This window comes from Pelodiscus sinensis, chromosome 3, assembly GCF_049634645.1.
Source record: "Pelodiscus sinensis isolate JC-2024 chromosome 3, ASM4963464v1, whole genome shotgun sequence".
NCBI lineage: Eukaryota > Metazoa > Chordata > Testudines > Trionychidae > Pelodiscus > Pelodiscus sinensis.
Window position 1 is genome coordinate 26,863,383 of NC_134713.1, and position 264,662 is coordinate 27,128,044.

The following is a 264,662-nucleotide window of genomic DNA, read 5'->3' on the forward strand; positions in this document are numbered from 1 at the left end:
GTTAACATGCATCCTCTTACATAAATTATCTTTGAATCTTGTGACAGTAAGTGGTCAGGCCTTCAATCTTATTTGAAAAACAGCACCTTCAGCAGTATAATACCGCAGCATAGCTCTGAGAAGTGTCACTTCCTGAACTGCTAACACCACTTCCTGCTGAAGCCACTCTAGGTTCTCCTTAGATGTCTCCAAGTCAATATTGGTCTGGCTACAACCCTCATTAGCTTGGGAGATGTGAGAGCATCACAGCACAACGGGATGTCTACAGAATTGCCTCTCTTTTGGTGCTGGTTGGGAAATGTCTTATAAAAACATTCTCTGACAAAGATGGAATATTTTTCTACCACATTTTGGCAATTTTTCTCCTCTATTTTTTCCAATCACCTCTGCTCTATTACCTATAATAGCACTAGAAAAGCTTTCCTCTTGAAACAGCAACACTGATCTCAAAATACAATAAATAAAGCACAGATTTCCTATGCACGTGACATTTAGTACATTAAATGGGAGGGATTGCCTTACAGATCTGTTGGTAAATTAGGAAGTATGCAAAATCTCTGGCCCTGATCCTGCTACTAGGTCACCCATACTTACAGAGTCCTATTGAAATCAATGGGGCTCCACTCATATGGATTTGATTGTGAGATCAAGGACTATTATGGCAATCGTGCACACACGCTGATGGTATCACATAGACCATGACAATGCACAGACACATAGAACAGGCCTGTCTGAAATGTGGAGCGGAGTAGTTGGGGTTTAACGTCCTTTTTTAAAAAGCATCTTCATTGGTCTACAACTTATTTAAGTCATTGCATTGTACTCAGCGAAATCAAAAGTAAATCAGTTTTTGCAAATCTAGGTGTAACCTTGGGTGGACTAGATTTCACAGCCCTTCTCCAGTGTCTAACCTCCTCCCCTTCCTCCATTCCCACAGCAGTACTGGAGACCCAGAGTTCAGGCTGAAAGGAATTTCCAAAAGAAACTAAAGAAATTAATGTAATTAAATAACTTTATACAATCTTATGAAGAAACAAATAATCTAATTCTTACACCAGAACACAGCTATTTTATAACCCACAGATAATGTCCACAGTTACAATAAACATAAGTGAAGAGAAAAATAAAAGTAAAATGTGAACAGTTCATTCCACACAAACACAATAAGAAAAGACTGAGAGGTCCCAAAAGCTTAGATTTAATTCACCAAAGTCTCAGTTTGTGCTTCTGATCATCAAATCTGCACCATATGTTGAGTCTGAGTCATCTCTCAACTTGCTTGTAGGGAATCCTCAGTTGGAGTCCAGGAAGACTCTTCCTCTGCTATGGTCACTGCTAGGCAGCCAGCTCACTGATCAACTAGTCAGTTAACTCACAAGTGAACAGGTTTAAGAAAACCCTGTTACAAGAAAATATAGAAACTGAGAACAACAAAATAGAAATGACTCTTTCCAGACTACCATATTTAAAGAGGAGCTGAAGAATCCCACTGATTGAGAAAGTGAACTAAACCAGTTTGGCTAAAATCAAAACCGCATTTAAAGCAGACAAAGTGAGCAGGTGGAGCCTCGGAGAAGGGGCACAAAGGATGTGGGACAAGGGTATTTGGATTTGAGGTAGATTGTGGAGTGCGCTTAAATTCAAAAAGTGATCTTGTGCTTAAAAATGTTGGTGACCACTGCCCTAGCCTCTGTGAGCCAGTAGCTGGGAGTGGGCAACAGAAGATGACAGGGCTGATAGTTTGCCAGGCCCTAGGCTGGGGGGCAGGGGACCTCAGGCAACCTCTGATGCGACCCCCGGCCTTCCTGGATCTGGCTCCTGAGTGTCAGCCCCACATTGTTGCTCCAGTTCCCCTGCTGCCCACCTGCATGACTGGAGCACACAAAATCTACTAGTCTGGGCTAGGGTTGCCAGGTGTCCGGTATTGTACTGGACAGTCCAGTATTTGCTCTGTCTGGTAAAAAAAATCAGAAAAGACTGGACATGTGCAATGTCCGATATTTTCTGATTTTTCCGGCTGCGCACTGGACAGAAGCCTGGCGTGGATGGGGGAAGCAGCTGGGAGTCCCAGCTGAGAGGCGGGGCCAAGATTGTCGCCCTCAGTCGGTGGAGTGTGAGGAGGAGGGGAAGCGAGACTGGCAGCAAGTGCCCAGGTCAGTCCCACTCCCTGCAGGCCAATTTGCTCACCCCCCCCCCTTTCCTGGCCGGCTGGTTCTCCCCCACTTCCTCCCTGATCTTCTCCAGCCAGCCCCCCTGCACTGCCCCCCCAGCGCTGCTTCCCGCCGGCCTGTTCCTCTTCCTGATCTTCCCCGGCCAGCGCTGCTGCACCTCTCCCTTCCTCCCAGCCAGCGCCGCTGCACCCCCCCAGCTGTGCTTCCTGCTCCCCCTTTCTCCCAGCCAGCCCCGTGGCCCCCGACCCCACCCAGCTCTGCTTCCCGCTGGCCCGTTCCTCTTCCTGATCTCCCCGGGCTAGCTCCGCTGCACCCTCCCGCCAGCTCTGCTTCCCGCCCCCCCTTCCTCCCGGCCACCCTCCCAGCCCCCAATTTCCCCCCCAACTGTGCTTCCCGCCCCCCCTTACTCCCGGCCAGCCCCGCTCCCTCCCAGCTGGTCCCTCCTCCCCCAATATCCCGCAGCCAGCCCCGTTCCGCCCGATCCCCCCCTCATGACCAGCCCTGCTTCCTGTTGGCCTCCCCATCTCTCCCGGCCAGCCCGGTTGCCCCCCCCTTCCCAGCCAGCACCACTCCCTTCCTGGCCGGTCCTTCCCCCTCCTCCCCCCATGAAGCGTGGCTTATTTACAGGAGCTCTTGGTTTTTTTTTGTTTTTGTTTTTAAATGACTACCTGGTAACCCCTAGTGATCCAGGTTCTTGGTCTTTTTTTTTTTTTTGCTCAACTTTGGTCCCCTCCCCCCCCCCTTCTTTTTTCCTTCAACAAAAATTTTTCCTGGTGTGTTTTTTGGGGGGGAGGTCGGTATTTTTGTTTCCGCCATCTGGCAACCCTAGTCTAGGCCCCCTTAGGCTCTAGTGTGCAAGGGGAATGTCTTTCTCCTCAGTTGGGGATCATGTCTGGGTTTTTTTGTTTTGTTTTTGCTTCTCACTTTGCATGGCCCCTGTCCTTGATTTTTCTGTGGGTCAGTGGCCCTCAACCCAAAAAGTTCCCCACCCCTGCCTTAGCAATGTGTGTGTGTGTGTGTCTGCATGTGGGACTTGGCTCCAGGCCCCTTGGAAGGGGTGTGGCATTGAGCAGAAGGAGTGGGACTAGGAGCAGCAAGAGGAATGGGAGTCTAAAAGGGACAGTAAAAACATAGCTTCTAAACATTTGATGCAGGGATGGATTAAATTGCATATCCAGTTCAGTAGTTGCCATTCCACAGTAATAAAAGATTAGCAATTCAGTTCCAACTATATATATCTAGGGGGGAAGGCTTCTGAGCTGCAGCACAATTTTTCTACCCCCAAGGTTTTCAGAACAAAATCTTGATTTGTCTGGTTTCATCTCCTCCTCATTTTGACCCTCTTGCCCAGTTTGCTAAAGGTCTGTGCAGTCACCAACCACATTTACCAGGTGAACCATCTACACCTTTCAGCACTGAGCTTGGTCACTCTAATTGGTTAACACCACATTCAAGATGCAGAAGCAGAGATCTTGCCTCTGTAGGGGCTGTTTTGCTTCAGTCTCATTGATGCCTCAAAAAGATGTATTCCTGCAGGATGCTGAGCACCTTCAAGTGCCGTGTGTGTCCTTTAGAGATGCCTGCAATGCAGTCAGAGTTGTGACTGCAGCATGTGTAGGCATAACTGTGCTCGCTGTGATCTGGCTAGCCAATAGCAGTGAAATCATGACTAGTTGCCATAGTCATATTCAGGGCTTGCTGAGTGGTGGCGAGCCCAGCTCACCAGCCACACGGTTCTGCGCTCCGCGCATGCACAGATCACTCCGCGCCAGCTCTTCCGGGGTGTAATCTACTCGCCACAGGCGAGTAGATTACACTATTTGTCGAGCCCTGGTCGTATCTATATCTATAGATAGATATACAAAATAAATATATAATACATGGCTCTTTGCAGTCTATCCACAGCTATTTTGGCTGAGTCGCTAACTGGTTGGTCACCCCGCCATAGTGAATGCCTGTCAGGGAGCCTGGGTACGCACTCCAGTGACTATTCCATAGTGCCCTGGCCACACTGTTATTGGCACTTGCACTAGCTTGATTAAAGCTAGTTTGGTTATATCAATGTGTGCTGCAATCATACTTTGACTGGAGTCTAGACTTTTTCTTAGTACAGGTTGAACCTCTTTTGTCCAGCATAGTTTTAGTTAGCTGGATGTCCACTTACCAGGGGTGTGGCCAAGTTTCCTGTGGTCCCATAAAGTTTGTTCACAGCCACCAGTCTAGGCTTTCAGTGTTGTGTGCTGTTATGAGGCTCTCATTTACCTCTCAATGTCTTCTAAGAGCCTAGTAAGCAGTAGAAGTGTTGGTAATGCTGCTAGACAATACTGACCTCCCAGGAGCCGGCAAATTCTCTGGTTTGGCACGGGCCTGGGCCTGGTCCACACTAGAGAGGTTCAGCTTGTAGAGACAGACCCTACTGGCACAGCCACTTGTTAGCTAAGACACATTACAATCCTAGTGTGGCAAAGGCAGTTTGTAGAAGTGAGTGGCTAGCATGTGTGAAGGTTAATACAACTGGGGAGCCCAGGGCTTACCTAGATTCCATGTGTAAAAAAATCAAGTATTAAATTCCCACTATTTTTTTTCTTAGTGAAGACAAAGTGTAAGGGTTTGCCTACACTAGGAAACTATTTCAAAAGTACTTATTTTGAAATAACTACTCCTGAAATAATTCAAAATAGTGTGTCCACATTACAGGAAAGCCTCAAAATTAATCCGAGGCAGGCTCCCTTAATGTGGACATTCTACCTCAACTTAGAACCCCAGGAAACACTGGGGAGTAATTACTCTGAATGTCTCTGAGGAGTAATTATTTTGAAATAGCAGCAGCAGAGCATACACACTACTGCTATTTCAAAATAACTATTTTGAAATAAGCATTATTTCCCATGGAAAGCAGGAGTTATTTCAAAATAACCAGCCCCTTATTTTGAAATAACAGACTTGATAGAATGAACGCTAGTGTAGACTAAGGCTAAGTGAGCACAAACTGAAGGTTCTAACCACCTCAATGGCTAGTTTATTAGAGAGACCTTGGACCATCTTCAGAAAGACCCTAAATGCATGTATTTAGATGGAACTCATTATTTTAAAGCTCTCAAAATAGTTTACATTTCCAGATGAGCCTAACAGGAGAATGTGGGGATCCCGTTACCTTTAGAAAAATTATTTACTTGAGAGACCTTAGTCTCAAACCTACTAAGGGGAAATAAATTCTCACTATTGGTATCTAGCTCCTACAGAACAAGACACCTAAGCATCCTGACCCTGTGCTCGCTTCACATGTAACTCAATAGCTGTCAGCACCATCAACAAGAGCTCATGTAAATAAGCCATTGATAAGAGCCAATGAGTGCCAGAGACTCAGATACCTGTGATGGGAGAGGAAGGGGGGAGCACATTGTACCTTAGAACCCATGTTTTACACATACCCCTTAATAGCTGAAGTTATGGATGGCACGGGAAAGTGTGATATAATGCATGGGAGCTAATTTGTGAAGCTGCCACTGTTTGATGACAATATACACTTGCTTGTGGGAACAGAAGATAGAATCTGGCAGCTGAATGAACCAAATATCTGCTTTCACATGACTCAGAATATGTAAATTATTGTTAGGTACAATGTTTGGAAAGAAGCCTTTGAGAACAACCTGTAAAGGAAGCATAAGCATTGTGAAGGAAGGAAGACAAAGGAAGGAGTGGGAGATGTCTGTTTGTATTTCTTTGGGTACATCTAGACTACATGCCTCTGTCGCCAGAGGCATATAGATTAGGCTACCAGACATAGTAAAATGAAGCGGCGATTTAAATAATCGCCGCTTCATTTAAATTTACATGGCTGCCACGCTGAGCCGACAAACAGCTGATCAGCTGTTCGTCGGCTCAGCGCGATAGTCTGGACGCGCGGGTGGCGACATCAAAGGTATTTGTCGACCACCCAGGTAAACCTCATCCCAGGAGGTATACCTGGGTGGTCGACAAATACCTTTGATGTCGCCACCCGCGCGTCCAGACTATCGCGCTGAGCCGACGAACAGCTGATCAGCTGTTTGTCGGCTCAGCGTGGCAGCCATGTAAATTTAAATGAAGCGGCGATTATTTAAATCGCCGCTTCATTTTACTATGTCTGGTAGCCTAATCTACATGCCTCTGGCGACAGAGGCATGTAGTCTAGATGTACCCTTTAGTTCCTAATTTTTAAAAATAGGATAGATCCAAGAATTTCGCTGCTAGCACTACTCTATTCATTAACCCACACTCAGGTGTCTGCTGTTTCTGTACTATAAAAAGATGAGGCCACAAAGTCACTTTTCTATGGTAGCACCCACTGATGTAGAGCGACCAGGGGAGCAAAGCAGACAGTGGGCTGCAGATAGGGGAGTTTAAGAGGGAGAGCAAGAGATCCCTCTGCTGAACAGGCTGCCAGGTGAATGTGCTACCTTTTGATATGAGTTAGTTTGCTTGACTATTTGAATTTTGATTCTGATTTCGGGTGATTTCAGTTTCAGTTACTGTGGCAGTTGGAATTGTGTGCCTGGGAGTATTTGAGCCTTTGTTCCCTTGATTGCCTTTGATCAGCCTCAGGCTCAGCCTACCCCTGTGTGGCTAACGAGGGGGTAGGCCTGATCTAGGTGAGCAGGCTTTAAAAGCCACAGGCAGAGCAACTAGGGGAGCTTAAGAGGGAAGCCTACTATGGTTGGAAAGACCTGCAACACCTGTGCCAGCACTGCTTCTGTCTCCTCTGCCTGCACCTGTAGCCAGACAGACCACCTGACGATGGATGCCTCTACCTAGCCCCTGGTGTGGTTTTGCAAGGACTGTGGCTTGTAATTCCCACTTATTGATATCCAGGTTAGATGGACCATGCAATGCGAAAGGTGCCTGCTGGTGGAATCTCTCAGGCAGCAGGTGGGAGAGCTACAGGAGGAGGTGGCTAGGCTGAGGAACATCTGAATCCACAAGCAATTCCTGGACAGTGTTCATGTGGAGACAGCTGAGGTAGCTGCCCCACTACACATGAATGATGACACATCACTGATGGAGGAGGAAACGGCTCGGGGGGGACACTGGCAGCTGGTCACTTCTGGCAGCAGGCAGTGCTCCACCCCTGCTCCGAACCCTCCCGCCGTGGTACTGGGAAACCATTACACTCTTCTTGATACAGGAGATAAGGAATCACCCCCTACAGCAGAGGAGGAGAAGCCTCATGCCCCCAAGGCTGGAAGGTCTTCTGCCACCACTGCAAGGAGGAAACGTAGGGTAGTGGTGGTCGGAGACTCTCTTCTGAGGGGGATGGAGGCGCCCATCTGTCACCCTAACATGTCATCTCGGGAGGTATTGTCAAGGATTATCCAGCCCTCTGACTACAATCCCATGTTACTCATCCACGTGGGCACTAATGATACTGCGAGGTGTGACACTGATTCTATGAAGAGTGACTACACGGCTCTGGGAATATGGGTGAAGGAGTTTGGAGGACAAGTGGTTCTCTCTTCAGTCCTTCCTGTCAAAGGTAGGGGCCCAGACAGAGACAGGTGCATCCTGGAGGTGAATGCCTGGCTGTGAAGATGGTGTTGCCAGGAGGACTTTGGCTTCCTTGACCGTGGGATGCTGTTCCAGGAAGGACTGCTAAGCAGGGATGGCGTTCACCTTTCGAGTAAGGGGAAGGCTGTATTTGGATGCAGACTGGCTAATCTAGTGAGGAGGGCTTTAAACTAGGGTCAACTGGGGCAGGTGACCAAAGCCCCCAGGTAAGTGAAGAACATGGAGACCTGGGAGATGGGTCAGAAATGGGAGGGAGCGTGGGCTATAATAGAGAAAAAGGATGGAGAAGGCAGAACTGGGAGGCAAGATCAAATCAGTATCTTCAATGCCTATATACAAATGCAAGAAGTATGGGTAATAAGCAGAAAGAACTTGAAGGGCTAATAAATAAACACAACTATGACATTGTATCACAGAGACTTGGTGGGAAAATACACAAGATTGGAATATTGGAATAGAAGGGTAAAGCTTACTCAGGAAGGATAGGTGGGGGAAAAAGGGGAGGAGGTGTCTTATATTAAAAATGTATACACTTGGACTGACTTGGAGATGGATGTAGGAGACAGATGTGTTGGAAGTCTCTGCATTAGGTTAAAAGGGGTAAAAACCAAGAGTCATGTCATGCTAGGGGTCTACTACAGACCACCTACCCAGGTAGAAGAGGTGGATGAGGCTTTTTTTAAACAACTAATAAAATCATCCAAAGTGCAGGATTGGGTGGTGATGGGAGACCTTCAACTATCCAGACATTTGTTGGGAAACTGACACAGCAGGGCACAGACTAACCAATACGTTCTTGGACTGCATTGAAGATAATTTTTTATTTCAGAAGGTTGAAAAAGCTACTGGGGGGAAGCTATTCTAGATTTGATTTTAACAAATAGGGAGGAACTGGTTGAGAATTTGAAAGTGGAAGGGAGCTTGGGTGAAAGTTATCATGAAATCATAGAGTTCATGATTCTAATGAATGGTAGAAGGGAGAACAGCAAAACAGAGAGAATGGATTTTAGGAAGGCAGATTTTGGTAAACTCAGAGAGCTGGTAGGTAAGGTCCCAGGGGAAGCAAGACTAAGGGGAAAAACAACTGAGGAGAGTTGGCAGTTTTTCAAAGGGACATTATTAAGGGCCCAAAAGCAAGCTATTCTGCTGCATAGGAAGGATAGAAAGTATGATAAAAGACCACCTTTGCTTAATCAGGAGATCTTGCATGATCTAAACATTAAAAAGGACTCACAAAGTGGGAATTAGGACAAATTACAAAGGATGAATATAAGCAAACAACATGGCTGTGTCTAGACTGGCAAGTTTTTCCGCAAAATCATCTGCTTTTCCGGAAAAACTTGCCAGCTGTCTACACTGGCCGCTTGAATTTCCGCAAAAGCACTGACGATCTCATGTAAGATTGTCAGTGCTTTTGCGGATATACTATCCTGCTCCCATTCGGGCAAAAGTCTTTTTCCGAAAAACTTTTGCGCAAAAGGGCCAGAGTAGACAGCAGAGATTTGTTTTCCGCAAAAAAGCCCTGATCACGAAAATGGTGATCGGGGATTTTTTGCGGAAAAGCGCGTCTAGATTGGCCACGGACGCGTCTAGATTGGCAGGACACTTTTCCACAAAAGCACTTTTTGCGGAAAAGTGTCCTGCCAATCTAGACGCTCTTTTCCGAAAATGCTTTTAACAGAAAACTTTTCCATTAAAAGCATTTCTGGAAAATCATGCCAGTGTAGACGTAGCCCATAGGTATGCAGGGGCAAGATTAGAAAGGCAAAAAGCAAGCTCAAACTAGCTACAGACAAAGGGAAACAAGAAGACTTTCTATAAGTACATTAAAAGCAAGAGGAAAACTAAGGACATGGTAGGCCCATTGCTCAGTGAGGAGGCAGAAACAGTCAGGAAACTTGGAAATGGCAGAGGTGCTTAATGACTTCTTTGTTTTGGTCTTCATCAAGAAGTCTGATGATGAAGGAAGTCTAACAGTGAATACTAGTGGGTATGGCATACGTTTAGAAGATAAAATAAAAAATAAGTTAATCACTTTAAACAGTTAAATGTCTGCAAGTCACCAGGGCCTGGTGAAATGCATCCTAGAATACTCAAGGAGCTGATAGAGGAGGTATTTAAGCCTTTAGCTATCATCTTTGAAAAATCATGGAAGATGGGAGAGATTCCAGAAGACTGGAAAAGAGCAAATATAGTGCCCATTTATAAAAAGGGAAAAAAGAACAACCCAGGAAACTAGAGACCAGTCAGTTTAACTTCTGTGCTAGGAAAGATAATGGAGCAAGTAATTAAGGAATTAATCTGCAAACACCTGGAAGATAAGGTGATATGTTTCACATGATTTGTTCTTTACAAAACCATGTTGGCTGTTACCTATCTGAAAGCTTTCTTTGATAGGATAATGAGTCTTGTGGCTAAAGGAGAAGCGGTGGACATGGTACACCTAGACTTTAGCAAACAATTTAATATGGTCTTGCTTGATCTTATTAATAAATTAGGCATATACAACTTAGATGGGGCTACCATAAGGTGGGTATATAACTGGCTGAATAACCGTTCTCAGAGAGTACTTATTAACAGTTCACAATCCTGCTGGAAGAGCATAACAAGTGGGGTTTCGCAGGGGTCTGTTTTGGGACCGGTTCTGTTCAATATCTTCATCAACAATTTAGATATTGACAGAGAGTGTAAGCTTATTAAGTTTGCAGATGGTATCAAGATGGTAGGGATTGCAACTGCTTTGGAGGATAGGGTCACAATTCAAAATGATCTGAACAAAACTGGAGAAATGGTCTGAGGTAAATAGGATGAAGTTTAATAAGGACAAATGCAAAGTACTCCACTTAGGAAGGGAGAATCCGTGTCTCACACAGAGAATGGGAAGCGACTGTCTAGGAAGGACTACTTCAGAAAGGGATTTAGGGGTTATAGTGGACCACAAGCTAAATATGTGTGACGCTGTTGCAAAAAAAACCAAACAAACATGATTCTGGGTTGGATTAACAGGAGTGTTGTGAGCAAGACACGAGAAGTCATTTTTCCGATCTACTTTGTGCTGATTAAGCCTCAATTTGAGTATTGTGTCCAGTTCTGGTCACCACATTTCAAGAAAGATGTGGAGAAATCAAAGGAGGTCTGGAGGAGAGCAACAAGAATGATTAAAAGTCTAAGAAACATGACCTATGAAGGAAAACTGAAAGAACTGGGCTTGCTTAGTTTGGAAAGGAGAAGACTGAGAGGGGACATGATAGCAGTTTTCAGGTATCTAAAAAGGTGTCACAAGGAAGAGGGAGAATAATAATTCTCCTTGGCCTCCTGAAGATAGGACAAGAAGCAATGGGCTTAAACTGCAGCAAGGGAGGTTTAGGCTGAACATAAGGAAAAACTTCTTGCTTGTCAAGGTGGTTAAACACTGGAGTAAGTTGACTGGGAGAAATATCAGGACATATTTAAGAGCAGGTTAGATAGTACTGGGTGCTGCTGCAAGGTCATAGAGTCCAATCCCCTGCCCTCTCGAAGTCCCTTCCAGTTCTAGTGTTTTATGATGTAGGTAAGGAACAACTCATGGATGAAGAGTGACTAGCTGAAACTGAATCTCAGAACACTGAAGGATTTTGCTGGGGACAGAGAAACATTTTGAAGAACTCACGGCGCTTGTTTCAACACCCTGTAGGTAGAGTGTCTGCTCTGGTTTTCAAAACAACCTGGTCATTGGTATTCATTTGCCTCCCACTGCTTTGGGATGTCCAAACAGCCACCATTGCAACAAATGCCCTTTTCCCTTAGGCTGTTGAATTCTAACTTGGCCATGGTGACCTACATGAGTGTCCTGCCGGTGAGGTTACAGGAGGCACAAAACACCAAGAACATCTCACATTGGTTCTGGGCACACTGCATGGGCTTCTGAGTGCTGAATACTATATCAGAGTCAAAGTTTTGGATCTCATCTCTCAAATGGACCATGATCCTGGCCCAAATTACTCTCGCTGAGTGACCATGACTTCCCATAACTGGTCTGTTTTAGTGGAGCAATAAGCTAATAACTTGAGTGAAAAGTGTGTGTGTAGGAAAAAAGCCTGCTAAAAACTGTCCCATAATGGTGAAATGTTCTCTGGAAGAAATCAGATAAAACATAAATCTTAGCACCTTCTGAATGGAAGGCAAAACCCACTCAGCTGCCCTACCTGCTCCTCAGTAGCCCCACCAAATTCATATACCAAACCACCACAGTGTTAAAAATATATCCTTCTAAAGAATGAAAGTGTGGGAAAGCTTCAGGGGATATAGATCTTCTGGTATCACTACACAATGTAATGTACGTGATGCATGGGCAGGTGTGGTGATAATCTGATCTTATAGTCTTCCACAGTGGCTTTACAGAATAAAAAAATCAGCAAAATGACATAAGGCTGATAGTCCCACCTCATTCCCATTTTATTCATCAGACAAAGAAATGACAGTGGAGTTAATTTCTCTCTTTTACTGCAGAATCTCCATCAGACTTTCTGCTACTGTCATCCATCAATGCTCCATTTACTCTAATGGGATTTCAGAACACACATTCAGTTTCATTCTGGGCAGTTCTGGTAAGGGCTATACCGAGAATTCTTGGCAGCAAGTTGCCAGCACTGAGTCTGTCCAGTTCCAATCTCTGCTCTTTCCCAGTTCTACACTTTCTGGGAAATGATTTTATATCATGCCAAAAAAAGCAAAACAAAGCCAAGCCTAAGGGAGCCTTCCCCCTCGGTGAACAACTTGAGGCATTTTGATATAACACATTTCCATATTCAAGGAAATCCACAGAATACACCTTGCAGCCCTTTTTCCAATTAAATGTCTCCTCCCCCCCCCCCGAGGAGACAATGACACAGTGATTGGTAATCTTAGACTTCACCAAGGCTTGTAGTCCTCAAAATATCAGTTTTGCAGTGGAAAGTCGCTACAAACCCTAGATGGAGTTTATTCTGCCCAGGAGATCATTCAACTAGCTATTCTTAACCTTTTAGATATGAAGAAAGGGCACCTTGCATGATGGAATGAGGCTAACAGATCTTTGCTCTCTCAGCGACAAGCTGTAATACATACAGCATTTTTTCCTCTTCAGATTTATAAGTTGCCCTCCCTCAGAGGCTAATTCCATGCCTATTGTTCTAGAGGCATTAAACAAACTTTTCTCAGGCATAATCAACAAGAGAGAAAAATGGATTGTTTCAAAGACTCTCTATCATTCTGACTTCAACTAAAGCAGTGGTTCTTCAACTTTTAACCCATGGCCCACTCCACTGAACACAGACCACCAGCCAACCACCCATGATGACAAAAATGGATGCAGGAAGGGGAGAGGCTGTGGGGGTCTAGCCAGGAGGTGGGCTGTAGGAGTGGGCTGCGACTGCGAGTGGGGGGGGGTCTTGGAAGGAAGGAGGGTGTAGGGTGTGGGAGGGAAGCAGGGTGCAAGAGCGGTATGGGGTGGAGAGTCTGGGAATGAGGAGGTTGGAGGGCATTTAACAGTTTCTGGGCCTCCCACTGCTTCTAGGCAGTGCCCCTCTAGCCCCACATTGCTCCCATTGGACATGCTTCCAGACAATGGGAGCAATAGGGAAAACCTCCAGGGGAGCAGTTTCCTGCATTGCCGTTCCCCCAGCCAGGGGGAGGGAGTGGGCACATGGGAGTGCAGAGCCACTTCCTTCCCCTGCAAGCCAGATCCAGACCGCTCCCCTCTCTTCTGCAGTGGGAAGCTGGCGCTGGCACTTCAACCTCACAGGAAGGGGCACTGCGGGGATGGAGCATCAGCACAGGCTCCCTGCTGTGGTGGTGGGGAGTTGTGCCCACGACCCACCTGCAAATGGTCGCAGACCAATAGTGGTGCACAGACTACACTTTGAGAACCACTGAACTAGAGTCTTGAGTAGGCTGCTTACAGGCTGAACCACAGAGAAACTAGCAATTTGATATTTAAAGGCTTAACTTTATATCTGTAAACTTCACATTGCAATGCACAGGGGAAAAAAGTCTGATCGCCTGTACTAATTAGCCACAGCTTTCAGAGTTGTACTCATACCCTGGTGGTGGGACTTCATATCAACTGTCAAGAGAACAATTAATCTGTTAAGGTTAGGTGAGACTGGACCTGTCAACCTTTTCACTAAAATGCCAGCCTAAAGAGCCAAAAATAATATCGCTAAAGGATAAAATTCCTAAAGCACTTAACCCTCAGATCCTCCCAAGTATTTAGGATCCAGATTTTTAAAAGTATTTTGTTGCTGCTATTAAAGCCTAAATCTCATTTAATAAGAGGCATTTAGTCTGAATTCCACTCACTGTGATGGAATTTAAATGCCTAAATTCCTTTTGAAAATGAATCAGGCATTGTAATGTTGGGAGCAGCAACATCTAAATCCCTTTAAAAATCTAGCTTTGAGGATCTGAACTTAAGTGATTTAGGAGCCTAAGTCCCACTTGTTTTCAATAGGTCTCAGGTGCTTTAGGAAATATTATCCTGAACTGAAAGGCACCTGGGGTGAATTCCTGGCTCCAATGACAGCTTTCCATCAACCTCAGTAGGGCCAAGATTTCCCCCTTGGTTTAGAATGTCACCCAGAACAGTGCCAATGAAGCACATTTTTGTGGTTTCCCTCATTCCCCAGTGTGCATCAGCAAAGCATCTCAGCACTTTCAAAACCTCCTTAGACACCAGGGCCAAGATTTTCAAAAAGTGACCACTGGCCAACTTATTGGTGCTGAACTTGGGGTCCCCACAGCAGGCGTGAGCTCAGCTGGGCAGGGGACCCGGCGGCAGGCATGAGCCCCTTCCTTCCTATGCATACCTTAAAATCTTGAGTATAATGGGGATGCGCATTTTAAAAAAGAGTGTAGTTTATTCAGGCATTTTGACCTTTAAAAAGCAGATGTGCATTATACATTGGTGCGCATTATACTCGAGATTTTATGGTATGTGGACATTTCCAGTTAGGTCAGAAGTCAAACCACAACAGGCCAGTGTGTTGACACAGAATGAGTCATTATCTCCTGTGATATCTAAAAGTTCCAAAATACAATGATGTGCCAGGCTGAACATCCTGCTTTAACAAGAAAGCAGCCATGGTAGGTGACTTGTGATATTTCTTGGTAATTTAGGCACAAGTTCCCATTTTTCCCATTTTAGGAGTTTGTCCACGAGGGCACAGAGTAATATTTCATGCATATTCAAAAGGATGTTCTAGTTTAATTCTCCAATCAAATGTGTTCATCCTCAAATTCTTAGGGTGTGGAAATCTGTTTTTGACTTTGATGGGTTTGACTATGTGATGCAAAAAGGCCTTTAACACCCTATGTTTGAGTGTGCAGTGCAATTCCTTCCTCAAACTCTCTCCCTTCATTTTCCTTTACAATACTAGTACTCTTAAGTCTTTAAAAAAAATATCGAATAGTCCTGTAGCACCGCAGAGTAACAAAAAAATGTAGATGGTATCATGAGCTTTTGTGGGTTGTGCCATCTCCCCAACCACACAAATAGGATTCAGTTCTGTGGAGATCCGGAGGCCTATTTTTCCCACCTCCACCTAAAGCAGGGGTGGCCAACCCCTTAGAGACGAAGAGCCAAAATAGTGGTGGACACATTTTTGTAATGAAAGAGCCACAGGTGGCTCGCAAGCTGCTGGTTGGCCACCCCTGGCTTAAAGGAATACTTCCAACACACCAAAGTACAACACACTGACCTTGCAGCTCTCCCCTGCCAATCCCACAAGAGGAAGGCTTCTATGTGGACCCCTACTAACAGTCGTAATCAGAGTCTTGACTTTTACATCGATTGCTTCTACAAACAGGCATGGGGCTGACATTGTCAGCAAATCATCATCATATAACCTCAGTCATGCAGAATGCAATGCTATACACAGCCTCAAAAACAATTCTAGCTTCATAATCAAACAAACTGACAAAGGGGGCACTGTAGTTGTCATGAACAGAACAGATTATGAACAGGAGGCGACTAGACAATTCACCAACACCAGATTCTACAAACTCCTCTCCTGTGATTCCTCTAAAGAATACCAAAAAAATCCCTAAAACAACTGCTCACAGGCTCCCTGATTCTACTCAGGACCAAATTTAAACACCCCCCCCCCCCCCCTTAATCCCCAGCCAGGAGTTTTCTATCTGCTACCCAAGATACACGAACTTGGAAATCCCAGATGATCTCAAGCCACAGGGACTCATTTAACTGCACAGCCACTAATGTGATCTATGCAATCAAATGCCAGCAATACCCCTCTGCGATGTATCGGCCAAACTGGACAGTCTCTACAGGAAAGAATTAATGGACACAAATCAACATACAGAAAGGAAACACAGAAACCTGTTGGAAAACTTTTTAACCTGCTTGGGCACTCACTAATGGATCTCAAAGTCACGTGTTGTGGAATTGTCCTGAAACAAGCCAAAAACATAGGAAGCATTGGAACTTAACTTCTTTTACAAGTTTGGGAGCCATCACAAAGGTATGAATGAAGACTTTACCTGGCTCGCACACTATCTTCCACATCCTAATTACTTAACCAACCAAACAATGGGTACTTAAGAACAATTTGCACCTTCTCTATTAGCTTCTTGTAACATGAACACACTACTTCAGTGGTCACCAACCAGTAGATTGGGATCTACTCGTAAATCTTGGAGCCTCTGACAGGTGATCCTGACTGGTTTGGCCACATGGCTATCAAGTGCCAGCACTTCAGCTGCTCCTCCTCCCACTGCTGCACATCTCTGGCCCTTTGCCGTGGAGCTGTCCCCTTAGGATCCTCCTGTTTGCTGTGCAGGGCAGGGCAGGGAGAGGATGGGTGTTGACGTCAAGGTTCCCCCTTCTCCCACCCTGTATCGTATCTCCACAGAGCAGAGAGGGGAGCACAACAGGACTAGGGATATAGCAAGTTTGCTGGCGGCTTTTGGGAGTGGTGCAGGGCCAGGGCAGAGGTGAGCAGGCCTTAGCCCCACTGCAACACCGCCCACAAGCCACCTCAGCTAAGCAGTGCCCAGCTGGAGTCCACATCCTGAACCCCTTCCCAAGTCATGAACCCCCCTTCTGCACCCCAAGCCCCTGCCCTCACCCTGCATCCAAACACCCTCCCAGAGTCTGCACCTAGAACCCCCCTCTGGCATCCCAACTGCCTGCCCCACGCTCACCTCAGAGCCCCTCTCACACTCCAAATCTCTTAATCCAAGACCAGAGCCTGAAAGCCCAAACCGCTGCACCTGCCACTTTCACGCATGGTGAAAGTGAGTGTTGGGAGGAAGGAGGATGGAGTGAGCAGGGGCGGGGCCTCAGAGAGAGGCAGGGCAAGGAACACAAAGGAGGCAAGGTAAAGATATTTGAATTTAAGGTAGATCTTGGATTGCGCTTAAATTAAAAAAGTGATCTTGTGTGTAAAAAGGTTGGAGACCACTGCTCTACTTCACTTTTTTCCCTTCCTTCCCCCCATTCCCTATTTATTTTAACTGGATTTGTAATACTCCATTCATCTGAAGAAGTGGGTTGTACCCATGAAAGCTCATGATACAATCTACATGTTTTGTTAGTCTTTAAGATGCTGCTAGACTATTTGTTGTTTTAAATTTTTCCAGTCAACACAATTCTGCTTAGCTATATCCGTATAATTTTTTAATGTGTGCAATTTGGCTGAGCTATGGCTGCTCTGAGAACTCTAACTTGGTACCTCTCAATTATGTTCAGTTATAATTACATGCAAAAATGTCATTAATGCAACAGTGTTTTGTAATTCAAATTCTGCGGCAGCCTAGCACATGAGAACCTGACCATGAAACAGACTATAAAAAAAATGTGGAATTGTTTAGTTATTTGTTTTTTCATTTACCTTGAACATTTATTTCACTGATTACAAACTATGATGTGCAACATCAGGGGGGATTTGGTTTGTTAAAAGATGTTAAAAAGAAAAAATGTTAATTAAAATACCCAAGTTCTTTCTGCTTCTTGCAATCTTCACTTATTAAAACTGGAAGAATTGCAAACATTTTGTTTACCTCTTACTGTTCATGAGGTTTACTCTTAGCATTTCTTCCAGCATGAAGAAGGAAAAGCAGACATATCAGTTTTAGTTTTCCTTTGAGGGTGATGTTTGAAGGGAATGTTGGTTTTTAATAAGAGGTTCAAATTTAAGTTCTTTTTAAAAATAAAATCATGGAAACATTTCTCAATCTCTGGTTTGGTAAGAGATCATGTTACACCAAATCTCATGCAGCAATATCTTTGACTAGGTATTGTAAACTGCCATCTTTCCCAAATTATTTATACAGTGACGGTGCATAATACCTAATTGCTGCTATCCTGGACCCGGATTCCGCAAACTTTGTCTAGTTAAACAAACACTGACGCACGTTTAACTTTAGGTACACACTGAAGTCCCATTGACTTTAATGGAACTTAAACAGGTGCTTAGGCACTTTGCTGTATTTCAGCATGTGCTGTATGAACATCAGAAAGCTTTGCATAGTATGTCAATGATATCAGACATTGTTTCAGTGGCACATTACTTGCTGAAACTTGCTTTTGGCTGTTCAAAACCTCTTTATACTGGAAAGGAAGTATTTTTAGTCCATTTTTATTTTCAGTGACAAAGACTGCATTAGTTAGCTGCAATTTGTTGGGGTATAGGATTGCACAGCGTGCTGATAATAGGATATAGAGTCCCACACTTTTATGCCGATAAGCAATGCTACTGTGCTTAGGTACAGAGAGAAGCAGGAACTCACACACTGAGTCAATGGCAGAAGCCAGGAATAGAATTCAAGTTTTCTGACTTCCAGTAGCTGGTGCGTTATCTACCAGCCAAAGGGCCTAAATACAGCCTAGGGCAGTGGTGACGTGGAGCTATGAGCTCTTCAATGACTGTGTGAAATCACCATTTCATAGTCTCAGCCAAGTTTTCTTTGAGAACGGGTTTCCAAGGAAGATCAACACAGTGAGCACTAGAATACTCTTGCTTGCTAGCTAATCTCAGCAGAGACATCAAGGATGGAAGGACAGTAGGGAATAGGTTACCTCCTCTAGATCAGGAGATGTAAGGGAGGGCAGGGCAGGAAAACTTTCAGCATTCTTGTCTGGATTATATTCATTGCATGCACAAATATGGAACAAACTTGTACCACTGGTTAAAATAAGACAAGCATTGACAAGAAAAGTAGTCTTTTATTTCAATGAATATTTCTTGGCATTAGGCAGATATTAAATAACACTGTATTGCACAAGACTATTAACATATTGACAGCAAAAGGTAGGAGAGCATAGCAAAGTTTAGAACAGCAGCGTGAGTCACATCACCTCATGCCACTCAAAAGCTAGTTAATGCTGCAACCACCATCAAGTGGGACTCGACTGAGAAATATAAAATGAGGATTATTCCTTTTATTCCTTTGTTAATACAGTAAACGCTGGAACGATCAACAGTAAAAACAAATATTTGCATTCAGTAATTAAACAGAGTGAAATAGCCACAAATTGCTAGGCATGCATTTTCTTTAACAGCAATTTGCTAATGCATAAATATCTCAAAAACAATCTTCAAGATTTGAATAAATCAGACAAGAAATTAAGCTTTAATTCTACTTTATGCATAAATACATGACCTACGTAATAAAATTTTACTTCACTATATATATATAATTTATATATATATATTAAAAGAAAGTAGACCATTAGATAAGTGCAAGCAATTTTCCTCAAAAGCAAAAATAATTTGGAACCATGCCCAGAAAAGCTTTTCTCTTCTTCTTTCTACTCCAATAAGTTCACATTTTGCTTAAAAAATGATGACCTACCATCTGCTATGTTGGATAAAAATTCTATCTAGTATCTTCTTGGTGCTACTAGAATGTCATCATTCTTACTGACTAAATGATGTGATATTTCACTAGAAATCTGAACTCATTGTATCTGCATGTAAACATACCTTTCAATTACATTAACCAAGAGGAAAGGGGAAACAAAAACAGCAAAAGGAATGTTACACTCGTGTTAGTGAGAAGAGTGAGGCAGTCTTCACTCTGATACACGTGCACACAGACAGACACACACACACACACACACACACACACACACACACACACACACACAATCAGGCAATGGAATCTTATCCACTAGCAAGTTGAGGAATGATTGAGAAGGCATCCATTTGCAAGCAAAGCTTGAACGACAAGCCAGCAGTTTCTCTGCAAACTGTCCAGAGTTTAATTAGAACTGACTTGCACTGCTTGGATCACATTGTAACAATCGCACGATAGAGGGATCACTCTTGGCACCTTTAATAAACTCTTCGAGGGACAGTTTACCTTCAAGGGAGAAAACAAAAAACAAATCACTTGCATTGCAAGATCAAACAAAGCTTAAAAATAAAACCTTCACCAAATGCTTAAAAATACACATATCCTACTACAAATGGGTTTAAGGTTGCAGTGCAGAGGAACCAGGCACTCTCTTCTTCCTCAGATCTGGATGCAGTATTTTTTTCAAGTAAACAAATATAATATTTTACTTTCTCATTTGGCATTAAACATGGACATTCTCGAGTTAAAATAATTGCATTTAGATCAACAATTTAAGCAGAGAACTGACTTGTACAAAACTGGAGAACATATACTCATAAAAGATGTATACAAACTAGTCTAGAAATGGTCTTGAATCAAGGGTGAGATTTTAAACCCTCAAACCCCAGAGTATTTGCACTAAATTCACTGATAGGTGATCATATAACAGTGTACCTAACACTGGGCAACACGATGTAGTTTATCCCACATTTACAATTACTACTATGGTCAGTTGCACTGTGGCACAAGAACAGCCTCACTGAAGGCCTGTAGGTGATGCCTTGCTTATTGAGCTGTGCAAATCCTTTGCAATCAGACCCTTACAGATGGGTTTTTCCAGACTTTGTTACAAACCTGAAACTTGGGCCAACTTCACCAATTTGAGCTGATTTATGGAGTTAGGTTTGAAAACCATGGAAAAAATCTGACTAGGAGTGACCTTTAAAACCAACCGAAGTGTAAGTGCCTATTAATCAAAATAACAAATAATTACAAATTGCAAACTTTGGTCATCTGCCACTGCTGGCAAGTGTAGGACTGTTCTTTTATAACAGTTCCACTCTGGGACCACACCTATAAGCCCTGGGCTGGTGGAATTTCCACTGAGCTCAGTGCAAGTGCTGCTTACAGAGGTTTTCAGGACTTCTTCATTAGCTGTGATTTGAACAACAGTATTGAAATATAATTATATTTTTGATCAATATTTGGCATGTAATGCACTTGCAATGGTATTCTCTTGTACAGGATATGACACATCCACAGCTGTACGGAAATAAACCATAAAACAGCATTTATAAGAAATGAAATGGCTCCTTCTAGGATGATTTCACTGGCCTCGACAATTCTCCCTGGAGCCAATGTAACCTATCCAGCAGAAGGGCCATGATACAGGGTGACTGAAGTGTACTGCATTCCTGAAATGCCTTCTATCTCAAAGTTTATTACAAGTTGGCAAAGTTTAGAATAGCCAATGAACCTACTTACCTGTCTAAAGATATCTGCAAGTGCTTGCAGGTCTGGAGTGATAATTAGTAGATGCTAAAAACCAAAATACTCTATTCACTATCGCTACTGCAAAAAGTTTTTAATATGTGTATTGTGTTTAATCAGCAAATTTTCGTATTGTTAATTGAAATATTTGCTACTGGGATTATCTTTTACATAAAATATTCTGGCAGTCACATCCGTTTACATTACATCTGTGTGAAATGCAGTATTTCATACAATTATTTACAACATTCAAAGGCAATTCTTACCCAATTTAAATTGCCTCCATTATAGAAATAACCACCGCATATTTTTGTCAAGAGAAAATTAACTTTGTAAAACACTGCAACACATTTTGTATAATTTTGTGTGATCACTTACCACAGCCCCAATCAAAGTAGAATTTTAGCTTGAATCCTCACTTGGGATTTTAAACCCATGGAAAACGAACACACTAACAAAAACATTCCCCTGTGAGAACTGTCTTATAATTTTTGAGTTCCACCCCCTAGGTTATACTCTTTGCTTCTGAGTCATGTGGCTTTTTTTTTGTTTTAATTGCTCTCTGCATATGTGTTTAGTTACATACCCCAGAGCATGATATTAAATTACACTTTTTCTTCCTACAACACTCATTCCCAGCATAGCAGAGCATCCCAATGCATTACAAATGCATCTGTTCTTGCACTCTATTTTTACTGTGGTATGTTTTTTAGACTAACATACATTTATTTGTTCCAAATGGAAGCTTCCGATCACAGATTCAGATTTTGCGTTCCACTTTTGTTTGTTGTCCCTTTGGGCTATAAGTTTAAAGACAGATGTGTAACATTTGTTTTTATTAAAAATATTAGAGAAACTACACACCAAGATGGTCTCAGCTTACTGTGGGAACAAGGACTGGATTCCGTGGTCAAGCGACAGTACTACACCTTACCTGGCCAAGGTTTGGCACCTGCCAGGAGAGCAGAGATATGTAAGGGCCCAAAGCAAGACAAAGCCCTGACGGTCTGAACAAGCTGGTTTTTGATAAATCACCAGCATTTTTTAGAAGAATTTTTGTTTGCCAAAGGTTTCCACAAAACTTTGCACATGTTGATCGTGTTTGTTTTTGTGAGACACTCCAGGGCAAAACACGAAGCAAAACCTGGCAGCCTTGCCCCACTGCACAGCTGACAATGAAAAGCCATACAATGAAATGAAGCATACAGACAAGGTGCTATTCTCCTCTCTTGTTTGGAGATGGCAGGAGGGACAGCTAATGGGATTCTTTTGAAACATAAGCACTGCTCCATTACACGTTCAGGATGTACACTCTATTACTTAGCAATACATTACTTACCGGAGTGACGTTTTGCTAGTTCTGAAATTGCTTTAATGAAGCTATCTGCATATTCCAGGTTTTCATAGAATCATAGGGCTGGAAGAGACCCCAGAAGGTTATCAAGCCCCGCCCCCGCCCAAAGCAGGACCAATTCCAACTAAATCAACCCAGTCAGGCCTTTGTCAAGTCGAGACTTAAAAACCTCTAGGGATGGAGATTCCACCATCTCCCTAGGTAACCCATTCTAGTACTTCACCACCCTCCTAGTGAAATAGTTTTTCCTAATATCCAACCTAGAATTCCCCCACTGCAACTTGAGACCATTACTCCTTGTTCTGCTATCCGTCACTACTGTGAACAGCCTCTCTCCATCCTCTTTGGATCCTCCCTTCAGGAAGTTGAAGGCTGCTATCAAATCCCCCCTCACTCTTCTCTTCTGCAGACTAAGTAAGCCCAAATTCCACAGCCTCTCCTCTTAGGTTATGTGCTCCAGCCTCCTAATCATTTTGGTCACACTCCGCTGGACCCTCTCCAATGCATCCACATCCTTTCTATAGTGGGGGACCCAGAACAGGATGCAATACTCCAGATGTGGCCTCACCAGAGCCGAATAAAGGGGAATAATCACTTCTCTAGATCTTCTGGCAATGCTCCTCCTAATGCAGCCTAATATGCCTTTCACCTTCTTGGCTACAAGGGCACACTGTTGACTCATATCCAACTTCTTGTCCACTGTAATCCCCAGGTCCTATTCTGATGAAGTGCTACCTAGCCAGTTGGTCCGCAGCCTGTAACAATGCTTGGGATTCTTGTGTCCCAAGGGCAGGACTCTACACTTGTCCTTGTTGAACCTTCAGATTTCTTTTGGCCCAATCCTCTAATCTGACTAGGTCACTACGGACCCTATCCCTGCACTCCAATGTATCTACCTCTCCCCTTAGCTTAGTGTCATCTGCAAACTTGCTGAGGGTGCAATCCATCCCCTTATCCAGGTCATTAATAAAGATGTTGAACAAAACCAGCTCTAGAAACCAACTGCCAACCTGACATTGAGCCACTGATCACTACCCGCTAGGCCCGACAGTTTAACTAGCTTTCTATCCATTTTACAGTCCATTTATCCAATCCATACCTCCTTAACTTGCTGGCTAGAATATCATGGGAGACCATATCAAAAGCTTTGCTAAAGTCAAGGTATATCACATCCACCGACTTTCCCATATCCACAAAGCCAGTTACCTCATCATAGAAGATTTGCCACACTGTCCCATCACACATCTCTGCATGCCACAGGGGTCACAGAAGGATGACTTTACATGCTTTAGTTTTGTATGCCTCCACATGTAGAGCCAAAGAGTGAAATCCTAGCCACATTGAAGTCAATGAGAAAACTCTCATGGAACTCAGCAAAGCCAGATGTTACCCCAGGGCTCTAGCTACTGTCAGTTCAACAGAACAGGACTCAGAGAGCGCCATAAAAGTCTCTAAGATGGAACAGTTTTTCTATGCCTAAGGATCATAACCTTAGAAGTCAGAAATCACTGGCCTTTTCAGGGCTGGAAGCAAAACTGCTGGATCCCACTTGGAAATGGAACACCTCTCCTTTTCTAATAAGCTAATGCTCCTTTTTCACCCATTGCACCCTGAAATATCAGATTTGAAATTCTTGAAGGGCATGTTTGCATGGCAAAAGCCTGCAAGTCAGCTAGCTCCGGTAGCCTCGCTTGAGTCCAATGAGCAAGAGTAACAAGAACAATGAATGGAATAACAACGTACAAAAACCTGTAGGAGAACACTTCAATCTTCCTGGCTACACAATTGCAGATCTAAAGGTAGCCATCCTGCAGCAAAAAAACTTCAGGACCAGACTTCAAAGAGAAACTGCTGAGCTACAGTTCATCTTCAAGTTTGACACAATCAACTCTGGATTAAACAAAGACTGTGAATGGCTTGCTAACTACAAAAGCAGCTTCTGCTCTCTTGGAATTCACACCTCCAGATCAGCTACTAGAAGTGGGCCTCATCCTCCCTGATTGGATCCACCTTGTCATCTCCAGCCTGATTCTGGCCTGCATATTTATACCTGCCTCTGGAAATTTCCACTACATGCATCCGACGAAGTGGGTCTTTGCCCATGAAAGCTTATGCTCCTACACTTCAGTTAGTCTATAAGGTGCCACAGGACTCCTCGCCGCTTTTGAAGAACAATGAAGACAGTGAAGTGTGGGCTTCAGCCAGCGGAGCAAAAGCCTGGAACATACCCCATACGTATTTTGCTCGCCAGCTTGCACCGAAGCAAGCACGGTGCTGTATTTTCTGCCTGTGCTCTGCACACAGCCGAAAAGTGGTCACAGGCCCAAGACTGAAGGCTGCCCATCTTGGGCCTCTGACCAAGGTAGTTTACTGGGAACATTTTACAGCTGATGGGATAAGGTGGAAACATTTCTTTGGCAGGGTGATGAGGGAAAAACAACTGAGTCCTCTCACCAGTTGTAGTCTGGGGAGATGAGTTAGTGGGTAGAGTGGTGGCTAACACTGTCCGGTACATTAATTGATCATGTGGTTACATAAACGTGCCTCCAAACGTGGTGTATATTCCAATGTGAACGCAAACCTGCAGCCTGACGCAGTTTTGTGGAGGGGAAGGGAGAATCAACAGCATGTCAGGACCACAGAGGCAAAGGTTGCAAGTTTGAGAACTCTGCCTTAAACACATCTTCCTATCAGCACTTCCCATAGACCCCTCCTCTCTGCTCACTGTTCTATTCTTGGTCAGCAAAACTTTTCTAAGCAAACTATGGATCTAAGTGCTGCCTTTAGATAATGGATAATTAGAAAGTGCAATTCTGGGCCAAATTTTCAGATTTTCAATTTTGCAAGGTCAAGCCCCTGTTTAAGGGCAAACTGTGCCTTTCAAAAAAAATCTGTCCCTAAATGATCATTGATGCAGCTGTATGGAATCAGAAAACCTAAAGATGCATAAAACAGAAATGTAAAATTGAAGAAGGGCTGAGAGATGAATAGAGGTACAAAATTCAAGGCCAAATCCCACTCTTCTCATGCATACAATTAGCCTCATATGAGGGAAATTAAGAAGAGCTGGACCTTGATCCTCGAGCCGTAGTGCCCACCAGTTCTGAAGCAGCAGCCACTATAGTGGCTACTGCTATAGTGTACTAGCCGCACTCAACCAGCCAAGCAGCCTCATGTGGCTAGCGGGTTGGACACCACTGCCCTAGTTCATACCTTCCCAGAGAGTACAAGTTGAAGGCACGTGGACATTTCAGAGAAGCCTTTTCACACACAGAAATGACAATGAGATGGAACAGACTGCCCGAAACAGTAGCCGCAGCAGCACATGAAACCAAATAGTAACAAGAAAAAAAAAAAGAGGGTGTGGGGGAAGAGAGACAGTAAAGTGACTAGCATCTTTGCTTCCCATCTGAATAGACAGATGCATCCGTTCAGTCTGCCAACAATTACAGTAGGCCATAGTCAACAATTACAGTAGGCCATAGTCCAAGATGGCTGGGTCACACTGAATACAATTTTAAGCATAGCGCTGACTTTGTTCTACTAGCAAGGGCTACTTAGATGGAGGAATAAGATTGCTCTATGCAATTTGATGTTTGCAGAGGCAATCATGTTCTTGCCTGTCAAACAGTACATGAGATTGATGTGGCACAGACCCTAATGGGAGCAGAGTGTTTTTTGCAAAGGGAAAAGAAGGATGATCCTGTTATGGAACACACTGGATGGGTGTAGGTGAGGTGAGCAGGCCACATTTGGAAACACAGCAAGGTAGAAGAGGGACCTCAATCTTCTTTCCCCCTTTTCTCAGGGAAGAACTCCCTTCTCCCCTCTACACTCCCTGACATCCTCTCCTCTTGGAGAATACAAGCTAGAATATAACCATAAAAACTGGAGTGAAAACACTTTACTCTTCACTACCAGGCCCTACCTCAGGTACTGTATTTGTCATCCTGTATTTGTGTTCTTTCTCTCTGACTTCATACTCCTCCCATTTCTATTCTTCGTTCTATTTTCCTCTGCTCATTTTTGCCTTTGCTCACTTTTTGCAACCTAGCTCCCCTCTTCACCTATATCTATTTTGCCATTCCTCTGCCCCATCACAGTCTGCCTCTCCTGGGCCGTACCACACTTTGTGACTCCCCAATGGTGCACAGACCACATGAAGAAGCATGGCTGCCCTCACAGGGCAGACCAGTCCTGTTCTATAGACATGGCCGTGCAGCTGAGCTGCCAGGAGTCTGACACAGTGCCTGATTTCACAGATGGAGAGGAGATACACACGTGACATATTTTCTCAAACCCTCTGTGGAGGAAGAGACCAGAGGGCATGTCAGTGCAGCAACATGCAGCAAACCAAATCTGGCGATGGGACTTATTTTAGATTAGAGATGTAAAAATGTAAATGGCTGACTGTTCAACCAATAAGCAGATGCTTAATTGATTAATGCTGTCTGTTACACTCAACCTCCTGGGGAGGTGGCTTTGCTGTGGCATGGCAGTGAATCCTCTCCCCAAGAGCTAGGCAGGCCAGGGCTGCCAGCTCTGCTCCCAGGGAAGAGGCTTCACTGCCACAGCAAAGCAGGGGCAGGGGCTAGCAGCCCTGCTCCCGGGGAGGTTTCGCTGTGGGTTCTGCAGTATAAAGTGAAGCAATTCTGGTCCCCTGTCGTCCCTTACTCTTTACACTGTAGTGCCCACAGCACAGGTAACCATGTAACTGCTGAGATTCTCAGTGATTACATGGTTACCCTATTACACGATTTTTAAGATCCCTACTTCAGATGCACCCCCACTTAGGTTGCTGCCAACTTCACTAGGGGTGTGTCTAGACTACAGGGGTTTTGTCGACAAAAGTGGACTTTTGTCGACAAAAGTATACCTGTGTCTACACTATTGCCGAGTTCTGTTGACATAACGTCGACAGAACTCGGCAGTTTTGTCAACGGCGGTAAACCTCATTCTACGAGGAATAATGTCTTTTGTTGACAGAGTTCTGTTGACGGAAGGCGTGATTGCATCTACGCTGTCCTTTGCGTCTACACTCTCATGTCGACAAAGTGGCTTGCTTGGTCAACAGAACTGGATGTAGTCTAGACGCTTTTTGTTGACAAAAGCTTTGTCAACAGTATCTGTCAACAAAAGCCTGAAGTCTAGACGTACCCTAGCTTAGTTGGTCAGCAGACAGTGTGTGTGAAGGGGCAAGAGTTACTGAAAAGAGGAACAAACACCTTTGTGCAAAAGATACCAGTACAAAAATACCAGTACTAGTCTGAAAAATAGGGACCTCATTGGTTTCTACAAACACAGCTTATTTGCCTTTATTTTGATTACAGCAAACAGACACTCAGATGTTACTGAGACCGACTCCACGGTGAGATGGCAGATAGAACTGAAGCCTCCCTAAGAGCATTTTTTCTTCTAAATAAAAGTTGAGCATTATCAGTAATGCAAAACTAGAAATAAGGCATCAGACAATGCTTGCTTATTCCTAAGACCTATTTAAGGGCTTCTGGTGGAAATCATACCATCATTGTTTGTGTCCATCTGTCTGAAGATTTTGTCTGTTCGTTTCTCCGGAGTGGACTCGTCTTCTGGCATTTTCATTACGGATGACACCATTTTGTAGATTGCCTAAAAAAAAAAAAAAAAAGTTATAGAACATCAGGACCAAGGAAAGGAACTTAAGCTTTCAGCAATAAACAAAGGAAGACAACCTAGGCAGACAGCTGAAAACACCTATAAATAGAAAACCCCAAAACAAAAGAAATTATGAACTAGATCTGCTTTTTCCAGCATTCATTTCTAAATTTAGAAAACCACTGCCTCTTCTTGTTTACCCCCTCCCATTTTTTTCCTTCTCCCCCACTCCCTATTTCTTTTAGTTCTGGACATCCAACATTGGTCATTTGAAGAATTGGGCTGTGCCCATGAAAGCTCATCTACATGTTTTGTTAGTCTTTAAAGTGCTACCAGACTATTTGTTGTTTTTTAAGTTTATCATGAGATACAGTATGCGCAATACAAACTCCCCTGCCAATTTAATTTCTCCCCAGCCTTTCCTAGAGCAACTGTTGTTGCGGGGAGGTAAAAGATTTTCACTCTCCAGCTAAATTCTGCTCCTAGCAACCCTCGCTGAAGCACTCAGAGATTAACCTTGATGGGGATATAACTCTGCACCCCATATTCTTCATAGTGATAACTTTTATGCTTGATTATGATGTATTTTATGCTTGATAAATCATAAAAGGTATCATTGGAAAGGTTTTGGATTGCCGAATATGATTAGCCTATTGGAATCCATGAATCATTTTTGCATATGAAGTTATGAATACTATGTATCTGTATTTTAAATGTAGTTACACCTGGGGGACACCCACTGGATAAGAGGCTTTCAGTCCAGATAGTGGTTGGAGAAGGGCCTATTGTTTTTCCTAGACTGAAAGCATCTTGTCTGGTGGGCATCTTGTATAAGCTTATCTCCTACTTGGGAAGCCTTCCTGTGAATGTGCCAAACAACCTGTGAATGGTGGTGCTATGACTCTACAACAATGGTGGGCAACCTGCGGCCAACTGGGGTTCTATGGGTGGCCCACTAGACATCTTGTTTACTATTACTCATGTGCAAGGCTGACGGATTCTGCTGGTTTCCATCCATGTAGTGTTCTCCTACTGGTATTACTCAAAGGACACACGGAAAGCAAGGGTACGTGAAGAAAGATGTGTGCTGATTGCATACAACATTGACTGTGAGAACTGTGCGCTCCCTCTGCATTCAATGTAAGTGCTACCATGGTTCGGCTGGTGCACACTATTCACATTCTAGGTATGCAAGCAGAGTTAGTAAAACTACCCTGTCCTGGGAACACCTCTGAAGCAAAGACTAAACTGGGGGAAAATACTGAACCAGGCTAAAGGAATTTCTAACTTGTGCCTAAAACACCTGCAGATTTTCCAAGATGTAAAGCAGCAGAGGAGTGAGAGAGGGGGAGGGGAGGCGTGTTTGTGAGCAAGAAGCTGTGCAGCACTTTCCCCTGTGGTGAAAAGGGTTTAAGGCCCTTCACTTTAAAAGCAGAGGACTCAAACGTCAGCATACATGGCTTTCATATCTGAAATTAGGGTTCAGTCCATTATAATTGCTGGGACTGTTTCCAAAATTTGGATCCAAATCTGATACCAATTTTGAACACCACAAATGGGTCTTTTTTGGGGGGGAGAGGGAGGAACAGAAGAGGGACAAGGTGCTTGGGGCTTTGGTTCATGTCCACTTCTCCTCAGAGCCCACACGTTGGTAGTTTATGGGCAGAATTATTTTCTGCTCTGCCATTTGGTATGACAATGTGAAGAAGGGCATCAGGAACATGGTCCAGGAACCTTGCATGCATGGGCTGCAAGTCCTGTGATGTACAGCAGCTAGTAGAATGGCTGCTAGGGTTAGAAGTCTCTAGCTCAGTGGGCAAGTGGTTACAGCAATATTAATGCACAAGGGTAATTTTTTCAAAAGGTAAGTTTGATAAAAGAACAAGACCATTCCTCACCTGCACGATTTCAAGCATTTCACCACGACTGATGTATCCATTGCCATCAAGATCATACATGCTAAAGGCCCATTTCAGCTTCTGTTCGAGTTTCCCCCGAGACGTGACACTCAGCGCAATGATAAATTCCCTAAAGTCAATCGTCCCATCGCCGTTGGTATCAAAAGTGCGGAACACGTGCTCTGCAAACTTCGATGCATCACCATAGGGGAAAAAATTTGCATATATCTTTTTGAATTCCTCAACAGTCAAGTGGCCCGTGGGGCAATCTTTTAAGAAGCCTTTGTACCACTCTTGAAGCTCGTGGTCTGTGAATTCGGTATTCTCTCGGAGATCCTGGAGTACCTCAGGCCGCAGCTTACTGTTCTGCTTCCCCATTCTGTGCTTGGTTAGGCTCTAACAGCTGTAAAACAAAAGAGCAAGGGTGTCACCTTCAGTGCCACAAGTGAACTCCAAGTGACCTGCGTCGCTCATGGACTGTAGGCAGGTCATTCAGTGGAAAGAGGAGTATCAATAAGCAGACATCCAAGAAGTACAAACATATCAACTGATGAAGCCACCCCGCAGAGAGCACTGCTCCGCTACAGAGACCATGGGGCTGTTAAATACAAGTATCTGCGTACAGCTTTAAACAAGAACATGCTTATCTATTTCATTAACCTTCTCGGTCAAAGACAGATCTATTTCACTCTCGCTTCCCGTTTCCAAGCTCTCCCAGTTACTGATGCTGCCCTTGTGGGGTTGGGGGCAGGGATGGAGAAGAGGAGAAAAGTGTGGGTTTGGGTGACCCTGTGCGTACTACTCCCTTGCTCAGACATGTTCTTTACCCTCAGTTCTACCCCAGCTTACCCTGAAACACAACATGGGAGGCTTGAGCCCAGCTTGCAATGTTTTTCCAGCTTATGGCTGCATGGCCCCGCACAGACTGACATGCTGCTATTAGTGGGTTGGGCCAGGGTCCAGCATGGGAAGCAACGGGGAGAAAATGCTTTAAAAGTGTCCATACTTAAAGACTGATTTCCACAGGGGAGATTTTTGAAGGCACAGAGGGCAGTTAGGCACTTACCACTCCCTGGAAGTCAAGAGGAGCTGAGTGCCTGTCTCCTCCAAGTGCCTTTGAAACCCCCCTCCTAGAGCAGAACTTTCCTCCTTTACTGTTACCATCAATCAGGATCAAAGGCTCCAGCCCTGGACTGTAGCAGCACTGGAACTGCAGGAAGGCCCTTTGGAATGCTTTGCATTGCTTGAGCCCAGTCTTCAAATAGCACAAGCAGGACTGAGTAAGAAAGGGAGGTGGGAGAGGACAGAAGTGCTGCAGAGAGGTCTGGGCAGAAAGCAGCCCCCACATTTAATAGAATAACCTAGAAGACCTTTTCCTCCCTCTTCCCAACAGAGTGGCAGCAGCACAAGCAGCTGGGCCATCTAAGGTTAAGAAAAGGCCTATGTGATGCAGCTCTTTTCAACACATTTGAATTCAGAATGTTCCTAGGGATGTATACAGAGATTTTCTAAAATGAAATACTGGTTCAAGCGACTGCATAGGCCAGACATATGCATTTGTTGGGAGAATTACAAGGGCCCGGCTCCTTGTTGAGTCAATCACGTTGCGGCGATTATGCAAGTTTACTCAAAGACAGGAGACAGTACTTCAGAATGTAATATTCCCACCTTGGGCAAAAAGGCATCTCAAGACTCTCATGGGTTTGTTTGTCAGGTGTTTAAAAAGAGTCTGAGTGCACCAGACATCCTCAGCCCATTAGGCAAGAGGGAGTCTTAAGTGCTATGATGGGCTTGGTCACTTGTTTATGTCAGGGGTTTTTAGACATCTGGAGTAAGCTGAAGATGTTCACTCATAGCAGACAAGAGCCTGTGACAAAGTGAAAGTTGCTCAATATACTCTTAATATAAAGCCATGCATGCATGTTCTCCCCTTTTACCATCCTCAGACTCTCAGTTACCCAGCCATTTCAACCAATAACTAAGAAGACAGAGGTGCTCGAGATTAGCAAACACATTAGCTAGATACGACAGAACCTGTTGGCATATTAAGGGCTAGCGTACGCTTGAAGTGCTACTGAGATGCCATTGTAGGGCATCTGGTGAAGACACTACGCCAACGGTTTCTACTGCAAGAATTGATAGCTCTGTCGGCAGGAGAAGCTCTCTTGCTGACCTAGCATTGTCCACACTAGTGCCTAAGTCGGCGTAACAAATGCTGCTTAGTGGTGTGGCATATACATATTCCTGAGCAACGTAAATTATACCGACATAATGTGCAGTGTAGATAAGCCCTAATACTACCAGTTCTTTACTATGACAAAGGAGGGCCTTCTTTGGTGGTAACATCAGCTTTTACAGACTGAAATTCAGTGCAATGTTAATCTTATTTGTATAGACAATAGTAAGAGTTCAAGAACGTGCATTAACATGCAAAACCCTACAAGAATCTCTTATACTGCTGTATTAAAAAGGTTTGTACACTCTTGAATGAATTTACTAATGACCTAAATTAGCCACCTAATTCTATCTTGCTTTGTATTATTCCACCAAATGAGTGCAACGTGCATGTAGTAATGATAAGCATACCAAGTAATGGGTTGTGTATGTGCACTGCTCTGCCCTACCTACACCGAGAAACAGGGAAAGCAGAACACCAAAAATGTGACAGGACACACGCAACGAGATAAGACGTGATAACGAGTAAGCACTTTGCAGGCAGCAAAAGCTCACTTCATCCCCGAAACCTACAAAAATGAAGGGTCAACAAAAATAACTAATACTCGAGGATTATCAATAACTGCATTCAACTGCATTTTATTTGTAGTCCATTTTCTTTTAACAGAGACTCAGCAATACAAAATACACATCCTGCTCTGTGGCTTAATGCTTACAGACAAAAACCAACCAGCTGCTCATTAATAAAACACATCAGGTTCAACGGAAAACTCTGCTGATATCATTAGCTGCTTCTGTTTTGTCGGAAACCACAAACATTCCAGCCCACTAGCTTAATTTCTAGTCACTCAGTCACAACGTTTGCTCTGTGCCTTTGATACATCACTAGCTCTCTTTCAAAATGCTAAAACAAAACTGGCTGCAGCCTTTTAGAAAACAAAGAGCTGCTCTCTAGCTAAATGCAGGTCAGCATCTACCTCACCATCTGTATTTCAAATCCACACAAGTCCACATATTCATACTCAAATTAGTCTCGATGCACAGGGCAGGGAGCACCTCCATACTTTCTATTCTACTGCATTTTAAGGAATGGTCACTGAGGCCTCTGCAGAAAAGGTAATGAACAAAACCATACAGTTTAGGAAACAAATTATTTTCATGTCATCTTTCTGGCCCAACATTAATCTTCCCCTTCTCCTGTTTCTCTTCTAGAGGCCCCATCATCTGCCAAGGGTTACCATCTCCTGATCAAAAACTACTGAAGTCTGTGGGAGCCTCTGAGTTCACTGGGCTTTTGATCGAATCAAAGCAAAAGCAACAACAGCAGAGGCTGTTTAAAGGCAGAAACCAGGCATCAACCAGAAATAGCCTCAGCTACATGGGGAGATAAGGAGGAACAAGCATTATCACCACTTCTTTACTATGAACCCCAAAAATGGATTGCTCAAGGAGATGGTAGGGCAGGCCTCAGCATTTCTCCCTTCCTGTTGCATCCCCATAGACTTCACTTGCGGAGCCAGAGATCGACATTCTGGCATTCAGTTTAGTGGATCTATTATAGACGGCTAAATTGAACATTGAGGGCTGCTCTGGCTTGCACCAGTATTCCTCACAGTGGCGAGGAGTAAGGGAAGCAGACGGGAGCATTTGCTCCTGTCGCCCTCCCGCAGCGGAGCCGGCGCCAAGCTCAGCTTAAGGTAAGTCGACTCTAGCTACGTATTCTCCGTAGGTGGAGTTGTGTACCTTAAGGCAATCCCTCCAGGTCTAGTGTAGACCTGGCCTCAGAGTGACAGGTGGATGGGTAGAGGAGGGGAGGGGAAGAAAAGGAAATCTCATAGCTTGGGAGGTTAGAGAAAATATGTCCTTACTGAATGGAATACTGGCCACAAGGGTTGGGGTAAGGAGAGAAAGGAGAGTTGTCCGGCAGCTCAGATGGCAAACCTTGCCATAGCAGCCAATGGGAGCTTTCATTTCCCTAGTCGCCCCCAACTTCTTGGCAACTGTTAAAATGTGGCATCTGTCCAATCTTACTCTCTTCCCAGGGTTTCTTTCATTGTTAACTTAAAGAACGAGTGGAAAGCCACAGCCTGAGCTTGGCTCTTCCTAAATGTTTCTCTCACTATATGTCGATTCTTTGTTCTCTATCCCTCATTCCCATCCTTGCTCCACACCAACCCCTCTATATACCATGGTTAGAATTTACACAACACATGCTTACTCTGGCTGCTAAGGGGCATCAGCAGCTCAACTCTTCATCTTTATGCAGCTATCAAGCATCAGATAGCCTGTGCTTCAACAAGCCTGTGTGCAAAGTTAAGTGACAGCCGCCTCATTAGTTTGGCTCTCTACAGAATGACATCCACTGGATAACATGGTAGGGACCAAAATGGTGAGAAATCTGTGGAGAGCGGTATTGACAGGAAGAGGAAAGGGCACTGGCAGCATTCTCCCACCATGGACACGGTGGCTGTTTCTCACCCTTCTGGGGTGAATTCTATTCAGTGTGGAGAGGGATGTGAGCTAACTTTAGCAGAGTTGAGTAGGATCAGCTATTGTTCTCTGAAGACTCATCCACCTGAAATTAACTGATCTTTGGACACAATATTTCCTCACATTTTTCTGTGGGCACAAACAAGATAACTCATGCAGGCTTTATACCCCATGGAGCAGCGTGGCAGGGAAGCTGTGGAATCAGCATTCAGGCATGCAAATAACCAGAGATTCACTTCTGGTCTGTGGTAATTAGACACTCCATAGTTATCCTCATAAGGTGATCACAAACATACTACCTGAATTAGTAGGGGAATTAATTTAAGAGCTCATTGGGGGCAGGAACTGTAATTTATTACATTTTTGTTTGTTGCCAGGTGCAAGGGGTCTTGATCTGGTGGTTGCATCTAGGTGCTACTGCAATACAAATGCAAAATTTACAATTAACGGTGTGTTAGAGACCAACAAATGGAACTCATTACTTCCTTATCATGAGAGAAGAGAGATTTACTGCTATTAATTTCAAATGCTCTATACTCAAGTTAACCTATAATTGGTTGACTGCAAAAGCCAACTGAAGTGACTTCAAATCTACCTTTTAGTACAGACGATTTTAGAAAAGTCAACATGCAATGCATTAAAATGCAATTATTCTTCAGGATCTGAGCTTTTCAAATGGATTCTTAATGTGCCAAACCCAAATATAAACCTGCAGTTGTGTAACCAATTTGTTAAAAGTAATTAAGTAAGTGACATTAATGTTAATTTATTAAAGCACATCCAAAGAAATAGCTCTTAGATAAGGCTTGTTTCAGGTAGCTCCTGCAAAATGAAAAGCCCAACTATCTCATTAATCATGACAAGAAACCTTGCTGCTGGCATCCAACTGACATTTCATTCGATTGCTCTAAAACACTTTCATCAAATCAGTTTCCAGAGGCTCACTAGCTTTTTAGCCAGAGAAACCCTTGGGAGGATAATCAGTAATGGAAATCACAGGTAGTGGGCACTCAAAAAGGAACATTTAAGTCACTTTATGATTAGTCTCTTTCTTTTGCCACATGAGTTATACATTTCAGATAACATAGTGCAGCTGGTACACAAGCATGGCTAACACACTGCCTGTAAAGATTCTTCCAGGTTTGAGAAAGATGACAATGGGTATGAGGAAGAAAACTAATAACTTTTGGAATCCTTCACTCACCTATGAGAAATGTTTTCATCTTGCTGTGCTTTAGAGGATGTTGTACTACTCTTCTGGCCAACTTATCCCCAAACCTGCAGTCTTTAAAGGCATCCAGTTCTTAGCATTTGCATGCACAATGTGTTAAAAGAAGCAGGTTTAGATTGCTCATAGATCTTGTGATAGCAGATCAGCTACCAAACCAGTCTGTCCCTCAAAATAGATTTTTGCCCCACTGAGAAAGTAATCAACCTTCCTTTCTAGCAAGGTTTAGAAGAAAAAAAAGCTATTGTTTTTGGGGGAGGGATGGCTCAGTGGTTTGAGCATTGGCCTGCTAAACCCAGGGTTGTGAGCTCGATCCTTGCAGGAGCAATATAGGGATCTAGGACAAATCTGTCAGGGATGGTACTTGGTCCTGCCATGAAGGCAGGGGACTGGACTCGATGGCCACTCGAGGTCCCTTCCAGTTCTGTGAGATATGTATATCTCCATATATTTTTATTTTTTTAAAACATACTATTGAACAGAGAAATAGCTAGACAATAGGGATGTTAGATATCGGGTAACTGAATAGTCAAGTAAACATATGAATTGTTATCAGTTATTCCTGTTTCAGAGGCAGCTGCCGGTTAGTGAGGGAAGCCAATTTAAAAACCAGCTCCCTGCGCAGACCGGAGCCTATGACTCCTCGCTGCTGTTACAGAGGCAGCAGTGCGGGGTGACAGCAGCCCAGGTCTGTAGGAGGTCGGAGGTCCAAGCTCCCACAGACAGAAGCAGCTGCAGAGGGGGGAAGTTAGTCTGGCAGCAGCCCCTGTCCATGACAGGTCTGAGCTCCCTGTGGACAGAGGCTGGCTTGGACTTCACCATGGGCTGCTGGGGACCAGCCTCTGTCAGTGGAGGTCCCAGGCTTGCCGCAGACAGAGGCTGCTCCATGGGAGACAGAGCAACCTCTGTCCACAGGGAGCTTGGGCTCCCCACGCTGCAGCCTCTAACAGAGGTGCCTGCTCCCCCCCGCTGAAATGCATGTAGATGAGAAAATTAACCGATAAGTCTAGGCTTATCAGTTAATCGTATAGTTTACTACACATTGACATTCCCACTAGACAAGTGACTAGACAAAGCCACCAAGAATAGCAATATTCTAAATAAAATAAAGGAGGCTTTACAAATTTCAATGGATTTGTAATCTTTGTAGTCTTTGCCCTCACCATCTCGCTCAAACCTGGAAGAATCTTCATCAACAATGTGTATAGCGCAAATGAAAAATAGGAAAGTTCGGCTTTTGATAGAGGTTTAAATTAGAAGTACAGGAAAGTAAAGAGGCAGCTCCATAATGGATTTTGCATTTACTATAGAGGGACTTCCTGGGAGACTGGGGTGGAAACAGACATCCTTGTATCTAACAACTTCACGGAAAACCATTTCATGTGCAATTAGAATCTAGCACTGGGCTGAGTAGTGACAGAGTCATGGCTTTTGGCAGCCTAAGTACAGCAATGTAGCTGTCCTCATGCAGCTTCTAGTGACGGTCTGTCTTCATCTTAAAATGCACCATCACGACTGGCATGAACACAGATGTAGGAATGAATAGGGCTGAAGACTTTACTACTTTCCCCTAACTTCTCACTCCAGTGTAGTCACTCCAGATCAGGGATAAGACATAATATAAAAGATGCTGTGATGGAAGACTGCATGCATTAATGTTAGTCCTATGCCTGTTTCGCTTGATAAACAGAGGACTGAGTTTTTAGAGTGAGCATCTGGACTTTTAATGAGCATGGAATTCCTCACAGTAACAAAAGTAAATAGAAGTGCTTTATATATGCTTAGACAAGAATCTGAATATATTAACAGACCCATAGGCCTTAGAACGTATGTTTTTTCTGTAAAAGTAAATGTTAGAACACATGATGCACTGTGTAGGACCCAGGAAAGGAAAAGCAAATAAACAATGAACTGATTTTTTTTTCAAGTCTCATGTCTGGTATTTTGGCAAATGTTGCTGCACATTTAATCACGTTCCCTCTATTCTTAAAGCAACATCCTTGCTGTAATGAGGTCTAGAAATATAGTCAAGTTGGAAATTAAGATGCAGAGAATAAATAGGATTAAGTTGTTCTGAAATTTCCTTCTCATCTTAGGGATGTTAAATGGCATTTAATCAGCTAATTGTCTAGTTGATAGAATTTTCATAGACTAGTCGATTAGCTGATAAGGAGGGGAAACTGCAGAGCCACAGTGGGGTTATAGCTCCTGGCCATAGGAGCTAACCCACTGCACTTCAGCCTTTTAAATGTATAAAGAGCCTCAAGGCTCTTAATACATTTAAAAGGCTGAAGTGCAGTGGTGGGGGGAAGTGAGGGGGAGAAGGGCAAGGGGGAGACTGAGTGCGAGCCAGGAATCAGCTGTTGCAGCTCATGCATGTCCCTCCCACTGTACCTCTGCCTCCCCTATCCCCACAGCAGATATGGCGCTAGGAGGGGGAGAGGGGGAAACCAGCTTTTAAGTATTAAATGTAAAACTTTACCATCTACAAGTCCACTCAGTCCTACTTCTTGTTCAGCCAATTGTTCAGACAAACGTTCAGACAAACAAGTCTGTTTCTTTTTTACAATGTCACCTGAAAGCAGGAACAGGTGTTCGTATGGTACTTCTGTAGCTGGCATTGCAAGATATTTATATACCAAATGGCTATGTCTAGACTGGCATGATTTTCTGGAAATGCTTTTAACGGAAAAGTTTTCTGTTAAAAGAATTTTCGGAAAAGAGTGTCTAGATTGGCACGGACGCTTTTCCGCAAAAGCACTTTTTGCAGAAAAACGTCTGTGGCCAATCTAGACGCGCTTTTGCGCAGAAAAGCCCCAATCGCCAAATCTCAGCTGTTAACACTGGCCCTTTTGCGCAAAAGTTTTGCGCAAAAGGGACTAGCATAGTATTTCCGCAAAAAGCACTGATTTCTTACAGTAGGAAGTCAGTGCTTTTGCAGAAATTCAAGTGGCCAGTGTAGACAGCTGGCAAGTTTTTCCAGAAAAGCGGCCAATTTTCCAGAAAATCTGGCCAGTCTAGACATAGCCAATATGTTAAAGATTCATGTATCCCTTCATATTTCCATCTCCATTCTTATGATGAGTTCTGCTCGACAATGGTCCAAAGCAGAGCACATGGATGCATGTTCATTTTCATTATCATGAGTGCATTAGAGTGTTGCTCTGTTAAGACTTCTGAAAGCATGCTTCATACTTTGTGTGTCTCAGATTTTGGATGGCACTTCAGATTCTTAAACCTTGGGTCAAGTGCTGTACAGTGTTCCCTCTAAGCTGTGTGACAGTACAGTTCTGTGCATGGAGCCCTGAGCCTTTGACTGGGCAGAGCTGATCAATCACCTGTGAAGCTGTACTGTATCTTAGAGTGAACACTCGTGCTGTAGTTATCTTAAGAAATTTGCCATTGGTATCTTCTTTGCCTGTTGTCAAATCTGATGTGAATGCCTTATTAAAATGAACATGTGCTGGGTCATCATCCAAGATTGCTATAACATGAAATATATGGCAGAACAGGAGGAGACATACAATTCTCCCCCAGGGTATGTCCACACTAGCCAACCTAGTTCAAACTAGGGTGGCTAATGTAGTCATTCGAACTTGCAAATGAAGCCCGGGCGCCGCCGTTTTTAAATGCCTGGTAGTTCAACTCCCTGCCCGCGGCTACACGCGGCACGAGTTGAGGAGTAATGGTACTCATAAAGAGTAACGGTAGTTCAAATTAGGAGTTTTAATTCTAACTACCTAGCCCGTGCCACATGTAGCCGTGGGCAGGGAGTTGAACTACCGGGCATTTAAAAATGGCGGTGCCCGAGAACATGCAAATAAAGCCCGGGATATTTTAATCCCGGGTTTCATTTGCAAGTTCAAATGACTACATTAGCCACCCTAGCTTGAACTAGGGTGGCTAGTGTAGACATACCCCCAAGGAGTTCAGTCACAAAATTTAGTTAAACCCTATTTAAAATAATAATAATAATAATAATAATAATAATAATAAAAAAACCTAGTCTCATAAGCACGAAAGTATATCTTCTAGAATGGTGGCCAAAGCATGAAGAGACATACAAATGTTTAACATATGTTACATGTAAATACCTTGCAATACCAGCCACAAAAGTACCACGAGAATGCCTGTTCTCACTTTCAGATGACACTGTAAAGAAGAAGCAGGCAGTATTATTTCATACAAACGTCAGATTTGCTTGTTTTAGCAAATTGCTGAACATGATATGGGACTGAGTGGACTTGTAGGCCTCAAAATTTTACATTGTTATGTTTCTGAACACAGTTACACAACAACATTCTACATTTTTAAGTTACACTTTCATGATAAGGAGTCTGCACTTCAGTACTTGTATGAAGTGAACTGAAAAATATTGTTTCTTTTTTTAGCATTTTTACAGTGCAAACATTTTGAGCACTGTACACTTTTATTCTGTGTTGTAATAGAAATAAATATTTAAAAATGTAGAAAAACATCCACAATATTTAATAAATTTCAGTTGGTTTTCTATTATTTAGCAGTCCCATTAATCACAATTAATTGTTTTCAGTTATTCACACAAGTTAACTGTGATTAAATCAACAGTCCTAATATCCAAATGGCTTGAAATATCTAGCCAGTAATACCAGTTATTGATAAATTAACAGGCTGGGTGTTGGCATCACTAGAAAAATTTCAGATACTAATACAGGCAGTCCCCGACTTACGTTGATCCGACTTATGTCGGATCCGCAGTTACGAACGGGGCTGCCCCAGAGTACACTGACTGTGGGACCTCGCGGTCCTGCCGCCCGTGTACTCTGGGGCTTTCTCTGCGTCTCCCTGGTCTGCAGACCAGGAAGACGCAGAGCAAAGCCGCGGAGGGGCTCGGGCAGCCCAGGGGCGCCTGGGCTGCCCCAGTCCCCCCTCCTCCCCCCCCCCCCCCGCAGCTTTGCAAAGCCGCGGGGGGGTTGGGCAGTGAGACAGCCCAGGCGCGCCTGGACTGCTCCGCTGCCGGCTTCCTCGCGGCTTTGCAAAGCCGCGGGGGGGCTCGGGCAGCAGGGCACCCCAGGCGCACCTGGGCTGCTCCGCTGCCGGCTTCCCCGAGGCTTTGCAAAGCCGCGGGGGAAGCCGGCAGTGGGACAGCCCAGACGCCCCGCGGCTGTCCCGCTGCCGGCGTCCTCAGAGGCTTTGCTCCCCATCTCCCTGGTCTGCTGGTCTCCAGCAGACCAGGGAGACTGGGAGCAAAGCCGCGGAGGACCCAGGCGGCGGGACCGCGGTGCGTCTCGGTCCGCCGCCCGTGTCTTCCTGGTCTGCTGGGATGGGGGGGGGCGTGCGCAGCTAGTACGCCCCCCCCCAGCAGACTAGGCTTTTCTCCGGACGCCTGTGGCAGAGCAGCTGGGGTGCTGCCGGTTGGTCCCGCAGTGCCGCTCTGGGCGCTACTGGTCCAACCCAGCAGCACCCCAGCTGCTCTGGTCCTGATTCAGCAGCTGCTGGTCAGTTTCAGCAGCGGCTGAATCAGGACGCGTGGGGCAGAGCTGATGGGGTGCTGCTGGGTTGGTCCAGTAGTGCCGAGGAGCAGCGCTACTGGAGCAACCCAGCAGCACCCCAGCTGCTCTGCCCCAGGCGTCCTGATTTAGCTGCTGCTGAAAGTGACCAGCGCTGACTACAGGAAGCCCGAGGCAGAGTTGCTCTGCCCCGGGCTTCCTGGAATCAGCTGCTGATCAGTTTCAGCAGCAGCTGACTTGGGGATGCTTGGGGTTCTTAAGTTGATTCTGTATGTAAGTCAGAACTGGTGGTCAGTTTCAGCAGCGGCTGAATCTGGACGCCAGTTCCGACTTACATACAGATTCAACTTAAGAACAAACCTACAGTCCCTATCTTGTACGTAACCCGGGGACTGCCTGTACAATTTTGTTCACTTTTAGGTTCTCAACTCTAAGCATTGCCTATTGCATGAAAAATCTCTGTCACCATGCACAACCCAGAAGCCAGGAAATAAGACTACCTTCATTTCAGCCTTTTGGAAGACAAACTCTTTGAGTGGAATTCCTGGTAAGATGTATTAGTGAATTAAAAAAGCGTGGAGAAGAGAAACTCCTTAGAGGATTACACTCCTTGTGGTATTTCCTTGCCTCGTTGAGCACTTATTTAGTATTGATAAAAAGAGGAAAATATATTAAATACCGCTATGTATATATTTCTACAGTATTCTTTTTAACAAGCAAAGACTGCACATGGTGAGATGTAATAAATAATTTTTGTATCTGAGAACATCAGTTCTGTATGGGAAAAATCTAGCATCATTCCAATCTCAATGAGCTACAAAGAGAGTAAAAGTAAGTATAAAAACCATTATAGTTTTGAAATAGGTTGTATTGTGCCTTTGGGATCCCAGCAATGCTCAGCAAATGGACAACATATGCCAAATGTATTGTTATATGAGATGCTGGAAGGCAAGAATTGTTCCTATGTCAACAGATATCTTTTTAGAAGCAGTTAAAGTCAGCCTGAGCATCTGATGCACTTCTCTTGAAACCTCAATGGTAATTTAGGTGGGGGCAAGACTCACCGACAGCAATGCTGGGCTCTGGGCCAAAAGAGTCAATGGCCCCTCTAAAAGCGGATGGCTGAGGTTTGACACTACAGGCAGACTCCAAGATAGATCCCGAAGAACACATGATCAGATAGGGAACGAAGGCACCCAGCCAGGTTTATTGTTAAACAAAGTACAATAACAGTTGTCAGACTATTAAACTACTACACATATGGACCCCCGAACAATGAACCAACTCAGCCAGTGATATGGGGTGATACAGGAATCCATCACTGCCCCCTATGCAACCAAATACAACTCTTTAGGGCAGTGTTTCCCAATTGGTGCTCCGGGGAACCCTGGGGTTCCACGAAGCAAAACTAGGGGTTCCGCAAGGAGCTGCCACTCCCCCGCCCTCTCTGAAAGAGAGAGAGAGAGAGCCGGCTAGCCAGCAGAGGCATGGGCGGCGAATTGTATGGGCTCGTGGTGCCCATGCTCCACCAATATTTGGAGCTGGAGCGGGCCCCGGTTCCCCCCCCCCCGCACGCATCCTCCCACCCCGGTCCCAGAGCGTCTCTCCCCCCATCTCTGGACCTGTCCCGTCCCTGCCATGCACAACCTTCACACTGAGCTCCCCTTTGCTGGCTGCTGCTGCCCTGCGCAGCGTGCTCAAACGGGTGGGCGGGAGATGCCCAGGTGTGACATAACATCACAGCCCAGGATTTTAAAACTCCTGGATGCTGCGTTGTGCCACACGGCTGAATTGCGGGTTCAGAGTCCAGGGACGGAGCGCAGACTCCAGCCCCACAAAGTGGAAGGCAGAAGGTAGGGGAAGGGGAAGGGCTGGGAGAAGAAGAGACTTGTGCGGAGGGGGAGGGGAGAGGGGAAGGAGAGGGGAAGGCACCGAAAGGACAGGGTAGAGGAGAGACAAATGCCAGGGGGGCCAAGTGCAGACAATGAGGAAAAAGGCAGTAGGGGAGGTGCTGGGAGAAGGCTTGAAAGAAGGGGTGGGCATGAGAAAGGCTGGGATGGAGCAAGTCATGTGTGAGGACACAGGGGCATGAGGGGAACAGGGGCAGAGGGTGGTGAGGGGGTGGGCATCAGGAAAAAAGAGGGCAAAGGGGGTAGGAGCAGTGAGGGAAGAGGGAGGCAACAGAAGGGTGCAAGAGTAAGAGAAGGTGCAAGTGCCAGGAGATTCTGGGGGTGAAGCAGAAGGGCAGACACCTGCAGGGGAGGGACCAGCACCAGAGGAGAGTGACAGGGCAGGTTTTAGAGAGAGGTGTTAGAAGAGGGGATGAGGAGGGTGGCTCACATGATCAGAGTGGGGCTACTGGAGGATTGGGCACAGGGGGGAGAGAAGGGCTGGTGGAGGGGGGCAGGAAGGCTGAGGGCAGTGAGAAGGGCAGGAGTCAGGACAGCAGAGGAAGGTGAGGAGTTGGGAGGCAGCAGGCACCAGGGGAGCTGATGGAACAAGGGGAGGAGACATGGCAGCAGAGGGAAAAGGTAAAGGCTTAAAAACATTTATTAATAACTCGGGTGCCACAGTGGCACATCCAAACAAGACATATGAACTCAGTACTGGTGCACAACACAAAATTCATTTTGCTCATGCGAGGAAACTCTTAGGCTATGTCTACACTGGCGGTTTCTTGTGCAAGAACATCTTGCGCAAGAACACGTCCACACTGCCGTGTGCAAGCTGTGCTTTTGCACAAGAGACTCTATGGCAGTGTGGACGCTCTCTTGCCCAAGAAAGTGCCAATGGCCATTTTAGCCATAGGGCTTTCTTGCACAAGAAATTCATGTTGCCTGTCCACACTGGCCTCTTGCGCAAGAACAGTTGCGCAAAAGGGCTTATTCCTGAGCAGAAGCATCATAGTTCTTGTGCAAGAAGCCATGATTTCATTCATGAGACTGTCAGTGTACTTGCACAAGAATACACGGCCAGTGTAGACAGGAAGCAAGTTTTTGCGCAAGAGCGGCCGCTTTGGCGCAACATCGTGCCAGTGTAGACACAGCCAAGGGGAGGAAGGCAGGGGCAGGGAATCAGAGCTGGCTCAGCATGTCTGCATGGTTTGGGGAAAGGTGCAGGGAAATTGAGCTCAGCTGGGTTGCAGCGTGGGGAGGTCCGGGGAGCTGGGCTGGGCTGCAGGTTGGGGGTGTGTGTGTGGAGCTCAGAGCTCAGTTTGGCTGCAGGAGGAAGGAGGTGCCAGGAACCGGGGCTAGACTCAAGGGGAGGGAGGGGCAGGGAATAGGCGTTTCGTGCAGCAGTTTTGCGAGGCTTGGGGGAGGTGCAGGAAAATGGGGCTCAGCTGAGCTGTGGGGGAGGCATGCAGGGAACCAGTGCAGGGCTCAGCTGAGCTGAGATGGATGGGGGAAGGCATAGGGAACAGACAGGTAGCTCAGCTGGGCTGTGGGGGCTGCAGGGAACTGGTGCTGCACTCCCTTGGACTGTGAGGGATGGTTTTGGGGGAGGTGCAGGGAACCAGCGGGAGTGGGGTTTTTTTCATTTGGGGTTGGTTTTTTTTTTTTTTGTTTTGTTTGGCTTGACAAACCTAGGGGTTCTTTGAAATTCTGAAAAGCTGAAAAGGGTTCCTTGGCCAAATAAAATTGGGAAACACTGCTTTAGGGTATACTTTTATACACAGGTACAAACAAGATACACATCCCAGATCTCAGGTTACCACCTCCTGTTGCTTAGTAGCCACCCCATACCTTATCCACGGGGAGGGGTGGTGGTGGTGGTGGGGAAATAGAGTGCGCTCAATTACTATCTACCATGCTGTCAATTTAGACCCATTATTTAACCTATGTTGACATGCTTGTTATTTGTGGGAAGAAGGAGGTTGGTACCAAGAGGTTTCTTACTGAAGTGTTCTCTTACCACCCCTCTGGAATGTGCTTACAGCCTGTGCCTAGTACCTCTTAAGTACGAGTGTTTTTGTAATATCAGCCCTGTTCTTGCCAACTTCTGTGAGCAGGGCCTGCCTCTCTCTCTCAGCTTCTCTTTGCTTTATATTAGCGAAGTCTTGGCCATTGCTGTCTGGGCCTCAGGCTTTATACCAAGCCTGTGATACATAGGCTTATGTTTCAGGCCCTCATCTTACTACATACCATATACATTAACAAATGCACACTGGGACCTACAGCAGTGGTGAGCAACCTGTGGCCCCTCAGGGTTTCTACATGTGTCCCACAAAACATTTTGTTTACCGCTGCCCATGTGTAGGATTGCCAGATTGCTGGTTTCCGTCCATATCTTTCCCTACCCCCAGTATTACTAAAGTGACAAGCATGCAAAGAAAGGGCATGTGAAGTCATGTGGGTGTCAACTGCACACAACATTGACGGTGAGAGTTGTGCACTCCAACATCTAATCAAAGTGCTGCTCTGGGTCTACCAGCACACCCCATAAATGTTATGCATGTAAGTGCAGTTAGCAAAACTACCTATCCTGGGAGATCCTCTTGATTAAGACAATTTTGCAGCCCACTGAGATGAAGGCGGGCCACTCATTTGCCTATGTTGCCCATCATTGACCTACCATCTCTGCAGGTGCATGTGTGTAAAAGGTAAGATTGACTGTAGGCAGCAAGGTAGGATTCAATTGGCTGCATTTTGGTATTTTGACCAACAGCATTGCTGCATGACTGTAATATGCAGAACAGCTCAGTGAGCTAAAACCATTAACATCAAGTAGACAACACCCTGTAAAGTGGGATTTCAGTGACAAGTATATGGCCCACACCCCACTTGTTCTGCTCAAAGTCAGTGAGTTGGCCTATTCATGAGGATAAGGCAAATAAAATGTGGACGTATACGGGTAGCTGACATCATAAACCTTAGGTAGAGAGTCAGTTTTGTCGTCAGTTTACTGCCAGTAACCTAAGCAACAGCCTGAAATAGGTAGGCTACAGGGCCTATACAAACATGTTGTTATAGAAATCTGGTCATTCTTGGTAAGATCATGTAAACTGCTTTGTAATTTTGATGCAAGAGCAGCTATTTAACAGAACAGTCAATTTAACTTTGATCCCAAATTTAAATTTGGTAGCAACTAGCTTTTAGAAAATCTCAGCCCAGAGCCTAAGCCCTGTCCCCAACGGTCTGACAGCCCTTCCATCTGGATCTGACAGCCCCTGGGGATGGGACCTCCAGGTAGTACTGTACCTGTAGTTGGGATCTGGGTACCAGGTTCATAATAATGAAGGGTGTTATAGCAAGGTGTACTGCAGTAAACAATACAACAGAATTAATGAGAAAACAACTGGATTGCAATTTTTTCGTCTTTTAAAAATCTGTACTGTTACTAAAGAGAAGAAATGCTGATTTAACAGTTTTTAAGCTGGCAGTGACCTTTTGAAAAAGCAATATTTTAAAAAATGAAAGTGAAGCTAATGGGGGAAACCCCTCCTCCCCCAACACACAGAATGCCTAAAGTAGAATTTGCAAAAGAGCTCAGTCCCCTTTTAGGCCCCAAATTAGGTAGCATGTAAGGTTGCTTTTTGTTTTTTAAAGCAAACCTCAGCATTTTGGGTGCAGATTAGGTGCCGAACTATTCTGAAAAACTGGCCATAGGCATCACATTGGGTGCTGAGTGCTTAAGGGCAAGCTGAACACTATGAATATGTAAGTCTAAGATCTCCTGAAAGTCTGCATTTATGGACAAAGGCCTGGACCCTACACATGATGGCATGTAGAGAACACTATTATGTCTTCACAGATTCCCTTTGATTTGAGTGAATCAACTGCATAGAATCATAGAGCTGGAAGAGACCTCAGAAGGTCATCAAGTCCAGCCCCCTGCCCAAGGCAGAACTAATCCCAACTAAAACAAACCAGACAGGGCTTTGTCAAGCCGAGACTAAAAAACCTCTAGGGATGGAGATTCCACTATCTCCCTAAGTAACCCATTCCAGTGCTTCACCATCCTCCCAGTGAAATAGTGTTTCCTAATATCCAACCTAGACCTCCCCCACTGTAACTTGAGACCATTGCTCCTTGTTCTACCATCCGTCACTACTGTGAACAGCCTCTCTCCATCATCTTTGGAACCTCCCTTCAGGAAGTTGAAGGCTGCTATCAAATCCTCCCTCACACTTCTCTTCTGCAAACTAAACAAACCCAAATCCCTCAGTCTCTCCTCATAGGTCACACGCTCCATCAGTTGGTACTTAAAGTCATATATAAGCCCTCCCACAGGTAGGAGCAGGATTTCCTATCCCAGTAAAAACTTAAAAAACAACAAATAGTCTGGCAGCACTTTAAAGACTAACAAAATACATAGCTGGTATCATGAGCTTTCATGGGCACAGCCTACTTCTTCAGATGAGCAGAGTGCTGGATGTTTAGAACCAAAATAAATGAGGGAAGAAGGGGGTGGAGGGTGAGAGAGAGAGCAGGAAAAAAGGGGAGGGGGGGGAACAGAAAGAGGCCGAGGGTAGATAAGTATCCAAGAGAAAGCTGAGTATGTATGTAACTGGAAAACAACAGATAGTTAGAAGAGGCAGATAAGAACCATTTAGTTAGCAATAGAGAGGAAGAGAACTAAAACCAGATTCTCAGAGACAAAGAACCATTGGAACCTTCATTGTTTGGTTAGTCCCAGCCATCCAGTATTTCTATTTAAACCATTAGAATGAGAATTAAACTTGTGAATGAACTGTAGTTCCAGTCCTCTGTGTATTTGGCTTGTGGAACTGGTCTGTAACAAAACTGCAAGTTGGAGATCTCTAATGAGTGTCTAGGTAGATTAAAGTGTTCACCAACAGGTTTCTGTATGTTCCCTTTATGGATAACTGATTTGTGTCCATTAATTCTTTCCCGTAGGGACTGTCCAGTTTGTCCAATGTATATTGCAGTGGGGCACTGCTGGCATAGATTACATTACTGGATGTGCAGTTAAATGAGCCTCTGATTTGGTGGCTGATGTAGTTGGCTCCAGTGATGAATTCGCTTGTATAGATATGTGGGCACTGGGGCTGATTGCAGGGCCGTGTTAGAGGATGCTTATGATGTAGCTGTGTAGCATGATTACAGGGAAAAAATTGTTTCAGATTGGGGGGGTTGTTTGTAAGCGAGAATAGGCCTTTTCCCCCAAGGCCTCAAAGTGAGGGGTCATTTTCCAAGATAGGTTGTAGATTGTGGATAATGCGTTGGAGGGGTTTAAGCTGTGGACTGTAGGTGATGACAAGTAGAATTCTGTTGTTTTCTCTTTTGGGTTGGTCTTGAAGTAGTTCGTGTCTGGGTACTTTTTTGGCTCTGTCAATCTGTTTTTGCACTTCTCCAGGTGGGTATTTCAGTTTTAGGAATGCTCTATATAGATCCTGTAGGTGTTTGTCTCTGTCTGTGGGATTGGAGCAAATCCGGTTATATCTTAGGGCTTGGTTGTATACAATAGATTGAGAAATGTTTCTGGGATGGAAGCTAGAAGCGTGAAGGTAAGTGCAGTGGTCGGTAGGTTTACAGTATTGATACTGGATGGCTGGGACATTATCAACCAACCAATCAATGAAGGTGCCAATGGTTCTTTATGTCTGTGAGAATCTGGTTTTAGTTCTCTTCCTCTCTATTGCTAACTAAGGGTTCTTATCTGCCTCTTTTAGCTATCTAGTTTTTAGGTGCTAAAAGATTATCTGCTGTTTTCCAGTTACATACACTCTCTGCTTTCTCTTTGTTATATCTACCTTCTGCCTCTTTCTGTTCCCCCCTCCCATTTTTTCCTTCTTCCCCTCCCTTCCCCCCCTCTTCCTGCATTTTTTTTGGTTTTGGACATCCAACACTTCAGTCATCTGAAGAAGTGGGCTGTGCTCACAAAAGCTCATGATACCATCTACATATTTTGTTAGTCTTTAAAGTGTTACCAGACTATTCATTGTTTTTTAATTTTTTCCTGTTACAGACTAACTCGGCTACCCCTGTGAAGCTTTATCCCAGTAAAGACAATGGGAGCTTTGCCATTGACTTCAATGGGGACAGGAATTCCCACCTGATTTACTCAGCAAATCTGGTAACGGATGGCACCCATCAGCACTGAATTCACCTGAGAACCACCTCACTTTCAAACAGTCTTGCTACAGGACAAGGAAAAAGCAATGACAGAATATCATGACTAATATTTTCATGTACACTGCAGTCACGCTATTCAACAACTACCTTGTTCAGTGTGAAAGCAAATTCCATCACTTAAACAGAATATGACAGTGTGCACAGGGACAAATTCATCTCTATACCAAAAAACACTTCCAAAAACAAAAACAAAAAAAATCCACCCATCCTTGGCTTTCAGTCAAGCGAGTTCCCTCAGTCTTTCCTGTGCCCCCTCACTCCTCTGTCATTTCAGTCACAGAACCAGAAGTTATACACACAAATCTATATAATGCTTTGCAATTCAGAAAGAAGATTTAAAGAGTGCAAAGGGCAAAAAACTCCCAATGCAATGAAAAATCAGAGGAACATTTCAAAGAAAGCAGGAAGATGTGTTCATTTGTGGGAGCAGATTTGGTAGGAATGTAGGTTTTAATTAAAAAAAGAAAAAACAACCAACCAAAAGGGTGACCTGACTTTTAAAATGGACATGAAAGACAGCTAATTTTTATTCTCTCCTCCTTTAGCAGATGTGTGAAACTAAAAGAATTAAAAATCAAATCAAGCTAGTTTATACAGTATTTCATCACAAGGGAAATCTCTTTCTACATTATATTTTAAAATGTAAAATCGTTCTCCAAGGTGGCTGTGGGCTTAGTAAGAAAAAAATCACGTGGGGCAAGAAGTTCTTTAAATGCCTTTCACATTATATTAACGTCTTACATTTGTATAAATTAAAATTTAAAAATAATTTTTTTATTGAAAGTGAGCACACAGGTTTGAAACTGGCACCCATTATAGACTGGAAAGGAAACAGAAGAGAACATTTACTCCTCTCAATTTTGTTTTCCTTTAGAAAGTCTCAAGCTGGTTAAAAAAAAAGAACCAGAGCAGAACAGAAGTCACCATACAATAAAAAAGGAAAATCAATGTGTATCTTAACTTTGCTTTTAAAATATGTAATATGAGTTATTAAATTTAGATCATAACCATCTTTATATTCTGTCCATGCCAGATGTCCTTTAGCTGTCAGCCCAAAGCCTCTTTAAGGCTTAGCATTTTTGTGTACCAGGGTCAATGAAATAACTCTGCTCACAGTGCTAACAGCATCTAGGACAGGGGTGCGGAACCTCAGGCTTGGGGGTTGGATGCAGCCCGCAGCTTGCCTGGATCTGGCCCCCGAGGTTCAGGGCCCCCCCAGCACAGGGAAGCCCACAGTGGTGCTCCAGCTCCCTGCTGCCTGCCTCACCATGGGACTGGAGCGCACAAAATCTACTAGACTGGCCCTCCCCCATGGCTCTTGTATAGCAGGTGAATGTGGGGAGTGTCTTTCTCCTTCTCAGTAGAGGGCCATGTCAGCGAGAGTGGGTTTGGTTTCTTTTGCTTCTCACTTGTGTGCGTCCCAAGACTGATTTTCTGTGAATCAGTGGCCCCCGAACCAAAAAAGGGTCCTCACCCCTGATTTAGGAGATGACAGCCAAACAACAAATATATTGTGCATCAATAAGGTTTTCAATGGTGCATCACATACTGAGTATTCTGAAGCATTTAGAGAGAGGAAAAGTCTTTTTCCCCCCTTTTGGTTTATCCAACTTGTTCTATGTTGGAGGATTTTCAGTTGCGTGTTCTACTCCACCAAATGCCTATGTAAGAATGATAATTTTGTACTCATCAGATCTACAACCAATGCACTGTGGAGTAATATCTATTGACAGTAGTGACAAATATGGGCTGTGTCTAGACTGGCCAGTTTTTCCAGAAAATCAGCCGCTTTTCCGGAAAAACTCGCCAGCTGTCTACACTGGCCACTTAAATTTCCGCAAAAGCACTGACTTCCTACTGTAAGAAGTCAGTGCTTTTTGCGGAAATACTATTCTGCGCCCGTTCAGGCAAAAGTCCCTTTTGCACAAAGCTTTTGCGCAAAAGGGCCAGAGTAGACAGCTCAGATTTGTTTTCCGCAAAAAAGCCCCGATCGCGAAAATGGTGATCGGAGCTTTTTGGCGGAAAAGCGTGTCTAGATTGGCACGGACGCTTTTCCACAAAAAGTGCTTTTGCGGAAAAGCGTCCGTGCCAATCTAGATGCTCTGTTCCGAAAATGCTTTTAACGGAAAAGTTTTCCGTTAAAAGCATTTCCGGAAAATCGTGCCAATCTAGACGCAGCCATAGTGTGTGTGTGTGTGTGTGTGTGTGTGTGTGTGTGTGTGTGTGTGTGTGTGTGTGTGTGTGTGTGTGTGGGGTAATTTTGTTTTGTATACCTCTGTCAGGCTTACAGACAATCACAGCTAAAGGAGGAAAAGAGGTGCATTCAACTCCTGCATATATATCAACAGGATAGGTTACTAAAGGTATGGCTACACTGGCAACGTTAAAGTGCTTTAATGCTCCTGTGTAGTCATGCCGCCAGCGATGGGAGAGAGCTCTCACAGGCACTTCAGAGATTTGTAACTTGATTTTTTTCACATCCTTGAGTCAGAACGTTTCAGTGCAGTCAAGCGGCTGTGTAGACGTAGTCCCTCCCACCTCAAAAAAACCAAGCAAATAATAAAAAAAAAAAACCCCACCCAAACCCCCCAAAACCAAAAAAAAACAACCAAGGACAATTGTCATAAGAGAGAAATCTACATGCCTAGAGCTTGCCACAAGCTTCTACTTTCCAAACAGCAATTGCAGCAAGCATAGCAGGTCTTTAGGAAAAATAGCCAGGGTGAAATCCTGGCCCCACTGAATCCATCCGGAATCTGTATCTGTAGAGGATTTCATCCCTGAGCATTCCTCCTACCTGTGCCAGATAAAGCATTGAGTCTGAAGGTCAATAGGCATCATTATAGAGGAAGACAGTTAGTAGGGAGACCAAAATGTAGCAAATCAAGAGATCAGACCCTCTTCTAGCATAAACCTAGATAGATAACCACACCAGCTGAGGTTCTGGGCAGGGGAGCGTGTGAAGTCTCCTCCCCCCATTGGGGACAGGCGGCATCACAGGGAACCACCAGCTGCTCAAAATGGCTGGCAGTTCCCTCTAGGTGGTGAGTGCCCTGGCTGGGCAGGGCAGTGGGGCAGAGACCACATGTGCTTCCCCGCCCCATAGTGGAGCACGCAAATCTCCTCCCCTGCACATGTTACGTAGAGGGAATCATTCCTTCCAGCTAAGGCCCTGCCCCTTCTGGGACTGGCTTGCGACCACTACCAACAATGGTGTAGTGGCCCCTCTATAAACATTATTGCCCACCCCTGCATTAGAACTACCATGAGCTTTTCTGCCTTCAGAGCAAAACATGAAACCCATCTCACTGATCTGCAAAAATGGCCTTGATCAGGTAGCTCTAGTTGTCTTATCATTAGAGCCCTGAGCAGATACAAATTTTGTATCTGCATCTGCAAAAATAAGCTGTGGATATCCGCATCTATGAATATAGATGTGGATATCCATGGATATAAAGCAGACAGAGCTTGCAAATATGCAGCTACCTATCACCACCACCAGACCGCTAAAAGGAAGGAAGAGGGGTAGGCTATATTTGGTTTCTGTTTTTTTTAACAGCGCATTCCAATAGACCATGCATAAACTTGATGACATGAATAATCCCATTTCATAGCAAAACCTAGATTAACAATGGAAAAATTATTTCACAAAACAAAAACTGGCTTGTTTTAAAATCCAGGTCAGCAGAGTAGGACAAATGAAAACACACCACCATACTGAACTGTCAGTACCTGCATTTGCGGAAATGCTTTGCTATTCTCTAATTTCTTTTTTGAATATAATTAGGCCTGATCCTGCAAAGAATTGTGCCTACAGTTTTATATTCAACAACTATGTCTGGCACTGAACCCTTGATTAGTACATGAGAGCCACATGAACCAAGAATCTGAGTAGACCAACAATTTTGTGTGCTCATATGGGTCACCACAAGGACTGTATATAAGTACAAGCACAATAAGGCAGTATCTGTATCTGTAGAGGAGAAAGGGAGCAATTCCTATTTGAGGTGATAACAACAGGATGTCTATTCCAAAGTCACAGTGACATTTTCTAGTGGAAGAACAGCTAAAATACCCTCTTTTATTTGCTGGTATTTGTATGAGACATTCTGAGCTCTTAATCTGAGAGAAAAATCATCTCTGAGGAAATCATAAAACAGCGGTCAAGACAACACTAATTTCTCTGAAATATACTGATGAATCCAGCTCCATGTTCTAGGCCGTATAAACGGCAGCATAATAAAGAATATAATTTTCCTAGCTCTGTGCCTGGTAGGTCTAGAATGTATTCTCTAGGGGCAAGTGAGGTTGATGGGTGGGAAGGCTGAATCAAATTCAAACCACAGTACTTTAATTTTGCATTAAAAAAAATCTGAGTTATCAGTGAAGCCAGGACTCTAGCGTATTTTCCTTTTTGAAGGAAGAAATAAAAAAAGTTTTTGATCTTTCTTTTGAGAGAGGTTTGATTTGGAACAAGTAGTACTCAGACTTGCATCAAATGTGAAGTGCTAACCTCTACCTGCTACCACATCAACGAAGAGAGCAAACATACATACTCTCCTGTGTCAGTCCATTCTAAATGCAAAACAAATGCAGAGTTCAAATGGAAAAATTAAGTCTAATCTCTGAAGCTTCTCACACAACAATTAAGCAAGAAAACAGGCTCCAGCCATCTCTGATGTCAAAATTCAGTGTCTCTTACATCGGACTGTGTTGTCCCTGATGGCCTTGCCTTCACTAGGAAAAAAATAGGTGTACTTTTAAATTAAAATTAAAATTCTAGTTTAGACAAGACAAACTATTTTACCACGTGTTATGTGATCAATATATAAACTACAACTTGTCTGCTCTAGGATGTTAACATACGTTAGCTGACACCTGCTAGAAGTGCATCTTTTTCTCAGTAGGGATATGCCATTTAATGCAAGTCCTTTCCTGAATGTTTTGTTAATGAGTGCATTTCTGATCAATGCTGACATTTAAATTATCACTATAAATAAAAAATCAGCAATCCAAGGTGGATAAAACATTTTTGTGGAAAAAAAAAATCACATTTGGTTTCAATAGGATTTTTTGATAATGTTATTTAAATTACACATTTTGAAATAACCTGTTTAAAATGAAATCTGAATTTAATACAAATTATGCTAAGGCCTAAATTAATCATCACTTAAAACATTTCTATACAAAGAAAGAATGATGGGGGAGGGGGAGAAATCTACCTTTGGAAGGTAAGCTTTATAAACATGGCATAATATGGCATATATTGTGTGTTATGGTCTTGTTTTAATAACAATAAATTTTACATGCTGTTTTATGTGTAATTAAATTCCAGTTATACTCTACTACAGCTTGATAAGTTAAAGCAAAAGGTTAATTACCAATAAATAGGCAATAAGCTACTTGAGAAAGGACACTGGTGGCTCCTGTCAGCACTGACAACCAGGCCATTAAAAGTCTGGTTGGAGGCACAGAGGGGAACCCTGGGCTAAGACAGGCTTCCTAAATGCCTTGGCTCCGTGCGTACTGAGGAAGCGAATGCTAGTTCCCTGTGTCCTCTAGGCACAGGGAAGCTCCATTTCCGTGCTGCCCTCATGCCCGCAGGCACCGACTCCTCAGCTCTCATTGGTCATTGTTCCCGGCCAATGGGACTGCAAAACCAGCACTCAGAGACTGGAGGCTGTGCATTAAATACTGGCTCCTCATATTGTTTGGGAACCAGGACCAATGAGAGCTGAGGAGGGGCACAAGGGCAGCGTGGAGATAGAGTCTCCCTGTGCCTAGAAGCCATAGGACCTGGTGGTCATATCCTGGGAGCTGTGGTAAGTGCCACCAGGACTCTGCACTCCCAACCTCTTGCATCAGCCCAGAGTCCTACCCTGCACCCAAACTCCCTCTTGGAGTCTGCATCCTTCACCACCACTCCCCCCAACCCAACCTCTGTCCCAGCCTGGAGCCCCCTCTCCTGCAGCCCAAACTACTCATCCCCGGCCTCACGCCGGATCGTACACCCCCAGCTGGAGCAGTCATCTCCGTCCCACGCCTCAACCCCTAGTCCTAGCCCAGTGAAAGTGAGTGAGGGTAGGGGAAACTAAGCAACGAAGGGAGGGGGACGGAGTGAGTGGGGACAGGGCAAGGGTGTTCGGTTTTGTGTGATTAGAAAGTGGGCAACCCTAATCATTCACTTCAATGAATTAAGAATTTGAAAACATTAACTATATAATTGCTTAAACAAATATGCATATCATTACAGTGTACCCGGCTAGGGAGCAAAAAGTACCACCAAATCGAATGCAAAGGCTCTATTTAACTGTGGCGTCCATGGTTTCTAGGCCTTGTCTCTGTTGGGAATTTGCCTCAGTAATCCATGGTAAACTACCAATGTAGCTGCACCATTGAAAACCACAAGGAAAGCTGCAATTTCCACTGGTGTAACTCACTGCTTCTGGAAAGCGAGTTAAACTCCACTGATGCAAATTGGGTCTTGATTCCAGTAGATATAACTGCAGTGAAAGCAAGGCCTGGGCAAATTCGTTAAGAGGACAGCTATTGAGCCAGCGAATGTCTTGCTGTCCTTGGCCTAGATCTGTAAAGGTATGTAGGTGTTAGGCATGGAGTGTTCAGCATCACAAAGCAATTTAAGAGCTTAAATCACATTTTCAAAAGAAGTTAGGTACAAACTCCTAAGGGATATAGACTCCTAAATCCTTTTTGAAAATGAGATTCAGGCTCTTAAATCAGGGAGGCCTGTGATGCAGAGTGCAGCAGTGTCTCAATACTTTTACAAATCTGGGCCCTTCTCCATATGAATTAGTAATTAAAATAATCTGCGGCCTCTCATCTAGCCTGATACAATTTATACCAGTTAGTGTGCAAGTTATTATAGATTAAGCAGAGGCCTTGTGCACCAAAAGCCCTGCTGCATTCTTAGGGTATGTCAACCCTGCAGTTGGGGGGGAGGGGGTGCTTCTGAATGGAGATTTGCTAGTTCTTCTCAAGCTAATACTCTAAAAATAGCAGTGTAGAAGCAGCAGTTTGGACTAGCCAACCAAGTACAGTAAAACTCCAATAGTCCGGCACTCCTGATAGTCCGGCATCAAAATGGCAAGAGCCTAGTGAGTGAGCTTCAGCAAAAAATTAGTCACAGCGTAACAGCAGCAGCAGCTGAACTGAGCAAAAAGGGTAAAAAAGGCTTTAAAAAACTAAAACGTTACAGTATACTGTATACAGTATGTACAATAAAAAGGGTTAAGAACACTTTATATACAGTATATAATGTATACAGTAGATATATAACCAATTTATAGTATGTCCTGATAGTCCGGCATATCTGATAATCCAGCACCACCAAGGTCCCATAGGTTCCAGATTATTGGAAGTCTACTGTACATGCCTCAGGAGATGGGTGGGGCTGACTCAGACCAGCCCAAGCCACCATCTATGGCACTTCAGTTACATTGCCATTTTTAGTATGCTAGCTTGACCGACCTAGCACATGTCTGTCTACCTGTGCTGGGAAGCAGACCCCCAATTACTCTTCAGAAACACCCTGAAGGGGACAAATCAGGGCATATTGGAGCCATATTTTGGTTGATGGCAGGCAGTTATTACAGACCCATGGACACATTCTGATACACCCCCATGATTTTTATTTTAAAGATACAATGAAACAAAAGTAAATAATATAGCTCACACTTGACCAATGCTATATACAAAAATTACCACTAAACTACTAGTTTTCAAAATGTCTAGTCATTTCGTCACCCACTGCACAAGTCCTCATGTTAACAAAGGAGTCAAAACTCTGCTACTAGTTTTATTTGCTTTACTTTTTAAAACTGCTTTTAGCCCGAATGACAGACACAAAAACGTGATTTAAGTCAGGAAAGCGTCTAGAAGGAAAGGCTTTCTGATCAATAGCATCTTTTATTTCTCTACTTGTAAAACTGTGCAAACAATTTGATCACAGCCTGAGAATTTACAGCCACTCCGATTCCAAATGGTGCTACTCTTAAATTTTATTGTATTGTGCTCATACTGACTTCTAAAGTCTCTCTTAAATGGGAATCAAAGTTACCCACTGGTTTAGTGACATTTTCCTGCTCCACGACAGTATGTCTGCCCTGCCATGTAGGTCCAGGGTTTTATGTTAGACTCAAGCCTATCCCCTTCTCTACACTGGCTGATGACACTAATCCATGGTCATAGATCTCATTGGAATGGAAGGTCTAAGCATGATTCAGCCCGGATCCAGTGTTCAAGCCCTATTGCTTTGCAATCTAAATGCCTGTTAGACTTGTGTTTGTCAAAACCATCCCACAATCTCATGGGTTGACTGACTTTGTCTTATGGAAAGTCAAGTTTGCTGGACAATCAAGTTTCTCCACACTGTACCATGAACAAAGGACTAGAGTGGCCACATTTTGGGAGGGTGCTAGGAAATTTGGGACTTGGTTGGACTTGGGCCCATACGCTGAAGCCCTGGGGTTCAACAATTATTAATCTGGGGGACAAAAGGGTAGACACTTAAGCCCTAGGTTAACAAAACCAGATTCTGCTGACTTGAATTCTACTCACCCTGGGTTTACACAGCAGTGTAGCCAGGTCCTGTCTATGTTGGGAGAATACATCACATTAACACACTAGGCAACATTTCAATAAGTACAGTCATAAACATGATTTTGCCCTTGGTGCTCACCAAAACAGTTGTTTTGAAAATGCATTTGCACGCTGTGATGAACATGGCTTTGGCCCAATGGGTTTAACACCTTACAATTAACAGTTGCTAAAGTGACACATTCTCTTAGCACAGATGCTGCCAGCGGTGAAGAGTTTTTCTTTGGGCATGCAATAAAGCATGTGCTGCTTTTTTTACCTTGAGGCTTCTTTATAGTAAATTAAGAATCAAGGGATAGTGAACATATTATCCTGATCCAGCTGGGTATAAGATCAGGAATAAGCATACTTTACTGGCTTCAAAGTGGAGGGCTAAGACTCCTACAGATCAGTGGAAAGGAACCTTCATGCCCTCAATTCCAAGGAGACAGATGCAGTATAAATCTTCTAAGAGGCATTACTCATGGCTGGAATTTTCCATATACATCTTCTCTTTCTTCCCCTAATTACTCTGTAAATACTGGCCAATTCACTCTTGCCTACTTTCCTGAGCTATAGTCTAGATAGGAGTATTACCATTACTTTCATGCCACATCCTGAACAGAATACACAGCACCTAAAAGGATTCAAAGTATTTTTATTCTCCTAATCTGAATGGCTGTTTACATTTTGCATATAAAACTTTAAATGTTATTGCAGCCCACACAAGGTTAACAAAATCACTCCTTGGTTTTACAGATGGATGCACAGCTTCTGGACTACTCCCCTCCAGAGAAAAGAGGGTTGCCATTAGCACAGACTAGTTAAAGGTTGAAAGATTCAAAATTGAATACCCAGGAAATTATAGACCGGTCAGTTTAACGTCTGTCCCAGGGAAGATAATGGAGCAGGTAATTAAGGAAATAGTATGCAAACACTTGGAAAGTAATAAAGTGATAGGGAATAGCCAGCATGGGTTTGTGAAGAACAAGTCATGCCAAACTAATCTGATAGCTTTCTTTGAAAAGATAACGAGCCTTGTGGATAAGGGAGAAGCGGTGGATGTCATATACCTAGACTTTAGTAAGGCATTTGATACGGTCTCGCATGATATTCTTATTGATAAACTAGGCAAATATAACTTAGATAGGGCCACGATAAGGTGGGTGCATAATTGGCTGGATAACCGTAGTCAGAGAGTTGTTGTTAACGGTTCTAAATCCTGCTGGAAAGGGATAACAAGTGGAGTTCCTCAAGGGTCTGTTTTGGGACCCGTACTATTCAATATCTTCATCAATGATGTAGATATTGGGATAGAGAGTACTCTTATTAAGTTTGCAGATGATACCAAACTGGGTGGGGTTGCGACTTCTTTGGAGGATAGAGACATAATTCAAAATGACCTTAGCAAGTTAGAGAAATGGTCAGAGGTAAACAGGATGAGGTTTAATAAAGAGAAATGCAAAGTGCTCCACTTAGGAAGGAACAATCAGTTCCATACATACAAGATGGGAAGCGACTGTCTAGGAAGGAGCATGGCGGAAAGGGATCTAGGGGTCATAGTGGACCACAAGTTGAATATGAGTCAACAGTGTGATGCTGTTGCAAAAAAAGCAAATATGATTCTAGGTTGTATCAACAGGTGTGTTGTAAGCAAAACTCGTGAAGTCATTCTGCCGCTCTATTCTGCACTAGTTAGGCCTCAGCTGGAGTACTGTGTCCAGTTCTGGGCGCCACATTTCAAGAAAGATGTGGAGAAATTGGAAAGGGTACAGAGAAGAGCAACAAGAATGATTAAAGGTTTAGAGAACATGACCTATGAAGCCAGGCTTCATGAACTGGGCTTGTTTAGTTTGGAAAAAAGAAGATTAAGGGGGGACATGATAGCGGTTTTCAAATATCTAAAAGGGTGTCACAAGGAGGAAGGCGAAAATTTGTTCCTCTTGGTTTCTGAGGACAGGACAAGGAGTAATGGGCTTAAAGTGCAGCAGGGGAAGTTTAGATTGGACATTAGGAAAAAATTCCTAACTGTCAGGGTGGTCAAATATTGGAATAAATTGCCAAGGGAGGTGGTGGAATCTCCCTGTCTGGAGATATTTAAGAACAGGTTAGATAGACATCTGTCAGGGATGGTGTAGACGGAGCTTGATCCTGCCTTGAGGGCGGGGGGCTGGACTCGATGACCTCTCGAGGTCCCTTCCAGTCCTATTATTCTATGATTCTATGATTCTATGAAACAGAATCAGAAAATGTGATTCATGTTCTCAATGGAAACAACTCCTGAATTTCCTTTCCTTACTGGCAAGGCTCCAAAACATATAAAGGGATGGGAAGAAGGGACAGAGAGAACCAGACACTTACTCAAACAGGTCATTCCAAGACCTTGCACACCATCTGACTTTTCATTTAGGAAGCATTCTATTTTAGAAAGAAACGGATACATGATTAAGGATGAACCATTTAAACAATACCAAAGCAGACTCCTTTAGATACAATTTTGGAGGAGCTCCAAACTGGTGTCAAGGGGCAGAGAAACAGACAAAAATTCCACTGGAATTTGAACAGAGGTCCACTGGGAGGAAGCACTACCTACTTCCTCATCTCTTCTATGGAACACAAATCTATATATAAACTTCCTCGAGTGCTGGTGAAAACCAAGTTGTTTTGATTGAAAAATCTGATGTGGTATTTTTGCCATGCTTTGTTTGATTCCTCTGCTTTGGTAGATGCTTATTCAATAACATCCTCCCTCCACCTCCAGGTAATTACCTCTCCAGTGGAAACAGGAAAGTTTCATAAGATTCCAGTATAGTGTCTTTAACAAAACACAATTCACTAAGTATAAGAAAAATGACAGTCGGCTTTCTGGATTCCCCTTAAGGAGAAATGCACTCCTGCATAATCATTCCCTCTGCCTAACCAATGAAAGGAAGATGTATAGATAAGAGATCGACGATGTACATTGACTTGTCTGCATACACCATTACTTAATAAAAGAACCAACATTTTCACTTCGCAGATAAGGAGCATTGCTTTTACCACCACATCAAATTTGAAGCCTACTGTACTTCGATGCAGGCATACGTGTGTCCCTCCCAAAGACACTCTAGTCCAGGGGTGGGCAACATTCAGCCCATGGGCTGGATCTGGACCATCAAGCCACTTCATCCGACCTTTGGCCCACCCTGCCATGCTCGGGCCAATTGAGACCCGGGGACACAGGAGCATGCAAAATTTCCTTTCTCTGCCAGGGATGTGCGGCACCCGAGGGAATCGCCAGATGTTCAAAACGACTGGTGGTTCTCTCTAGGTGTCACATACCCTAGATGGGTGGGGCGGTGGGGGGAGCAAGTGAGATCTTGTGTGTGCTACTGCCTCAGAGGGGAGTGCGTGAAATCTCCTTCCTCTGCATGCAGTACCTAGAGGGAACCGCCCCTTCCAGCTAAGGCCCCACCCCTTCCTGCTAAGGCCTGCGACCACTACTAACATTGGTGAAGTGGTCCCACATACAAAAATTACTATCCACCCCTGCTTTAGTCTCCGGATACAATGCTGATCTGCCAATACATTAATCTTACTCTATTCAAATAATCTCTAAAAGACTGACGTTTTCCATGGCATCCACAAAAAGGGAATGAATGAAAACACACATTTTTATATTTAAAATGCATGCATGCATGCCATATTGCTACACGTACACATGTATGTATATCTTCTAGTGGTTCTCTCTCTCAATTGGGGTTCCCAATATAGCCTGTCTACTTTATAATCTAAGTGATAGAGTAGGGATTGCTTGTGTTTTGTGTTTTGGAACAGCACTGAGCACAATCTCAATGACTAAATAACCGAAACTGGTCACGACAAGATTCCTGTGTCATTCAATAAAAGTGATTAGTTTGTGTTGCGACAGACAAACAGGAGCAGGCCCTCAAACAAAAGGGGTAAGTAGTATTACAAATGAAGGTTCATGTTAGTGGGGAAACAACAAAAGGCCACCCCGTTCTACTTGCTACACAGAATCACTGCCATTTTTCTACTCAAGTTACGTTTGAAGGAGCTCCTCTTGTGCAACAGTTTATTCTGCAATTTCATTATATCAGGGAGTTTGTCCACATATCCATATTAGTTTGTATCCACAAAAACAAGGAGTTCTGTGGCTCCTTAGAGAGACTAACAGATTATTTGGGCATAAGCTTTCATGGACAAAAATCCACTTAATCAGATTTCATTATATTTCGTTCACCTATCCTATGCTCGTTTCCATAACAGACACATGGAAATGAAGGCTTTTGTAGAGCATCTGCCAATACATTCTCAGTTTGTGGATGAAGCAGGGATGTGAATGGGTGACTGGTTAACTGGTAAGCATCACCCTTATATGGTACGCATCACTCATTAACAGTCTCCCAGAAGCAGCCCCATGGGGCTGCTGGCTTGGTAGTCAGCAGGCTCACCCAGTGGTAGTTGGAGGGTGGGGTAGAGGGCTGCCAGCTTTACAGGCTGGAAGCCGGCAGCCCTTCTTCTCTTGTTGCCGCTTCTGCCCCTGTGTGAGCCTGCAGACTCGCAGCCCGTTTAACCAGTTAAACTTAATGTGGAAGAAAATCGGCACAACCATATATACCAAATATATATATAATCGGCACAATATGATTTGAGGAAGTGGGTCTGGCCCACGAAAGCTCATCACCTAATAAACCATCTTGTTAGTCTTTAAAGTGCTACATAGTTCTGTCTTTTGTTTCAGCTACAGCAGACTAACACAGCTGCATCTCTAAGTTTAACTGGTTAAACAAAAAACAGGATTTTACATTCCTAGTGTGAAGGGCACATATTGTGATATACCACATGAAAATAATGGATGCTCAAGCTGTCTAATTTGGCATCCCTGAGAACTTCAGCAGGAGGGAAGATTTAATAAGGGAAAATGGTGGAGGGAAGGAAAAAAAAAAATCAGGAGATTGGAAAAATCATGCCAGTCAATAGCAAATCTGGGGAGGTGGGGGGGAGGGTAATAATGATTAAAAAAAAGACAGTAGACACACACATTTACCATGGCCATTCCCTTGAAATTCAGACATACAAAGCCTTAATATAAAAAGCCCCACAGCTTTCCTGCAGGAAAAAATTAGTCCATGAACAGCTCAGCACAAAGCAATTATCCACTAGTTTGGAGCAGACATCTGTTGCATTGACCTATTGAGATAATCATACAACTGTGCAGGATCCAAAAATGGAAAAGACAATTTGCTTCCCCAGTCTTACTGGTTCCAGAGTAATAATGAATTTCCATCACAACAACTTGTTTGGTTCTAGCAACATTCAGTGAATGACTAAAGGCTAAAAATAAAGGCAATACTGCTATTTTCATAAGATTTCCAAATTACTACTATTTATATTACTGTAGTATTTATTTAAGAGGTTGTCGCTGAAATCATTGCCGTTGCTGGTATACAAAGGCATAGTGAGACACTCCCCGTCATGAAGAATTTATAACCTAAATAGACCATAGTGGAAGGGAGAAAAGGCACAGAGACATGGAGTGATTTTTCCAAAGGTCATACAGGTGCACAGCGACAGAGCAATGATGAGAATGCAGGTCTCCTGATTCCTATTCTTGGCTCTCAGCCACTAACAGAGTCCATGCAGGCCCCTGGCTAATGTTTGTACAGGCAATGAAAAGGTTAACTGTTGTGTGTGAACTATAATAAAACAGAAAAGAGGGAGCAATAAAAAAATATCACTAAGATTTACAGGAATTGTCATTAATAGAAATTAGTCTGAGTGACTAAAAGACTTAAAGTGTTGTTTTAGCTGTGTTGGTCTGGTCCCAGGATATCAGTAAATCAAAGTGATAGAGATGCAGCTGTGTTAGTCTGCTGTAGCTGAAACAAAAGACAGAACTATGTAGCACTTTAAAGACTAACAAGATGGTTTATTAGGTGATGAGCTTTCGTGGGCCAGACCCACTTCCTCAAATCATATTGTGCCGATTATATATATTTGGTATATATGGTTGTGCCGATTTTCTTCCACATATTGATCTGAGGAAGTGGGTCTGGCCCACAAAAGCTCATCACCTAATAAACCATCTTGTTAGTCTTTAAAGTGCTACATAGTTCCGTCTTTTGTTTCAGTAAATCAAAGTGTGTGAGATACCTTTTGTTAGTTTAGGACTTGTCAAGTTACTGGCTCAGGGGTGTGAAATATCATCCCCCCTCCCCCCCACACACATGCAGCTAGTTACAGGGCTCCCAGAAATGTTGCATACTTCACCCTTCACTCCCTCCAAAGTAGTTTACCTAGCACATGGGAGAGTTCTCTCCCCCCTTTGGAGAAGCAACCACACCGCAGTTGTTAAAGTGTGGCCACGGCTCCAGAGCTCTGTGTAAGCTTGAAAGCTTCTCTCTCACACAGAGAGAAGTTGGTCCAATGACACATATTGATTACCTCACCCACCTTGTCTCTTTAATACAGTGTTTCCCAATTGTATTTGGCCACAGAACCCTTTTAAACTTGAAAGAATTTTGCAGAATCCCTAACAGTCTAATATATAGAGCTGAATAAGTAACCATAAATAAGTAAGGATAATAATAAACAAATACTAAACAAGGTCATGAGATCAACATTTAGTTTAATTGTACATATTTAATAACAAAAATCACAATTTTATTAATATAAAATGTTATCATAATGGAATTTTCTCGCGGAACCCGTATTTTCACTTCGCAGAACCGCGGGGTTTTGAAGAACACCATTTGGGAAACACTGCTTTAGTAGACTTAAAGAAGAGCAACTCTCAGCTTTATGGGGGGAAAACCCTACTGCCCATCATACAATGGTCATGAATATCACATGTGAGTAACCAATCTCCTAGGGTACACCTGTCAGCCAATGTATGCACATCCTGAGTGACTCTCATGCCCTACTGGCTTATGGATAGCCTAGAATAGAGGTGTCAAGCTCAATCTATGGATGATTGATATTAAATTACTGTCTTGTCAGCGGTGGCTACAAAAGCAAGGTCCAAACATTAACCTGGATCTACAGTGGCTCTCCACTAGATAACAATGAGGGACTTGCTGGAAAAATGGTCAGCTATGGGCAAAATAGAGGCCTTGGGTAGCAACAAAAATGATGGTTAGTTTTGTTGCAGTCAGCACCAAAAGTGTGTTAAGTCGGAGTGAAAGGGATTCAAGGAACTTTTAAACACTGCTGCTATTTCTGCCATTTGTCCATTTGCACATGCAGCTCCCTGACGTGTGCATATAGTTGCTGTACTAAAGTAGCCTTGTATCAGAATGTGGTCCTGACTAATAGGGTAATGTCTCTTCAGCTGTACAGACTGTAATTGGCAGACAAAAAAACAAAAAAGACTCTATGGATGGAAGCTTTTTATACCACAACCTTTACAAAAGTATGGCAACTTCTGAAAGACTTAATTGCAAAATGAGGCAAGAGAGGTCAGTATACATATTTAAAAATAATAACATGCAGTGATGCTAATAAGTGGTGTCAGTTCCTAGAAATTACAGGTCAGAGAACTAGTTCAGATCATTTGTCTCAAGCCCTGTGGGTTCAGGATTGTTTCAATTTCCTGACTTTATCCAATTTAATACTTTATCCAACTTAGTCATGTGTGATTAAACTGATGGCTTCAAGGATGAATTTGTTTCAATGCTTCTGTATTCTCAAATAGTAATATTTAATACTCTGCAAATCCACAGATATCTGTAAAATGAGGTTTACCACGGTTGAAAAAAACCACCATATTCTTTCGATTTAATTTTGAAAGAACATGGAGGCAGTCTAGATGCAGGGGAAGTTTTTTCAAAAAAAGGCCACTTGTTTAAAAAAAAAAAAAAAACCTGTAGTCTATACACACTCTCTGAGGCCCTCACAATGTGCTATACAATCTCCACGGCCACCTTGGTTACAAATGATCTTCTGCATATAAAAACCAGGGTTGGTATTAGTAGGCCACAAGCAGGACAATTGCTTAGGGAACGCATACCCCTACGACGGTAAATTACTCAAGCTTTGGCTTCAGCTCCAGGATGATGGGGCTCAGTTCTCTGCACTTCAGTGAGTCTGATGGTTGCTTGATGGACCGTTCCCTCCTTTCCCAAAACCTGCTCCCGGCTCCCCAGGAGGCCCCAGACCTCTGAGACTCGCTGATAGGGCGTTGGAGTGGGAGTCGAGAACCTACATTCTACCGTATTTCCAGTGCTGCCCGCAGCCTTCTGCATGACTTTGGGCAAGTCATTTCACCTCTCTCAGCCTGTTTCCTCTCCATCTTGTCTACTCAGCTTTTTGAAGCAGGGACTGTCTTACTGTGGATGCATACATAGGGCCCGGAAAATCGACGGATACACTCAGCCACGGATGTGGATATTCCTGGACCATTTTTATGGATAGTGAATTGAATGTGGATACAACGTGCAGGCCTTATTCATCTTTGGTGCCTGTCCCTGGTATCCAGCTCAGGCAACCCAGGGGGTGCAGCATGCGCGGGGACAGCACCCAGCAGCTGGGGTTGGATAGCAGGTCAGAGTAGGGGCCTTCCAGCTCACTGGGCCGCATCACTTCTTGCGTAGCAGTTCAGATCCCTCAATTGCCACCATGGCCTTGCCTTGCAGCACTGGCTGCACTCCCTCACCACCTACTCCTGGGCAGTGGGGCCTGCCCCTGGCCATGGGAACGGAAGCAACTGGGGCTCTGGTGTCCCACCCCTACACCTCACTGTGATACATGTACTGCTGCCGTCATGTGTTGTTGATCGGGAGTCTCTGAGAGCAGCACACGATGCAATGGCTCCCACCACACTGCCTCTTCTCAATACTCTTTCCCCATGTCAGCCTTTATTCCTAATCTCTGCCCTCATGCAGCCTCCTCTCTGCAAGAGCCAGCACCTGCGCTCACTCATCTCGGCTTCCGCCCTCCCACGCCCCGCTAGTTCTTGTGAGATGGCTTGCTGCTGCGAGTGCAGATACAGGTCAAAGACAGGTAGCAGATCACAGACCGATTCCGATGGATGCAGAGCCACATTTTTGCATCTGCAAGGAGCTCTGTGTGTATGGGGCCTAGCACAATGGAGCCCTGATCCCGACTGGGACACTTAAGCACTACTGTAAAATAAATAAGAATAATGAAGAGTAGTGAAAACATTTGATTTTTAAAATTCTTCTGGTTGTAATAATCTAAAATGATTTGTAGTAACATTCAGACACACACTTGCTTTTAAACATATGGTCTCCATGTCTTGGAAGCAGTAATGTGGAAGCCACCATGTGACCCTGAGGTTGGCAAGCGCCCCTGCACAGTTTGTATCTTGGTACTCTTGATGCAATCAGATCTCTCTACAGTCTCATAGTCAGAGCCCTTCCTGTAGCACATCCATTTTAGCATTCCTGTAAATGCCTGTCCGGATTGCAGTCTTTGCAAAGTACACATGAGACCCTGCAATCTCTCTCTCAAAAAAAAGTGTTCTAAACTTCAACAAATTTTAGAACTTCAAAATTAACTTTTTACTCTCGCCAGAAATATTCACTGGCATTAGTTCTTACTGTGAAAGGCAGAACCAAATAAGGCCTCAATCCTATCTTGAGAACTGGGTGAAGGCATGTGTGTGACTAGTTGTGCCTGAGTGAAGGCCTACAAGCAAAGCTTCTGAGTGTACGGATTAGAGATAACACCTTCAGAAAAATGTGCTAAACAATTATGCTAACGTGAGAAACCTACGGTATTTCAAACTCCTCTCACAAATGCATTTGCCCAATAACCCTTAAACTCCCTTCTCTCCAACCCAAACAGTCCTCTGAGAGGAGCACACATCTACACTTCATGGCTGTTGAATAGATTAGGAGTAGTATGGCATGGGTTATATAACCAAAACACTCACGCTGAATGCAGAAGGGTAACCACAATCTGACTTTGGAGAGACCATAGTTACTAACATACAATTCTAGTGAAGGGCTGATTATAACATAGTTGCAGCAAGTGGAGCTTCTTGTGCATGTCCATTTACATTATAGTATTTAAAATCATCTGTTGTGCTGGTTTACTGAAGAGGAGATCAAAGACCTGGCTGTAGCAAAAAGGAAAGGCCATCTGGAGTCAGCTAAGAAAATGGTAACCTCTAAAGCAATCAAGGATTACTGAAAATATAATTGAAAAAAAATTATAGTATGTGGCTCTGTAGGAATGCAACAGTGCCACAGCTCACCTGTCCTGGATGCAGAATTCAGCAAGTGGTGCATGCACACACAGTACTTACTGGGAATGGGTGACCTGGTGCAAGAAAAAGCACACACTTAATAAGTGGGGTTTTCTGGGGGGAGGCAGTAGGATTTATTGACACATTCTCCTCTCTGAGCGTCAACCTGTGCTATCCCTGGCTATAGTGTAATTGCAACAGCTCTGATGGACCTTACAACTGCATCTCAGGAGCACTCACTTGACCGCACTATTCAAAACCTAATATATTCCACAGTTTTTCAGGGTCAGCATGCCTCCTCGAATGCAGTGTGCATCATTAATTTGACTAAGGTTTAGGATTCAACAGAACTGACTGAAGCTGCTCAGAAAAGAGACAAACTTACTCAGACCTTATGATGGGTAGGTGTATCAATAAGAGGTAGAGCTATGTGGGGGACTAGCTGGGTGGTGGAAGGAGTAAGAAATCAGAGGCCTAGATGAAGAAAGCTGCAGAACTGTAAAGACTCAGAGTTGGCTACACAAGCTCCTGAAGAAGTATTTGCTCCAGTGTTTCCCATAAGTTCTATGTATCTGTACACTATTTTTTCCACAGATAAGTGATTTCTTGCTTGACAGAAACTGTTCTCCATAGCTACTGGAAAGAATTAACATTGCAAATTTCCTACAGGCTTGTATTACTAAGCCACAGGGGATTCCACAAGTAGCAGACATTTTCGTTAAGGGCTGCAATCTCTGCCTACAACAGAATTATGCAGAAGTCATAAGTCATAAAAAAACAACACTAAGTCCAATTTCTTGATACCACAATAAGTAATTACTAGAGGCTGTCTTGAGGCTGCTGCTTTCTGTCAGTTGAAAGCAAATTAAGCACATGTACCATCACCACATTTTAAATGAGTAACTTTCAACAAACACTATTACATACAGCTGCACAATATACAGCCAGTATCATCCTCTCATTGTTTTGCTTAAGAGTCCACATGAACATGGAAAGTAACTCTTCCCCAAGTTGTAATTTCGTTCCAAGAATTTGAATGGAAAATTGAATATTGATAGGAACGGACACACAGAGGTTAGATGGCTTTCCTTAGGTCACACAGAAAGCTATGGCAGAGCTAGGAATTAAACAAGGTCTCTTCAATCATAATCCAGTGCCTTTAACACAACACTCCTCCTTTTTCCTGTCTGACAGATGATACAACCACTTCCCAGTGATCATGAGGCTTAATTTGTTTGTAAATCACAAAGGCTCATCAATGAAAAATTCTACATAAATATTACTAAAGTACACATGTTAAACTGCAGGTTATCAGCTAATCAAGTAGTCAATGGACTTTCCATCGACTACTCAATAAGGGGGGGAACTGCAGAGCTGTAGCAGGGTTCGCACTTGGCCGGGAGCTAACCCCGCTGTGGCTCTGCTTTTTAAATGTATTAAGAGCCAATAGGCTCTTAATACATTCACAAGGCAGAGGCATAATGGGAGGGAATGGGTATGAGCGGGGGAATCAGCTGATTCCCAGCTTGGGCCTTGTCCCCTGCTATGCTTCTGCCTCCCCTGCTCCCCCAGAGACAATGGTGGGGGGGGGGGGGGGAGCCAGCTTTTAAGCCAGTTTCCCCCCTCAGCACCAGCTCCTGTTTTTGCCTGTCAGACAGCAAGGGGAGGGGGAAGCGACTAGTCAAGTCAGTATTTGACTACCCAATAAGCATATGCTTATCAGGTAGTCGAGTAGTCGCTTACATCCCCATTCTGAAGTTCTTAACAGCACAGACAGCTATCTTCAACCATGCAGGATTGTCAGACAGACGACTCCTACAAGTCAATGTTGTGAGAGTTGGGTGTGTGTGTGCGCGCGCGCACGTGCGCCAGCGCTGTAAGAAAGGAGAGTCTAGATAAATTATGTTGTCTAACAAAACACAAATAAAACACGGCTTTTCTCTGAATCCTAATTTAGCTGAAAGTTTATATAAAATATGAATGTGTCAATAGTTTATCACCACATTAAATTACAAATGCTTTCTGTTTCTAAGGTCCAAATCCTGCCATCAGATATGCATGAGGTTAATGGGATTTTTTTTCCCTGTTTGTGTTCAGTATCATGGTTAGCATTTATTTGGTATTCACTGTTTTTCAAAGACTATGCAAATACAAATTGATCCTCTCTGCAGTCTTGTCAGCTAAACAAAGGCAAGACCAGACCCTAACAGGACTGATTTAAAGTTCAAAAGCTTCAGAGGGGTAGCCGAGTTAGTCTGTAACTAGAAAAACTTATAAAAAAACAACAAATAGTCTAGTAGCACCTTTAAAAACTAACAAAACATATAGATGGTATCATGAGCTTTTGTGGGCATAACCCCCTCCACGAAAGCTCATGATACCATCTACATGTTTTGTTAGCTTTTAAAAGTGCTATTAGACTATTTGTTGTTTTATAAGTTTTTCTGATTGAAAGCTGACACTATTAATTTAAGGTCTATGTTCTTACAAAACAAACATGTTACTAGAACTCTATGCCTTAAAGGTTAACATTTTCAAACTCAGATTTTCAGTAGTTATGTCCTGCTTACTCTTTGTATTTCTCTCACCATGGTAAATAAATAGACAACATTTAAAAAACAGTCTGTTTCACTTTCAGGATGACAAGCAATTTCTGGGAATTCAAATACTATCGTAGTATTTTTTTTTATTTAGTGATTATTTTCAATGTAATTTAAGAAGATGTGAAAACTTTTTCATTGTGCTTCTGTTTTATAAAAATTTCACAAAACTATAAATGTTGGGCCAAATGTAAATAGACCAGGTCCCTTAGAATCACAAAAACATGCATTCAGCAGAAAGCTTTCCAACAGAAATGTGCTGAACCAAAAATTGACAAAACAAAGACCTGTTAAGAGGAGCAAGGCCTTTGATGCAATGTAACGCTTAAGTCAGTTATGTAAGTAAGAAACTGTAGGGTAAAAGGGCAGGAAAAGCTCTACAGTCTGTATCTGAGCAGCAGCTAACGTGTGAGCTTTGGAAAGCTCATAAAGAGCTTTTGCTGGAATCAGTCATCTTGCAAGAATAAGCTTGAAAGTAAAGTCCTATTCACAGAGTCTCACTGTTAGTATCTGATGTGTAATTATCATACAAAGAGACGAGATTAGGTTGTTGGTAAAAGCACCACTAGTGTATTAAAACCTTAAACACTGTTGAGTCAAAACCTAAGTCTCTGGAATGTTGTGCCCCTCACACACCAAAGCTTATTTATGCTATATGTCAGGGCAAAGCTCAAAAAGGTTTACTTTCAAACTTTATGCTTGCTGTGTGTATTATTTAGACAGGTGGAGGGAGGGGTGAGTGAGTTTAAAAAATAGTTTTTGTTGTTTTTGCCAATTTATTTTGCCCACTGATATTTGTATGGGTTTTTTTTTTTTGTGAAAATACCCAGTGACTTTTGGACTCTGAAAATATTAAACATTACAACATATTAACAGTTTGTATTTCAAATATAATTTGACATTTTTGCTGAACAAACTCATTTCCTGCATACAGATTTCCTTCAATATTCTTACTGTGGTAATTGATGAAATGTGCACTGACAATCTCGTTCGTTAAAGTAATATTGAAAAAGGTTCATCGTGCAGAAGCTAAAATTCACCTCTCCAACAAATTTTAATAGAGCTGTTCAATAACTGTTTAACAGAGTATAATTAGATCAACCAACAGAGCTAGGAGCCATTATTTTAGTGAATCTAAAAACACTTGCTAGAAAAGTTAAAGGTTGCTTCCAGATGAACTAAAATCTGAATCAGAAACTTACTAAATGAAACCTCTTTAATTAATTCTGTAACTTGCACAAGGACGACATATGTCTGTGGTGTTGATTTTATACATTATTCCACGTTTGAAGCAATTAAAGTGCAACATTTACACTAGATTCATTGTCCTTCACAAGCTTTCAGTGTTCTTGCATCAAATGTTTTCATAAGAGAGAAACAAAGGGATTAATAACCTACTTTAAAAAAAATATATAATCCTTTCATCCTTTATCATTTGCAACACCATGAAAGACAAATGATCTACAGCCATATAGCCACCTTTGATTATGATCTTGTCCTTCCTCCCTGGACTCACAAATTAAGCAGGACTGTGTCTGGCCAGCATGTAGATGAGAGCTGTTCCCCAATCCCAGGGAATGCACACTGTACTGAAGAAAGTGATGGGGTTTACCATATGGCAATATTTCCTGGGAGTCCATTCCAAAACAAATGCCCCAAAACAGTATTTATTGGCAAGCACTGCATTTGTGCAGGTGTCATGCTGTGAATTGGTTCATGACTTAGTGTGCCAGTCTCAGGTCAGATTGTGAAAATACAAGGACTCCCCCTCCCCCACGGACCCCAGCACTGGTTGCATGGCTCCTAGCTCTATACTTAGATTCTACTAACAAACGTATACTTCTGAAGAACCATAGAAGTCTTACCATGGAGTCACAGACAATCCCCTTTAGCATATCCAAGTCAGATGGACTTACTGATACTAGTTATACACGAAAAACCACAAAAGATTCAGGTTGCTTCCAGTCCTAAGAGACCACTTACATACCCCAGATCAGTTTGAACCTCAGATCTCCCAAAGACAATGCTAGTAGCCAATCTCACAATAAATTAACTAAGGATTTATTAACTAGGACAAAAGTGGGAAGTTATTTACAAGATCAAAGCAAGAAATATATACACAATTGAGTTACAGTTTATGGTTTTAAAAAGTGACAGTTATCGTGATCGGTCAACTCTGAATGTTTTTTAGGGCTAACGCAGGTGGACACTGGGGAGCTCTGATCTTGTCTGAATCCAAGCAAAAAAGAGATTAAAAATAACTTCAGTTTTTCTTGTCCATGATCTTTATTTCCTTCTTCCAGAATTCAAGCTGAAGGGAAGATCTCTTTTGCACATAACCTTTGCAAGGTTGCGAAGAGGAAGTTAACAAAACAGTCTTTGTATTGTTATAGCCCACAATAGCCAATTTAGCTTTGGGAATTAAAAGGTTTTTTGTCATTTTTGGCAAGATACATTGTCCACAATAAATCTTTGACAGTTATATGTCAAACACTGAAGTATTACTTTAGCACACATTAAAAGTGAGATTAGACTATGAAATTCTTGTACGTCACTGTACGAGTTAACATGTAAGTTCAATACCCATCTTAACCATGTTAACATAGGTGAGATGGACTGGTTTCCAGCAATTCATTTGTCAGTGCTCATCTGAAGGAAGGGCTGTACTTAGGCAGGTGTGAGCCTAGGGCAAACCCCCAACCGCAGGGCCCAATCGCGCTCCAGGGCTTCCCATAAGCCTTCCCCCTACTCTTCCCCCTTCCATGAGTAACGTGGGGGGGGGGGGGTAGACAAGGGGGACCTGGCACAGTGCAGCAGTAGGGATCACCCTGGCACTCACTGCAGGGCGGGCAGTGGGAGTTGGAGCAGCCCAGCTGCATGTTCTGCTTCTCTGCTGCCTTCTCCCAGCTCGCTACGCTCTGCTTCTCTTTGGCATAAATGCCCTAGGGCCAGGGCACTCTGCTTCCCGCAGCCACAGTGAAGTGGGCTACAGTAGGCTGGGAGCAGGCAGTGGGGTGGAGCAGAGGAGGCTGCTGGGCCTCTCTGGCTCCCGCTGCTGTGGCGAGGCTACAGATTGCCGTAATGAAGACACTGACCTTACGAAAGTGTGTGATTTTCCAGGCTTGTCTTTTGAAGATGTTGCGCAGGTTTTCTTCGAGGAGGAGACTGAAAAGTCAGTGATGGACCGATCATTTTGTGAAAAGCATTCGCCCAGGAATGACAGGGTATTTTTGTCCATTTTTTGAGGTGTGACTTTATTCAAGAGCACAGTGACTGTCTGGTTTTGCCCACATAGTTACCAGGTCATATAGTGCATGGGTGCACCACCAACATGAAGAACACCACATGTTGTGATAGGCATGTGTAGAACCCAATGGTCCTGAAAGGTCTGATGCGGAGACTATGGATCATCATAACAGACACAGACGTATCTCCCCTGATATGACAGGATCTAGTGCTGCTTTGAGTCTGTGTAACTCACCTGTGGGAAGCTTGCTTCTAATAAGCATGGTGAGATTATCTGAAAGCTCGCAGAGGGGTTTCAGGAAAGAGCTCTTTCAGAATATGGTCCCCACTGAGCATAGGTTACACTTGTTTAACGATACACCATACAGGTTTCAGTGTGGGGTGGTAGGTGACAACTAGACGTGTGCAGTCAAAGCAGCTTTTATTTTTGTAGGGAAATCAGGGTTTTGGCAATTTGGGTGCTCATTCCATGATGTGATCTACTTCTCTGGTAAAGTGCCCTTGTTGGTTAGATAGTCTGAAGCATATTAAGGGTGTGTATCCTGAACCTTTTGTCAGAGCTTATTCTGTAGTATGGGCACCTGGCTGCCGATAACACATCTCTTATTGTATTCCAGATGGTTAATAGGTATATTCAGGCAAACATGTGTTACTTGTGTAAAGTTGTCTATTGAGTTCCTTTGCTGTAGCACATTTAGGGTTGCCAGGTACTTTAAAAGAAATACCAAATGTGGTGGGAAAAAATTGGGTTTAGCAAAAAAATACCAGCACAAAAGATAGAGGCACTAGCCTTTAAATCCCCACGCTCACCACTCCCCACACTCACCATTTCCCCCACCCCTGCCAGTCATGGCCTTCCATCTGAAAAAAACCAAAACAAAACAGAAAAAACCCAAATATTTTACATGTCCAATATTTTCTGTTATTTTTAACCGGACAGAGACTGCAAATACGGGACTGTCCGGGCCAATACCGGACAGCTGGCAACCCTAAGCACATCATAGTTTCCAGGAAGCTGATGCTAAATATGTGAATGTTCTAGAGAGTATCTGATGGACAGGTGGTGTTTGTTGAAGTTTTGGTGTAAATCTATGAAGGAGTCTATGTTGTCTGTCCAGAAAAAGAAAATACCAATCTCTCTCAGGTATATAATTGCGTTGGTGGTGCCTGGATTCCCTCGTTTAATTTGAATCAAGTAGATCAACTGTCTTTTACTTCATCAACAACTTTATTGATATATTAAAAAAATTCCAAGACATGATTTTTTGGACTTTAGCATATCATTCTTCCAGATATTTTATTTTTAGTTATACTTTTAATCTATTTACAGGGTATATGTGAGAGACTTACTGATCTCTAAGTACCTGGATCACCCTTATGCCATTTATCCTAACCTCCAATCCTCTGGAGCAATGACTGTTTTTAATAAAACATTACTTTTTTTTTAAGTTGATGAACAGCTTAATATTTAGTCTCCTTCAACCCCCCTCCCCCTCCCTTCTTCCCTCCAAACAGAGCCTGGGGATTTATTACATTTTAAAATAGCAATTTGCCAGCACCTCTTCTCTTTGCACACGAGTGGAGGGGAGAAATAGCTGCTCCACTGCAAATCCCTACTGTAGATACACTGCATGTACAAAAGCTATGATTTTGATGCAGAAAGATATGCATTGGTACAGCTAATTCAGTGTAGCTTCATCAGTGCAAAAACAAACAAAACACAACCAACAACAATCACATTGTGAACAAGGAGATACTATCAGCTCATAGAGGTTTTCTCCATGGAGAAACTGACATTTGGGAAGGTTCTCTCAATCACAAGTATTACATAAGACCAAGAAATCAGAATAACCCTTTTGTATTTTTACATTTGGCTTTGGTTACTTACCTCATTGATTGTATCCAAAATCTCACTAATCAGAGTAAAGCAGAACAGAAAGAAAAATGTTCTTTCAATAAGACATGCACGGGAGAAAAAAGTCAAGTACAGTAGACTTCCGATAATCCGGAACCTATGGGACGTAGGTGGTGCCGGATTATCAGATATGCCGGAGAATCAGGAGGTACTATAAGATGGTTGTATATATTGTATACAAAGTGTTCTTAACCCTTTTTATTGTACATACTGTATACAGTATACTGTAATGTTTTAGTTTTTTTAAACCCTTTTTTACCCTTTTCGCTCAGTTCAGCTGCTGCCGCTGTTAGCTTGTGACTCATTTTTTGCCGAAGCTCACTCACTAGGCTCTTGCCGTTTTGATGCCGGACTATCAGGAGTGCCGGACTATTGGAGTTTTACTGTACTTGGATCAAGGTACTAGTTCAGAAAAGAGAATGTGAATAGCCAAATTAAGCAATTTACTCATCTGATATCAGTATAGGCTTTTACTCAACACAACTGAAATAGTGGAAAACCAGATGTGGTTTCAATTGTAGCTACCAAAAAGAAGGGAACTGATACGATACAAAGATCCAGGGAGGAACATAGCTTAATTATGTTCAAATTAATCTGTGAAGTGATTAATAAAACATGGAATATGAAAAAGACCCTTTCAACATATTGTGAACACACTGCTCACCAGTGAATCAGAGAAATATGAAGTGCAACTTCTAATTAATGTGGATTAGAAAAAACACCCCACCTCTGTCATCAGGTTATCCCACCACTGCCTTCTGCAGTTTCTGGCCCTTTGCTCTGAAGAACTACTAAACACATGTCAATGCTGCAATTAAAAAGCCCTGGCTGGCCTGTGCCAGCTGACTGGGGGTCTCAGGCTTGAACAAAGGGGCTGTAAATGCAATCGAGACATTTGGGCTCAGGCTAGAGAGAGGCTGCAAGACACAGAGATGAAAGGGATCCCCAAGCTCAGGCTGCAGCCCAACCCTGCACTAAAAATAAACTGCAACTAAAAGACGTCAGTCTGATCCCTGTGCATTGGGGATGGCCACGTCAGCTGGCACAGCTCAGCGATGGGTGTCTACTGCAGTGCTGACACACCCTATCAGAGACTGGACTAGAGTGGAGAAATTGCAGGCTGATGTACAAGAACATATTACTAAATACCACACGCATGAGCGAGCGAGTCCCGCATTTATGACCAAATTGATCGTAAGTCAGGCCATCGTAAGTGAAACCCTTATTGTCCATAGGGGCAATGTTATTAATGGGAGTTCCGTTCCTGGCCTGCTTTGCCTCCTGGGAGTTGTAGTCTCCTGGAGCTAGAAGCATGAACGGACCCCCAAGCCATCCAGGGGCTGTGCCGGGCTGTAGGCAGACCCGCGGCATGGCGCAAACGGTGGCCAGAGCCAGCCAGGGGTTGTGCCAGGCAGTAGGTGGCCCCATGGCTCCTGGAGCAGGGCAGCCATAAATGCAGGGGGTCACAGGTCGGGTGGTTGTAAGTCAGGGGTCGCCTATATATACATACACACACCCAATATATATAGTGTTTCATGGCATTTGATGTCTCATGTACATATAGTTTAAAAAAAAATTTTGCTTTTCATCTCGGTTTTTTAAGGAGAGTACAGGTTAAGACTATTAACAAATGAAACACTTTCCTAACAGAGTATACTTCACCCAGAAATATCTACTGGATACACTGCAGCTTTGTTAGAGACTCATAGACTTTAAGGCAGAGATAGGCAAAAGGTCTTGCCACTCCCCTGCCCTCAGGCCAATTAGGCCCTGGGGGCAGAGGGAATTGGACAAAGTTTCCTCTGCCCTGCCAGGAGCACACGGCACTTTGAAGCGTGCTTGGATTGGTCCGGGGGTGGGGAGGAGGGGAGAAAGAGGTTCCCCCATCCCCAGACCAATCTAGGTCTGGGGGTGGGGAAGCCTAAAGCACGCTGGCCCAACCCCTTACTTTTGAGGGCCTGCACCTTCTGGTGCGGTCCAGGGCCACTTAAAATACCCCCCCCCTTTGAAGTACCTACCCGCTTCTTGTTGCCTCTGATAGAGAGTCAGCAATGGAGGGGAGAAGTCAAAAATCACCTAGAAAAGTTTGATGCCTGCAAGTCACCAGGGCCTGATGAAATGCATCCTAGAATACTCAAGGAGCTGATAGAGGAGGTATCTGATAGAGGTGGTATCAATAAACTAGGTAAATACAACTTAGATGGGGCTACTATAAGGTGGGTGCATAACTGGCTGGATAACCGTACTCAGAGAATAGTTATTAATGGTTCACAATACTGCTGGAAAGGCATAAGAAGTGGGGTTCCGCAGGGGTCTGTTTTGGGACCGGCTCTGTTCAATATCTTCATCAACGATTTAGATATTGGTATAGAAGGTATGCTTATTAAGTCTGCAGATGATACCAAGCTGGGAGGGGTTGCAACTAATCTGGAGTATAGGGTCATAATTCAAAATGATCTGGACAAATTGGAGAAATGGTCTGAGGTAAACAGGATGAAGTTTAATAAAGACAAATGCCAAGTGCTCCACTTAGGAAGGAACAATCAGTTTCATACATACAGAATGGGAAGCGACTGTCTGGGAAGGAGTACGGCAGAAAGGGATCTAGGGGTTATAGTGGACCACAAGTTGAATATGAGTCAGCAGTGTGATGCTGTTGCAAAGAAAGCAAACATGATTCTGGGATGCATTAACAGGTGTGTTGTAAGCAACACATGAGAAGTCATTCTTCCGCTCTATTCTGCACTGGTTAGGCCTCAGTTGGAGTATTGTGTCCAGTTCTGGGCACTGCATTTCAAGAAAGATGTGGAGAAATTGGAGAGGGTCCAGAGAAGAGCAATGAGAATGATTAAAGGTCTAGAGAACATGACCTATGAAGGAAGACTGAAGGAATTGGATTTGTTTAGTTTAGAAAAGAGAAGATGGGGGGGGGGGCATGATAGGTTGTGGAATCTCCATCTCTGGAGATATTTAAGAGTAGGTTAGATAAATGTCTATCAGGGATGGTCTAGACAGTACTTGGTCCTGCCATGAGGTCAGGGGACTGGACTCGATGACCTCTTGAGGTCCCTTCCAGTCCTAGTATTCTATGATTCTAAGCAATTAGTCGACTATCCATTTATAATTTGCTTAAAAACTAGTCCTTAACATCCCTAACTTAGACCTGTCTCCATCTAATGTCCTATCCCCAACTATGGAGAGAATTTGCTACTAACAGCCACAGATGGGCCACATGCCATTGTACGCAGTCTCAAATGTTTCCAGTTTAAGCTGTTCTACTTTCAATGCTGTATCTAAGAAATGCCTCACTGCATAAGAGTTCCATTATTGTACAAAAGGGGAGAAAGGTGCTCTTCTGATAATGCATTTTACAAGATATGGGGCATTAGTACCCGTGTCCCATCCAAACTGGTCATTACTTTTTGCCTGACTTTTGTTTCCCCTGTAGTTTCAATCAGATACAGTATGCTTCACTTCTCATCTAAAAACCTCAGTTACCAACACCACAGTTACAAAGTGACCAGTTAACCAGATACCTCATTTGGAAACTGGAATATCCAATCAGGCAGCAGGTGAGAGAGAATAAAAAGCAAATGCACTACTGTACTGTATTAAAATATAAACTATCAGAAAAAAGGGAAAAAAGGGAAAAGATTTGACACGGTAAGGAAACTTTCTGTGTTTGATTCATTTAAGTGGTTAAAAACACTTTTTCAGCATAGTAACATTTCAAAGCTGTATTAAAACAATGTTCAGTTGCAAAGTTTTGAAAGCACAACCAAGACATTTTCAGAGTTGTGAACATTCCAGAGTTATGAACCCCTCAGGAATGGAGGTTGTTCGTAACGGTTAAGTTCTACTGTAGGTTGCATGTCTGAATATTGGTAGGTCCTGACCTGCAAACACACACACAAGTCGTTTTACTTACATAAGTCCCATCGCCCACAAAATTAAAGTTCCTAATGTGAAGATATATTGCAGGACTAGGCCATTTAACACTGGCCCTGTGTCTCCATAGGAATAAACAAATTATAGTGCAGGATGAAGCAACTAAATATATGTAGGTCACAGTGACATCCATGTGATATACATCACTTATGTATCTTTGATTGCCTCACCTTTACTTTCTCTAATCCATAATTTCTCATATTATTCTAATCCTTCAATGCCTTCCAAAGGCAAAATATTATGCAAAATAGGTCCATAAAGCAATTTAGGGAAATTGGGATGGCAGGTGCTAGATGACGTTAAATATTAAAGGTTGACGCTATCTCACAACCCTATAGTTAATCTTTTGGTAGGACTTGCAGGGTAAAAGCCCAAAGAAATTCTTGCCCCCATTATTTCTAGACCTTCTTTGCTAAGCTACATTCCCTGTCTCTGCTTCCTAGTAAAAGGCAAGAGCCGAAGTTGCTGTGCTAGTGATACAGGGAAATAAAGCAGGGTCTTCACTGAGATGTATCACAGTACAGAATCATAGAACATTAGAACTGGAAGGGACCTTGAGAGGTCATCAAGTCCAGTCCCGTGCCCTCATGGCAGGAACAAGCACTGTCTAGATCAGTGGTCCCCAACAAGGTGCCCACAGGCGCCATGGCGCCCACCGGGGCACTTATGTGCACCCGCCGAACGATCTGGGCTGGTCCTGTTGCGGGCGCACGGCGCGTGAGCGGCCCCACCCCTGGGCGCACAGCAGCCCCAAAAGGTTGGGGACCACCGGTCTAGATCATCCCTAACTGGTGTCTGTCTAACCTGCTCTTAAATATCTCTGGTCATGGAGACTCCACAACACACCTAGGCAATTTATTCCAGTGTTTAACCACCCTGACAGGCAGGAAGTTTTTCCTGATGTCCAACTTAACCCTCCTTTGCTGCAATGTAAGCCCATTGCTTCTTTTCCTATCCTCAGAGGCCAAGAGCAGCATTTTTTCTCCCTCCTCCTTCTAATACTCTTTTAGATACTTGAAAACCGCTATCATGTACCCTCTCAGTCTTTTCTTTTCTAAACTAAAACAAGCCCAGTTGTTTCAGTCTTCCTTCATAGGTCATGTTTTCTAGACCTTTAATCATTTTTGTTGCTTTCCTCTGGATCTTCTCCAATTTCTCCACTTCTTTCTTGAAATGCGGTGCCCAGAACTGGACCCAATACTCCAACTGAGGCCTAATCAGCGCAGAGTAGAGCGGAAGAAGGACTTCTCCTGTCTTGCTCACAACACTTACATTAAGATATTATGCAATACTCCAGCTTTGGAGGCCAGATTCCCAGCCACTGGATATGGTGAGAGATTGGGAGGGGTAGGGAGAGGGAAGCTCACCCTTTCCTATCTGATACCCCCAATAAAAAGAAAAGCAGCTGCCCCTTCTCTCACAGATTTCTGAGGCTTGAAATAGGTGTGTCCAATGAAGAGGCAGAAGACTTGTCTAATCATCACAAAGGAGCAAGCAGAACCAGGACATCCATACAGCAGTACCACCATATTCTAAGGATCAGACCACTCTTGAAGGGGAATATGGTAGCGGTTTCGAGGCAGATGCAAATCAGCCATTCCCTGTATACCTGCAGGGGTTTCTCAGCTAGGTGGGCAGAGAGGAAGAAGTCACTTCTCCCCATTGGGCATGGAGGTAAAGTTAGAGAGAAGGACATACTAGGGGAACAGTCAAATTCTACCCTTGCCCCCCCCCCCCCAGTAGGCAACCAGTTTCCTAATCTCTCCTCCCACTCCAATAGCAGCTGACAGTCAGGTGTCCCCATATAGCTGGAGCTGAGTGGGAAGCAGGAGGAAAGTTCTAAGTATCACAGAGTTGCACTATGGCTCTTGCTGAGAGGCTGTCTGCTGTATGTCTGCTCCAGGAAGTGGAGGCAAGGGCTTGAGAGGTGCAAAGAGTTTATTTTTAGATCTTTGAAAAGAACTAACAAAACTCAGCACAAATCCACTCATTCACTTACACAGCCACCTCAATCCCATACTGATTTTTATACTTAAAGCTCTTCGAATATCTTAAGAATTCAGGGGAAATGGGGAGTCCTTACACCAAGTAGTGTTAACAATCCCCTCAACAGTCTAATCCCTGCAGTGTCCACAGAGGAGTCACACTATTGTTGTGAAATGCACAAACCATTACTTATAGCATCACAGAAGATTAAGAATGGAGGAGACCTCAGGAGGACATTGAAGCCAACCCCCTGCCCAGAGCAGGACCAGTCCCAACTAAATAATCCAGCCAGGGCTTTGTGAAGATGGGACTTAAAAACCTCTTGGGATGGAGATTCCACCACTTCCCTAGGTAACCCACTGCAGTGCTTCACCAGCCTCTTAGTGAAAAAGTTTTTCCTAATATCCAACCTAGACCTCCCCCCGCTGTAACTTGAGACCATTGCTCCTCGTTTTGACATCTGTCACCACTGAGAACAGCCTCTCCATCCTTTTTGGGACCCTCTTCGGGAAGTTAGAAGCTGCTATTAAAGCTCCTCCCCCCTTCTCTTCTGTAGACTAATTAAGCCCAAATCCGTCAGCCTCTCCTTGTAAGTCATGTGCTCCAGCCCCCTAATCATTTTTGTCTTCTATGTTGGACTTTCTCCAATGCATCCACATCCTTTTCATAATTGGGGAGTGGGGTGACATTCCAGCTGTGGCCTCACCAGTGCCAAATAAAGGGGAATAACCTATTCCCTTCATCTGCTGACAATGCTGACTACTTGTAGTGTTGTGAGAATAAAATCACCTGGCTTCCGTCCAGAAAAGATATGCAACATTGAAAATAATAAAAAAGCAGCTTAGCCATTTGTATCTGCTGTAGCACGAATTGCACCAGACAGTGCTAGTTTTAGAAAAGGCAGGAAAAGAAATATGTATACTAGTATATTTCATGAAAAATAGTAGGTACTTTAAGGCCTCAGTTCAGGTTTCCCCTGCCTCCCCCACTGAAAAAAGCTTCACAGCATATTCTAAATTTAATTGTAGGACTTGATACATTTTACATTTAGTTATGTTGGTAATGAGTCCCAGAATCTATGTGGGTGTCAAGTAAGAAACAGGACAAGTAGGAAGGGGCAGAGCTCTGAGGTTTTTAAGGAGAGGACAAGAAACTTGAGCTTGACATGGTGAAACTTCCAAAGAGAGGAGTCTTTGGAGACAGAGCAATAGGGGAAAAAAAAATGACCCCAGCAACCACATTTTCAATAGTTTGGGACAAGGTAACATGCATTACAGAGAAGGGGTCTGCAGTGCTCAAGACAGATTTTTAGATGTGTGGGAGGAAAGAAAAATGGTCAGATTTTTGGAAACCGTACCAGTCTGTTACTCCTAGACAGATACAGGAGTCAGCTGCATAACTTGCCGAAAGTGTTGCATTTATGGGAACTTGTGGTATGACTTCCTCGTTAAACGAAAGGAAGTCCCAAGAGAGCTCAGAAAAGAACCACAGAACCAAGTGACTGAGACTTTCTAAAAAATTGACTGGTTAGAACTAATTTTGGTTTTTATTTAATCCTAATTCAGCAACATTTTTGCACTAAAATATGAAAGGCTCAAGTGGCAAAGAAGTTCATATGATTTTCAAATTTGGCCAATACATACATGTTCAGGACATGAATGATACATACTTAAATATTCTCTGTTCAGCCACTTCTTGCAATGAGTGTATCTTATATGCCCTATAAGCTATGTATCTTATATAAGCTATGTATCTTATAAACCCTAGTTGAGAGACTACGGGGTTCAGTCATAATACAAATTAAATCCTAGTAACCACTTTTATTGACTGTACTACTAAAGCGAATACTTTGCAGCAATAAACACTGCCCAGTACAGCGTTAGGTCTGCTGCTAGGCTGGACACATTCCACAAAATAGTACAACACCACAGTTTCAACTCTGACTAATTGCCCTGTCTAATGTATCAGCTACTCTCTAATGCCCCTTCAACATTATAGATGCCAGTTGTGGTCTATGAGATGCAATCTCAATTGTGAGGCCAAATACTACCTGCAGGTGGAAACTGAACTTTTCATCTCTGCAGATCCCTATCTGGAACAGGCCAAGAATCGTTTCACTGTGTTCCTTCCTGGACAGAAGGCCTGAATTAAAGGCCTGTCAATCAATGGTTTTTTACGAATTTTATACTCACTCACTGTGGGATAAGTATACAATTAAAGAATTAATGGTAGATTAAGTTTAACACAAGAAATGCGTATGTGTTAGAAGGATGGCCTTGAAAATAACAAGGCTTATGGCCAGAAGGAATGAAGTTGATAGAATGCCTGCTTCAGAGACTAACTAACGGTATTGGAGAAAGTTTCTTAAAAAAAAGGTGTCTACCTGATAGGCGTAATTGCAGATGGTTTTAAATGAAATAAAGAGAATGTCTTAAAATGAGCCAACACAGCCATATACCAGTATTAAAACCTCTGCAAACCCAGGGGCAATGTGAAAACTGTTGGACAGCAAGGAGGCCAGGAATAAAGGCCTTGGGAAGATAGAATATTGTAAATCTTATCTGGAAATGAACGGTCTCAGACTGGTTTTTAGTTGAAGCCAGTCATTGGCAAGGATATCACTTATTTGTTAAGGGTATAAAAAGTAAACTCTATAAGGGCTTATTGCCAATATCTGCCTATGTTGGAGCCAATCAGAATGCGACTAAGCATCCCTGGACATAGCCCATTTGACACAGTGCTTTTAAGTGTTACTGTCATGGACATATTACATTGCTTATCAGTTAGGTCTTTTAGACATGTTTAGAGCAACTGGATAAATAATCACTTGACCCTTTATAAAAATTATGGTTAAGTTAGTGTTTTGTGGTTTCTCATATCAATATTAATAATTCCAGCACTTTCATATCAAAACAAAGCTATTCTCAAAGGCATACACAACTTCTATTTAAGCGTATTACACACTCAATCTTTTATTGGGCCAGGAAACTCTTTTTCTCTTCAGCATGGCAAGCATTTGAATCCCTAGAAGAAAACCTGAAGATTGTATCAACAGGCTTACTCTTATTTTGCTACTTTGCCTACTTCTGCAGTCTGGGAGATCTGCTGCCTGTAACAGAGCAATCCATTTTTCTCCTTATGAAAAAAATCTTCAGCCGCGATGCAACTTCCAGATTTGCTCGCCATTCGGTATGAACACGATTCTTCATCACCCAGCATTCACATGTCCATCTGCTGGAAGGGATGCCAGCACATGGTGGGCTACCACCTCAAACCATCTTGATTCCTTAAGGAAAGGCTTCACAGACAGTTGCACACCCTATGAACATAAGAGCGCTCTCAAAGAAAGTACATGTAAAGATGATAACTCCATCTTTTCAGAAGGCTATACAGGACTGTAAACTATCCTGGTGTCTTCACATAAACATTAGGCTTCCACTAACTTAGCAAATCTGAAGTATATTTTGCAGAAATATGAAGGCAATTTGTAACTGGCAGGGAAGGAGAGGATGGAAATGTCTTCCAGCTGCATTTATTTCATAGGTCAAAATATACCAAAATGTGTCAGCTAAACAAGACAGCGTATAAATTGGCAGATGGTGTCTGATAAAAATCAGAAGGTAACAAACCATAAAATAAACTATTCATATGAATTAAATAGCTAAATGTCAGAGTGCAGAATATTAGTACTTTTTATTGACACATTTGTTTCCAGTTTGCAGCAACATGCCACAGGTGGCTGGCTCTGCTTCAAAAGCACCATCATGGAGTCTCTCTAGGGACAGAACTGCTCTGGGCAAACTAGTTTAAGAATCTTTAAAATTGTGGCTTTCAAATCATATTTTGGCAGTATCAAGAGAATAAGAATTTCTGCTCCAATGATGTTTTGTTGCTTTAAAACAAACATCACAACAATTCTTCAACATTCCATTAGTCTGCTAACAAAATGCCAAAGTAAGATCTAAATATAGGAGTGTGAATTTGTACTCACGTGAGATCTATGTTCATATGCTAGGCTACCTAAGGCTTCACATGGTTACAGATAATCCATTTCTATACACCCAGCATGTGCCCAAAATAGACCCCCACGAAGATTGTCATAAATAGATGCCAGCTTACCATCTGACTCTATAAGAGCCACTTTTCTGTGGAACTCCTGTTAATCCCATGTGCATGAAGGTGGTGTTTATGAGAAAGCATGGAATTTCCTTGGAGATTTATTGCCCAATGACAATAGACAGGGTGTGTGTTGACCCTAGTGATTTACTTCCTCAGACTAAACCATCGTCAGCCAGGGTGCTCCAGAAGGAATGCACAAGTATGCTCTCCTAGGGACAATACATACATCACTTTTTCTTTGGAATCTTTTACTTCAGGCTCAATGTAAGGCACTTAACCTACAATATTCTAAAATAAATCACAGCGTGTTTGGTCACATTACATTGCATTCCCCACGCCTCATCTTTCAACACATTTCTTCATATTAATGAACAATATATATTTTGTTAACGTCTTTATTTGCAAGAGTTACAAATGTAACTAATTTGCACTCAAGCAAAAAGGTAAACAGTAATCACCAAACAAATGGCAAGATTCAAGGAAATGCCAGACTAAGATGCCCATCATTGAATACAACTTCTTCTCAAGCTCTTAAGCTCTATGAGTAAGGCTAAGTTTCACTCATAGGCTTTTATAGTAAAAGTCATGGACTGGCCACTGGCAGTAAACAGATATTCACGAACCTGTGGCCTGTCCATATACACCCCTCACTACATCTTTGGTGTTTTGGAAGGCTCCAAGGATGCAGCTGCTGGTGCTGGGGGAGGAAGTTCAAGGTGCCAGCCACTTCTTCTGGTGCGGGGGAGCCTAGCACACTGGGACTACGGCTGCTATAGGACCACAACAGCTGCTGCTGGCAGAGGGTGACTTGGGACCACTGCGGTTGTGGGGAGAGGAGGAACTAATGTGGTTGGCTCTGGGCTCGCACAAGCTGCCTGGGTGCTGCAGCTCTCAAATCACAACTGCTAGCTTCAGAAGTCATGGAGGTCCCAGAAAGTCATGGAATCTTGGACAGACTCGCAGCCTTACCTATGACCAACAAATACATTTGTCCACCAGCCTCCAGAGCAGAAGATCAAAGACAAGAGAGAGGTGTTTTGGCATGTTTTGGAAAAAGTGGTGAAACAGTGATTTTTATTAAAAAGAAGGTAATTGGAATACTTTGTTCCGCATTTTCAAAAAAAAGTGATACTAATACTCTTTCTCCTTCTAGCTGGATAACCGGTCTCAGAGTACTTTTTAAACGGTTCACAATCCTGCAGGAAGGGCACAACAAGTGGAGTTTTATAGGTGTCTGTTTTGGGGCCGGTTCTGTTCAATATGTTCATCAATGATTTAGATGATGCCATAGAGTACGATTATTAAGTCTGCAGATGATACCAAGTTGGGAGGTGTTGCAAGTGCTTTGGAGAATAGGGTCAACATTCAAAATGATCTGGACAAACTAGAGAAATGGTCTGAGGTAAACAGGATGAAGTTTAATAAGGACAAATGCAAAGTACTCCACTTACGAAGGAACAATCTGTTTCACACATACAGAATGGGAAATGATTGTCTAGGAAGGAGTACTGCAGAAAGGAACTCAGAGGTCATAGTGGACAACAAAATAAACATGAGTCAACAGTGTGACACGGTTGCAAAAAAAAAAAAGCAAACATGATTCTGGGATGCATTATTAGGAGTATTGTGAACAAGACATGAGAAGTCATTCTTCTGCTCTAGTCTGCGCTAAGCCTCAATTAGAGTATTGTGTCCAGTTCTGGGCACCACATTTCAAGAAAGATGTGAAGAAACCGGAGAAGGCCTGGAGGAGAGCAACAAAAGGTCTAGAAAACATGACCTATGAGAGAAGACAAACAACTGGGCTTGTTTAGTTTAGAAAAGAGAAGACTGAGAGGGTACATGATAGTGGTTTTCAAGTATCTAAAAGGGTGTTATAAGGAGGAGGGAAAAAATTGTTCTACTTGGTCTCTGATGATAGGACAAGCAGCAATGGGCTTAAACTGTAGAAAGGGAGATTTAGGTTGGACATCAGGAAAAACTTCCTGCCTGTCAGGGTGGTTAAACACTGGAATAAATTGCCTAGGGAGGTTGTGGAATCTCCATCACAGAAGATATTTAAGAGTGGGTTAGACAGACACCTGTAAGGGATGATCTAGACAGTGCTTGGTTCTGCTGTGAGGATAGGGGACTGGACTGAATGACCTCCTGAGGTGTCCCTTCCAGTTCTAATGATTTATGATTCTTCAGAGTGCAAAATTCAGACATATGCAGTGTCCTGCAAATGATGCCCTGATACTTGTAACAATTTTACAAAATCTATTTCTCTAAATGCCTTCTTTTGGCCTCACCCTCCTAATGGTTCAGCACTTTATGAAATTTTGAATGATATTTTTAAATTTTCTAGAAGAGGGAGGATGACCAACAAGGGGAAAACATTTGCAGAAGACACAAATTAACTCCAGAAGGAAATAAAGCTGGCTAGCTGAACATCATAATGGCAAATGAAGTTCAGTGTTAATAATGCAACCAAACGTATTAAACTCACTGTTAAATTATTTACATTGCAGTAACTAGAATCAGTTCTAATTAAATGCCATTTTCTTTTTTAAAGTATATTTTTATATAAAGGAAAAACATTGTTTCTTCCTCAAAATATGGGTTTACAGGCCATTTATTACTGCTAAACACAGATAATATTAGAAAGGTGCTATTTCCCCCCCCCCCCCCATCCATTTGGACCCTCTGAAAGGATACGAAAACAAATTCTAAAGGATGCTGTGGTAACTTGCCACATAAATGAATAAGGTGTCAGTTACAAACATCCAAGTGATGAGATGTTTGTGTATGTTGTTGCCAAAATAATTTTCTGCCCATTGCTTCCTCGTATGTCCTCTCACTCTTTGCATGACTTTATTAGCTCCTCATTCTGCTGCACATTAAGTTCAAACTTCTTGTCCTAGCTTTCAAGACCATACATCATGTGTCCCTTGCTTTTCTCCTGGTTCCTCTCTTCTCTACCCCTTTCCCTTGGCCCTGTCTACTGCACCTAACACCCCATTGACTTCCCTCAGGAGTGTCACCATACCCTATTTCATCCTGAACTTTATGTTTGGAATACCTTTTAAAAGCTAACTGCCCAGCCTCTGCCTGGCAAAAAACATTCCTACTAACTCTTTCACTGGTGACATCACATGCAAAACATGTATGTATGTGTGTGTGTGTATATATTAAAAAAATCCAAACTATGGAATCAATACAATTTATCTTTGTAAACAAACTTCTGCAGCATCCTGCTTCTGCTTAAGAGGTTATAACTCTCTTCTACCATGTGCAAAATTTAGGCTACAACCCTATACATGCTTATGGATGTGGGGAGCATTATGTGCCAGAGTAGTCAAAGTGAAATACTCACATGACCATTCATAATGAATGGGGACTATTCAGAAAAACAGTACATTGTACATGCCCATATCTGCAGAACCAGGGCCTCGTACAGATAGCTTTTCAATGTAGAGATCAATCTTATATGTATTGCCTGGGAGTGCCTGGGATGCTGTGAGCACTACAAAATAGTAAAAGCGAGCTCATGAGTTTCTAGTCATATTGACACTAGAGTAGCTATATAGCATATGTTTCCTCCATGACTTTACCAATGTTATTTCTTCAACAGAAGCAAAGAAAAGGAGCCTGCTTACTGCATAACATGCTGATGTGTTGCATACACCGCGTTAGTGTTTAATACATCCCAAGAACAGTTAATATATCTGTTTGGATTAGTATCCAGAAACACCAAGCAGCAGCTGATTACAAAGGGGCAAGTAGTTTAAAATGTCATCAAATAAATGATTAGAACACAAAATCTGTGAAGTCAGTCAATTCACTGTAGGCCAAAATGTTGCTAGGGAAAATTATGATGCTCCCTTTGTTATCTACCTGCAGCAGAGATGAGCCAATAGCTTAATGGTTTTGTTCAGCACACGTAGCCGGCCAGATTAAGATGGCCATCATTAAATAGAAAAAGTAAACAGAAAAATTTAATGAGCCTCAGCAAGCCATATATGCTGGTGGTAGGCTGCTCTGCCAACAATTCCCCGTGCTCAGTCCTTTCCTGGATAGACTTCTTCAGATGACATGAAAGAAGTCTGCCCTTTAAGAGCTGTCCAATCAGTATGAATAATAGTGGATGGTTGCTTCTGTAAGAACATCTCTAACTCCCTCCCTAATGCTTGTTCTGCACAAGGGGATAATACAGCTCAGAAAAGATTAACTTCAGGAGGATAGGTAAAGTGAACGCTTGGGTGTCAGAGTGAGCAACCACCAGACAGAAAAATCTAGAGGAAATTAAGCATTTCAGTGAATGTGTAACAGGGAAGACGACGATTTACATCTGGAAGCCCTGCAAATTAAAACTGAGATGGAAGCTGGGAAGACAGCACTAGAGTTTGCTTTTAGAAGTTTAAGAATCCAGCAAACACTCTGCAATCTAATCACAGACTAAACCTGTTAAAAAAACTGAGTGGAAATCTGATTTACCACCTACCCTCTTAATGAAAAATAAAGTAATCCCTTTCCATAAAAGCAGCAAACTGGACATGTTCCCCCAGCCCTGGGAAATGCTGCAAGATTACTTCAAGCCACAAAAGCCCCTTTATGGGCACAATTTTGCTGCAAGTTCAGAGCTTACACACCAGTGGTACTCACATAGGATCCTTTTCCCCATCTCGGACACTCCCTCCTTCCTTTCTGTGCCTGTGTCACATCTTTATTATGCCTAACTTATGGAACAATCTTAGGTACTTATCCCCATTTTACAGATAGAAGATGCAAGCAGAGAGAGTAAGATCCAGATCCTCAAAGACTTCATTGGAAGTTAAGAACCTAAATACTTTTCAAGTTCTGGGCCTACATGACTTACCTATGGTCAGACTGGAAGCCTATGGCAGAACAAGGAAATTAGTCTGGGTCTTGAATTGAAACCCGAAGTGTCTCTCTTTTAAAGTTTTCCATCCACTGTTGTTTTGGTCCAAATCTTTGCATCAGATTTTCTATTGTGCTCCTCCTCATTGCTTCAGTGCACCTCACATACATTCATGGATGTGTCCTCAACACTTGCCTGTCTCCTTGCAAAGGTAGTGAAGAATCGCCACTACCGTTTTACAGAGAGAAAAGTACCCAGAAGCAGTGAAGTGATTTGCCTCAGGAGACACAGCATGACCCAGCAGAGAAACTGAACCAGGATCTTCTAGTTCACAGTCCAATGCTTACCCACAGGGCCATCCTTCCTTTGTTCTTTCCTTAAACTCTATATATGTTGTTTGTTATAGATATCCAACACCTTAAAGAGGAAAAAGCACACTGTCCCCTATCTGATCTGGAGGTGAGAGGGTAGCATGGACAGCACTCTCAGTGTGACAACTCCTCCTCCAATAAAGGACAGTGCCAATACACTGTGCTGGTGGAGGTCTGTTCACTTTTAGCCTTAAAAAAAAATACGCTAACCCTTACCTCACCAACTATAGCCAAGGGAGATTTAAGACAGAATTCTTAACTAAAATTGCAAAAACCAAAAAAAAAAAAAACCACCCCACACCTATTTCAGCAACATCCACAGCCTACGTTTCAGAGTCTAGTTAGCTGTGTGTGACCGGCAAAGCCCAGGAGGGATGTAAGCAAGTAGTCAAGTACCTAATAAGCAAATGACTAGTCACTTCCCCCCCCACTTGCTGCCTCTCTCTGATAGAGGCAGTAAGGGTGGGGAGCACAAGCCAGTGCTAGGGGAGCTGGCTTAAAAGCCCGTTTCCCACAGCAATGTCTCCCCAGGAGGCAGGGGAGACGGGAAATGGTGCGAGTGGGGATTGAAACAGTCCAGCTCCCCCCCATCTGCTCCTCTCCCTTTAAAATGTACAGGAGTCGCCTGTGGCCCCTGAACATTTCAAAGGAAGAGACACAGAGGGGAACCTGCACCAGAGGAGACTGCTTTGGTCCCTGCTGGTGGGGGTTCCCTGCTGCCTCTCTCCAAGGCTCTTGTACATTTCAAAGGGAGAGAGGCAGCAAACATACTGTGTTTCTCCCTTTGAAATATTCAAGAGCCGCTGACAGCTCCTGTACATTTCAAAGGGAGAGGAGCAGTGGGATAGCGAGTGCCGCCTTATCAAATAATCGAGTAGTCGATGGAAATTCCATACTCAATTAGCTGATTAATCAAAATTTAATATCCCTAAAGCACAGTAAATAAGACTGAATGCTTACTTTCAGCTTTGTGACGCCTCAGTTAATTGGTAAGGATGAAATTCTCGTTAAATAAAATAAACTTATACAAGATATTAAATGCCATATTTATTATTTTATAGTTAACTATCATTTTTATATAGCACTTTACAAATGGCAGCATTTTATACTTGGGATCCAGGTGTTCAGGACACAGATAAAATTGCATCTAGTTTATCACCACTAGGGAGGATTCCCATAAAAAATTATCAGCTTTTATATAAGAACAATGTTCAGAAAGACAAACTCCAAGATAATGTAGGCATTCCAGAGCCTCCCAAAGAAAACAACTCTAATATTTCCAAGAGAGTTTTATTGTTCACCCTTCAATAAGAAACTGGGACTAGCTATAATTCCAAGCAAGACTGCCACTGGTTCCACTCCTCCTTCAATACCCTGATCCTCAACACCAAAACCCTCAATACACAAACTCCCATGGATTCAGCTAAATGTTAAGCAGGTGAAAGCTGTAGCCTAGTGCATTGGTAAGGTCTTGTAGCCAGACCTGCTCTTTTTCAATTAAACTTATTTTAGAAGGTGAATCATCCATGGTTGTATATATGTGCCTAGCTACTAGAGCTTTGTGTGTAGGACCTCCTTCTCTACTCTTCCCCCCCCCCCCCCCCAGCTTTTTGACTGAAAAAATAATGGGACCAAGACAGTTTTACTATAATGATGGAGCCCAAACATAGTGCTAAAGTTTACTTTTGAACCTAGGCCTCCTGCATGACAGCACCTTGCAATGTTTATTCAACCAGCCCAATGCAATTTAAAATAAATCTTCTTTTAGCCAAGTTAGAAGTTGGGTTTAGGGTTATTTCTTTGAACTTTAAATATAATAGGAAAAGCCTGATCTTGAAGTCTTCTCTTCCTCCGCAAGTAACTGAGAGCATGATATTGCCTTAGGGAAAACAAAATATCATAGGCAAGGTGTTGAGTTAGACTTATACCAATTTCTTTTTAATGAGTTTTACCAGTTGGGGTGGCGTGGGCATGATCGGATTTGTGGATATGTCAAGCATTCAGCTATGTATGCAGTAATTGGCTCCATATCTGCAGTTTGTTGTTAGCTGCAGTCAGTGTCAGAACCACAGAAGAATTCCCAACACACAAGGCAGCAAAACAAAACCATTACTATGTAACTTACAAGAAAAAATAAAACAAAAAAAAATAAAACAAACAAAAGAAACAAAATATTGCTGGAATAATTGTAACCAAAAGCCAACTGATATTTTAAAAACATTTATTAAGCCCCAATCCCATAAACATGAATAACCTTACACATCTGAATAGTCCCATCGCTGTGTACGTGCTACTTCCGTTCAGGACTATAATCTAGTGTATCAGTGCTACTCAAAGCAGAAAACAAGCAATGGGTAATCCAGAGTAGTGAGCGGGCCATGAGCGGCCCTCCATCTTAGTGTGTCACAAACTGCACTAACCACAACCCAAGAATAAGATTATATACGGTGCAGCTGATTTCCCTTCTTTTGACAGGGGCTGTTTGACCCCTAACCCAGGTCACAACCCCCTCAAATCTTCACCCAGTCTTTTCCTTGCCTCCTCCCTCCAGTGTCTCTCTTCCCTCTCCCTCCCAGCATTTCCGGAGCACTGTGAATCAGCCTAGCCCTCTACCTAGGTATGTCTGAAAACCAGATAGCTGGTTGATGAAGTCTGGTACATTCTCCTTCAAGCATGAATGCAAAATTGGAAGCTGCTTCTGAATAATCAGGCCCAAAATATGAATTTTTTTTATATGTACATCCAAAGAGCAAAAAGGTCATTCATCAGTAATTCCGCAGGCTATGTATAAGTTTCTTCTTCCATCCTACCATCATTTAGCAATCAGAGTCTGATGAACCCAACTCAACAGAAGCATTTAAGCATTCCTATTCAACAACACATAAGCAAAGCCAAACAGGACTCAAACATGCAGCTAAAACATAACAAAAACTAGAATGCTTTTCTGAACCAGGACAGACAATAGAGCAGAGCCTAAGACTACTTGTAAAGAGGAATTTAAAAAAAAAGGCAAAAAGCTGGTCATTTAAGGTACTTCGTGGTAGGTAGCCAAGCAGGCATGTCCCCTTTCATTACAAGACCATGTCAACACTGGATGATTTGGCAACAAAAATGCTGTTGACTTGCAGGAGTCACCGAAGTGAAAACTGGTTAAACCAGTTTCCCTCCTTCCACTGTTGACATTTCATGGACACATTGATGACAAATAGAGCAAAGCAATGTGGGTAAGTATCCCACAGTGCAGTGTTGTGGGAAGGCAGAACTGATATCTGCACTTCTTGGGATTCCCTCTGAGTTCTTCCATAGCATTCTCAACTGCTGGGAGCAGTCTGAGTAGCTCTGAGCAATCTGTGCTGAGAAATGTCAAAGCGGCATAGAAGTCTCTCCAGTCTGCCTGCTGCTTGTGTTCCTAGCAGGGCAAAACAGGAGCATTCCAATGATTTGTTTTTTGTTTGTTCTCCAAACAGAGCAGGTGTCTCAGCTGTCAGATACTTCCTGGAGCTTTGAAAGGGGAGGGATGCATCCCTGCAGGGCAGCAGACATCAAAACACTGAGCAGAGTCATTAGGCAGACATTGTTGCAAGAATTGGCTTCCATCAGTATTCTACAAAACAGTCTACACTGGCTCTGTGTCAACAATAAAGGGAGGGGGAAAGAGAAGAGTCTCTCAAAGTGGTGGAAGTTTTTTGTTGCCAAAATTAGGTGCTTTTCCCAACAAAAGTCACACTGCAGTGAATGCTCGTTGTTTTTGCCTGTGGCGCACCTGACACAATGCAACTTTTCCATGGGCCACCAGTTGCTAATGGAAACTTGTCATTAATTACACCTGAGCCATTTTGCTAGCGCTGAAGCTAGGGAGAATGATTTAACTTAACCAGTAAGAAAGGGACTATTAAATTTAAATTATTAAACAGATTAAGTGCTGTAACTCTCTCATGTTAGTTTATCAAACTTCATTTTCAATAAAGTAAAATACTGATTTATGTCCAACACAAAAGGCTCCCATGTTTTCTTTCTTTATGGTAGGGGTAGGGACCCTTTGTTTTGAGTCAGGGGCCAATGACCCACAGAAAAATCAGTTGGGAACCACACAAGTGAAAAGCAAATAAATAAACAAACACCCCGCCCCAAACTACACCCCTCCAAAAATCTCCAACCCTCATTGACATAGTTCCCCAACTAAGATACCTCACTTCTCTAGCACTCTAGCCCCACAGGAGGAGGGCAGGGACAGGGAGGGTATCCCATAGGCCAGATTTATTGTTCTGGGGTTTGAGAGTTAATGGATTTTGTGGGCCCACCTTGGCTCTGGAGTTGGGACAAAAATGAGGGGGTTCAGTGTGTGGGGCAGGACTGCCAGAGTGAGGGATGGAGTGCGGGATCTGGGCAGGAGGTGGGGTGTGGGTGCAAAGTCTGGGTGAGATGCAGGAGCAGGCTGGGAGTAGGGTGTCTGGCTAGGGAGAGGGGGCAATAGCAAGGGAAGGTGCAGCGTGTGGCCAGGAGGGAGTGTACAGAAGTAAAGGAGGATGCAGGAGCAGGCTGAGGGATGGGTATCTGGCCAGAGAGAAAGGGGCAGGAGCAGGGCAGGAGTGCAGGGTATGTGTGCATGAGGGTGTGGGGGTCTGAGCATAAGGGGGTAAGGGACACTTATTTGCCTTTGTGCCCCATGCTGGTCCCAGGCATTGCCTCCCGCTGCTCCCATTGGCCAGATTCAAGCCAATGGGAGCAGTGGAGAAAGCCTTCAGGTAGCATGCCCATGTGCTGCTGTCCCCCAGCCAGGGAAGGAGGATCACCTCTTCCCTGCAAGCCAGATCATGCAGTGAGGCTCGGGGCTCTCCTCTCTCCCCCTTCCCACTCCCAGCAGGAAGTCGGCACTGGTGCTCCACCCACGTGGGGGAGAAAGGGCAAGGCTGGAGCACCAGCGTGGGCTCCCTGCTGCAGGAGGAAAGGGGGGGGGGGGGGCTGAGCTCGAGATATGGTCCACCTGGAAGGCAGCTGCAAATAACTAGTGGTCCACAGGCCACTGTTTGAGAACCACTGGTGCAGACAAATACTTCACTGTGCTATAAAATCATAGCAATGAAAGACTGAAATAGGTTGAGACAACAACAATTCTTTTTTTGTCAAAACGATTCATCTTTGAGCAGATGATATTTCAAGCAGTATTATAACCGGCAGTGGGTTCAAAAAGTCATAACACTGGTATTGGTCATGTGACCATTTTTTAAAAAAGTATGAATCAATACACAAATGCTCACCTACTGATGGAAATAATTCTGGGATGAGTCAGTATCGCAAAATTCTGAAAAGAGCATGGACAAAGTCAGTCAAATCAAACTTAACTCTTTCCAATGCAGTTACGTTTGGTAAGAACATAAGAACGGCCGTACTGGGTCAGACCAAAGGTCCATCTAGCCCAGTATCCTGTTTGCCGACAGTGGCCAGCACCAGGTGCCCGAGAGGGAGGGATCATAACAGGTAATCCTCATGTGATCCCTCTCGTCATCCACTTCCAGAGAAACAGAGGCTAGGGACACCATTCCTACCCATCCTGGCTAACATCACACAAATGAAGGTTTATTGATCACCAAGGCAACAATTCTGAGAATGGAAATCAGAGACTTCTGTCCAAGCAAAAGGGACAGTTTTTATAGGAACAGCTTTTATTGAGAAAGCTTCAGGGCAAAAAAGGAAAGCCAGGAGAGTATAGGGAATCCACTTTATAGATTATACATAACTGTTCATCCTTTATTTTGTAGAATTTTCTTATACAATTTTTATTGTTCCTCCTTCTCTTATTTGGATGAATCAGGAAACACTAATACACTCTAAAAATCAATTACTACTATTGAGATATTGTAATGATTACATGTAAAACCATTTTAGCGTTGCCTCCTACCACTTCTCCTGGTAGTGCCTGCTTTTTTTTTTTTTAAACAAATAAACTGCACTTGTCTTTTCTCTACTGGGATTTTAAAAAGTGCATTAACAGTTTCCCAGACAGCTTCAAATGAGTGAGTCTTTCTCTGACCACAGGAAAGAAGAGTCCTAAGTAAAGGGCAAACATAAGTGTCATGTTCACTTCAGGCCAAACACTACACTCAACAGAAACCATTTTTACAGAAAAAAGTATAAGCCTTCACAGCCTTCCTGATGGACCAATAAAATGAAATTGTACATGCTTCATCTAAATCACTGCTCTGCAGTTATAATAATATAGTTTTTCTGTAGCCTAAAGCCTTCTTCTGCAGCCAGACTGAAGAGCAGCAACCATTAGCTATAAAGCCTGGAGTCACACACACTCACTATCTAAATTGCATTAAAATAGTGTCACACCAGGCTGTTAAGAAAGGAGATCCTGTCCTAATGGCACCCACTGTCAGCAGATAAAGAAATAGATCTCAAGAAGGGCAAAGAAAACTTAGTTAACGGCATCTCGTCTGGCAAGAAACTGTTCATCAATAGTTGAGGTTGTGGAATCCCTCATTCTATGATTATTGTCCTCACTTTCCCACTGTTTGTATGATCTCTGGTTTGTAACTGTTTCTGTCTGATGTATAATTACTTTTGCTAGGTGTAAATCAACTAAGGTGGTAGGGTATGATTGGTTAGGTAATTCTGTTACAGTACATTATGATTGGTTAGTAAAATTATACTAAAATAACTGGTTAAAGTATAGCTAAGCAAGACTCAAGTTTCACTATATAAACTGGGGTCTAAGAAGGAGACCAGCAGGAAAAAGGAAAGGGAAAAAGGGGAAGAAGGAAAGGAAAAAAGGAACATTAAAAAGAAGGAGAGAAGACCTGGAAGAAGAACTCACCTCTAAGACACAGCCCAAGACCAGAGCTGCCAGAACTCTTCTGCACAACTGTGACAGGCAGCAGTTAGGATCCTGAGAGACTGACCTTGTTTGGACAACAGGGGAAGTCTGCCTGCCTTTATCGGGAATAGAGAAATTTGTGCGAGTAACAGGGTGGGGCTCAAAATGAGGGGTTCAGTGTGCAGGCTGCCCGAGGGAGAGAGGACTACCCCAGACCTCTCTCACTGAAGCAGCTTAGAGGCAGATGGGAAACATCTCTCCATAGCTGCCGAAGCTCCAGCAGGTAGAGCCAAGGGAGGGGAACATATCTGTTGCCTGGGGCTTCCCAGACAGAGTGAGGAATGCAGCAAAGTGTGCACTTTCCCCTTGCACCCTGACAATCAAAGAGCTCCAGATAAGAAGCCAGCATGGCTCTATTATTCTTCCTTTACACCAGGGTAATTTCTAATTGTGTTTATTTCCTTCAGAAACTGTCCACTTTGCTGAACTTTCCCCACCTTAGATTTTCTTCCCAGGGACCTTACCTCCCATTTCTTATAGTCTGTTAAAATTTACTTTTTTGAAGTCGTTGGCCCTTATTCTTCTGCTCTCACTGCTTCCTTTTGCTAAAGAACCTGGGTCACTTTTCCTCAGGGGAACTAACAGTTTGCTGCAGATACAAAAAGCCATGCAAAGAGAATCCTCATTTCACTCTCTTCAATCTGCCTCCAATATGCAGAATGTAGAAAACATGGACTCTGAATACATGGGAAACCTGAACATGCATTTCAAGCACTTTCAGCTCTAAGTACTAGACTGCCTTCTTCAAAGAAGAAATTGACAGTCCCTCCATTTCCGTTAGCACTAATATTGACAAGTGCTATACCTGTTGACAGGGGTGCGAAACAAGAGGCTTTTAAAATAGTATCTTACGGGGTTGGCTGGTCTCCGTAGTTCTCAACCTATTTATCACTATAAACCACATATGCAGTTCTGAATGTGTTCTGTGGTCACATCCACACAATACATATGCTATCTCTATGTCCCTGAGAACATCACATGGTCCAGAACAGCATTCTGACTGCGTTGTAAGTGACCCCAGGGGAAAACCATTGCCATAGAGTGTGAATTAGAATCTTTACCATCAACCGGGATCCCATGCATTTTCTTGTCTCCATATTTTTTACACCAGGTAACTTAAACCTTTTACCTGACATTGTGAAAATAGGCCTTGTGGACCCACAGAAAAGTTGGCAGGTAGAAAGATGGTGCTGGAGAAACTGACTGGAGGAAGAAGAGGGTACGAAAGTTGATTAGAAGCAGAAAGCAACAGTTTTCTGAATGATTCTCCAAAATGATTTTGCACTGGTACTACAGTACTGTTTAAACAAGTCAGTGTAGCATAGTAAGCAATGATTCTGAGGGAGGAGCTTTAAAAAATTAAATGAATTACCAAATATATTTTCAGAAAAATTAGTTTGAGACAGGTAATGCTGTTTGAATGAGGCAATAAGAACAATTTTTAAAAAAATCATTAGCATTGAAAAGGGTGCTTTGGATAGTCTCAAAGCTCCAAGTTTTTATTTACAGAAGATAAACAGGAAAAAAATTAAGTCCTATAGATGGTCTCTCTCAATGTGGCTTTGATAAAAGCTTCTTCATTTTGAAGCTGGGCCAATTATATTTCATTTCAGCACCTCCATGGAGCAAAAGAGCATTACAAATAATTAAACAAAAATTGACTTAGGGTTAAGCCTAGCCACTGACAGGTGGGGAAGGAATCAAAGGCCGAGAGTATTTTTTTTTTCCTTTATTGCAATTTTTAGTTGATTATTATGATCATCCTATTTTGATCTTCTGTACAAAATACAGGCCAAAGAACTTCACCAAAACTTTCCGCAACAAGTCCACAACTTTTATTTGAGCTACTAAACATCTAAACATGAAACCAAGAAGTTTAAAGTCTGCTACATTATTCTAAAATTAAACTAATCTCAGTGTAGCAAGGGTCAGTGAGCAAGGGTCAATCATCTGTTCAAACATTCAGGTTATATTTAAAATGTAACCCTTTTCCTCCATTCTTCTCCCCAGGCCCAAATGTACTTCCCAATAATGTAAAAATGTTGCTTAAGCCACATCACTGTTACAACGACCACTCTCTGAAGACCTTTTTCCATAGAGGATTATCTATAAGAGGCTTGTTCTTGTTAGAATAAGGTAAGGAAGTGAATAGGGAGTCAAAATATCAGAGAACTGTAGTGCAATACATTACTAGGCTCAAAGAACCACCACTGTCTTCAGGTAGCCAAGGCTTCAGATGACGATTGTAAGTTCTAACCAGGTTTACTGTCAACCACAACAGCCTCTCGCCATCTCATGCTACACTAATAATGTATTAAGACACCACCAAAATGCCAGAAAGTCCATATGACAGCACCTTCACCAGCCAAGCTTAAAAGTGGAGTAACAAGTGAGGCAATGCAGTGAACCTTCTTGAAAGTTTTCAATAACCAGTTAAGATTAGCTAGGTAAACATAGTACAGCCGGTCTTTGGAATGCTGCCAATAATTATATCAACTTCCTTGAACATGTGCAAAGTGCATTTCTGTGAGGAGCACAACTAGGTCAAGCCAAGGGAGGATTTTGCTGGAGAGTCTCATTTCTCTTTGAAGACATCCAGTGGTTAAAGGTTCTAATTCATTACTTTGGAGACTCAGATTCAGTTTTTTAGTCTTGTGTAACCGTGTGAAAAACATTTCAGATGTGTCTGTCTATCTACACAGCAGTTTGAAAGTGCAACTCTCAACTCAGGTAGGTGTCTGTGTGCTAAGAATAGCAGCGTGGCTGCAAAAGCATGGGCTTCCATGCTAGCTGTGCTAGTACAATCCCATCCATGGTCCTACAAACACATACAGGGATCTGGCTAGAGTTGCTGTGCCTACGCTGATATTTTTAGAGCACTAACTCAAGTAGAACTAGCATGTGTACTCCTGCCCACGTAGAGAGATACACCTCCCAGCTGCAGTATGGAGGGATCATTAGTGTTTTGGCATCTTAGTTTTCCATTTGTAAAACAGGCATAATTACGCTCCTCATCTTATAGCGGTGTTATTTTCACAACGACATTAACAATTGAGAGACATTCCAATACTGTGGGGATACATACATAAAAAGCCCAAGATAGAACTACTTCCATCATGAATTTCAGCACTCTACAGGAGGGATGTTAGCAAGCAGTCGACCTGAGTATTGGACTACTCACTTCCCCGTCCCTTGTTGCCTCTATAAGAGGCAGTGAAGGGAGGGGGGTGGGGGGAGACCAGGAGCTGGGGAGAACTTAAAAGCCGGTTCCCCCCCAGCACCAGCTCCATGATGCCACCTTCCCCTGCATCTCTATCATAGGCAATGGGGGGGGAGGGGGGAATGGGGAGGCTGCTCTGACAGCAGCTCCTGTCCATGGGGGTCCCAGCGGGGAGCAGCTAGCCCTGGCCACCACAAACTGGGGCTGCTGGGTTTGGTGCAAGCTGAGAGCAGTCCTGGTTCGTGCTGGTCTAGGATGCCACACCTCTGCATTTTAAATGTAGAAACAGCTGCCTGGCTCTTACGACATTTAAAATTCAGAGCCACAGTGTGGGTGGCTCACAGAGCCAGCTGCTCAGTCTCGGCTCAAGCTGGCTCCTGGAGCTACCCCCTCTGCAGCTCTGCAGAGCAGTCCTTATCAACTACAGGATTAGTGGCTCTGCAGAGCAGTCCTTATCAACTACACGATTAGTGGCTCTGCAGAGCAGTCCTTATCAACTACACATTAGTCAGATAACGGCAATTTAACATCCCCACTCTACATGCAAAGTTTTCAAACTGTAGTCAGGGGTGCCCCGTGATTCCCGCCATTGACAGCCGTACAGGCGAGGGCGCTGATTGTGCCTTCCGCCTGGGACACCAGCTGCCGCAGTCGGCCTCAGGCCGCATCTGACTGTAGTGCTGTTGAATATAATTTTTCCTCCAAAAAGGAAAGTATTTTGACCTGCCCCTGCCCCATTCGCCTTATAATCAAAAATGCGCAGAGCAAATAAAACACCATGACAGACAAACACACATCCAAAACACCCCTTTTCAAGAAGAGCCGAAAGTCAGCTAAAGAGGTGAAAGTTGTGACCAGCTGACAAAGATGGTAGAATAAAAAATAGCTTCTGCAACCTTAAATACAATGGTCACAGCTATTTCACTAGACAAAAGGCAACACCCAGCGTACTGTCAATTCTGATGGGACACAAGGTTACTAAACATTTCACAGAGCATCACTCAGCTCAGCTGATGTCACCACTTGGTGGGAATACGTAGGAATACGTAAACTGAGTAGGTGCTCTGCGGCTTGATATCAAGAAATCCCTCAGATTGCTTGAAAGGATCCCCTCTTTGGCTGACTGTCCTGAGATGCTATTTTAACTAATTGTCGAGGCATTTCTTGAGGACTAGCTGTGCTCCTTGGGAATCTCTTTGACATTAGGGAAAAAGTGACTTGCACATATGACCACCCAAAGCTGCAGATTGAGGAGGATGGGTCCAATGGGATACAAGGCAGGTCCGTTGTTACATTGTGGCCTCTGGGTTCCCAGGCTGCAGTATGGAAGCGAAATTATGACATTCAAGGGGAAGACATTAAACCATTTTTAACTGAAACTTCAGGATCATCTTCTGTGGGGTAGAAGGGTAGGAAACCCTTAGTCCACCATACTGAACCATCCTGTTCATATAGTGGATACAGGTTGCACCTCCCAAATCCGGGATTCTCTGGTCCAGCAATATCCATGATCTGGCATGACTGTGGATGTTCCTGGATGAGAAAGATCTCAGAGTAGCAGGGCCAGCAGCTGAAATCCCGGTGCAGCCCCACAAGTCTGGTAGCAGCAGTTCTGGGTCAGCTCAGGCAGCGGTGGAGCACAGATCAGAGCTGCCTGCTGCCTAGAAGCCAGGATGGGACCACACAAACCAGGAGGGAAGCTTGGCTGGGACCATGTCAGCCTGTGTGACAGCAGGACTTCAGGATCCTGGGTGGAGGGGCTGCTAATAGGAGCTAGTCAGGCAGTCCAGCTCTGCTTGCACCATGATGGGGACCAAACACCACTGTGACTCTGCAGGCTGCCCAGCTCCTACTACCTTTTAAGTTACAGAGCTGCAACAGGGTTTGGTCCTGGCACAAGCCGGGACGGAACGGAGCTGCCTGCCCAGCCAGTTGCAGCCCCTGGCTGCTGCGACCCACACAGACAGGGGCTGCTTTGCAGGCAGCAGCCCCCATCCACGGGAGGGGGGGTCCCAACTTCCTGATGGGACGCCCAGCTGGCTCCCCCCAGCACTGGCTCCTGCTTCCCCCCCTTGTTGACTCTGCTATAGAGGCAGCAAAGAGGGAGGAAGAATGAGAGTAATCAATTTGACTATCTGATAAGCTTAAGCTAATCAACTATTCCCTTACATCCCTAGTACAGGCATGAATATTTGGCACTGGTATCATTTCAAGAATGAGGGACTATAATAAGTGAACTAATTTGGAAATGCTGCTGTTCATGCTCTTCTCACTAAAAACACTCGCTTAAAACTGATAGGGAGATTGGTAGTATGACCTTTAGAAGGAATGTAAAAGGCACTGCAAGAGAATCAGAGTATTTTCCAATTGTAAAAAAAAAAACCAAGGGGCTGCTGTATAATTTGAAAAATAATAGCCTATGGAAATTTTATTGCAAAACTATTTGGGTAGCTGCCATTAGTCTAAAGGCCCATTTTTGTTTAATGACTGCAGTTACCTCATTCTCCCAAACCACGTATCATAAATGTCATCACTAAGCCCTCACTGAAGTGAAGCCTCCAGCAGCATCGTTATATTCAAGGGCCTGCTAGCATTTTCATTATTAACCCACTTCCCTCAGATTTCAGCCTGTCTTTTGGGTAAATCTTTATCTGATACTTAATTGCTGCACCTGCCCATCTTCTGCATAGGCAAAGCATACATAATATGCACTGTACTGTACCTGGTCATGCAAGAGCCTCTCTATATCAAGCCAAGCCTTTCACAGGAACTGGGAACATTTCCTACAGTGGGAATTCTGCATATTCTAACCATATTCCAACTCTCCAACCCTGCTGCTTCATGCCATACAACTGAATGCATGAAAAAGGGGTACTACGATATCAACCATTAAAAGAGGTCTATTTCCCTTTACAAAGCTTCTCTGTTTTGCCTATGAGTAGGAGGTGATGGACTGGTTTTAAACATTCCCCCAAACAATCATATCCAAGAACTAATTAAGGCCTTGTTTACACTAGAAAATTGCACCAGTTTAATTATACTGGAACAGCTAAAACACTCCGGCTACGTCTACACTGGCCCCTTTTCCGGAAGGGGCATGTAAATTTCAGCAGTCGTCGTAGGGAAATCCGCGGGGGATTTAAATATCCCCCGCGGCATTTAAATAAAAATGTCCGCCGCTTTTTTCCGGCTTTTAAAAAAGCCGGAAAAGAGCGTCTAGACTGGCCCCGATCCTCCGCAAAAAGTGCCCTTTTCCGGAGGGTCTTATTCCTACTTCAAAGTAGGAATAAGAGCCTCCGGAAAAGGGCGCTTTTTCCGGAGGATCGGGGCCAGTCTAGACGCTCTTTTCCGGCTTTTTTAAAAGCCGGAAAAAAGCGGCGGACATTTTTATTTAAATGCCGCGGGGGATATTTAAATCCCCCGCGGATTTCCCTACGACGACTAGTGAAATTTACATGCCCCTTCCGGAAAAGGGGCCAGTGTAGACGTAGCCTCCAAGTTTATACCAAGTAATTGATCCACTCTATGGCTTGTGCTGATACTATTTCAAATTAAAATCATACCCATAGTTACCCAAATAATTTTAATGGTATAACTTTCAAATACAGATCAGGCTGTCAGCTGTTAAGTAGCAAGAATGTACAGGCAGTCCCCGACTTACGTCGGATCCGCACTTACGAACGGGGCTTTTCTCGCCTCCCGTGTCCTCCGGGGCGAGAAAACCTTCTCCCGGTCTCCCTGGTCTGCTGGGGGGGGTCCAGCAAATCTGCTGGACCCCCCCAGCAGACCAGGGACACCCGAGCAAAGCCGCCGCCTGGGCGGCTTTGCTCCCAGGCAAACGAGCAAAGCCACCCAGGCGGCGGCTTTGCTCTGGTGTCCCTGGTCTGCTGGGGGGGTCCAGCGGCTTTGCTGGACCCCCCCAGCAGACCAAGGAGACGGGGAGCAAAGCCGCAGAGCACGCCCGCGGCGGGACAGCCCAGGCATGCCCGGGCTGTCCCGCTGCAGGCGTGCTCCAAGGCTTTGCTCCCCGTCTCCCTGCAGACTAGGGAGATGGGGAGCAAAGCCTCGGAGCACGCCAGCAGTGGGACAGCCGTGGCGCGCCTGGACTGTCCCGCTGCCCGTGTGCTCTGCGGCTTTGCTCCGCGTCTCCCAGGTCAGCAGACCAGGGAGACGGAGCAAAGCCGTGGAGGACTTGGGTGGTCCCGCCACCCCCGTCTCCCTGGTCTGCTGGGGGGAGGGGTTCAGCTAGTGCCCCCCTCCCCAGCAGACCAGGCTTTTCTTGCCTACCCCTGGGGTAGAGTAGCTGGGGGCTGCCAGGTTGGTCCTGCAGCGCCACTCCGGACCAACCCAGCAGCACCCCAGCTGCTCTGCCCCAGGCGTCCCGATTCAGCTGCTGCTGGTCAGTTTCAGCAGCGGCTGAATCAGGCTGAGGAGCCGTGCTACTGGACCAAACCAAGCAGCACCCCAGCTGCTCTGCCCCAGGCATCCCCAAGTCAGCCGCTGCTTAAACTGACCAGCGGCTGACTACAGGAAGCCCGAGGCAGAGTTTCAGCAGCAGCTGATTTGGGGACGCCTGGGTTTCTTAAGTTGAATCTGTATGCAAGTCAGAACTGGCATCCAGATTCAGCCGCGGTTGAAACTGATCAGTTTCAGCAGCGGCTGACGCCAGTTCCGACTTGCATACAGATTCAACTTAAGAACAAACCTACAGTCCCTATCTTGTACATAACCCGGGGACTGCCTGTACATACCTATCTTCTGGGAGAGGTTCCAGAAGACTGGAAAAGGGCAAATATAATGCACATCTATAAAAAGGGAAATAAGAACAACCCAGAAAACTACAGACCAGTCTGTTTAACTTCTGAGCCACGAAAGTTAACAGAGCAGGTAATTCATCTGCAAACATCTGCAAGAAAATAAGATGATAAATAACAGCCAGTATGGATTTGTAAAGATCAAATCATGACAAACCAATCTGATAGCTTTCTTTGATAGGATAACACGTCTTGTGGATAAGAGACAAGCAGTGGACGTGCTCTACCTAGACTTTAGTAAGGCATGTGATATGTTCTCGCATGACCTTATCAATAATCAAGGCAAATACAACTTAGATAGGGCTATTATAAGGTGGGTTCAAAACTGGCTGGATAACCATTCTCAGAGAGAGTACTTATTAATGGTTCACAATCATGCTGGAAAGGCATAGCAAGTGGGGCTCCTCAGGGGTCTATTTTGGGATTGGCTCTGTTCAATATCTTCATGTACGATTTAAATAATGGCATAGAGAGTACAGTTATTAAGTCTGCAGATGATACCAAGCTGAGAGGGGTTGCAAGTGCTTTGGAGGATAGGGTCATAATTCAAAACAATCTGGACAAACTGGAGAAATGGTCTGAGGTAAACAGGATCAAGTTTAATAAGAACAAATGCAAAGTACTCCACTTAGGAAGGAACAATCAGTTTCACACATACAGAATGGGAAGTGACCGTCCAGGAAGGAGTACTGAAGAAAGGGATCTAGGGATCATAGTGGACCACAAGCTAAATATGAGTAACCGCGTGATACTGTTGCAGAAAAAGCAAACATGATTCTAGGATGCATTAACAGGAGTGTTGTGAGCAAGACACAAGAAATCATTCTTCTACTCTACACTGAGTAGGCCTCAATTGGAGTATTGTGTCCAGTTCTGGGCACCACATCTCAAGAAAGATGTGGAGAAAATGGAGAAGGTCTTGAGAAAAGCAACAAATGCGATTAAAGGTCTAGAAAACACGAGCTATGAGGGAAGGCTGAATGAACTGGGCTTGTTTAGTTTGAAAAGGAGAAGATAGAGGGGACATGATAGCGATTTTCAGGTATCTAAAAAGGTGTCACAGGGAGGAGGTGGGAAAATTTTTCTCCTTGGCCTTTGATGATAGGACAAGAAGCAATGGGCTTAAACTGCAGCAAGGGAGGCTTAGGAAGTTTTTCCTAATGTCAAACCTAACTGTCAGGGTGGTTAAACACTGGAATAAATTGCCTACAGAGATTGTGGAATCTCCATCACTGGAGATATTTAAGAGCAGGTTAGACAGACATCTATCAGGGATGATATAGACCGTGCTTGGTTCTTCCATGAGGGCAGGAGACTGGACTAGAAGATCTCTCAAGGTCCTTTTCAGTTCTAGTATTTAATGATCCTATCCCACCATTTATAAAACTCAAGTCTTATGAGCAAGGAAACTGTTAGAAAGGATTCACTATTTTCCACTGAGAACACCAACTGCACACCTCTTACCCAATATAAAGAACAAGCCTGGCCAAAGAGTTTGCAAGGCCCAAGGCAGGATGCTGGGAGTGGGGCTCCGGGCCCAGCCAGTGGATTGTGAATACTCATCAGCATTTGCCTTGCTCGCCTTGCCTTAGGGCCGGGCCCGATAAAGAAATGCATGTTTTATCAAAGTACAACCTTGAATGACCATTGATTAGCTGGAGTGAGTCTTTAGGAGCTTACAGGAGATCTTGTTAAATGAGAGAAGACCTTAAGACACAGCTACAGATGTAAACAAGAAATCTCAGTTTTCAGGGGAAGAGAAAAATGCAAGCCAATGGCTAGAATCGAAATGATGAAGCAACTGGATTCCAATTCTGCATTAAGATGCTATCACTGGTTGACAAAAACTGTTTACTTTCATTTTAATGAAAAAAAAAAGCACAGGAAATTTCCTTCCCTTGTCATGGTTTTTAACACACTTCCCCTTTATTTTTCAACTTATTTAACACTACTGAACTGAAATGCTCTTTTTGGGAGTCTCTGTTGCTGCCTGACTGCATACTTCTGGTTCCATCTGAGATATGAACTCACCAGTAATTGCACAACTGTGGTATTCATAATTCTGAAGTTCTACTATATGAAATGGGTACAAACAAAATTATCTTTGTTATCCTAATGAATCTTTTCTAAAAGGGTCAAAATTTGAAGTTGGGGTAATTATATTTTTGAATTTGCATTTCTAAATTACTAACGAATATTCTTTAAACCTTGCAGAAATTTTATATATTTGCCTTCAGTACAAGACTGAAAGCTTGTTGGGTCTGAAAAGTGCTAAAGTCACAATTATGCATAGATTTTAAAAACCAAAAAGGGCATTCTATGATTTTCTTAGTTTGACCTCCTGTATAACCAAAGTCAAAGATTTTATCCAGTGATTCCTGCATCTAGCTCAATAATTTGTGGGATTAAAATAGGGCTTTATAAAAGAAGCCGTTTGTAACTTTACTATGGAATGTAACATTACCATATCTTTCCACAGTCTGTTGATTTTATTAATCAAGAAAACATTGTACAATTGAACAATTTTATTTCACAGACTGACCTCTGTCTCTGAGTGCTTTATCGCCTATAATTGTAATAATTTATACTGTCTATAATGGAATTCATGCTATGAAATCAAACTAAATGCAAAGCTTATCCAGATGGGCACTGTCATTTAGAGTTCCTGGTTATTAAAGAGAGTTTAAAACATTCCATTTTGAGGTTTCTATTCCCACTTTAGATTATTAAGAACAGAAGACAAAAAGTAGTAATAAGAAGTAAACATTTCCAATGGCATGAGGCTTTGTAAATACTTGCACCAAACATATAGACTAAATTGTGGGCCAAATTTGACCCAAACATTTTCGCTTAAAGACATTAAAACCTAGTGAACAAAAATTTTCCAATTGAAATGTTGGACGTTAGGTGTCTGTTCAGGCACTTTAAGTTAGAAATTTCATGGCAGCAGTTCTGCTCAGAGTTGAGGGGAGGATTTTACTATTTAAATATTTCATTCCAATTTCAAATAACCCACCCCAAATTTTGGAATTCTCCAAAACAGGGAAAACTTCAAAAAGGGAAAGCCCATGACTCCACGACAGTCCACCTGGCAGGCTGCCATGAAGCCACAAGCCCTGAAAGCGATGGGATCCCCAATTCAGGGGCCGTTCACATGGCAGGCTGCACCCAGAGCAACAGGATGCTGGAAACCTTAGGAAACCAGGCTGAAGAGTCACAAGCGTAAGAGTTTGGAAGCGCGACTCCATAGCAGCGGCTCTCAGCCAAGGATCAGGGTCCCCTGTGGGACCACAAAAAGGTTTCCAGGGCCTGCCAAGCAAGGCCAGCATTAGACTCCCGGGGGCACAGGGCAGAAAGCCAAAGCCTCACTGCCTGGGGTGAAGCCTGGAGTCCTGAACCCTGCCACCCAGGGCTGAAGCGGAAGCCTGAGCAGTGTAGCTTCATAAGACCTCCTTTGTGGTAAGGTCCCAGGCAACTGCCCGCCCTGCTTGCTATCCCTTAATGATACCTCTGGCTTTTATATGCAAAAATGCATTACTGTGGCACGGCAGCCCATTGCAGTGGTGGGCAATAATTTTTGAGGAGGGGCCACTCCCAAGATTTTGGAAAGTGGTTGAGGGCTGCACTCTTCCATGGTATTAATGGAAGAGGTGCAGGGTCTGGGATGGAGGGTTGGGCGCCCAAGGGAGCTTGGGGTAAAGGAAAATGGAGTATGGGCAAAGGAGGTAGTTGTGACCTAGAGTAGGGAACTGGGGTGCAGGGTTTTGGGATGTGACCTAGGGTAGGAGGGGATTGTAATCTCTGGCAGGAGATTGGGGTGCCCGATCTGGGAGGGGGTATGGGTGCATGTGGAGTAGCAGTGTACAGGGTTGGGAAAGTGAGGGGCTGAGGTGCCAGAGGCAAGTTCTTACTAGGAGACTTACCAGGCTGCCTGCAGAGCTAAATGCCTGCACAGCTTAAAATGTTTCTGCATGCTCAGCCATGTGCTTGAGTGAATTAGCAGAAGGGCTGTGCTTTGTGGCTGCCTGTTATTCAAACAGGCAGCTCTCATTGCCAGTGTCCAGAAACTGGTCAATGGGATTGTGCTGGGAGAGGGAGCAGTGTCTGAATTTTCCCTCCTTCCCTTCAGACGCAAAGAGAAAGCGCTCCGCTGCCGCATTTCTAAGCGCCGTGTGCGACTGTGGGGCAAGCAGAGAAGCCTGCTAGGGGCTCCCCACTGCCTCCATGGGCCGTATTTTGCCCAGGCCTGGTCTATAGCATGTTGGGCAGGGGGTCGAGGGGACTCCAAAAGAAAGATTGAGAACCCCCACTCTACAGCATCCCATCAAGCAAGCTACAGAGGAACCCAGGAAACTGGGAGCCTGGGTTTCCAGGCTCTTGGCTCCACAACGTGCCACCCAATGGCAGCTGGCAGGAAACAGCAGAACATTTCAATGTAGATGAATTTGGATTTGGTGATGGAAGATTTTCAAGCACCTCTAGTCCTCGTGGCTATCAGGGAAATTGTTAGGTCAAATCTTTCAAGCAGATGTGCTCCCTCCGAAACATCTGGCAGTGGCTGCTGTCTAAAGACAGGAAACTGAGCTAGTCACACCACTGGTAGGGCCATTCTTATGTCAAGTTCCTAGCAGTTCCTCTTGATTTTAGCGAGCCCATTTCCAAAATAAGCCACTCTTCTTTATTTAAAAGTTTTATTTATTTTTGGTAACTAGCTTTAACTTGCTTAAATCTAAACATTTCAGCCACAGTTCATACATAAATCCCTGGTCTCTTCAGTTGCTTTCCTTTGAATTAATCACTACAATGGTTTCTTTTAGAATCTGTAAGTTCTATATCATTTCATGTGAAAGAGCAACCGCCTCAAGAAACGGTGCAAGTCTATGGTCAGTTTTGCCCAGAGGAATATTGCCCGACCATCAACGTCAAATCTGACATATTATGTGTAGATAGCTCTTACTGTTCTTCTCAAGTGAGCTGATCTCAGCTACAGTGCATACATTTATTTTTAAATCAAGATACAAGCTATTATATGATAACTAGCCAGTTAGCCCGTCATAAGACAGGATTTTCAGGTCTCTCCTCCACGTCAGTCTTCTCTGCCTCCTGCCTCTCTCTCTCTTTTTCTCTTCTCCTCCCCCTCTTGCCTCTCACTCGAGGGACCACAGAGCCCAAACGGTCGCTTGCGCCACTTGCTCCCACGCGGCAGCCTGGCTAAACAGCGCAGAAGTCAGCCGAGCGCCACGGCGGGAGGCAAAGGGGGGGCGGAGCGGTGACGTTCACGGCCAGGGGGCAGGGCCTGGAGCCGCTGTCACACCACATGTCACAGCCCCGCCCCCCTTTGCCTCTCGCCGTGGCGCTCGGCTGACTTCTGCGCCGCTCAGCCGGGCCGCCACGGGGGAGCAAGCGGTGCAAGCGGCCGTTTGGGCCCCGCACTCCCCATGCAGCACAGGCCGACCAAAGGGAACAGCCAGCATTTCAGCGTTACAGACTCACAGACACTGGGCTACTATATATATATTTTATATTGTGACTAATCAGTGATGAACCTTGCTTGTCTGAATTAGTCAGACAACTTCATAAACATACAGATACATAAAACTTCCATTAGATACAGTTCTAGGAGTGGTTGCCCAGATAACTAGATAATACAGCCATGCATTAACATAGCTAGAATGTGTCTCAATCCATTACAGTCCTTCTTCCTCTACACACTTTTCAAGGGAAAAAAAGGGTGTCAGTGGGAGGTTGTAACTGTTCATCTCTGCAAAGGTAATATGTTTCCAAGCATGGGAGCTGATGCTACTAACCTGGCCTCTTCTGAGCAGTCTTTGCTCACGCAAGTAGCCCCATTAAAATCAATGGGATTGTCCGTGTGAACTAGTGTTGAAAGATTGAGTTCTGTGTTCCCATACATTATGATGAGAAAATGCTGTACCACAAGCCAAGTGTAATTATTTTTTTCCAAAACTGGCCATTGTGGTTTAGGTTACTATGAAAAACAAAAGCGTTTGGCTACTCACTACTGAAGGAAAAAAAGAGTGAGCTCATGACTAATCTTTTCAGATCTTGGTATTGGCGGGATTTATACAGCCATGCCAATTTCTATAAAAATAGTAAATCGTATTACCTCTCTGCTGCAAGACCAAAGATGCACAATGATACCTTAATACAGATTAAATAAAAATAGCACTACCTGAGTCAATCCAAGGATGATAATGCTTTGTAATCCCACACTATTAAAGGATGAACATTTGTATGGCAGTGGATCAACATGAGATACTTGCAGTAGGATACACTGCTCTGTGTCTTATGCTAGATGGACATTCACTCAAAATTTGGAAGAAGGAAAGTATGTAGTAGGTTCGTTATGTGGAGAAAAAAAGCACTATTAATTAGAGAATGCCAACCTCGGTGTATCCTTTTAGTTCTTTAAATGTTAGCCCATTACTAAAATTTCAAGCAAGGTGGTGCCTGATTTGGTGCATTTATCCTTAAAGCACTCCCTCAATAAACTGCAAAAATGTTAGAGTGTTTTCAGCACTGGAAACATCGAGAAGTATCCAAGAGTTGATAATGCAGTTCTCATTAAAGTGGACAATATGAAGCATACATAGGGTGGAAACATATGCAAAAATGTGGTAAAAATTAAGGACAATACAGAAGGACTTCAATAGTGAAAATATTAGCAAGATGAATTCTACAGTGGACATGAATAAAGACAAAAAAAGCAAGAAGAATGAAAGGAAAAGAAAGAAGCAGGAAGAGGAGCAGAAATATGAGTAAAAATACATTCTTTATTTAGTAATACAAGACAAGAAGGGTTCCAATATAAGATTCAATTAGTCTAAATTAATTTGTAATGTGAGAGACCTGGCCATCTGTTAGAGTTAAGGCTTATCTATACACATTATTTTTACTTCTACACTTACTCTTCACTCTTCACTTTAATACCAGTCTGATCCACTTGCTTACACTACACATTCAGTACTTCAATTTTTTGCATACACAGTATCTATACTTATCCATCCATGTCTTGTAGGCCCTACCAAAAGGTGCAAAGAGATGAATACCATATTGGGAAGCCAATGAATTTTCTTTTTAAAAAGTGTTGTGGTATATTCTTTACCTATCAAGGAAAGACAAAATGTAATGCTAGCTGCATTACTACAAAGAGAATCAATTACAGCTTTCCCCTTCAGTCTCCTAGGCAGGAGGTTGTGGAAGCTATATGGGATGTTGTGTGGTTGTAGTGAAAAAACTCTATGCTGATGGGAGAGAGGGAGCTCTCCCATCAGCATAATAAAACCACTCCTGTGAGCAGCAGAAGCTATTGCATGTGTAATGGCCAGTTTTTAATTCTACTGTGTGCCGGGGTGCAAAACTTCCTAAATTCAGGAGCACTGATTGAAATTCCAAAAAGTTCAAATACAACTAGTGTTGATGATCACTTTACATTACCCACTTCCTGGACTGTAGATAAAAGGACTGACTTCTTATTCAGGACAAATCACAGCACTGACAATGTTAGCGATGGAAATTAATCTAATACCTCTTCCACCTCCCATTTTGTACAGTTCTCAAGAGAGAGGCATCTTTCCCAGCCCTTTAAGAGAAGGACAGGACAAGTTTTCATTAAAGTGTTTTTAGAAAGGTCAGTTTCTTGCCAGGATAAATCTCTCGCGCTCTGGATTCTGCAAGCAGTTTTTTTGAGGAGTAACATTAGTTTGAACCAAGGGATTTGGTTAAAACTAATGTGTCCCGGTGCACACTTCCAGGTTCGAATCAGCTGTGATTCAAACTAGCGCGCCAGCGAGATCATGCTAATGAAATGTGGGATATTTAAATCCCCACTTCATTAGCAATTTCAAATGCCTGTATTTGCATCCCTAGTTCGAACTAGGGTGCAAGCGTAGACATACCCTTTGATAATATTTTCATTAACACTACCAAAAGCAACTGTTGGTTCCCCACACTGGTATTTTACTGGTTCTCTATGCATCTTTTAGTCTATTAACACCTGCCCCTCACTCACTTCCCATCATATTTGGTGACCACAGCAATGTGTGTGCATTGTGAAACATTTGCATGAAGGACATGCAAACATTATTACATTAAATATTAGCCATCATACCACCCCCACCCCCAGCCATGATCATTGGCAGAGCACAGAGTCCCACTGTATTCCTATACATACCAGATTTCATTAAAGACTATTCCAAATATCATGCCTTTGCGAAACCTCAAATCACATGGAGAAATAGACTCTAAAAACACTTCCTAATTTAAACCAGAAGGGCCCAATTTTGAAACATTAAATGTGTTGTGTTTCAAACATCGCAAATCCATTTCAGGAGCTGCATAATGTAACCATTAAGCTTTTTGCAAAAGACCATTAAATCTTCGAAAACCCTATAGGAGCACCTGCATCATCACATAATGACAGAACATTCACCCCATAAATGCCAATTACATTACATTTCCAAAACTATTAGTTTTATTCAGAAAGCTATTTGCCAACACAAAAATTGCAACTGGAAAGAGTATAAAGGAGGGATTAAAAAACTTCAAACCCTAGCAGGGTGACTCAATCCTTTGTTCTATGTAGAAAATTAGGGTGTCATGCACTATATGGGGGCAGTCTTTGTGAAAACTTAATTGATATCCTGTCTGTTCTGCATAGTCAAATTTAATGGACCTTTAACAAGAATAAGAATTCTTGGCAGAAAAATCACCCCTTCAACATATTGGGCAACATGCTGTGGAAAAGAGGTGGTTGCATTTCTGTTGTGCTGTGTGTTGACATGCACGACATACACTGGGATCTTCCGTAATGAAAAATATACGAATTGAAGAAGGAGAGGTGGTCCAGTAATTAGCTGCAGTTGAATGCCCCAGGTCTTTTAATCTATCTGAACACATGATCACTTTAATAGCTTGTATCCTGCGCACTGGGGAAATGAAACTAACGGATTAACACAATTATATCATTACACATTAATTACTCAGGAAGTTTATCTTGTTGGGAAAAAAATTTAGCATCAAAAGGGAAAATGCAGCAACAAGAATCACTCATTTATCCTGAAACCAACAGAGAATACGACTGATGAGATCCGCAACTGGTAGCTGCACCGATTCACTCCAGTTGAAGAACTGGCTCAGAACAGAAGTCGGCAACCCCTGGCACATGTGCCACAAGCAGCACGCAAGCCAGTTTTTACCGATCAGCCTTGCCTCCCCTCCCCCCACGGTGCAGCAGGGAGCCAGTGCTGTGGCTCCAGCCTTAGCCGTGCAGCTACAGGCTGGAGCATCAGCTAATTTAATTACTAAATTCTCAGGAAATCCATTTTGGTGTGAAGATAAAAGTTTATAACATTAATGTAAAAAGACCAGACTTGTCCTTCAGCTCAACAATGTAAGGCATCCTGCCCATAAGCACAGCTCCAAACTTGGCTCAATGCAGAGGATTAATACTTGTTGCAAGCTAAGTTTTAAATCTTATCTTTTCTGCTCTTTCAGATTTTTGAGTGCCCGGAATGGAGCAGAAGTTTGTGGGGGAGAGGAACCCTTACCTCTGATCTTTAATTTCTTCAGAGCAATATGGATTCATTCATTTGCTTGAAGGGAAAGGCGCAAGGAGTATATAACTTTCGACAGAGTTTTCTCCTAAGTCACAGTCTTTGGGACAAATCCTGTTTTGGGTCACCGCTGTGAAAATCTCTTGGTCAGAGTTGAACACATGAAACACAAGTCAAATCAGGCCCTTAGTATGAAAATTCTTTATTTCAGTAGTCACTCCCACTACATACAGCTATGACACTTTATAGACTAAACATACATTCCACTGTCCTGAAATACAGAAAATTGCTGAGGGATTGATCAGTATGTGCATGAAAAAAAAAATCAAATCTGATCTTCATAGTATACTTATACCATCCATCGTTCTTGATATTGTTATATGTTCTTCAGAAAGAACAAGTCAATTATAGCTCAGAGAAAAATCCCAAAATGCAAGCACTGGTCTTGAACCACCAAATATTATTTGTCTAGATCCATGAGTAGGAAAAAGGCAAATAAACTGCTGTCTACATAGTTCAGCTTTCTGGAACCATTAATAATATTATGAAAGGTTAGAAAGGACTCCTCTAAGACTCCACTATCTTACTTAGTGGGTTGTCCTGTGACACCTTAGGGTATGTTTAAACTACATCCCTCTGTCATCAGAAGGATGTAAATTAGACATACTGACATTGCAAATGAAGTGGGGATTTAAATCTTCCGTGTTTCATTTGAATAAAAATGGTCACCATGTTTGGCCGAGTCAGCAGTTTGTCAGCAAAAAGCAGCTGTCAAGACGGGGATTGGGTGACAAAGAAAGCCTCTGTCGGCCGATCCTGTAAATATCATTTTACAAGGCATAAGGGATCGGCCGACAAAGGCTTTCTTTGTCACCCGATCCCCATCTTGACAGCCGCTTTTTGCCGACAAACTGCTGACTCGGTGGCCATTTTTATTCAAAGGAAGCACAGGAGATTTCAATCCCCACTTCATTTGCAATGTCGGCATGTCTAATTTACATCCCTCTGGCAACAGAGGGATGCAGTCTAGAGACTAACAAAAATACCCTTAGAGACTAACAAAAATATATAGCATCATGAGCTTTCGTGGGTAAAACACACTTCATCAGATGAATTCAATTACTTTGCCAAAGACACAGTCAATGGCAGAGGAAGAAACTGAAGCAGCCCATTTGACTCTCAAGGTAGGTCTTCATCACTGCAGTAACCTAACGTACGTCCACTCCTGCTACTACATTACTCACATAGCTGGTATCGACGTATATCTTATGTTGAGTTACTGCAGTGTCTACACACGAGACTCTCCCCTTTGACTTAACTTACTCTTCTCGTGGGTAGAGTATCCAGGTCAACTGGAAGGTAACTTGTGGTCAACTTTACTAGACTGACTAAAACCAATTACCAGTGCATTGATCACTTAGTGGATCCCAGCTGGAAAGTGAATGTAACCGCAGCCATGTACTTTTGCCATAGCACTATCCTCCCTCTGCCCCTAACATGAGTTACAGAATACTATATTTAATCACTTATTAATAACTTCAAATTAAAAGCTATTTCCTTCTTCTGGATTAGAATGAAAATATTTAATATATGGTGGGGGGGGGGGGGCGGAGAAGGGGAGAAATTGGCTGTTTTTTTCCCCACTCTTCAGGAAAAGTACTAGGCATCATTTCCTAAAATCATAAAGACTTGGCTCCAATCTTATAAAACCTAGCCTACCTGGGCTGAGAAGTTAGTTTGTGTACAGGCAGTCCCCGGGTTACGTACAAGATAGGGACTGTAGGTTTGTTCTTAAGTTGAATCTGTATGTAAGTCGGAACTGGCGTCCAGATTCAGACACTGCTGAAACTGACCGCCAGTTCTGACTTACATACAGAATCAACTTAAGAACCCCAGGCGTCCCCAAGTCAGCTGCTGCTGAAACTGATCAGCAGCTGATTCCAGGAAGCCCGGGGCAGAGCAACTCTGCCTGGGGCTTCCTGTAGTCAGCGCTGGTCAGTTTCAGCAGAAGCTGACTTGGGGATGCCTGGGGCAGAGCAGCTGGGGTGCTGCTGGGTTGCTCCAGTAGCGCCGCTCCTCAGCACTACTGGAGCAACCCAGCAGCACCCCATCTGCTCTGCCCCAGGTGTCCTGATTCAGCCGCTGCTGAAACTGACCAGCAGCGGCTGAATCAGGACCTGGGGCAGAGCAGCTGGGGTGCTGCCGGGTTGGTCCAGTAGTGCCCAGAGCGGGCGCTGCAGGACCAATCGGCAGCGCTCCAGCTGCTCTGCCCCAGAGTCCAAAACAAAAGCCTGGTCTGCTGGGGGGGGGGGGGGGGGGGGAGCACACTAGCTGCGCTCCCCCCCCCCAGCAGACCAGGGACACGGGGAGCAGAGCCGCAGCGGCAGCGGGGTGCCGCGCCTCTGAGGCTTTGCTCTAGCAAAGCCTCAGAGGCAAGGGACCCCGCCGCGGCTGCGGCTTCAGTCCGGGAGCCTGTGGTCTGCTGGGGACGGTCCGCAGCAGACCACAGGCTCCCGGACTGAAGCCGCAGCCGCGGGGGGGTCCCGCGCCTCTGAGGCTTTGCTAGAGCAAAGCCTCAGAGGCGCGGCACCCCGCTGCCGCTGCGGCTCTGCTCCCCGTGTCCCTGGTCTGCTGGGGACGGTCCCCAGCAGACCACAGGCACCCAGATTGAAGCGGCAGCAGCGGCGGTTCCCCGTGCCTCTGAGGCTTTGCTCTGGCAAAGCCTCAGAAGCGCGGGAACCCGCCCGGTGCCCCTGGTCTGCTGGAGACGGTCTCCAGCAGACCAGGGGCACCGGAGCAGCTTACGAACGGGGCTCTCGCCCCGACTTCCGGGGTGAGAGAGCCCCGTTCGTAAGTGCGGATCCGATGTAAGTCGGATCCGCGTAAGTCGGGGACTGCCTGTATTAGCATAAATCCATTGTCAATGAAAAGGCAGGTAAAACTGAATTAGCAGAAGTAGTTTATGGCAGAAATTTAACTCCAAAACAGAATTAAAAAGAAGATAAATATCAAGTTTTGGAGGCTGGACAAGAAAGGGTTGTTGGACTAGGAATCTACCATTTCCCTTGTTACTAGTATCAATCTACCAATCTTATGGTTCTACAGAATCATTTTTAGGATTATCACTAATAAGAAGTTGTATTGACAGATCGAAGGAAAGAATAGAGTAACATGACTAGGGCTCTACCAAATTCACAGCCTTAAAAAACATGCCACAGATCATGAAATCTGAACTCCTGCCTTTCCCCCAGGAAATGCCACGTGCAGCCCAGGGCGAGCTGGGAGTCCTCCACTGACCCCGGGCTCCATGAGGTGCTGCCACTTTGAAACACCACATGGAGCCTGACATTGGGCTCCCAGCGGCATTTCAAAGCAGCAGCAACACATGGAGCTGACCCCAGGCCTCAAGTCCCCCTCTGGTTCCATGCTCCCCACAGCACTTTTCCCTTTAAAGCAAAGGCGGAAGAGCCCTTATCAACTACTCATAAGCCAAATAATCAAACTTTTACATCCTTAATTAAAAGCTCAAGTCCCTACTAAGGATGTAAATGGTTAATCAGTTACCCAGTAAGCATCAGTCTTTCTGGCATGCTTACTCAGTAAACAGTTAACCAGGGCCCAGCCGAGCTGGAGCAGTCCTGCTCCTGCAGTACACCGTGGGCTGCTCCAGGGTTAACTGGTTAACCATAGAGTTTAACTGGTTAATTTTTGAACTGGCAATTTACATCCCTAGTCCCTAGCACTGTAGTTGTTTATGATTAAAGGAGTTACTCTTATAAGAGGCAGGCTCTTATCCTCTGTGTCAACAAGGAAATCAGAACACAAAACCTAGCATGCTGTTTGTAAGTTATAAAGACCATCCTGATGTTGGGGAACGTGTGTCCTGAACATCAACAATCCTGAATACCTCATAGCAGCCATGTGGGATTTTCAGCACTGACAGAGTTAAGCACAATGTATATTTGTGCTTTAATTCTGCTGTGTCTGAGCATAGGAGGATAAGCATCCCTTGTGAAGTACTAGGATTTGTGTTAGATTTTGCTCACTCACTCCTGTTACTTGCAGCATTTTGTTGTGCACTCTTAAGCTGTTCCATCCAAGTTTCCTTCATTTCTAGTCATTAACACTCTCTCAAAATGACAAAGCAGCTTGAAATGTATTCAGTTCTTTTTTCCGCATTAACAGCTACTGCTTCATCCTGCACTGCTCCAACATCCATTCATTTTCTCTTTGCTGATCATATGCTCAATCAACAGGAGTAGGAGGCAATAAGAAGACACTAACTCATGTCTGGAAAGTTCAGCTTGGACAGTCAAACAGCATTAGGGAAAATCAGTGTTGCTTTTCATGCTCCATTCGCAATTAAGCTTCACAAGTGCCTTTAAAATTGTTACATCCACAACCCATAATGGACCTATTGGGCAATATGGTCATGTGGGCATGCAGGTGTAAGGTGACATGCTAACCCTACAGTCCCAGAGGGGCTGAGAAGCCAAGTTCTCACTCAAGGTTCCCCCTCCCCTCAAGTTCTACCATGGGGTGGAGGAGAGGAAGAAGTGGTAAGGCACGGCCAGTTTGCCATCCCCTGCTCAAAGGATTTTACCCCAAGTTCATTTTCATTCAGAAACGCGTCCAAATGTCATAAGAACCAGTTAATACTCCCCAGCTCTCCTGACTCTCACACATGCAAGTGCACACAGCAGCAGAGCCACTACTGCATGGAGGAGTTGAACAACAGGAGCTGCTAATCTTTCCTTCCTCGGCTTTGGACAGTAACACGGCACATTTTCTATCCACTCTGGTCTCCTTTACCATAGTACCAGAGCATGAGTCTTCCAAGGGACTATCTGCTCAGCTGCCCCCTGGAGATGCTATTAGCCCACTGTAGCTGAGGGGCAAGTCACTCAGGGTATGTCTAGACTACAGCGTTTTGTTGGAAAAATGGCCATTTTTCCAATAAATCCTGAGTTACATCCACACTGCAAGCGCATTCTTTCAACAGTAAATCTAAAGAACAGAGGGGTTTTTCAGCAATTGGTATTCCTCATTCTATGAGGAAGAAGCCTTTTTGCAAAAGAGCTCTTTCGCGAAAAGGCATGTGTGGACAGGGAAGAGAGAGTTTTTTCAGATGAAGAGGGAAGAGAAAAAAAGCACAGGTGCCCTGGTGGCCATTCTGTCCATAACAAACACGGCCTACATGTGAAATCAAAAAAGCGCATCACTTTTTCAATGCACTTTTGCAGTGTGGACAATCTCTTGTGCAAGAAGTTTTTTCGGAAAATTGCTTCCAAAAAAAGCTTCTTGCGCAAGAAGCCTGTAGTCTACACGTAGCGTCAGTGTCTCTGCACAGGAAGTCTGTGATGAAGCAAGAAATGGAATCCTGGACTCATGAGTCTCATGCTAATGGTCTAACCATGGGTCATGAAAGAGCTGAGTGATAGACTAAGCCTGAGGGAACACCAATTCAGTGAGTTGCAGAACTCCAAAAATATTAGACAATAGCTATGACGATGTATTCAAGAAATTCCCTATAGGTTTTGTTTGTTAATTTGAAGAAACACATCCACTGAACAAGCAGACTTTAATTAGATTCCCAAGCTATTTTGTTTTCTTACTCTTTAGAGCAGGGCTACTCAACTTTGGAAGCACGATGGCCCACAATTAAACTCTCAGCACATGCTGAGGGCCACAACATAAATGTGGTTGCATATACATGAAAATACATATGCAAATAGCTTCTTTACGGATGGGCATGAACACAAAGATTAAGGCAAGACTACACAACATGCAGGGCCCATTTAAGTCAGTTATGTGGATATTAATAAAATGCAATATTTACCAGATTTCCACCCATATGACAGCACTTTTAAGGAGCAATGACATTCCAGGAATTTAACTACTAAAACGCATATCAACAGAAGACCATTATATTGATGACTTTTTTGTTTTGGCTCCCATCCACAAACTGTATGTTGAGCCCCTCTTAAACCCAATCTGCACTGTGGGCCACATGTTGAGTAGCCCTGCTTTTGAGTAATCTGTGATTTCAGTTAGAATGTGTGTCTACTGATGGCCAACTTCTTATCTTCCTTTCTTCTTCTTCTTCTGTCTGTGTAGGAATCATTCCATCCTTAATCTCTGCAACATGAAGTGTGCCTCAGCATTACAAGCACCTGTCAACTGCTTACTAAGCAAAACTGACATTGCTGGAGAAGTTTAATCTGCAGCAGTGAAGCTGAAAGCAGGCAGGCTAATCTCTCTGCACATGGAAAGCTAGAGAAAGAAAGAGTGATGCTAAATCATTAACAAAAGCAGGCTAAAAAAAGATTTTTGGCACCATAAAGTCTCACTCCAGCAAGAGAAAAGTGAAACAAACCAGAGGCAGTAAACTACAAATTAGCAGGTCCTGTAAATATGCTACTATATGTGATAGTCACTGTGTGTTTTTGAGAGCTTATGTAAGCACCATCTCCCTTTTCAGATCCTTCTCTACATAAGAAAGTTGGAACCCTACTCCTAAACCTACTCTGATTTTTAATTGACCACACCTGATGATTTAATGCATAGTTGCATTTACACATTATTGCACAGGCAAAAACGTCTTCCCTCATCCATTCTATGGATGGATACAGGATTGTACTAGATCAGCTAATCTATCCCCTGCTCTTAAATTACAGTTTTGAAGAAATATTCCAAGATACGCTGACATGGTACATTGTACTCCTTTGTGGTTTTTATGTTAGTTTTGTGTAGAACACAGAAATATTTTTATAGTATATGTACACCTGACAAGCTTGAATCTAAACAGTGGATGACAACACTCAAAATGAATAATTACTGATCATCTTCAAACAGGCAGATTCACAGCATCACTAAAAAGTTTATTTATTGGACTTCGCCGCCATGGGCTTAAACAGTCAGAAGTCTGCCTAGAGCCTTGACTGACAGCACTTTAATGCACTATAACAATATAAGCAAAACCAAAACTCAATTATCCTTGCCAAATTAACAAAAAAAAGAGAGTAAGAGTTGATACAAAGAATAAAAAAGATACAGGACTTCTACAAAGGGCACAATTGGAGATAGGTTTTATGACCTATCATTGGGCCAGATTCATCTTAGTGCATGCAAATGCACTTTTATTGATGAAGTTTTGCCCTCTTACACAAGAGGATGAAATTGCACTTATGTGTTATGTTAGATACTTGACTTGAGTACTTTGTACTAATGGATGCTTTTTACAAATTGATCAATAACTGCCCACTGAAGACAAAAGCACCACAATATACCATTTTGCAGAAGCCTGCTGTCTAGACAACTTTGCTGACTGATTTTAGTTCATATTGTATATTTGTAATTTCCAGCCCATTTTATACAAGCAGGGATCTGTCCTGTTCAATTTGTGGAAAACAGCCAGCATGATCTTGGGCTCTGAAGAAAACAACAAAAGACCATGTTAAGCAGCAAATTTAAGTACGTTCAAACAAACTATGGGTAAGAAGAGTTCCTCAGTACATTATCAGCAAAAAAAAGCGCTAAGCCAATATTCACAGGCAAGGCCAGAAGGTACTATTGTGACTAGTCTGACGTCCTGTATAAAATAAGGGACAGAAGTCTTCCCTTAATGCATTTGATTGAACTAGACAATATCCTTTATTTAAAACTTCCAATTGTGATTTTAAAATACAGGCAGTCCCCGACTTACGCGGATCCGACTTACATCGGATCCGCACTTACGAACGGGGCTCTCGCCCCGGAGGTCGAGGTAGCGGATTGCTACCTGCGAGCTCCGGGGCGAGAGAGCCCCGTTCGTAAGCTGCTCCGGTGCCCCTGGTCTGCTGGAGACCGTCTCCAGCAGACCAGGGGCACCGGGCGGGTTCCCGCACTTCTGAGGCTTTGCCAGAGCAAAGCCTCAGAAGCGCAGGGAACCCGCCGCTGCTGCAGCTTCAGTCGGGGTGCCTGTGGTCTGCTGGGGACGGTCCCCAGCAGACCACAGGCACGGGGACTGAAGCGGCAGCAGCTGCGGTTCCCCGCGCTTCTGAGACTTTGCTTTGGCAAAGCCTCAGAAGCGGGGGAACCCGCCCGCTGCTGCCGCTTCAGTTGCGGTGCCTGTGGTCTGCTGGGGACCGTCCCCAGCAGACCACAGGCACCGGGACTGAAACCGCAGCCGCGGGGGGTCCCGCGCCTCTGAGGCCTTGCCAGAGCAAAGCCTCAGAGGCGCGGCACCCCGCTGCCACTGCGGGTCTGCTCCCGTATCCCTGGTCTGTTGGGGGGGGGGGCGCGGCTAGTGTGCCCCCCCCCCCACAGACCAGGCTTTTGTTTTGGACCCTGGAGCAGAGCAGCTGGGGTGCTGCCGATTGGTCCTGCAGCGCCTTCTGGGCACTACTGGACCAACCCGGCAGCACCCCAGCTGCTCTGCCCCAGGTCCTGATTCAGCCGCTGCTGGTCAGTTTCAGCAGTGGCTGAATCAGGACGCCTGGGGCAGAGCAGCTGGGGTGCTGCTGGGTTGGTCCAGTAGCGCCAAGGAGCGGTGCTACTGGAGCAACCCAGCAGCACCCCAGCTGCTCTGCCCCAGGCGTCCCCCAAGTCAGCCGCTGCTGAAACTGACCAGCGCTGACTACAGGAAGCCCGAGGCAGAGTTGCTCTGCCCCAGGCTTCCTGGAATCAGCTGCTGATCAGTTTCAGCAGCAGCTGACTTGGGGAAGCTTGGGGTTCTTAAATTGAATCTGTATGTAAGTCAGAACTGGCGGTCAGTTTCAGCAGCGGCTGAATCTGGACGCCAGTTCCGACTTACATACAGATTCAACTTAAGAACAAACCTACAGTCCCTATCTTGTACATAACCCGGGGACTGCCTGTAACTGCGAGTGGTGTAGAAACCACATAAACCCTCAGTAAATTGTTCTAATTGTTAATTACCATCCCTGTTACAAATTTGCAAAGTGAAGTTCCCTTATCTACTCCAAAAAGAATGGTTATTTCAGGTCATCATGTACTTAATCCCAACATTTAAGCATTAAGATCATATACTGTACTGGACCCACATATGCCTTGTTTAGAAGAGAGAGAGGGGCATTGAAAGTCTAATGCTCTACTATGACTAAGCATACTAAATCTAATTGTGCAGGCCTTCAAGTGTCACTAGGAGATAAATTACTTTCTCTTATTTTTTTTCCTTCCTGAATTGAAGAGGCAATTGACAAATGCCACATATCGTATGGCCTGACTGAGCACAAACTACTGGGTTACAGTAAAAAGAGATAAAGGCACTATGGGATGGAACATTGCCAGTTATATTTACTCTATTTCCTCTTTTAATGCTAAACTCTTTCCAATAAGATTAACACAATTATATCATTACACACTCATTGTTCAGGAAGTTTATCCTTTCCTTCCTTTTTTATCCTTTTTCTGTTGCATTTCCCTGCTGCACAGGATGCTAGCTATTAAAGCAATACACTATATTTTTGGATGCATTATAAAGGCTTTTTTGGGAGCAGGGAAGGAGGAAAAGTACAAAGGGTGGCATTAACTGCAGTAAAATTAATCAAATACATCCTCAGGGAAAAAACAAGCTCTTTGTTACAGTAGTATTAAGGTCGCAAATATGTATCAAACATTATACTGGTAAGAAAGGCCATAACATACACAGGTTCAAGATCTTAAACTTTTGAAAGACAGGACATGAAAAAATAAAAAAAAATAAAACCTGTAAAATATGGAGAGTTAAAGTACCTAAAAAATCTTAACTTTGCAGACATGATACATACTTGCCATGAAGAGGGCCTGATATATTCCACAACATATATCACATATGGAATTTGCCACATAATTCATCATGTGACACAAAACTGCTCTAGAATTTCATCTTAAAATATAAGAATTATGTTTCTAACATTTATGATGGCAGAGAAGTTCGTGTAAACGAACAATGAGTATTTTACATATTGTTGGTATCTGCCTCAGTCTGCAGACAGCCTGTAACAGCAACTCCAAGAGGCAGACATTGTCCCATTCACCTCAATCAGGATGATTACTTGACTCTGCAATTTCATAATAATGGAACATGAAGGTTTGCCCCCCGAATGCCCTGGATCTCAGCTTCTTGACTATGGAATTTTGCCATTTCATTGCAGCTCCGTCCCCTGGGGGCTGGCCTATAGCGGTTCATTGGAATACTATGCACAATCTTTGCACTGTTCCATGGAATCAGGCAGCAGGGGTTTGGGGAACCACAGCTGGAGTTCATTTTGAAGTCAGGGAGCAGGTGACGGAAGCCAGGAGTGAAGACTGGTGAGCTGAACTGCCAGGAAACAGCACAACAGGCCTGGGAAGCCAAGGATATGAAACACTGAAGTACCTACTATTCCTTCCTCAGCACACATGGACCTAAAGAGAATTGACTTCAGTGACTTGATAACAATATCAATCCAGGCTACCCGGGAACAGCAAACTCACCCCCCTCCAAAAAAACAAAAGGAAAAGCAGTCCTATAAAAGTAAAATCACTGAGAAAAATAAAGATACATGAATTATTTGACCATTTGCAGAAGAGGGCCAGTTGGTGTGGAGGCTCAGAAGGAATAGGAATGTGTTATTCAGAAAATATCCCAAATATGGAATTGAGGGGCTTTGCTGCAGCACAGGTGGAAGGGTGTCAGGCAGCGCAGACGGGTGCGAGGGCGCAGGCAGCGCAGACGGGTGCGAGGGCGCAGGCAGCAGCATGGAGCTGGTGCTTGTGGGGAGCCAGTTTTTAAGTCAGTGCCATCCTCCCTCCCCCGCCACCGAGCACTGGTCCCCGCCTGCCTGTCTCCCGCTTGTGTGGGAGGCAGCAAGGGAGGAGGGAGGGAGGAGACAGGCAGTTTCACGGAGCCAGCTTCTCACATGTATGGCTCCCTGCGTGCCCCCCTCACCATCAGTGCTGCTGCCTCTCAGAGGCGGGAGGCAGGCAGCTCCACAAGATCCGGCCTGGTCATGGGGACCCTGCTTTTAAGCTGGCTCCAGTCCGTCCCTGCACTGCTACCTCTGTAGGAGGCAGTGGGGGGAAGAGAGGGGGAAAGGAGAGGATAGGCAGCTTCGTGGGAACCAGCACATGTGGGGAGCTGGCTTTCCCCCACTTGTTGCCTCTGATATAAAAACAGCAGGGGGAGGTGCCTGTAGTAGTTTGAATTAACTGATTAACCGATAGGCCTGTCGGTTAAACCATTTAAATGGCTATACAGTAACATCCCTAGATCTAGAAGGACAAACCTAAGCAGTGTGTGCCACAATGGCCCAGCCTGGAGGAAACCAAGAGACGAAAGTCACCAAGCCCACCTGCGAGGAACAGTCACTGCTTCTGAGAGGGCAGGAAGAGCATGGATGCAATAAAACTCCAAAGGCAACAAACCACTTTGACCCCCTCCCACCCCAGCACTGGTGCAGGCAATTCTTCAGCCTACTTTAGAACATTCCCTAGGCCAACAATTCCTGCTTTGCCACACCGAAGTCCCAGCCAGCTTCCACACGGACTCCCTCTCCCGGCTCATCAGTGAGAAACTGAAAACAGATTCCATGGTTTCTCTGACTGAGGCAGTGACTCTGCAATGAATTTCACTCTGAATAGCTGTGAGTTGATTCTGCAATATGAGCTAGGAATGCAGACCTTTACCCCCATGAAAAGTCCCACTGAGGTCAACTGCGCTCCTCAGGAGCACAGGGGTTCTGCCTGTACACATCAGGATGCAAAACTGGGGCCTTATGTAGGAGAATTTGCAGCACTAGGAAAGTAAAAAAAAAAAAAACTTAGATTATATCTTAATGGAAAAAAGTGTAAATGTGTACTTTGTACAAAGAATGTTCTTATTATATTAAAAAGTCTCAGAGGAAATATATCCCTTAGTAATCGTGACTGATCTGTAAGAAAGGCTGAAATTTACAGTACTGTGACACCAACCAAAAGTCTCAAGAATGATTAGTACTTTTTCTTGCTCACAATACATGCTTCAGAGATCAGGTCTGAGGGTTCTTGCATCACAATAAAGTCAACAGATAGCTCTAAAAACTTGCTCCTATTCTCTTTCAGGACCATTAACTCCTAATGAAACAGGATTAGACTCTAAGGTCATGTCTACACTGCAACTTTACTGCACTGCAACTTTCTGGCTCAGGGGTGTGAAAACACACACACACACACACCCCTTGAGTGAAACAAATTGCAGCACTGCAAAATGCTAACTGGCTCCCAGTGCTCAGTCACACTCCTCATTTAAATGGTTTATATTAGTAGTTCAAACCGCCAGTCGGTGGACCAGTGTCAAGCCATGAACGGCTGGCTGCCGGGCAATGGCACACTGCCCAAGACCAGGGGTGGAAGGGTCTCCAGGAGCAGGTGCTGCAGGATGGTGGGTTGCTTGCTAGGACCCAGCAGCAATCGCTGGGTCAGGCCAGGCATCAGAAAAAGTTTGCTGCTGGGCTCCGGCTGCAGTGCCGGGAGCGGGAATCTCCAGCAGAGCTAGTCCTGCTGTTCCCCAGGAGCCTCTCTCCTGGTGGCACCCTCAGCCACTTCCCAGTGCTTGGGGGCAAGTAAGAGAGACCCTCTCCCCTTCACCCAGTAGCGGGACCCTCAGAGCCCCCAGGCTACAGGAGGAGGGTTTGGCCCTGGTCTGCTCCCAGCAGAGCTAGCCGTGATCCCTACCCAGGGAAGCTACTGCCAGCTGCCATGGTTTGCTGGGAAGGGTGGAGACAGCCTGGGGGCAGGGGGAGGTCAGGAGAGAGCTGAAGGGGGTGGAGGCAGATAACAAGGGTGAGGGGGAAACAGGAATGCGTGAGGAGGGTGGGTGCAGGAGGCACTGAAGGAAGATTGGGGAGACTTATTGGGCAGATGGGAGCAGAGGTGCAATGGAGGAAAACTCTGATGGGGGGCACAAGGAGGGAAAGGGGATGCGGGTAGGGGAGACTAAGGGAGCAAGAGCAACCTAGCTGGGGAAGGGAGAGACATAGGGCAGGGGTTGTACAGAAGGAGACAGGGGAGATATAATGGCAGCTTCCCCCTCTCATGGAGTGGGGGACAAGGAGCGAGGGGTTAGGTGACTGGTGGTAGCACTTGAGGGCCCCAGCTCCTATGCTCCTGACAAAAAATTCAGGATAGGGTGCCCCTATGAGTAACCCTCCCTGCACCCTCCCTCTGCAGGCACCAATCACCCTGAGGGGAGGGGCTGCCCCATCCAGCAGCCAGAGGGGAACTCTTTTTGTAATTTTTTTTAGTGTTGTAGAGATCTGTAAACTCTGGTCCATTATAACATGTATTGTGTGTGTACAGATGCAAGGCAAAACAACAAGTGACCTCTTAAAATTAATTACCATCATGAATATGCAAATAAGATGTTGCTGGTCTGTCAAAAGTTTGCCAGTCCATGGTTTAAAAAAAGGTTGGGAACTACTGGCTTATATGGCATGCCATGGCCATACTTTCACTTCAAATGTCTGTTGCAGCAGCACTTCTATGTTTTAAGTGTAGCAATGTTTTGCACACATTTGAAAAACACCAGCCAGCCCAGGATTTGCTTTATGCAGAAGCTGTTGCTTCTAAAAGGTATTTCACATTTTCTAAATCCTACAATGGTTTAATAATTACATTTGTAAAAACCAAGTGGTTATAAACCCACACATAAAAACGCACCGAACACTCGAGTTTCACAACTCATACCACCTTCTTAAAAAAAGCAGATCATTTTGCTGCCACCGATAGATGACCTTTGTTCTGAAGAAAAAAAGCAGTAAGTTTTGGGAAATATTTTTTTTCTGCTGAACAGCCAATCAAAACAGGAGAAAGCAACAGACGCCCTCCAAATGAGGTTGAGACTATCAGCAGTAAAACTACAATCTTTCTTCCCTCTACATAACTGGCACACGGCCAATAATAGAGGAATTCCATTCACAATAAACTTTACAGAATCTACAGAGTAACAAAGGTATCTATTCTGTACCAATGTGCTCTTCTGCTCAGCATTGAGGTGGATTAAAAACAGGGGAAAAAAAGACTCACATCACACCCACACTGACTTGGCTTTGGGCCCCCAGAAGGCATTCTTTTCCTCCCTGCCACCCCCGCCACTGCCAGCTCTATAATGACTTAGCATAAGACAGTTGCCAACTTTCAGCCAACAGCAACATACATTTCCTAAACTTAAGCTTGACCTACATCAATCTCTGTCAAAAGTAATGTTTGCATTTTCAATAAATTACAAACAGCCTCCAACTTAATCACTAGAACTAAACACACACCAATATATTCACAATGAAGTGTTCCTGGATTGCAATTTTGTTGCTGTTTTGGGCAGTGTTTGTATTGTAACAAATGAACTAGTGTACTGATCATCTTGTAAAGTTTTGTTTCTTCTTTCTGTGGCACTGGCATTTGGGTGTATGCAGTCTACTACTCAAAAAGCAATCTGACTTCTCAAACAACTGCATAGCCTTTAAAGACAGCAAACTGGTCCAGGTCATCTGACACTTTGAATATTCAGTCTCAAAGCCTCTAAATATCTATGCTGCACCACCTAAATGTTTTGAACAATATTATTGGATACTTACACTGTCAATTTTAAAGTCTTCTTTCTGAAGATGTTCATATTACTAGCACTGAAATATTAAACTATTTTTCCTGGGGCATAAGCTTTAATGGGCAAAGACCCACTTTGCTCATGAAAGCTTATGCTCCAATAAATCTGTTAGTCTATGAGGTGCCACAGGACTTCTCATTGTTTTTGCAGATTCAGACTAACACGGTTACCCTCTGATATTTTTCCTGGCTTGTTCGCCGTAGGTCTGTTCAGTTATGTGACTTCACCATGACACTCAGTCTGCTCGATTGTCTGTACAAGTATGCTACAACAGGGGCAAGAAACCTCTCTTTTAAAAATTACTATTATAAAACCTGAAGGGGGCCTCAAAGGCAAGTGTAGTAGCTGAGGCTGGCTGCATTTACTTCATGTTTTGGAGTTGACTAGTTTTCAAGTATCATATCACTCAAATATATACAAGAATACCGAGGGTAGCAGTAGGGAGCCTACCAGTTTTCAAATGGTATGTTTCCTGAAGAAAATGTCTGCGATGCAGAGTGAAGTGTACTTTGGCTAACGTGAACTAGCAATAAGAATGCATCGAACTACTTGGTTCCTGCTTGGTGATGAAAGGATCAGACACAAAAGGGACAAGAGCTATGTATATTAGGAAAAGACAGTCACAGGATAGAAGCCATACATAAATATTTCTGTGTTGGTAATTCAGATGCCTAAAAATGCATGGGTCTAGTCATCTTATATTACAAATAATGCTTTTTGATAGCAATTATATACCTCAGACAGTGCACTCCAGAGGAATTACAGCACATCTCAGATTTTTAAAAGCAATTCAGCCTCAAACTTGTGCCATATGATACCACTGAAGTTCTCAAGTACAAAAGAATGCACTTTTATTGTATATTTGAATCTACAGATTTCCTGGTTAAAGAATACTGATTTTTTAGAGACTCATGATCTTCATACGCTTCATTTCAGCACTCATTCTTTCAGCTGCAAATTCAGGGACAGAGAGGAGGGAGATATTGGAATGCAGTATTTTCTTTAAGAGTACACAAATACTTTGCTATCAAACTGTGAAGCAGAACATGACAATAAGCAGAAGACATACTAGTTGGGAGAATCAAGAGCATGCAGAAATCAACAAGTTGGTTTACAGGGTTATCACACCACTACAAGCTTGTGAAAGCTTTTGTTCAGAATAGACTGGCAAAGTAAAGATAAAATAAGCTTTCTACATTTGTTCAGCTTCAGAATACCAGCACGTTATTATTGTAGCAACTGGAATTTCAGATATTTAAAACATTTCACGTTCATTAAGGTTAAAACTAACAGCTCCTCAAACTGAAATCCTACAACCACAGACAACCTAAAGGTACCTGATGCAGCATGTTACCTCATTAATATAGTCAACATGATCTGGAGATAAATTACCTTTGCCAACAGAAATTAACATGAGTTGAGCTCTGTTTCTTCTCCATGCCATCTAACTTCTGTATATATTTTCTGATGTAAACTACAGAAAAGAACTGATCCTAAATAGTTTCAAAAATTTGTTTCTCTTGCAGTCAGCAATGGAAGACAGACTGAATTACTGAATCTGACCTAAAGTCAGGTTTTAAGAAACAATCATACACTCAGAAAAGCAACAACCTCAGCATCAGCACAATCCACAGGCACTTATATCAAAACAACGAATGCATTATTGGCTATTTGAAATATTACCATTTCTAGCCCTCCTCCTGCAAAAAAAAAAAAAGTCCTATCCCAATTTTCATATAATTTGGGCCACAAAGCAATCTGTATTATTAATTCTGAAAGTGGTACCCTGCAGTTTACCACAAAGAAAGAGCGGTTTGGATGATCATACTTTTTCTTTATGTCTCACTAGATTAGAGTATATCTAACATTCACATGCACCAAGGAGCCTGCTATAAGAAAGAGCATTCAGAAGTCCCAGCAATATGCTAGTGGTTCATCTTGGCATCAGGTGGTCAAAGCTGTTCCCAAAGGAAAGTGGGCAGGGCACTTCAAAGTCATAGCAGATTAATTGTTCCCACAGATTTACTTGCCAATGACAGCAGGAAGCATTGAAGCAGTGTTGGCATGACTATGCAAGACAGCTTTATCACGATAACGGTTTACTGCAACTCTCCATGGTCTCGCTATACCTGCATTTTAGGCAACGGGGATTCGAGGCAGAAATATGAGTGGCTCACAGCCACTGGAAAACACCCTAAATAGTAAGAGGAGAAAGTGCATTCTCAGTTTCCATCCCCGTTACAGGAATAATAGTTAACCAAATTTCTGTTTGCAACTAGGTACATTATACTATGATCTCATGTCAAAGTTTACTTGTCACACCCAGGAATGTTTACAAAGAACTGGCTTTAAAAAAAAAAATCTAGTGGTGACTAAATGGCACAGATGAGCATATGCAGTATCTGAAGACAAAAAGATTCCATTTCACACACTGCATTGCATAACCCTTTCCTGAGTGAAAGTTATTTGTATGGAAATTTTTTGGTAAAAAAAGTGTCACTTTTTAAATATGATTTCTTGTAAATCTCAACATTTCACAATAACCTCAAAATACTCACTCTTTCTACAGATCATTAAGCAAATGCCAGCTCTAAGCAAATTTAAACTGCCCCAACCCCTTTTAAGCATAGAACCAGCAAGTGTAAAAGTAACTGTTCAGATCTAGGGCATCTCAGCTACAGTCCTATAGCTCACTAGACAGCTTGGCTTTTGTCTTTTCTGATCTTTTGAAAACACCACTAAAAGACAATGAAGACTTTTCTAGAAAGGCATTTTATAGCGTTGAAAGTATGAAGCTCTGTTTTTAAGCAGTTTGTTCAAACACAGGGTAATGTTTATGCACTTGTAAGTCTGACTGGTAAAAGATTAACTACCATTAAGGTGAGCCATGGGGTTTCTGCATAACTATAATCATATTTTTCTACTAAATTAGACAATTCCCACACACAGCCCCAACACTTGCATACAAATATGTATGCACCTATGTGTGTACACATAGGCAGAGAAAAGAGCAGCGCTTCTCATTTCACATACCTATAGTCAGAGTAGTGGTTTAACTTTGAAAACCAGAAGGGCTGGGAAGGAATTAAAAAGTAAATCTGCATTGTACAACAATGCTGCAGAAGAGAAGACGACTATTGTAGATAACAAGGAAGTGTTCTGGCGAAAAAGAATGAAACATTTTGGTGAACTCACCATGAATTATGACCTACTAGACTTAACAAAAGACCACAAGTGTTGTTAGGAAGCTACTGAAAAGAAGGATCACCAGGATTGCTAGAGACACAGACCAAACGAGGAAAAGAGACTGCAACTTTGCACCCTGGAGGAAATGAGTGGGACAGTCTTTAAAGTCCCATCTTCCCCACTTTGTCTCAGCCTCTCCGTGGGACTGAAACTACACCAGTGTTTCAGCCACACCAGACTAACACGGCTACATTTCTATCACTATTCCCCGGTGGGAGAGTACGATGCACGCACACACCCCACTGACAACTGGCACCGACCGCATCGGGTGGGGGTGGGGGTTGAACCCAAATGTATTTGAAAATCGCCGGCCGTACGAAAGGGCAGCTCAGCCCGGTGAAGTTTCCCCTAGTCCCAAATGTAGGCGCTGAGCCGATTAACTCACGCACCCCTGGGAAGGGAAACGGGGGGGAGGGTGGCGTCTCCCCAGAGGAAAAGAGAAAACAAGCATCGAAGCTGCCGCAACAGCACCTCGAAGGGGCACAGCGATCGCTACCGTCCTTACCCGGTCCTGGCGCTGGGCTGACCTCGCCGCCCTCCGGCTGCTGGGTGGGACGCTCCCCCGCCGCACCCGCTCGCTGCTGGCGCTGCTGCTCGGCCGCGGTGCCCTGAGCGGCGGCTGTGCTGGCGGAGAGCAGCGACGGGAAGCCGGGCGAGCGAGGAGCGAAAGAGGAAACGAGCCGGCGGCTCTCGGGAGGGCAGGGCGCGGCAGCCGCGCTGGGACCCGGGCGAGCCCGAACTTGGCAGGGGCGGGCGGGCCGGAGCGGCGCTCTCCGCGCGGTCACTGCCCCATGCTGCGCCCCGCGCTGCAGCGGCGCAAGCTCCGCGCGGCTCTACCCCGAGCCCGGAGGCGCCGACGGTCTATTGGCTCCCGGAGCGGACCAACTGCGGGCAGGGGGCGGGGGCGCCGTGAGCCGTCGGGGCAGCCCCAGAGCCCGCCCCGCGCACCCGCCCCTATGACAGGGAGCAGCGGAGGGGGCAGGGCGGGAGGCAGGGAGCGGCCCGCCGGCGGGGGGTGCTGCGGAGCCGCTGGGGCCTCCTCTGGCGGGAACCCGTTGGTCTCTCCCGCCCGCCACCCGCGCCTGGCAGCAGGGCAGGAAGTGCGGAGAAGTCCTGGAAAGTAGCTCGCCGCTGCGCGCCGCCTGCTGCCCCGCGGGCAGAGCCGCGCACCGAGCCCCCCGCAGCGACCTGAGCAGCACCCTGCTCTGCAGCTCCGCACGAGCAGGGCTCGGGGCTCCTGCTGTGACAGGCGAGCAACTGCCATGAAGTAACAGCGAATCGAGCCCTCAAACGTTAGCAAAGGCCAGGGTCGAGGTGGCCCCTCCGTTCACTGCCGCTTGCCTTGTGTATTACCACGCAAGAAGGTGGTGGCTTAGGCCAGAATAAAATCCAGCTCTTCTGGGGCTCAGTCCAGACTACGGGCAGAGAACTTTTGTGGGGTCAGGGACCCCTGACCCACAGAAAAATCAGTTCTAGGCTGCACACAAGTGAGACACAAAAAAGACCAACAACAAAACCCTCCCTGAGTGGCCCCAGACTGAGAAGGAGAAAGACATTCCACATTCCCTCTCTCACCCACGTTCCCCTTGCACACCAGACCCTGGGGAGGGGAGAAGGGGTTGGAGATTTTGTGTACCTAGGAGGGGGACTGGAATGCTAGCAGAAACTCCCCTGGTTTTTTTTTGGGGGGGGGGGGGGAAGCTGAGCTTTGGAGGCCAGATCCAGACAAGCCAGGAGCTACATCCAGCCCCCAGGCCTGAAGTTCCCCACCCCTGATCCAAAGCCTGGAATACAAAAGCCCATCCTTTTTATTCTTGCAATTAAGGCTCATTCGCTGGCCCTTTCAGGAACTAGCAAGGGTGTTGTACAAATACTTCCCCCTAGATGCACATAGAGCAGGGGTGGGCAATAATTTTGGAAGGGAGAGACTTCACAAATTTCAGAAGTGGCCACAGGCTGACCCAGAAGGGGCTGGATTGAGAACTACCCTGATGTGTATGGGTGACCTTATTTTCTGAACTAGCTACAGCTAGTAAGAATGGTTTAATTTACATTATGAAACAGATTAAGCATTTTAACTTTCTCATATTAGTTAACCAAACTTCATTTTAAATAAAGTAAACTATTATATCCAACACAAAATATTTTAATATTTTCTTTATTTATGGCAAGGGTGGGGGACCTTTTTTGGGTCAGGGGTCACTGACCGACAAAATAATCAGGGGCCACACAAGTGAGAATCTAAAAAACAAAACAACAAAAAAAACCTCCCAAAGCTTACTGATGTGGCCCCCATCTGACACACCTCACTTCTCTGCTGCCCCTGCCTCATGGGGTGAGAGGAAGAGAAAGGGGAGACTGAGGTTCAGGGTTTCCCATAGACCAGATTTTCTTTTCTGGGGTTCTGGAGTTAGTGGATTTTATGGACCTTCTTAAGCTCTGGGGTAGGGACAAAAATTAGAAGTACTTACTTGCCTCCTAAGAGAGGGGCTGAAACTGTAATAAGGCCTGTGAAGTAACCAAATATATTAACATGTGTTAGTGAAGGTCACTACTAGCATACCACACCTTCTCCAGTGTTGCAGTCAGGGTAGGGAGAAGAGACTGTTAGGCCCATGTGGAACACTGTAGGGTAGGCACAGAACTGGGAGGCTAACTGAGGCTAGAAGCATGCCAAGTGAAATTAGTATGTAGCAGTTCAAAAGGACTGAGTAAGCTCAGGGCAATAGAATGTTTGGAGATTTTAGCAGCAAGTCTCTAAAAACCTCTACCGAGCATGTACAACTGGCAATTTTCTAAGGCTGTGTCCAGACTCAGGGGGTTTTTTGGGAAAAGTAGCCTTTTTCCGAAAAACTTCCCCTGAGTCCAGACTCAAGCAGCGTTCTTTCGAAATTAAATCGAAAGAACGCGGCTTTTCTTTCAATGGCGGTAAACCTCATTTCACAAGGAAGAACGCCTTCTTTCGAAAGTTCCTCTTTCGAAAGAAGGCGTTCTTCAATGTAAATAGGGCTTCTTCGAAAGAGAGCATCCAGACTCACTGGATGCTTTCTTTCGAAAAAGCAAGCCGCTTTTTCGAAAGTTCAACGTGCAGTCTAGACGCTCTCTTTCGAAAGAGGCTCTTTCAAAAGTATCTTTCGAAAGAGCCTCTTTCGAAAGAGGCTTGCAGTCTAGACATAGCCTAAGGTATTAACCCAGCTAAATCTGATGGGTTTTACTCAGATACCTCCGTGATTCCTGCCAACCTGCAAGTTCCAAAGCAGACATGCACTCGAGTTCTTCAAGGAAGAGCTGGAAACATGTCTTAGGCAGTTTTACAACTGTTATTTTAACTCCCAGCCTCTCTGCTTTTCATTTTGCTAAAAGTTTTAAAAAACATTCAACCTCAGGAAGAAAGCAAGCATGAAACTATTAGTTTGAACTGTTAAATCTAGGGACAACTGAAACCAGAAAAGTGCAACAAAATTTGTTGGCAACTTTAATTATAGCTATTACAACCCATTCTACTTTTAATACTCAGAGCCACCAACACCAGCTTCCACTGGGCACAATAGTATGTCTATACTGTGTTCTCTTGTGCAAGAAAATATGCAAATGAGGAAAATCAGTGAATATTGCTGTCCCTCATTTGCATACTTAATGAGCCACCATTTTTGTGCAAGGGGCTATTGCGCTAAAAGGAGATGTCTACATAGCTCCTTTTTGCGCAAACCCCCCTCTTGCACAAGAGCTGTTGTTCCTGAAAAAAAGTGGCAGAACGGCTCCTGCGCAAGAGGGGATTTTTGCGCAAAAAGGATCCATGTAGATGGCTCCTTTTTGCACAAAAGCCCCTTGTGCAAAAATAACAGCTCATTAAGTATGCAAATAGGCATATTCACTGCTTCACATCATTTGCATATTTTCTTGCACAAGAGAGCGCAGCATAGACATAGCCCCAGGATGCTCAAGCCCCTGCTCTGCCCCCACCAGCACCCTTTCTTCAAGTCCCCATCCAATGCCTCTTCCAGCTCTGACCCATCCCACCCCTTCCTGTCTCTGCTCAGCCCCGCCCAGCCTCTTCCACCCTCTCCCAGGTGCAGCCTGTTCTCACTCCTCTATTTCTCCTCAGCACCTCCTGAATGCTGTGGCACAGCTGATCATGGGCAGGAGGTTTTGGGGAGAGCTGGCTTCTAGTGGATGCTAAACAGCCACTATTTTTTCCCATGGTTATCCAGCACCCACAGAGTCAGAACCTATGCTTGGAGCCTAATTCCTCATGTGAAAGATCACACATAAGTGGTCCCATTTGACTTCACTGGGCCCAGTCCTGCACTTACTTAGGAGAGGATTAAACACATGTGTAAGGGATTTCAGTTGATTCAATATTCAGCTTTTCTAACAGCTGACCTAGGGAAGGAGCAGCAGTATGGGCAGACATAATACCCTGTAACTCACAACGTATATAAACAATGTAAATGTGTGCTCCAGGCCACATAGATATTCATAGCTCTCAGGACAGCCCAATCTACCCATGCCTGACAATGGAAACCCCACTGTCACTTGCAACCTAACATATTATGTCAGCTCTTCCCTAAATTAAGAACATGAGGTAAGAATGGCCATATTGGGTCAGAACAATGATCCTGTTAACCTAGTATTCTGTCTTTTGTTGGTGGCCAGTGCCAGATGCTTCAGAAGGGACAAACAAAAGAGGCATCTCTGACCTGGTCATCCAGTCTCAGCTTCTGGCAGTCAGATGCTTAGGAACACCTGAAGCATGTGACTGCATCCCTGAGCATCTTGGCTAAGAGACCTGATGGACCTAGCCTCCATTAATGTATCTAATTATTTTTTAACCTTATACTTTTGGCTTTCACATATCCCCTGACAATTAATTCCATGGACTATCCATTGTGGGAAGAAGTAGTTCTCTGTTTGTTTTAAACCTGCTGCCTGTTAATTTCATTGTGTGACTTCTCCATGTTATATAAAAGAATAAATAACACTTCTTTATTCACTTTCTCCACACCATTCACAATTTAATAGACTTATCTCATCCCCCCAGCCCCTTAGACATTTATCTTCTAAGATGAACAGTCCTAATATTTTTAAATCTCAGATGAAAGTTGTTCCATACCCCCTAATCATTTTTGTTACCCTTCTCTGTGCTTTTTCCAATTCTAATGTATCTTTTTGTGGTTTGGTGATCATAATATTTCCCAGTATTCAAGATACCATGGATTTATATAGGGGTATTATGATGTTTTCTGTCTTATTATGTACCTTTTTCCTGCTGCTGCATATTGAACAGATGTTTTCACCAAACTAACCATGATAATTTTGACAATGATAGTTTGATAGTTTGACCAACTGACTCAAAATGGGAACGGCAGAAAGAAGTATATTTTCTTTGCCTATGGAATGCAGGCCCTGATCCTGGATTTGGATTCATGTAACATACTCTGCAAGGATCCAACCACACACATCTGATTGTAGGATCAGGATCTTAGACAGCAAGCACCCTGAGACAGGAATCAGCTGGTCTTCTATGTATTCCACTGCACCAAACATGACAGCATTCAATAAACAGTTTTCCAAGGAGATACAGTCCCTGCATAGACCTTAATCCCCTCTACAAGTAGGAATTACTTCAAAACAATACAAATCATGAGCATTAGTTCTAAATGAATATTTGAGCATTTTGCTTATGTTGGTACCCTTTTGTGTTTGCATCCTACAATTAACCCAGTGAATGAACATTCATAGCAGCAATGGATTAAATTAATATTAGGGAAAGCCAGTGTTGAGAACATAAACACAATTATTCAGGGGCGGTCCTAGACTAGCTGCCAGAAACTGGCACCTTAGGTGAACCATGCAATCATTGCCCAAACCCCTCAATGATATTGCACTACCATTTGGTGTACCATTTAACTTGGCGCCCTACGCGACCGCTTAGTTCACCTATATGGACGGGCTGCCCCTGCAATTATTTTACACCCAAACCGTTTTTCTAAAAGTTATGGCCTACCAGATAGGGAACAGAAACAAAGCCATGTAACCTATAAATCCAGTGAAAAATAACCACAAGTCTTAAATTACAGATCATTGTGAGTATTTACAAATTGCTCTTGAGAATATTCACAGAAAATCATTTTGTGATCAAGTTTGAATAGAGGACAAACTGGAGAAAGCTATTAACTGCTAACAGACAATTTGCAACAGAAAAGGACACTACATTTCTGGACTAAGCCCTTGGTTATGAGTTATTCCCTCAGTTCTATCCCCTGTCTTCTCTGTGACATTTGAGCATGGGAGATTTGATTTCATTGTGCATATGTTATTAAGACATTCAAATTGTGCATCCGAATAATAAGATCAATAGGTAAGCATGGCTTTCATATTGTATGTGTGTAAGTACCAGTTTGAGCATCCTATTACAAGATCTTATTGCCTATTAAATTGGACCCATTGGATGTATTTAGCTTACTTAAATATTTTTAAATGACATACCTGCATTAACTGCATCCTTAATATTCATATATATTGGTGTGGTACAATACACAAACCAAAGTGCTTTAACTGCTTTTGTATATCATCTTTATTTTGATTTTCTTCTTCTTACAGGCTAAATTATCTATCTTCTACAAAGAATATATTGAATTTGATAAGCATCTGGCAACAGAAGCAAGTTCATACATTGTTCAAACCAAATGTTTATATGAAAATTAAAATATTTGTATGTGTATAAGAGAGATGCAATGTACAGTTATTACTACTCCTGAAACATCCACTGTAATTACCTGTACTTCAGTAACAGTATTAAGACTCCAGTTAATAAAAGTGATAGCATTACCTGTTCGCCTATGTTTAGGAATGACTAACTCAGGATATTAAAGGGATAGATACCTTTTAAATGACTCACTACACATTACAGCAATTTGCCTACCACCGATGAGCTTTTCTAGTAGTACTGGGCTTGACTATAATTTAGCAGTATGTGTTCATATAAACTCTGGTTTTTCCAAATGGGCTTAAACATTAGCCTTAAACAGTTGCTTTTAAAAATATACAAAAAAAAAAAAAAAAAAAAAAAAAAAAAGAACAGTGAAACAGATCATAGACTTATAGGATAGGAAGTGACTGCAGGAGGTCATTGAGTCCAACCCCCTGTTAAAAGTAGGACCAATTCCAACAAAATCATCCCAGCCAGGGCTTTGTCAATCCAGGACTTAAAAATCTCTAGGGATGGAGATTCCACACCCCTTCTAGGTATCCCATTCCAGTGCATAGCCACCCTCCTAGTGAAATAGTTTGTCCTGATATCTATCCTACACCTCCCCCACTGCAACTAGAAACCCTGGCTCCTTGTTATGTCATCTGTCATCACTGTCCTCATTCTTCTCTTCTGTAGACTAAATAAGCCAAAATCCCTCAGCTTCTCCTCATAAGTCATGTGCTCCAGCCCCTTAATCATTTTTGATTCCTTCCACTGGACTTTCTCCAATGTGTTCACGTCCTTTCTGTAACTGGGGGTGCAGAACTGGACGCAGTACTCCAGATGTGGCCTCACCACTGCCAAATAAAAAGGAATAATCACCTCCCTAGATCTGCTAGAAGTGCTCCTACTAATGTACCCCAAGCTTGGTAATGGGACCCAGTAGAAAAATGACACTGACAGAAGCCAGGCAATGGAGCCCCTGAAGAAATGATCCACCTCTCCTCTGAGACTGTCCCCCATTGGGTAACGGGAGCCCTACTGAAACTCACCAAATCCTCTTATATTGACCCCTTGCTGGAGAAAGAGTCCCTCTCTCTCTCCTTCTCCCCTTGCTCAATTAAGGATCAATGCCCCCCTCTCCAGGCACCAAGGATACTCCACCTACTGTAGGGAGCTCTGCTATTCTATGGGCCAGAGGTACACCCCAATGAGACCAAAGCCAGACAGAAAGATCTGCCAAAGAGAAGTTGCTAACGAACAGCTGTCATAGGGAGATGGCGAGAAAGGAGGCAGGAAATCCTCCTGCAATGGGGTGGGAAATGTCTGGCACTGAAGGAAGACGAGTCCATCCCAGGGGGTTCCCACTGATCCTCCCTGATTCCTGGGGACAACTGAGTCTCTGACAGACCCTTGTTCTCTTGAGACCAGAGGGCATCTCAGCCACAGTGATGCACCAGTTCCACTCCATCTGATCCTGTCGCCAGGTGCCCGAGGCTCTGCTGGGACTGCACCTTTTGAGGTGTCTGTGATGGGGGTAAGTAACCCCTCATGGGGCCAAAAGGGTTTAGAAAGCAGGCCTGAGCCACTGGGATCCTGCCCCATCGCCCCTGCAGAACCTGCTCCAGTTGGAGCAGGAGTTTCAAAGGGAGCTTATCATGGGGGCTGTGTCTACACTGGGCCACTTATTCTGGAAAAGCAGCTGTCTACACTGGCTGCTTGCTTTTCCGGAAAAGCAATGACGATCTACTGTAAAATTGTCAGTGTTTTTCCGGAAAAACTATGCTGCTTCCATTCGGGCAAAAGTCCTTTTCCAGAAAAACTGTTCCGGAAAAGGGCCAGTGTCGACAACACAGTAGTCTTTTCCGCAAAAAATCCTCAATCGTGAAAATGACGATTGGGGCTTTTTTCCGGAAAAACGCATCTACACTGGCCACGGACGCTTTTCCGGAAAAGCATCCTGCCAATGTAGACGCGCTTTTTCAGGAAATACTTATAATGGAAAACTGTTCCGTTTTAAGCATTTCCGGAAAAGGGTGCCAGTGTAGACGTAGCCGGGGTGTATGTTCCTGAACCCAGCTCAGAAACCAAAGGGTTAATCCAGGCACTGATTGGCAGGCTGGCAGCAGCTGGGAGGATCAAAGGGCTGGGAAGCAGACTGGCAGGGTGGCTAAAGAGGGGCGAGCATGCTGGAGAAAGGAACTCTAATCAGCAGCCTTCTAGAGAGCCATCCAGGGATAGCTCCCACCCCTCCAGCAAGGGGAGAGGAGGTCAATAGAACAAACCCTCTGACAGTCCCAAGAACAGAATGGGGCAGTGCTGAATTCCAAACTGGGATGCCACAGAGCAGCAGGTACCTGCCTCAAAAGTCAGCACGGCCACCAGCAGCAGCGCAGTGCAAAGGGTGGCATTTGGTAGCATGGCTGTCCTTCCTTCTGCACCGCTGCTGGTGGCAGCTCTATCTGCTAATCTGGGCAGCTGGAAAGACTGCTGGCAGTGGTACTGCCTTTTAAGGGGCATGGCCTGGAAGTGGTGGCAATTAGTCAAGTGCCTAACCTAGATGACAATCCAACTGCCAGTGGCATTGCAGAAGAAAGGGTGGTATGGCATTGTCACCTTTCCTTCTGCACTGCTGGTGGTGGAGGGGCTGCCTTCTGAGCTGGGTGGCCACAGAACAACGGCCACTGGTGAGGTGCCCAGCTTTGATGGCAACACTGCTGCCAGCAGCAGCACAGAAGAAGGGTGGCATGGTATGGTATTGCCTCCATTCTTTCTGTGCCATTCCTGGCAGCTCTATCTTCTAATCTGGGCCGCTGAAAAGGCAGCACCAACACCAGCAGCAGTGGAGAAAAAAGGGTGGCATGGCATGGTATTGCCTCCTTCCTTCTATCCCACTGCTGGGCAGCAAGTGAGTGCAGGCACCAATCACAGAGGGCAGCCAGCCCCCAACAGCAGCACAGAAGGTATGTTCGTGACACCTTTCCTTCTGTATTGTTGCTGGTAAGGGGGCTGCCTTTTGAGCTGCGTAGCCAGAGAGCAATGGCCTTTGGAGAGGTGCCCAGCTCAGAGGGCAGTGCCACTGACAGCAGCAGCACAGACGGAAGAGTGGTGTGGTATTGTATTGCTGCCCTTCCTTCTCTACCGCTGCTGATGGCATCTCTCCCTTCCCAGCAGAGCAGCTAGAGAGAGGAGCCCAGATTTGAAGTCAGTGCCACCACCACCAGCAGCACAGAAGGAAGTGTGGCAAGTTTTTGCATTCGAGTATTTGCGCAAGAGAGCGTCTACACTGGCATGTGTTTTTGTGCAAGAGATGTGCTTTTGCGCAAAAGCATCTGTGCCAGTGTAGATGCTCTCTTGCGCAAGAAAGCTCCGATGGCCATTTTAAACATCGGGCTTTCTAGCGCAAGAAATTCATGTTGCCTGTCTACACTGGCCTCTTGCACAAGAACAGTTGCACAAGAGGACTTATTCCTGAGCGGGAGTGTCATAGTTCTTGCACAAGAAACACTGATTTCTTACATTAGAACATCAGTGTTCTTGCGCAAGAACTTGCAGCCAGTGTAGACAGGCAGCAAGTTTTTGCGCAAAAGTGGCCAATGTAGACACAGCCATGGGCTATGTCTACACTGGTGGCTTCTTGCGCAAGAAAATGTCCACACTGCCATGTCCACAAGACAGCTCTGCTGGCCATTTTAGCCATAAGGGTTTCTTGCGCAAGAAATCCCTGTTGAGCATCCACACTGCCCTCTTGCTCAAGACCTCCTGCACTAGAGGGCTTACACCTGTTAAAAAAGAGCGTAGCTCTTGCACAAGAAGCCCACTCTTACCACGCCACACTGTAAATCTTCTTCCGCAAGAGCGGGTGGGCAGTGTGGACACTTTCTGGAAGAACAGCTGTTCTTGCACAATAACCTGCCAGTGTAGACATAGCCCAGCTGGTGATTTCAACTCTTTAGCCACCACCTAAGCTGGCAAAAGATTCCAGTTTCCACTGGCCTAGCAAAAAGACTCCTCATGGAGTCTGCTTTAGGACTGTCCTTAAAACCAGGGGGAAAGGGGCAGGTTGAGCCAGTCTTACAGCTCATACCTGCAGGCATGAAACGGGCTGACTCAGCTCTCAAACCCTTTCCCGCCCCCCCAACTCAGTTCACTCAACTTTGGCTGGGGGGAGGCTTGTTCCTTTGAGATGGCTTACAAGGATGGTGTCTCTCCTGCAAGCACTGGTATCATATTTTACAGTTCCACATTTAGGGGTAGCATGATTTGTGACCCCCACAACAGCCCCAAATTAGTTACAATACACCACATTCCATTCCAACACGGATCCTCCATCAGCCCTGGCTGAATTGGATTTACATAGCCACACCTCGGATTCCTTCCCCCTCCTGGCATGAGCTGTGTTTACATATCAACAGTTAACAGTTAATTATCTTGCAGAGCTAAACAAATTGGAGTGAGCACACCCACCCCCAGGGCAGATCTCTCCTTCTAGCTGGCTGACAGCAAGCACCATATTTCCCCCTGCTGAATATGTGAGACCTGGTAAAATTACTCATACTCGAGTGAGTTCAATAGCAACCAATCAGAACTATGCCGTAAAAACATTTACATTAACATCAAGGTGCCTGAGCCCCTGTCAAAATATTGCATAGTTGGAGTCTTTTTACTTATCTCCTTATCTTTAAGGTTTGCATGTGGAGAAGTGACACACACGCCCATACACCTCTCTCACATGGAATGGAGGTGACTGACTGACCTGACATAACCTTCCCTGCCCAGTGCTCCCCTGGTTGTGCCCCTGGGATGGACCTGCCTCTCTGGTACCTGGTGCTACATCTTCTCAAGGCAACATGTGGGGGGCATGGAGGATCACAGGCCCCTCTCCCAAGATTTCTGTTGGGGTTCACACCAGACCATAGCCAGCAGCAGTCTTTTAGCACTGTGCAGTAGGGAAGGGATGGGAGCAGCTTCCAGCCACCAGCATGTGGGGGTGGAGAGGGTAGGGATAACATGGCTTGTGTATTGGAGAGGTCATCTCTTCTGTCCTACTTCTCCCTCCATCTTCCATCTCACTCCCCTGTGGCTGGAAGCAGCTTGTCCCTTCCTGCCCACACAGAGTCAAAAGGGCAGCTAAAAGCTCCAAGCTGCTGCTGGCCAATCACATAACCCAGCCACCTCCTGTCCCTGGCTATAGCACGGGCAGGAAGAGGTTAAGCCCTATGAATGCATTGAGCACCAGGGCCCAAGGAACCTGACTGTAGGGGCTTCAGCAAACCCAGCAGAGAGGTGGCTCAGCCGGGGATGGTGCCTAGGGAACAGAGCAGCCCACACACCTAGGGGCAGGACCTAGGGCAGGGGCAGTGTGTGAAGAGGGTCCTAAGGGCCCCTGACTGGGGGGCTATTGCAGATCCTGAAGGGTCAAGGCACAAACAGGCTGGGAATTGCTTCCTCCCTACCACTAGTGCTTAGCTGAGGGGAGGAGAAGCTTTCCCAGGCCAGTGCTGTGTGGGGCTTTGGAACATGCAGGGCTTGGCTCCTCCCGCCAGCACCCTGGGCTGTAGTGTCTTGAGCTTTCCCTAGGTGCCAGCCCAGCCAGAGGCAGTGTGTGTGTGTCAGGGAGGAGCGGGGAGAAGGAGCCTACCAGTCAGGTTGCTGATGAGCTGAATGACTGACCACAGTCTGGTTCTCCACACAGTGCTGGAAGTGGGACACACCCCAAGGTAGAGCAGGGGAGCTGGGAGCTGAAAGGGCAGAGCAGGGAGAGGACAGTGAGAGGGGAGCACATAAAGGGCCAATGGGTGTACATTAGAGACAACACACAACCAGCCACCGCCTGCCCACACTCACTAGCCATTGCAGCAAACAGCCAATACTGGCTGGAAACAGGGCAGGGGGCTAAGGAGGGAGTCTTCTGGCTGAAAGGAGGTACTACAGCAGGGACTGCACCGATGGGCCAGAAGGGGAAAAATCTGGCCCTGCACCCTACAGCTGTGCCCAACCACCAGCCTTGCCCACTCACCCCCATCATCAGCCACTGGACCCTTTACTAACCACTGGTAGGCGGGTGGCTGGTGAGCAAGGATCGGGCCAGCAGCAGGACCCACCAGTATTGATGGGAGGGGAGAGGCAGGAAATACGGGACAATCAGCCCATTTTTTTAAAAAATTAGGGACACCTGCAGGAGGGCTTAAATACGGGACCATCCCTTTAAAAACAGGACAGCTGGTCGGTCATTCTGTGTGTAACCATGTCTATCCCACCTTTTAGACCACATAAATGTGCTTTATTTTTTTTATCTAAACCAACCCATGCTGTGACTGAAGTGAAGTGACTGTTGACACAAGCCAAGATAACAAGCTGCTAATCCTATGTCTTTAAAGGAGCAGCACACTTAAGTGGAAGAGGGTGGGACCCTGCAAGGAGACAGTTTTGAGACTGGGAGACCTTGGTGTGAAGACAAACAGGGCAGTGGAAGTCAGTAGGCAGCCTGCATGCATGTCTGCATGCTGGTGATATCCAGGCTGGGAGGCACAGCAGCATAGCCTTTAAGGTACTGTGGCAGGGTCAGTCCCACTCCTGGGCCCCTGTTCAGTTCATAGCCTTGCAGTCTAGGTTATGAGGCATGGGTCCTGCTTGCTCTTGCTGGGGGCCTGAGTCCCTTAGCTAAAAGGTCACTGGGGTGGATGCCTCCCTGGTCAGCCTGCGCTGGGTAAACAGTTCTCCCCAGCTACCAGCTGGGCTCTCAGGCTACCTGGGGGAAGGGAGCCCAGACATTCCTTGTCAGAGTTCCTCCGCCCTCCCCCTCCTTGCCATCTCTAGCAACACTGTTTCATTTCCCTTCTCTGTCTTGCTGATTCTCTCTTTGCTGGACTAGGCTCTGCTTTACTTCAACCTCCTTTCCCACTCTCTACCCCTTCCCTCCATCAGGGAAGGCTTTTTAAAAGGACCCATGGCAGCTAAAGTGAGATCTGCTGGCCCTAATTGACTTATAGCAGCCCCATCTCTGCTGCTCCCACTCAGCCCATGATAACTCCAGGTTAGCTGTGCCTGGCTGTCCTGAAGTGACCCTTTCCTAATGAGTCAGGGCCATGTCTGCTTTTTAGAGCTGCCTCTCTCCCCCTCTAATCTAGCTTTCTGACCCTGTTACAGTACCCAGAGTTGCAGAATAGTTGGTGATGACAACTATGTGGAGAAATCCACCTGCACGAAATAGTGTGCAGGAAAGGAGCCTAAGTCTTTCATGTGCGGTGTGTAGGGCAGTTAAAATAGCACCTACGTAAATCAGTATGCCATCACTTCTTAAAATGAACAAAGTGGTAACTGAAGAAACCTTGTAATTATTTTTTCATCCGGCTTTAATTTTGTTTTTCAAATCTCGTGCCAAAAGTCACTGGAGGGGGTTTCAAATGAATTACAGTAGTAAAATCAGAAGCATTTGTCTTTTATGGCAATGTTTTGGGAAATCTAAGGCCAGCTGATGTAAACAGGACTATTTTCTTCCATGCCTGTTCTCAGATGCTAATGATTAAATCTTTGTCTGTGGCAGTTCAGCACATCGGTGCTCTAATCCTTTGCTGTGCCAGCCTGGGCACAGAAAGCAAACACACCTGAGAAATGCCAGCTGCTCAAGTTGTTGCCAGCTACAGTGTAAGCAATTTGCGGCACTTCAGTGGGAAGAATAATAGAATACTAGAATACTAGAACTGGAAGGGACTTTAAGAGGTCGTCAAATCCAGTCCCCAGCACTCACAGCAGGACCAAACACCATCTAGATCATCTCTGACAGATGTTTAACTAACCTACTCCTAAATATCTCCAGTGATGAAGATTCTACAACCTCCCTAGGCAATTTATTCCAATGCTTAACTACCCTGACAGTTAGAAAGTTTTTCCTTATGTCTAACCTAAGCCTCCCTTGCTACAATTTAAACCCATTGCTTCTTGTCCTATCATCAGAGGTTAAGGAGAATAATTTTTCTCCCTCCTCCTTGTAACACCCTTTTAGATACTTGAAAACTGCTATCATGTCTCCTCTCAGTCTTCTCTTTTCAAACTAAATAAACCTAAAAGGGTGTCACAAGGAGGAAGGAGAAAATTTGTTCCTCTTGGTTTCTGTGGACAGGACAAGGAGTAATGGGCTTAAAGTGCAGCAGGGGAGGTTTAGATTGGACATCAGGAAAAAATTCCTAACTGTCAGGGTGGTCAAATATTGGAATAAATTGCCAAGGGAGGTGGTGGAATCTCCCTCTCTGGAGATATTTAAGAACAGGTTAGATAGACATCTGTCAGGGATGGTGTAGGTGGAGCTTGGTCCTGCCTTGAGGACGGGGGGCTGGACTCGATGATCTCTTGAGGTCCCTTCCAGTCCTATGATTCTATGATTCTATGAAACCCAATTAGGGCAGCCCATGAGCCTAGGCAAGCTAGGTAGTTGCCTTGGTTGCTGCTGCCCCGGGCGCCTGATGATGATGTCATGGCCATTGATGGCCGTGCAGGCGCCCCATGGTGATGTCATGGCCATTGATGGCCGTGCAGGCAGGGGCGGCGATTGCGCCGCCCCACGTAGGATGCCAGCTGCTGCAGCCAGCCTTAGGCCACTCCTGAATCCAATTCTTTCAGTCTTCCTTCGTAGGTCATGTTTTCTAGATCTTTAATCATTTTTGTTGCTTTTCTTTGGACCTTCTCCAATTTCTCCACACGTTTTTTGCAATGTGGTGCCCAGAACTGGATACAATATTACAGTTGAGGCCTAACCAGCTCAAAGTAGAACTGAAAAATTACTTCTCATGTCTTGCTTACAACATTCCTGTTAATGCATCCAAGAATAGGGTTGCCAGGTGTCTGGTATTGTACTGGACAGTCCGGTATTTGCACGCTCTGTCTGGTAAAAAAGTCAGAAAATACTGGATATGTGCAATGTCTGGTATTTTCTGATTTTTCCAGCTGCGCACCAGATGGAAGCCTGGCATGGGCAAGGGCGAGAGTGGCTGGGAGTCCCAGTTGGGAGGCGGGGCCGCGATTGTTGCCAGGAGACCTCAGTCGGTTGAGTGTGAGGAGGAGGGGAAGCCCCCTCCTCACTCGTGCGTCACCAGGAGCCTGCGCGGGACAGGCAGCAAGTGCCCGGGTCAATCCCCCCGCCCCCTTCCTGGCTGGCCGGTTCTCTCTCACTTCCCCTCCTGATCTTCCCCGGCCAGCCCCCCTGTACCCTCCCCAGCGCTGCTTCCTGCCGGCCCGTTCCTCTTCCTGATCTCCCCCAGCCAGCGCCACTGCGCCCCCCCCCCCCAGCTCTGCTTCCCACCCCCCCTTACTCCTGGCCAGCCCCGCCCCCTCCCAGCCGGTCCCCCCTCCCCGATATCCTGCAGCCAGCCCCGTTCCACCCCCCCCCACGACCAGCCCTGCTTCCCATTGGCCCCCTCATCTCCCCCAGCCAGCCCCGTTGCACCCCCCATTAGCTGTTTCCAGGCCCCCCCCCTTCCCGGCCAGCACCGTTCCCTTGGTCTCCTCCCTTTTTTTTTCCCTTCAACAACATTTTTTCCTGATGGTTTTTTTTTTGGGGGAGGAGGGGTGTTTGGTATTTTTGTTTCAGCCATCTGGCAACCCTATCTAAGAATAATGATTGGTTTTTTTTTGCAACAGTGTCACATTATTGACTCATGGCTTATAGTAGCCCTGACTATGTTGTATTCCTCTTATTTATTTATAAAAAGATCATGCAAGACAATATCAAATGCTTTCCTAAAGTCTAGGTATACCACATCCACCATTTACCCCTTATCCATGAGGCTTATTATCCTATCAAAGAAAGCTATCAGACTGATTTGACCTGGTTTGCTCATTACAAATCCACGCTGTTACTTATCACTAGTATCTTGTTTACCATTGAAATAAATGCATGTTTATTTTGCCCATTGTCTGCACCATAGATCTACAATGTCATCTAAATCCATTCTCCTGCCAAAGCAAGACTTATTCTTGCAATATTTTCTAGTGTGTTGTCTGGTCTAGCTTTAAATGAACTAGGAGAAAGGGATTTCTTCTATTTCCCTTCAGAATCTTTTTCTCTCATTCTCTGTCTCGCTTTCTCTCTAGTTTTGAATACATAGAAAGCAAGAAGTAAAATGTGCATGTGGCAGATAATGTGAACTACGCATTTTCTTAAATGCAATTTAGTGTGCTCTTCTCCTCCCAGCACTCCCACTTCTTGCTATGCTTGTGTCTGTATTGATAACACAAGACTGATGTTTATTACAAAACTATAACAAGCAGTGGCAATACACTGTTCCTGTGTGGTTGTTCTTCTTTCAGTTAGCAGAAGCCTGGGTGGTGCTGCTCTCCCCCTGCAAGGAAGAGCGAATTCTAAGAACCGTCACAGTATTGTGGTGATTGGCAACAAGCCTGAAAATGCCAGATGTGAGCTTGCACAGCTGGGCAGAGGAAAAAAAATGTGCACTTCAGTTTCTATGATGGTATTAAGGTTGCCCCAGGAGTACCACAGTATCTATGTGTGACTAAGCATATGAACAACAAAAGCCATAATGTGTATTTACATATAAGAACACGTATTTTGTATCCCTATTTAGATCAATGAAAGAAAAAAAATTAAAGCAGAAATAAGGAAAAGTGACTGCATAAAATTATTTTTCTTGGAGAACAGAGGATCAAGTGCATACATCCAAAAATGTAAGACTGAATAAAGCTGACAAAGGCAAAGAAATTATAGATTCAAAATGCATTTTTCATCTTTAACTTCTTCTTTCTCTACCTGTTTATTGCAGGGGTCTGCACACTGATTTTATAACGTACATATGTGTCAATAACTATCGCAGGCACAAAAGTTATTTAATGTTCTCAGATAAGTTTTGGCATGAAGTTTCTGGGCTTGAATATCGTAAAATCCTATAAAAATTGATCACACTCTATTTTCCACTGTAATTTTGTTATGTATGAGTAATTTTACAACATACTGTTATAACACATTATTTGCTAGAATTTTTCATAAAAAAACAAAAACACTAGATAACATTTTAGCTATACCCATAAAACATCCTATTAAAATGAATGGGATTTGTCATATTATCCAGTCTGCATAGGCTACCCTTAGTTACATATATCTCACTGTTACTACTCCAGTTGAATATCACTATCCACACAGCTGTGAGGGGATCCAGTCACTGTATCCTGTGTGAGCTTTAAACTCTAGCATCTAAACAGAGTCCATTTGCTGTTCCTCACTGAGGGTCTGTAGGCACACACTAGGGGAGCACTTCCTCCTGAGAGCTGAAACCTCACAGACCAACTGCCTCATCTCTTGAACTACGTCTACACTACAAAGAAAACTTTTTCCGCTTTTCTTCCGAAAGAGGCTTTTCTGACATTTAGCCCATCTACATGGTGCCAAAAAAGCCCTCTCTTTTGGAACATCCCTTCTTCCTTGTAAAACAAGATTTGCAGGGATGCTGAAAATCACATCTGCTTTTCTGATTTTTTTTTCCGGAAAAGCAGACACGTTTCTTGGATGCAGCAGAGCTTTTCGAAAAACTCTACAGTGGAGACATAGCCTTGGACTGGTACTGACCCCTTCAGCTCCCTGTAGTTTAAGTACATTCTGTCGTAGAACTCCTGCCACCTGGATGGTCTGGAACCAAGAGTTAACTGTTGAGAGACCAGGTCATAGGCGAGCAAGAGCAGTGGTCAGAATGGGCGTGAAGCCTAGTACTCAGAATCCGGATGTCAGTGTCAGGGGTTGAGACAGGATCAGAACCAGGACGTAGGACCAAAGGTCAGAATCAGAGACAAATTCTGAGTGCCAGAGCCAAAGATCAAACAGAGTTAGAGTCAAGAGTCAGAGCGGAGCTAGGCTGGTTCTGAGGCAGAAGCAAGCCTGGGACAAGATGGGAACAAAGCTGGGTACAAACAAGATCTGGGTTGGAGCTGTGGAGGAGTGGGGCTTGGTGAGAGTCAATCACAGGGAGGCAGGGTGCAAAACATTTCCACTAGCTCTATTTGCTGTATCTGGCCTATGCAATGAGCTCATGGGCAAAGGTTCCTTTTCTGGGAGGAGAGATGTCCTTCAGGGATCTCTTCCCCTTCCTCAAGGGCATGTCACTGACTTTTTATTTACCCAACAGAAGCTGTCAGTACAACTTTGAGGGTTATCCACAGGAGGTTGCTTAAGAATAACTCAAAATTGACCCTCTTCCCATGGAACGAGCCTCCCCCCCCCCCCCCCCCCCCGCCCGTCCCCCCCTGCCCCGAGACTGCTAGCTCAGGAGTTTGGGAAACAAACTAGATCAAGGAGGCAGCGTGAGCTAGTGGAGAGGCTCTGAATGGAGAGGCAGTACATTCACAGCTGAGACTGAAAATATTCCCAGAGTGCATTCTTAATGATGAGAGTAATTAACCACTGGAACAATTTACCAAGGGTTATGGTCACAGGCATCGACTCCCATCGGTGCTCTGGGGCTGTAGCACCCACATAGAAAAATTAGTGGGTACTCAGCACCCACCAGCAGCTGTGATGCACTTGGGGGAGGAGGTGAGGAAGAGGCAGGGTGAGGGTGGGAATATGGGGAATGGTGTGGAATGGGGACTGGAAAAGGGCAGAGCAGAGGTGGAAAGAGGCGGAGTGAGGTTTGGGCTTGGGCAAAGGGGTGGAATGGCCGGCGGACTGTGGGCAGAGGGGTGGGGTCAAGCACCACCTCCATCCTAGCTAGAGGGAAAGTTGGTGCCTATGGTCATGGTGGCTCCTCCATCAATGACAAATTAAGATTGGCTGTTTTTCTACAAGATAGTATCTAGGAATTATTTTGGGGGAGTTTATGACCTGTGTTATGCAGGAGGTCAGGCTAGATGATCACAATGATCCCTTCTGGCCAAGGAATATATCAAACCTGGATTTTATTCCTAGCTCAACCACTGATCTGGTGAATGACCTTGGACAAGCAATTCTGTTGCTTCCCTCAGTGTCTCTTTCTGTTCCCATGACTTTTCCCTGCTCTTGTGTCTTGTGACTTTAAGTGCTACCAACTCAAAATAATACATCCCTACATAGACTTTGTAAACTTTCTTTTTTTTTATTAACCAATTAGAGCAATATAAGATTTCCAAACAGGTCAAAGATACTTCCAAAACAGTAGTGTTGAAAAATACAAACTTGACTCCTGTTAGGGGTAGGTAGATTGGTTGGTTGGTTTTAAAAGGATTAAAGATTATTTATATAAGAGATTTCTGCCCAGGAAAAATTGCCTACACTCAGAAAAGTGGGTGTGTTGCTCTTATGAAAGGGCACTGAATTTTGCAAAAATAATGGTAGGGAATTTGGAACCTTTTCCACATGGTGATGTGGAACCGATCTTGCAAGGTGCCCTTGCAGGTAGACTCCAGTGCTTGTCTGAAGCCCCACTGAAGTTAGTAACACTCTGTAGATGAAAGGGTCTGCTCATATGGAGATTCTTGGAGGATCAGGGTCGACAGCTCAATTCTGCAACTGGATACTCATCTGGATCATTACTGACTACAGCTGGGTTCTGCATGGAGCCGATTATTTATTGTAATGGATTGTGGGGTTAGAGCCTAACGTACGGGCTGCTTTATTATATCTAAACCAACTGATAATATTTGTAGATTGAATTCTGCCCAAGCAAGGCAGCTCCTGTTGGGTCATTAAGGAAAGGAAAATCACTGTGTAGGATATTAAAAATACTAATGATAAATATTTTAAATAAAAACAAAAACAAAAAAAACAAGCAAAATGCAGGACAATGTAAAGACCTTTTACATCTGCACTTGAAAGGGAATCCTCTGAACTGTCATTCATGTTAAAATTCGACACTTGCCAACAAGGACTTAACAAACATTTGAACTATCTCACCCATTACCAAGACAGTTTCCCCAATTATCACCTCTAATACCATTAACTCACAAACATCCCACTCTCCCTACCTCTAATATCATCAATTCACAGACACTTACCTTCCTTCCTCCCCCCCCCCCCCCGCATCGCCCTCCTGTTCTGCAATGTGATTTGTCCTTTTCATATTTGTTCATTTTTTTAATTGTATCCTTTGGTATATATGGTTGTGACTACTTTCTTCCACTATTTGATCTGAGGAAGTGGGTCTGGCCCACGAAACTCATCATCTAATAAACCATCTTGTTAGTCTTTAAAGTGCTACATTGTCCTGCATTTTGCTTCAATTACCCCAGACTAACACGGCTACATTTCTATCACTATTCCAAAAAAAACAAGGAAAGTTTATTGCAGAAAAGAATATTTAAGGAGGATGTTAAAAATAACCCAGCACATTGTTGGCATTTAACAAATACCACAGCTAATCATTAAATTAGGATTATGATTAAAATGTTTAAAAACCATCTGACTTCTCTGCAGTGGGAGCAGAGAGTTGTAAGCAGGCCCTTTGTCACAGCAGCAAGGCCTCAGTCCTGCAAAGTGCCAAGCTTTCTGACTCCAATCCAACAAAGCACAAAGAATGTGCTTAGCTCCAAATACATGAATAGTTTCATTTAAGTGTTTACTAGGAAGAAAGATGCATTCTCACGTGGTGTTAGCTAGCACAAGCTTCCTAATGAGATACAATCCCAGGCTATGTCTACACTCCCTAGTTTTGTAGACAAAAACTGCCCTTTGGTGACAAAACAGTGAGAGTGTACACAGTAATGAGACTTTTGCTAGGAAAAAAAATGACACAAGTGACATAAAACTTCCACCCATAAAAGAGATTTTTTTTCTTTTCCCCTCCCTTTGTTGTGTACAAAAAGCCAGTGTAAACAGAACTGGTTTCCGCCAGTATGCCACAATACCTTCCCTGATGGCTCTGCTCAGTGTTTAGATCTCAGCTGCCCTGCAGGCATTCGCTCCTCCCGGGTACGTCTACACTACAAAGTTAATTCGAACTAACAGCCATTAGTTCGAATTAACTTTAATAGTGGCTATACATACAAATTAAATTCGAAATAGTGGAGCGCTTAATTCGAACTAGGTAAACCTCATTCTACGAGGACTAACGCCTAGTTCAAATTAAGTAGTTCGAATTAAGGGATGTGTAGCTACTTAATTCAGACTTCTTGGAGGCTAGCCCTTCCCAGGTTGCCCTGGTGGCCACTCTGGGCCCAACCAGGGAAACTCTTCTGCCCCCCTCCCGGCCCCGGAGCCCTTAAAGGGCCATGGTCTGGCTACAGTGCTTGTGCCAGTTGAAAGCCTGCCGGCATCCAGCCAGCAGACCCTGCACCTGGCACAAGATGAGCCAGCCACCCGCTGCCACCCAGCCCTCCGCCTCTTCCCAGGACCAGGCTGGTGGCTCCCAGGAGCCTGCCCGGGGCCGCAAGAGGTGGGCGCCCACCTGGTCCAGTGCAGAGATCGTGGACGTTATCGAGATTTGGGAGGAGGCCTCCAACATCCACAATCTCCGCACTAGCCACAGGAACACGGCCGTCTACAGCTGCATGGCTGCCAGCCTGGCCACCAGAGGCCGCATGCGGACCCAGGAGCAGATCCGCTGCAAAATAAAGGACCTGCGGCAGGCCTACTCCAGGACCTCCCAGCCAGGGGCCGACCCGGAGGCCTGCCCTCACTTTGAGGCCCTGGACTGCATCCTGGGGGCTCACGCAATCCATGCCCCTAGAGTGGTGATTAACCCTGGGGCAAAGGGCCCCGTCCCTGACACGGAGGAGGAGGAAGAGGATGCCGAGAGCCAGGAGCCTGCAAGGAGCCTGCTCAGGACCCAGGACCCCCAAGTCACCCCACAGAGCACATCGGCTGTGTTGTCTGAGGCTGCAGAGGGCTCCACATGTGAGTGCCATCATGCTCCCCTAATGTGTATGGGGCAGTTGGGGGGAGAGGGAACCCAGGGACCGTGTGCCTGGGCCTTGCCCACCATGGAGCAGCATCTGGGTGTCATGCAGGGGCCCTGGCCCGTTCCCCACACGCCGACCTCGCCTTGCAGAGGGGGGCTGGGTTTCACCCACTGTGTCCCCAGGGAGAACTGACCACTGCTCTTGTTTCACCACAGCTGCAGCACCTGGGACTGCAGGGCGCACCACTTCGCCTGCAACAGCCACCTGCACCCGGGCCAGCTGGCGCACCAGGAACCTGGAGGACTACCACCGGCGGCAACTGCGGCTACTGGAGCAGCAGCTCCGCACCCAGGAGCACTGGTTCCCGACAGATCGGTAGCTGTCCGGCGTGGAAAGCTTCCACAGGGCAATGGCCACATGCTTCTGGAGGGGGATGCCGGGCCTCATGCGAGTGTCCCGTCGCCGCAGAGCAGGGGCGAGCCACTCGCAGAGCTCCAGGAAGGTGTCCTTCTTCATCCTGAAGTTCTGGGTCCACTGTCAGTCTTCCCAGCGCTCCAGGACGATGCAGTCCCACCAGTCGCTGCTGGTGTCCAGACGCCAGATGCAGCAGGGCACGCTGGTGTCCGGGCGCTGCTGCCACTCCTCCATGACCTTCAGGGAGGCCAGGGGGAGAGGCAGGGAGCTGACGTTCACCAGATGGTGCAAGGCAGCCTCCACCCATTGCTAGCAGGCTTGCAGCAGCAAGTCCAAAAACTGGAGCAGCATGCCCAAGGCGAGCTCTTGCTCCACGGTGCCAACTGTGGCGGCGGCCCCAATGGGAACCACCGACACAGGCAGGCGGAGAGGAAAACACTTTGCTGTCCCTTTGCGAGGTAGTTAAGCAAGCGGAAAAGATAAGAACTGGCTGTCCAGGGGGGTCCCTTTAAGCACGAGCCTCAGATAGCCTCAGACAGCAGCCACACAAAGCAACTACTGACCTGATGCCCTGCCAGAACCGGTTTCAGCTGCCCTTAAATGCAACCCAGCATCCAATCAGTGTGGACGCGCTAGTTCAAATTAGAAAAACGCTAATTCGAATTAGTTTTTGGGTCTAGATGTGCTAATTCGAATTAGCTTAGTTCAAATTAACTAATTAGAATTAAGTTATTTCGAATTAGTGCTGTAGTGTAGACATACTCGCCCTTTCAAAGTTCTGGGAAGTATCTGACAGCTGAGTGAGCTGCTTTGTTTGGGAAACAAACAAAGAACAAATCAATGGAGTGCTCTTGTTCTGCCATGCACTAGGAAGACAGCAGGAGGCAGATTGCTGCTGCAGAGAGAAGGGGAAGGAGGACAGACTGCTCTGCTGCTTTGACATTCCTTGGCATGAGCTACTCATGATGCTGCTCCCAGCAATGGAGGAGGCTATGAGAGAACTTGGAAGGAATCCCAAGATGCACAGGGATCAGCTCTGCCTTCCTACAACACTGCACTGTGGGATACAGACCCACAGAGCATTGCTCACATTGTCAATGATAATGTCCCCAGCGTGGACATAATCTATTGATAGAGGGAGCAAGTCTAAACTCCCTCTGGCAATATTTATTTTGTTGATTTTTGGATGTCAACATAAGTTTTGTGGACAAAACTTGGTAGTGTAGATGTAGCCCCAGTGAAGACAAGACAGTTGTAGTTTTAACTAGGGCTGCTGACTAATTGCAGTTAACTCAGAGCAACGCAGACACTGAACCAGCTCAGTTCTAGGAGGAGTCAGCTATTAGGCTTTAGCACCCAAGAACACCAGCCCCCAAAGAGGACTAAAATCCCAAGTAAATCTGTCTTACTCTGTGTAAAACTTTTACACAGAAAAAGCTCATAAAACTATTCACTCTCCTTTATCAACGAAAGAGAGATATGCACAATGGTTGCTCCCCCAACCCCAAGGTCACAATTATTTACACTGGGCTTGATAATAAACAAAAGTGTTTTTATTAAGTATGAAAGGTAGGATTTAAGTGGTTATTTTAGTACTTAATTCTGCATTTGTAAATTCAACTTTCCGGATAAAGAGATTGGATTACAGTATTTGTAATTGGGGGAATTGAAAAATACAATTGTTTTTTACAGTGCAAAGATTTGTGATCATACTAAATACAAATTGAACACTGTACATGTTGTGTTCTGTGTTGTAATTGAAATCAATATATTTGACAATGTGGAAAACATGCAACAATATTTAAATACATTATATTCTATTATTAACAGCACAATTAATCACAATTTTTAATCACATCATTAATCACAGTTTTTTAAATAGCTTGACAGCCCTAATTTTAGTCTGAGTTAGCAAGTCAATGTAAAACCTAGTCTCTCCCATAATCTATATTTTAATAAACTTGCAGGTCTGAACATTACAAACTGCTTTGTCTTCATTAGGATTGTGCCACAGAAAACTAGCATGAGTCAAGAAGAACACTCTTCTGACACACTGCGATTAGTGGGTGTGCTTAAAATTAAGTTAATGCTTAAGTGCTTTACTGGATTAGGGCCAAAGTGATCAGCGGGTTGTCGAACTGAGCTCTAAATTTGGCACAGAAGCTACTTTATAGGCTAAGGCTACCTGGTGCTGCCCAGGCTGTCTGTGTAGCTTGCCAGTTTTCCTACTGCCACCAGATTTCCAGAGAAAAAACTGGGCCTAATAGTAGCAGGAAAGAAAGGTACAGAGATTGTTTATTAGAGATAGCAGAAACCAGATTGTCTGGTATGTGAGAAATTCCAGGATTTTAAAATAAAAACAAAACAAAACACTTCAGGAGTTCCCACCCAATGAAAGCCTGAAAACAAAGGCTTGTTTCAGGTTTAACAAAACATAAAGTTTCAATAAAAAGCAAAACATTTTGTTCTAATTTCAAACTTGGTGGTTTTAAAAATATAAATAAAAACTATATAAAACCCCAGTAATTTAGTTTTAAAAAGTTGTTTTGAAATAAAACAAAAGGAAAGTGTTCTCAAAATCCTGAAACAAGATGTTCTGACATTATCAAAATACTTTGTTTCAGTTTTTTTCTAAATGGAATTTAATCAAAACGCAACACTTCCTGAATGATCTGATTTTCCATTTAAGAATCTGAAGAGTTTCTGACTTGCTCTACTGACCAGTTGGGGAGACTGAGCAGGTGGGTGCAGTCACACCTAGTAGTCAGAACCAGAATCTACAGACATGAGACAGACAGGAGTCAAGAATCAGCTGGAGCAGGATAGCTGGAGGATTTCAGGAGCAGGAGACTAACTGGTCATGAGAATTAGGAGTCAGGAACCAGAATCAGGCCAGGTCAGGATACTGAGAAGCCTACTTCTTACTGTTGGGGGTGAAGAAGGAACTTTGCCTGGGGCAGATTATCCCATAACTAACTACTGCAGGATTTCTTATGCCTTTCTCAAGCATCTGGTACCGGCCATGGTCACAGACAGGCTACTGGAATAAATGGAACTGGAGGCTGATTTCTCAGGCCAATTCTCACGGTAGTGAAAGCAGGATAAAACATTAACTGACAAAGACAGAAGCAAAGACTTTGCAAACAGGCAAATTTCTAGTAATCAGGGGCACAATGTCACCCTCTTTCTTATCAGTTGTAGTTCCATCCAGACAGAGAAGAGAGAATAAACAAAAAAACCAAAACCACAATAACATGAGAAAAAATCATCATATCAGAATCTCAGACAAAATGCGTCACTTCCTGCATTTCCCTCAGCTTTCCACCAGCACTTAAACAAGACACCTAGATCAAGGAGGCACCAGAAAGTAGGTGTAGCTTCCATTGATATGCCCCACAGTGTTTGAGGCAAACATTACCAACCACCTCTTTTTTTTTATCAGCTGCATTTCAAATGCCCACACAGTCTTAAATGCAAATTCTGATAGATTATTAACATTATCAGTGATACTAGGTTTCTTATTTTATACCAAAATAGCATCCAAACAAGTTAGAGAACTCCCTTAACCAAATACAGACACACAAAGCAATGGATATCTCTAAGGCTGTGTCCAGACTCCATGCCTCCGTCGACGGAGGCATGTAGATTAGCCACATCGGAAGAGGGAAATGAAGCCGCGATTAAAATAATCGCGGCTTCATTTAAATTTAAATGGCTGCCCCGATCTGCCGATCAGCTGTTTGTCGGCAGATCGGGAGAGTCTGGACGCGATGCCCCGACAAAGAAGCCTTTCTTCATCGACACAGGTAAACCTGGTTTCACGAGGCTTACCTGTGTCGATGAAGAAAGGCTTCTTTGTCGGGGCATCGCGTCCAGACTCCCCCGATCTGCCGACAAACAGCTGATCGGCAGATCGGGGCAGCCATTTAAATTTAAATGAAGCCGCGATTATTTTAATCGCGGCTTCATTTCCCTCTTCCGATGTGGCTAATCTACATGCCTCCGTCGAAGGAGGCATGGAGTCTGGACACAGCCTTATTTAGATCGTTAAGCTCCTTTAGGCACTATCCATGGTTTCCTTTCTGTTTATGCATGCTGGGAGAGAGAAATAAATAATAAAAAAGGGTGCCAGATGAGTTTCTGGATATTTAAAAGTGCTTGTCTACACTGCTTTTGCTATATAAGCTGTTGAACGTCAATCTTTTTGTATCTGCTTAATGAAGTTTAGGTTTTAATATCAGCAGCATGTCTCAGATACAAAGGAAAACTTGTTATCCCTGCATAGCAGCATTCACAAGGACACTCTCAGGGAATAAAGCTGAGATTTGCATTCATTTGGAGAATCAGCTCCATTGCTCTCGAAGATAAGATTTATTTTCACATGAAAGAGGAGTCCGGTAAATAAGCTGCTGTACCAGATACTAAAACCCGAGGTTTAAAGCAAGGGATCAATATTTTGTCTGGTGTCTTTTGGATTTTATCCCATCCCCTTCTATTTTGTCTGTCACTTCCTCCTTTTGGGGTTGAGGTCTTTGAGGTTCCCCCTCTCACCCGAGCACCTAGCCCAATGCCTTTGTCACTACAGAGCAGCATTTCATTTGCACAATAGTTGCACAGTATCTCTGCTCCGAGCTGCACTGTGGACAAAGAGGCCTCCCTAATAATGTGGATGATTTCTCTGTAAAGCAGAAATCGAGAGGACAGATCATTGATATTCTGAGGAGTAAAGAACTCAGAATGTACCATTTGTTGTAATAAATCACACAGGTCTCATAGGGGCCAGATTCTGGTGTTACTCTACTGAGTGACTCCTGATTCATAGCCTTGTATGGCAAATCTGAATCAGGATGTTGGTGTGCCCCTGAGCTGAACTAAACCAATGTGGGCTAACCAGTCAGCCCTGGGACCATTCTTAGACTGTCGAGGTAGTTATATCTAGCACCTGTACACTGGATATTCACCCAAATTAATCAGAACAGATTGGCTATGTCTACACTAGCGGCTTCTTGCGCGAGTTATATGCAAATGAGGCTAAGCGTGGAATATCGCAGAGCCTCATTTGCATACCTACTGAGCCACCATTTTTTTCAGAAGAGGCTCGTGCGCAAGAAGGAGCGTCTACACTTCCCCTTCTTGTGCAAGAAAAACCCTCTTGTGCAACGCCGTTCTTCCTGAAAAGTAATAGTTGTAACGGTGTTGCGCAAGGGGGTTTTTCTTGCGCAAGAAGGGGCAGTGTAGACGCTCCTTCTTGAGCAAGAGCCTCTTCTGAAAAAAATGGTGGCTCATTAGGTATGCAAATGAGGCTCGGCAATATTCCACGCTTAGCCTCATTTGCATATTACTCGCGCAAGAAGCCGCAAGTGTAGACATAGCTATTGTGTATAATGGTTCTCTAAGAAACAGGTGCAAACCTGTATGAGATAAAATGTAGAGAGATATTCAGATATAAAACCTATATTATAGGTAGTTAAGATTGGAATGTACAGCACTTGTATTAGGAAATATCAAAGTTGCCTGCATAACCATAAATCAAACCCCTTATGCATATGCAGTATTATGCAGTCTTTAGTTACATGATCACATACTATTCCCTCCCCAGTCACTACTCCATAGTCCTTGCCTCAATTAGCACATAGAACGGATGGTGCTAAACCACACAGTGTTATGTGTTCTATACAGATCCTGCACCTTTAGACGAGAGGCCCTAGTCCTACACAACACTGAATCACGTTTAACTTTAAGCAAGAGGCTGCTGATGAGCAGTTTAAAATCTAAAATTGACAGATAGTCCTACTGCCTTCCATGAAGTCCTCGCAAACCTTTGCTGAATCAGGGTTCTCGATGATTGTATAGTGTATATAATAGTGTATATATAATGTATTGTGTGCATATAGATAATTTTCCAAGGCTTCTGGGGGGATTCTCCATCACAGAACATTTTAAAATCAAGATTGGATTTTTTTTTAAAATATATGCTCTAGTTCAAGCAGCAATTAATTCATGGAAGGCCTAGGGCATGTTTTATGCAGGAGGGCAAAGTAGATTTCCATAGTAGTCCCTTCTGGTTTTATAATCCATTAATCTATGGCTAATTATTTAGCATTCTGCATTTTGAATCTTAGCACACATCGTTCCATCCCACATGTGTGCCCGAGCAAGCTGAGAGGAATGCTTAGCAGAGAGGCATCCCCACTTACAGGTGAAGTACACAGAACAATTCTCGGTACCATGTACTGTTTTAATATTTATATAGAACTAGAAGACTTACCCAGCATTAATCAGGTCCTCTGGGAAGGGGGCTGGGAGTGTGGGGGGGGTGGGAGTCAGGGCAAGGGCTTGGGGATGTGGGGGGCTCATGGCAGGAGGTTGGGAGTATGGGGGATGCAAGAGTCAGGGATAGAGAGTGATCAGGGATGGAGGATGCAGGAGTCAGAGTAGCGGTGGGGTGGGTCCCAGGACAGGAGAGGGGGTGCAGGAGTCAGGGCAGGAGGTTGAGAGGTGTGAGGGGGCTCAGACCAGGGGTGGAGGTGGTTGATGAGTGCTTCCCATGCAGCCTAGCTGACAACAGCACCCCAGGTCTGGCAAGGTCCGTGCTGCTCGCCATTGGCTATTCCCTGGGGCTGGGACACTTGTCCCCCCATAGTCATTCTGGAGTGCAACTGTCTCCTATGCTTGCTGCCCCTAACTGTCCTAGCTATTACACCCCTTCCTTTCCATTTGTTGAGGAACAATTGCATTCCACACACATCCCAATGTCCTGGCACAACCAAACCCTGACCTTGCTTTATGGTAAGAAGAAGCCGCATAGCAAATTTGGTGGGCCTAGCTCTTACAGTTTAGGCTAATGTGTTGTGGGACTCCTGAAAAGGTCTGCATCATAGGCCTATGCCATCTAGTTTCCTAGATTGCACAAGCCTAAACTTGCCACTGAAATATGTAATGGACTAGTTAATCTGCTTACAGCAGTGGTAAGAGTTTTCAGCAAAGAGTAGAGAGTAACTGTAAAGCATACTGACAACAGAAAAGGAATATTTATTTCACTTAGGCACTCAGGTTACAAATGGCTCCCAGAGGATTTTGAAAGAACATCAGAGCAGAAAATGCTGGGTATAAAGTGTGTAATATTAAAGAAAAATCATTTCCTTTTCACTCTGAAATATTGGAGGACACAGGCATTCCACTTTACATTCTTTATATACATTAGTGTCCATAAAAGCCAGTGGGAAAAGCTGACGAGAGCATCCCCAGCTCTGAATAATTAATTGCCAGCACTATAAAAAACTGTAAAATGATGAAATTTAGAAAAATCCAATTTTAAGATAATTATAGTACAAGTTGGGAGAATACTTGGACCCAAGACAGATCTATTAGTAGGACAGTTAGGCACAATGGGATAAATTAATCCCAGGTATCACTCCACTGGTTTCAACCGAGTTGCTCCAGGGATGGGTTAAGCCTAGTTAGAGCAAGCAGACCCTTTAGTTACATTGATGTAGTGAGTAGAAATCTAAAATAGCACATCTTGTTATAGAAAATGTGAAAGAATTGAGTGAAGTTATTCCATGATGGCATATATGCCCCAGGTGTAAATACCTAGTGATATTTTCTTTAATGTTTTATTCTAACAGCATTTTAATTCTCAGCTCACCCTTTGTCATCCCCCTGTTTTACCAACTCCTAATTTAATTGCAAATCTCATAATATTTGGTGTTTTTCATAAAAATCCAACTGCTGGAACAAGGTTACTGCCTGAAAACTTCAGCATTCTTCTCTCTCTCTCTCTCTCTCTCTCTCTGTGTGTATATATATATGTGAGATTTGTGCCTCTGTCTGTCTGTGAGTCCATTTGCCTCCAAGTCTGTTTGTCAAGAATTCCTCCTAAATGGCAAGAGCTAAGATACCAAATTTGGTATAGAGCTTTCTCTTACCTTAACTAAACACACAGTCAGGATTTGGTTGTGCCAGGAAAATAGGATGTGCCTGGAATTCGATAGTTTTCTATATCATGGAAAGGAAGGGCTGAGTGTTGGAGGGACACTATACTGACAGTCACCACTGAGGCAGTGAGCACAAGGGGCAGCCGCATCACCAAGGGGGTACAGCTAGACTACGGGGGGGGGGCGGTGGCGGGGTGTTTCGGGATACCTCTGGTATCCTGAAAAATCTCCGCCATACCCAGGGAATGAATTTGCTCTTCCGCTTTTTTTCCATGAGAAAGAAGGGGGCTTTCAAAAGGGGGGGAGAGGTTCCGAAATTTGGCCCAATCTATACGGGCCACATTTTGGAAAAGTTTCTTCTGACAAAAGTATTGGAAAAAGATAGATCTATCTTTTTCCGGTAGATCCTCGCAGTCTAGATGTACTCAGGGTGGCCACCTGGGGACAGGGCTTGACATCTTGTTTGCTACCAGTCCAGGTAAGTAGCCTCCCTACGTCAAACCACTACCCCTCAGCCCTTGGCCCCAGCACCAGACGGGCGGGAGGGCAGGAAATCCACCCTGATCCCCTGTGAGCACTGCTGGGGTTGGGTGAGTGCTCCTGCAAGCACCCCTGGGACCTCCAACCCTGGCCCCTCCTCCCTCTGGCCCCAGGCCAGACCTGGGAGCACTGGCAGGAGGCCTGCACAGTTCTCCTTACCCCAGGCTAGAGCTCAGCAATGCCTAGTAAGTTTCTAGCCCACAAATAAAATGTAAGTTTCTAGCCCAGACTTCTGCAGACATAATCTTTCAGCTGTGAATCCTTAATGCTCCTCCATCAGAAGGCAAATACAAGAAATTCAAAATTATGTAAAAAAACTCATGATGTTTAAGCCAACACCAGTATTTGCAGGAGGCTGGGGAGGCTGATGTATTCGACAACATACTACATACCTAATTTAAACCATATGCTCACCAAGGGAGCGGCCTGTCATTTTATTTGAATACCAAGAACCATGCACACTTACGGTTTAATAGGGATCACCAGATTAGTTGTGTATGTAACGTTTTCTGTGCACATACGTACCATATGCTTCAAAGATTTGTTACCAAATTTGCCCAATACTCTGGGGTATGCTCATTTATCAGGGTTACCCTTATGGGACTGGGGGAAGGTTAACAGTTCTATCAGTGTGCTGTTGGTGCTTACTTGGGCTCTCATATGGAGATGAATTCTCCCTGCTGCCAATTCCCCCTCCCACTGGAGCTCTCCTGCAGGAACTAGGTTCCTCAGGATGGGGTTCTTACCACCTTGGCAACACACACAGACACTCACAGCCACTAACAGAGCACATCTGAGAGGACTGGGTACTCAGCACTCACAAGCTGACCCCCTCATATGTCCCTGGACTCAGCTGGCTGGGTTTCACAGCAATGCCACACTGCACCCTCATGTGCCTTTGGACTCCGTGGGCTGGATTAAACAGCACTTTAAGCTGCCATCCTCATAAGCCCCCAGGTTCAGCACCCCCTATCCCCACTTTCACACCACAGTCATTCACTGGTAAACCACACGATGAGCAAACCCCACAGGATTTTGGGCACTACAGGGATCTTTTGCTTGGGTACAAGAAGCGTTGTTGCAGAGCGAATGGGGAAGCCAAAACAACACCCCTTAAGGAAGAGTGAGCAAAAGAGAAAGAAAGAGAGAGAAGCAACCAGTTTAACAATGAAAGTGATTTATTTCTGAGTAGTGAATAGATATCAAACAGTTACAATATTAAATCTAACAATTACAATATTAAATCTAAATTGAAACTGATTACAAACGTTAGGTAACCATATAACAGTTTACACAGGGCAGGGTCAGGAGGCTATGCTTAGAGAGATAGTTGAGAGAGAGAGAGAGAGAGAGAGAGAGACCTCACCACTCCACGGAGCTTGCACTGATCGGGGTTCCCAGATGATGATGGTAGCCGGGGGTCCAGAGGGCAGGAGAAAAGCAGGACAGAGCCCCCAGCACGATCAGACAGGAGATGAAGAAGTCTCAATGGAACTGATGCAGTTTAAGTCCAGGTATCAGAACAGTTTTCTTGGGGCAAGGATAGGAGTTTTTATAGGGATAGTTCAAAGAGAAAGAGGAGAGACAATAGAGACTGATCACCCCTGGTTATGGGTGATGTTCCTTGAACGAGCTCACAATGCAACTAGGCAGTTTCAGTATTTTAGGAGTCAATAGGATCGTTACTAGAATTGGTCTGATAAAGACTAATTTGGGTGTGAGCAGGCCTGGGTTCATTAGCATCTAGAGCAGGGATTTCCCATCAGGCAGTGCTTCTCTGCTTTCGGTGTCCCATAGTTCACTGCGGTTCCTGCCTTGGAAGAGCTGCTCTCCATTCTGTAGGCTAATGAGATGTCCATCTGTTCCATCTTTAATGCAAATGGCTGGGGTGTTTCCTTAATTATATCACCCTTGTCTGAAGCAGTTTAGGTGTGTCTTCCCTGGCCTTTTCATTGCTTTGTCTTTGATTCTAGCAGAGGCCTGAGGGAGGGGAATGGTTTTCCATGAATGTCACTCCCTGACTCCCCAAGAGCACAAGGCTGACAGGTGACCATGTTCTGGTTCCCCAATAATCACAGAGCTGGTGGGTAACAGATTATAACACCGGAAGGGAACACTGTGATCATGCAGTCTGACCTGGATAACACAGGCCATAGAATTTCCCCAAAATAATGCCTAGCACAGATCATTTAGAAAAACACCCAGTCTTGGTTGAAAAATTGTCAGTGATGCAGAGATCACCATGACCCTTGGTAAATTGCTCCAATGGTTAATTATCCTCACTATAAAAAATGTATCCCTTATGTCCAATTTGATTTTGTCTAACTTCTATTCCCAACCTTTCAATCATGTTAGACCTTTGTCAGCCAGACTGAACAGCCCATTGTCTAATATTTGTTCTCGATATAGATACTTTAAGACTGTAATCAAGCCATCTCTTAAACTAAATAGACAGTTCTTTGGCCATGTCTGCACTGCAGTTAGACACCCACCGATAACCTATGCCAGCTGAGTCATGCTCATGGATGCTTTTTAATTGCAGTGTAAACATCTGGGCTTGGGCTGCAGCCCGAACTCTGGGACTCTCCCACCTCGCAGAGTCCTAGGGCATAGGCTCTAGCATGAGCCCACTATCCACACCGCAATTAAACAGCCCCTTAGTTTGATCCCTGCAAGCCTGAGCCAACTGGCACAGGCCAGCCCCGCACTTTTAATTGCAGTGTAGACATACCCTGTGGGTGCGTCTAGACTGGCAAGATTTTGCGCAAAAGCAGCTGCTTTTGCGCAAAAACTTGCCAGCTGTCTACACTGGACGCTTGAATTTGCGCAAGAGCACTGACGATCTAATGTAAGAATTCAGTGCTTCTTGCGCAAATCCTTTGATGCTCCCGCTCAGGGATAAGCCCTCCTGTGCAAGAATACTTGCGCAAGAGGGCCAGTGTAGACAGGCACCTTAATTTTTTGCGCAAGAAAGCCTGATGGCTAAAATGGCCAGCGGAGATTTCTTGCGCAAAAGCGCGTCTATACTGGGCACAGATGCTTTTGCGCAAAAGTACTTTTTGCGCAAAAGCATCCATGCCAATCTAGATGCTCTTTTGCGGAAATACTTTTAACGGAAAAACGTTTCTGTTAAAAGTATTTCCGCAAAATCATGCCAGTCTAGATGCAGCCTTTGAGTATAGGACATGATTTCTAGTACTTAAAGCATTTCCCAAGGCTCTTCTCGGAATGCTCTGCAATTCGTCAATGTTCTTTTTAATTGTGGACACTCGAACTGGACAGTGCATGCCAGCAGCAGTTCCACCAGTGCCAAAAACAGAGAGAGAAAAAAACCCCTCAATTTCTTTTGGAGAGTCCCATTTATGCATTGCACCAAGAGCTCATGTTCAGCTGATTGTCCACCATGACCGTCAAATCTTTGCAAAATGACTACTGGAGATTTGGGATGCTGGGAAGAGAAAGGCATGCTGTACTAAAATTGCCATGGGATCCAGGGATGGGTAGAACCAATTGTGGAGATTGGCCTGAACCTGCTCTTATTGATTGGAATATAGGTGTTCTGACCTACTAGTCAGAGCAGAAGTCATGTCTAGAGGGTGGAGCAGGCATCCAGGTTGGGGAATAAAGACCAGGCTCAGCTCCAAAGTCAACTGCCAGTTACCAGATCTAGAGCCAGGAATCAATGCTCACAGTTAGAGCTCAAGTAAGACACCGAATTCCAGAGCCAACGGTTAAGCCAGACTCAGGGTCAGAAGTTGGAGGCCTGGGTCAGAACTAGGACAGGTAAGTGATGACTGGAGGAGAGGCAAGGATCAGGAGCATGGTGGGAACAGGAGTGAAGATGGGGTGAGGCAGGAACCAAGCAGGAATCAGGAACAGAGCGGGGTGCAGGACGCAGACACGGTTAGACTCCCTCTATAACAGGAAATCACCTTGTTGTTCAGGCAAATTTCCTATGCATCCACCTGGCTTAAACAGTCTAGATGATCCAATCAGTGAAGACAGATGATCCTCCATGGGTATTGCTTTAGCTGATGCTATAACCCTACTAGCTTCTCAGCCCACCATATTTCAAGAGACATTGGGTCGAGGCTAGGATGTGGCAGCTGTCGGGGGATTCCCAGACCTGGGCTCATGATGTGGATTTCACATCTGTATGTACTTTTGCACCCCTACAGAATCACAATGGCTTCCATACCGCTCTGTGCAGAGTCTTCCTGGGTAGATCCTATTATAGGCTCTGGTCTTTAGTGTTTGATTCCAAGATTTTCAGATACACCAAATATTTCCCTAAGTAGTCAGTAGGTAGGCTGGCTTGCTTTACAATAATATAAAGGGAGGATATTGTTGAGAATATGGACAGGATTATGCGGGACATATAGGAGGGCCCAGGTTATGCACTCATTCATGATGGGAAGATTATAACCAGTATGCACTGGACTGAAATAAGGCTCTTTAATGCCCCATTCACTCTCTGCTCTACGGCTCCCTTAATTTGGCCATGAGTAGTGTAATAAAATTATATCCCAAGCAAGGTAGGCTCAGGCTGTTAGCTGAATAAGATGGCCAAAGAATACTTAGATGCTGTGGGAAGTGGAGCTGCCCATTCACAAGGTGTTACTCTCCTGAGTCAGTACTGAACCAGTGCCCTCGTATGATGCAGGCAGCAGCACTGTGGTGGTGGAAGGAAGTCTTGTCTTTCAGATATGCTTTATTCAGACACAAGTTACTTGGCCTCAATATAGGCCTAGCAAGGTGAAATTTAATGGGCTGTGATATCCTGGAGTTTAAAGACTATGGTGTAATGCTTCCTTCTGGCCTTGACCCCTTTGAACTGTACAGGAGAGGCACTGATTACCTGTGGTCATGAAAGATTCCTGGCACCAGTGTTCCCTGGAAGCTGCAGGGCAGCACAGCTTCACAGATGATTAATCAGTCCCACCCAGTCAGAGGCTGGGGCTCCCTGCACAGACTCAATGACTGGGTGGTGCTGATTAATCACCTGTGACGCTGGGCTGCTGCACAGCTTAGAGGGAACACTGTCTGGCACAAGCAGTTATTAATCCTGCTTCCTAGTGGAAATCCAGTTCAGCTAAAGTTTGCATGAACTCCCCCCTCCAACTCCGCCAATGTCATTCACCCCCAATCCTAAATTGTTATGCAGAGCTGCAATGAAAGTAACTTAAAATTGCTTACAGGTACTGTTCTATTGCAAGCTGGGTCCCTGCTAGCTCTTTAAATAGCTCTCTGCTGGCTTTGGCTGCAGCTCAGCCAGTTCTTGCTGGAGCCAGGCACTCGGGCACACCCACTTACTTTCACCTCTGGTGAAGAGTCACTGTGTGCTATTAAAACATGTGCTGCTTTTCAATGGTGAGCGAGAATTTTCCGTTATCTAATTTGTTAGTCACTTTGGGATCCTTCAGGATGAAAGATTCTTTATAAACCCAAATGTTATCATCTTACCTCTAGACAAAGGATCCCAATACGCTTTTCAAATGATATATTGTATGTAGGTACCATTTCACCCACCCTGAACGTCAGTAGCTCTTTGACAGCGCACTGTACTATATTACAGTTTAGGACAGAAGTGAAGATTACTGTATTCAGCTGAAACATCATGAAAATCCAGTGTAGGACTCTTGCTATGGAAACAATTCTTTATTACACTTACAATGTGTCACTCCCAAGGGTGGCACAGGAGGTGGTTGAATAGAGTTTCACATTTCTCTGACTTGACAAAGATATGGGTAAATTCAGGCAAAGAGAATATGTAATAAAATTGATGGCTGGGTCTTCAAAAGGATTTACAGTATGTAAAAAGTTTTATACCATTTCCCTCAGAGGTGCAGCCCCATCAGACACCCCAACAGTGGAATTGCTAATGTGGACAAGGCCCTGGCATAAGTCCTATGTCATCTCCTCCTGGATTTGGTGTGCAAACGTTGTGTGATGTTGGTCATAGGTGCCAACTTCTCTTCTACCCTCCTCCCCCATCCATCCCATGCCCTACCCCATTTCACTCCTTCCCCAAGCCATGTTCCTGCTCCACACCCCACCCCATTCCCATTCCATCCCTTTGTCCAAGCCTCCACTTTCTGCTCCAAGTGTACCCCATCTCTGCTGCTCCCCCAGCCTCCTGGAGCTTCCCAAATGCTGTGAATCAGCTGTTCATAGTGCTCTGGAAGTCCTGGGAGGGCAGGGAAGGTGAGAGGTATGGGACAGAGAGTGTGTGTGTGTGTGGGGGGGGGGATCTTGATTGCTGGTGGATGCTCGGCAACCTCTAATTTTGGCCTGTGGGTGCTCCAGCCTCAGAGCACCCATAAAGTTGGCACCTTTGGTGTAATGGTCTGAAATATGGAATGTCAGACTGGACGATCTGGTGGTTCCTTCTGGCCTTAAACTCTATGTCACTCAAAGCAGATCTATTTGACGTGGTGTTTAAAGAGAGTGATAACTGCTAGGGCTTGTCTAGCTACACCAGGTTCCCAATTTTGCTCCCACTAGAGGAGCAGCACTGGCCTTAGGAAACGTGAGAAAAATTTCCTCCTAACTCCTAGTTTACACAGTAGCTCTAAGTGAGATTTCTTTTATCACAGCAAAAACTGAATGAACTATATGTTTTCCTTTGAAATCATCATCCAGCCTTGATCATATTCCCTCAGCAAAATGGGAGAAAGCAGTGCAGTCTAGACTCTTTAAGCTCTTCATAATTTTGGTTGGCTCTTGTTTGACTTTATAAATCAACCTAAAGCCACCTAGATAAAATATTTATTCTCTAGTGATAGTGTCTTTAGTCAGAGGCTTTCAGAGTGCTCTACAAAGATGGGCAAGTATTATTATTCCCACCCATCATATGGGAAAACGGAAGCACAGGAAGACCAAACTGACTTTCCCAAAGTTACAGCGAGTAAGTGTCAAATTCTGGAATGCTGCCTAAGTCTCCTGATCCAACCCCTCCACAAATATTTGCTCCATAACTGAAGGCAGAACTTGGGCTACAGAATTTTGGTATTGGTCATAGCTCATATGCCAGAAAGAGCACAGCTAGATTTTCAGATCCAAGAGGCAGAGCAGGACAGAAAGTTTAGAAAAAAACATCTTTTTACTCCTGTCATCTGAAGAAGTGGGCTGTGCCCACGAAAGCTCATGATACCAGCTACATGTTTTGTTAGTCTATAAAGTGCTACCAGACCACTTGTTGTTTTTTAAATTTATCCTGTACAGACTAACTCGGCTACCCCCTGAATCTTTTTACTTGTAAATGAAGCAAATTTGAAATGCAGTCAGTGAGACACAATGAACACAAAATGCCACAATGGACCAGAACAAGGCTGTTCTGTCTCAACAGTTATGTCTCCATAGCCATACGTTCTGACTGGTTAGTACACTACGAGAGTACAAGAACACTTTTTCTTTGAATAGATGAAAGATTTATAGAACCATGACTGCTTATATAGAAAGTGAAAGCTTCTTGCTTAAACACATTTTCTCAGTTATAAAACTTCACCAAGTAAATGCTCTCATTTGTCACCCTGAACAGATATAAAGAACTTGAAGAACACAAATCAAGCATTTCCCAAGGATAAACAAAACATGGGAATATGTGAGGTTATGTCTACACTAAGGTGGTCGATTAATTACAGTAACATATGATGGACGTATGAGTTTACACTGTCCAAGGGGGTCTTCAACAGTTCTTCTGGGGTGCAAAGTTGGAGGAGATTTGCAGTTGTCTCCCTGTATACAGTTCATGAGTGGCTGGAAGAGCATGCACATAACTTTGGGTGTGTGTTCATATGCTGAGGGTTATGTGAGAGCGAAGACTGGAGAAGAAACTTTTCACTAGCACTCTCTCTCTCTCTCTCTCTCTCTCTCTCTCTCTCTCTCTCTCACAGCCAAACCCTTGCCTTGCTTTAAGTTATGGTAAGAGGAAGCTGTATTTGAAATTTGGTGGTCCTAGCTCTTACCATTTACCATCTTATAATCCTCAAATATTGAATACAACTGAAATGTAACCCCTGCCCTAACATTTAATTAAATATTAAAATCAATAGCACCATTCATTCTAAGTGAGGAACATAATCATGTCAAGTCTTTAAACTTCAATTGCTTTTGTAGTAGGTCTGTCTAATAATGAGTAGAGTTTTTTTCACATGTTAAAACAACTCAGGGAGTGGGGGTTTCAAATCAAAAGCAGGGTCCTGAGTTCTCTGACCACAATCATTTGACTTGAGAGGGAATCCTGAGAACTGTATAACGAGCATATCAACCCTGCACTGTGAATTTTTTCCAAGTTTCTTTGCTGAAAGTTTGTCCCATGACTAGTGTGTTTTGTAATAAGACACTTCCAGGTAGACAAGGAGCTGCTTTTACTCCTGGCATTATGTTGTAAGATCTTTTTAATGGCCAATGTGACTACCCCAATCGTCAAATAGTAGGCTCAATTTAGCACTTGCAGATTCTGAAATCCTGCCCTTATCTCAAAAATAAGATAATGAAAGATATCACATTATAGAGAGACAGGGAAAGGCCAGGTCACCAGGCCATCTCTCTGTACTTAAGAACTAATCCCTGAAGAATATTTTCTTGTATTTTGCTCAATCTTGTTTTAATTATGCAAAGTGAGGGGCTTCCCACAGCTTGCTTGAGCATCTATTCTCTAGTCTGTTCTATGATCAGCATATTGAATTATATGGATTTTAATAGGATTATATGCATATATCAAGGGCACAAAGGACTCAGTCTAGGCTTTTTAGAAAGTTTTACAAATGAATGAGTTCTTCTGTTTAAATTTATTCTTGAAATTAATTATTTTCTGGCAAATCAAACATAATTCATTTGACTACACGGAGATAATAAACACTGCAACATCAAGGTTATGGGTGAATTTCAAGACTTTATTGAAAATCCAAAGAAAATTGCCTTTCCAGTTATATGCAACAAACATCAACTCTAATTAGTTAATATATTCAGAATGCTAAAATTATATAAGTGATATCCAAAGAAGAATAACAAAAATTATTACAGGTCTAGAAACCATGACCTATGAGGGAAGATGAAAAGAATCAGGTTTGTTTAGACTGGAAAAGAAAAGACTGAGTGGGGACATAACAACTTTCAAGTACCTAAAAGGTGGTTACAAGGAGGAGAGAGAAAAATTATTCTCATTTACCTCTGAGTAAAGGACAAGAAGCGATAGGCTTAAATTATAGGAAAGGAGGTTTAGGTTGGACATTAGGAAAAACATCCTGTCAGGGTGGTTAAACAATGGAATAAATTGCCTAGGGAGGCTGTGGAATCTTTAATACTGGAGACTTTTAAGAGTTGCAGAGGGGTAGCCGAGTTAATCTGTAATAGGAAAAACTTAAAAAAACAACAATAGGCTAGTAGCATCTTAAAAACTAACAAAACATGTAGATAGTATCATGAGCTTTCGTGGGCACAGCCCACTTTTTCAGATGACAGAAGTGTCAGAAGTCCAAATCCAAGAATAAATAAGGGAAGCAGAGAGGGGGGGAGAAGGAAAAAAAGAGAAAGAAAAGGAGGGGAGGGGAAGAAGATACAAGAGAGACAGGCTGCTGTGTCTAGAGTACACCTCTCTTTCGACAGAGAGACGTAGAGTAGGCATATTGAAATTGCTAATGAAGCAGGGATTTAAATATCCCGTGCTTCATTAGCATAAACATGGCCGTTGCTTTTTTTTTTGAAACGGAGCTTTTTTGAAAAAATGGCAGTCTAGACGCGGATCTGTCGAAAATAAACCCCTTTTTGACAGATCCAGTATTCCTCAAAAAACTAGGTTTACAGGATCTGTCGAAAAAGGGTTTTACTGTTGACAGATCTGCGTCTAGACTGCCTTTTTTTCTGAAAAAGCTCCATTTTGAAAAAAGCGGTGGCCGTGTTTATGCTAATGAAGTGCGGGATATTTAAATCCCTGCTTCATTAGCAATTTAGATGTGCCTAATCTACATCTCTCTGCCGACAGAGAGGTATACTCTAGACAGCCAGAGTGAGTAGATAAACTTCAGAGGGGTAGCCATGTTAATCTGTAACAGGAAAAACTTTAAAAACAACAAATAGTCTATTGTTTTAAAAGTTTTTCCTGTTACAGACTAACTCGGCTACCCCTTTGAAGCTTATCTACTCACTGTCTCTCTTTTTTCTTCTTTCCCTCCTTTTCTTTCTCTTTTTTTCCTTCTCTCCCCACCCATTCCTCCTTCCCTTATTTATTCTTGGATCTGGACTTCAAACACTCCTGTCATCTGACAAAGTGGGCTGTGCCCACGAAAGCTCATGATACCATCTACATGTGTTGTTAGTCTTTAAGGTGCTACTAGTCTATTGTTGTTTTTTAAGCTTTTTAAGAGCCGGTTAGACCAACCTATGGTGCTTAATCCTGCCATGAGTGCAAGGGACTGGACTGATGATCTCTCAAGGTTCCTTCCAGCTCTAGTATTTTATGATTTTGTGATTTATGAAATCAAATGCTATTAAAGGCAAAGTAATGTGAGTTGAAAAACATAATTCCAATTATACATACAAAATGATGGGATCTAAGAGAACATCTAGACTACAGGCTTTTGTCGACAGATACTGTCGACAAAGCTTCTGTCGACAAAGAGTGTCTAGACTACATCCAGTTCTGTCGACAAAGCAAGCTGCTTTGTCGACATGACAGCGTAGACGCAAAGGACAGTGCAGATGCAATAACGCCTTCTGTCAACGTTATTCCTCATAGAATGAGTTTTACAGCTGTCGACAGGACTCGGCGGAAGTGTAGACGCAGGTATAGTTCTGTTGACAAAAGTCCACTTTTGTCAACAAAACCCTGTAGTCTAGACATACCCTAAATTAGCTGTTAAACTAAAGAAAGAGATCTGGCAGTCATCGTGGATGGTTCTCTGAAAACATTGGCTTAATATGCAGCAGCATCCAAAAATCTAACAGAATGTTAGGAACCATTAGGAAAGGGCTAAATAATAAGACAGAAAATATCACAATGCCCCTGTATAAATCTATGGTACGCCCAGAATCTAGAATATTGTGTGTAGTTCTGGTTGCCCATCTACAATTATATATATTGGATATGGAAAAGGTTTAAAGAAGTATAATAATAATTGTCAAGAATATTGAATAATTTCCATATGAGGAAACATTACAAAGACTGGGACTATTCAGGTTGGATAAGTTAAGGGAGGATACAATATAAGAGTATAAAATCATGAATGGTGCAGAGAAAAGGAATAAGGAAGTGTCATTTACCCCTTAACATAACATAAGAACCAGGGGTCACAATTAAATTAATAGGCAGCAGTTTTAAAAGAAACAAAGGAAGCATTTCTTCACACAACATACAATCAATCTGTGGAACTTGTTTTCAGGGGCTGTTGTAAAGGCCAAAATTATAACTGGAATCAACAAAGAATTATATACTTTCATGTATACAAGGTGTATCAATGGCTATCAGCCAAGATGAGCAGGGATACGGGTTAGATGGCCATTCTTATGTTTATATGATCTTAGTAACAGTGGAAGTTAGTGACTAACTGAACTCTATTTAAATTCACTTAGTGCTTCTCTGGGTTTGTGCTGGGCCTATCCTGGCCCTCTGGGCACTGCTGCAATACAAATAAATAGTAATATTCAGCATAGCGCTTCTCAACCATAGATCTTAAAAGGTGTGGCACTAGCTTGAAATAAGCTACACGATTTTAGCTATGCAAATTGTGTACCTTATTTCGAGCTTATTTCGAAATAGATCACTATTCCGACAAGTCCCTTAATCCTCGTGGAATGAGGTTTACCGGGACATTGGAATAGTGCGTCTGTTATGTTGATTACATTTCAAAATAACGGGCACACTGTCAAGACATGGAAAGTGCTACTTTGGGATACTTGAAGCATTCTGAAATAGTGTTGCTGTGTAGACATACCCAAAGTGTTTCACAAAAGAAGGCAGCTTTATCTCTAGTCTAGTAACACTATTTACTGTTTCCCAGCCCAGCTTATCTTTACCTCACTTCTTTGCATTACTCAGCACCACTTTTTCTCTATTCTGTATCTAGAAAGGTCCCTGCACGCAACCCAGGACAGAGCCCTACATTTTATGAGTTATTGTAACTCCTCTGAGGTTGAAGTGTGTGAGTGCTGTATATACAGATCAGAGTAATCTAGGTGTTTTGTTCCTTTTCTGCAGAGGACACTGGAGAGTGGGGCGGGGGAGGGCATAATGGTAACAGCACTCTAGTCCGGGGGTAGGCTTTAGGTCTTTAACTTCTTGATCTGTGTATATTTTCAGATCCAGTACTACCCCACACCTCCAAAACAGCCCCTCCACACTAGCATATTCAGAGCAGTTCAGAATCTATTCCACAATACATGGGGGCACTAGAGGGCCATCAAGCATGGCCACCTCACTTCTATCTCTCTCTCCTTTCCCAACAGTGGCACACAGCCCTAGAATATAGCTTAAATATTGCCAAGGACTATGCAGTGATCTGCCACATCCCAATTAATTTCACCCTTGCAGATCTTACTTTCATAAAAGTTATAGTGCTGCTCAGCACCACACAAACCTTGGCTACATACTTGCCTTCCAAATATACAAAGATCTTAGCCTTGACTAAAATACTGCTTTCCATATCCGTTGTACTTTTATATCTAATTATAAAACTAGCGCATACAGTAATTGCAATAATTATCCCTCAGACCTAGATACACTTTTATGTATGTGGAAGCTCTAACACAAATCCAGTAATACATCATCATTATCCATTTACCACAGAGAATGGAACAGTCTTGCTTGACAATAGAACTACTCTCCTCAGGGACATATATAGGAAGATATATTCTTTGAGACCTTCATGAATCTTTCTCTTCCTATTATGTAAAATTAATTTCCATATCAGACTGTGAGCTAAAGTATTATTGGGGACATTAGAGCAAGATAAAAGGTTACTTTGAAAAGGTCCATGTTACCAATTTTATCCAATGCTGTTTATTGTTTAAAAATAAAAAGTCAGTGTTTTCTAATAGCGTCTATATTTTATCCATGGAGAAATCTAATAATCCCAGAGAAGAAGCAATATCATACCATATGGTCATTCGTAGTTGAAAGAGAAAACACAATTTTGATAAATTTAATCTTGGGTAATAATAGAGGGAAATTGTGAACCCCAGTTGATATGTTGCATATTCATATCAGAAAGAGAGGAAATATAATTTAGTGTGATCAATAGGGATAACATTAAAAAATGCAGACTCCAGAATGAAACAATTTTTGACATATCAAAATACAGAAAGGAGAACTCTGAAATATCACACTAATATTATGAATACATTGTCTGTGCTTAACGTTTAAATTATGATAATAATCACAGTTATAGAGTAATGTGTGTATGGAGGGGTATTATCTTTTGAAATGCAAAAGATAATTTCATGGTAAATGTCTTACAATCATATTACAGTATTATGTCTTCCTTATCATTTATATTATCGTCATACCTGGAAGTTAAATCTGAGATATGGCCTCATTACCTAAGTGCCTTATTTACAGCCAGTACCTACTTCAAGTTTACTCAGACAAGATGGATGAGACACAGGTGAAAGGAAGTATCATTGATGCAATAAGCTGAATCCTGAAGAACAAGTAGGACATCTTTATTGACTGTATCATAGCCTTTCAGCATTGCAGAAGTCTTTTTAGCTTAATTTAGTAGCAATGACAAACTCCCTCAAAGGAATAGCCTTACAGCTTGTTATATAATAATAGGGCCCAATCTTGCAAGCCATTATTCACTAGAGTAATCAAAATAAAACCAATGCACCTTTCAGCCATCAATTTCAAAAAGTACATTAAAACACAAATTAGTCAGGTCTCTCAACAGCGTGTGATAAAGTGTGCAAAGTCTTACTCAGTCTCTATTTTAGGGCTGGAAAAACAAAAACACAAAGGCTGTTTGTGCACTCAAAATAGACATGTTGGATACTGGGTGTCAAGTACAGCAGTCACATTACTCTTACTAAACTGCTGTTAGAAATAATTTCCTTGCTGGTGTGGACACAGACATCTGTATTCAATCTCCATTGTAGCAGAGCCCATTCACCTCATGAACACAGGCCTGGTCTACATTTGAAATTTAGATTGGTATAATTATCTTGCTCAGAGGTATGAAAAATCCACACCCCCTGGTTGACACTTTACCTTGCAGTGCAGATACTCCTAGTTGTGGAAGAATTCTCCTAGCAACCTAGCTACCACCTTTCAGGGAGGTGGACTATCTATGCCAGTGGGAGAACCCTTCCCATCATCATAGGTATTGTCTTTATTGATACACTGCAACTGTACTGCTGCAGCATTTTAAGTATAGACAGTCCCTCCGTGGTGCAAAGGTTACAGAATTTAGCTGATCCTGGTCATACCGGGTATGTCTACACTACAAAGTTAGTTCGAACTAACAGACATTAGTTCGAACTAACTTTCATAGGCGCTACACTAACGCTCCGTTAGTTCGAATTTAATTCGAACTAACGGAGCGCTTAGTTCGAACTAGGAAAACCTCATTTTACGAGGATTAAGCCAAGTTCAAACTAGCTAGTTCGAATTAAGGGGTGTGTAGCCCCTTAATTCGAACTAGTGGGAGGCTAGCCCTCCCCAGGTTTCCCTGGTGGCCACTCTGGCCAACACCAGGGAAACTCTTCTGCCCCCCTCCTGGCCCCGGACCTCTTAAAGGGGCACGGGCTGGCTACAGTGCCCGTGCCAGGTGCAAGCCTGCCAGCATCCAGCCAGCAGACCCTGCACCTGGCGCGGATCGAGCCAGCCACCCGATGTCCCCCAGCCCTCCCCCTCTTCCCGGGACCAGGCTGGCGGCTCCCGGGAGCTTGCCCGGGACCGCAAGAGGCGGGCACCTGCCTGGGCTAGTGCAGACATCGTGGACCTTGTCCACGATCTCCGCACTAGGCACAGGAAAGTGGCCGGCTTGGGCAGGAGAGCTGCCAGCCTGGCCACCCAGGAGCAGGTGTGCAAGAGAATCAAGGAGGTCCACTGAGACCCCCGACCCTGAGCCCTGAGCTTACAATGGCCGTCCTGGGTCAGACCAAAGGTCCATCTAGCCCAGTAGCCTGTCTGCCGACAGCGGCCAACCCTAGGGACCCTGGAGGGGATGGACCAAAGACCGTGACCAAGCCATTTGTCTCGTGCCATTCCTCTCCAGCCTTCCACAAACCTTGGGCAGGGACACCACTCCTACCCCCTGGCTAATAGCACTCCATGGACCCAACCTCCATGACTTGATCTCACTTCCCTTTAAACTCTGTTCCAGTTCTAGCCTTCACAGCCTCCTGCAGCAAGGAGTTCCACAGGTTGACTATTTGCTTTGTGAAGAACAACTTTCTGTTACTAGTTTGAAGCCTGCTACCCATTCCTTTCCTTTGGTGTCCTCTAGTCCTTCTTTATGGGAACTAATGAAGAACTTTTCTGTATGCACCGTCTCCACCCAACTCCTGCTTTTAGAGACCTCTATCCTGTCCCCCCTCCGTCTCCTCTTTTCTAAGCTGAAAAGTCCCAGTCTCTTTAGCCTCTCTTCATATGGGACCTGTTCCCAACACCTGATCATTTTAGTTGCCCTCCCCTCTCCCACCTCCTTTTCCCAGTCTCCCCCAGTATTGTTCAATAAAGACAGATTCCATTTTTGAACACAATTGTCCTTTATTTTGTACATCAAGAAGAGGGGCTAGAGAAGGGTAAGTGGAAGGAGGTGAGGGAGGAATGGGGTACGCGCCCCTGATGGGGAGGACTGGGCTGGTTCTGCGGGCTTTTGGGGTGGAAGCTCTCCTGCAGCCCCCCAATTGCCCCCTCTCTCCAGATGGCAGCCTGCGGCAAGTGCTGCTGGTCTGATGGCCGAGTGCTGTGATGTGCCCAGTGTGGGTACTCCGAGCAATCCAAGCCAGGACTGCTTTGCAAGCGGGGCACCCCTGAGAACTGTCTGTCCGGAGTGGTGGTCGGGACCCTTTAAGCACAGCCCTCGGCTAGCCTGAGACAGCATCTCCATACTCTAAGTCCTCCTCTGATGCCCTGCCGGCACTGCTTCTGGCCATCCTTAAGCCTGGTTCAGGGTCCACTTAATGTGGACATGCTAGTTTGAATTAGCAAAACGCTAATTCGAACTAGTTTTTTGTCTGGATCCGTTAGTTCGAATTAGCTTAGTTCGAATTAACTAATTCGAACTAAATTAGTTCGAATTAACGTTGTAGTGTAGACGTACCCACCTAGACAAAAACTCTTATTCAACATTAATTACAAGGGACAGGACAGCAGCCATATTTGAAACTCATGACTAGACCTGACTGACCCTACTGAAATCAGTGGCAGAATTCCCATTGGATACTGTGGGAGCAGTGTTAATCCAGCCATGTGCATTTTCAAAAAATCTCACTCCCAATTTCAAACATGCTCATTTTTCAAAAGCATCTGAAAACACAATGACAGGTTAAGGACAGTTTGTGGCACACTACAGAATGGCATTCAAGAATCCTGCCTCCTCTTCCCATATCACACCACTAAACTGTCCTTGTTTGCAGCCATGAATTATGCTAAGGTTTTTGGTTTTGCATATTTTTAAGAACACCCGTCAATAATGTTCAGGTAGCTACTCTAGCAGTGTCAAGAGTGCTATCAGAATTAACCATCTCCCAGTACAGTAGTACAAAAGTTTTTTCTTCACAATGAAATTGGGTGCATGAGGATTCAGCAAATAAACTGTTTCCTCTCTCACCCACTCATGCTCAACATACAGAGAAGAAATGTTTCTCGTCAGTGTTTTCTTCTGAAAAACTGAAAAGTGGCTTTTGAAAAATGAGCTCATCCTCACTGTGCCAGTCCACCCACACAAAGCACAGTCAGGAAAGTTTTGCCATACTGCATGAGATCACTGACCTGGCCTGGCATGCTGCCTCAGCAAGTGACCAATATCTTAGACACTCTCCTCCCAACCAATAATGCAGCATCCGAGCCAGCAGCAAAATGTTCTCCTGCGGTACAGATCCACAGGAAATCAGTCTACACCCTGAAACTTTGATTGTTATCTTTATCTATCTCTTAAGTTTACATATAGCATCTATCACTGTTACCAGAAGATCTGAACCCAATTTTCTATTTCATTTTAAACCCTTCTATTGTTGATTTTTCCAATTCTGTTATTAAAGGTTGTGACCCGGCCTATGGATTTTTCAGGAAGGAGCTGCTTAAGGGTAGCTAGCATTCCCCTTGAAGAATATAGATAGAGCTCTCCTACCAAGAATAGGCAACAAGTCTCAAAATCTTTGAAAAGAAAAATAATATTTATTTAGAAGTGAGGTTATAATGAAAGAGGAGAGACAGAGACAAGCTATGCTAAAATAAAATAGTAAATATTACAGTTACAGTTTAAAGAAGAGTGGCACAGTAAATAAGACTCAACACTTCATCAAAAATTCCACTTAATTTGATGGCACAGAACAATTTAACATATAACATAATATCTATTACATCTATTGCTATAATAATTAAATGTGTAACAATATATCCATTAACATTCAATTACTTAAAAATTAGATATTTAGTACATGCAGGCCTAACATGTACCAATGAATAGGGAGATCTCACTGAAACCACAGGCATCTAGCTTTATTGAGAGGCAAAACATACCATATGCCTCTAGATGTTAAAAAAGATATTAATGTACAGACGCTTCTTTAAAATTCCCACTGAATTGTCTTAGGGTTAAATTGTTTTCAGAGCATTGTTTGGAGAGTGTTGTTCAAAGACAGGCTTCTGGTAGCTTTGTTGGCTTCTGAGGTATAAAAACACTGCTCCGGAGGGAAGTATGGAAACCTACTGGGTCCTTCTGCTGGCAGGACATCAGGACCGGTCATTGCTAAGACAATCCTGGAGCCACTGCTGCTACAGACAGTAGCAAGTCTTCATGTAGCTCTGTCCGTGTAGGGTTTCCAGATGGCTTCTTAGGTGACTTCTCTTGCACAGGTATTTTCTCAGAGGTGTTCAGCAGCATTCCTTATAGTTTCTTCTGCTGTTTCCTACCTTTAGCTTGTCAGAAGTGGTCCTTATATACAATTTGGACATCTACCTCAGCCAATCAGCTTTCAGCTTGCTCTGACATCATACCTCCTAATAGCCAATCAGCTTGCAACTGAACTCTGACATCATATAGTCACATGGATCACACATACCTTCCCATGTGACTGATGCCCCATTCACTTTGATGGGTTCAATGCATCCCTATGGAGTTTCTTAGTGGACCATCAGATGAACTGTAGGTACTTCCTGTATAGAAATCCGATTGATTTCTATAAGCTACAAAGGGCACTTTTTCCGGAGGATCGGGGCCAGTGTAGACGCTCTTTTCCGGCTTTTTTAAAAGCCGGAAAAAAGCGGCGGACATTTTTATTTAAATGCCGCAGGGGATATTTAAATCCCCCGCGGATTTCCCTACGACGACTGGTGAAATTTACATGCCCCTTCCGGAAAAGGGGCCAGTGTAGACGAGCCCTGGGAGCCGCGAGGCTCCGTGGCTGCGGCACCAGTAAATAAACAAACTGGGGTGGCCAGTTCATGGGTTTCTAAGAGTGATTCCGTGGAACACTTTCAGAAACACTGCTCTGGGATGCTCACCTTTACCCTTCCATGGACTCAAAATGTAATCCTGTTAATTTAGGCACTGTTCCTAACTTAATTCTAAATTTGTTGCCCTCATATTCTATGGCACTGTTTCTCAACCAGTGATACGAGTACCCTTAGTGGTACTTGAGAGAAGTCTGGGCGGTATGTCAACACAACTGAAATTTGGAGAAAACTGAATTTTTGTTTTAAGTTTTATAGCGCTTTATTATTTTTGTACTTTTTACACCCAAAAATTTCAGCGCCCACCCAGCTATGATTAAGTTGTTTAAACAAATGTGTTGCAATGGTAGAAAACATTTTGTGTGTCTGAAAACTAGGCACTGGGGGGTACTTTATAAAAAAAATGTTGTGAAACACTATTCTAGGGCATCCCACTTCTACCCAGTTCCTAGAGAACAGGGAATCCAACTCCACCTACTTCTTGGGTTCCTGGTTGATTTCAGCGCCCCCACCTTTTCCCAATTCCTAGGGCTCCAGACAAAAGGCACCTAACTTTACCTCTTTATGGGCTCCAGACTCTACTTCTCTGTGGGCTCCTGGTAAACACCCATTCCCTGTGCACTCAGGGCCTAATCTTTGAAGGTTCATGGGGTCTTTTAGCAGTGAAAGAGCCTCACACAGTAGTGTAGTCATGCTTTATTGGCAGGGGAGAGCAATCCCAGTTATTAAAAATCCCACCCAGAATGAGGGATGGTACCTTTATCATTGGAAGCACATTTTCCTGCTATAAAGTGGCCTATAGTGGCATGTTTTAGCGCTAAAGCTTTTATAGCTTGGGGGGATGGGAATGTTTTTTTCACAACCCTGAGTGATTAATGTTTTAGCACGGAAAGTGGCTGTAGATACAGCCTAAGTTGAGCCACCAGATCTCGTAAAAGGGCCAGCCAGCTTGTGCCCTGGTCAGAGGAGCATAAGGCAACAGTGCCCAGCCTTATTACATGGAAGAGCTACATAAATCTAAGCACAACCTTATTTGGGCCAGATAGATTCTACAGATTTTAATAAAATTTAAAATAATGTATATTGATCTATATTTTATATGTATGTAGGTAGGTTGCATACATTAAAATGATGCAAACATGGCAACAAAACTCTAATGAATTGGTCATAGTATAATGAGTTGAAGTAGGCTGTAGGCCTTATGAAATGCTGTGGTGGGCTATGTATGGCCCGTGGGCCTCTTGCCATCAGGTAAACAGTGTCCTTTGCACTATATAAGCTGCTCTGTGGGCTGGCTTCTGAGAGGTGCTGAGACTTGAAGATTCCATTGACTGCAACAAACACTGCAATCACTCTGTACTCCATTCCATTTTATGTTCATTGGTAGAATTTATGCCCATGCATTATATAAAAATAAGACTCCCTTGTTTGAACGAGAATGGGGATGTAAGCGACTAGTCGACTACACAATAAGCGTATGTTTATCAGGTAGTCAAAGAGTGACTTAACTGGTTACTTCCCCCCTTGCTGCTGGCAGCTCTTGCACATTTCAAAGGGAGAGGCGCAGGGGGGACCTAAGCAGTCCTGCTTCCTTTGAAATGTACAAGAGCCACGGGCAGTTCTTGTACATTTCAAAGGGAGAGGCGCAGCAGTCAGGACCTCACGTGAGCAGAGACTGCTTCGATCCTCACTCGCTCAGGTTCCCCGCTGCCTCAGTGGGATAGCAGGTGACCCCTTTATCAACTAATTAAGTAGTCTATGGAATGGACTACTTGATTAGTTGATTAATCGAAATTTAAAGTCCCTAAATGAGAAATGTGGTACATTGTGAAACAAAGCCAGAGCCTCTCTTGAGTACATCCATATCCACTTTTTTAGTGGAGAGTTGCTGAATCACACTAGCTGAGGCTGCTTAGGCTTATAAACTTTGCAGTCGAAGTCCATGTACACGGAGGAAAACAAATGCCCAATAGTACTAAAAGATAGCTAACAAATAGACATGTTCTACAATCAACATTTTTTCATAACGACATGAGCCATTTCATGCTTTGGTGCATCTGCTTTACTTTCTCAGATTATTAAAGGGATTTTCAAAGCTGATTTTTTACGGGAAAAATAATGTAAAATTGCTTTTTTTTTTTATGTGAGCATGTCTGTGACTCATTCAATTTTACACTCCAAGGAGTATGAAGGATAAAAGGGATTTGTTGGGAATAAGTAGAATTTCCAAATCCTCAAGAGATTCATATCAAAACTCTTTGCTTCCTCCTATTTCCTCCTTATTTGCAATCTTCATGAGTCACAGCATTTCCAAGAAGAATGCAGCACTTTCAGGCATGAGTGCATGTAGGGACAATTTCTTGTGTTTAAGGTACAGGTTGTAATCCTAACAGACATCCTTTGTCATACTGACTTGACAGGTACATTTCTTAATGGATATATTCGCCACCCAATCTCTGCACTGTTTTTTAGGGATGGTAATACAGCAGAGAATGTCACTTTGGCAGCAGGAAAGCAGAAAAGAGATTTCCATTCATTCCTGTTTAACCCACTTAGTTCCTGAATACCAACTATTAACAAAACTTGTTCAGATGTTTAGACGTTTGGATTACTAGAATTTTTTATATCAAGAATCAATCCAAGAATTCAAAGATTCATTGATTTTAGGGCCAGAAGGGGCCATCATACTCATGTAATCTGTTCTCCTTTACATCTTAGGCCACAACCTCACCCACCTACTCCTATAATAGATCTCTAATCTCTGGCTGATGTTCTTAAATCTCCTTTTAATGATATAGAGGATCCACCATTTACTTTAATTCAAGCCAAAAAGCATGCCCGATGCTGCAGAGGGAGGCGAAAAACCTTCAAGGTCTCTGCCAATCTGATTTAGGGGAAAATTCCTTCATGACTGCAAAGATGGCATGTATACAGATACAAAGCATGAGAGTGATACCCACCTAGCCAGTTACCCAGGAGAGAATGTTCTCTAGTAACTCAGATCCCTCCCCTTCTACTACCCGATTTCTAGCCACTGGAGATATTTGCTAATCACAGTTGCAAATGAGCCATAGAACACTGCATCATACTGCAGATAATGGAGCAAGTAATTAAGGAAATCACCTGTAAACACTTGGAAGGTGGCAAGGTGATAGGGAACAGCCAGCATGGATTTGTAAAGAATAAATCTTGTCAAACCAATCTGATAGCTTTCTTTGATAGGATAACGAGTCTTGTGGATAAGGGAGAAGCGGTGGATGTCATATACCTAGACTTTAGTAAGGCGTTTGATATGGTCTCGCATGATATTCTTATAAATAAACTAGGCAAATACAACTTAGATGGGGTTACTATAAGGTGGGTGCATAACTGGCTGGATAACTGTAGTCAGAGAGTAGTTATTAATGGTTCACAATCCTGCTGGAAAGGTATAACAAGTGGGGTTCCGCAGGGGTCTGTTTTGGGACCGGCTCTGTTCAATATCTTCATCAACGATTTAGATGTTGGCATAGAAAGTACGCTTATTAAGTTTGCAGATGATACCAAGCTGGGAGGGGTTGCATCTGCTCTGGAGGATAGGGTAATAATTCAAAATGATCTGGACAAATTGGAGAAATGGTCTGAGGTAAACAGGATGAAGTATAATGAAGACAAATGCAAAGTGCTCCACTTAGGAAGGAACAATCAGTTTCACACATACAGAATGGGAAGTGACTGTCTAGGAAGGAGTACGGCAGAAAGGGATCTAGGGGTTATAGTAGACCACAAGCTGAATACGAGTCAGCAGCGTGATGCTGTTGCAAAAAAAGCAAACATGATTCTGGGATGCATTAACAGGTGTGTTGCGAGCAAGACACGAGAAGTCATTCTTCCACTCTACTCTGCGCTGGTCAGGCCCCAGTTGGAGTATTGTGTCCAGTTCTGGGCACCGCATTTCAAGAAAGATGTGGAGAAATTGGAGAGGGTCCAGAAAAGAGCAACAAGAATGATTAAAGGTCTAGAGAACATGACCTATGAAGGAAGGCTGAAAGAACTGGGTTTGTTTAGTTTAGAAAAGTGAAGACTGAGGGGGGACATGATAGCCGTTTTCAGGTATCTAACAGTGTGTCATAAGGAGGAGGGAGAAAACTTGTTCATCTTGGCCTCTGGGGATAGAACAAGAAGCAATGGGCTTAAACTGCAGCAAGGGAGGTTTAGGTTGGACATTAGAAAAAAGTTCCTAACTGTCAGGATAGTCAAACACTGGAATAAATTGCCCAGGGTGGTTGTGGAATCCCCATCTCTGGAGATATTTAAGAGTAGGTTAGATAAATGTCTATCAGGGATGGTTTAGACAGTATTTGGTCCTGCCATGGGGGTAGGGGACTGGACTCGATGACCTCTCGAGGTCCCTTCCAGTCCTAGTATTCTATGGTTCTATGATACCAGAAACCTCTCCATAAACTTACCAAGTTCAGTCTTGAAACAAGTTAGGTTTATTGCCCCCACTGTTCCGTTTGGAAAGGTGTTCCAGAAAGTTAGAAATCCTGGTCTAATTTCAAACCTAAATTTGTTGATGGCCTATTTATAGTCATTTACACTTGTGTGAGCATTGGCCCTTAACTTAAATAACTCCCACCTCTCTCTCCCTGGTGTAAAGCAGATTCATATTTTCAGCCTTCATTTTGTTAGTCTAAACAAGCCAAGCTCCTTAAATCTTCTCTTATGGAATAAATTCTCCATTCCTCTGATCATCCTTGTAGCCTTCTTCTGCACTTGTTCCAGTCTGAAGTCATCTTAAACATGTGAGAACAGAAGTGCACACGAAGTATTCCATCTGTGTCTCACCAGTGCCTTGTCTAATGGTACTATCAGTTCACTATCTCTATTGGAAAGTGGAGACTCCTCATCTGATGCATTCAAAACCTGCATTAGCCCTTTTCATGCATTACATTGGCAGCTCAGAGTCATCCTATGATGAGCAGCTGAGAGAAAATACATCGGATGAGGCGTTACTGAAAGGAAGAACATCTTCTTTCTAAACTTATTTATTTTTCTAAATATCTCCTCTCTAAATTTACTGAGTTAAAAGCTCTTCTTTAATATAATAGTGAGCCTTAGCTCTCACACAGTACTTTTCATCCATAGATCTTAGAAAGGAGGTTAGTATCATTATCCCCACTTTACAGATGGCAAAACCAAGGCACACAAATTGTGACTTTCCCAAGGTCACCCAGCAGGCCAGTGTCAGACCAGGAATAGAACCCAGATCTCTCCACTAGGTCACAGAGAATTACAAGTATGTGTGTTCTAAAAAAGCATTTTTTCTAGAAAGCTCCTACTATAGTGGTTCTTCGTGCTTTTGCACATTCCCCCAAATCATACAAGCTTACGACCATAGCAACAATGAATTGCTTCGTTCCAACCCAAACTCATGTCACCAATAATTCAGTAAAAATAAACTAGCTTCCAACTATCCCACCCAGAAGCCCCAGAAAACAGATGAGCTTTGCAATTTGTCCTGAAGGATAATTCCAGTGAGTCTATGTTGGTGAAAGGATACCCTAGCTATCCAGAGGTAACAGGGGATCTAAAATGACTTCCAAATGTAAAACCTGTAAAATATTGCCTCAGATAGGGAGGCTGGTATAATCCCTACTATTTCTTTCCCACACACTAACTGAATCTTAGTCTGTTCTGGATTAAGCTTCAGTTGTCCACTGTCACAGTTCAATAGAGACATCACATCATTAGTTTCTCTATGCCAGCTGGGTCACATGTCGCCAGTATTGTATGTACACACTGAACAGGAGGGTGACACCTTAGAACACTGTGGTACCCCCCATCACAGGCCGCGAGGAACAGACCAGGAATTGCCCAGTACCACCTACTGTGACCTGTCACAGAGAAAAAGAATGGAGACCTTACAAATGACATCATCAGTTTTGCTGGGGACAGGAGGTGTATCAATAGTATGTCTGGTCATGGAACTGAAAGTAGTTTGACAGATTAAAAAGAATCAGACACACAATTTTCTTCCGCTACTTGGAGGAATAGTGATAGAAATGTAGCCGTGTTAGTCTGGGGTAGTTGAAGCAAAATGCAGGACAATGTAGCACTTTAAAGACTAACAAGATGGTTTATTAGATGATGAGCTTTCGTGGGCCAGACCCACTTCCTCAGATCAAATAGTGGAAGAATAGTGTTCTTCCACTATTTGATCTGAGGAAGTGGGTCTGGCCCACGAAAGCTCATCATCTAATAAACCATCTTGTTAGTCTTTAAAGTGCTACATTGTCCTGCATTTTACTTGGAGGAAGTCACTGATCAATATGATCAGTTCAGTTTCTAACTCAGATCCCAAAGCGGATGAGCTATGGTGAAGAAACTCTGACAATTGTATATCCTCCCAGGATTGTCTTGCCACAACCTTCTCAGAGATTGCACTTTCCCCAGAACTGGGGATTTCATACTACTTGGTGAAACTGTCCATGTCAAACTATGGTTTTTAGAGCAGCAGTCTCAACAGTGCACCCTCACAGTGGCCTGACACTTTGCCTTCCTTAAGGAAGATATTGAAAATATGAGGAACAGACCCAGTATTTATGCTCTGGCTTTCACAAACCCAAGCATCATGATCATACCTCAGAAGTTATGATTCAAAACTCCCCCAGTGCTAAAGTCAGAGCAGGAAAGTTAGACCATGTGTCCCCACAAGACACAGGTTAGCTGCTATGGAGACAGATGGCTGACTCTGAACAATCCAGTCTGCAGAACAGCATGAAAATTCCTTGAAGCAAGAAAATCTTCACTCAAATGGAGTGAAGGCAATTGAGACTCCCCAGGTTACCCACCACATGGAACAGCTCAACTATCAGTGACTTTTCTGGGAACCGTAGTGAAGGAGAAGATGATTTTCTAACAGCATCTCCAGTGTTATGACCTAAGACTTCACAAAACCATCATTTAGCAATCAAGCAGACTTAGCCACTAGTCCTCTGCCTGTTTTTGGTTTTACTTCAAACACATCTGCCACACCTTTAAGTTATTTCACTAGCTTCTCATTGTGCTCCATATCAAATGCAAACGTGCTGTCATAGGTGTGCGCAGCACATTTCATTAGGGTGTGCACCCAAAGAATTTTTTTAAAATGCACTTTGACCCCCCCCATTAGCCACACCCCTGACGCCTGTTAGCCACACCCCTGACCCCCATTAGCCATGACCCTGGAGGTAACCCTCTCCGGGCAAGATGGGCACATGACCAAAAGTAAAAAGTGTTATGTGACCCCCGACCCAAGGACTTTTCCCACCATCCTCCTACCAATAGGGATTAGTTTCCCCCCCCCAACCTCCCTCCCATGCAACTATCCTTCAATTGCATTAATCCAATATGTGTGACATTAATGCAGGGGTGGAGAGGTGGGAGGGAGAAGGGAGAAGTGTTCCCTGAAAGTTTCCTCCCATGAGCAGAATGAATTTTGTGTTGTGCACCAGTACTAAATTCATGTGGCTTGTTTGGATGTGCCATCGTGGCACCGAGGTTATTAATAAATATCTACCTTTCCCCTCTGCTACCATGTCTCCTCCCCTTGTTCCATCAACTCCCCTGGTGCCTGCTGCCCCCCAATCCCTCACCCTCCTCTGCTGTCCTGACTCTTGCCCTTCTCACTGCCCTCAGCCTTCCTGAGACCTGCCCCTCCTCCACCAGCCCTTCTCTCCCCCCTGTGCCCACTTCTCCAGTAGCCCCACTCTGATCACGTGAACTACCCCTCCTCATCCGTTCGTCTAACACCTCCCTTGCTTCTCTCCTCCGGTGTTGGTCCCTCCCCTGCAGGTGTCTGCCCTTCTGCTTCACCCCCAGAATCCCCTGGCACCTGCACCTTCCCTTACCCCTGCACTCTTCTGGTGCCTCCCCCTTCCCTCACTGCCCCTGCCCCCTTTGCCCTTTTTTCCCTGATTCCCATCCCCTCACCACCCTCTGCCCTCACACATGACTTGCTCCAACCCCACCTTCTTCATGCCTACCCCTTCTGTCAAGCCTTCTCCCAGCACCTCCCCCTCCAATCCCCAATGCCCTTACCCTCTCCTCTTCCAGCATCACCCAGTCCCCCCTCTGACACCGTCCCTCCTGCCCTTTTCCTCATTGTCTCCACTTCCCCCCTAGCATTTGTGTCTCCTCTACCCTGTCCCTTTGGTGCCTTTCCCTTTCTTCCCCCTCTCCCCTCCCCTTCTGTACATGCCCCTTCCCCTTTCTTCCTCCTCCACCCTCCCCCACCACAAAAGCCCCTTCCCTCTCCCACCCCTTCCTCTTATTCCTCCCCCCCCCCCACCTTCACCTTCTGCCTTACAGCTGCAGGGCTGGAGTCAGAGCCAGCTGAAGCTGCAGGGCTGGGGAGGGGCACCCCCGGGGCACGCCGTGCTGCTGTGCTGGGCGGGGGCACCCCAGGCGCCTCAAGGGCACCATGCGGTGCTGCCGAGCTGGGCAGGGGTGCTCCCAGGCACCTCAAGGGTGCTGTGCCATGCTGCAATGCTGGGCGGGGGCGTTCCAGGGCGTCTCAGGGGCGCCGTGCCGTGCTGCCGGGCTGCGCAGTGCTGCCGGGCTGGGTGGGGCCCAGGGCACAGAAATATCTCGGGCTAGCCAGCCCGAGACATTAGGGTGTGCCTGGGCACACCCGGCACACCCCGTGCACACGCCAATGCTTGCTGTCCTATTTCAAGTCTTCTTCATTTAGCTCCTGCCCATATCTTTGACCTGATCTCCTTTGCTCCCATCAATTTCACTCATCCCTTTCAATGTTGCTTTTAGAGTATTTCAGAAACTTCTCCATGTCTCCTTCCATGCTGCCCTTATGTAAAGAGACTTCCAAAATCTTTGTCAGCTCTCCACTCTCACCTATTTCAGCTCACTCCTTTGCATCAAATACAAAAAAAAGTGTTTATGCTAACTTACATGACATACTTGAGCTCCCAAGCTGTATGCATGCCTGAGTGACTGCATTATCATATCTATGTCATACTCAGGTCTTCCTTCCCTCTGCCCTTTCAGGTAGATTTTATCGTCATTTGCTGTCTAATCCATTATTAAGATTGTAAACTCTTCACAGAAAATTCCTAAAACCTAGGTACCTGTTCAGATATGCCAGGCAAACTTGTGAGTGTGGTAAAGTAACAATTAGTCAAAATAGTTACCTCCAAAGGATTTCCACTCTGTGACTGTGAAGGCTCCAATAGAAATTAAAGGGGACCAACTAGGTGGGGGTGAGGTACAACCGTGTGGGTGGTTAGAAGAAGGCAGAGGACACAGCAGGAGGGGAATGCGTGTAGAGTGCTCAGATTTATAAATAAAATAGGAGCTATGGAACTAAGAGACCTTTTACAAGCTGCGAGTGCTGGGAGTGCCAGGGCAATCCAACTCAGAGCAGACAACAGAAAATGAGCAGGAGTTGTGAGCAAACAGCATGAGGCAGTAGAAGGACAATAACACACAGCTTTGATGGAAGCCTTTGGGTGCATCCAGATGCCCGTGATGCCATTCTGAAGGCAACTGGGTCAGCAGTTCACACAAATAGCCTAATGATCACAAAACTCTGCACAAAACTAGAACAGTAAGCTCATCAAATTGCTGCAAACCAAACCAAGGAGCATCCCAATTAGCTTTCATTTTATAAAAATAATCTTAAAGGCAGGCAACTGACAGCCTGAACAGGGCTTTTCCCCTCTGAAAACCTTCCTGGATGCACTGCTGATGGTAGTAGCTGAACTTTAAATAACTGCAAAGGATCTCCGCACTAGTCTGAAGGAGTTAAAACAACCAACACCAAAGGTTAAGAAAAATCAAAGTTTTTAAGCAGGATGTGGTTTGGCTGAGAGACCATTACAGTTGCTACCAGCTGCTGGGACAAGAACAGTGAGCTGATATTATGTCGGCAGGCGGAATGTTCCCATCTTTGAAAGTTTTTCAAGTAGTCACGACAATCCCAGCTACCAGCTGTTGTTTGCAAAGGGACAGTCAGTACCCCAGCTTCAAGCCTGTCTCAATAAAACCAGATGGTATAAGACAGGTGAGCAGACCCGACTGTTCTTTGTATTTCAGAATCAGTTTGAGTGGGATTCCCACTGACAGCATATTTAATAAGTTGCCAACTATGAGAAATGCTTTCAAAACCTCAGTTAAGTACAAAAAATGTGCTTGAACAATCCTGGCAACAACAGTAATTATTTTAAGTCAGAAAAGTATTGACCACATATAGATAACATTCACATAGCACCTCTACTCCCCGAGATCCCAATGCTCTTTACAAACACAAAAATAAGGGTGCTCTGATATTGATTGTGCCACTGCTACACTGAATTGTAGCCTACTTCTTGTATAATCCAAGCTAAGTCAACTAAACAAATATGCAAGTTGATTCTCCACATCCTAACCACTTTCCAGTGTCTCTATAATTACAAATAATTATTAGTAGTGTTGTGCTAAGCTCTTGAGGGCCCACTGTTTCAGGTGTTGCACATACATGGAGAGAGAGGCCTTTCCCTGAAAGAACGGACTCATTAGATGGACAAGACAAAGAAATGGAGGAAGAAAGAAGGGGGTTTTTTTTATCCTCATTTCATAAATGGGGATGTGAGGGATCTGAGGGTTTAAGGGATTTGCATGAAAACTGTGGATGAGCTGAGAGTTAAATTAATGTCTCTCAGCCTCCAACCAAATGCCTTAACCATAAAGCCAACCCTTCTTTTTCAGTGCAGTTAGACGTGCATTAAACCAGTTCAGCTGCAGTTTGACCAAGGAGCTTAAGATTTCAGTCTCTAATCAGTTCACTCACCTCTGGAAGAGGAGACCCTTGCAATTCTTTAGGACCGGAAGTTAAAAATTAATACCAAATTTAACAGAAACTGCATTGGACCAGACAGCCAGTTCTTTACTTCAAAGGCCATATTAGGCAACAAATGACAGCACTCTGACCTCTTAAATCTGGTTGAGAGTTCTATTTAACTGATAGGATTAGCTGCCTTCTGGACAGAACTGAGTATTGTGCCATTAAAAAAAAAAAAAGAGACCTAGACTTGATGGATCTGATATGCTGGTTATATCACACAACATATGATGAGGATCTTATGGCACCTTAAAGACTAACCAGATTTATTTGGGCATAAGCTTTCGTAGCTAAAACCCCAGGTCATCATATTTGATGACACGGGTTTTACCCATGAAGGCTCATGCCCAAATACCCAAATAAATTTGTTTAGTCTTTAAGATGCCACAGGACTCTTTTTTTTTTTTTTTTTTTTTTTGGATACAGATTAACATGGCTACTCTTCTAATACTTGACAGCACATGGTATGTCCAAAGAGATAAAAACATAAAACAAGATCAAATTTCCAAGAGAAATTAGTGCCTCTGTTCCTAAAGTGCTTACATCCCCACCATGCACATTACTGATCCCTGCAGAATCTTTCATGTTAGTTAGAATTAACAACTTTAAGGAAACTCAACTGTATAGAGCCTTGTGAAGGGAAGTTCCCACTTTCCTTGAGGGCATTCTTCAGAACTTAGTTAATATTCAGGGAGACTTCACTGTTCTCCACACCAGCCACCAATTCAGCAACAAAAGTCAAATCTATTTTCTAAACTGGATAAATGAAACCTCCCACAAGTAAATTGGAAAATGTAATCAATATACTCTAAAACGGGTGCTTAAATGAGCATACATGACTAGTAATTGGATTGTAAATTAATCCATTAGAGCACTGCTCTGCTCTGAAAGACAAAATGTTTGTTTGCATTATTAAATAATAAAAACGTCCAAATTCCTGTCCACAAGACCCATATAATCTCATGTAGAAGTACCCATCCTCTAGTCTAGTACAATCCCCCTTGCCTTTTTTTATCATTAGATTTCACATTGTGAATTCAGAATTTGTGAGAAGTGTGATATTCACAGCAGATACTCCGTTATTTCTCCACAGAACACATACCACCCAGGAAGAAACAATGCTAGCATCCTTAATGACTCTATTCGTGTCCTTCAACACTACTCTAAAGCTCTCACTTTGCTCCAGAGAGTTAGCAGCACCCAGATAACCCAAGTACTTGGTGCTTTAAAAATAATAGAATCATAAAATACTAGGACTGGAAGAGACCTCGAGAGGACATCAAGTCCAGTCCCCTGCCCTCATGGACATTTATCTAACCTGGTCTTAAATATCTCCAGAAATGGAGATTCCACAACCTCCCTGAGCAATTTATTCCAGTGTTTACCACCCTGACAGTTAGAAACTTTTTCCTAATGTCCAACCTAAACCTCCCTTGCTGCAGTTTAAGCCCATTGCTTCTTGTTCTATCCTCAGAGGCCAGGAAGAACAATTTTTCTTCTCCCTCCTTGTGACACCCCTTTAGATACCTGAAAAATACCAGACACACATCCCATTGAGAGGAAAGCTTAGAATCAGAAGCAAAGTCATTGCTAGGGATGTTCTAATGCACAGTGAAACTTCTGGAAAAGATGTCAAGAGGGTTCTAGCAAGAATGGAAGTCATGGAATGGGGGAATGCAGCTTTGGGGAGAAGACTGAAGTGTTTTCCACTTGGTAGGCTGGTAACAGTTCATAACCATGTGTCTCCCTGTTTAAGTAAGACAATTTGCTGGATGGGCACAGTCTGTGTGAAGAGAGGTGCCCAGCATTTAAGCATAGCTAGGAACTCTGGCAGAAACCAGGTCATTTCCAATAATTTAGGACCTTCCACACATCATTAGAAAAGAAGAACATACTCTATTAAGCCATTCATTCCAAAATAAATTATCCACAGTTTTCTGAAGCTAGCAAAATAAAACCAGGATCATAAAATCAGCTTAGTGCTAAAATCAACAATTACGTTGATGTAAAAATCATAACCAGTGGAAACCTATCCCTGTCAATGCTGGAAATCTTTGATACAGCATGCCTTACATTAAATATACTGTTATTATACCTCTCAACTTAATAAAAATCTCTTTTATGAGACAGGCAGTATTTGTTGCTAATCTCCCTCTAAAATGAACCATTTTTGTCTGGTACAGTAATTATATCATCATCAAATCTCCATTCACATCCTGTTTTTAAATAATTCTTATTTCTAAGTGAAATGTGAAGATAATATTAGACAAAAATTCTAAATAGGTACATTTTATGGTTATATACAGCTGATACTTAATAAAGCATACACTGTGTGTTTCATATAGAGAAAACTACTTTAACTCGCCATTGAAAGGAACATTCAAACTTTGCATTAGCGGCACATGGACCCAGATCCTGAAAAAGAATTGTAAACAGTGAATCATCATGGACTGGGTCTGTTTCCAGAAAGGTCCCACAAGGGCCAGTTCTTGCCTCCAAGCTATTTAACATTTTTCATCAATGATCTGGAAAAAAATATAAAATAATCACTGATAAAGAGGAGAGGTTATAGATTCAGAGCAATCTGGATTGCTAAGTAAACTGGGTGCAAGCAAACAATATGCTTTTAATATGACTAAATGTAAATGTACACATCTATGAACAAAGAAAGTAGGCCATATTTACTGATGGGGGCCTGTATACTGAAAAGCAGTGACTCTGAAAAAGATTTGGGGATTCTTATAATCAGGTGAACACGAGCTCATAGTGTGATGCTATGACCAAAAGAGCTAATGTGATCCTTGTACATGAAGCAGTGGAATCTTGAGTAAGAGCAGAAAGGTTATTTTAGCTCTATATTTGGCACTAGTACAACCGCGGTTGGAATTATGTGTCTAGTTCTGATGCCCACAATTCAAGGAAGATGTTGATAAATTGGAGAGAGTTCAAAGAACTACAAGAAAGATTAAAGAACTATAAAACATGCCTAATAGTTACAGACTCAAGAAGCTTGATCCATTTAGCTTAACAAAAAGAAAGTGAAGAGGTGATTTCATTGCAATCTCTAAATACCTACATGGGGATCACATTTTTAGTAATGGGCTCTTCAATCTAGCAGAGAAAAGTGTAACATGATCCAGTGGCTGGATGTTGAAAGTAAACAAATTCAGACTGGAAATAAGGCATACATTTTTAATGGAGAAAATAATTAACCACTGGCGCAATTTACTAAGGTTCATGATGAATTCTCCATCAGTGACACTTTTTTAAATTAAGGTTGGTGGTTTTTTTTAAAAGATCTGCACTAGGGAATGTTTCCCAAAGAATGTCTTGCTACTAAATGTCTTGCTAGCATTTGGCTGAGCCCTCACGGGATAACGTGTTGTTGTTAATGTAGCCTCACACTCTGTAAGGAAGCATGGACTGAGGAAGAAGGAAGGAAACACAATAAAGCTGCTTTGTGGAGATAGGGTATGGAGTGGGGGCAGGGCTCAGTCCAGGGTACAGGGGACTTCTTGACATCAGCACCCCTCTCTCCCTTCCCTCCTCCACAGCACAGCAAGCAGGGGGCTCCAAGGAGCAGTTCCAAAGTCAGGGGGCAAAGATCAGCACAGTGGTGGGGTAGAGAAGCAGCAGAACTCCTGCTGACAACTTCCCAGCAGCATACAGTACTTCACAGGGATCTTAGAGGAACTGATGCCCCTTAAGTCCGAGCCCCCATGAGACCAGGCTGCTTTTCCAGAATATCCTGCAAGTAGTGGACAAAGCAGGAGGCAAAACCACGTTACAAGGGAGCATTGCACAACTTGAAACGAACATGTGCTGCAATAGATAAGCAAAGTAACAACGTTAACCAAGACAACGTTAAGTGAGGAGTTACTGTACAGGAGGTTAAACTAGATAATCACAATAATCCCTTCTGTCCTTGTGATCTATGAGTCTATTTAGATGTCTGAAATCCCTCTGATTTCAATGGTTGTTAGGTACCTAAATACTTTTGAGAATCTGGGCCATGGTACTCAGCAATTACTATCTCAAGAAGCCTATTTGGGTGTAGTCCCACTCCCCGCCTCTACTTCCTATCTCTGATCTTTGTCTCTCTGGAGACACAAAGGAAGTCTTAACACAAACAGCAAATTTCTGAGATGAGAATAAATGTCTGTCATGGTCTGGTTGACAGGGTCTTTGGTGGACAGAGACCCTGAAGAACTGAGTGCTATCCTCAGCTCTGCCCTGACCAGTTGTGTGAGCTAGGGCCAGGCACTTTGCTGCTCTTTGCCCCTCTAGTCATCTGTTTTGTCTACTTATACTGAAACTTTCTGGGGAAGGAACGTGTTCTATTATGATCTGTGCAGTGCCAAGCACAACAGAGTGCTGCTCATGAGGTGATAATGACCAGAGACCTCAAAGAGGAAAAAATGAACAACCTCCATATTGGTAACTTGTTTAGCTATGTTAACAGCAACATTTCTTCATTCATTTCAAACGCCACACCTCAAATGCTCAGCACAGTTCTCCCCCTGCAAAACTCGACTTGCCATTCTATGACTGTACATCCTGCTTCTCCACACCCTCTAGTAGCCAATACTTGGTTTTCATTGTGTACTACGTGACAGTCCTCTGCTTCAAATCACTCCTTAAAACTCATTTATTTCAGTCACCTTCCCATCCTTGACCTCCATTCCAGTACCGCCATTTTCCAATTACAGGAATGACCATTAATCATGGTGCTGATGTCTAATTTAGGCTTTTCCCCCCAGTAGTACAGTACAGAACTGTGGCCTGACAATATATATTCACTCACTTTTTACTTCAGTTCACTCCCATCATTTTTTATGAAGCCAACAATTCCTTTTTTTTTAAATAAAGAAATCTTTGTTCAAGTTAAAAACCAAGTCCAAGACTGCTCACTGAAATTGCATGAAATTATGCAGGATTCATCCATGTGATGGGGCACCATGGCCCCGCACTTCAGAGACCCATGCTCCGGCATGGCGGGGAGGAAGGCAGGTGGAGGTGCGCGCATGCACGGCATGCTCTGCCACCGCGCAACAGCTGGGGTAGGGGGAAGAGAGAGAGACGGCCCGCTCGAGAGGCGAGGAGAGGCGGGACGCTGGTGCGGAGAGTGACGAAGGCGCAGAGAGTCGCCAGGTAGCCCTGCCGCTGAGGAGGGCAACGCCCCAGTGTGACGTAACACGAAGGCACCGAGATTTAAAAGAGGGAGGCTGGCCCGGAAGAGGGGGGAGAGATAGCTGGGTTGCAGCCTCAGCGGGGACCTGGGAGACCTCCAGGGCAAGAGACTGAAGGGTAAGGGAAACGAGGTCAGGGGAGAGGAAGAAGCCCAGGCAGGGCAATTGGCCCGCTGGCCGGCGCATTTTGGCGGGAAGCCCCATCAGCCAGACAAGACCTGGACAGGTCTACATCCTTAGGGCCCTGGGCTGGGGTCCGTGAGTAAGGGCAGGCCCGGACCCTCCTCTCCGCACTGCCAGGTAAAGGCTGTGTCGTCAGAGTCCCTGTGGAGGGATTCCTTCAACATACTAAATAAGACAGTGCCAAAAGCTGATAAACTGTAAAATTTCGGTCAGTGGGCCAATAAAACATAGGGTGGCAACACGAAACCCTTACAATCCACTTGATGCTCATAAATGAATCATACTTTGAGAGGAAGGATAGCAAGACTCAAGATCCTTGCCAATATGCCATAAAGGGAGATTTATTCCTTCATCCATGTTTGGTGATCTATTTTATTTATTGTCACAAAAATTAAATATCCCATCCTCATATACAGACCTAATGAGACCAGTGTTGCTTTAGAATATGATTTAATTTATTTCAACATATTTTTATTCTCTTTCCCACTTTACACCTTAATTCTGTGTGAACTATACATTTTCTTTCTGTTTTACTGCTGCTGTCTTTATGTGAATTATTTACATGGAAAGAAATGGAGAGATTCCAAATACTGAGTCTTGGGGGATCATGTTTAGAAAAAAACAAAAACATCTTTTCTTTGATTTGGCATAGTTCCATTATTACCTGGAGTCCTCCAGCTTTTCATGGTCCCAGTCACTTGATATTACCATTTTTATCTTGTACTCTGAAATAACCAGATAAAATATTATGCTCTCCTTGCACATTAGGCAGACATTGCTATGTAGTCTGTGGTTGATAATGACCTGACCTCTCGGGCATATGTCTATTTTTGGAAGGATTTTCTTTTTTTGAAAGAATACATACAACCCCATTCATTCTGGAAATGGAGCAAAACCATGACTGTAAATCAGAGCCTGATCTGATTTTGGGTAGAGAGGACCTTTTAGAATTGAATTCCTGGATCCAAATCCTTCCCTACAGTTTTGGTTCTGGGTCAGATCCAGAAAAATGTATAAGGTCGGTTTGCCTGATTTCCATCTCCATTTGAGATACAGGCAAAAATCTGATAAAAACTACTGATCTCTTCACTGCCAAATCTGAACCCAGATCCTAGTTTCATTGAGGTTTTGAGTCCATACCCAAGTCTAAGCAAAATCTACCTAATCCATAGGGACCTGTGTCAGGGTGTGCCTGGTAGGGATGTAGAATCCTATTTAATTAGTTAACTGGTTAAATGTTACATTTAACCAGTTAACTGATTAAACAGGAGTGGGCAGGGGGCTGTTCCAGCTCTACTGGGCTGGAGAAGCCCCCAGCTTGCCACAGCCAGGTTGGAGCACCCCTCCCTCCCACCGTGAGCAGGGACTGGCTCCAGCCCAGCTGCTTCTGGCGCCACGAGGGCAGGGGGCTCTCCCCAGATACTGGTTAACCTTAACAGGCAATGCTTAACGGGTAATAGTTAACTGGTTACCTGTTAACAACCCTAGTGCCTGGCCCTTTGAGGTCCCCTGTTAGAAGCCCTGTGGTCCAACTACATCCCATTCACAGGAAAGGGGCAGTGAAGGTGGGTCCTCAAAGCCTGCCTAGAAAGGCAGCAGAACAGAAGCAGCCCAGCAGTCTCAGATAAAAGGACTTGAATGCCTGAAAAAGGGTGCATCCATCCATTGTTGATAGTGACTTGGCCAGAGGGCTGAGCCTCTGAAGATCTACTGAGAAAAGGCAACAACTTACAGGGGGCAATAGGAGTAAGAAAGGTTGCAGTATCACAACCAGCCAACAGGAGGCGCTCACATAGGGTGAGTGTCCTCTATTACAGGAGACAGAATTACATGTCTGAATTCCTGCCAGCTACTTATAAAAATATCCTCACAACACTTCTAAGCAACTTTGTGGTTAGGAATAAGGAACAGAGACCTTGACTGACTCACTCAAGGTTATACTCAAGGTTATTCAGGAAAACTGTGGCAGAGCTTTGCAACTGAACAGTACTTCAACCACAAGACCATTCTTCCTTCCTAACATGGGCTTGTTTCTAGGTAAGCTGTATTTATCTCTAAAGGTGCCTTCAAAGCCTTTACCTCTGGAAGGAAACAAATATCTCTGGACCTCAGAAGTTTAAACTGTTTGAATTTGTTATTAGAGAGTAAAAAACCAAAATGCTGGACGAGTTTCTTTCCTCATCTAGCTTTCCTGAAGTTATGTATTGTTCTTCTCTTCAGTAGTTATTCATTGTGGCAGCAGTGAAGGAATGAGTCTCTTCTTTTTATTCCACTGTATATAATAAAACAGAAAAGTATACAGTGACTATGACACGAACAGACCCTGAGATGTACATGAAACTACCTACAAATACAGGGGTCAGTTAAATCAGATCAGTTGTGTAAAACTTCACTGCTTCCCAAGATACTTTTTATTAGATATTTGATATGGTATGAAACAAAAGGAATCCCTACAGCAAACTAAGATTTTCTCTAAACTTAATAACTAGAAGGAATACTGTTTCATATATGACACATGGTATTCACTAAGGTGAAATAATAATTTCAGTGAAAACATTTAAAGCTTCTGAAAAGGTAATTTGAACCTTTCCAATGGCTATACAACAGAGAAATGGTGCTTCTGCTCTATCTAGCGAGTCTCACTGTAACAACTTGTGAAGGGAGCCTACTTTCCCCACAGAGCCTTAGTAGTTACAGAACTATTTAGAAATTCTAAGCAGTGGCCTGGCATCTTAGTCTGTTAGATTAAATGTATTTTTTTCACATAAATAGCAATATAATCGTGATTTCCAGGTTCTATTTTTTTAAAGTCCAATATTTTAAATCCAAAATCTGACAGTGTGGTAAAGTATAATGTTCAGAGTCAAGATGTGGCTTTCCTTCAACATATTTGCATTTTGTGGTTGAGAACATTTTTATTTTAACCCCTTGTCTGGTTTCAATACGTGATTTCACAAATTTTCATTATGTGGGCTGTGTGAATGCACAAGTAGTTATGCATCCAATTTTTGTGCATCATCACTTGCACGTGACCCTTTATACATGCAAAATCCCATTTACACATGCATGTTGAGTGCAAATGAATTCTGTGGATGTAGTTTGAATTTGTCACTAGCAGTTGGGCTTAAAATAAAAAGTGTGTGCAAATATATGTCCACATGAAAGGAGGAAGGGTTGGGAAGGTAGGAAACTCTGTACATCAAAATAGTATCCTAGAACATCCCTGTTCACCACTGTCATAGATGTGTTTTGTACAAAGTATACCTTTTGAGAAATTGTGACTGTTTTATCCCTTCCCTCCCCCTTCCCCCCACTCCACATTATGAAATTGATTTTATGGACACCGATATCATAGAATTATAGAATCCTAGGGCTGGAAGAGACCTCAGTAGGTCATCAAGTCCAGCCCCCGTTAACATAACTTGAAGATGCTTTGGACAAAATACTTCATGTGACCTATCAATTCATGTGACCTGCTGGATCTGTATGTCTTATTTTTGTGTATGTATCATTCTTGTATGTACAGTTAGAGATATTAAGTATGGAATGATTTATGGTTTTAAATGTGCAAATAAAAAGGGTGTTTCCCTCAATGTCTGGGTGATCACCTGTAAACAGCCCTTTTGTTCTTTACATTAAGCAGTGGTTGGTCTTAGGAAGTCATGTGACCTCCGTAATTGGTAGGAGCTGACCAGGTAATTTTCCATGGAAGGAGAAAATCTAAAACAGAATTCCCACCTGAAAGGGAGGCTATTTAAGAAGTAAAGTTTTTCAGTTTTTGGTCTTTGGCTGGCATGCCACTCCCATGAGAATGAACCAGAGACCGCAGGGGGAAAAAAAGATCTTCCCGGATCTGGAGATTTGGCTGAAACAAGAACAGTTTTAGGGTGAGTTTGTAATAAGCTTGAGCATGCATTAGAACTAGCCATTCTAGGTTTTGTTATTTTAAATTTGTAATTCACTTTGCTCTGTTTGTTTTCACTTACAGCCACTTAAATCCTACTGCCCGTACTTAATGTGGCAGATTAAAGGCAGTGGGTTGCAGGAGTTTGGTGGAGGGTAGCTGGGTGTGTGGGTTTATGTTCCCTGAATAGGCTGCCAGAGACTGCTACTCAGCCATCAGATCAGGCGTGCACTTGAAACTCATTAGCAGCCAGCCTGGAGTGCAGCCTAATGGAACACGTGCCATCAGTTAAGGCCTGCAGACCCACTATAAAAGCCTTCCCCTCAGACAAGGCAGGGGAAGGAGAAGAGGGGTGGACTGGAGAAGAGGAAACAACAAGCGGAGACAGAAGCCACAGGCCGCAAGCAGGAAGGTTTTTTTCTCCAAGATACCAGGGAGGAGGTACGGAGGGAAGAGTTGGGCAAGTGGCCCAGTGAGGGGCCACTATTCAGTGGGGATAAGGGCAATTGTCCCACTTGTGCCTGTCACACAGCCAGGCCAGAATCAGAAGCAAGTGGGTTTCACCAGGTCCCCCCAACCCTCCCCAGGGCTAGTGGGTTGCCAAGAGGGGAAAAGGACCTTTGGACTTGGAGGGGTTTGTCCTCCAAACTAGTGACTGGCCAATAATGAAAGTGGCTCATGAAGTGGGGTACCCTCGTCTCTGAGAAAAGCAAGAGGCAGTATTGGAGAACTGCGAGCCTCCGAGGTACATAAAAACCCGCCAGGACACAGGGGGCACAGTCTGAACTCCACCACATTAATAAAATTACTTCTATTTACTATCGAGCCCAGTGTAAATAACTGTTACCTGGGGGAGCAATCAGTGTGTGTATCCTCCTTTCATTGTTAAAGGGAATAATTTCTTTGGGGATCTGATCTCATTTGGGAAGTGGTTTTCCTGGAAGATGGGCCAAAACTGCATTTGCCTTGGACCTGGAGAGTTTTAATGTCTGTATTGCTTCTGCTTCTGGGGAAGGGGGGGGGGGATGGCTCTGTACCTTGGCTGGGGGAGACCAAGTGATCTAGCCCAGCAGGACAGGGTGGTGAGACCCCCCCCAGAGAGCAAAGAGGTGAGTGTCAATGGCTGTGTCAGCACTCTGGGAAGCACCCCAAAGAGGTCTTCTGTGACCATCACAGATATCAAAAAGTGGCTCAGTCCCAACCCAGAGACTCTTCAGAGGTCATGTATCTGATGGAGGCAGCCTAATTTGTGTGTCAGAGCAAGGCTCTTTCTAGCAGCTAGAAGAAAGTACAAAAGAAGGACAGCAACATCACCATTTGGCCTCTCTCTTCACCCATATCAACACTTGGAAGATCATCTGAAAGACAAGATTCTGAACTGGGGAGATTGAGCCCAGGCTGAAAAGGAACACAACCTGTGCCTTAAGGACTGTGAGCTGCTGGTAACATCTATTAGGATAAGAAAAGATGCTTGATTCCAATTTTGCTCAAGCTATGTCTCCACTACCACTTATGCATCTGACAAAGTGGGCTCAAGCCCACAAAAGATTATGCCCAAGTACATGTGTTAGTTTTATGGTGCCACAGGACTCCTGGTTGTTTTTACTACCTTTTATGTCGGCAAAACTTACGTTGTTCATGGGATGTGACTATTTCATCCCCCCCGGTCAACAAAAGTGACATTGGCATAAACACTCATGTGCCTAGCGCTATGTCAGCAGGACAGCTTCTCCCACCAACACAGCTTCTGACACTCATGGCAGTGACTTTATTATGCTGAGAGAAGAGCTTTCTCTCATCGGCATAGAGCATCTTCACCACACACACACTGCAGCACTGCTGCTGTGTCCGTACAGCTTTGCTGCTGTGGCGCTCTATGGCAGCGGCGGATTTGGGACAGGGCGAGTGGGGTGGCTGCCCCGGGCCCTTCGCTTGCAGAAGCCCCGCGCATGCGCCGTGGCGCCACAGCGCATGCGCCATGTCAAAGGGGGGACCCCCTGTGAAATTGTGCTGCCTGGGGCCCCACACAGCGCGGCACTCTCATCCGCCCCTGCTCTATGGGTATGTCTAGATTACATGCCTCTGCCGATGGAGGCATGTAAAATAGGCTACTCGACATAGTCAATGAAGCAGGGATTTAAAGATCCCCGGCTTCATTAAAATAAAAATGGCCGCTGCGCTGTGCCGGCTCAGCTGATCTTTGGCACAGCGTGCGAGTCAAGATGTGGATCGGTCGACAAGGGAAGCCTTTGTCTACCACTCCTTTATGCCTCGTGAAATGAGCTTTACAGGAGCGGTTGACAAAGGCTTCCCTTGTTGACCTATCTGCGTCTTGACTCGTGCGCTGTGCCAATGATCAGCTGAGCCAGCACAGTGCGGCAGCCATTTTTATTTTAATGAAGCCAGGGATATTTAAATCCCCGCTTCATTGACTATGTCGGGTAGCCTATTTTACATGCCTCTGTCGGAAGAGGCATGTAATCTAGACATACCCCCAGTGTAGAAATGGCTTTACTCCACTGCAGTTAGAATTTCAACTGTGTTTCTATTTGTATTTCTAATATAATCAATTTTGCTTTCTATACCTGCTACTTAATATATTTTTCTATAGCTAATAATTCTGGTTTATAAATGTTATGATTTTGGCTGACATTCTTGGGGAATCTCAGCTCAGGTTAACAAGGGCTGTTGCACATCCTCTACCCCTTGCTGTAGTGGCAAACTCATAAATGAGTCTGCACAGTCCAAGGGAGTCTTGAGCAGTGAAAGATGATGTATTTCCGGGCTGCAAGGTGGGGGTGATTGGCTGGTGTCCCTCTCTGTATGATTTGCAAATGGCTCAGAAAGCTTTCATGCAATTTAGCTGGTTGTGAGTCTCTGCATACTGAGTGATCACAGCACCTGAAGGAGTTGGCTGTTTGTTATTGGCGAGCCATTGTCAGGGACAGCCCAGGTATAACTGTGCCTTCTCAGTTATGATCCATGAATGCTGCTGAGGAATATAACAAATCTGTCACAAAATGCTGATGGTTATTACCCATGAGATATACCAAACCAGCAACAAAAATAACTTCTGTCTTACCACACAGGCTAACAAGAAGTCATAAAAGCAGTTCCTAAGGCATTCCAGTCTTATTACACCATCAAAAACACTGGTTCCAGAGAGTAAATGTTCCTTACAATCAGTCTCATCAAATAATAGGTTCTTATGATCCCAAAGGATCAGCCATACACCCAGGTCGATATACAGCTCAGATCCTACCCCAAAATTACACTGTTACTCCATCCTAAACGGAAGTATTTTAGCATTTCAACCTGATAACGTCATACTAGGCTGGAGAATTAAGGGACCCACGGGTATGTCTACACTACCCTCCTAGTTCGAACTAGTGGGGTAATGTAGGCATACCGCACTTGCAAATGAAGCCCGGGATTTGAATTTCCCGGGCTTCATTTGTATAAGCGGGGAGCCGCCATTTTTAAAACCCCGCTGGTTCGAACCCCGTGCAGCGCGGCTACACGGGGCACGAACTAGGTAGTTCGAACTAGGAAACCTAGTTCGAACTACCTAGTTCGTGCCCCGTGTAGCCGCGCTGCACGGGGTTCGAACCAGCGGGGTTTTAAAAATGGCGGCTCCCCGCTTATGCAAATGAAGCCCGGGAAATTCAAATCCCGGGCTTCATTTGCAAGTGCGGTATGCCTACATTACCCTCCTAGTTCGAACTAGGAGGGTAGTGTAGACATACCCCCAGTTGTCTCCCAGATCCAGCTTGTACCATAGGGATCCCATCATTGAATTGTGACTCTAGGAATTTAGTTCGAGTTCCACCATATACCTCCTGGCTACGTCTAGACTGGCATGATTTTCCGCAAATGCTTTTAAACGGAAAAGCTTTTCCGTTAAAAGCATTTGTGGAAAAGAGCATCTAGATTGGCACGGACGCTTTTGCGCAAAAGCACTTTTTGCAGAAAAGCATCCGTGCCAATCTAGACGCGGTTTTGCACAAGAAAGCCCTGATTGCCATTTTCGCCATCGGGGCTTTTTTGCGCAAAATGGTTCTCAGCTGTCTACACTGGCCGTCTTACGCAAAAGCATTTGCGCAAGAGGGCTTTTTCCCGAATGGGAGAGTCATTGTATTTGCAGAAGAACACTCACAATCTTACATTAGATCGTCAGTATTCTTGCGCAAATTCAAAGCGGACAGTGTAGACAGCTGGCAAGTTTTTCCGCAAAAGCAGCCCCTGTGTGATTTTGCCCATCTCAATCAGGGCAGTGTTTTTAAAGCACCTGTTAGAACCTGCAAGGCTGGAACCTGGGAGTTCTGCGTCACTGACACGTCCACATTGCCACAGGAGACTGAGGCTAGGCTCCTCCAACAGGACCATGTGAGGTAGGGCTCAGTCAGAAGGATTGCCCGGAAGGATCACATAGAAGGACCTGAGTGTTGGCTTCTTCAGTTCCTGGACTGGCTGATACCAGTATAACCCCCTTTTTCCTCCCTGGGTTACTTGGAGCAGGTCACACTCACAGGTGTGCCTGGGCGCCTTATGTTTTTAACATAAAAGGAGATCCTGAGTACCCCAGTGGTGATGTTGTTTAGTTGGGGATTCCCTGTCCCCCCGCTTCCTGCAGTCCCTTGCTCCGTAAGAATACACAATGGTCGTGCCCCCACCTGTCTGGCCCTGTATACACTTAATGGTGTGCCTTGGGAGCCTCCAGGAATAAAATTATTCCAACAGTAATCTGGATCTAACCCCAGGACAACTCTTATAAATAATATACATCTAATTGATTACATAGAATTAACACACCTTTACTTAACAACTTAAAGAAACAGGGTTTAACAGATTAACAGTGAGTAAAATCAATTAACAAAGTACACAGAAATAATAGGAACTTATCTATCTGGCATTTGCACTGCCACCATTTATCCCACCCCAGAGTGTGCACTCCTCTGGAGTCAGAGTCCCGGACACTTGCTTGCGTGGGCACGCTTGAAGGTCTGTAGCTATATGTGGAGACAGCACTGTGCAGGTCCTATGTGTGTTAGCCCAAGCTGAGTAGCCAGCTGCAAAATCCCTCTGCCACTGGAGCAGGCTCCACCAAATGCCAGCAGCTTTGGTTCACTGGGCTGGTGCTGAGCTTTGTCCCAGGCAGCTCTTTTCCAGAAAAACCCAGTGAGTTACTTACAGTTTCCATCTGTGTGCCGGTTTTTAGTCCTTCTCAGCTGCAGACACAGCCAGAGTCTCTTCCCTCTAGGGCAATCAACAGTCTCTGAAGCAGCCTGCTAGATCCAAGCCCCGCAGGCTCTCAGTCCCAGGCTGTAGCTGCAACACCACAGCTTCTGGACTGGACAAGGCTCCTCCACAGCAGTCTGGCTCCTCTGTCCCAAAATAGAGAGCCCTCTCTACCAACATGCCTAGACAAGCCCCACTTCCCCTTTTTTTCTCAAGGGCTCATGGGAGTTGTAGTCTCTACGGCTAGATTGCAGCACACAGGATCCTCCCAGAAAAAGTCAGAGACCCCTTTAATAAGGGGACTACACCAGTATTTAAACCAAGAAGCTATGAAGGGGAGATGTCTGAGCAATAAAAGACTATCTGCCAGTCTCTGCTCCAGACCCTGCTGGATCCTAGAAACTCCAACTTCCAGCCCTGATTTGTCCTCAACTTCAGTGTTCAATTGCTAGCTGTTATCTGGTTCCTGATCCCAATTTCCTGGTAACCTTACCCTGCCTGTCTCCTGATGCCTGACTCTCAGTTCACCATATGGCCTGTCTTGGACTCTGACCTCCTGGTGCCTGACTCAACTTGACTCCTTCTCCAGCCATTAGGTTGAACTGACCTTGTCCTGGATGTGAGAGCACCTAAGTGACATAATCACCTGAGTCATATTGAAAATCAAGTGACTCGTGCTCTTGAAAATCTTACCCTTAATCTTTCACTGTCTCAAAATTCCATCTGTGTGTGTGATTTTGGTTTGTTAAGCTCTATGCCTTAGAGGTAATTGCAGGATAAATGTCAGTGTTTGTGCAGTCTTCAGCTATTAAAGTGATTTGGCCTGCTGCATGTTTTAGAGTCACCCCTTTTGTGATGTGCTGTTACAGACGCAGCCAGCCACTGAATCATGGTGGCTCTTCAAACAGGGCTATATGAATGCAAGCTAAATATTGTTTAGTTCACACCAGCAGCATCAACACAGAGCAATTAGAGCACAATGATTTGGTGTACTCTGCAATTCACACCCCCATGTCTGCACTGTAGGACAATATAGACAAGCCCTGAAACACTGTGGTAAACCTGCAATGCTTATAGACATCAGCACTACAGCATGGGCAAGTGCTCCAAAGCAAACATAAACAAGAGATGAGGAAAAAAAATTAACTGAAAAAGGACCATATTGTCTCTTTCACCAAGAGAAAAGTTGGTCCTTGTCTCTCTAATATCCTGGGACCAAAAAGTTACAAGAAGCTGCTAACAACATTTATAAGGAATGTTCAATTTGGTCCTGATTTTGAGAAGTGGCTGCACTCAGCAAACAAACCCAATGTATAATGTTAAGATTGTGGATACAGGTAGATAACTATTCAACGGTTTACATGTACACACAAACCAGTAGGATACCTGTAGTGCCTTAAAGCCTAACAATTGCAGGGGGAAGGGGAGCTGCATAAGCTTTCATGGTCTGGAGATGCATTGTGGGTTCCAGCCTATGACAGTGTAAGCCGAAACAAAATAGTTAGTCTTTAAGGTGCCACAGGTCTTCTCATTGTTTTTGCTGAAGCAGGGTAACACAGCTATCTCTGAAACGCAAACCACTGCAGATTTTAAAATGTACATATGCATGTACAAAATCAGAGTCTGCTTTTGAAAGCCAAAGCTTTCTATTCCATGCTTTTTAAGAGGACAAAGACTGGAATGCAAAATAAGTTTAAAAAAAAACTAAATGAAAAGTTGTAGGGAGAAGCCCTTTTGACTGTACACTCCTGGTAGGCACATTTAAATCAGCTTCCTTCAATAATGCTTCAGCTTTAGGCTGGTTGCAAAGAACTCATGATTTCCAGGAGACTGAAAGAAAAATAAATTACAGCTTCAAGAAATAATTGGCCTCTGCTATCTCCTCCAATCCAAGTACATCCACAATTACTATGTTCATGTGATGTGCAGAAAAATGAACAGTCAAAGCTTGAAGGAAGGTTTTTTTTTAAAGAGTGACTATACATCATTTAGGTGCTCACTGTATTTATTTTTCATAGAGTTTCTTCTATGTCTGCAGTTACTGAATAGAATCTTGCAGACCATACGGCATCAGTAATTGGTTCACCTATCATACCAGCACACTTACCCATTAGTTCACAGCTGCATCTCTACCTCTGTATATCACATTTTTTGCCCTCTTCACCTGGGTAGTGAGGATCAGGAAACAGCTCTCTAAACCAGATGTCTTGTGTTCACTTCACTTTTATGAAGATGAGAAGGAAAAACAAGTCCAAGAGAAGGCAGCAGAGGAGTAAGAAAGGCAAGATATAGCAAAGCTGGTGTGATGTTTATCTCAGACTGTTACTATCAGACTCTCATTGTGCTATAATTCAGAGTCATGCTGAGAAGAAATTTCCCAAAAGTCCTTTTTTGAATTTTTCTAATAGGACAGGGTTGCTCTGACAAAAAGCAGAACAGGTGGCCACTCTGAGGCCTGGTTTACATTAGGAAATTAGATCAATATAACTACTTCTCTCCACGATGTGAAAATCCATACCCAAGTGACACAGATAAACCAACTTAACGCCTTTGTAGCCAGCGGTAGGTTGATAAGAAAATTCTCTCAGGCCTGGTCAACACTGCTACTTAAGTCAGCCAGAGGTGTGACACCCTCCCCCTCGCTGAGTGATATAGCTTATATCAATCTACCCAGATCGTGCTGTGTCTTTCCTACCACCTCTCGGGGAGGCGGAGTACAGGTATTGAAATTGATAGCAGAATTCTCTGCAAAGCAAATGAGGCAGGCAGGACCTGGAAGAGCCAGCATTGGGACTGGCCCCCACGCCTGAGGAAGTCAGGTGCAAAACCTGGGGGTGCTGCAGCATCCCCCACACTCCTACTTCTTGTGTCTGTCATTTCCAGTTTTTGTCATGGGAAAGTTAATATGCTTTTTTCCGAAGAGGTAGCCATGTTAGTCTGTTTCAGAAAACACAATGACGAGTCCTGTGGTTGGCATCTTAAAGACTAACAAATTGATTTAGCTAAAACTCATTTAATCAGATGCATACTTTTTTCCTCTTCTCTTCTTGATACATAGAAAATATACATACCACATGATTACAGAAACCTTGTAGGATGGAAAAACAGAATGACTATCATCCCAATTACTAGCAGACAAGCATTTCTCCTTTAAAGAAAAAAAGCTTTTGTTCCCAGGATGAAATCCTGCCTCCACTGAAGTAAAGTAGATTTTTGCCACTATAGACTGACTACCCTTCCCTCCCCAGGTGAATGCCCTAGCTAGCCACTAGTCAACAGGAGAACCCATCCCACCACCTTACCTTCAGGGTGTCCCTTATGCCGCCTTCCACATGGACAGCACGGGTGGAGGGGAGGTGGGATAAGGGATGCCCTGAAGGCATCTAGACTGCCAAGAAAAGTCGGCAAAAGATACCCAATTTGCATATCTTTTTTTGCTTTGTTTTCCGAAAGAGGCTTTTCTGACATTTGGCCAAATTTCAGAAAAAAGTCCTCTTTTGGAACATCCTTTATTCCTGTCACCAAGAGGAATACAGGGATACTGAAAGAACATGTACGCTTTTTCGGAAACTGTTCTGAAAAAGCATACACATTCCTCTGGTATCCTGGAAAAGCTCTGCAGTCTAGACATAGCCTCTGTCAGCAAACAAGAATCAATAAGGTTGTACTACCACCTGGACTGAGCTGTGTCTAACCTTCTAGCCAAAAAAAAAAAGAATTAACACAGATACTCAGGTGGTAGTACAACATCAGAAAATCATTGGCAAAAATGAGTCCAAATGTGAAGCGCAACACACAGAGTCAAAAAGTCTTGTTTAAATGACACCAGGAGTACAGTACCCAAGGCCCCGATAAAAGATAGTGAAAGCAGCAGCCAGAATAAAAAGGAGCAATTAAGAGCTTCTGTCATAACAACCAGTTTATATTCTATTCTAGAATTACTCAAAAGGGATGTATTTTATAGTTCATTTAAATGAAGGAGAGCTGCAATTAGCCCCATTTTATTAGACTAAGGACTAGTCTAACTTCTGTTCACACACACAAATCTCTATCTTGTGTTAGGTAGTGCTTTAAACTTGAGCTAGCTGACCTAAATGGAGGGTTAAAAATGTAAGTGACTTTATATGTGTGGGGTGGAATTCTGACCCTATTCAGGGCTAGCCCACAACATTTTGGCACATGAGGCAGGGAGCTCAAATGATGCCCGAATGACCCTTTGCTTGGGCCAAAACTTTGAAAAGTCCCAATTTTGCCTTCTTCCTGTTCTACTCCTCTCATGGTACTGCAGAGAGAATACCTATGCACCAGCAGCAGATACAATTTTCTACACTCTGGGTCCTAATGGTGCCCCCCCCCACAGTCTGGCACCTGAGGTGGCCACCTCAGTTCGCCTCATGGTAAGGCCAGCCCTGACCTTACTGAAGACCAGGACTTCAAGATTCAAACACAAGGGGGACTAAAAATCAAACCCCAAATCCCATAAAACTCTCTCTCCTCTCTCTGTATATTTCCCCCTATGAAAAGTTACCTCAGGTTATTCCTGATAGCTTTGAAAATATAGTCAGATTGCACAGTTAATGTCAAACACTTGCCAGTGTCTCTTAGCTTCCTCCACATGTATTGAGATAAAGGATTCACTGAGACGTTATAGGAAGAAGCACAAAACACCAAAAAGTATACATTTGGTCCAAATTCATTTTTTTCCTTGAAGTTTACTCATTGAAAAACATTCTACAATAGTCCTGCATCTGTTTCCCTTTCTAAACTAATTTAAATTCTCTCTTAGGTGTCTGAACCTACTTTCGGAGACTTTAAACTTGGGGCATGCTCTCTCTTCCTTTACGAAAAGGTTGTGCAGTTGCTTTTCATTGTCTGAGATTTTGCTAGCTCTCTAACCATGCTGCTCATAAAAATACAATCTGAATCTTGTTAATGTGTGACAAGAAGAGCAAAAGAGAAACACAGAGGCACAAGTGTGTTATTAGAGAGTAAAACTGCTACCTGTCTCAAGCTCAGAATTCTCGCCCAGCAATGTAATAATGCTTTCAACTTTATAGCTGTTTAGGATGTTACTACATTGTGGAAAAAGAAATAGCAGACTATTTTGACATAATATTATGAAGGGGCTTTACATTATTTATCATTCTGAGAATGTACAAATAACTGTGAGCACAGCTGACTTCCACAGTATATCCTCCTTAGGGGTTCTGCTTGATTGCTTAGATTCATCATCTCCTTCAGTCTTTCAGATCTCTTCCTATCCATAGCATTTAATCCATACACTGTATTGGAATGCATGTCTCCTAGGTTAGTTCATTATAATCTCATCTATTTCTCCAATTCTCTTTCTCATGAATCTCTAGACATTGGCATATTCATTAGACATTGTAGCAGGTGATTCTGCTCAGCCAAGCAATTTCATATAAATATTAAAAGGGGTCAGGGAGAATTTTTCCCCTTCCAAGTTCTTCTGCATGTAAATTACATCCCTTCTAAGATAGGTTTCAGAATGGATCATTAACTTTGGGTGTATAAGATAAATAGAAATCTCCTTTGCTTAGAGGGTTATGTTGAATAATGTTCACATTACTTAATTGATTAATCTAATTATACCAGTCCCACTATAGCAAGCATAGTGTGAGACTGTTACACAGTTGATTGCATCTGAAATAACTAGATAACTTTTTCAATTGTACTTTAGTGACTAATGCATTATATACAAGCAATCGCATGTGCACAATCCTTTCTGCCTTAAAAAACAGTGCAAATATTAACTCATTAAGTATTAGTAGCTACTGGGAGTTAGGTGCCCAAATTCTTTTGAAATTCTGGCCCTACGTGACCCAAATAAACTCAGGGGAAGAATGAAGCAGTGGGGTGTAGATGAACTGCTGCCTACTCTGTAGGGGAAAACCAGCTGCACAATGCGAACTTTAATGCTGTTAGTATGCCAGTACTCCTACCACAGGCCTGGTTTGCCTGTTACAGGTGTGCACCCCTTATGAGACGGTGAAGGTAGGTGATTTTGAAGAGAACAACAATAGTTCAGTAGGATACTTGTGCAGCTGTTATACATCAGAATATCTGAACTAAATGACGCCTTTAAGAGGTATTCAAGGAAGAAAGGGTTTGTAAACCTTTTGATGCAGGAATTATCATTTGTACAGTGTCTGGCACAATGAGGTCCTGGTCTATACTATAGCTCCTAGGTGCTACTGTAATACAAATAAATGGTAATACCTCTGAATGTTTATTATTATTTGGCCAAATGCTGTTACTCAGACAAACATATCAAAGAATTCAAGGAGAGTTTTGCCTGACTCAGAATGCAGTCAGAATGGAATAATGACCCCAAGATTTGGCTTATTAATTATTGAGTGCAGATAATGGGACTCTCATCAGGGCTGGGAAGTCCCTTTTGTACTTCACCAATATTAGCTCTGACTTTCAAGTTAATGGGGCTGTGGTGGTGATGATAGAGAATTCTGCATTGCAGTAGGGAAAACATTATTTATTTTTAAATTATACTGACTTTGCTAGCTCCTCCAGATTTTGTGTGAAGTAACTTCCCCACTGTGGGATCTTCCTCAGCACTCAGATGTCTGTTTCACAATGAAGATGAGTGTTTTGGCGCATATGCTGAACACTTGCACCCGCTGGCAATTCTTTACTGTAATGCACAATTTTAAATTCATCCCCGGGGTTACTTCAAAGTTTTGTCTGAAAAGATTAGGAAACCCGCACTGACGGAACATTGCTGCATACAATTTATGTGGACCATATAGCCCCGATTCCAGAGTCTGCTCACAAAGATGGGCAACAAAGTCCTGCTCGTTTGTGTGACTCAGAAACGTTTTTTCCCCTACTTGCCATTGTTTTCTTTAAGCAGAATTATGCTGGCCTGACCTCTCTGATGCAGCTGGATAATCACCTTCCCACAGTCTTCAAAGGCCAGGGTATGCTGCTACCTCAGTGGATTCTCTTAAGCACTGTACTAAGCCTTGGTAGGTGCTATTCATCACTGCCACTTTGCATAGCAGCAACACTGACAGTAGAAGGGTCTCCCCTTTCCTGTTACTCTGTGAAGGGATGTTACTCCTGGTCCTGCACCCTAATGCTCCCTGGAGGGTATTGACGCCTCAGAAATGCCCAGGATAGAGCTAGCTACTGGAGTTGGGGGAAATCAGTAGCTCTCTCTGATGCTCCCTCCCACCAATAGAAAGGACAGGGGAATGGCAACCCAGCTTGTCTGAAAGCCCCACTATGAGGACACCTGATCCCAAGATGGAGGGCAGAGAGATCCCAGAGTCAGCGGTGATAAGCTTGTGGATGAGTTGAATGGCAGCAGCACTGCACAAGCTCGGTTGGTCAGTCAATGTACATGCATGTGGACTCACATCTTTGGATAGAACACATACCTGGGTGCACAATTCTGCCTGGGACACTTCTTCAGCCCTGGCAAATACAACTAAAAACAATTTTGTGTGAATATACCCCTATTTTTTTTTATCAGCACAGAGAGAGAAGAGGGAGAACTAACTCTTAATACATGGAGCCGGTACATGGGACCTCAAACTTCCCACACACTAGAAACAACAAGGTTAATCCCAAACACGTTACTGGCCCTTTGCAGAAATAGCCTTGATTACATAAGCCAGCTGGTAGAGCTGGTTTCCACTTCTCTGAAGTAGAGAGGAGTTGTGGTTGGCAGCCCATAGATTTCTCCTCTTTGTAGGAGATGTCAGATTTATCCAATCTAATGTTTGGACTGGAAGCTATCATTGCATTTAAGAAACTTAAAATGACGTGAAACTCTTTGAAATAGCCCAGCCCATCATTATCATGAAGCAAGGAGCTAGAAAACAGAAGTTCTCCTGTTTTCCAGCCAAGCACCTCTCAAAGCTCCCCCCCTTGACTTGCAGAAACATAAGCAGTGAGCTAATTGAGGTGTGGCCTGTGAAAAACCCAATAGCTTACTACAATGTTTAAAGACTTAAAATTATTAAAGACACTTGTGAAAAATACTAAATTGTGAGCCCTGGCAACCAAAGGCATTCTTTATCCATGGAGCATGTATAGTTTGTTTCCCTCTGCCAGTGGTTTTCAACTCTTTTTCATTTGCAGACTCCTAAAAAATTTCAAATGGACATGTGGAACTCTTGGCAAATCTTAGACATAGTCTGAGGGCCTCCAGGTGTCCATAGATCAGTTTGAAACAACCTTTGGTGACAATATCTTTTTGGAGACACTTAGACATAGTCTGCAGACCCTGCATGTCACTGCCATACACCATTAAGGCAGCATGCCTCAGACTAGTTAAACTGCGGTCAAGAGGTCAAGTGTCTGAGTCATTAAAGCACTTAAGCATGTACTTATCTTTAATTTTCATTGAGTTCAGTTGGAGTTAGTCCTTTTATGTGGAGTTAAGTGTGCTCTGTGCACCTACTATATTGGGGTCCCTAGGAAGGATTGGCAGGGGAACACTTATCCTCATGTGGTTTAAGGTTGGCTCTGGTCATTAAGATGGCCATGGGACTCACCACCACAGAGTGAAATTCAGGCACCAAGGGAGGTCATACAGTGGAAATGTAGGCAAGGTGTGCGTTTTGGCACGAGATGATTAAGAGTTTTGTGAATTACATTAATGCCAAAATCCAGGGTTTAGGCATGTAAATCCCTTTGTGGATCTGGCCTTTGTTACTACTGATTCTGGTTAGTGATCTAAGTGTGAAAAGATCCTGTACAATTACCAGCCTATTAATCTATCTTCATGATTACTCATATATATAAGAAAAGTAACAAAAAATTGCTGAATATTTTCCCCATAGAAATATTATTCTCATTTTATCACCTGTTCTTGTGTTTAACTTCAATGAAACACCTTGGCTGTGTCTAGACTGGCAAGTTTTTCCGCAATATCATCTGCTTTTGCGGAAAAACTTGCCATCTGTCTACACTGGCCGCTTAAATTTACGCAAAAGCACTGACAATCTCATGTAAGATTGTCAGTGCTTTTGTGGAAATACTATGCTGCTCCCGTTCAGGCAAAAGTCTTTTTCCGAAAAACTTTTGCGCAAAAGGGCCAGTGTAGACAGCAGAGATTTGTTTTCTGCAAAAAAGCCCCAATCACAAAAATGGCGATCCAGGCTTTTTTGTGGAAAAGCGCGTCTAGATTGGCCACGGACGCTTTTCCACAAAAAGTGCTTTTGCGGAAAAGCGTCCTGCCAATCTAGATGCGCTTTTCCGAAAATGCTTTTAATGGAAAACTTTTCCGTTAAAAGCATTTCCGGAAAATCATGCCAGTGTAGACGTAGCCCTTATGGGGCTGCTTGTGTCTTGGTGTCTCTAGGTATCTTCCTGAGTTCTTCTGCATAGACCCTCTTAATGCTTTCTGCCATGCATCTCGTTCCATCATCACCTTCTTACAATTCTCCCTGAGCCTGAATCTCCTGCAGATTTCCTCAATCTTCCTTCTCCCAGCAGGTCTCTCTTCCCTACTAAGCAGAGCAGTCCTCATCTTTCTGCCTCAAAGTATATTGCCAAGGGTGGTAGCTAATGGCACTGACCCCAAATCTTGTAAAGGGCAGTCCACCCTGTGAAAAGCATAAATGGGAATTAAGTGCTTAACTTCCACTGACCGTTAGTGGGAAGTGGGAACCTAAGTGCACCTTGAAAAACCTCCAGTGCTTGATAAGCACTTAAGTACATGTGATGTTCTTCTCTCCTGTATCGCAAATGATGTTCTATTGTATATTATATGTAACACTGAGTACCGAGAGAACAACCATAGCAGCAGAGAAAGATCAAAAGCAGAGCTTCGGTCTCTCTATACTACAATTTAGTGGCCTAGAAACATAAGCTAAATATAAAGCTTTGGATTAATTCAGCTGCATGAGTAAATCTGAATTGCATTGAATTATTTATTTTATCTGCTACATCTCACTTAGTTATTCACTCAAAGTACAGTTTATGAACAATGAAATTGGCACTGTGTTACATAGCATACACAAACCTTTTATATCCTGATCTCAAAGGTCAAGAAGGAGACAAAGAAATATGACTTCTCCTAATCAAAAGGTGCTGTTAAGCACATCAGTCAAGTGCATGCTGAGAATGGAGTCACTGCATTATATTTTCTCAACAAATTCTGGAATTATTTATTTAAAACCCAATTCTATAGCAGCTTGGAAAATTCTAGAAAAACAAATTTTTAGTTTTCATCAGAGTTTTCTTTAAATTGAAAAGCTACAAAATTTTAGTGAAAAGTGAAAAATGTTGTCAACGTTTCCATTAAGCATTTAGAACCCACCCAGGAACCCCAAAATCCAGCCAGACAGTAACCGCATCAAAAGAGCTGAACAAGGCATGTGTCAAGGCAGAATGCACACCTTTTGCACTTTGCCATCATGGCTCATCCTCACTCTCTCCAGCATAGCAACTAATTCATAGCTGCCCACTGTGTGGTTTCATTGAAGGAAAGGAATTCTTTGTGCCCAACCTCCCCTCTAGTGCACCCAAGATGGAGCATGGTCCTCTGACTATTTCTTATAAGACAAGTCCATGCCCTTAGTACAGCTCACAGAGGTCTCTGAGGCCAGCTTGTGATGGCCATTTTTAAAAGACCCAGTTTTCCCCTGCAGTAGCCAACTTGCAGGATCAGTTTAATTATTTGTTATTTTGACTGAAGTGCCATAGTCATTAAGAGTATGAATTTGTAATTAATTCCAGATGGATCCACACTTCGATAATAAAGAAAAATGCTTTGTTAAGAACAAAGTCAAAATAGGGGAGGTCTAGGTTGGATATCAGGAGAACTATTTTACTAGGAGGCTGGTGAAGCACTGGAATGGGTTACGTAGGGAGGTGATGGATTCTCCATCTCTAGAGGTCTTTAAGTTCCAGCTTGACAAAACCCTGGCTGGGTTAATTTAGTTGGGGTGGGTGCTTTGGGCAGGAGGTTGGACTCAATGACCTCCTGAAGTCCCTTCCAACCCTAAAATTCTATGACTCTAAAAAGTAAGATTTCAGTGACTGCAAGTGAGAACAGACAGATCAAAGTAAATTACTACACCAAAATAAACAACACACACCAATTAGTCCTAATACAGTAAAATAAATTATTTCAAAGTATATTCCTCATCCTTGTCCTTATTTCAAATAAAATGTTTCAACACAGAATTGATTTTTCTCTGGCTTGGATCTACAGCTCCTTGTGTCCTTAGAGTTCTTTGTTTTTGGGTTTCTTCATGTGTATCCCCCCCCCCCCCCCCCCCCCCAGGATGAGAAATCCTAAAAACAGGAGAATATTTTTGTGGAAGCTCTTTCATAAAGTCTTTGCAGGAAATCATTGCAGTAAAATGCTATTTGGATTTATTTTGGTCAATAAGCTGAATGGATATACATAACAAAGAGACAGGTGCCATCTGAGCATAGTACCTACCCTTTATAGCAAAACTGCATTCAAAGTCCATTACTTTTAGATCTGTCCTCATTGATTCTTGCCCACGTTACAACATCCTGTTATGTTTCTGCAGTCACTGTGTCTCTTCTCAGCCTTTTTTTTGTTTTGTTTTAAATCTCAGTTATTGAGACTGAGCATTTTAGTCCTCTTAACATTTCCTCACAGTTCTTATTTTCAAAACCTTTTATGGATTTTAATGCTCTCTGAACTCCGTAAAATTTGTCTAGTCTTTTTGACAACTTAGTGCATAACAGAGAGCTCTATACATGAGTAGAGCAAAGCAATTACCGTTCTTGTGTGACAGGTGACAGTCCTAATACATGCCATAGTAGCTCAGTAAATAATTAATAAGAATGGTGTAACTGGCCCTACTCTAATGGGGTTACTGGAGTACACCCAAACATATGGCACAACTGCAAAGATTATTTGCAAGGGCAGGAAGAACGAAATAGTGGGAATGCTTGAGGTACAATGGATTAGTGCAGTGGCTCTCAGCCTTTCCAGGCTACTGTATCTGAGTCTTGCATACACCCAAGTTTCACCTCACTTAAAAATTACATGGGTACAAAATTGGACATGAAAATACAAAAGTGTCACAGCACACTTTTACCAAAAAGTTGCTTACTTTCTCCTTTTTACCATACAATTATGAAATAAATACATTAGAATATAAATATTATACTTACATTACAGTGTAGAGTATGTAAAGCAGTATAAGCAAGTCATTGTTTGTATGAAATTTTAGTTTCTACTAACTTTGCTAGCTCTTTTGATATAGCCTGTTGTAAAACTAGGCAAATATCTAGATGTGTTTGATATACCCCCTGGAAGATCTTTGGTCCCTTCAAGGGTACACTTAACAGTGGTTGAGAACTACTGGCTTTGTTACAAAGATAAACACAACCGTTTGTATCTTGGGTCCTTGGGGCAGTCCAATGTAGGCAACCTTGTTACATGGGTCTCCTCCAACCTAGTATCTGGGGTGCTCCTTCTAGTCCATTCCATTATCAGAGGGCAATTTACTATTAGGGCTGAAGGGCTCATGGACCAAGTTTCAGACCCATGATCTGTTGTTTTTCTGAGGTCCCCTCTGCACTGTCCTCCTGTCAGAGGTAACCATTCCCTTATATCACCAACTTGCATGCTCTGAGCAACTGCTAGGCCACAAACTCCACCCTACAGAGCAGTCTTTTATGCCCTATGCTTGCCCCTTTATAAATCGGTCAAACTGGCACCTCAGGCAAGTCCTTCGTGTGGGGGCTTATTTCATATTGTGATCCCTTTATAGTCCTTGGCAGGCTCCTGAGGGTGCTCTCAGTCCCCTCTCCATTTGGCTTTCTGACTGCGGGGGCAGGCCTGAGTCTCTGGTGCTTCCCTACAGCCTCTGTAAACATGTATGTCTCCTTGTCCTGCTGTTTATTGGATTCCAAGAGAGGCCTGTCCTACAGGAGATCTTTTTTTAAAAGGCTTCTTGAACCTGGTCCCATTGGCCAACATGCTTAGAGCCGAGGGTCTCCCCTCCAGCTTACTCCTGAGGGAAGAAAAGTTGTGAATCTTTTGCCAGATTCATCTCATCATCAGCCCACATGACACTATGTTCTATGACAAGTCAAAGTCTCAATTCTATTGGACTCAGATGCTTGTACCATTACTATCACTGAAGTATCCAAGTCCCTAACTTTCAAGGCCCTTTATGCAACTAATTTAAGTTACCTCAGAGACTCTCTGACACAACGAACTTCCTTGATAGATCCCATGTTGGCCAATGGGACCAGTAAAATCATCAATCTCAAGGCTAAAACTGCTGTCTTTAGTTTTTCCCCTTCAAAGTCTTTTTCCCCAAAATAAGAATGTTTTTCAAAATATTTCTCAAGTTTTCATTTTTTCTCTAGAGGTTTTCATTTACTAGATTTGATTCCTTTATTGGAGTGTGGAGTAGGGATGTTAGAGTTTAAATGGTTAACTGCTGCATATTGGTTCCTATTACTATTTATATTATGCTAGGGAGCATGGGTAGGCAGCTGGCAGCCAAGAGCCTGGGGGCAGATGATGGCTGGCAGCCCATAGCTCACAGTCTAGAGGGCTGATAGGGCTGGAGCCCACTGGGCCAGCAACCCAGAACCCACGGGGTTGACAGCAGTTCAGAACCTACAGGGCTGGCAGCTGGCAGTGGTGGAAACTGAGAGCCTGCAGCACCAACCAGCAACTCGCAGAGCCTGTTTAACCATGCAATTGATGGACTTTCCATTGGTTACATGGTTAATATTTTTTAACATTTTTTACATTCCTAGTGGGGGGACGGCAAGGGCATTTGTTTTCCTATTATGAGTTCTCATTTCTTGGCTTTAAAATTTGGGATTTTCAAAGTCAAAATGTTTCTACTTTAAAAGATTGAAAAAAATAAACGTTTTAAATTTATTGATACTTAACACGAGGGGGAAATACTGATAAACTGCCATGAAAAATAAAATTAGTTCATTTAGAAAACTAGCAAAATTAAACTATCTTAGAAATTTCTCTAAAATGTGTTTTGACCTATTCCGGTAAAACTTGTAAAGGAGATATTTCCTCTTGATCTTACCACAGGTCCAAAGGTTTGGAAATCAATATCTAAGCAGGGCAGAATGAGCATACATCTCACCACCTCCAGACCACTGTGTAAATTTCACTTCTCTTTACTTTTCCTGCATCCATAATGAAAAAAAACACAGCAAAGGAAGGAAGATGTGTCACAATAGTTCTGGGGATAATAATCAAAGGAAGGAAAAATAAACCACTGGCCCATTACATATATGATCTCTTTGCAAAGATACTATCCTTCCTGAGCAAGCTGTACCCTTTCATCCCAACATTCCAATCATGTGTATTATCCCACCAAGTTTCTGTGATGCCAACAATCTCATAATTGTACTTGTGTATTAGCACTTCCAGTTCTTCCTGCTTATTACCCATACTTCTCGCATTTGTATATAGGCATAAGATCCTGATTTGACCTTGCCTCCCAGTTTTGCCCTGAGCCTCCTTTCTCTCTGCCATTATAGGGTGTAATGCACCCTTCATTGAAATCAATCCCATAGCACTTTACAAACATGCAAACCAGAGAGACTAGGTGGGTAGGGTAATACAATATATTTTATTGGACCCTCTTCTGGAGCTGAAAGGCACAAGCTATCAAGTGTCCACAGAACAGGTGCCCATTAAAGCCATTCTCAGTTTTGTCTGAGTAAAGGAATACACTGGATCCTAAAGAGTTTGATTAGTCCATGGGCAGCTGTCGGGAGGATATTATGGCAACTGCCAATGGCACAAACCTTTCTAACTGGAGTTTCAAAGGGACCTTCCTGCTTAGCCTTGTTGTAAAGCAGGCTTTTTCTGTCCACGGCCTTCGCGTATAGCCCATCCTGCCACACAAGGCCCCTCACACAAAACCCAGATACTCAGAGGAGCATGGGCAGCACAATGCAGTTTTGTGAATGGAATTTGATCTTATAGGCATTCTGGGACTCACAGGCGCCAAAAAAAATAGGGAGGTGAGCATGACTAGATAGTGCTTACAGATAAGCCTCATTTGACCGTAGCTTGACCAGTCTTAGGGGCAAGGGAAAAAGTAAACATAGGGTAATAAAACATAATTGTCTAACACTAACTATGCCCCATCTGGTCCTGTCCACGAGGGGATCACGCATACATCACGAAAATTTCTATAGGGCAGTATTGTCATACTACCTCATCACTAGCCTATCAGGCCCTGCCAAATGCAGACCCTAGCATGGCACAGACACCGAAGTTTTGTATAAAAGACCCTCAATCCCTTTGTTCGACGGAGGTTCCGTGTATTGAGGGCACGTGTCTTTTTTTGCCTGGCTAAAGGATTGATCACCCTGAGGCTGCCTCCCCACCCTTCGAATCAAATATAGGGGTGCACGAGTCCTGAGCATGCTCCGAGTTCTAGTGTGTCTTTGTGTCGTTATCGTTTCTGGATTTGTAAGTATTGTTTAAATGTATTAGTTATTGGTTTAATTAATAGTCAAGTTGTGTTAATTTCACTGTGTAATTCTGTAAAGTGTATCTAAGTTCTGTTAACCACGCTGTGTAAATTGTATAATTTTGTGTTGCATAGTAGTGTTGTATTTAGGTTAAGTATAAGTATTAGAAATAGAAGCCCCGGAGTTGTTAAGTTGTAAAAGTAGATTTATAACTAACTCCACCAGCTGTCCTAAAATAACCATAGAGGGGCTGGCTTTGGACGGTTCTTTTATTATCATTATTTTGGCTTTGTTTTTTGTATTTTTTATTTGTATGCTGCGTTGTCTTAGGCGAATTAGGGATAGTGATTTGATATAAGTGAATTGTAATCAAAGAATTGTAATCAGTTGGGTATAATTGTGCCCAAGCTTTTCTACGCTGTAAAAGTACTAAGCAATTGCTAGTTTAAACACCTACTTGTTAATTGCTGGTTTTGACCACTTAATAAATATCATTTGTTTCACCATCATCCAGTAGTTTTCACTGGGTAGTCGGCTTTAACCCTTGAGGCTCCCATCACATCACCGAACCAAGGTGTAACAAGCCTTTCTTTACAATACTGTCATTTGACTCACTGTGGGGGTGCATTATACTGACCCGCAACTATATTGTTGTAGACAGCCTTCAGAGGACATTTCTGAAAAATTGAATTGACTCTCACTTCTAAATTATGCTTTTTTCTATCATGCATATTTGATATGAATACAGATAATGAAGGGCTTAAACAAATTATTAATCATGACATTTATCTCTATAGTTCTTCAAAATCCCCTTTATTGAATTTATTTGCCAGATTTGTCACTTATGTCTCTACAAATGTGAAAAAAGACTGGGCATGCTCATAAGAAGCAGGGTTTGAAAATCTAGCTCAATGTTTGCAACAAAAAGGTATCTTTCATCATCAAAGGCAGCACGGAGGGCTGGATAGAGCATTTGGACTCCTTCCAACTGGAACCATACTGGTGAACTATCTGCCAGGGAGATGTTTCAGGGTAATAATCTTTACATAATCCATCAGATTAGGGATATTCATCTCATGTTATTTAAAACAGTAGCAGATGGCAAAGTTAGTGTGATAAAAGATGGGATCATATCACTGTATATTTTGTATCTGTTCCCAGTGATTTAGTGGCATATTAAAAACAAATAAACAAATAAACAAACAAATACATAAATAAAGAAAGTCAGGGTTAAACTGATTCATTACATAGACGAGAGAACACACCTGTGAAAAAAATGAAGGCTTGTTCTTCTCTAGCTTGCACTCCTAGAATGATTTTCCTAAAAGGGAAATTGTCGAAGAGGTGAATAAATGAAAAGTTTAAGAGAGGTTTGAATGCTATATTCTTTGACTAGCTAAGCCAGTGTTTGATTGGAACACATGAAGAAATTGCTAATTTCAACTCACAGTGAAATTAAGAAACTCGTGCCTCAAAAGAGGAGGGTGGCCAATGTTTCCTCTAATCTTTTCCATCCATGTGTGGATTTTTTCCATCTATGTATAGAATACACTTTTTTACATGCACCAAGGCATGTGCAAAGGTGCACCATCAATAGAAACACAAAACCTAGCTGTAGGCACTCTGCTAATCAGCGGGGAAGCATTGGAATCCCTCCTGAGTAGCCATTCAAGTGCATAGTTTATAGAGAACACTGGGGGGCAATCCTACATTCTAAACTTTTCAAGATTAAGACCCATGTTTGTTCTCTTTGATATTGCAATAGGGCAGGAGGAAACCCCTTTACAACAAATAGCCATAGGGCTAGGAGGCATCCACATTATGACCAAACCAAAATATTCCTCCAACTTTGGAAAACCTCAGATCCAGAGCAGAATTCCAGCTCAACCCAAAGTGCAATGTAGCTGCTTTGTAACACATCATAGAACTACTTCATGCTGTTTTAAGGTAGAAGGGATTGTCTTTAAACTCTGTGCTTTTTCCATTTGCATATCCATATTGGTTTATTACCCATGATGCCATGATTCCAGTAGCTTCATGTAGTGTCCATTTATGTTTCTATAATGTATATTTCAAAACTGAACAAAATGCAGAGGAGAAAATGGTGGAAGTGATTATTAACAAGCATCCTTTCAAGAGAGAATTCCAATTCCAGCCAAATAAGGGTTTTTTATATTTGCCGTTTGAAAATGTCTTCCAGCAGTTTTGCTTGCTGTGCCAAGAATTACACTACTACACAGTGTTATCTGACAGACTTTTCCCCATATGCTTAGAACAGGAGATAACTTTAGTATCGCAAATACCACTGTGTGGCAACAGTTGATGAGGACTGGCTTTTTAAATGTTTACTCTAGCTCGTAAAAAGATGCCATTAATCATACAGTTAATATTTCTTTGGAACAATGGATCTGGGTCACTAATCACTCAGGCTGAGGTCTCAGTCATTATTTTCAAGGTGCTTCATGACCTCGGCCTATACTATCTAAAAAACCATCTAAAACTCTGGAATGAAGACCATGACTAATAACTCCATTCCTCTGGCACAATGGAATTCTCTGTCGTAAGGCACATCTGAGGGACAGAATGGTTTCTCAGGGGCCAGGCCAAGACTGTACAATGAACTGCAGCAGAAAAAAAAGGACCATCACAAAGTTCACCTCCTTTAGCTCCAAGTGCTTTGTGTAAGGGGACTGTTAGCCCCTTACTAAAACTCTGTGGGAGTTTTTGGTTCGCCAGCTCCCAGTATCAAAAGGGGAAGGGTCCATGAGAAATCAGGCCCCTGAGACTGACAGACCCCAGAGACAATGGAAAGCAGCCAACACTCCAGCTTGGCCTGATTGACAGGTTGGACAGGCCAGTGAGAGGCCAGGCCGCGTCCTCCCTGTGAGCTGGGATTTTTCTGGGTCTCTCTGAGCAAGGAGAGAGCTGAGAGACAGCTAAGAGGAGCAAGCTGTGTGGAACAGCAGTCCTGCAGCAACAGAGCCAGGCACATACAGCCCAAGGAGCGCAGACCCTGTGTTGAGCAGCAGACTGGCAGTGCTCAGAGAGCCAAAAGGGACAGAGAAGCAAAGCAAGGAGCTGGAGACTGGCAAAGCAGCTCAGCCTGCAGCTGGGTGTGGTGAGCAGCTGGGACCAGCAAAGTTGGGGGAGAGGCTCTGGGCAGGGAGATATCACCAGCCAAGAGGCCCAGCAGGCCAGACTGGGAGAGGGGTCTGGCCACTTAGAGCTTGAGGCTGTGTGGTCACTGCCAGAGCAAATGTGTCCAGCCTGCAGCCCCCCCTTCCCCCCCCCCCCAGCACATCCAGGGCCTCTAAGGGGCCTATAAAGAAGAGACTGTGGACTGTCCTTACACTCTGCAGACTGCTGTTTTGATGTCCCTGTGCTACAGAGCAGGGCTGTGTGTTCTCATTTAACCATTCTCATTTTTTCTTATTCTTTTCTCTTTAATCAGTTGATGTTTAATAAATTGTATTTGCTTTGAACCTTATGAAATGATCACTGGGCCAAGAAGGCCTGCAGTGTGAAGAGAGCACCTCGGAGTGGGGACACCTGAACTCCTGCCCCTAGTGACTACAAGGTCGGGGATTAAGCCCCAGGAAACCTGGGCCCAGCCTTGTTGGGGTTTCGAGGACTCTGCTGCTCTGGAGAGTGGAGGGGGAGCCCTCAGGATCAGGGAAGCCGTGGGGTAAAGGAAGTGGGAGCAGGGACTCTGATCCTTTTGCTAGTCCATTTCACCGGGGTGGTATAGAAGCCAGGAAAGTTCCCCACAATAGTGGGACCATTCCCCTGCTTACATTTGTTTGTCCTTCTCAAACATAAATATATAGCAAGGGGTATAATACACACACTTCATCTGGGGAGAAGATGACAGAATAAGCAGCACAGACAGAAGTTACACATATTGCTTAATGCCAGGGCTGCTGATGGGTGGAGTGAAGATGGCAGTTGCTCCAGGGCCTTACAATTTAAAAGGGCCCAGAGATCTGGGCTGCCGGTGCCACTACAGCAGCACCAGAGACAGATGCAACACCAAGTGGCATGGTCCAGAACACTGAGGGCTGGATGCCCTCAACCCCACCCCTTCCACCTAAGGTTAAGGTGTGGGGGTAGCCAGCTCCAAGCCCCGAGAAGGGGTGGAGCTTGAGCAGAAGGGGTGGGGCCAAGGACAATCAGCCCTTAGCACCACACTGGGCCCTCCCTCCCAGTCCTCAGGCCCCGCAAAGTGGCAGAGTGCTGTTCCTGCAGTGTTTCAAAGGGGCCTTTGAAATGACAGGGCCCTGTGCAATTGCTTCCTTTGCCCCCCACCTCCATCGGTGGGCCTGCACATTTCTAAAACATACAGATAGATATACAGCATAGAATAGTCATGCTAGTCTCTGCAGTGATGCGTGCAGTATAAGCCCATAGTTAGAAAGACTTATTATTATTTCCCTGTTTTTCCTCCTGAAACTGGTTGAAATTTAACTTCAAAATTTGACCGAATTAATTTTTCCAATAGAAAATTCATCTCAGCCAGCAAAATACAGTAGTTGCAATTTTTCAGAAACAGAATTTGAATGAAAAATTCTCTTTTGAAAATGTTGCTCTCTTTTTCAACCACTGCTACATGCTTCTAAATGCAGCTCTGAAGTAGAAAAACCTTGGACTTGTTAAGGAGAAGAAATAAAAGTGATCTTGTCTTCCTCCTTTCTTTTCTATTTCTTTGTGGGTGTGCTACCATCCTTGAACCTGACTGCAGTGCTCACCAAAAACCACAAAGAACAATGGGATCTGGAGTGAAAAAGAATGCAAACCTGTTTCATTTTCACTAATGTCATGGGAAAGGGACAAATCCCATGGGGTGTGTCTAGACTACATGCCTCCTTCGACGGAGGCATGTAGATTAGCCAGATCGGAAGAGGGAAATGAAGCCGCGATTAAAATAATCGCGGCTTCATTTAAATTTAAATGGCTGCCCCGATCTGCCGATCAGCTGTTTGTCGGCAGATCGGGGGAGTCTGGACGCGATGCCCCGACAAAGAAGCCTTTCTTCATCGACACAGGTAAGCCTCGTGAAACCAGGTTTACCTGTGTCGATGAAGAAAGGCTTCTTTGTCGGGGCATCGCGTCCAGACTCCCCCGATCTGCCGACAAACAGCTGATCGGCAGATCGGGGCAGCCATTTAAATTTAAATGAAGCCGCGATTATTTTAATCGCGGCTTCATTTCCCTCTTCCGATCTGGCTAATCTACATGCCTCCGTCGAAGGAGGCATGTAGTCTAGACACACCCATAGTTGTGATAACTTTAGTTATGAAAGTGAAGTGAGGGTGGAACAGGAAAAAAAAAGTCATGACTTGGCACTGCCAGAGTCTAAGGCAGAAGGAACCATTGTGGTCATTCAGTCTGACCTCCTGTAGAAAACAGGCCAGAGAACTTCTCCCAAATAATTCTGGTTTGAACCAGAGCATATCTTTCAGAAAAACCGTTTTGATTTTTAAAATTGCCAGTGATGGAGAATGCACCACAACCCTCTGTAAATTTAACATTGTGTGAGCATAGGAGAGTTCCAGGGTAGTTCTCAATATAGGAACAGGGCCTATATAACTAACTAGCATACCAGATTTTAAAGTCGCAGAGTAGAAAGTTAGTGAAAATGGCAGGGTGAGTGTTCGGCAACTAAGATAGGAAAAGTTAAATGAAAATACAGTTGGAGTGAGTGGTGGTGGTAGGAAGGGTAGATCTGGAGAATGGCCAGCTAGATTTTGCCTTTATTTTCCAAGCTTTGAACCTAAAGGCAATTAACAAATAAAGAGATGAATTGTGATGGAAACAAATGATATACAGTAACTGCACCCACACAGTTCCAACATGTATCAGGTCATATCACATTTCACTGAGCTGTAAATAACTGCTAAAGTCAGTGCTAAGTGAACATTCAGAGATGTGAGCCAAAGAGAATATTATTGCTTAATGTACTTTGATCTTTCCATACAAACTCTAATTTCATCTGCTTTCATTTGAGAGCTACACAGAGAATTATCTTCACAAAGACCCATCATGAGCACAGCCCTGCGAGGTACTGAGTGCATGTAACTCCCTACCGACTAAAACGTGAACACTCAGCACACTAGCAGGATCAGGACCTAGCAGGACCCTTTAGTGAAGCAGTATCAGAATTACTATTTTGGAGGAGGGGCATACCTTGGTACGTTGCCTTATTTTCTCCATCTCAGCCCACAATAATTATCTAGGTGTTTGGTTCAATATAATGGATTAATCGAATCCCCCTAGGAAATAATATTTTGAACTCTGTTTCAACGTATAGATTAGCAAGCAACACTACTGATTTTTGACAGCGTGCAGTTCAGCATTCAAATCTCTAGTAAATGAGTTCATAGCAATAGAAATGGCAACACAGCTGTAGGTAGGTACCTAGGCTTAGCCAGTGTGGTAGCTAGGCATTTGTAATGCATCCCTTTTTAGTACATTAGCTCTCTGCTTTTCAGGGCTTAAGGATTCGAGTCTCATATGGACATTCATACTCATACAATGAGACTGGTAACTTGCTGCTGCATAATTGCAATGGCATGAGGGCTAGTCTGCTTTGTGACTGGGAGACTGTTTCCCTCCAGTGGAATATGAGGTACAGTTTAAGCTGTCCTACTGCTGAGTCTAACATATACTTACACTACTAATCAGCCACCAACTTGGCCCAGGCACCGCTAAAAGGAAGCTGTCTCTCCCTTTTCTAATATGTTGTATTTCTCTGCAAGTCCCTGAACGGATGGTGGGTTTCAAACACAGAAAACATGGAAGCCAAAATAAATACCCTGATTTAACTAAGCAGTTGTCATGGAAATGTTTTGACAACACAGGGCAGGAGCTTTGTAAGGCGTTTTCTTGCTTATTTTCTTTTCCTTTTTTCCATATCCTGGGAAGGAACCTCTCAGGAAACGTTGCTGGCAAGGAATGTGAATTTCTTGCCATCTCCTTGTGTTTGTTCAGGGGCCCCCTAAAGCAGAATCCTCCATTTCTTACCTTCTGCAATGTCAAGGGCTATTCGTCTTTACTCTACACTTCCTTCATTACCTGGTGTCAAGTATCAGAGGGGTAGCCGTGTTAGTCTGAATCTGCAAAAGCGACGAGGAGTCCTGTGGCACCTTATAGACTAACTGAAGTGTAGGAACATAAGCTTTCGTGGGCAAAGACCCACTTCGTCAGATGCAACATTCATTACCTGGGGTAATCCTCATCCATGTGAGGTGCTGTCTATGTCTGTGTGATACAGAGGACATATGCATGATTTAACTACTCTGTTCCTCCTCTAGTGTTCTAAATAGTTTCAGAATTCCCCAGCTGTAAGAGGAAGCCATCGCTTTCTGCCTCCACTTACTAAGTTATTTGCATTATCCAGTTTTGTTCAACAACTTCATTAATGGCCTGGATGATGGGATGGATTGCAAGTTTGAGGATGACACTAAGTTGGGGGGAGAGGCAGATACACTGAAGGGTAGGGATAGGCTCCAGAGAGACCTATACAAATGGTAGGATTGGGCCAAAAGAAATGTGAAGACGTTCAACAAGGACAAATGCAGAGTCCTGCAGTTAGGATAGAACTATCCCATGCACTGCTACAGGCTGGGGATGCTAAACTATAGTTCTGCAGAAAAGGATCTGGGGATTACCGTGAATGAGAAGCTGGATATGAGTCAACAGTGTACCCTTGCTGGCAAGACGGCTAATGGCATATTGGGTTTCATTAATAGGAGCATAGCCAGCAGATCGAGGGCAGTGGTTATTCCCCTCGCTGGTGAGTCTACATCCGGAATATTGTATCCAGTTTGGACCCCCACTCCCCACTACAGAAACGATGTGGACATACTGGAGAGAGTCCACTGAAGCGCTACGAAAACAATTAGGAGGCTGGGGCACATGACCTATGAGGAAAGGCTGAGGAAACTGGCCTTACTGTTCAGAAAAGAGGAGTGAGGGGGAATTTGATAGCTGCCTTTTCCTACCTGAATGTGGGGTTCCAAAGAGGACAGAACTAGGCTGTTCTCAGTGGCGCCAGAAGACAGAACAAGGAGCAATGGTCTCAAGTTACAGTGGTCTAGTTTGAATATTACTGTAACTCCCAAGGAGATTACTTAGATTCCCGAAGCTCTGTCTGCTGGCAGCTCAGGGAGAGGCACACTGAGTTTGCCTCGGCTCCCCTCCCTACCAGGGACAGAGTCTGCCCAGCAACACATAGGGAGCGAGATGCCCCTCTCAGGGAGTTCAGGAGGGGAAGGAGGAGCCATTGTTGGAGGGGTCTGGAGCCAGCCAGGGCAAGGGGAGGACGGCTGTGTGGGAGCTAGTAAGCCCCAGGCCTGCATGCAGGGTTTCCCCCTGAGAACTAGCCTCTAGGTACCTGAAGGCAGGGATCCCTCCGCTGGGTTTTATTTCTCCACTGTTGATTCCCAGTTTGTGGAGTTTGCTGGGAGGCTTCCCCAGCCAGGCTGAGTTAGCTCTCCGGCTCCCTGGGTGAGACCAGTCACCGCATGGTCAGCTCTGCTCTGTCTGCTACTTCAGGGCTGCCGCCTATTGTGTGTATGTGTCTGAATGCTGGGGTAGGAGATTATAGTTTGAATTTTAGTGCAGTTGGGTAACCTGCACCTTGAGCCTTGCACCCCTTTGTGGTGGGGGGAAATTCTGGGACCGTAACAGCCTGATTCCTGCATGAAGAGGATCCCTGCCAGAAGAGACCAGCCCCTCTGCAGTGACTGAGTCATCTTTGAACCTAAGGCTCATTCATGGAGTGTGTGAGTGCAGCATCTTTTAGTTAGTCAGGGAATTTGTTTGAGGATTTTATAACCTGCTGCATATTAAACCTGTGGAGGGATTTACCACCTTCTCCCACTTGGAAGTCCTTTGGGCTGTACTGGACCCAGTCAGCCCCACTGCTAAATCACTACAGAGAAGAAATTTGTGGTCATAGGTCATCAAGGGCCCCAACAAAGTACGCGTACCAACGGGACACTAATCTTACAGTTGCTGGGCACCAGTGACCCTAAAAATAGTGGTTTACCCTGTTATGTTATATTTGTCTCCTGTTTAATATAATTGTGTTTAGTATAGTGTATGTGTTTGTGTTATTTTCTGGGAGTCTCCAACTATCGGGCAAGTACGTGGGGATTCCCCTGGGTTAGAATTTTCCTCCCAAGCTGCCCTGGGTGACCCTGCCAGGAAGGAGTGAGGGGGATAGAGGCACCGCCAAATAAATCCATCGGAAGAAAGAAAGTTGAGTGGGTCGCAGGATCCAGAAGAACCCAGACCGGTCCATCAAAACCTGTAAGCAGATTGGCATTAAAGAAGGTAACCAGGTAGAGAGGGGGCGCTACATTAGGAAAAACTATTTCACTTAGGAAAGTGGTGAAGCACGGGATGGGATTACCTAGGGAGGTGGTTGAATCTCCATCCTTAGAGATTTTAAAGGACCAGCTTGACAAAGCCCTGGCTGGGATGATTTTGTTGAGGTTGATCCTGCTTTGAGTCAGGGGTTGGACTTGATGGCCTCCTGAGGTCTCGTCCAACTCTAATTTTCTATGATTCTATGAGAACTGCAGATATTCAGAACCTCTTGGAAGCAGGCAGTTAGGAGGATAATTGAGAGGTGCAGTGTGATTGCAGCTTAGCAAAAGATGAGACTAGCTTTTCCCCATGAAACTGGAAAGCTTTAGTTTAGTTTGGATTGTTTCCCCTTTCTTTTTCAGTCAAATTCTATTTACTGGATGTAAAAATGACATTTCTTCTTTCTTCCCAGCTTGATCCAGAGACAGTAGATCTGGCAGACATTCCCTCCCACAGAATATTGGTATTAGGGCCCAGCCCAACTGAGCTTAGCTAGCTGAAAGGGCCTCTGATAAAGGAGACAACAGGGACAGAGGCAGTGTGGTTAACTCTGCAGCCTGAGACCTCCAGCAGACATCTAGCATTCCTTCCAGGTCAGAGCAACAGTAAAATAAAGTTGTTTACAGAAACAGATTTTGTAATGCCTCCAGAGAAGAAATGATAGAAAATAAACATGTTCTATCAATCAGTGTTTTGTTTTATGCCTCTCCTCTTGTGTTCCTCTGAATCCTCTTTACTAGCCTACCACAGTCAGTAGGCTGGAGACATGCAATGAAATATACATGACTTGAGTCCTTGGAATAGTTGATTATCACCTCTGTAAACCCACTTCTGCAGCTGCACAATTTTGGGGATAAGTCAATTTCTGCTGTGGAACTTTTGGCTTAAAATTATTTGCATGTTTTTGCTCTGAGGACTCAGTGTAGGAGACTCTATATGCCATTTTTATCTGCCTGGTATTTGCTCTTCTCTATAGTGGTGTAAAACATCTTTAGAGAGAAGTGCTTCCTATTTATTTCAAAGCCTGTATAACATTCAATCATCTAAACTTTGTGTACATTCTATTTAGCTGATGTTCCTTATCCATTTCTTTATTCCCTTTTCATCTCCTTCCGTCTTTGATCCAGTCTATCCATTTTTATGCCATTTTCTTGTTTCTCTGCTGGTTTCTCCTCCATACTGTCATTATTTATTGTCTCTTTTTGAAAAGCAGTAGCTCTTCCCCCTCCCCTTGTTCTGTCATTCACGCCCACTCTCTCATCCACCCCCTGGCTGTTTCCCATGTTAAGTGTGTCTTCCTCGTCATTTTGTTAGCTCTGTTCTTTTGCTACCCACAGGCTAATTTCTGTCACCCTCAGTGGTTAAATTCAGTTGAAACAGAAGGGGGAGATCCCATCACCCCAGCTGGTGGGGGAGGAAGAGGAGGAATGCTGCTTGCCCAAGCCAGGAAGAGGAGAGGAAGCTGCTTGTCTGCTTTTAGTAGTTTTGCTGTTTAACTCCCATTTGAGTATGCTGCCCTTCGTTTTACATTATCTTTTCAAGGACAGCCTTCTCTCTAATACAGCAGTTCTCAAACTGTGGGCCTCTCGCTCTCTGAGAGTCAGGGTGCTCACCCTTCATGCCTTGGCCCTCTTGTTCTGCATTATCCCAGACCTTTCTACTGTTTCCTTAAGTGGGTTGCTCTGACTTCATCTCTCTGGGTATGTCTAAACTAGCCCCCTAGTTCGAACTAGGGAGGCTAATGTAGGCATTCGAAGTTGCAAATGAAGCCCGGGCTTCATTTGCATCTTCCCGGGCGCCGCCATTTTTAAATCCCCCTTAGTCCGAACTCCGTGCTCGCGGCTACACGCAGCATGGAGTAGGTAGTTCGAATTAGGATCTCTAATTTAAACTACCGTTACTCCTCGTTTCCTTGTATTCCTCCATCTGTCTATGCCCATCTGATAGCTGTTAGCCTAAATACAACATGGCAACACTACAGCTGGAGTTGTAAATTCCTAGTCTTGTGGATACATCCATGCTAGCTCTAATCAAGCTAGTGTGCTAAAATTAGCAACATAGTCATGGCAGTGCAAGACTCGGGATGGGCCAACTGCTCAAGTATATTCCTAGGGTTTCAGTTGGGATTGTGCTCAGCTGACTAACCTGCTCTGTCACTCACACTGCCAATCCAACACTCCTATTTTCAGTCCCTTAGCTCAGTCAAAACTAGTGCAGGTATGTCTACCCGAGCTGGAAATTAACACCTCCAGCTCCACTGTAGACAGTTTCTGAGATTGTAAGCTCTTTGGGGCAAGGACCATCTCTTTGTTCAGTATCTGTACAGAACCTAGCACAGTAGAGCCATGGGCTCCTAGCAACTATGATTATACATACAAAGAACAACAAGAAGACAGAACAACTTGCAAGATCAGGCCTTAGAAATAGTAACAAACATCCGGCCTCAAGAAAAACTGCATCTTATTTAAACAAAATTATTCCTTGTGCTTGGATAACTGAATACCTCCACTGCACTGTCAGGCATGAGATGAGGCCAAGTACCTTCAGTGATCCATGAAATGCCATTATTCCAGCAACTCATACTCACACACACATAGAAGTATCTGATATAAGTAACAAATAGCTCCTCCATTAGTCGCTTTCTGTAAAAAATATTTATAGAAAAATTGTTGCTCCTTTAACTAAATTTTCTTAATGAATTCTGATTCTCCATACCCAATGGCATTTTTACTGTAGCACTTCTTTCTCCAGAAGCATCTCCAAAACTTAGATTTGGGAACCGTTTGCTCTATGGTGCTCTTCAGTAGAAGTTTTCAAACTGTTCTCTGTTGATTCCCCTTCCTACACTGACTGATCACATGAAACTGGGTATCTCTCCTTATTCCAGCTGCTACATGTCATCAAAAAGCCACTAAATGTATATTAAATGCTTCCCTAATATAACTTTTTTCATATAAACAATTATGGTATTGCCAAAAGGGGCCGCTGCTCTTGCATGGGTTAAATCATGGTGTGTCCTATTTCTTATATGATTTTCAATGTGAGGACAGCTGGCCCAAGAGATAGGTCTCTGTACTAGAATATGTGCACATTATGCAAAGAAGTTGTGGAAGACCTGTTCTATGCCAAGGAAGTATTGCATAGGAAAAGCTCTTCGATAAGGCTGTTTCTAGGATACAATAATTGTGGTTGTTTTGATCAGAGCAAATAAAAACTCATAGAAAACAATTTTTTTGTGCAAAGAATTAAAACAGCAGGCACCATGGAAGTCTGTGGTGTTCAGTTTTAGTACAGATTGATTAAGGCCTTAGCCAAGTAACAAAGTGTGCTTCAGTTTCCATCGACATTACACCTAGAACCCCACTGTCACCAGGCCAGAGGAATGGTGTGATATAAACAAGTCACTTGATAAGAGTTGGCTCTGGACTGTTGATCATCTCATAAATAAAGCCAAAAGGACAGAGGAAAACAAAACTTTGATATTAAGAAGCATGAAAGAAGAGAGATGGGATTTAAAAACAATTAAGGGGCAAATTGATGATGTTGCTAATTATGGCAAGGGAGAAAAATGGGAAGATTCAGCAATAATATTTAGTGTCATTCTCCAGCTAAAATGAATAATGTACGTGGCTGAAGCGTGGAAAGGAGAAAGTTCTAGACAGAGCTGTCTCATCTAGAGGATGGGCCCCCATACTGAGATTGCAGGGCCCAGGGTGACTTGGGGGATTATTTGGGGGATCTGCGGCCCGTGGCAGGGGTTGCCCTCCCCCTGCTCTCACCATGGCAGGGGGAGCTGCAGAAAGTGGGGCCATGTAGCAGCCTGCTCTGCTTCACCATCTTCCAGTGGGGTCACTCCACTTCATCACAGCAGCAGCAAGCAGAGCTGGCTTCTGTGATGCTCTGCTTCCCATGACTCCTGCCACTGCAGTGAGTGCAGGGGGGACTGACCCCTGTTGCACCCCATGCCAGACCCACCAGTAATCCCCCAGGTCATGTCACTCTGAGGAGGGGATTTTAGGGAAGTGGTGCAAGGGGGCAGGAGAGGGCAGAGCAGGGGACAAGAAGAGGTAGAGTGAGGGCTGGGCTTCAGGTGGAGGGTGGGTGTTTGCCCTGGTACCCACTCTGCCCTGGGGACAGCCCTGGTTCTCGACAGCAACACAACGCGAGTGAAAAGAATAAGCAATTTGGAGCTCAGAGGAGGCAGAGAGGTGGCCAAGATTAGAGAAGCAAAGAGTGTAAGTAGGAGAGTGATTACTATTAGGTCAGAGGTTGTTGCTCAAGGAAATCTTATGGTGAGTTTTGAAAACTAGAGGACACTGGGACTGTATTCTAAGGTAGCTAGAAAATGCAGCTGATGTGCTTCTGCTTCTTGCAAACAAAGAGCCTGATTCTGATCTGACATTGAATTTACACTCATATGACTCCAGTGACTTCAGGGGAGGGGTTACTCCTGATTTACACTAACACCTGTAAAATCTGAATTGTGTCCCAAAACGAGCCAGGCCACAGTATTCTAAATCCCCTGATGTGTAAAGAACTGGAATTTAAGAATATCATTAAAAAGGGAAGCACAGCAACAAAGATGCCATTAGGATCAAAGCACATTTAAAGATGTCAGCGGAGGTGTGGTCAGTAAATGTTGGCAATGTTCTGAAGATGGTGATAAGCAGATTTACTCACCACGAAAGAACAAGTGCAGAGTCCATAGTGATTAAGATTTCTGACTTTGGGAGAGAAGAAAGGACCTGATTCTCTCCTCAGTTACAATTTTACATCAGAGTGAAAGAGGAGAAGAATCAGGTAAATTCAGAGACAGGGATAGAGGGGAATTTTTTTAACTAAGAAGGAAGATGACAGGCTTTGAAGTTGTCAATAGTAGGAAGTTCTGTAGTGCACAGACAACAAACAATATATCATAGTGTAGAACAAAAGGAATTTAAATCAATTCAGATTAAATAAATTGCTTGGAATCATCACGCCAGCACATAATAGAGTCTCCTTTAGAGAATAGCAGATAAGAAGAAAAGGATATAAAAATAGCAGCTATTACTTGAAACTAGCAGCAAAAACTAGGTACCAAGTAACTAGGTAATAGGGAGAAATATTTCTACACTATCTTAATTATAAAATTGGGATATTGATTCCATAGGGGTATGTCTAGACTACAGGCTTTTGTCGACAGAAGTTTTGTCGACAGATACTGTCGACAAAACTTCTGTCGACAAAGAGCGTCTATACTACATTCAGTTCTGTCGACAAAGCAAGCTGCTTTGTCGACATGGTAGTGTAGACGCAAAGGACAGTTTACATGCAATAACACCTCCTGTCGACAGAAACTCTGTCGACAGAAGGCGTTATGCCTCGTAAAATGAGGTTTACCAGCGTCGACAAAACTGCTGAGTTCTGTCGACGTTATGTCGACAGAACTCAGCGGTAGTGTAGACGCAGGTATAGTTTTGTCGACAAAAGTCCACTTTTGTCAACAAAACTCTGTAGTCTAGACACACCCATAGAGAGGGGATTTTATAGAGTTGTAGCCAGAATAAGAGTGTTTCTTTAAGGTAAAATTTAGCTTCATTTGCAGCCTACACATGCTCTGGTAATTGCAGAAGATGGATAATCATATACTATATGTACAGTAACCTAGGATTAAAACAATACCAATACCTAGTTATTACATTTTCTTATTATAGATAAGTAGTTTTAGTTAGTGCTGAAGATCTTTCATCAGACATCGAGGAAGAGAATTAAAATTAGAATTAATTTAGAGCACACACTGAAAGAGTAAAAGCTTAAAAAACAATTAATAGTCCTACAGCACCTAAGGGTGTGTCTAGACTATGTGGCTCCATTGACAGAGCCATGTAGATGAACTTACTCGGCAAAGGAAAATGAAGCGGCGATTTAAATAATCGCTGCTTCATTTACATCAAAATGGCCACCGCGCTGTGTCAATCAGCTGATTGTCGGCACAATGTGGTACCGACAATCAGCTGATCGGCACAATGTAGCAGCCATTTTGATGTAAATGAAGCGGCGATTATTTAAATCGCCACTTAATTTCCCTTTGCCGAGTAAACTCATCTACATGGCTCCATCGACGGAGCCATGTAGTCTAGACACACCCTAAGAGACTAACAAAAAATGTAGATGGATCATCTACATTTTTTGTTAGTCTCTTAAGTGCTGCAGGACCATTCATTGTTTTTTAAGTTTTTCATTTACGGTATGTCTACACTGCAGAGGAAGATTGAAGCTGCCGCTGTCAATCTTCCAGGGTTCGAATTAGCGGTCGAATTAAGACAGGTAATTCAAATTGAGAGAGGTGCCCCTGTCAATTCTGGTAACCCTCATTTCACGATGAGTAAGGGAAATCAAAGGGAGAGTGTTCTTCCTTCAACTTCCTGCAGTGTAGACAGTGCCAGAAGCCGAGTTAAGCTACTTTGACTTCAGCTACACAATTAACATAGCTGAAGTTGCATATTTTAATTTGACGTTTCCCTGTAGTGTAGACATGGCTACCTCTCTGAAACTGGAAGAGTAGTTCTTAGGCTCAATTCAGCAAAGCACTTAAGCACATGTTTAAGTCTATTCCTACTCAGCAATGTTTAAAGCAGGGGTTTAACGTTAAGCATGTGTGTTTAAGTCACATATCTCTGCAAGTTCCCTGAGGCAGGATTCATGTCTGTCATACTATGTACAGAAATGAACATGCTGTCCACAATGTAATAATTCTGGACACCAAACAGAGCATCTATTTTATAACACTGATGCTTGATTCTGAAATTAAAAATACTGTGTCTGGTAGGACAATTCTGAGCAGACTTGAAAGGCTTGCAGTGCTTAATGGATGTTTGTTTAACCTCTGCTTCCTTCTCCCTTGTTCCTCTTAAAACTTGTTATTCTTTAGAGAGGGGAAGAGGGTGTACACTCGGATAGCCTTTCTGTGACACCATACATAATGGTTCACAGAAGGTATCTTTCCAGTTAGATTGTTACTGATAGCTTCCTTTGCCTACCCAAAAAGATCCCAGAGGCTAGTTCAATTTTCTCCTTGATGGGAGACACTTTTCAAGAAAACTTTAGGGGGGGGATTTCATATATTTTTTGTCAAAGAAAAACGAAAGAAAAGCAAGCAGGGTTGTTAAATCTTGCAGAGAATCATAAGGGATTAGATAAGAAGCATGCTAATAATGGAAAGTAAGAATTATTACAACAGTTCATATGAATGAAGTATGAACAGAATCCGATTATGAATCTCTAAAATGAGATTCAACTGGGGTTTTCATCTCTGCTCGCTTTTGCTAGGCACAGCAGGGTAGCAAAAATTAACTTGCAAAGCTATTCTGCTCTTTAACTTCCCATCTTGCTTCTCCTCTATTGTCACATTACTGGATTTTAAAGGGACAACCAGATCACTGCAGCACCCATAGGGGGAGAGGTGTTTACCCCAAAGTATGTATAAAGGGGGCCATGTGAAGTGTCAAACGAAAGCTTATGTTCTACTGATTTTGTATATGCTATTCATGTACTTGTATGATACCTGTATGTGGAGTTATAAATAAGTAATTTGTGCTTATGCTGGAAGATTCTCCGTCTGAGACAGAGCAAGTGGAAGGAATGTCCAGTCAGTGACTATGCTAATTAGCAAGGCTCCAGGGACAAGGCTCTCAGAGAGCCCAATACACACCTCAGGAATGCATCTGGAAATCTGGATACCTGCAAACCAGCCAGGGCATAATGGCTTCCAGCATGTGAAACAGAGGTAGGTCACTCAACCATGTGACCTGCTCTGGCCAGGAGGACATCAGGAGGGATATAAAATGCCATGAGGGGAACTCCACCTGGCCTTCAATTCTGCTGCTGATTCCTGAATCAGCCTTGCGAGGAACAGCGGGTCAGGAAGAATCGTTGGCCCATCCTGACATAGGATGTACATCAGAGACTTTTAAGGGATGGTGTAGACGGAGCTTGATCCTGCCTTGAGGGTGGGGGGCTGGACTCGATGACCTCTCGAGGTCCCTTCCAGTCCTATTATTCTATGATTCTAAGATAGCAGTTTGTAACATCCCTGCTGAGAGCCTGCATTGAGAACTTGGTGATTCGATGCATGTCATGTATTCTCCTTAACAGCCCTACTCTCATGCTTTTCTTTCTTTTATTAATAAACCTTTAGATTTTAGATTCTAAAGGATTGGCCCAGCGTGATCTCGTGGGTAAGATCCAAAGTGTAAATTGACTGGTAACTGTGGCTGGTTCTTTGGGACTGGAAAGACCGGTTCGGGGTAGGTGAGATTGGGTTCTATAACCCCTCGCCTGTGTGTTAGGCCCGGGGCTGATTGTGGCACAGGGAGAGCTGGGATGTCTAAGGGGTTTTGCTCGGTGTGACTGGTTTGTGACCTGTTTGGGAAGGTCACTAGTCAGGGGCTGTAAGGAGCCCTGAGTTTGAGCAATTCGCCCTGAGCGGATGCCCCCAGCTGTGCCCAGACCCGGCCCGATCTGACACATCTATCCACCCAGTTCCTGAAAGTAACATGGCAAAAATGCAAACTTCTCCTATTTTTCCCTAGTCTCTCTTCTGCCACTGTCCTTTCTCCAATACGGTGGACTCCACTGTCTCCCCCATCACTCAGCCTCATGTCCCTGGGGTTACCTGAATCCCCCCTTCTTTCCTTCTCTCCTCTGCCTGAAGAATAATTGCTAAAATTCAGGCCCCATGGAAGTCAATGGAATTTTTGCCATTGATTTCACTGGGGCCAGTATATCATCTCTTATCACTTCTCCTTTCATAAAATTAAAATCTTCCTCGGCCCCTCTCCCTCTAATGACAAGCATTAGAATCATACTGGGGTTGCCTCTCATTTGTCCTGTTCTATAGACATCTATCAGGGATGGTCTAGATGGTACTGGGTCCTACCGTGAGGGCAGGGGAGTGGACTCGATGACCTCTCACGGTCCCTTCCAGTTCTAGCGTTCTATGATTCTATTCGACTAGTTCCTCTCCATCACCCTTAATTCTTCCCTCTCCCAGAGGTGGCCCTAAACAAGCTGCCAGCAACTGGCACCCTGGGTGAACCATGCAATCGGCACCCCCACCTCCAAATCCCTCAATGATATTGCGCCACCATTTGGCGCCCTAGGCGACCGCCTAGTTCACCTATATGTACGGGCCACCCCTGCCCGCTCCCCTCTTTCGTTAATACAACATTTAAAATCTAAAATAATATTCCTCTCCTGCCATTCTGACCATATCATCCCCATTTTCAAGTCATTTTGTTGGCTTCCTCTCTCTTTCCATGGAAAGTTCAAACTCCACGTCTGCCTATCTGTATTATTGACTTTTTCTTATTGCTCTCCACCTCTGCTGATGCTCTGAGCAAATTTGTCTCCATCACAAAGGCATTATCATAATACAGCTAAACAGCTTGGGATAGATTTTCTATGTATTGATGACTTATCCATAGGCATAAAGAAGAACATATGTTCCTTGGTTGCCATCCAGAATAAATTATTTATGGCAATATTGTTGCAATGATTTTTCCTCCCTCTGAATTTAGCTGAGAGAGATCTAGATGTTGAGTGAAAAGGAACATAATAAGCAATAATGCAATTATTTATTTGTGATAGGACTAGGGGTGATGGGGAGATACAGATCTGTGTCTATCTTTTAATTATTTTGATTGACAAATAACTGAATTTAAAAAGTCCAAGGGCCTTGCATCTTTCAAACTAGCTATCAGTGGCGTTTAAACTACACCCAACAAAGCAACTTTAATCATATCCACTCCGGTGGAGTACCTGGGATGCAACTAGATGGTGAGACCATTGGGCCCTGTGTCCCACCAATTGGGAGTATCCTTCTTACACTGTGATGCTAACATACTACAAACCTCTGGCAGGTACTACATTTACACAGACGTCCATAGGCAGACACACACAGCCACTCATGAGCCAACAACAGAGTGGTGCCAGTCAATTTCCCCAGCCTGGTACTCCAGAACTATACCGTCTTGTACTACACAGAAGCCTAGTGTAAGTTTATTTTCCAGTTTGCTAATCCCTCAGTGTGGAATGGGCACAGACTAGCCTTTGTAAACTAAGCTGAGATTTTCCAAGCATTTCAACCAGTGTTTTAGATAAAATATAAAACTGATTTATTAACTATAGAAAATCGATTTTTTTTGTGATTATAAGTAGCAGGCACAGAGACCAAAGTTGGTTAATTAAGAAATAAAAAATTACAGTCTAAGATCTACAAACAAAACAGGATTTGAATGGAGTGGCATCTCATCCTGACAGATGGTACAAACCGGTCACAGGTCCTCAAGACACTGGCTGAGCCTGCTTTCTAACCTGGAACTATCCTGGCCTGTTGAAAGCTTTTGTCCTTCAGATGTTCCTCCAGGTGTTGAATGGAAGGAGAGAAACCAAGTGATGATATCACCTCTTGCCCTCTTATAATTTTTTTCAGTCTGCTGCAAAGTTCTTTTGTTATGACATGGGGAACAGGCAGTCCCCATTCGTCAAGCGTTCTCCATTACATACAGGCTCCCTCTGAGAAGTCTCCTTTGTATGCAGTTTCTGGGATAATGGATTCTTTTCTTGATGAGTGATAAGCCCAAGCCCAAGATTTGGTGGAGATGAGGGACTTCAACTATCCAGATATATGTTGGGAAAATAACACTGCAGGGCACAGACTATCCAATAGTGCATTGGAGACAACTTTTTATTTCAGAAAGTTGAAAAAGCTACCAGGGGGGAATTGATTTGATCCTAACAAATAGGGAGGAACTGGTTGAGAATTTGAAAGTGGAAGGCAGCTTGGATGAAAGTGATCATGAAATCATAGAGTTCACAATTCTAAGGAAGGATAGAAGGGAGAACAGCAAAATAGAGACAATGGATTTCAGGAAGGCGGATTTTGGTAAGCTCAGAGAGCTGATAGGTCCCATGGGCAGGGGCAGATGACTGTTTTGCGGGGCCCCGGGCAGCTTAACTCCACGGGGCCCCCCCTTTGCCACAGCGCATGCGCTGTGACGCCATGCGCATACGCGGTGGCGCCACGGCGCATGCGCGGGGTTTTTTTTAAGCGCGGAGCCCGGGGCGGCCGCCCAGTTCGCCCTGCTCTATATTTGCCCCTGCCCATGGGAACTGAGACTGAGGGAAAAAACAGCTGAGGAGAGATGGCAGTTTTTCAAAGGGACAGTGTTAAGGGCCCAAAAGCAAGCTATTCCGATGTGTCAGAAAGATAGAAAATACGGCAAAAGGCCGCATTGGCTTAACCACGACATCTTGCATGATCTAAAAATAAAAAAGGAGTCCTATAAAAAATGGAAAGTAGGACAAATTACAATGGATAATATAGGCAAACAGCACAGGAATGCAGGGGCAAGATTAGAGCGGCAAAAGCACAGAATGAGCTCAAACTAGCTACGGGAATAAAGGGAAACAAGAAGACTTTTTATAAATACATTAGAAGCAAGATGAAGACCAAGGACAGGGTAGGCCCACTGGTCAGTGAGGAGGGAGAAACAGTAGCAGGAAACTTGGAAATGGCAGAGATGCTCAATGACTTCTTTGTTTTGGTCTTCACCGAGAAGTCTGTAGGAATGCCTAACATAGTGAATGATAGTGGGAAGGGGGTAGTTTTAGAAGGTAAAATAAAAAAAGAACAAGTCAAAAATCACCTAGAAAAGTTAGATGCCTGCATGTCACCAGGGCCTGATGAAATGCATCCTAGAATACTCAAGGAGCTGATAGAGGAGGTATCTGAGCCTCTAGCTATCATCTTTGGAAAATCATGGGAGACAGGAAAGATTCCAGAGGACTGGAAAAGGGCAAATATAGTGCCCATCTATAAAAAGAGAAACAAGAACAACCCAGGAAACTACAGACCAGTTAGTTTAACTTCTGTGCCAGGGAAGATAATGGAGCAAGTAATTAAGGAAATAATTTGTAAACACTTGGAAAGTGGCAAGGTGATAGGGAACAGCCAGCATGGATTTGTAAAGAACAAATCATGTCAAACCAATCTGATAGCTTTCTTTAATAGGATAACAAGTCTTGTGGATAAGGGAGAAGCGGTAGATGTGGTATACCTAGACTTTAGTAAGACGTTTGATATGGTCTCGCATGATATTCTTATCAAGAAACTAGGTAAATACAACTTAGATGGGGCTACTATAAGGTGGGTGCATAACTGGCTGGATAACTGTACTCAGAGAGTAGTTATTAATGGTTCACAATCCTGCTGGAAAGGCATAAGAAGTGGGGTTCTGCAGGCGTCTGTTTTGGGACCGGCTCTGTTCAATATCTTCATCAACGATTTAGATATTGGTATAGAAAGTACACTTATTAAGTTTGCAGATGATACCAAGCTGGGAGGGGTTGCGACTAATCTGGAAGATAGGGTCATAATTCAAAATGACCTGGACAAATTGGAGAAATGGTCTGAGGTAAATAGGATGAAGTTTAATAAAGACAAATGCAAAGTACTTCACTTAGGAAGGAACAATCAGTTTCATATATACAGAATGGGAAGTGACTGTCTAGGAAGGAGTATAGCAGAAAGGGATCTACATGTTATAGTGGACCACAAGTTGAATATGTGTCAGCAGTGTGATGCTGTTGCAAAAAAAGCAAATGTGATTCTGGGATATATTAACAGGTGTGTTGTGAGCAAGACACAAGAAGTCATTCTTCCGCTCTACTCTGCTCCGGTTAGGCCTCAATTGGAGTATTGTGTTCAGTTCTGTGCACTGCATTTCAAGAAAGATGTGGAGAAATTGGAGAGGGTCCAGAGAAGAACAATGAGAATGATTAAAGGTCTAGAGAACATGACTTGTGAGGGAAGACTGAAGGAATTGGGTTTGTTTAGTTTAGAAAAGAGAAGATTGAGGGGGGACATGATAGCAGTTTTCAGATATCTAAAAGGGTGTCATAAGGAGGAGGGAGAAAACGTGTTCATCTTGGCCTCTGGGGATAGAACAAGAAGCAATGGGCTTAAACTGCAGCAAGGGAGGTTTAGGTTGGACATTAGGAAAAAGTTCCTAACTGTCAAGGTAGTCAAACACTGGAATAAATTGCCCAGGGAGGTTGTGGAATCTCCATCTCTGGAGATATTTAAGAGTAGGTTAGATAAATGTCTATCAGGGATGGTCTCTAGACAGTATTTGGTCCTGCCATGAGGGCAGGGGACTGGACTCGATGACCTCTCGAGGTCCTTTCCAGTCCTAGTATTCTATGATTCTATGATAATGAGCCATTAACCACTATCTGGCTACTCCATTGTTGTACCTAAAAGGCTGGTTGTAGGTATTTTCAACCTGACAACATATTTAGTAACACACACAGCAAAACTTCATAACTTCACATACGATAGCATATACAAGTCCACAGGATATTAATGTTCAACAGATCAAGACTTTTAGAATGATACCTCACAACATGGGCATCTAGTATGCTAGGCGGGGGAAGGCTTTGCCTTCTCAACTAGGGACGTAATAGTGTAGTCGATTAACTGATTAACTGATAAGCAAAAGCTTATGGGTTAATGCTATAGTCTACATGCAGTACATTTTTTAGCAGGCTGGCCAGCAGCCCAGCTCAGGCCCAGCTTGCACCGGGTCTGGGACCTACTCCTGCTGCAGCCCTGAATTTAAAGTGTATTAGGAGCTGGGTGGACAGGCAGCCTGGCTCAGTTCTGGCTTTCGCCGGGTCCGGGAGCTCCGATCCCCCCTCCAGACAGTGGCTGCTGCCACCCCGCACTGCTGCCTCTGTATCAGAGGGCATTTTAAAACCAGCTCCCCTCATGGACTGGGTGCCTGTCACCCCACACTGCTGCCTCTGATACAGAGGCAGCAGCACGGAGTGTCAGGGGGCTCCTAAGGAGTGGGGTCGGAGCATACTGGCTGCTGCCCCCAAACCTGGGCACTATAGAATAGTCGAATAACCAATAAGAATTCATGAGGTTAATCAACTATTCAGTGAACCAATTTTTAACATCCCCATTCCCAACCTGGCCTGACCCAGACTCCAACCCCAGAATGCCTACTGTAGGAACTGTCACCTGCTCTCCCCATGATGGGGTGGTGGGAGGGCGGGGCCTGGGCAGAAGGGGTGGAAATGGGGGCAGCCTTGGGGGCTTGCCTCCCCAAGCCCAATCTTCACCAGCTGTCCATGCCTCACAAGGCATACTTTATATAAAGCATATCATAATTATAGGACAGTGGTGATTAAGAGCATTCCAGCGTGTTCCACATTCTGGAGCAAGTATCTCTTAATTGAATCACACAGCTAACAGTGTAAACAATTCAATGCTCTGGATGTAACCACTGTATCTGATTGCTAGGACAATGGAGGGGAAAGCTTTATTTTTAGTCCATGTATTAAAATCTATCATGGAGGAACCCTATTTAAAACAAGTAAAAGCCAAAGTGAATGGGCCAAAATCATGCTAGAAATGTCTTAAAAAAATCAAACCCCAATTTTTTTTCATTTGAGATGACTCAACCAGTTTAAGAATGGGTTTTAATATGATTTGTAAACAGCTAGGCTGCTCCCTTAAACCATGTTTAAACCCATCTTTCAATAATTTGATTTTTAAAGAATGCTTAAATTGTATAAGATTCTCCTACAACTATACTGGAGATAGGCTATATCTCCAGAAGGGCAGAAGCCCATAATAATACAGACTGAGAAGTCAAAGTGAGTAAATAATTACACTAGGCACTCAATACCATGATGATAGACAGGCACAATATTAGAAACTGAATGGAAGATGAATTGCAAGAGCAACCTATATATTTGTTCATTTAATTACTTGGCTGTAAAAAATAATGGGGTGCTGACAGGTCAGGCGCCAACTCATGCCAGAGTCTCAGGACAATTCACTTGAATGTGAATATCAAAGATGTGTTCAGTTTTAGTATGCATTCAAACTAATTCCCTTCTGTGCTAATAGAGATCAAAGGAGATGTTGATTGTATTGCTTTTGTCTGACTATATCCTGTAGTTTGCTATTACATTACTTTTACATTATGTATAGACTATAATGAAATATAGATGAAAGGTGGGCTAATACAGAATTATTCAAGTTTTAGAACTTCTTGAAAAGTAATGGAATGTTACTTGTATTTTTCTCGTGTATCTTTTTCTATGTAATGGCAGGCATTTGCATTGTATACAGCTCTGTAACTCGATTACTCATCAAAGAAAAATGCTAACTTCAAAGCAAGGGCCATTGCATCCAACAATGGAAATTCACAAACTGTCTGCATTTCTTACAGTCAACAAAGCAAGGCCTACATGGGTACAGAAACTGTCAGCTAGTTTTCTGTATAAAGCAGATATAGAAGATGGATCCTTCACCTCTGCACTGTTTAGATTCTAATGGTGAAATACTGAATGAGTGGACAGTGTTATATTGATTAATCCTGAGAACTTTTGGAGCCTGGCAGATTATTACCTCTCTGCATTCATTTGGACTTACAACTTTGACTCACTTGTTAATACATTTTACTTGCTTTAACCTCTTAACTCTCATTTCTCTCCATGTCTACACTGGTGGAGAAAATCAATGCAAGATACACAACTCCAGGTATATAGATAGTGTAGTTGAAGTTGATGTACCTTAAGTCGAATTTCTGCTGCGTCCCCACTGCAGGAAGTCAATGGGAGAAACTCTCCCACTGACTTCCCTTACTCCTCGTGACTGTGAGGAGTTCCAGGGTTGACAGGGATGCCTTAGAGTTTGATTTAGCAGGTCCTTACCAGACCCGCTAAACCAAATACCAGAAGATCGACCTCTTAGTGTTGATCTTCCCAGAAGTGTAGATGTGGCCTTTAATTAGTTTACCAAAGAATTGGCTACCAGCATTTTTTTTTTTAGTATAAAATCCAGAATACCAATTGATTTTGGGTAAGTGACTGATCCATTGGGATCGAGTAACCTAATGTGATGTGATTGTTGCAAATTATAACCTCTTATCACAAAGTCCAGCTTGTCTAGGTGGCAAGATAGGCTGAAGAGCTTAATGGTATGGGTGTGTGACTAGTAATACTGGTAGAGTGGTCCATTTGTCACTGGTCTGGTGAAATCTAATTCTAGAGCATACCACCAGTTTGGAGGAGTTGCCTTGGTTTCTGAGGGCACGTCTACTACATGCTTATTTCAGAATAAACTGTCTAAGAGGAAATATTCTGAAATAGCGTGTCTACACAGCAAATGCCCATTGAAATAGTGCCGAGCTATTTCAAAATAGAGCATCCACACTCATTGGATGCTGAATTGCATTTAAGACCACGTGGAAGCACTTCAGGCAGGGCATCAGGATAGCACTCTCTTCCTGGAGCAGCTGAGACTATCTGAAGCTCGAGCTTAAAGAGACCCTCCTGTACAGCCATTTCTCAGGCTCTGCTCCTTTGCCTGCCTCATTGAGGGACAGCTCTTATATGTCTTGGTGCACCTTCTGCTGCAGTTTCTGCAGGCTGTCTTCCAGGCCCTGCAGGAACAGGACCCCCAGCTCATTATGGGGCAATTCCTCACTACTCTCCAGGTGCTGCTCATGCAGCTTGACCCCACCTGCCCTCCCCTGCACATTGTGCACTGCCACGTGTAGCAACTGGACACCAACTCTGACTGGTGGGACCGGAGTGGTGGGACACCCACATGAGACCCACCCCCCCCCCCAGAAGCAGGTAGCCATTGCCATCTGGAAGCTCGCCACGCCGGACAGCTACTGATCCATCAAGAACCAGTTCAGCCTGGGGAGACTGATCATCTGGGCCATGGTCATGCAGGTATGGCGCTCTCATGCTATTGTCTCAGGATGGTGGTGAACTGAACTGCTGGAGTGGGGTTCCCTAGGGAAGGGGCAGCGGTGGTGGAAGCCCTCTCCCTGGGAGGTTGTTCAGTCTCACCTTCACAAAGCGCTGGTGGGGGATGAGGCAAGTCGGGGTTGTTCCTGCTGTGTGTAGAAGAGAGGAGTGGGGCTTGGTGGCCTCCTGAGGTGTCTGGCAACCCTGTCATTCTCTGTTTGTCTCCATCTACAGGTGGTGAGGGCCAACACTGTCCTGCTGCGCAGTCATCTGCCTGGGCAATGCAGACCCCATCATCACCAGCTTCGCTGCTATGGGCTTCCCCAGCTGTGGATGGTGGGGCCACTGACAGCACCTACATCCCCATATTAGCCCCCAACCACTGGGCATCTTGAGTATATGAACTAGAAAGGGGTACTTTTTGATGGGCCTGCAGGCCCTCGTGGACCACTGCATCCAGTTCACCTAGCTATATTGCACACTCCTAAGCAACACGGGTAAGGTGTGTCCCAGGGTAGACACTATGAATGTTTCCTCTAATACTTTCCATCCATGTGTACATTTTTTCCATCCATAGGTGGAATAAACTTTGTGTGTGTGCTGAGGTATGTGCAAATGTGCACCACCAGTAAAACACAAACCTTTACCATTTTGGTAAAGATTTTTGTTATTCCAAAACCAACACTCAAAAATTTTTACCACAAATTATGCTTTTCAGTTTCCATTTTAGTTAGCAGATGGTTTTGTTTAGTTGGTTTGGTTTTTAAACTAAAAATTCAACCCAAGATGAAAAATTCCACAAAATTTTAGATTTCCATATTTTGTCCAAAAAGTTTTGGTGAAAAAATTTCAGCTGGTTCTGTTTAGAAAACACAGATAGCATTTTAATAGGTAAATTCATTCCAAAATTCTTGACAAAATGAATGTCCTTTTGTGGCTAAAGCTAGAAGAGTTTATTTAGTCTATTGTCAACTCAGCCACTGACTTGCCATGTAACCTTGAATAGTGCACTTAACCTCCTTTCAGGGCTCTGGAACTGTTTTTAGAGTGGGGATGCTGAAAGCCAATGAACCAAACTGTAGACCCTGAAGGATGGAAGCCATTAACTATGGTTACTTAAGTGAGGGAGTGCAGTGGTGCTCTTATCGCCCTTAGTTCCAGTACCTATGTGTCTTTGTTTCAAGTTACCTGTCTGCTAAAATGAAGCCATCCTGCTTCCCTATTGTATCTCACACAGGTATAGCGATGTTTAATAATTTATGATTGCTATGGGCTTTGAGGTATTTAGATGAAAAGTGCATAGAATGCAAAGTACTAACTTGATTAACATGCAGTATGGAAAGTAAACCACATGATAGGTAAATCAACCCTTTACAATCTAATTTTATAACCGAGTATTGTCTTTGGAAAGAGAGGTAAGGAAAAGATTTATTAAACAGCAGGTTAACACTGAGAATGTCTTCAAATTACATTTTTCAGACAAGGGACTATTCTGGAATTTGATACATAGTGCTTGAGAACCCGGGGTTTGATGAAGAGGTAGGGCCCTCAGCAGGGATGGAACTTAACATGGGTAAAACAATACGATCATTATTATTTTATTACAATATTTTAACAGCTCTTTCCACGTGACTGAAACAGAATCTACAAGCACCTACAAATTCAGTGGTGCCTTTCCTCCATCCTCCAGTTTTGCTGTTTGGCTTCTACCATTTCAGCAGAATTAGGTATATTTTTATACAAGATTCAACTTGTTTTGAATTTTAGGTGTGATGACGTCTACCTTTGCTGTCCCAGAGGTCATGCAGACACAAACTCAGTTTTTCCCTCACAAGTATAAGGATATTGCCTCATTTAGGGTGAGTCTGCAGAGCACCCTAACCTCGAACTAAGATATGGAATTTGCACAGTGCAAATTGAGTATCTTATTTCAACTGAATTTCAAAATAGCATATTTGTGTACACATCGCCAAATTTTGAAATAACGTGCTATTTTGAGACATCCCTTAACCCTTGTGGAACAAGGATTACAGGGATGCCGAAATAGCACACCCGCTATTTCAAGACCTATCTCAAAATAGTTGAAGTCATGCTATGGGATTGCGTAATGCTGAGAGGTGGAACCTAACATAGGACCTCTGGAGCTTAGTGCAGCAGCCTCTGCAGCTTGAGCTAAAAGCTAGCCACCTCTTACCAAAGGTTATACAGGAAACTCATTCTCTCTTTCAGTGGTGTAAGTGCTACTACATGGGACAGTGAATCACACCCAGTAGGTTTGGGGGTTACAATTGCCCTGTGGACATACTCTAAGTCTCAACACACGTCACAAGCCTCTGAAAATTTAGTTTTTACACTACTCATCCAATGGCACGCAAAGCCCCTATGACAAAGCCAGAAACCGAAGCCAGGCTTCCTAGAACCAAAGGCCTGTGACCTGTCCTCAAGACCATTCTCCCTCTCTAATTATCATTTACATAGCACTTCAGAACACTTTGCACACATTAATGGGCTTAGCCTTACAATGATATTCTGAGGCAAGTTAATTATTATCTCCATATTATTTATGGGGAAATTGAGGCAGAAATAGTAAGTGATTTACCCAGTGCCATAGAGGGAATCAGTGTCAGAGCCAGGTCAAGACTTGCCTCTTTTAGCTGGACATTTACAGTGTGCTCATCAGTTCCTTGCTTCCAGACTTGCATACAGATCTTTGTATTATTTCAAGTATCATCAAGTGTTGTTTTGTCTGCATCAGGCATATTAGAACAGTTTAAGGAAGATTTAGGATCTTTAATGGGACCACTCAAGATGGAGCCCAATGTCAGTAAGCTGAAAAGCTATCTTTTCCTTAATTGACTCTTTGTAAGGAGTGCTGTCAATTATTGGTTTTGAAAAACAAGCCTAAAGATAGCTAGACCCATATGACTTTGCAATGGTTTGATAATACTCTCCAGAATACTAAAATATTCTCATCTTGAAAGCTACACCTGAAGTAAATGATTATTGCTGCAGGCTCATATCTCAGTGGGAGTATTAAGACATATTTGTCCATGCAGGGGTTTATTTCAATTCCTTCATTTTGTCTCAAGCTAACTGTTAATATAGTTTCTGTATGAAAGTCAAACGTGCTTTAAGAAGCATCCTTCCCATGAACTGTGAAACACAAGGTCAGTCATCAGTCCCATTATTTTCACAGTAAGACGAGCTGGCACAATAGCTGACTAGTTGATACACTACTCCTTAAGAAGTACAAGCTCATTTTCCTTCAGGAAAGTACACCTGATATATTGGAAACAATATCTAGAACTTTTGCACAATAATTATAGTGACCCTTGATTAAAGTTTTTTAAATGAAAGTGATGTCAGTACATTATGAGATGAATGTCAACAGAGATCATTTAGGCCCTTTATACTGCTAATGACATGTGAACAAATAGGGGCCTCATTATCTACACTTAAATGTGTGCCTTAGATTGCTCATTATCTAGCATGCTATGAATTGGTACTTCAGCATGCATGAGATCCTAATGGTATTATATAAAGAGCTTCAAGCTTTGTTTAATAGATGGTGTTTTAATCATTAGAGTTTGCTTAGCGCTATAGTACCTGGCTGTGTTCCATTGACATACAGTGCCTAATGGTCTGAAGCATCAGAAAAGATGACTTTTCAAAAGCTGGACTTTGATAATCAATCACATCATTAAGATGAATGCTTTTTTTTAATCATGCGATAATTAGCATTTTCAAAACTATTCACAACACAGCATTAGGAAAATGAGAGGTTCCAAAACTCTGAATAACTTGCATCCATAATGTTTTTCTCTTACAAAGAGCAGGAGACATCTTCTCTTGACCACTTATTGCTGTGGGGAAAGCATAATAATATATATGACAATGACACCTCAACCACACATTAAGATTTAATCTTCCCCAGAATCCAGCAGCTAAGTTTCTTACCAGGACACTCACAATATATCACCCTTGTCCTGAAAACCTAGCTCTGGCTTTGGGTAGCAACACATCCTGATTTCATATAACGTGCTTCCAGTCAAGCCATACACAAGGGCTACATCTACACTGGCATGAATTTCCAAAAATGCTTTTAATGGAAAAGTTTTCCATTAAAAGCATTTTCGGAAAAGCACGTCTAGATTGGCAGGATGCTTTTCCACAAAAGCACTTTTTGCGGAAAAGCGTCCGTGGCCAATCTAGACGCAGTTTTCCGCAAAAAAGCCCCGATCGCCTTTTTCACGATCGGGGCTTTCTTGCGGAAAACAGTACTATGCTGTTTACACTGGCCCTTTTGGGCAAAAGTCTTTCGGAAAAAGACTTTTGCCCAAACAGGAGCAGCATAGTTTTTCCGGAAAAGCACTGATGATTTTACATGAGATTGTCAGTGCTTTTCTGGAAATTCAAGCAGCCAGTGTAGACAGCTGGCAAGTTTTTCCGAAAAAGCGGATGATTTTCCGGAAAAACTTGCCAGTCTAGACACAGCCCACGAGAGGCAATGCATAATTTTGGAGTGGCTTACCACATCAATTACGCCAGGCTCCTTATAGTGAGAGAAAGGAAAACTGCTTCAGATAAAAGACTAATTGATCTGGACCTTCATCAAAAATTAAAACCAAACCTGACCAGGACTTTTTTTATTGTCAGAACAAATCCAGTTAAAAATGTTCCCCCTATAATTGCACACCTCTGACCCTCCAGATCAAAATGTGAAAATATTTTTATAAGGCAGGCTGTTGGAAACAGTACCAGAACCCATTCAGGTACTAATCCACTTACTGTTTACTAGAAGACACAAACCCACCCACTTAAAATGGACTGAAATTGGAGCTCTTTGGGTGAAATCCTGGTCCCATTAAAGTCAATGCACATTTTGCCATTTTTCAGTGGAGACAGGAGCTTCTGACATTCACACATTTAAAAAAAAGATCTGCATGGCAAGCTAAATTTCCTAGAAGACAGGAGAGACTAAAGAGCTGAATCTGTTATGATGTCTTCTGTGATTAAATCTGTGCCAGTCTAAACTAGATGCTAGATGTGGTGGAAGTGGTTGCTCTATTGACTAGACAGCCCTTCTCCCTGATATGCCTTCCAAGATATTCCATACTTCTCAACTGTAGAAACAGTAGCTAATGATTGCTCAAACCCCTGGGACCCGATCACTGAACTACTCCTGGGTGAGATTTTGGGACAATACTTTTTGGATCAATGACAGATTTTGGAAATTCAACCCCGGATTAAAAAAGTCTCTGCAGGCTTCCCTGTTGCCAGTTGTATATGGATGAAATGTTCTAATTTCTTGGGTCTGTTGCCAAGCGCTTAACTCACTAAACATCTTGTTTTTCCTTCTAGTTTTTATAAAGATTGCATTTGATGCTAAGGGTTATTGGTTTTATTTTCTTTTTTAATTATTTCATTATCCCTGTTGAATGTTTTTTACACCATTTTCATAATTTTCCTATGACAAAATACTGTATTGACCATCAATTTGATCTTGTTTCATCCTCTAAGACACTGTTGCTTTTGAAAGCATTGCAAGTTGTACTGTGATACTTTCTTGGCATGATTAAAATAAAAAGAGAACTACGTAATAGGAAGAAATAATTTATTTTCATGCACCTTCCAGTTCATTTTTGTAGGTTCAGGAGGTTTGGAGAAGCATTCAGACTCCTGGAGGTTTAACTGAATCAAAACGCTAAACTTGGGATTTTCAGAAATGCTCATCATTGACTTAACTTTTTTTCAATTGAAATCAGTCTGAGTTTTACCACTGACTTCAATGGAAGAAGAGTTAAGCTAACTCTGAACAGAGTGGGCCAGATTTTTTTAAGATATTTAAATACCTAAAGGTACCTTTTGGAACATCACCTATTACTACTGGCAATCCTCACAGAAGAGGATTTCTCTTCCATTGTTTTGTGTATGAATCCTAAGGATCCTGTGTTTATAGAAGGAACCACCACTTGCATAAGAAACTGATTACCACTCACCCATTGAAGTCCAAATTAGTGGCTTATCTTTCCAATCAGCTGTTTGGTTGGTGTACATTTATTTTGTTGATGTATTCTTATTGCATACAACCCAAGTTGATGTCTGTATATATTTTATGGCATGACCTGTTATAAACTTCTATTGTATTCTGTTATCATACCGTATTAATCTTTCTAAGATGACAGACTCTTGGCAACAGCAAACAAACTGGAAGGGAAAAGATATATCAAGTTCCCGAAAATCTAGACTTACAGACCTTGATGAAGTCTTTGCAATATGTAATAAAAGGAAATTTCATAATTCGTAGATATTGCAATTCTGTTTTAGATCAAAAAATATCCCATTGTGATGATTTAGATGTCTTGGAAAATGAGTTAACATTTTATTTGGATTACAATGTTACTAAATACATCCTTTGATAAAAGTTTACTCCTACTATATAATTGTTATTATTAACAATAATCATAAACATTTGTCTTATGCTACCACCCAAAGGTTCCAGTGAGATTTTGAATCTCATGCTGTTGGGACCACTACAGCTTATTAACTCATCTTTATTGTTGTTTTTGTTGGCTGAACATTTTCCACTGAAACGGTTTCTTGAAAGTTGGGTTTTCAACTAATAAATATGTTGCAAAAAATGTTTCCTTTTCATGGAATGTTTGAAGTTTTCAATAAAAAAACTAAACCTGGAAGCCAACATTTTTCACATTTCAGCCAAAACCATGCTGTTCAATGTTAATGAAAAGTTTAAATTAATTGCAGAAAAACACCCCATTTTCTGACTAGTGTTAGTTAAAACTGTTTGTTTTACAAAACTGTTTGTTTTACAAATATTAACTAATGAATCCTGGGAGGCAGGTACGAGTATTTATAGATGGGAAAAAAGGAAGCAAAGAGCATTTAACCAGAGAAAGAAGGCACTTCCATCACCAGCTTTCCTGCCAGTTGTACTCCATTGCCTAAGAGCAAGGTGAAAGAAATGTGACTTGGCAGCACTTTAATGAGGAATGGATGGCAGCTACATGGCACAGACATTACACTCAATCTTTTCTTTACATGTGTTAATTGCCATGATGGATCAGATTAATGATTCATCTAGTCTAGTAGGTTGTCTCCAACAGTAGCCAGATGCTATGGAGAAAGGTGAAAACAGCGCTGTAGTAGGCAGATAAATAATATCCAGCATATAGGATGAGTTTCTTTTTTGCATCCATTACTTAGTGCAGTAACCTTTCAAGACTAACGTACCCCTGTTAGGAGTCTGATTTGTCTTCAAGTGTCACCTCTCTTTAAAAAATTACTTGCTTATAAAATCAGACATAAAAATACAAAATTGTCACAGCACACTGTTATTGAAAAATTGCGTAAGTTCTTATTTTAATTATAAAATACATCAATTGGAATATAAACATTGTACTTAAATTTCAGTATATAGAGCAGTATAAACAAGTTATTGTATGAAATTTAGTTTGTACTGACTTTGCTAGTACTTTTTACATAGCCTGTTGTAAAAGTAGGTAAATATCTAGATGAGTTGATGTACCCTCTGGAAGACCTCTGTGTGCCAACAGAGGTACATGTATTCTTGATTGAGAACCACTGGCTTATGCACTGATGCTGAAAAGATCTCTCTCCCTTCCAAAACACTATGGGAGTTTTTGTTTTGTTTTTTAAGACTGCTGTAATTATGGATGTTCACAATACATAAATGACCAAAGGTTTTGTGAATCCTGCTAAACTCTTAGCTTCGTGACTGTGACGTAGTGGGGGTACTTGCTGGGCTGTGGTGACCCCTGCTGTCTGGAGCAAGACCCAGCAGGGAAAACCTCACTATGCAAAGGTAGTGCCAAACTTGTTGAACCAGTGGCCAGACACCCCCCATGGAGAGGAACAAAGGAAGGTGGAATGCTGCCCTGACTGGGGGGCAGGGCTGGAAGGGAATTTAGTGAGTTCCTCGCTGGAAGACAGGGTATAAGGAGCTGGGGAGGGGGCCGGGACTCCCCTATCTCAAGGGGGGCACTGAGGCCTCTTAGCCCCAGTTCCTGTAACCAGATTACATCTGTGCTGCGCTGTGCTGGAGGAGCAATAAACCACCCTCAATTCCACTGGCTGGTGCAGTCTGTTTGTGCCATTTCGGGGTGCAGGAGACGGGGAACCCCCAACGCGCCGTCACAGTGACTGCTTATAGCAATGAGCTGCAGGGATAACTGTGCAGTTTAACACAGTAGCAGGTTTAAAACAAATAAAGAGAAGTATTTCCTCACACAACACACAGTTAACCTGTGGAACTCCTTGCCAGAGGATACTGTGAAGGTCAAGACTATAAAACAGGCATGTCCAAAGTCCGGCCCGCGGGCCAATTGCGGCCCGTGTTCTGATTTAATACGGCCCCCGCTTCCTCCCCCTCTCCTGGCTCCCTGGCACTCTTTTGAACTGGCGCGCCCAGCGCGCCGCTTCCGGCCGCGCCGCCACCGCCGCCGCCCATGGCCTCTGCGGTCCTAGAGCCTGCCCTGTAGGGCATGTTCGCAGCCCTGCTCCCCCGCTCGGCTGCGGGTTCGCCCTGCCCCCAGGCCATCGTGAGGCCGGCGTGCCCTGCGCTCTCCGCCCGCCTCCGACCCTGCGGGCCCTCCGCCTTGGGGCTGAGAGTGCGGGGACGGCCCTCACGCATGTTCACTTCTTCAAATCTGGCCCTCTTTGAAAAAAGTTTGGACACCCCTGCTATAAAAGGTTTCAAAGAAGAGCTAGATAGATTCATGAAGGTTAGGTCCATCAATGGCTATTAGTCAGGACAGGCAGGGATGGTGTCCCTAGCCTCTGTTCTGCCAGAAGCTGGGAATGAATCACATAAGGTTGATGATTACCTGTTCTGTTCATTCCCTCTGAGGTACCTGCCACTGCCCACTGTCAGAAGACAGAAGACAGATAGACCATTGGTCTGACCCAGTATAGCCTTCATATGTTTTTATGTATTGTGTGAAAAAGTATTTCTGTTTGTACATTCTCCACAGCCAGGGACTCCAATAATGCTTCACTCCCCTCATCAAGAAGGGAGATCATGGTGCACCATGAGAAATGTAATAAAAAATCCTCATCAGGGAGCCCAACCTATAGGGGAGAAGAATGAGAGCATGAGGCACCTATACTACAGTTCCAATGAGGTACTCCACTGAGGGGATGTCTACACTACAAAGTTAGTTCGAACTAACGGACGTTAGTTCCAACTAACTTTCATAGGCGCTACACTAGCGCTCCGTTAGTTCGAATTTAATTCGAACTAACGGAGCGCTTAGTTCGAACTAGGTAATCCTCATTCCACGAAGATTAAGCCTAGTTCGAACTAGCTAGTTCAAATTAAAGGGTGTGTAGCCCCTTAATTCGAACTAGTGGGAGGCTAGCCCTCCCCAGGTTTCCCTGGTGGCCACTCTGGCCAACACCAGGGAAACTCGTCTGCCCCCCTCCCGGCCCCGGACCCCTTAAAGGGGCACGGGCTGGCTACGCTGCCCGTGCCAGGTGCAAGCCTGCCAGCACCCAGCCAGCAGACCCTGCACCTGGCATGGATCGAGCCACCCACCCAATGCCCCCCAGCCCTTCCCCTCTTCCCAGGACCAGGCTGGCGGCTCCCGGGAGCTTGCCCGGGACCGCAAGAGGCGGGCACCCACCTGGGCTAGTGCAGACATCGTGGACCTCGTCCATGATCTCCGCACTAGGCACAGGAAAGTGGCCAGCTTGGGCAGGAGAGCTGCCAGCCTGGCCACCCAGGAGCAGGTGTGCAAGAGAATCAAGGGGGTCCACTGAGACCCCCAACCCTGAGCCCTGAGCTTACAATGGCCGTCCTGGGTCAGACCAAAGGTCCATCTAGCCCAGTAGCCTGTCTGCCGACAGCGGCCAACCCTAGGGACCCTGGAGGGGATGGACCGAAGACAGTGACCAAGCCATTTGTCTCGTGCCATCCCTCTCCAGCCTTCCACAAACCTTGGGCAGGGACACCACTCCTACCCCCTGGCTAATACCACTCCATGGGCCCAACCTCCATGACTTGATCTCACTTCCCTTTAAACTCTGTTCCAGTTCTAGCCTTCACAGACTCCTGCAGCAAGGAGTTCCACAGGTTGACTCTTTGCTTTGTGAAGAACAACTTTCTGTTACTAGTTTGAAGCCTGCTACCCATTCCTTTCCTTTGGTGTCCTCTAGTCCTTCTTTATGGGAACTAATGAAGAACTTTTCTGTATGCACCCTCTCCACCCCACTCCTGCTTTTAGAGACCTCTATCCTGTCCCCCCTCCGTCTCCTCTTTTCTAAGCTGAAAAGTCCCAGTCTCTTTAGCCTCTCTTCATATGGGACCTGTTCCCAACACCTGATCATTTTAGTTGCCCTCCCCTCTCCCAGCCTCTCTCTTCCCCTCTCCCACCTCCTTTTCCCAGTCTCCCCCAGTTTTGTTCAATAAAGACAGATTCCATTTTGGAAGACACGTTATTTTTATTTTGTACATCAAGAAGAGGGGCTAGGGAAGGGTAAGTGGAAGGAGGCGAGGGAGGAATGGGGCACGAGCCCCTGATGGGGAGGACTGGGCTGTCTCCGCCGGCTTCTGGGGGTGGAAGCTCTCCTGCAGCCCCCCAATTGCCCCCTCTGCCCAGATGGCAGCCTGCGGCAAGTGCAGCCGGGCTGATGGCCGAGTGCTGTGATGTGCCCAGTGTGGGTACTCCGGGCACTCCAAGCCAGGACTGCTTTGCAAGCGGGGAACCCTCCGAACTGTCTGTCCGGGGTGGGGGTCGGGACCCTTTAAGCACAGCCCTCGGCTAGCCTGAGACAGCATCTCCACGCTCTAAGTCCTCCTTTTATGCCCTGCTGGCACTGCTTCCAGCCATCCTTAAGCCTGGTTCAGGGTCCACTTAATGTGGACGCGCTAGTTCGAATTAGCAAAATGCTAATTCGAACTAGTTTTTAGTTCTAGATGTGTTAGTTCGAATTAGCTTAGTTCGAATTAACTAATTCGAACTCAGTTAGTTCGAATTAACGTTGTAGTGTAGACGTACCCTGCCTTCCTCCCTCCTACAACCAGTCTCAGAGCCCTGTTGCAGGGTCAGCGCAGGGTGAACAAACAAGCAGTAGCAGTTTATGAGCCAAGCCCTGGGATCAGGGCAGCGCAACAAACAAACAGGTAAAGAGGTAAGTAATCCAAAGGGTTCCAGACAGCAGGCCTGTCTGCAGGCTGAGCCAGGGGTCAGGTCTCCTTGCTGGCAGAGAGCCGACAAGCGCAGGTGGTTTATCCCTTCAGGTGGAAACTGCCACCAAGGAAAAGGGCCCTAACAGCCCAGGGCTCTCATAGCAGCAGCACCAGCTTCCACTGGGTCGGCAGGAATCCTGGCAGCAACACACTGATCTGGTCAGTGGGCTAGTGTGATCTGGATTGCAACATGCAGCCCAGCTGATCTCCATGTCCTCAGCCTGCACTAGGTCAGCTCACCCTGGGCTACTTTCCAGTACCCCCGGGGCCCTACCTGGCTCCATGGCTGGTCGGCAGGATCTGCGGCGGTTGAAGGAGCTGGCAGGTGTGTCCATAGGTTTCAGGGGTGGCTCAGGCAGAGGTCCAGGGGGTCCAGCCCATTCTTCTGAGCCTGGTCTGGGTCCTGGCAATCCAGGATAGCCCTCAGGCCTTAGCAGAGGTCTCTGCAGCCTCCTGTTGTCACCTGACTTTAGCAGTGGTCGCAGCAGCCTGGAGCAGTCCTCAGGGCTCGGCCATGGCCCTGGTGGCTCAACCCAGTTGTCCCGCTAAGGGTGGTGGGGCGAGGTTCTCCTTAGCCTCTGGAGCTGCGGCCGAGCCTCCTCTCTGCTCCGCTGCTGGGAGCTCCCTCTCTTATACTTCTGGCCCTGCCCGTCTGCTTCTTGTTGGTGGGGCCGGGGCACTCTGGCACTGCCCACCAAGGGTTTTTTGGGAGAACTTCCTCCTGTGGGTCATCAGGAGGTCATGCTGCCTCACTACATGCCTCAAGGGCATTTTAGAAGAAATATGTTTTGTTTTTCAGGCTGATTTTTACCAAAAACTTAAAATGTTCCTATCAGCTCAAGATACGATCCACAATTAGAACCAGTGGCCAAGATGCTGTGGAGATGTCTTGAAGTAGAGACTGAACTCCTGAAGGTTGCTTTGTCATACACAAAGCATACACAATACACAATTCAATCCCCTTTTTATTCATTACAGGCCCTGCATCATCCTATGACTTAATTACCAAAACCCCTGAAAACAAAACACATCCATCATGGCCTAGAATGGATTTATTTGGAAAGGCAGAGAATTAATAATAGGGAATGTAAATCCTGGTTCTCCCTGAAGCCACTGAAGAAATAAACAGCTGTGTATTAAACATTCTGAGCCTGCATTTCTTCATAAAGGTGCATACTGAGATATCAGACCATGTAGTGAGTGGGTTGCTATGGTACTTTTTATTGGCCACTAAAGTAAATAATGCTATTAAGTCCTATATAACTAGCTAATGACTGACAGCTCTGAATTAGATGCAGTCCTTTAGGCTTTTAATTCTTTTAATTAAATACAGGCTAGTTTATTTATTATTTATTTAAAATATTTTTACCCCACCTCTCTATTTAAAATATTCAAGGCAGCTTACAAAAAATTTTAAAACACAATATAAAAGCATGGGTAAAAAGGGTGGCTTTGGCCTGGCACTGAAACAATGCCAACACTGGTGCCAGGCAAATGCCCCAGGAGACTGAAGACAATGATCAAGCGATTTGTCTCCTGCCATCCCTCTCCAGTCTCTGACAGACAGAGGCCAAGGACACCATTTTATCCCCTGGCTAATAGCCTTTTATGGACCTCACCTCCATGAAATTATCTAGCGTCTCTTTAAACTCTATTATAGTCCTAGCCTTCACAGCCTCCTCTGGCAAGGAGTTCCACAGGTTGACTACACGCTGTGTGAAGAAGAACTTTCTTTTATTAGTTTTAAACCTGCTCCCCATTAATTTCATTTGGTGTCCTCTAGTTCTTCTATTTAGGGAACTAATAAATAACTTTTCTTTATCAGCCCTCTCCACACCACTCATGATTTTATAATAGTGTTGAAGCTAAAGCTGTATACAAGCTGTTTTGTGTCTATAACTGTGGCTATTTTCTTTAGTAAATGGCTTTTGCTCAAGGAGGATACACATGAAACTATGCTGGTCTAAACCTACTATTTTAGTATCCAAACAAAGTTGGAATTAGAACTGTGTTATTGCATGATTACTCATTGCACTGTTAGAGCCATTCATTCAAAGTTGATTTAAATTAACTTGCATCTCATCTAATTTTCTTTTTTCATAAAATCAAATTTAAATTATTTTAGTAACAAAATATGAGGAAAAACATTCTCATGGTAAGATCTATTAGACTATATTGTCACACACACAATTTGCAGGCCACATCTGGCCCATTTGATATATCTATTTGGCCTGCATGTTAGATCTAGATGTAACCCCCAAGGAGATTGCTTGGATTCCCAGGGCTTTGTCTGCTGGCAGCTCAGGGAGAGGCACTCTGAGTTTGCTTTGGCTCCCCCTCCCTACCAGGGCCAGAGTCTGCCTGGCAACTCAGGGGGAGTGAGATGCCCCTCCCAGGGGGAAGGAGAAACCATTGTTGAGGGGAGTCTGGAGCCAGCCAGGAAAAGGGGAGGACTGAGTGTGTGGGAGCTAGTAAGCCCCAGGCCTGCATGCAAGGTTCCCCCTGAGAACTAGCCTCTAGGGACCTGAAGGCAGGATCCCTCAGCTGGGTTTATGTCT

At 43.9% G+C, this 264,662-nt stretch overlaps 1 protein-coding gene across 4 annotated transcripts; it reads right to left on the minus strand.

Annotated features, from left to right (window-relative positions):
• Positions 1-18,895: 18,895 nt before the first annotated feature.
• HPCAL1 (hippocalcin like 1) lies at positions 18,896-209,383 on the minus strand. Of its 4 annotated transcripts, none has more exons than XR_012902518.1 (5): positions 134,360-134,839; positions 30,186-30,588; positions 28,176-28,281; positions 22,164-22,251; positions 18,896-20,054 (listed from the first exon to the last, which is right to left on the minus strand). XR_012902518.1 is itself a non-coding variant. In XM_075923504.1 (5 exons), the coding sequence occupies exons 3-5, from the start codon at positions 30,561-30,563 to the stop codon at positions 19,957-19,959; spliced, it is 582 nt and encodes a 193-aa protein (XP_075779619.1). In that variant the 5' UTR covers positions 30,564-30,588; positions 40,173-40,230; positions 134,360-134,810; the 3' UTR covers positions 18,896-19,956. The 4 variants fall into 4 exon arrangements, 3 of the variants coding, with proteins under 3 accessions (XP_075779619.1, XP_075779620.1, XP_075779618.1); XM_075923504.1 differs by lacking the exon at positions 22,164-22,251 and adding an exon at positions 40,173-40,230 and having other exon boundaries at positions 134,360-134,810; XM_075923505.1 differs by lacking the exons at positions 22,164-22,251; positions 134,360-134,839 and adding an exon at positions 209,194-209,383.
• Positions 209,384-264,662: the final 55,279 nt, after the last annotated feature.

Coding starts and splice junctions, on each gene's coding strand:
- HPCAL1 (XM_075923505.1), bottom strand. CDS start 30,563: ATGGGGAAGCAGAACAGTAAGCTGCGGCCTGAGGTACTCCAGGATCTC. Junction 28,282..30,185: donor AAATGCTTGAAATCGTGCAG/GTGAGGAATGGT, acceptor TTTTTTTTTTAG/GCAATCTACAAAATGGTGTC. Junction 20,055..28,175: donor GATGGACACAAACAATGATG/GTATGATTTCCA, acceptor TCTCCCTTGAAG/GTAAACTGTCCCTCGAAGAG.